This window comes from Osmerus mordax, chromosome 2 (assembly GCF_038355195.1).
Source record: "Osmerus mordax isolate fOsmMor3 chromosome 2, fOsmMor3.pri, whole genome shotgun sequence".
Lineage (NCBI taxonomy): Eukaryota > Metazoa > Chordata > Actinopteri > Osmeriformes > Osmeridae > Osmerus > Osmerus mordax.
The window spans coordinates 19,837,232-20,068,260 of record NC_090051.1 but is presented as its reverse complement, the minus strand read 5'-3'; the positions used below and the strand labels follow the sequence as shown (position 1 = coordinate 20,068,260).

At 45.7% G+C, this 231,029-nt stretch overlaps 22 protein-coding genes across 35 annotated transcripts in view; 6 read left to right on the top strand and 16 right to left on the bottom strand.

The window, feature by feature from the left end:
- The window catches only part of dcaf6 (ddb1 and cul4 associated factor 6), a 17,905-nt gene extending 7,366 nt beyond the window's left edge, over positions 1-10,539 (top strand). Inside the window, exons 8-21 of one of the 2 annotated variants that reach the window (XM_067256772.1) lie at positions 144-237; positions 566-685; positions 1,561-1,938; positions 2,357-2,620; positions 3,678-3,737; positions 5,032-5,260; positions 6,219-6,328; positions 6,544-6,898; positions 7,170-7,211; positions 8,020-8,158; positions 8,242-8,398; positions 8,849-8,937; positions 9,577-9,682; positions 10,025-10,539. In XM_067256772.1, the coding sequence (XP_067112873.1) occupies positions 144-237; positions 566-685; positions 1,561-1,938; positions 2,357-2,620; positions 3,678-3,737; positions 5,032-5,260; positions 6,219-6,328; positions 6,544-6,898; positions 7,170-7,211; positions 8,020-8,158; positions 8,242-8,398; positions 8,849-8,937; positions 9,577-9,682; positions 10,025-10,083 (2,202 nt within the window). In that variant the 3' untranslated portion in view covers positions 10,084-10,539. Of the gene's footprint in view, positions 1-143; positions 238-565; positions 743-1,560; positions 1,939-2,356; positions 2,621-3,677; positions 3,738-5,031; positions 5,261-6,218; positions 6,329-6,543; positions 6,899-7,169; positions 7,212-8,019; positions 8,159-8,241; positions 8,399-8,848; positions 8,938-9,576; positions 9,683-10,024 lie in introns of both variants that reach the window. The other variant, XM_067256764.1, reaches the window with a different exon arrangement.
- A 799-nt stretch (positions 10,540-11,338) lies between these two features.
- gpr161b (G protein-coupled receptor 161b) lies at positions 11,339-18,761 on the bottom strand. Of its 3 annotated transcripts, XR_010879038.1 has the most exons (7): positions 18,643-18,761; positions 17,350-17,752; positions 15,475-16,196; positions 14,754-14,861; positions 13,907-14,035; positions 12,247-12,984; positions 11,339-12,038 (listed from the first exon to the last, which is right to left on the bottom strand). XR_010879038.1 is itself a non-coding variant. In XM_067257846.1 (6 exons), the coding sequence occupies exons 2-6, from the start codon at positions 17,703-17,705 to the stop codon at positions 12,707-12,709; spliced, it is 1,593 nt and encodes a 530-aa protein (XP_067113947.1). In that variant the 5' UTR covers positions 17,706-17,752; positions 18,643-18,761; the 3' UTR covers positions 11,339-12,706. The 3 variants fall into 3 exon arrangements, 2 of the variants coding, with proteins under 2 accessions (XP_067113947.1, XP_067113948.1); XM_067257846.1 differs by having other exon boundaries at positions 11,339-12,984; XM_067257847.1 differs by lacking the exon at positions 18,643-18,761 and adding an exon at positions 18,598-18,629 and having other exon boundaries at positions 11,339-12,984.
- Positions 18,762-19,438: 677 nt separating this feature from the next.
- Positions 19,439-23,762, bottom strand: otc (ornithine transcarbamylase). Its single transcript, XM_067257681.1, has 10 exons — positions 23,605-23,762; positions 23,245-23,383; positions 23,020-23,101; positions 21,473-21,560; positions 21,193-21,346; positions 20,796-20,918; positions 20,525-20,578; positions 20,106-20,255; positions 19,825-19,962; positions 19,439-19,643 (listed from the first exon to the last, which is right to left on the bottom strand). The coding sequence occupies exons 1-10, from the start codon at positions 23,685-23,687 to the stop codon at positions 19,584-19,586; spliced, it is 1,071 nt and encodes a 356-aa protein (XP_067113782.1). The 5' UTR covers positions 23,688-23,762; the 3' UTR covers positions 19,439-19,583.
- A 302-nt stretch (positions 23,763-24,064) lies between these two features.
- On the top strand, positions 24,065-33,976 carry rpgra (retinitis pigmentosa GTPase regulator a). Its single transcript, XM_067261355.1, has 14 exons — positions 24,065-24,095; positions 24,368-24,493; positions 24,711-24,803; positions 24,901-24,963; positions 25,185-25,343; positions 25,514-25,663; positions 25,744-25,902; positions 26,412-26,567; positions 26,704-26,828; positions 26,928-27,155; positions 27,544-28,003; positions 28,154-28,251; positions 29,613-29,678; positions 29,843-33,976. Exons 1-14 carry the CDS (start codon positions 24,065-24,067, stop codon positions 33,917-33,919), a joined length of 5,991 nt encoding a protein of 1,996 aa, XP_067117456.1. The 3' UTR covers positions 33,920-33,976.
- Positions 33,977-36,765: 2,789 nt separating this feature from the next.
- On the top strand, positions 36,766-49,111 carry srpx (sushi-repeat containing protein X-linked). The gene is made up of 10 exons (XM_067256928.1): positions 36,766-36,841; positions 42,268-42,324; positions 44,077-44,268; positions 44,652-44,828; positions 45,742-45,868; positions 46,044-46,165; positions 46,346-46,525; positions 47,197-47,330; positions 47,817-47,938; positions 48,256-49,111. The coding sequence occupies exons 1-10, from the start codon at positions 36,778-36,780 to the stop codon at positions 48,434-48,436; spliced, it is 1,356 nt and encodes a 451-aa protein (XP_067113029.1). The 5' UTR covers positions 36,766-36,777; the 3' UTR covers positions 48,437-49,111.
- A 1,897-nt stretch (positions 49,112-51,008) lies between these two features.
- On the bottom strand, positions 51,009-73,389 carry sytl5 (synaptotagmin-like 5). Its single transcript, XM_067259529.1, is given in 18 exon segments — positions 51,009-51,455; positions 51,840-51,867; positions 51,869-52,049; positions 52,485-52,620; positions 52,769-52,877; positions 53,295-53,456; positions 53,576-53,678; positions 53,872-54,050; positions 57,253-57,348; positions 58,229-58,332; positions 59,591-59,720; positions 59,977-60,100; positions 60,322-60,480; positions 60,654-60,756; positions 61,024-61,139; positions 61,349-61,564; positions 61,754-62,163; positions 73,280-73,389. Coding segments are annotated over 17 exon segments (2,202 nt in total). The 5' UTR covers positions 61,867-62,163; positions 73,280-73,389; the 3' UTR covers positions 51,009-51,312.
- Positions 73,390-73,877: 488 nt separating this feature from the next.
- Positions 73,878-75,497, top strand: dynlt3 (dynein light chain Tctex-type 3). Its single transcript, XM_067255596.1, has 5 exons — positions 73,878-73,973; positions 74,383-74,424; positions 74,530-74,653; positions 74,846-74,923; positions 75,159-75,497. Exons 1-5 carry the CDS (start codon positions 73,950-73,952, stop codon positions 75,233-75,235), a joined length of 345 nt encoding a protein of 114 aa, XP_067111697.1. The 5' UTR covers positions 73,878-73,949; the 3' UTR covers positions 75,236-75,497.
- A 3,825-nt stretch (positions 75,498-79,322) lies between these two features.
- xk (X-linked Kx blood group (McLeod syndrome)) lies at positions 79,323-85,035 on the bottom strand. Its single transcript, XM_067260958.1, has 3 exons — positions 84,791-85,035; positions 81,655-81,917; positions 79,323-80,310 (listed from the first exon to the last, which is right to left on the bottom strand). The coding sequence occupies exons 1-3, from the start codon at positions 85,033-85,035 to the stop codon at positions 79,379-79,381; spliced, it is 1,440 nt and encodes a 479-aa protein (XP_067117059.1). The 3' UTR covers positions 79,323-79,378.
- Positions 85,036-86,743: 1,708 nt separating this feature from the next.
- LOC136932849 (lanC-like protein 3) lies at positions 86,744-89,365 on the bottom strand. Its single transcript, XM_067228145.1, has 5 exons — positions 88,838-89,365; positions 88,592-88,715; positions 87,321-87,518; positions 87,015-87,222; positions 86,744-86,903 (listed from the first exon to the last, which is right to left on the bottom strand). Exons 1-5 carry the CDS (start codon positions 89,363-89,365, stop codon positions 86,744-86,746), a joined length of 1,218 nt encoding a protein of 405 aa, XP_067084246.1.
- Positions 89,366-93,777: 4,412 nt separating this feature from the next.
- Positions 93,778-94,722, bottom strand: LOC136967523 (olfactory receptor 10A3-like). The gene has a single exon (XM_067261343.1). The coding sequence runs from the start codon at positions 94,720-94,722 to the stop codon at positions 93,778-93,780; it is 945 nt and encodes a 314-aa protein (XP_067117444.1).
- Positions 94,723-97,038: 2,316 nt separating this feature from the next.
- Positions 97,039-97,983, bottom strand: LOC136967513 (olfactory receptor 4B13-like). Its single transcript, XM_067261332.1, has one exon. It carries the CDS (start codon positions 97,981-97,983, stop codon positions 97,039-97,041), a length of 945 nt encoding a protein of 314 aa, XP_067117433.1.
- Positions 97,984-99,259: 1,276 nt separating this feature from the next.
- LOC136966704 (olfactory receptor 10A6-like) lies at positions 99,260-100,535 on the bottom strand. The gene is made up of 2 exons (XM_067261072.1): positions 99,593-100,535; positions 99,260-99,303 (listed from the first exon to the last, which is right to left on the bottom strand). The coding sequence occupies exons 1-2, from the start codon at positions 100,485-100,487 to the stop codon at positions 99,260-99,262; spliced, it is 939 nt and encodes a 312-aa protein (XP_067117173.1). The 5' UTR covers positions 100,488-100,535.
- A 1,226-nt stretch (positions 100,536-101,761) lies between these two features.
- Positions 101,762-102,700, bottom strand: LOC136966640 (olfactory receptor 10A3-like). The gene has a single exon (XM_067261068.1). It carries the CDS (start codon positions 102,698-102,700, stop codon positions 101,762-101,764), a length of 939 nt encoding a protein of 312 aa, XP_067117169.1.
- Positions 102,701-104,233: 1,533 nt separating this feature from the next.
- Positions 104,234-105,172, bottom strand: LOC136966752 (olfactory receptor 10A6-like). Its single transcript, XM_067261076.1, has one exon. The coding sequence runs from the start codon at positions 105,170-105,172 to the stop codon at positions 104,234-104,236; it is 939 nt and encodes a 312-aa protein (XP_067117177.1).
- A 1,355-nt stretch (positions 105,173-106,527) lies between these two features.
- On the bottom strand, positions 106,528-107,466 carry LOC136966519 (olfactory receptor 10A3-like). Its single transcript, XM_067261030.1, has one exon. It carries the CDS (start codon positions 107,464-107,466, stop codon positions 106,528-106,530), a length of 939 nt encoding a protein of 312 aa, XP_067117131.1.
- A 2,112-nt stretch (positions 107,467-109,578) lies between these two features.
- LOC136966371 (olfactory receptor 10A6-like) lies at positions 109,579-110,517 on the bottom strand. Its single transcript, XM_067260875.1, has one exon. The coding sequence runs from the start codon at positions 110,515-110,517 to the stop codon at positions 109,579-109,581; it is 939 nt and encodes a 312-aa protein (XP_067116976.1).
- Positions 110,518-116,707: 6,190 nt separating this feature from the next.
- LOC136963316 (integrin alpha-V-like) lies at positions 116,708-131,830 on the top strand. Its single transcript, XM_067257418.1, has 30 exons — positions 116,708-117,182; positions 117,412-117,542; positions 120,407-120,498; positions 120,992-121,106; positions 121,196-121,257; positions 121,510-121,555; positions 122,096-122,218; positions 122,536-122,580; positions 122,712-122,755; positions 122,892-122,948; positions 123,105-123,157; positions 123,417-123,622; positions 123,869-124,060; positions 124,262-124,307; positions 124,887-124,994; positions 125,141-125,196; positions 125,850-126,004; positions 126,437-126,574; positions 126,667-126,734; positions 126,847-126,994; positions 127,088-127,180; positions 127,548-127,627; positions 128,076-128,156; positions 128,343-128,448; positions 128,565-128,723; positions 128,842-128,961; positions 129,102-129,215; positions 129,334-129,441; positions 130,155-130,277; positions 130,531-131,830. Exons 1-30 carry the CDS (start codon positions 117,016-117,018, stop codon positions 130,630-130,632), a joined length of 3,138 nt encoding a protein of 1,045 aa, XP_067113519.1. The 5' UTR covers positions 116,708-117,015; the 3' UTR covers positions 130,633-131,830.
- A 222-nt stretch (positions 131,831-132,052) lies between these two features.
- si:dkey-69o16.5 (Alpha-aspartyl dipeptidase-like) lies at positions 132,053-134,676 on the bottom strand. The gene is made up of 9 exons (XM_067258392.1): positions 134,530-134,676; positions 134,252-134,348; positions 134,063-134,151; positions 133,731-133,805; positions 133,513-133,592; positions 133,245-133,418; positions 132,889-132,948; positions 132,357-132,439; positions 132,053-132,268 (listed from the first exon to the last, which is right to left on the bottom strand). The coding sequence occupies exons 1-9, from the start codon at positions 134,552-134,554 to the stop codon at positions 132,202-132,204; spliced, it is 750 nt and encodes a 249-aa protein (XP_067114493.1). The 5' UTR covers positions 134,555-134,676; the 3' UTR covers positions 132,053-132,201.
- An 8,019-nt stretch (positions 134,677-142,695) lies between these two features.
- LOC136966147 (ras-related protein Rap-2a) lies at positions 142,696-154,210 on the bottom strand. The gene is made up of 2 exons (XM_067260563.1): positions 153,344-154,210; positions 142,696-144,771 (listed from the first exon to the last, which is right to left on the bottom strand). Exons 1-2 carry the CDS (start codon positions 153,655-153,657, stop codon positions 144,534-144,536), a joined length of 552 nt encoding a protein of 183 aa, XP_067116664.1. The 5' UTR covers positions 153,658-154,210; the 3' UTR covers positions 142,696-144,533.
- Positions 154,211-154,814: 604 nt separating this feature from the next.
- LOC136966090 (muscleblind-like protein 2a) lies at positions 154,815-180,569 on the bottom strand. Of its 11 annotated transcripts, none has more exons than XM_067260476.1 (10): positions 180,307-180,569; positions 174,753-175,526; positions 164,706-164,891; positions 164,394-164,609; positions 163,744-163,995; positions 162,137-162,190; positions 161,605-161,752; positions 160,553-160,588; positions 159,552-159,643; positions 154,815-158,621 (listed from the first exon to the last, which is right to left on the bottom strand). In XM_067260476.1, exons 2-10 carry the CDS (start codon positions 174,924-174,926, stop codon positions 158,607-158,609), a joined length of 1,173 nt encoding a protein of 390 aa, XP_067116577.1. In that variant the 5' UTR covers positions 174,927-175,526; positions 180,307-180,569; the 3' UTR covers positions 154,815-158,606. The 11 variants fall into 11 exon arrangements, with proteins under 11 accessions (XP_067116577.1, XP_067116568.1, XP_067116585.1 ...); XM_067260467.1 differs by lacking the exon at positions 180,307-180,569 and adding an exon at positions 178,933-179,091; XM_067260484.1 differs by lacking the exon at positions 180,307-180,569 and adding an exon at positions 178,933-179,091 and having other exon boundaries at positions 164,727-164,891.
- A 3,241-nt stretch (positions 180,570-183,810) lies between these two features.
- On the top strand, positions 183,811-188,264 carry LOC136967506 (2-oxoglutarate receptor 1). Its single transcript, XM_067261318.1, has 3 exons — positions 183,811-183,839; positions 184,044-184,990; positions 188,198-188,264. Exons 1-3 carry the CDS (start codon positions 183,837-183,839, stop codon positions 188,262-188,264), a joined length of 1,017 nt encoding a protein of 338 aa, XP_067117419.1. The 5' UTR covers positions 183,811-183,836.
- Positions 188,265-189,030: 766 nt separating this feature from the next.
- On the bottom strand, positions 189,031-230,775 carry hs6st3b (heparan sulfate 6-O-sulfotransferase 3b). Its single transcript, XM_067261307.1, has 2 exons — positions 230,231-230,775; positions 189,031-189,817 (listed from the first exon to the last, which is right to left on the bottom strand). The coding sequence occupies exons 1-2, from the start codon at positions 230,773-230,775 to the stop codon at positions 189,031-189,033; spliced, it is 1,332 nt and encodes a 443-aa protein (XP_067117408.1).
- Between the last annotated feature and the right edge of the window lie 254 nt (positions 230,776-231,029).

The following is a 231,029-nucleotide window of genomic DNA, read 5'->3' as shown; positions in this document are numbered from 1 at the left end:
ACTGGATGATGTTTTGCTTTGGCACATTCGCTATTTTTAACTTGTTATTTTTAACTTATTTTTAAGGTTTTGACAGAGTGTTAATCTGTGTGTGTATCTGTCTGTCTCTCTCTCTCTCTGTGTGTGTGTGTGTGTCTCCAAAGCTGAGGCAGCCCCCAGTGAAGCGTCTTCGTCTGAGGGGAGACTGGTCTGACACCGGGCCCCGAGCTCGCCCGGAGAGCGAGAGAGAACGGGATGGTAGGAGGACAAAACACGTTTGGGTATATTTGTCCCATCATCCCCCAGACAGAGTTGACATCAGCTGGATTCAGCAGGGCTGTGGGCTGTGGGCCTGCCATCTACTTAGAGTATATGTCTAGAGAACTACTTATATCCTGGTTAGGTCCTGGATAGTTAGAGCAGGATCTCAGACCTTACCCATCAGGCTTAGCTGTACATGCCCAGACTCCCAGATGTCAGGGCTGAAATTGAGCGGGAGGGCATCGCGTTCTTAGAGAAGGTTCTTGTGTTCAATGTGTCATGTGTGACTGACCCTTGACCCCCCCCCCCCCCCCCCCCCTCCCAGGAGAGCAGAGCCCCAACGTGTCTCTGATGCAGAGGATGTCAGACATGTTGTCACGCTGGTTCGAGGAGGCAAGCGAGGCCCAGAGCAGCCGGGGGACACGCCCACAGACACGCCCCCGAGGTGAGACACGCCCCACAGACACGCCCCACAGACACGCCCCACAGACACGCCCCCGAGGTGAGACACACACTGCCCACAGAATGGGATTTATATTTGGAGCGGTGACGTTCTGTGGCCAGACGTTGTAAGAATTTGGGGTCCTAGTATCGGTTAGATGTGAGTGTAGAAAGGGACTTCAACAAGTAATGCCTGCGCGCCTGGCCTGCAAGAAACTTCTTTGCATTTATTAGATCATTTCTTTGCAAATTTTGAGTCGAAAAAGTTCTGATTGCAACATCCGGGATACCAAGGGTAGGTAAGGCAATGCAATCGAACCTTCTCACTTCTCCGAGAAGGGTCCAACTGCAGACCTCTCTCCTCAGGCCCCTCTCATCCAGGTGTAGCTGCAGGCAGTCATACATGCAGATCAGTCATCCAATCACAGCCTGGGGATGAGGAGAGAGATCAGTCATCCTATCACAGCCTGGGGATGAGGAGAGATCAGTCATCCAATCACAGCCTGGGGATGAGGAGAGAGATCAGTCATCCTATCACAGCCTGGGGATGAGGAGAGATCAGTCATCCAATCACAGCCTGGGGATGAGGAGAGAGATCAGTCATCCTATCACAGCCTGGGGATGAGGAGAGATCAGTCATCCAATCACAGCCTGGGGATGAGGAGAGAGGTCTGGTCTGAGGCAAACAATACCTTGGTATCCTGGATGTTGCAATATGATTTTTAAAAATCTGTATTTTGCCATTTGAATTTGAGTAGCCTGAATTTTGTTCTATTTGAATTTCTGAACCTTTAATTTTTTGATCAGAATGTTTATACATTTGTGGTGGTACATTTTTTATTGTGGCGGGCCCTATAACAGTCTCTGGGTTTCCTCCAGGCACATCCCTCCGCCCAGAGGGAGCCCCCGCACCCCCAGAGCCCCCCCCTGCCGCCCCCCCCCAGGAACCCAGGGCCCCCGACAGACCCATGGAGACGGAAACCCCCTCGGCCTCTGCCCCTCTCCCCAAATCCACCTCATCCTCGTCAGGCTTGTCGTCGACGGTTACGGCCCCTCCCCCGTCGACCTCCTCATCCATGCCGGGCTTGGCCGCCCTCTCCTCCTCCGCCCTCTCCTCCTCCGCCCTCTCCTCCTCTGCCCTCTCCTCCTCCGTCCTCTCCTCCTCCCTGGCCTCCACCCTAGTCTCAGAGCAGAGGAGTCAGGGGGAGAGCGCCTCAACAGCCACCCCCCCTGCCAGCCTGGACCCCACACTGTCAGGTAGGACACACACATGGGTTGAACACACACACGGCCGCACAGTCTCTGTGGAAGTGAACACACACACACACACACACAAAAACTGACAGTCCAGTACCTCCCTCTTGGCATTGTGAGTGTGGTGTGTGTGTGTGTGTGTGTGTGTGTGTGGGAGGCTCACCACTCAAGCAGCAATGTCACCGTCTTCTCCTTTTAGTATTTGAGCTACTTCATTCTCCTTTTTACCTTTTTATTTACCTCTTCCTCTCGTCCTCTTCCTCCCTTCCCTTTCTCCCTTCTTTTACCCCTCATATCCTCTTTCTCATCTGGCCATCCATCTCCCTGTCTTCCTCTCTCCCTGCCTCTTTCCTTCAATCCATCCATCCCTTCCTCCATCTCACCCTCTATCCCTTCACCCCTCCCTCTCTGTGTCTGCCAGAGTACGGCCCCCATCGTCTGCCTGTCAGTTTAGTGTGTAGACGTCTGCAGAGATTACTGCTGCTGGCTGACCCTCCAGGGACAGGACAGGCCTCTTCCTCCTCCTCTTCCACATCCTCCTCTTCCACATCCTCCTCTTCCATCTCCTCCTCCTCTTCCACCCTCTCTTCTTCCACATTCTCCTCCTCCTCCTCCTCCTCAGCCCCCCACCAGTCAGAGGGGGCTCCACCCAATGCTGACAACGCCAGGAAGTCATCCCCTACAGGTTACTGCTCCCCCCCCCCCCTTCCTTCCTGCCAACCCTACCTGCCCCCCCTCCTTCCTGCCAACCCTACCTGCCCCCCCCCTCCCCCAACCCCCACAACCCTGTTCCTCCCGTCCCTATCCACACCCAGCCCTGATAACCTGGCGTCACCAGTAACTCTAACCCCAACTGCCCCGAGGCTGGTCCTCTGTCTGTCCCCCTCCCTGATTCCCCGGCCACTGCCTGCCACGGCTCCTGTCTCCCCCCCATGTCCAACTGGCCTTCCATCCATCTACTACCCCCCTCCTCCATCTTCAATCAATGTATAAACCAGTAATACGTCCCTCTGTGTCTAAACGTCACTGAGTCATAACCCCCGACCCCTCCCCCCTCCACAACACTTGCTGCTTGGGTTTCCCTCTGGCACCCCCGTGTGGTGTGGTGTGGCATGACCCCGCGAGGTGGCAGAGCACTGCGTCTGCACTGGTGTGGTGTGAGGGGGTGTGCTCCTATGTGACTGGGTGGATGAGGCCCCCACAAGAAGGCCTTACTAGGTCTCACAGTATTGCACCAATCAGAGCATGGGATCCACCGCGTCCGTGTCCTGTCTGGCTCTCTGGCGCCCAGGGCTTCCAGCCGTCACACCTTTGGAGTGAGAGACTCACTCTTATCGACCGCACAGCTGAGCCAGCTGACCCAGCTGACCCAGCTGACCCTGCTGACCCTGCTGACCCTGCTGACCCAGCTGACCCAGCTGACCTGGTGTGCTTTAGACTTGGGTCGCATCCTTGCATATACGTTTGTGCGTGTGAAAGTGTGACCTCACACCAGCCGGGTTGGTCAAAGTTGGCAACCCTGATGACCTCAGTGTGACCTATAACCTGAGTGTGACCTTTAACCCCTGGTGTGACGCCTGGTGTGATGCCTGGTGTGACCTTTGACCCCTGGTGTGACCCCTGGTGTGACCACTGACCCCTGGTGTGACCAATGACGCCTGGTGTGACCTTTGACCCCTGGTGTGACGCCTGGTGTGACCCTTGGCCCAACCTGGCTGCTGAGTGTCTTGTTTGTGTTCCAGATTCCCCCTCGTCTGTGGTAAACAAACAGCTGGGATCCATGACTCTGGATGAGCAGCAGGGTGCGTCTCCTCTCCCTGCCCCTCCCTCCCTCCATCCTGCCCTCCCTCCCTCCATCCTGCCCTCCCTCCATCCTGCCCTCCATCCCTCCATCCTGCCCTCCCTCCATCCTGCCCTCCCTCCCTCCATCCTGCCCTCCCTCCATCCTGCCCGCCCTCCCTCCCTCCACCCTGGCCTCCCTCCATCCTGCCCTCTGAGTAGAGTCTTAACTAGCTCGCTTCACCCCCCTGCCCTCCCAGTCTTCTCCACCCTCTAATTCTCTTCCCCCTGTCCTGCATCTTCTCCCCTCCTCTTCACTCTTTTCTCTGTTCTCCCTTCTTCTCTCTGCCCATCCCTCTCTCCCTCCCTCTCTCTCTCTCTGGTGTGGCGTTTGTGTTGTTTGCATGATGAGCCATCTCAGGAGGCCTCCCCAGCCTCTGAGCAGCTTGTGACCCTTCCTCATGGTCACCTTCCCGCGTCACCACAGATACGTGGAGCATGTTGGGGTCCATCTGCTCCTGCCCACACACTGGACTTCTGGGGAGCCCCCAGCATCCACCCCTGGGCCACACGCCACGTCATAGAAATCAAGCACACCCTGCTGTACATGCCGGTGGAAGTCTCTCGTTCTCCTGAGGCTCTGCCGGGCTTTCTTTCTTTATCCCCTTTTTTAGTTTTTTCTCCCGTCTTCATTTGTCCTCCCCTGCTCTTCTCTTCAGCCAGGCTCACCCTTAGTCTGACCACGCCTACATCGACTCTTACTCATCAACGCCGAGCCAAAAACACAATATTCTCCGAGGAATATTCTCATTGTTTGTGTGTGTGTGTATCCAGATTGAGTCATGGGCTTTCCAGCTCGTTCATGACCGGTAGCTGTGATGTGGGCCTGTGTGAAGGCCCCTTCGCCAAGCTGCCTCCTGTGCTTGCCACCTGTCTGCTGTGATGTGTGTCGCAGTGGCTGCCTGCCTGACTGTGTCACGGTGTGGTCCGCCTGGCGATTTGCTGTGAGGATCAAAGTCATTGACTCGCTGTCTTTTTCTCTGTCTCTCTCTCTCTCTCTCTCTCTCTCTCTCTCTCTCTCTCTCTCTCTCTCTGTCCTTTCCTCCGTACTCCTCTCTTTCTCTGCCACCTGTCCCTACCTTCATTCTCTCTCTCTCTCTCTCTCTCTCTCTCTCTCTCTCTCTCTCTCTCTCTCTCTCTCTCTCTCTCTCTCTCTCTCTCTCTCTCTCTCTCTCCCCCCCCACACACTTGTTCCCTCCCTCTTCCCCTTCTGCTCCTCCACACAATCTCTCTCTTCCCCCCTCTCCTCTCTCCCAGGAGGAGCTGAGCCGGGCTGCCTCAGTAGTGCTGTGACTTCTGCTGAATCGGGACCGGTTCCTGGAGCGGCCGGCGGCTCCGTCGCCCCCGGCAGCAGCGTCGCCCCCGGCAGCAGCAGCGCCGGGCCCGGCAGCGGGCGAGCCAGCACGGCAGAACCCGTCCTGAGCCTCCATTACAGCACGGAGGGAACCACCACCAGCACCATCAAACTAGACTTCACCGACGAGTGGTGAGCTGCGTGCTCCACTGCAGACAGCAGTGTTGTCTGGACACCGTGTCCCTGGATGTTCCCGTTCCTGTTCTGGTCTCTAATGAGCCCCCATCCACTTTGGTGTGCCGGGTTTGATGTGGGTCCTAGAATGTAAAGAGGCAGGGAGTCAGATACTCTTTACTCTTGTAGGGTTGATTTGGTGGGCAGCACCAATGGTAGATTTAGGTCAGAATTTTGAGGCCCTTAGAAGCGGGGTCACTCAAGTTTCTGGACTCCACTCAAGCTTCCAGACTTGACTGGTTTATTTTAGAAGCTGGGTTCCAGACTAAACCCCTTCCTCCCACCCTCTCTTCCTCCCCCCTCCTCTCTTCCTCCCCCTCCTCTCTTCCTCCTCCCCCTCCTCTCTTCCTCCTCCCCCTCCTCTCTTCCTCCTCCCCCTCCTCTCTTCCTCCTCCCCCTCCTCTCTTCCTCCCCCTCCTCTCTTCCTCCTCCCCCTCCTCTCTTCCTCCCCCTCCTCTCTTCCTCCTCCCCCTCCTCTCTTCCTCCTCCCCCTCCTCTCTTCCTCCTCCCCCTCCTCTCTTCCTCCCCCTCCTCTCTTCCTCCTCCCCCCCCTCTCTTCCTCCCCCTCCTCTCTTCCTCCTCCCCCCCCTCTCTTCCTCCCCCTCCTCTCTTCCTCCTCCCCCTCCTCTCTTCCTCCTCCCCCTCCTCTCTTCCTCCTCCCCCTCCTCTCTTCCTCCTCCCCCTCCTCTCTTCCTCCTCCCCCTCCTCTCTTCCTCCCCCTCCTCTCTTCCTCCTCCCCCTCCTCTCTTCCTCCTCCCCCTCCTCTCTTCCTCCTCCCCCTCCTCTCTTCCTCCTCCCCCTCCTCTCTTCCTCCCCCTCCTCTCTTCCTCCTCCCCCTCCTCTCTTCCTCCCCCTCCTCTCTTCCTCCCCCTCCTCTCTTCCTCCTCCCCCTCCTCTCTTCCTCCTCCCCCTTCAGGAGCAGCAGAGCTTCCAGCTCCAGGGGCAGTGGGGGGCCCAAGGCGTCCGACCCTGCTGCCGTCCAGACCAGGGAGGGGCTCGCTCCGCGGAGCTCAGCGTCTGAGACAGGTGAGCTTGGCTGGGGTGTGGACGTCCTACTTCAGCCTGCAGAACGTTGGAGAGTTGCAGAACTGTGACCACTGTGGCGCACCAGAAACAAATTACTTTCAGGACAAGCCAATTTGCACTATTCCTGTAAAAGGCCTGTCTAGGAATAACCACCCACACCCACCTCTCCCTTTTTCTCTTTCCCTCCCTCCTTTGACTCCCTTTCTATCTCCTAGCGCCTCCTGCTGTGTCAGACCCCCCAGGTCAGAGCAGGCCGACCTCTCACCCAGCCCCGGCAGCTGAAGTCGGGCAGCGCAGCCCCGAGAAGGCCTCCTGCTCCATCCCCCAGGCCTGCCCGGCCGCCCCCGCCCCGGCCGGAGGCTCCTCCGAGGGGGCCGGCGGGGAGCCCTCCTTGCTGGAGCCTGAGGATGCGGAGGACACGTCCGGGGGGTGCAGGAGGGAGGAGCCCCCAGGAGAGGGGGGGCAGGAGGGGCCGGGTCAGCCCTCGCGGAGCAACCAGGACTCTGACGACAGCGACGACGATCCCATCCTGATCCCCTCGGCTCGATACAGAGGAGGACAGGGACAGAGGTAGGAAGCATGTGTAAAACAGTACACACACACACACACTCACACAGACGCGCACATCCTCACACACAAACACACCTAACCTAACTATATTTTACATCCCCTCAGACATACGTAAACACACCTACACTAACTGTCTTTTACACACACACGCTCACCCAGGTTGTTGACTGTGAACGTTTCTAGATGTTCTCTCGTGCAGTGGGCTTTAAGGGTAGAGGGTCTCTTGTTCTGTACTGTGTGTTTGCTGTTGATTATTGTACTATACACATAGATCTAATTTCAGAGGATCGGCGGTAGGAGATAGGATGATCAGGTAACGATTGTGTGCTGCTCTCCTCTAGAAACCTCTAACCTGCTAGGAGTCTGTGTCTGTGTCACACAGACCGTCTACCAACCAGTGTTTATGTCCATGGGCTTTCACCCTGTAAGGCCCCACCTGATTGGTGTCTGTGTGAGGGAGAGTGGGAGAGTGGGAGAGTGGGAGAGTGGGAGAGTGGGAGAGTGGGAGAGTGAGAGAGTGAGAGAGTGAGAGAGTGAGAGAGTGAGAGAGTGGGAGAGTGAGAGAGTGAGAGAGTGGGAGAGTGAGAGAGTGAGAGAGAGTGGGTGCAGGTTTGTGTGTGTTTTAACTGCGCCAAAGGACTAATACACGTACAGTGAGCATGCGGTGCATGTGTGTACTATCACCACCTGTGGACTGGCGATCGCAGCACAGACACATCACCATGCAGTTCCACGCCACTGCTGCGCTGTAGCCTGGCTGTAGCACCTGTTGAACACCAGGGGGAGCTAGAGAGTCAGGCTGACCGCATGGCCAGAAGGGAAGGCAAAGGGGGTGACCCAGGCATGCTACTGTTCCTGACCACATGTCATTCCTGAAGGATGGATTGAACTCATAGCGATGTTCGATCCGGCCTCACAGTAATCTGGGTCATCAGGCCAGACTCCTGGTGACGCTCCAGTCAGGGGGTCCTGACAGGATTCAGGGTGTTGACGCGTGGCTGGCCAGCCTGAAGCTGTGATGATGTTGGTTGTTTTGTAGCTCAACTGGATTCTGCTTCAGCATGGCTCTCAAGAAGACCTGGGAAAGGGACTGACTGTGTGTGTGTGTGTGTGTGTGACAGGCGTTCAGCGGCGGCCCGTATACAGGAGCTGTTCCGTCGGAGGAAGGAGAGGAGGGAGATGGAGGAGAGCGAGACGCAGAACATCAGGAGACCTTCAGTAAAGATGGTCTACAAGGGACACCGGAACTCCAGAACCATGGTAGGTAGAAACCCCGAAAGCCTGTGTGTTCAATAGTAAACAATGGTTCTTCCTCTGTGTCTACATCCTGTTTGTTGTTGTAGATAAAGGAGTCGTGTTTCTGGGGGAACAACTTTGTGATGAGCGGCTCGGACTGCGGCCACATCTTCATCTGGAACCGGCACACGGGCGAGCATCTTATGCTGCTGGAGGCTGACAACCATGTGGTCAACTGTCTGCAGCCTCACCCCTACGACCCCAGTCAGTACCTGTCTGTCTCTCTGTCTGCAGCCTCACCCCTACGACCCCAGTCAGTACCTGTCTGTCTCTCTGTCTGCAGCCTCACCCCTACGACCCTAGTCAGTACCTGTCTGTCTCTCTGTCTGCAGCCTCACCCCTACGACCCCAGTCAGTACCTGTCTGTCTCTCTGTCTGCAGCCTCACCCCTACGACCCCTATGTCCCTGCATAACTAGAGCAGGGAAATTGTTTGTGTATTGGTACGTGTGTGTGTATGTATGGGTACGTGTGTGTGTGTGTGTATTGGTAAGTGTGTGTGTATGGGTACGTTCGTGAGTGTGAGGCACCATGATCTAATGCCCCCTCCCCTGTCCTCCACTGCTGGCCCCTTGAGAAAAGCATCTCTCTGTACTGGGATGAGGACGGTTGTGTTTCTAAACGTGTTCCGTTGACTGTGTCGTCTGGCTTTCAGTTCTAGCATCTTCCGGCATCGACTACGACATCAAGATCTGGTCTCCTCTGGAGGCAAGCCCCTCCTTCAACAGAGTCCTGGCAGACGAGGTACATTTACATTTAGTCATTTAGCAGACACTCTTATCCAGAGCGACTTACAGTAAGTACAAGGACATTCCTCCCCTGAGGCAAGAAGTGCCTTGCCCAAGGACACAAACATCATTTGGCACGGCCGGAATCGAACCAGCAACCTTCTGATTACTAGCCCGATTCCCTAACCGCTCAGCCACCTGACTCCCTCCCTCCCTAGGGCTGGGCGGAGGACTCTCTCTCGGGATGGCTATCTAGAATGGGATACACATATTCCTTCCTGCTTTCCTTGAGCTGATCTCAGCCCTGCATTTTTAAGGGGGTGAAATCGTGTTTTGTCTTTGTGCTTTCTAAGAGAGGAGGTAGTATTCAAACATGTTTTGGAAAGTTCATGTGGGCAAATCAGACTCGGTCGATTTGTATTTTCAACCGATAGAGGATTGCTTGGTCCAACTGTTTATTTCTCTCTCTCTGCCTGTCTGTTTCTTTATTTCTCTCTCTCTCTCCTGCTCTCTCTCTGTGCCTGTCTGTTTCTTGCTTGCTCTCTCTCTCTCTCTCTCTCACTCTCTCTCTCTGTGCCTGTCTGTTTCTTGCTTGCTCGCTCTCTCTCTCTCTCTCTCATGCTCTCTTTGTGTCTCTCTCTCTGTGTGTGTTCAGGTGATCACTCGTAATGAGTTGATGCTGGAGGAGACCAGGAACACCATCACCGTCCCCGCCTCCTTTATGCTCAGGATGTTGGCCTCGCTCAATCACATTAGAACAGGTGACCACACACACATTCACAAATGGGGGGGTTTAGAAACTTCCGGGGCAGACTTATAGGAGAGTGAGTCCTGCAGCGTGGGAGCTGTGTGTTGTTCTGTGTTCTGTAAGCTCCTTAGCTTCTCCAGGCTTACTGGATCAGCTCAGTTACCGCTAACCAGTCCTGCTCCTATCCCTGGCCAGCAGACAGCTGTACACAGGCATTAGGAACTTAGGGGTCTTTAACAGCCCCTGTCTGGCCCTCTTTCTGGTTCATATGATTTTTTTTACTTGGACAGAGGGTAATGGGGATGCACACTTTTTAAGAGTTTTATTAATTTAGTTTTTCTCTCTCCTCCATCAGACCGCTTGGAAGGCGACCGCTCTGAAGGTTCCGGACAAGAGAACGAGGATGAGCAGTAGCCGGCAGCCATTTTGTTTGAGGGAGAAAAAAACGACAAACACCTTTTCTTTTGCTCCAAAAAGCACTTGAAAAATTGAGATTTGTACAAGTATAATGTAGAATATTTCCTTACCTGAGCACTAGTTCCATTTCTAGCCCCCTTCTTTTTTAAGATGACTTTCTTACTGAGGTTTCTGTATGAGAAAACGACATCTGAGGAAAGTGTGTGAATGCAAGCGTTGAGCAAGACTATTATATTAAGAGAGTTTGAGTAATATATAGGTGACTGGTGTGTGAGGATGTCTTAAGTGCAATATTATTTTGATCAGGAGCAAATGGTCTTTGATCAGTGTTGGTGTGAGATTTCGTATTTGTAGAGCAAGGCAAAGAACTCAACTGTTTATATACTGTACTTGCAGTTATGCATGTGTAAACAGGAATTATGCTTTAAGTAAACCATTTTGTTGTTGAAAATATATTTTTGTATGTCTGATTTTAGTGGGTCTGAATATTATTTGTGTCCCTCAAATGCTTGAGTTATCTGCCAGTTATCTTGTCGGATGCATATCAGGTTGTGTACTCGATAGCCAAAAACACATCTCAACCAAATGGACTTACCATGGTGCTTCTCTAAAACTGCTGAGTCTGAACATGTCTGCAAATCCAGACTGCGGTGCAAATGCAACGCTGTCCATGTCTCAGAGCTTCAGAGAAGTTAAGCTACACACACACTGAATGTCGCAGTTCCTGAATGTCTGCCACATTATCCACTTAACAGGTGGCTTTTGTTTTGCTAGCTGTTGGTCCACACCACAAGCACTGGCTCTTTCATTCACACTATTTTGCAGGAAAGTGCTTTTAACCCCTCCTCCCCCCCCCCCCCCCCCCCCCCCCCGCTCGAATGCAAAAAGCAAAAACATCGTATTCATCTTTAACTTATGTAAAAAACAAACAAAAAAACTTTAATACAGAGCAGTAGAAAGATAATTAACAGTAAAAACAATCTAACGTGTATAATACCTTATTCTGGTGTATCATTTGCTCTCACAATGCAGTACCTTATGCTAACAGTGACACACACATTATTACAAATATATACCACTCAACTCTGAGGTATAACAGTGACACACACAATTACTGTAGCAAACACAGTGATTCTTTCAGTTTGTGAACTGGTGCACTAATAGTGATTTGGAACCACATGTGGTTGTTTACTTGACAGTCACTAGGGGGGGGGGGGGGGGGGGGGGGGGGGGGGGGGTGGGGGGGGGGGGGGAGGAGCACTGAGGAGAATCCTGCAAGGAACACGTAACGACAATTCTTAAATTCTTCATCCACCGCTGACTAGCTCACGTTTTCAGGGATGTGTGTTCCAAGTGTTCGATGTTCTCAGATCAGCACGGTACCTGTTATTTCCCATAACTCTTCATCTATATCCTTCCACATTTCCTAATATTCAGGCTTCTGGTCTGTCAAAGCTCAGTGGATCCTGCCCCCTCCAGGACCCATGCTGAGTCCTTGTGAGGTGACCTTCCCTGTCTCCTCTCGAGGCACCAGAGGACAGGGGTTCATGCTCCGGGTGTGTCTTCAAGTGCAATCATATGGAGGTCTAGTCAAGGGCATGTCTTCACATGTGGAAAGTAGGGACCCATCCTATTGGTCCTGAGGGCATTCCAAATGCATTACACGCAACCAGTGACAACAAACAGAAACTGAAAGCGGTAGTTTCAGTTGGAGAGCTCCCCTACCCTGATAAGGGGGTTTACAGAGATTGTTGATGGTTAGCGGAATCACTCGCTTTACTATCAACAAACATGCATCTGTAAACCCCTTGTATGTAGGGGCTTCTAGTAACGTGTTGCTGTCAATCAGTATTCCTGTCACCTGATTCACACTGCATTATGGAACTCACCATGAGCCGGCAATGTCATGGAAATTAACTAAGGAATAAGAGGACTAAAACAAAGTTCCTAAACTTGGCAACAAATTATTCTGAGTGTCCCCCCCCCCATGTCCTTCAAATAAGTGATTAACAACTTGCATATGACAAACTATCAACTACAAATGGTTTAAGAGTTTGACAAAACTAGTTTAGTTGACAGTTTTCTCTCAGGGGACCCTGAGAATACACGGTTGCCGTTATATTTCCTGTAACAATACACAAGGTGAACCCTTCCATATACAGTAGTAAAGGCTTCCTATTTCAATATGAGGTGTAGCCTAAGTCGATTATAACTACTGGCAAGGCACTCAATATATGGCATACACTATGTCCAATACACTATAATCTTTTTAGAGCCATTTCCGGACACAGATTAACACTAGACTAGACCTTTTGCCAGTGATGTGTGTCTCTTAGTCTTAGGCTAAGGATAATCTGTGTCCAAGTCCGGTCTTTTATGTACCGCTTGCTGATAGCCTACTTCTATGAGAGGAAAAAAAAACATTCATAAACTCGTTGGCTAGGGACTGACAACTAACCATGGCATTGAGTGTCTGTTTTGCTAGTAAAAACACACTGTGAAATAGCTCATCCACAAAAAGTTGACGTTTTCTTGTAAACCTTTACGTGTTTACACAATGTTTACACAATGTTTTACACAATGCCCAACGGTATGAAGTCAGAGAGGTTTGTTTTGCGTTTCAGGCTGACAGCTCCTCCACATCCTCCTCTTCTTCTCCTTCCTCTCTGTCGTCTTTCACGATCCCTTCATCGATGCTCTCCAGCCTCAGTCTCTGGCCGTCCAGGTACCGGGGGCCCCGTGGCGCTGCCCTCGCCGCCGCCGCAAACAGTCCGGGGGGCAGGAGGGTCTCCCCCCCGAAGAGGGTGAGCCTGGCGTCGCTCTCGATGGCCTGGGCCAGGCAGGAGGCGAAGGTATCCAGGGACTTGTGGACCTCGGCCTGGACCTGGACCAGGTCAGCTGAGGAAGGACAAAGGTTGTGTGAGTTGACCAATCGACGGATGAGGGAGAACAGCACTGGAATGTAGGAATATTAACGAGCACAAGGGATTGAGTGTACGTGTTGCCAAAAGGGATAATGTTGCTCAGTATTGTTTTTGGAGGCAAACAAAACCAACACGTCTTGTTAAGTGTATATAATTCCTGGCCACCTGATGACATAAAATGGTGGCAAGCATTGTCTGGCAATTCTTATCCCTGCAATCTTTCACATTGCTGTGAAAATGAACTGACAATGGTTTATTTACCAAGCTCATTGTTTTGACACCATTTAATGGACGTTGGCTTCCACTCCTACACGAGTTTTATTTACCTGTGACATGCTCACTTTAACACTGCATTTCACACCTTAATAACAGAATACACAGAAATCCCCTCTATCAGTAACTAGAAAGGAGGAACAGACACTGTTAAGAGAACTGTCCATCTGGTAATTCCTGTCCTTGGATCCAGACCAGTAAACAACAAAGCTTCACAGAAATTGGGGGGCTGGGTACAGTTTGTTGTTGGAATTGTCCCTTATTAGTCAAAGACCAAACAACTTCCCTCTTTCCTCTGTCCGTCCCACCCTCTTCATCTCTCTCAGGTTCAATGTTTGCCCACTTCCCCTTCCGCCTTTTATCCCTCTCTCTGTCCCTCCCTTGCTCCCTCTCTCTCTCCCTCTCATTATCTCAGTCTTCCTCTCTCTCTCTCTCTCTCTCTCTCTCTCTCTCTCTCTCTCTCTCTCTCTCTCTCTCTCTCTCTCTCTCTCTCTCTCTGTCTCTGTCTCTCTCTCTCTCTCTCTCTCTGTCTCTGTCTCTGTCTCTGTCTCTGTCTGTCTCTCTCTCTCTGTCTCTCTCTCTCTCTGTCTCTCTCTCTCTCCCAGGTGAGGGAGGTCAGGTACCTTTGGAATGCGGCTCCACCTGGTCTTCAAAGGTTACCGAGCTCCGCCTCTTCCCGGACAAGTTGCCGTGGTGATTGGAGTGGGAGGTGCCGTCGGTAGAGAAGTTATCGAGGAGCATCACATCTGTACCTGGAGGAGAGCAGGCAGATCTCAGGACGACAGCTGGCAAACCCAGAGTTCCACAAACAGCACACTGTCACACAGGCTGAACAAAGACCCAAACCTAACGGTATGCACCGATTAGTTCCAGCTTGTTAGTGCAGTCCAATAAGTATATAAGCAACCGTTTTTAACGCTATGCCGTCAGGCCCCTGACCTCAATGCAGACAGGGAGAGGGTGCAGGGAGGGTGATGAGGACATGTGTGATCTCTAGGCCAGTGAGGGGCATCGTCTCTCTGACATCATTGTCCCCGTGGCTGCCTTCCACATGACTGCACACGCTCTGCCAGACATGAGTCACGAAACTGGAGTCTGGGAGGGCTGGGCTCCACATCAGACAAACTCATTCCCTGACTGGATCGCACACTAGAGATTGACATGATATTCCAGAAATTCCTGGAAACGTTTAACACCTGTGGACTAATACCTAGTAGATATTCACCAGGGACGAAGCCTGTTGGGATGAGGGAACGTGACTACGCATGCAAGGCCATCGGTAAGAGACAGGAATGTTCACCTCAAACATATCAGTTCATCTCCATAGCCTTATCACTGACAGACTGGCGTATAAGACTGTGGAACACATTACAGGGAACAGTGATGGAGCAAGAGCAAAACAAACAGGAAAACAACAAACCAAACAAGGAAACAGATGGGACAGGATGTTCCTGTCTGTGTAACACTTACATGAGTCCTGAGTGAAACTGAAGCCGGTGTCCCCAGTGCTGCTCCCGGGGGCCACCAGCTGGCCGCCTCCCACCAGCATGGCTGTCAGATGGGGGGACATGCCCAGGTCTGCGGGGTACACAACACTGGTCAGCCATATAACCACAACAACAACACACAACAACAGTCACTCGAGGGAGTGTGACATAAACAATCATAAACGAATAACACCATGCAATACCTACAGCCTACATTAATTCCGATCTTCACAAATAAAAATACATTCCATACATGATATGTTCATTAACCCTTGTGTTATCTTCGGGTCATTCTGACCCATCAGTCATTGTGACCCACCGTCGTATTGCGACAAATTTACCTCATACAAAAACAAAGTGAAGCATTTTCTTTTAACTGTCAGGCTGTCTCAGACCCCCCACATTGGAATGGTTAAAAGAAAATTAATTTTATTTGTTTTTGTATTGGGTAAAATTGGGTAAACACAACGATGGTTCGTTATGAACCTTTGGGTCATGTGACCCGAAGGCAGCACGAGGGTTAAATACAGTAATACTAGTCTTTTAGGCTCTGCAAGACATTAGGGGGGTGACACTGCTTTTACATTACTAAGACCCAAGTACCAGTACCCCCAATCCCCCCAGTACCCCAAACTCACCCCTATCCCCAACCCCCCAGGATCCCTAACCCCAACCAAACCAACAACCCCCCTCTCCACTAGTACCTGTGAGCCTATTGGAGATGCTGAACAGGCGGGAGGTCCTGTGTCGCGTAGCGAACGACTCCCTGTAGTAGCGGTCTCCGAAGCACATGCCCAGCAGCTCCTTCCTCACAGTCTTATTCCACAGTCCGTAGATGAGGGGGTGGCACACCGAGCTGCAGAACGACAGCCAGGCCACCAGCGTCTCCACCCCAGGGGACACGCTCCCCTGCCCCCACATCGCCTCCGTGCACACCACGCACACGTAGGGCCCCCAGGTCACCAGGAAGGTGCCCACCACCACCAAGATGGTCACAAAGGCTTTACACTGGCTTCCTGCGTACACCAGGCTCCTCCTGCTCCCATTGGACGAGGTGGAGGTGGCGGAGTTCTTACGCCCGTTCTTCTGGCCGTTCCCCGAATCCTCCTGGGACACCACCACCGTCCCACAATGCACCTTGCGGGCCTTGAGGCGCGCCACGCGGAAGATGACGCCGTAGCAGACTAGCATGGCGAGGAGGGGCGGGAGGCTGCACCAGGTGACCCAGAAGGCCGAGTAGCCTGGCTCGCGGTGCCAGGCCGCCACGCAGGTCCACTTGAAGCAGTCGAACTCGAAGGAGGACCAGCCGAAGAGAGGGGGCAGGCAGCCCACCAGAGAATGCAGCCAAACGTAGGCAATAACCACCGTGGCCCTGTTCCCTGTGATCTTCATGGGGTAAATCATGGGGTAGAGCACAGCATAGTACCTGCAGGGAGGAGAGATACCTGCGTTCAAAGGCTACCTTCCCAGGAAAACCATTGATCTGACTGGACTGGTGACAGCTGTGTAGGAGAGAAGAGGTTTTCTCTTTTTCTCGTGTTGAATCTGACTAAGAAGAGGTGGAAGCAAATGCCAAAACAAACTCTCGTAGGATTAGGCCTAATCTTAGACTAATAACAAGGACTTCGTCTAGGCTAAATCTGAGTCTGTTACACTGAGTCTATATTGACATTGAGTGTGAAAAATGCAGATCCTCTAATTCAGGGCTGTCCAGCCGTGTTAGCAGAGATTAACCATCCTCTTATTTATCCTTCCAACCCCAATCTAGTACACATGATTCGAATAATTAGCTGTTTGATACAACAAAATCTATTTATTTACAACTGGGTATGAATAGAAAACCTCCAGGAAGGTGGTTCTCTAGGAACAGGCTAGAGCAGGCTTGCTCCAAGCCTCTTCTGCACCACTTCAGTGATAATGAAGTCAACAGTAGTGGCTTTCCTGGGCAGTAGAATAAAGCCACTGATAGCATTGACATTGACTAAGAGGCACTTCAGAGGTAAAAGAAGTAAAAATGATGAATGAGTTAACAGTCACAGCCACGGCTACATTAAATAGCTTGTCTAGAACACTGCTCTCTCCAGTAACCTTCCATGCTCCTTGTGACTGCTCACAAGGGCTTCACCAATTAAGGACAAACACAAAAGAAGCATTCACTGTAATGTCAGACAGCTGAAATTACCACTTGGATAGCTTTCTATAAATAATGTGCTTTCTATTCATGCTAAGGCAATTTTCTGGAACCAGAAGGTCTCTGTAAGTCCCCAGGGCCAGAGAAAACAGAAGATTGAGTGATAGGGCCTAATTATCTTAATCCTTACCTTGGTACATGAAGTAGGTTTATTTGTGTGGACTGTAACTACAAACATAAAATGACCTCCTGTACATGTGTAAGGACGACAACACGCTTTCTGAGACAAAAATGTAACCTGACCACAAAAAAACTAATGTTAATTGAGATTCTAAGTATAGGCTAACTAAATATGTTTGTGGTAAACCAGCTCCTCTAATAAGGTGAAAGGACAATGCTTCAGTGTAAGCTCCTGTGTGTATATATCACTATCTTCATGAGTTCTCACCTGTCTATGGCGATGGCCCCTAGAGTCAGCATGCTGGCAGAGCTGATGAGCAGGTAGAGAAGAGCGGTGAAGTTGCACCACACCACTCCGAAAACCCACTCCCTCCGTGCCGAGCTCACCGCCACGAAGGGCAGCACCAGCAGAGTCAGCAGCAGGTTGGACAGGGTCAGGCTGAAGACAAACTTGTTGCTGGGGGTGAGGAGGTAGGGTTTGCGGTAGAGGGTGGCTACGATGAGGAGGTTCCCCAGGCAGGCCAGGAGAGTGATGGTAACGATAAAGACCGACTCAAGGACCACCGTGCCGCCCCCGCCCCCGCCATGACGGTCCTGGACTGAGCAGTTACGGCTGGAGTTCATGGTAAGGTGCTAGAGCTGGGCCAGTTGAGAGGCAGCATACTGAGAGGCTAGAGAGAGGAGATGGGATTAAAATAGGCCTACAACCGACCGAGAGAGAAAGTACAGAAGTTGTGATGAGAGGCTGAGGCAGCGCCAGCAAAAAAAACAGCACACTGACGCGATTTAGGGGAACAGGTAGGCTTTCGTTTAAAAAAACTGAAAACATGACAAACACTAACACGCTATGGGAGGAGAGAGGGGACAGGGTTACAACTTCAAAAACGCAAAACAATCCTGCGAAGTTTAAACCATTGAATTTATTTCCATAGCGAACACATTTAGCGGAAGTGCATAATAAACATCCCCGAAGCATGACATACACCGTTTTACAAACAAGCTGGATGTTTACTCACGCGTTTCCAACAAGCAGCTCAAATTTACTAAAATAGTGGGCAGCCTACTTTATACCGTTTATAAATTATCAACCTTCATTTGTTTCGGAACTACAGCAAAGCAGCTAAATAACAAAAACATACAAATGTTTTGTCAAATTATATCGTCGATTGTAGTCTACATACGGAGTAGGCCTATGTGCCCCTTTAATGTTCAGAAACAGAGAATAACAACTTAGTAATCAACACTGATGTAGCCTACCTTTGGTGGTAAGTAGCCTACTATGTAGTAACGTGGTAGCTACCTCCACTAGTTCAGACCGCTTACAATAATTCGACATTGGTCGCAGACTAATCTTTTGCTTACAATGAACGCACTGTCCACTTTGTCAGTGATAACAAAAGTAAATAATTAATTTATTCTTCTACGTTTTCCGATAGTTTTCCAATACAATCTTCTCCGTAACCCATACCCAACATAGCGCCCCCCAATCCCAATTTTGAGGAAAATACCAGCGCACTGTGAAAACTTTCTCCATTGTCCACAGAATTCTCCCAATTCTCACCTCCAGAACAATGCAGTAGCGGTGCTTCATCTCATACAAACAGTAAAAACGGCCTCTTCTTAGACGCTAGAATAATTAAACAACTTCCGATAGTTGTTAAATCCGTAAAACTAGCTCCATTCATCTTTTTCCCTTGACTTTAAGAAATCCATACGGGCAGCTCTCGGGTGCAATCATGGCGTCTGTCTCACCCTCCACTTCAACTCTCGTCTTCTCCCTCCTTGCTCCCTGGTCCCCCTCCTCTGTCCGTGGGTGGTCTAATGTGATTCAGGGTGAACTATGACAAAATAATTGAGCATACTACATTGTAATGGTTGTAGTAAGCAGGGTATGTATGTAACATTGCCCTGTAAATTATATTCTAAGTTCAGGTTTTAGTCGAAAGTTTTTTTCCGCCACCGCGCTGAAGTGTTCGATCATGGAAAGTAACCTAATGTGTTTTATAAACTGTATTAAAAAGTGTTTAACGTTAATTCATTATTCTTGTGTCTGAGCTAAATCAACTGATATATTAGTTTATGCCTCGGTTCAGAATCAGGACCATGGACCACCAAAGAAGATCAAAGCTTCCCGCATATTTACGTCGACGAGCCCAGCCAATCATAAATAACTGTTCAAAATCGAGCTTCCTTCCACTTGATGGCGCTCGAACCCTCTCCTTCTAAGTCTTTTCATTATAGCCTCTGGCAGCCTTCATCGTTTTCATATCACTCTTTTTAGTCAACAAACAGCAAAGTATACTACATGAAAAACATCTTAATTACCTTACAGAACAACATAATTATGACAAGGCACATTTATTTGTTCATAGATTGGCCTTTTGAACAACACAAATTTAATTCAACAGTATTCAACACAAAACCATGTTGTGTAGAGTCTTAAATGTGTATGGGAACATCCAGAGTTTGCCGCTGTGGGTTAAATCCATCGACCTACTGAGGTTAAGAACTGGGTGCAGGCGTCTGTGGCACGTAATCAGTCAGCAGAGAGACCATCAGACCCTGGAGAGGACAGATATTAAGGACACTAAATATGTTCTCCTTAATCCCACCTATGAATTGCATAACTGAAGAAAAATGGTGAGTGTGTCTTGATTGATTCCTATGTTGATTGAATATACTGGATTATATATGAATGAAAATCCCTAGTGTCTCTCCTCTTTCTTTCAGATATAGTGCTCACCATGATTGTCCACTTCCTGTTCTCCGCCTCAGGAAAGACCAGGGAGCGTGGGCAGTAGAACACCTGATCGTTCACCTCTTCCTGCTTCCTGGGGAGGCAGTGCAGGAAGGTCCAGTCAGGACTCGCCACACTTCCTGTCTGTAGCGGACACAACCAGAACACAGACGAGTGGTCAAACCAGGATCAGATACAGATTATTTTTGACATGGCTGGACTTAAATAAATTGTCAACCTGGCTTTCAACAGCACAACTCGCAAGCAACACAAACACACGCGTGTACCTGCATGGTGATCTGGTAACCATGGAAATCCTTGACCCTGCGCTTCTTCTCCTCCTCCTGACCCATGCTGACCCAGGTGTCCGTCACCAGGACGTTGGTGCCGTGGGCCGCCTCCATGGGGTCAGAGGTCATCAGGAGCCTGGTGCCGTGCTGTGACAGGTAGCACGTCAGACACACGAGTCAGACAAGACAAAGAGGTGTTGTTCGATAACTGCAGTGCCGACCAATACAGTAAACAGTTGGCTTAAGCGATGTCCTAAGTGTAATGGCTTACTTACAATACAAAGAGGTTATAAGCGTAAAACAAATCCAATTTGACCGTGATTAGAATCATCTTTTTCCCCCCCACAAGTGGCTGTATTGATGTGAGTGTAATGTCGCTACGTATGAAATAAACTGGAAATGAGATATCTTCTCACCTGTTTGGAGAGTCTCTGAGCCTCCTCAATGACATAGCTGTCTGGCTCGTAACCCTGAGAGACGCAGGTTCACTGCTCAGTAATCAGCATTTCAATTCAGAACACTAGCATCGAAAGTCATCACATACTAACGCTATCAAGAGGCTTCCTGAAAAGAAAAGCTGCCATATTAACTGATATAAAATTGAGGTCTATTCTAGGTCTATAGAGGGCATATCCTCATTTAAGTGTGGATATGATGATGAGAAATCTTCTCGTGCCTGGTTCAGACCTTGGGTGTGGCGATCCTGAGGTGGACGCCCAGCTTGGCAGCGGTCATCATGAAGGAGTGGAGAACGTTGTTGCCATCTCCGATCCAGCTAACCGTGAGCCCTTTCAGATAACCGTAGTGCTCCTGCACACAAGGTGATTAGAAAAAACAACAAATGAGTGTTTGTGTGTCTGTTCAGGAGAGCCTCGCACAGACAGTGTTCTTGCATCACACCTTCAGCTCCTCCATTTATTTATTAAAAAAGAAAAATGTTTTACATGGCTATAGTTATGGTTTGTGAAAGAAAATAAAATCTCAAAAACTGATCCACAAATAACGTGATAACATCAGTCAATAACTGTGATGTGGTTGTCTTGAGTACCCATATCAGAGGTACATCTGGAGATGGAGTCTGTACCTGCAGGGTGAGGAAGTCTGCCAGGATCTGGATGGGGTGGTAGAGGTCCGAGAGGCCGTTGATGATGGGGATGGAGGCTTCTTTAGCCAGCTCCTCCAGGGTAGCGTGGCTGTACACCCGAGCCAGGACGATATCACATAGCCCAGACAGAACCCTAATCCACACAAACACAGGGAGGATTGAAAGACAGAGCACATCTGCATATCTCTTACCAGCACGGTACTGTATAACTGATCTGTGATTTGACTGGGAGGTGTCTGTGTGTCTGTGCCTGGCTGACCTGGCCGTGTCTGTGCTGCTCTCATTCACTCCCAGGTGGATGTCCTGAGACGTGAGGAAGCAGGGCTGGCCTCCCAGCAGAGCGAAACCTGCAGACACAACACACACCATAACACATCACACAACACAACACACAACACAACACACATCACACAACACAACACACAACACAACACACCACACAACACAACACACAACACAACACACACCATAACACATCACACAACACAACACACAACACAACACACACCATAACACATCACACAACACATCACACAACACAACACAACACAACACACACCATAACACATCACACAACACAACACACAACACAACACACACCATAACACATCACACATCACACAACACATCACACAACACACAACACAACACACATCACAACCCACAACACACACCATAACACATCACACAACACACACCATAACACATCACAACACACACACCATAACACATCACAACACACACCATAACACATCACAACACACACCATAACACACCACAACACACACCATAACACATCACAACACACACCATAACACATCACAACACACACCATAACACATCACAACACACACCATAACACATCACAACACACACCATAACACATCACAACACACACCATAACACACCACAACACACACCATAACACATCACAACACACACCATAACACATCACAACACACACCATAACACATCACAACACACACCATAACACATCACAACACACACCATAACACATCACAACACACACCATAACACAACACAACACACACCATAACACATCACAACACACACCATAACACATCACAACACACACCATAACACATCACAACTCACCATAACACAACACAACACACACCACAACACAACACACACCATAACACAACACAACACACACCACAACACAACACACACCACAACACACACCATAACACATAACAACACACACCATAACACATCACAACACACACCATAACACATCACAACACACACCATAACACACCACAACACACCACAACACATCACAACAATGCAACACAACACAGTTGCTGGTCAGATATCAGCAGTGATTTTTATTCTGTGGTTTATGTACGTATTAATCTGATTTTAACAGGCATGACACAGCCCATAGCTTTCTCAGCATGAAATTATTATTATATAATAATTATTATGCAATATTTTTGGAGAGACAGACTTTGTTGATGAAATAATATAATAGCGTGGATAGAAAAAGGCAGAAGACCAGAGCCAGAGTTGAGAGAGCACAGACTGTCCATGCAGCAGTTGTATTGTGTCCTGTTACAGCCCTGTCTCCCAACCCCATTCAGTTTGGTTCTGACCCCATAGAGAAGCCTAATCCGTGTAAACATTTCTCTCAAATATCTGAAACACAAACCTCCAATACACCTTTCCATGGGCTGTATGGAGTCAGTGTACGGCGTATTTGAGCATTTCTCATGAACCCAAACCAAGATTATAGTTCAGTGAAGCCACACGTAGACTCAGCCCTGACACATAATATGGCACCTGTTTCTGTGGACATTCTAGTTCTGGTGCTCCTCTTCTCAAATATCATAGCAATCGACTTCCCCTGAAGAAGAGGAAGGTACTGAAACGGAAAGAGACAGTTAGCTTCTGCAGCTAACTAGCGACCTCAATTGACCCAAACGCAGATTTAATATTGCAGCCAAGATCAGACAGGCCAGAAGCATATCATTTAAATAATATATTTGGGTTGGGCATGGTACTTACCTGTTTTTCATGCTTGATCCTGTGTTTTAGGTCACTTGACACCCATAGCAAGTGTCTGATCTCATCTGAGCTGAAATCTTTCAACGTCAGGAAACTGCGACCCTTTAAATTGACAGAACCAAGGACTGCAGCACCGATGCTGCAAATTTAAGAAGACTCGCACTTGTTATTATACACAGTACCAAGCTAGCTTTGACATGTCATGAAAAAGTCTCACAGAGAAGCCATGCACAATACAGCATATATAAGCATTTCACCATGCAAACTGATCAGAACAGTTACAGCAGTTGACAAACCAGCAACCTAGTTTATGTGTACACTCCACTTGGAGCACACGTGTGGACGTTGACGTTCTCTTACCTAAACTTTCTCGCACGGATGTTTTGGAGAGTTTTCAGGCCACATATAATGTGCTTATTTACAGCAAATATTTTAAACGACATGGCAGGCTATCTTAGAACGCCAGTAATAAAATAGAGAGTAGGTCTTTCAGAATGCTCACGAGCCCAGACAACTTTACTGTCAGCGTGTCATCCAACCAATTTGATGTCATCAAACTGTTTGTGATGGGCGGGGCTTAAGTCTAGAATCCGCATGTGGCAGAAAAGGTTCGCCAGTCGCATGTTTTATATCCCAGGAACATCCGGTTACTATCTCAGCGGAAACCCTAGTGCCATGAGTGTGTAGATATCGCTTTGGCCAACGCGGGTGTCCAAAACGAGGGATCCAATGAGTTGCGACGCCGGTAAAAGTTGACAACTGGTGACAGACATGGTTGGTGAAATATGTCACCGGTGAGCCGGTTAAGTGGGCCGGGGAGATGACAGGACAAACGGACACTGATATTCCAGGTACGAAAGCTATTCTGAAACGTTGTACTTTAAATATAAGCAGTATTACTCTGGTATACGATAAGAAGATTTTATGGGAATGCTTGATGGTATCTGCTAAAGCCGGCCTGGCCTTCCCTGAGACGTAAATAGAATGGAAGCTGACCGGCAGTTGGTCTTGGGATTTGCCTAAGGCCATCTGTAGTGAAAGCCTTAAGTCATTTTGTCACTCACCATGTAGCCTGCGTCAGAGACTACCAACGTTCTCTCTTCATGATTCTTATTACCCACAGAGACAGGGGCTGTCTTCATATTTGGAAAGAGCAAGTTTGCTGATAATGCACCCTGTAAATTCTGGTTGAAGGATGACCATCCTCAGCAAATATCCTGCGGGGGAGAACACACTTCTGTCATCACTGGTGCTTACTGAATACATTATTGTTTGAGTGTTATTGAACATTTAGAGGGCCACCATGCAGCAAGCAAATAATATTGGTTCAGCCAACCAAGTACTAGAATATATACTTGATATTTACGTACCTTCTATTCTCATACCTGACTATAATTAAGAGTTAAGACTTATTTTCTTTAATTTCAGATTTCATTCATTGTGATGTTTTCCTCTGCTATTTGTAGGCAATGGCAGGCTCTTCATGTTCGGTTGTAACGCCTGGGGTCAACTGGGCCTGGGGTCTAAGCCCAACATTAGTAAACCCACCAGTGTCAAAGGTCACTCATTCATTCATCTATTAGTTTATTCTTTCATTCGTTTTTTCATTCAGTCATTCATTCCTTAAACACAGAAAATGTCTCCATCTTTTTTCAGCTTTGAGGTCTGAAAAGGTGAAATTGGCAGCGTGTGGGAAAGATCACACAGTCGTGTGCACATGTAAGAGATCCGCTCAGCTTATGACATAACAAATGAAAGATTTGAGTCTTTGGAGTGTGTGTAAATGAGAGCTGTGTCATATTGGTGCAGATTCTTAGATGGATTGAGTATGTATCTAGACTAAAAGGATGGCTTCTGAGTTCAAGACCAGGGTTAAACTGACTGGGAAACTAGACGTGTGTGTGTGTGTTTTTAATGTGCTTTGTTCTATGAGTGTCCAGGGCGAGGGGGTGTATATAGTACTGGGACCAACCAGGAAGGACAGTTGGGTCTGGGCCACTGTGAAGACATCTCATCCTTCCACCTGTTGCAGCCCTTCTGTGACCACAAACCAATCAGGATGCTCTCGGCAGGATGCAGTACCTCTGCTGCCCTGACAGGTTAGCATGGCAACTCGCACCTCCATGCAGGTCATATTGAATCTCATTATACTTTCCAGATGTCCTTTGTGTAGGTGTGCTTTTATGTTTTAATACTGCTGTTGTGTTTTGTGTGTGTCATTGCTCCCTCGTTATTGTGTGTGTGTGTGTGTGTGTGTGTGTGCTGTTAGAGGATGGGAGGTTGTTTGTGTGGGGGGACAACTCAGTGGGACAGATTGGTTTGGGTGAAGAGAACCACGTCTCAGAACCCAGAGAGCTGGAACTGGACCAGCCAGTGACCTGGGTATCCTGTGGCTACCACCACTTAGCTATTGTTACAGGTAAACAACACACACACTCACAAAACCTTTTCACCTGCTTTGAAGTCATAGGTAACGTGCTGTTGTTTGGTTTCTCCAAGTGAATGGAGACCTCTACACGTGTGGGGAGATTGGGTACGGAAGGCTTGGCCTTGACCCTGATCAGCTGACCAATCACAGGGTCCCTCAGCGGGTGAAGGGCATTGTGGGCCGGGTGACCCAGGTGTCCTGTGGAGGTGAACACACCGTGGTGCTCACAGGTCTCTGCTACCCTTCACTCAGCCTTTGATTTATCAGGATCGTAGATTTCATGCTGGACTGTCTCGTCTCAACGGAGTCATGTCTGGAAGAGTTAAAAAGACAGAGAGGCTCCCAGAAGTGCAGCTCATTCATTTAGTCATTTAGCATTCAACTTTGAGGGGTGAAATAAGGAGAACATTTTATTATGACTATTATTGACCTCTCTCCTGGACCTCTCTCCCTCCTGAACCTCTCTCTCCCCCCTGTCCTCTCTCTCCCCTGTCCTCTCTCTCCCTCCTGAACCTCTCTCTCCCCCCTGTCCTCTCTCTCCCCTGTCCTCTCTCTCCCCCCTGTCCTCTCTCTCCCCTGTCCTCTCTCTCCCCTGTCCTCTCTCTCCCCTGTCCTCTCTCTCCCCTGTCCTCTCTCCCCCCTGTCCTCTCTCTCCCCTGTCCTCTCTCTCCCCCCTGTCCTCTCTCTCCCCTGTCTCTCTCTCCCCTGTCCTCTCTCTCCCCCCTGTCCTCTCTCTCAGAGGGGGACGTGTACACATTTGGCCGGGGTCAGTATGGCCAGCTGGGTCTCGGCACCTTCCAGTTTGAGGCCCTTATTCCCCAGACGCTGGATCACTTCAGGAACACTAGAGTCAGCCTGGTGACTTGTGGAGAACACCACACTGCCATCATCACAGGTGCACCCAGCACACTGGGTTTGTATGTGTGTGTGTGTATATAACACACAAACATGCCGGAATCTCTCAGATGATTTGATTTCCTGATATAGAGGTACGTATTTATAGCACTGTAAATCGTCCTTCTGTGTTCCAGAGAAAGGCCTTATGTACACTTTTGGCAACGGTCGCCATGGGAAACTGGGCCTGGGGGTGGAGAACTTCACCAACCAGTTCCAACCAACGCTGTGTCCCCGCTTCCTCAAGTACTTCGTCCAATCAGTACGTCCATGTGATGAAGTGTTTCTATATTTGTTGGGTCATTGACAATGAGTGCCTTTTTTTCCCTGTGTATTTATGTATGCATGTGTGTGTTTACAGGTAGCCTGCGGTAGCTGTCACATGCTGGTGCTAGCCACGCCCAGAACGCCAGAAAACCAGGAAGTAGTGTTGGTGGAGGATAGTGATGATGTCATAGAGGACCTTATGGAGAACCTGGTGGAGGTGAGCTACAACCACCTGCTGCTGACGGAGGTCTCCTTCAGCACCGCCCCTCCCACGGTCCCTGCATGCTCAAACCCCTCAGCCAGGGCACGGCGCAGGGGGAGGGTGAGATGAATTAATTCACACAGATTAATACACAGATTAATTCCTTTTCAAACAAAGCTGATGCTGACATCTGTCTCCACAACTCGTTGGGAGAGACAATAATAGGAAACGTGTTGCAGTAGAGAAGCAGTGACGTTTTAGCTGTAGGGATTATTGTCGTCCACAAGGGGGCAGGATCCCTTAATCTTTCCGTCCTTAGATGCCTTTCATTCTCGCCTCCTCATCTACGTCATCTAGAATCACATCGTTCTCATCTGATAGTTATATAATGACAACTCTAGCCAATGATGGTTGAATATAAGATATTCAGTAAGTTGAAGTATATATATCAAAGATAGTCAACCTTTCACTGTCCAGTAATGTTAACAAAGGTTTTCTGTGTGTCCAGGAGGGCTCTGCAGAGCAGTTCGGTCACATGTTCCAGAACCTTCCACCTCTGACGTCTGCCTTCCTCAATACCACTCTGTCCAGAAACATCCTCCCCCTGAAGATAAACCAGAAAGACCCTTCTACCCCGCCCTCCAAAACCCACTCGAAGGATCCCCCAAGTCCAACACCCTCCCCCTCCCCCAAATCTCCTCACAGCACAGCATCGTCCACACAGTTCCCCTGGCCAGACCCAGCCAGACCCTCACCCTCACCCAGGTCCATCCCAAAGAGGAAGCCCATCTCTGCATCGAAAGAGCCCGCTAGCCCCTCATCACCTCTCAAGAACACATCGGATCATTTACTGACCCCCTCCCCCAGAACTCCCTCTTATAAACGAACGAATGAGAAGAAACCAACCAAGACTGTTTCTCAAGGCATCTACAGCTCCAGAGCAGAGCAGCAGGGTCCTACTCTGAAGGGTACGTCTTTCACAGAAACCTGGGAGGCCCCATGACTAACCAGCAGACAAGCCCAGACAAGGCTTCCTTCCCTCTCAGTTTTAGCGGCAACTGAAAGACTCTGTATGGAACATTCTAATCCAGCATGGTTGCATCTGTGTCTGTTTACAGGGAAGTCCATCACTGCTAGGCAGTCCCCTAAGAGGACCGTGGTCATCAAGGCCTTGGAGGACAACAGCACTGACGACAGTGATAGATTACTCAACCTGGTGAGTACTGAGCATGGAATATCAGGATGTGGGGTGTGCTTGGGTAACATGGGGAAACTTGTGATCCATTACTTTGGTCTGGTCTGTTACTTAGTTTGTTGTTCTTTCTGTGGTCGTCTGCTATGGTCTGGGATGTGTGTGCTCCAGGGCAGGAAATGACAAGCTCTCTGATTCTTCCAGGAAAATATGCACTGCTCAGCATGCTGCAGTGTGAGTGTGTGTGTGTGTGTGTAAGAGTCAGTGAGTGTGTGTGTTTGTGTGTTCTTCGTTGCTTGGTGGGGGTTTTTTTCCATTCAGTGGAACACTGGGAAAGAAATGTTGAACCATCAATTATTAATTGTGCCTAGACGATCTGTCTGTCTTTATATCTGTGTCACACTTGTATGCTCACCCGTACAGTGTGCTATTCATCTCCTCAAGGCATATCTAGCACTGTAGAGTCCGGGGAGGGGAGGGGGGGGGGGGGGGGGGGAGCAGGGGGGGGAGGAGGGGAGGAGGGGGGGGTGCCTTTAGGATAGGGTCATGGGAATATGAGGAGGGATGTCTGGGTTGGTGATGCTCAGTGGTTAGAGCGGACCTGCTGCCAATAAACAAATGTGTTTGAGTTTAACCTCTGTACACACAAACGTGCGCACGCACAAACACACTCTGCTGGCTTCTAGACGTGGCAGGGATGTCCAAACCTGTAGGCCCTCTATGTTTCCATGGCCATGTTGAGCGAGAGGTTGTTCGTCGTGTGTGTTTGTGTGTGTTTGTGTGTGTTTGTCCTCTTGTGTGTGAGACAAAGAGAGTAAAGATGAAAACAAAATAACCCTTGGGGTCATCCAGTAGCCAGAGAGGTATAATGCATGATGGATTATGAGACAATACGTTTGGCACATTTTTAATGAATGTGCATGTGCTAATGCCTGGTAAAAAGGTTGCCGTGACGATGAATGAGTCAGGCCGGTTTTACATCACACCTCATTACCCTCACATTAAGACAGATCAGCATAGTCAAGAAGCAAGATCTGCATATTCAGCAGGGTGATAAAATAAAAACCTAGGCGTGATGTCAGCACCAGGTGTCTCAGTTCCTCCCCTTAACCTTTTGCTTCTCGTTCTGCGATGACGATCGCAAAGACCACCTACGGCATCGCGCACCGTCCACGCAGAAGAGATTCATCCCGGTCACAGCGGAAAAGGATAACGTTGACTCTATTTTTGTAGTCAAGCGGAATCTGGTCCTTTAATCATGTAGCCTGTTGCATCAAACATGCTCAGTAAGAGATGAAAGAGGAGGCAGGGTTAGAAACACAGACTAAGTGCTCCGGGTTTAGAGTTAGACGGCCAACGAGAGCTTGTCCTTGTTTGTGTGGCAGGCATCCGAGACGAGACAGGCTTCAGGTGAGGACTCTGGCACCGTGCCTGAAGGACAGATGGAGAAGGTATGTTGGTGTATGGCTAACAAGCACAGGTAAGGACGGTCTCTTGCTCTCCCTTTTCCCTCTTACCATTCATGATTCTGTCTTTCTTTCCACCTCTCTGCCTCTATCTGTCACTCTCACCTCCCTTCTCTCTTACTCCCCCCCCCCTCTCTCTCTTTCTCCAGAGGAAGAGAGGAAGGGCCTTGAGGAGAGTTGTGAAGGAGACGGAGATGGATTCTGAGCATGCTCAGTCCGGTGGGTGGGCAGGGCTGCCTACGAGGAAGGCCCTGCCCACGGAGCTCCTGATTGGCTCCAGTCTGCGGTCCATAGAAGCTGAAGGCCCGCCCCCTCAGAGCAAACTTGTCAAAAGCCCCCACAGTGCATCCAATGTCGAGCAGACTGTCACCACGACAACGAAGCAAGCTAAGATCAAAGTTCCAGCTAACATCAGTAATCAGGATAGCAATCTTGGAGGCAGTATAGGTGAGCTGTGGCCAGGGACGCCCTCAAAAACGCAGCCAAAGGTTTCTGAATCAAAACGCATGAAGCTGCCTGTGTCCACGTCTAACACTCCGACACATGGTCAACTAAAAGTACCTGAACCAAAATCCAATATCCCAAAACCGAGCTTAACGGCTAAGGTGAAGACAGGCACAGACGTGAAGCCTATGTCCACACGAGGCGAGCCAAACAAGGAGAAGGAGAAAGTGAGATCTGACACCAAAACGGAAAAGAGAAGCCATCAAAAAGATCAACCTCCAAAATCTCCAGTGAAGGTGAGAGGTCAGACTGCAGAGGATTTCTTATCCACACCTGTGAAGGTCAAAGGCAAGGTCAAAGGTGGTGAGCTGGTCAAGGTCACTTCCAAAGATGCCAAGTCCAAAGTCCAGGGTAAAATCACTGAGGTCAAATCCAGCCCGGTCAAGGTTCAAAGTAAGCAACAAGAAGTTCTCAAAGCTCAAAATACACTGACAGAAGTCAAATCCGTAACGGATAAAACTAACCCAAAAGCAAAAAGTCCATTAACACTCTCATCCACCCCTGTCAAGGTTAAAGGTCAAACTCAAGAGGTCAAATCCACTCAAGTCAAAGATCAGGTTAAGCAGTCTAAGAAAACTTCTATTCCTGTGAAATTAAAAAGCAAAACTGCAGAAAAGGAAAACCCCAAGGGCAGCAGTGACAAGCAGAAGCCTGTTAGAACTCTGATGAAAGGAAAAAAACTGGGATCGGAGGAGGAGGAGAAGAAAAATATAGAGGACAAGAATAGCCAGTCGGAAGCTTCCGGAACAACAACAGGGGAAGATGAGAAGCAAATGCCAGAGAAAGCAAAGGGCAAACCGTCACAAAAACTCGGCACCCCCCTCAAGGACAATACTCTGCCGTTGGAAGCCAAGCAATTACCCCTTAAGGAGACCGAACCCAAGCTGACCGATTCAAAGCGAGCTCCTGTGAAAAGCAAACCCATCGCTGTGGTCTCCAGCCAGCCCTCTCAGTTCAGGAACCAGCCCATACAGGTGGTGAGTAGTCACCCCGAAGCAGCCTCCACAGAGGCTCCCGCCACCTCACAGGGGACCAGGAGAACTGATGTCATCACCGTCGGCAGTACCAAACCCCTGGAAGCCTCCCTGCCACCACAGGCATCCTCTCCTACCAGCTTCCAATTCACCTCCCAGGAGCTAGGGACCGGAACCAAGACTGGGTCGCCACTCCCAGGAACGGCAGCAGCTTCAAACATGGCCACTGCCCTGGAGAGTGAGCCCAGCGGGGCTGGAGTTTTCAGTGGCGCAGCCTCCCTGCTTCCTGCCATGGGGGTTGCTGGGGCAGCCATGGGGGTCCTCGGTGAGGTAGCGACGAGCGTGAGGGCCTTTCAGTCAGGCAGTGACACGGCCACCTCTACTCCGCCAAGGAGATTAAGCAGGACAGAGAGGATCACTAAGCAGAGTGCCATCACACAGCCTTCCTCCTCTTCCTCAGATCAGAGGTCCGCCAGTGGCACCTCTCAGGACCAATCAGGACCCGCAGGTGGGATGTCAGAAGGAGAGGAGGACCAATCACAGAAAAGAGAGGAAATAGAGAGTTCTAAACAGGAGAGTGGCAGCGAGCAGAGGAGTGGTAATGAAGAGCAGGGGGAGGAAGAGGCCGACCAGAGGGAGGGAGGAGGAACAGAGAATGACAGCCAGGATGAGAGTGACAGTGGGGGGGGAAGGGAGCAGGTAGAGAGTGAGGTTGAGGAAAGCGAAGAGATAACTGATGGTGGAGAGGCCGAGGAAGAGAGTGAATCGAAGAGAAGTGAGGAGGAAGGTGGAGAAAAGGATAGTGATAGTCAGACAAGCAGCGAGGAGGGTGGAGAGGAGGAGAGTGAGGACAGTGATGTGGGAGAAGGGGAGGAGGAAGGAGAGAAGAGTGAGGAGGAGAGTGAGAGAGGAGAGGAGGAAGAGAAGAGCGATGAAAGTGGCGAGGAGGAGAAAAGTGAGAGTGAGGCAGAAGAGTCAGAGGAGAAGAGTGAGGCAGAGGAGGACAGTGAGGCAGGGGCAGAGGAGGAGAGTGAGGCAGAGGCAGATGAGAAAAGTGAGGCAGAGGAGAGTGAGGCAGAAGAAGCAGAGGAGAAGAGTGAGGCAGAGGAGGAGGCAGAGGAGAGTGAGGCAGAAGAATCAGAGGATGAGAGTGAGGCAGAAGCAGAAGAGAGTGAGACAGAGGAGAAAAGTGAGGAGAGTGAGGCAGATAAGGAGAGTGAGACAGAGGCAGAAGAGAAAAGTGAGGCAGAAGAGAGTGAGGCAGAGGAGAAAAGCGAGGAGAGTGATGAAGAAGAGGCAGAGGAGAGTGAGGTAGAGGCAAAAGAGGAGAGTGAGGCACAAGAGGGAGAGGAAGAGGAGAAAAGTGAAGAGAGTCAGGCAGGAGAGGAAGAGGAGGACATAGAAGACAGCGGGGAAAGTGGGGCGGAAGAGGCAGAGGATAAAAGTGAGGCAGGAGAAGGGGAAGAGGAGGGGGAAGAGAAGAGTGAGGAAAGTGAGGAAGGGGAAGGAGAGGAAGAGAGTGTTTCTGTGGCAGCGGAAGAAGAGGACGAGGAAGAAGGAGAAAGCGATGGAGAGACTGAAGGACAAAAAGATGAGGAGGAGGAGGAGGGTGAAGTTAATGAAGATGAAGAGGAGAAGGAGGAAAGCGACGAAGAATCAGATAAGAGCGAGGGATCGGAGCAGGAGGAACATGAACAAGCAGAAGGAGAGAGTGAAGAGGATAATGCTACAGAGTCTGGGCTGGAGGAAGGAGAGGGGGAGGGGGAAGGAGAGAGTGAGGCTGAGGAGGAAGGAGGGGAGAAAGAAGCCAGTGAAGGTGAGGAGCAGGAGGGAGACGAGGAGGATTCTAGTGAGAAAGAGGAGGAGGAGGAAGCACAGGAGGAGGAGGAGGAGGCACAGGAGGAGGAGGAGGCACAGGAGGAGGAGGAGGCACAGGAGGAGGAGGAGGAGGAGGAGGAAACTGAACAGGAGGAGGGTGCTGCTGAGAAAGAGGAAGATGACAATAATGACGAAGAAGAAGCTGAAGCTGAAGAGGAGGAGGAGAAAGGTGCGGAAGAGGGGGAGAGTGAACAGGATCAAGGGAATGAGGAGGAGCAAGGAGAGGAGGAGGAGGAAGAGGAGGAGGAGGCAGAGGAGGAGGCAGAGGAGGAGGAGGAAGAGGAGGAGGAGGCAGAGAAGGCAGACAATAAGGGAGTGGTTGAGGAGGAAGATGAAGCAGGAGAAGAGGAGGAGGAGGGAGGAGAGGAGGAGGGAGGAGAGGAGGAGGAAGAGGAAACAAAGGAGGCAAAGGAGACTGAAGAAGATGGAGAGGAAGTGGAGAGAGGAGTTGAGGAAGAGGAGGGTGAAGAAGGAGAGGAGGAAGAAAGTAAGAAAGAAAGAGTGGGCAAGGTAGAACAACAGGGAAAGGAGGGGGGCGAGGAAAGCGAGAAGGGAGAAGAGGAAGAAGAAGGAGAGGAGGAGGAGGAAGGTGAAGAAGAGGAGGGGGAGGATGAGGATGAGGGCGAGGGTGAAGAGGAAGAAGAGGAGGAGGAAGAAGAGGAAGTCAAATCCAAAGACACAAAGAAATCCAAACAGACTGTGCCTCCCAAACCTGCTCCATCTGGCAGGAGAGGGGAGCAGCAGGGGGAAAAGCCCCAGCCGGCTGCCCGGACCAAGCAGAGGGCTTCTGGGAAGACTCAGGCCAACGGCTCCCCTGACTCCCAGCAGTTCTGGAACGATGTCTTGCCTCAATACCTGGACCTGAAGTAGGGGAGACACAGTAGGTATAGCTCTGTGGTAGTGCATCAATGGATCACAGGTTCAAATCCCCCTTGTATCTATCTGTTTGGATTCAAGTGTATGCGAAAATGAACACATTAGATCAGTTCATCATCTTGATTGTTTAACTTTGCACTAAGGCTCAACGAGAGCTTGGGGCTCATCAAGTCAGACTGGCAAACGGCTCAGTGCCTAGACCAAAAATACCAAAAGGTTGGAGAGAAACTTGAGGACTTGTTATCCTTAATTACTAAATGAGTAAAAGTAGCATTATCACTTGTGCAGATTCCTATTTCATGCAAGGTTGTGCTCAGATGTCTTTGAGAATTGCTCAGGTGGTTCTTCTCATGATTGGTTTGTTTGTGGTTTTGCACTTTAAACCCCTAATAGCCTTCTGTGTTTGTGGGCATCTCTAGCCTCCGCTAAAGTTGAACCTAGAGACACTGGCACTGAAACTGTTTTTAAACCTTAAGACTTTTCAACAGTTCCACATGACAAGTGTAGCCTGATTGTGTCTAGTCTTTAAGGTACACTTAAAATATTATTATTATTCTGTAGCTGCACTTATCAGATGCTATTACCATTTTCTGTGAAACAGAAACTTAAATGGAACCCAACTCGGAACTTGAATTGCTGTCATTTTATGTCATTTTGTTCAGTGAACTGTACAGTATGCACAGAATTGAAATGTGGTACAATGTTCTGAATGATAGCCTAAATGTATTATTATATTTTTGTACAATAAAGAGGGATTGACTTCACATCCGTGAGTTATTTCTGTAATGACAGTCAACATACCGGAAACATAAGGCCTGCCAATTAAAGACGGTATTATTATCTACCTGGGTATAGTTCACTGGCTGCTTCTGTAATTACAGGTGACTGACTGTCTAGTGGGGGAGGAGAAGGGAGGAGGGGGGGAGTACAAAGATGTTCACTGCTGGGATCTTAAGCATTCAATTCAGCAAGGTCAACAGAGTAGCATGACCCCCCCCCTCCCCCCACCACCCCACCCCCACACTGTTTCAGCTACTCTTCTTCATACAGATAAGAGACTGGCAGGTTTCACTACAAGGGTAAGGAAGCAGGCTGGATCAAGTCCCAGTCTTCACACCTCAGTGTCCCTGAGTGGGTGTGTACCTGGTGTGTGGGTGTGACCCTGGTGTGTGGGTGTGTACCTGGTGTGTGGGTGTGACCCTGGTATGTGGGTGTGTACCTGGTGTGTGGGTGTGACCCTGGTGTGTGGGTGTGACCCTGGTGTGTGGGTGCGTACCTGGTGTGTGGGTGTGACCCTGGTGTGTGGGTGTGTACCTGGTGTGTGGGTGTGACCCTGGTGTGTGGGTGTGACCCTGGTGTGTGGGTGTGTACCTGGTGTGTGGGTGCGTACCTGGTGTGTGGGTGTGACCCTGGTGTGTGGGTGTGTACCTGGTGTGTGGGTGTGTACCTGGTGTGTGGGTGTGACCCTGGTGTGTGGGTGTGACCCTGGTGTGTGGGTGTGTACCTGGTGTGTGGGTGTGACCCTGGTGTGTGGGTGCGTACCTGGTGTGTGGGTGTGTACCTGGTGTGTGGGTGTGTACCTGGTGTGTGGGTGCGTACCTGGTGTGTGGGTGTGTACCTGGTGTGTGGGTGCGTACCTGGTGTGTGGGTGTGACCCTGGTGTGTGGGTGTGTACCTGGTGTGTGGGTGTGTACCTGGTGTGTGGGTGTGTACCTGGTGTGTGGGTGTGACCCTGGTGTGTGGGTGTGTACCTGGTGTGTGGGTGTGTACCTGGTGTGTGGGTGTGACCCTGGTGTGTGGGTGTGTACCTGGTGTGTGGGTGTGTACCTGGTGTGTGGGTGTGTACCTGGTGTGTGGGTGCGTACCTGGTGTGTGGGTGTGTACCTGGTGTGTGGGTGTGTACCTGGTGTGTGGGTGTGACCCTGGTGTGTGGGTGTGTACCTGGTGTGTGGGTGCGTACCTGGTGTGTGGGTGTGTACCTGGTGTGTGGGTGTGTACCTGGTGTGTGGGTGTGACCCTGGTGTGTGGGTGTGACCCTGGTGTGTGGGTGTGTACCTGGTGTGTGGGTGTGTACCTGGTGTGTGGGTGTGTACCTGGTGTGTGGGTGCGTACCTGGTGTGTGGGTGTGTACCTGGTGTGTGAGTGCGTACCTGGGCTTCCTGTCCTCAGCTGCACACAGTCTCACACCGGCCTGACCTTGGTCGACCTGGGAGGTCATGACATGGTTGGGTGGGTCCTAGTGTCTTTACAGAGGCCTCTGCCTAGGGACACACACACACACCATGGGGGTATTATTAAACAAACACACACACACATCGCTTCTGGTTTCCTGTGAAGACAAGGAGCACTTTGACACCTTCATGTGGAAACTCACATAGGGAGACTTCAGAGAGGGGCTGGCGGCTAGCCAAAACCATGGGTGCTTGATTTGAAAATTAAACAGTGGTTAGTCTTTCACCAGCCTGCTCCTTCTATCACCAACCCCTTTCCTCTTTCTCTCTGTAATTTACCATCCGTGACATCAACTTTGCTCCACCACTTTTATGCTACAGGAATACCCTATGGCAGGCACGGCACTCGTTGAAATACAATTATAGAATTTTAATGGTTGATAGACGTCTACTATTATCTGATATTCCCTGACGCCATGTCCTTGTTCAATCAACTGTACGCACTGCTTGTGTGGCTGCCAGGCCGCGAGCCAGGCCGCGAGCCAGCTTGGGCCAGATCCGATTGAGATCCGGAGGAAAACCCTCTCGAGTTTCTGGAGCAGGAGGCGGGTCCGGCGCAGGAAGGAATGCGCTGGAAGTTTTCCTTTACTTTCCTAATGCTGAAGTGTCCCGCGCGTGAATATGGACACCTGGTTGGTAGTATTTTTGCTGGTGGCTGTCCAGCGCTACACCTCAGCGTACGAAGGTAAGGAATGGATACAAATATGTACCGTATGCGTTAATATAATAAGTGGCTTTGTTGATTACCTTAAAGTTATTTAAGTTCGTCTCTTATAAACGTTGTCTTACAGACCTAATCACCGTGGTCATTTCCTTCCAGTGCGTCATTGTAGTTTTTCTGTTGATGCTTGGCCTTTACGCACGAGGCTAACTCGCGGTCGTTACCGCTAGTTTTTGGTGAGCCACATTTTCTGTTTACGTGGATGGGGTAAAAACTGGGGTGAAAGCGGGGGGAGTGCAGTGCGCATCTGGGGAACGACACAGAAAACCCGCGGCATGACACTGGCGTCAGAGTCCATAAGACAGTCTGTCTGAACTTAAACGTGAACATGTTGAAACTATGACCATACTACCGATTATATCACTCCAATAGCCTCGGGAGGAATATTATACGATTTAAACTAGAAAAAAGTCGTGTAAAAGTGTAAGTGTGTGTAAAAGTCGTATCTACGACCTTTTGGTGGTAATCGAACAATGCAAGTAGTCATTTGAGATCTTGATGTTTGAGCACGTTGTCCTTCTACAAGTGAGTACAATTAATTAGGCCTGGTTTAACGGAAAAGGGTACTAGGGCAAGGTCCAACTTCTGGCTGCAACAATGAATCCTGTGTTAGGGATGAACTGCAAAAATATCGACCAACTCAGGGGACACAAGCACTCCTGCACACGTGCACATCTCAACTGTGTCATACTGAAACACACACTCTGTAGCAGTCTATTCCTCTACCCTCTCTCTCTCTCTCCCTCTCTCTCTCCCTCTCTCTCTCTCTCTCTCTCTCTCTCTCTCTCTCTCTCTCTCTCTCTCTCTCTCTCTCTCTCTCTCTCTCTCTCCTTCTCTCCCTATCTCTCTGTCTCTCTCTCTCCTTCTCTCTCTCACTCGGACCTTTGCTTGTCTCTTTTTCTTCTCTCCTTTTTGGTTCTCTGTTTCATTCCTTCACACACACCCCAGGTCTTTCAGAAGGTATATTTGCAGGCAGGGCAGGATTTAGCCTGCGGTGAAGTTTAGAGTAACAAGAAGCTGAAAGCAGTTCAAAGAGAACAAGAGGCTGGGATTAGGCTTGAATTGGAGAGTGTGTACGTGTATGTTTATGACTCTTTGACACATGCGTACCTGTAATGTAGAAGTGCGGAGTGTGTGTGTGTATGCACGCGTGCATGCATGTGTGTGCTGATCACGCAGGCTGTAACATGAACACAAGCCGCTGGGATAGATTTATTCTGACAGGGTAAACACAGCTTGTCAGACTGCCACATATAGATTTGGGGTCTTTGTGTTCTTTTTGTGTGTGTGTGTTATCTGTGTGTATGTGTGTGTGTGTGTGGCAATACTGTGTTTATTGGGTGTTTATTTTACAAGGGTGTTGTGTTTGTTTTGGGGGTCAGTTAGACTTTCCCTGTTGAATGTGTGTGTGTGTTGTGTTTAAAGAAAGTTCAGAGGATTGCTTTGTATATAACAGAGTGGTTCCATATGATCAAGCTCATTTGAAGAGGGATGACTAGCCTGCCCAATGTCCTCACACACACACAAACTTGCACGCTCTCTGTGTCTGTCTCTGTCCCTCCCTCTCTGTCTCTCTCTGTCTCTCTCTGTCTCTCTCTGTCTCTCTCTCTCTCTCTCTCTCTCTCTCTCTCTCTCTCTCTCTCTCTCTCTCTCTCTCTCTCTCTCTCTCTAGCTGTGTGGACTGTAGGTACAATTACATTTCTCTCTCTCACACACTTTCCCTCCCCTTATTGCTTGTAATGCGGTCACCACTAGTAAAAGTCAATCCAACCCACTGTGATGGTATTTTCCGCTCAGGCTAGCTGTCCTTTCGCAGTTCTGTGCTGTAGTCATGTCAGAAACCTGCAACATCTGTGCTGTAACAGAACAAGCTCCCCAGCCAGCTCCCCTGGAACAGGGCAGGGCGCTGAGAGGATGTCTTCAGTAACAGAGAGCGACTGAAGACACCAAGTATAACGTGTGCTCTACAGTGTGTTGCCTATATTTGCCTATACTTTTACACTGCTACTTTGGCAATATGAGCACTAGCAATTCTCTGCCATTATCGCCTGTTGAATGGAACTGAGTGAGATAGGACTGAGAGGTAATATGGACTGTGAGAGAAAGAGAGAGTTGGGGGAGAGAGAGAGAGGGGGGGAGTTGGGGAGGGGGATTAATGAGGATATGCAGGCACAGGGAGAATTTCAGTACAAAGATAGGAGAGGGTATTCAGACAGACAAGTGGAAGAGGTTGCCTTGTGAATGCACAAGTGTTATCTAATCTTGTGTAGCGTAAGAACGGAAAGATGAGGGGGGAGGGGAATGGGGGTGGGGGGTGGGCGTTTTTCTTCTTCTTCAGTCTGATGACAGGACTGCTGTGGTTCTAGCCCTGCCGTGGGCCTCTGACTCCCCTAGCTCCATCCCTTACAGATCACCTGCCAGTCGGACGGTCCCTTCCCTCAGGGTCAGTTGTTCACAGGGCTTTCACAGGGGAGAGAAGCTTCTTTGTGGTTCCCCCTCACGTCTCTCTCTCTTTCTTTATCTATCTTTACATTGCTCTCAGTCTCTCTGTCAGTCTTTCTCTATTTACATCTATCTCTCTTAGTCTATCTCTCTTTCTCTCTATCTATCTATCTTCAGATCTATCTTCACATCTATCTCTGTCTCTCTTTCTCCACAATTCCAGCAGTCTGCACGACGTGCTGATGTCTTTCCACTCTCCAAAGAGAGGTTTGTTCTCTGAGAGAGGGAGAGAAGAGAAAGAGAGAGATAATGGAGAGAAGGAAGGAGACAGAATGAGACGTTGATGCAGCTCAGAAATCCCACTTGGACCTGCACACAGAACGACCGGACAGACACCACATTCAGACGGATGACTTCGGCCTCGATCCAGCGAGGTTAATACGAATACAAATAAAGACCAAACTGAGAACTTATAGTGCCTAGAGCTGCAGCTTTCCTTGTTTGAAGACAGCATGGTTGATGACACCATTTCAAACCAATTAGGAATGGATTTAGTTTCGGCTGTTATTTGGATACAGCTGTGAGTTGACTGAATTAAGTGAAACAGCAGCGTGTGTTTGTGTGACAGATGTGAGGGATGGTCTGTAATGATTTGTCAGACCGACAGGTGACCCACTGTGCCTACCTCCTAGCTAATCCCTGTTCCAAGGAGGGGTTTTCTTGTCCGTCTGTGCCTGTCTCTAGGGAAATATGCCATGGTATGTCACCCCCCCCCCACCACCCCCCCCCCACAAACCCCGCACATACACTCCACAGCTCAGGTGATGTTATTGCAAATAAATAAGCCTCAGGGTCTCAGCCTTGCTGGGAATGTGATGGAGTTGTGTGCTATATAGATTTAAGCAGACCATTTGAAGAGGCTACAATTATTTTGGCGTGCGCCCCCCCCCCCCATGTCTTTGTGTCAAGGACTGTGCTGTGTCCGTGTCATGGCTGTTGGCGTATGACTGACTGGGATTGATTGAAGTTAATTATCAGGGGCTTTGTTTGGTGAAGTGTCCCTGGATTTGATACCGAGCTGAACAGATGCACACACACACACACACACACACCTGTAACTTGATTTCCAGATCTTGTCTGTTTTCCTTTGAAAGCCCTGGCCACATACATTCTTGAGATCCCCTCTCAGCCAGCTACATCTGATTCACCCCGTCAGAAGTTGCCTTCACACTGTGTATTTGGACTTCTAAAACCACAGGGGTGTGTGTATGTGTATGGATGTGTGTGCTGGCCTGTAGTGTCTGGTATAGACAGGTAGTGCTTGTCTGACAGAATGACTAAGAGGAGAGGACCCAGACAGATGGAGAGCGAGTCTCTCTTACAGAAACCAGCAGCTAGTTACAGTATCAGGCTCTCTCCTCGACGCTGTGCGGTTGACAGGCTCCTGTAAAGGGGCTCTGCTGCCTGTCTGTGTGCCTGTCTGTGTGCCTGTCTGTGTGCGCTGCCTGTCTGTGTGCCTGTCTGTGTGCCTGTCTGTGTGCGCTGCCTGTCTGTGTGCCTGTCTGTGTGCGCTGCCTGTCTGTGTGCCTGTCTGTGTGCCTGTCTGTGTGCGCTGCCTGTCTGTGTGCCTGTCTGTGTGCCTGTCTGTGTGCCTGTCTGTGTGCGCTGCCTGTCTGTGTGCGCTGCCTGTGTGCCTGTCTGTGTGCCTGCCTGTGTGCCTGTCTGTGTGCGCTGCCTGTCTGTGTGCCTGCCTGTGTGCCTGTCTGTGTGCCTGCCTGTGTGCCTGTCTGTGTGCCTGTCTGTGTGCGCTGCCTGTCTGTGTGCCTGTCTATGTGCGCTGCCTGTCTGTGTGCCTGTCTATGTGCGCTGCCTGTCTGTGTGCCTGGAACACTTCTCCTCTGTGTTGGTCATGGGGGCCTGGAACAGAGGACACATTCACTCCACAGCATCCAGACGCACAGCCTGAACACCACCCCTCCCCTCTGCTCTCCTCACCCACTTCCTGATTCTCCTGGCTGTTATCATTCTTCACCTCCCCCGATCTCTTCTCCAGCCCTCCTCTCCCTTCCCTTCCCCTCCCCACTCTCTCTCTCCTCGAGCTATAAATATCCCATGTTGTTATCTTCTGTTGTTTGTAAATAATACCTGGCTATTCTGCCAATTATACATTCATTATGTCTATTGCTCTCTCTCCCCCCCTCTCTCTTTGTCCCAATATCATTTTATATATATACTGTATATATTAGCTGCATTATAGCATTTCCCTGCAGTTTGACCATACTCCACACTCCTTGTGAAATACAGGTATACGAACAACCAAAGAGCTAAGTTATCCTCAGTTCTGTCATGTGATCAGGTGGCATCAGAGAGAAACCGTTTTGGAGGAGGTACACCACCCAGTAGGTATGGACTATGCCAACCACACAGCAACGTTCAGGAGAAAGAAACAAGAGAATAATGTCTACAAACAGGTCCGGGTAGTTATCTGGCTTTACTAAAACGTTTATTTTTCTCTTATTTCATTTTTTCTGAACGCAGACAGATGTGTGGTTGCCATGGTTTGGTCCCTCCTCTGGTTTTGGACCAAAGTCTCTTCTTAGAGGGGGTCGTTTGGCCAAAGCAGCTGGAAAGGGGCCATCCTGTTGGGTTCATGTTCCTAGCAGTGTCTTTAGAACCCTCTGGAAGCCTCCTTTCTATTCTATTTGATTCTGGTTCTATCCCAAATGTATAATTTAGCAACGGGTTCCAACACTAAAGTCTGGATACTGTGTCCTTTTTGTATGGATCCTCTGGCAGGCATGAACACAAACCTTTTGTTTTTGTTCAAAGCTGGAGTGTTTTGAAACGTTGCTAAATGTTTTGGATGGATCCCTGCCCTCCGCTCTTAAACGCATCCCTGCTCTCCTCCTGGTCACCCCCTGCTCTCTGCCCCCTCCTCTCTGTTCCAGGGTCAGGATACTATCCGTATGCTGACGATGAGGACTCCTACTCTGGTAGATACAGAGGTAAATGACATGGCATGCGCACATGCAGCTACACCCACACACACACACACACACACACACACACACACACACACACACACTAACACGCTTACACACACACACACAAAAGTAAACGCACATATATACTCCTGGATTTTCACAATATGAGGACTCTAAAGAGCAGATGTTCTTAATGATTAAAGGAATTACAGCAGATGAAGAGTCATGCCACTGGGTCTCCTTAAACGAGCCAGGCTACCCACCACTAGATGGCACCATGCATCTTACGTTTCACAATGATGTCAACGTAAGTTTCAGTTATATTCTGGGGTCAGTTAGACAAGGAACATTATGCCTCCAGCCAAACCAAACTTCTGGATTCTCTTTTTGCCTTGTAAAACTCAAATTCTTGTATTGCGTTCTGTTACTCAACAGTAGTGGAACACAACACCAACACACACACACACCAGTGTGTGTCTTCAGTCCAGCTGGAGATTAGCCCACGTTAGTGTGGGTAATGAACCACACAATCAGGAGTGTGTGTAAAGATGTGTGTGTGTGTGTCATCAGCGAGTGTAGCCCGTGCCAACAGGAAATGGACTGCAGATTTTATTTCCCTGGAATACAAACCTTATGGCCTCTCAAACTTGGCTTTGATGATAGGAATCTTTAAGCTAGCGTTGGAGGGGCGGACACATACATTGCCAGCTGTGGAGGAATAAGACAGCTTCAGTGTCTTGACAGATCTTTCTCCTTCCTGATTGGGACCATATTGGTCTAGACGCAGACCCTGTTCTAGACTCAACCCTCATCCTAGAGAGCTACAGTCCTGTAGGTTTTCTGCTCCAACCATTTTCACAGCTAATCTTAGCCAGCTAATTATACCACTCATGTATGCTACGTTAGCTTTGGATTGCTACGTTGCTAAATGGATACATTCCATGATTGGGGCTGGAGGGGTAGCTCTCCGGTTCCAGGGCTGGACGGACCTGTAGAGATCATAGATACTGATGTGGGGACCAGGCCTGAGAGAAGTCAGAGACTGAGAGAGCAGAGGATTCTCTGTGTCCACCCCACATCTCATACCCACCCTACAACTTACACAACTGCTGCTTTACCTCTCATGTCGAAATAACTTCTCTCTCACACATTCTGTCTTCGCTCGCTTTCTCTCTCTTTCAATCTCAACAACTTCTCTAATGCAAACACTTCTACTCAGCATCTTGTCACTTGGGAGCATGGTAAGTAAATAATTGTGGGTAATTCTACCCACTTGGTCTTTAAGGGTTCAATGGATTGGTTGTCACAGACAAATTAGTCGTCCCACAAGAACTGCTAAAATCGTTCACGTGCACCGTTGTAGTCTCCAACGTGCACTGCTGTAGTTTTTCACGTGTATTGTAGTCTTGGAGGCCTCTCATCTCCATGGAGACCTTGTGGTAAGTTTGGAAGCATATGGTTGCTAGGGGTTACCTGTAAAGCTGTCTGACAGACTGCCAGCATCTCTAGGTAGAGATGTTTCAGCAGAGAGAACAGATTGCATAGAAGATGTCTACAACCATGGCATATTCCTCTGTGGCTGTGCTCTACAGTAATATTGTAGTAAATTAGATTAGGATCATATTCAAAACATAAAATAATTTAACAAGTTTATTGTCCTGGTCATTGGCATCAGCTTGACACATCACAGCTTGACAGTTAGAGCGGTGTATTTAGTCCTTCCCTCCCCTGGAGGTCTAAGCCCCGCCCTGTCTCGTGACCCCCTGTGTTCAGGGACCCCCTGGTGCGCCCCCATCAAGGTGAAGCATGGCGACGTGAGCTGCCGAGCCCCCCGCGGGGAGCACTACAGGAACGTGATGGGGACGCGCTGTAAGATCCGCTGCAGGAGGGGCTACGAGATGCAGGGCCACAACGAGGTGGTGTGCATGGCCAGCAAACACTGGTCTGCCAACTACGCCTGCAGGGGTGAGAAGATCACACACACATAAACACACACATAAACACACACATAAAAAACACACACATAAACACACACACATAAACACATCTCTTACTTTCTCACACGTATGCAGACACGCGTACTTATCATTACGTTCACACACACACACACATACTGAACATGGCGGTTTAAGACACAGTCCTCAATGTATGTGGTCAGATGGCTGAGCGGTTAGGGAATCGGGCTATTAATCAGAAGGTTGCCGGTTTGATTCCCAGCTAGCAAAATTATGTTATGTCCTTGGGCAAGGCACTTCACCCTACTTGTCTCGGGGGGATGTCCCTGTAAGTCGCTCTGGATAAGAGCGTCTGCTAAATGACTGAATGTAAATGTATCCGGTGTCTGTCAGAGGTCCGGTGCCCCAAGCTGAACATGCCCGCTAACGGAGGCTACAAGTGCTCCGACGGCTCCTACTTCAACTCCCGCTGTGAGTTCTTCTGTTCCCCCGGATACACTCTGAAGGGCCAGAAGACTGTGACCTGCCAGCACAACAAGATCTGGACCGCAGGAGAGAGCACCTGTGTGGGTGAGTTGATGTGGATGTGTGTGCCACTCTGTGTATACAGTATGTGTGTGTGTGTGTGTGTGTGTGTGTGTGTGTGTGTGTGTGTGTGTGTGTGTGTGTGTGTCACGGTTCATCCTGGCCCATACTCCCAGTCTGCAGCTGCCAGTCAGCTCCTACACCAGGGACCGTCTACCTGAGTCATTATATGATGAATCACATTTGGTCTGTGTCCCGGCTACCTTAATGAAACAAGACTGAAGGCGTGACTTAATTAAGACTTTTAGGGAGATAGTCACGACTCAGCACAGCCAGGTAGAGCCAATGCTCATCTCGTACTTCAGGCACCGGTCCATGTTGCCATTATAATAATCTCTCGCTTACTCGACCGCCGAGGAAAGGTGTGATATGTGCAAAGCCGACATGGAAAGAGACATTCTCCTCATCTGTTTTTTCCTCGCAGACGAGGGATATGAGATTTATATCCCTTGCTCTCTAGCCTCTCCACCCCGCTGGCTGCACCCAGTACACAGGTACTGAGCTGACAAATTACACCAATTTCACCCCTGTACTGGTGTATAATAACTGTATTTAGGTAATTACTTGCATGGCTGAATATTGCAAGTTTCACTGGCTCGATAGGTGAGTAGTAATCATAGAGTGTGTCTGTGTGTATGTCTGTCTAATACTAAGTAACAGATGAAGTATGATATGAAGTGACAGATTTGACTTTCATTTTGTAACACAAACTGGCATACACACAACGCTGAGGGATTCAAATTTGCTTGGTTGTCTATTTTGCATTAAAATGAATGAATAATGAATAAAAAGGGAATAAAAGACAAACTATTTTCACGCTATGTAAAGAAAACAGGACATGTTTCAGACATGACAAGACATTCACAGTCCTCCCCTTCCCTCCCCCCACCCTGGGTAGATGTCGACGCTCCGGTGATCAAGTGTCCGACTCTAAAGGATAAGTGGGCGGAGCCAGGGAAGCTGACCGCCAGAGTGACGTGGGACACGCCGGAGGGCAAAGACACGGCCGACGGCATCCTCACAGAGTCAGTACGACCTCTGACCTCAGAGACTAGAGACCTAAGACCTCTAACATCATACGTCTGTCCTCCTAGTTAGCATGACTTCTCACCTCCTAGCCAGTTTGGCGCGAGTCAGTATGTGAGTGGAGAGCTGGGCTGTGATTCTCCAGGGCGCTGAGACTGAGGCTGTGTGTTTCAGTGTGGAGCTGAAAGGGAAGCCTCCCAGCACACACTTCCCAGAGGGGCTCCACAAGATGTCCTACGCCGTATACGACCGCGCCGGGAACAAAGCCTCCTGTCGCTTCTCCGTCAGAGTCAGAGGTGATGTTCGTCCAATCATTCATTCGTTCGATCAATCTTTCATTCATTCATTCATTTAGTTTTTTACTTGTTTATTCATTTGTTTATTCAGTCCTGTTTTTTATCTGTGCTTTTCTGAACAGTGGTGTGTTTTTTGCATGTGTGTCTGTATGTGTGTGTGCGTGTGTGTGTGCTGTGCAGTTCGTCGCTGCGGCCCTTTGACCCCACCAGAGAACATCTACATGAAATGTGACAGCGACGGGGACAACTATGGAGCCACCTGTGAGTTCAAGTGCACCGGCGGATACGAACTCCAGGGCAGCGCTGCACGGGTCTGCCAGTCCGGACTCACCTGGTCGGGCACTGAAACCAGCTGTGCACGTACGTATGCAGACCAGCACATACCAGACACACATGTACACTCACACACGACTAATGTACAACCACACACACATCCAGGGAAACAGTGAGACACACTAACAGTCCTCAGAGAGATTGAAGGGTTCACTGAAGGTGAAAATAGACCTGTATTTCTGGTCAGGGTGTGTTGTCAAATCGATCAGAGGCATCATGCTGATCAATGCCGCCCACTCGGCCATCGACCAGTAATGTCTGTAAGACACAATTAAGTGGGTTACTGTCTAAAGAGAGTGACTGCATTTTACTGCTGTAATCTTATGTAACTCTCTTATTGCTCTTTGTGGTCGATATTGCGGTTGCTGTTTTGGATGGGATGTCGTTTTTTATGATAATGTAGCAGTGTGTTATTTCACTTCTTGGACTGACCTTGACAAATGGATTTAGAATAGGATGGTATCAGACTGTGCTGTCCTGTTTAGCAGACTGCTTGCTTTGTCTAAAAGCATTTTATGTCCCTAGTGTAGGCCATTATGTCATGATTTCAGTCATGTTACATCTTATGTCACGATTTCAGTTATGCTGATTCGTGTTGTGTCATTATTTCAGTTATGCTATGTCATGTTAAGTCATTCTATGTCATGTTATGTCATGCTATGTCATGCTATGTCACGTTATGTCATGTTGTGTCACAGCTATGAACGTCAATGTGGGTGTGCGTTCCGCCGCGGCCCTGCTGGACCAGTTCTACGAGAAACGACGTCTGCTCATCATCTCCGCCCCCACAGCTGCCAATCACTACTACCGCTTCCAGATGACCAACCTGCAGGTGAGAGGAGGCCAAGGTGGGGTAGAGTGGGGTGGAGAAATTAAATTGTAAGAATTTGTTTTAGTGTCCCCTGGCTACTGCAGCATTGTGTGTGTATGTTTGTGTGTGTGTGTGTGTCCACATGTGTGTGTGTGTGTATGTGTGTGTAGTGGCTGAGTTGATGGGAAGAGTAGTCCTTCAGCTCCTGGTAAACACTGGAAATGTCAGAAGGCAGAAACAACGCAGCTCCTCTCTAAATCAGGCTATTTTAGGCTTTAATATTTTTGTACACCCGTCAAAAATCATTAAAGGGGAGCTGCCTCTCAAATCCCTGACCTTTTAAAGTGTCAACCCAGAGATGACTGGGGTCAGATGATATGAGTCACCCGAACCTTGCATTTAACAGCTCAGGTGATAGATTTTTCGAAGAAATGTGTTGACATAACATTTATCAAGCTTATCATCATATCCACCTGTGTGTTTGTGTTTGTGTGTGTGTGTCTCAAGCATGCACAGTGCGGGCTGGACCTCCGGCATCTGACGGTAATTGAACTTGTGGGGATCTACCCAGCACAGATTGGACGTATGCGACACAGGCTTATCCCTCCAGGGCTGGCCCTGCAACTCAGGTAAACACACACACACACTTCTGTACCATCCACACACCTGTCCTCCGGGAGTCAGGTGGTTGAGCGGTGAGGGAGTCGGGCTAGTAATCTGAAGGTTGCCAGTTCGATTCCCGGCCGTGCAAAATGACGTTGTGTCCTTGGGCAAGGCACTTCACCCTACTTGCCTCGGGGGGAATGTCCCTGTACTTACTGTAAGTCGCTCTGGATAAGAGCGTCTGCTAAATGACTAAATGTAAATGTCCTCACATGGGCGTCCTCAGACAAAAACGCAAACATCCAGTTTAGCGACACCATTTTGTTTGGATGTGTCTCCCTAGGTTGCAGCTCCAGATTCCCCACAGTACCTTCACCTTGGTACTGATAGACAAGCAGGGAACAGACAGGCATCGCTACACATACCCCATCACCTCGGCCGAGATCTTCACCACGGTGGATACCTTCCCGCTCCGCAAGGAAGAGATGCTGCAGCAACAGGAGGCGGGGCATACCTGCCAGTGACCACACCCACCATCACCAACCCTAACCTGCCAGTGACCACACCCACCAACCTTAACCTAAATCGCCCATCACTGTGTACCCTCTCCACCCATCCAACACCATGATAACTTCATAATAACCACCTCCTTAAGCCTAGACTACCTGTCCAGGACCACCTCACAATGCAGACCACCCCCACACACACACTCACTCACACACACTCACAAACACACACACTCACATCTCATTTTCATGGACAGCATCCTATCGTCCTCAGAAGAATGGGTTGCTCAGTGCAGTCATATTGATTCTTGTTTGTATCAGTGTGTGTATGTCTGTTATGCATTTTTCTATCCATTTTTTTTTTACTCTTCATTGTCTTTGCTTTAGTTACGAAACTGGATAAATCCTTCAGCTGTTTTTATGTATTTATGTTATAAATTCTTATAGCAGTGTTTCCAGACACGCTTGAAAATATGTTTATATTTGTGTGTTTGTGTGTACAGCACAGTGATGCTGGATCATCAGTACACTGTCATATTTTGATTTCACACACAATTGAATAAATATCCCTTGAACAAAGATTTACATTGACTATATAAAAGCATCACTGTTATGTTATACGGCAGGGTGTGATAAGTATACTTAAGTCAAAAACACACATTTACACAACTCAGTATTCACATACAGCCTTAAAATGTCATTATTATTTAAACACACAACAATCTGAGGAAAGATGTGTGTTTAATATTTTTGTTTTTCAAAATATTCTGATAATACATTTCAAACAGAAGTTCATACAATATGATTTCAGTCATTTTGCTATGAATTTGTAACTATAGGCCCGTCATTTCCAAACAGACTGACAGACAGACAGGCAGACAGAGGGGTTGACATGAGAGACTTATAATTGAAACAATACATGCTGTAAGAAGTCTACTTTGTTGCTTCACTTACAACTATTTGTCAGCAATAATTACATTTGTATTATTATTACTATCATTGTCAATGACTGGTGTACATATTGACCCAGGAGTTTTAAGGGCTACAGTAACTAGGGAATGAGCAGGCAGGTCATGCCACATGGAGTATCACACAGCAGAGGAACTAGTGACTACGTCAGAATGTGACTACAGTTAGCATGTTACTAGAACAGAATGCTGCAACAGTAGAATATGACTGCAGTAGAACTGTAACTACAGTAGAATTGTAATACAATAGAACACGACTGTTCTAGAATGTAACAACAGTAGAATGTGACTACAGTAGAATTACACTACAGTAGAAGCACAGTAGAATGCTTGATAGGATGACTACAGCTACACACTGAGGATCAAGGATCCAGAAAACATCTCTTAAAGATGAGTGGAGAGGATAGTGGGAGAATCTTTTTTTACTGAATCACCGTCCAGGAATGTTGTGTATAAAGGACAGGTCATAGCGACCTTGGTGCTGCAGAGATGGGAACATGGGTGTCAGACTAGCTGAGTCACAATGCTGACTCACTCCAACATCCAGCCTCCATCTCCTCCTCACTCATAGCACCGTATCATCTAACCTTCTACCCTCGAGCACAGCTTCCATCTGTGCAGTACAGCACACCTGTGCTGTAAGTAGAGTGGATCTTCTCGTCATTCTTTTAGTTCTGTTTTGTGCTGTTGTTTCATTGCCTTCTTCCTCCACAGGCCAACAGGTGTTCCTGTTATGCTAATGGTATGTTTTTTTTCATTTTGGTCAATGTCTAGAGTATTTTTCTTACACCAGAATCAACTAAATTATACCTGGGGCACCGTTTAGAAAACTACTTCGACTTCAACTCGTTTAAATAGAACATCAGTTCTCATATACACACATTCTATATAGAGAGATTTTAATGAGTGCACGCTTGTTTAAAGTTGTGCTGCGTGTTCCCAGGAGCGTTTAATCTAAATCCCAAGCTAACATCAAATCAAACGAACATCCATGATTTCCAAAACTCTGCCCTGTAATTGCCTTCATTTATGCAAATCCTTCTGTAGTTTTGGCCAGTTTTATAAGATTTATATTGTTGACAATAATGAATAGAGACATATGGATTTCTTTCACGTGCAACACCCGTGAGACTTCTAAGGTTGATTCCTCCTGCAGACTGCAGTGTCTGAGGCCAGGAGCTCAGGTGGTCTCAGTTCACAACTCGTGTGGCTATCTGTGCTCTCCTCTGCTAAGTAACAGGGTTTGACTCGATGGGCGGGGAGGGGGGGGCGTCGTGGAACTCCTCGTCTTAGAGCACGCGCGTCTTTTCTCTCTCTCTCTCTCTCTCTCTCTCTCTCTCTCTCTCTCTCTCTCTCTCTCTACAGGTGGTGACTCCTGGACGGCAAAACCACATGTCAGGTTCTGCTAGGATGTGCTCACGAATACGAGGGGAATGTTTCAGTCTCACTAACAACACACAACACTCCCAGAATGCATTGGAAGGTTTCTAAACAAACCCTCTGCGACTTGGATTATCTACATCCACCCCCCCCCCCCCACAAACAGGCAGGCTCCTCCCCACATCTGCAAGCCCCCCCCCCCCCCCCCCCCCCCCCCCCCCACCAGACAGACTACTCCCAGATACTCCCCTTGGTTGTATAAGTGCAATGTGCTTATGTGAAACACTGCTTATGTGCTTACTCAGTATGATATCTACATGTAATTCATGTCATAATACACAACAGTAGTTGTAGTAGTAGCAGTGCTTGGTCATAACTGGATGCAGAGGAGGGCAGAGGGATGCTTGGATGCGTGTGTCAGTAAGGCATGACTGGCTGGTCCAAACAGGAAGTGGAAATGCTAAGGTCAGGGGTAATGGAGAGGGGTGTGGTCATCAGCTGTGTATTGCAGGATAGAACTGTGGCCCTCTGGTCCCGCCCCCTCTCTCATGTCTGGTACTTGCACATGCTGGGCCTCAGCATCAGGGTACACTCGTGTGGAACCTCGGGGTTGTCAATCATCTGTTGCCATAGACGCTGCTCCTCCCCGTAAGAGTCCATCCACTCCACCTCGTTCCCGTAGCTGTGGCCTGGGGAGGGGAAGCACACACACACAAACACACATGCACAGAACTGAGTGTGAAGAAAAGTATTGTATGTACATTTAGAACATTACAGTAAGAGAGAAATAAGAGGGAAAAAAGGCAGCGGAGAGTAGAGGAGAAGACAGGAGGGAGAAGGAGAAGAGAGAAGGAGGGAGGAGGAGAGGAGAGAAGGAGGGGGGAGGAGAGGAGAGAAGGAGGGAGGAGGAGAGGAGAGAAGGAGGGGGGAGGAGAGGAGAGAAGGAGGGGGGGAGGAGAGGATAGGAGAGAAAGAGGAGGGAGGAGAGGAGAGAAGGAGGGTAAAGGAGAGGAGAGAAGGAGAGGGGAGGAGAGACGGGGGGGAGAAGAGGAGACCCTCCCACACACACACACCTGTCCCTGCGCCCAGTCTGACCCCCCCCCAGGAACACGTTGCTGGCCAGGGCCTCCTTATCCCACACGGTGAGCTCCAGACACACGTTGTTCAGATCCCCCGGCTGCAGACCACAGTAGGTGAACGTGTGGTTCCACTGGGGGTTGACGGTTCGACGCTCCACTGCTGTCTTGTGCTTGGTGGACTTGCTGTTGTCAGGCAGCAGGTACCTGGGCAGGAGAGCATAGGGAGAGAAAACAATCAGACTGCCTTGCTCACTGGTTCTCAGTAATCATGAGTTCCTTTAAAAGATGCTTTTATCCAAAGAGACATACACAGAAGATTCGAACCTCTTGACCTGCAACCCAATGCACTACCACTGAGCTATACCCAGCTATACTCATTCTTACTGACAAAACCTTTCATTACATTTGGTGAGGTGATGTTTATTTTAGGTTGGTGCATGTCCTAAAGTCCCCAAGCAGAGCTAGAGCCAGAGGGAAGGGGAGGGGAGGGGAGGGGAGGAGAGGGGAGGAGAGGAGAGAAGAGGAAAGGAGAGGGGAGGGGAGGGGAGGGGAGGGGAGGGGAGGGGAGGGGAGGGGAGGGGAGGGGAGGGGAGGGGGGGGAGGGGAGGGAAGGGGAGGGGAGGGGAGGAGAGGCCTCACCCTTTGACAAAGGGGTCGGAGGTGCCTCCAGACTTGACGGCCGTCAGGTTCTTGGCCTCCTTGATCAGCAGCTCCACCATCCCTCCTTTAGGCAGCTGGATGCTGGTCTTCTTCCCTTTGAGGAATCCCTTCTTCACTGGAGGGAGGAAAGAGGACAGAGTGAAGAAACGAAAGAGAGCAAAAGAACAGTTCCCTTCACAGTCCGGTGTTCAGGCTGAGGGCAGTATCTTTGTGTTTGTGTTGTATGTGTGAGTGTGTGTGTTGGTGTGTAGTTGAGGCTATACCTTGGACCTGGTCCAGGGGGAGTGTGAGGTTCTTTTCTGCAGGGATGTACTTCAGGACCACGGTCAGCTCTCCTTTGTACTGCAGCATGGAGTCCATGGCACTGTCCAGCTGTACTCATACACAGCACACACAGCACACAGCACACAAGCACCAAACAGTGGGCTGTTCATAGACACAACAGCACTTTTCACAGAAAGTATTGTCATTCAGTGTGCTATGAGTGTATTACAGTGTCTGTGTGTGCGTGTGAGTGTATCAGTGTGTGTGTGTGTCTTCCTACCTTGGGCTGCAGGGCGTATACAGTGTCTGTGTGTGTGTATCAGTGTGTGTGTGTTCCTACCTTGGGCTGCAGGGCGTATACAGTGTCTGTGTGTGTGTGTATCAGTGTGTGTGTGTTCCTACCTTGGGCTGCAGGGCGTATACAGTGTCTGTGTGTGTGTGTATCAGTGTGTGTGTGTTCCTACCTGTATACCAGTATACAGTGTCTGTGTGTGTGTGTATCAGTGTGTTTGTGTGTGTTCCTACCTTGGGCTGCAGGGAGTACCACTCCTCCAGCTGGGTGTCGAACTCCCAGGAGTCGAAGCTGAGCTCCACCTCCCCCAGGAAGCGGTTGTGTCCGAAGCGGTCGTGATGCCACACCGAGAGCTGCAGCGTCCTGGTCTCCAGCTGGGAGTGGCTGATCACGTACTGCACACAGCAGCAGGGAGGGGAGGGGCGCTCAGTACACACACACACAGATACACACAAATACACACCAACACAGATACACTAACACACTGACACACGCACACACAAACAAGCCTAACCTTCAGGTTCTCGTTGAAGACCGGGTTGGTGGTGTTGGTCTTGATGCTGGTCTTCCTCTTGCTCTGTCGAGATTTGTCTGGGAGGAGGTAAGCCTTGACATAGCTGCGACAGAAGGAGCAACCATTCAGATTTTCTGAAGAAGGTCAACACTTGAGTTTAATGCCAGTGCATGCGTGTGTGTGTAAGCCAGTGTGGATTTCTGCAAAATGTGTGTTTCTGTGTGTTTCTGCAAAATGTGTGTTTCTTGAAAATGTGTGTTTCTATCAAATTTGTGTTTCAGTGTGTGTTCACTCACGCGTCTGTGCGTTGCTTCCTGTCGTCCCCCGTGGCGAGGTTGCGACACTCCTTTACGGTCACGTTGAGAGCCCCCGTCTTGTAGCTGTAGCTGATGTTCAACAGCATCTCACCACTCACCCGCGCGTTGCCATAGTCACCAGTCTCACTGTACATGCTCATCATACTGTTGAGACTGCTCTGTGGGGGAGAGGAGGAGGGGGGAGAGGGAGTGGGGGGAGGAGAGGGAGCGAGGGAGGGAGAAAGTGGGAGAGAGGGAGAGGAGGGTGGAAGGGAGGGAGGGTGAGAGAGAGAGGAGGGGGAGGGAGGAAAGAGAAGGATGGGAGAGGGAAGAGAGGAAGGTAGAAAAAATAAAGGTAGGGGAAATGAGGTCGGGAGAGGGGAGAGAGGCGAGGGGGAGGGGAAAGAGGAGGGGTGTGAATGGTGGGAGAGGTGATGGACAGAGAAAAGGAGGTAGGGTAATGAAGGAGCAGGAGGAGGAAGAGGGGAGGGGAGGGGGTGAGAGCGAGGAAGGTGAAAGGAGATAGGGTACATGTTACACCACTGGCTGTGGTCTATTTCCCATCCTAACCTCTGTCTCATCCTGTTTCCTAGAGTGAGTCAGTGTGATGAACGACCAGTTTAGCCCGTCATGGGCCCTGACAGGAACACATCAGCACATGTTTATGAAGATCCATTCAGCCATGCCAGCGTGAGTGGCAAAAACACACACAAACAGACACAGACAATGACACGGATACACAGAGATGCAAACACACACATGCAAACACACACATGCAAACTCACACAAGCACTCTCCACTTGGCATAAACAACACATATACTGATTATATAAGCATATAATATAAGCACATATATTAGCATGAATACACACACACACCCACACACCCACACACACACACACACACACAGGTCACTTACAGTCTCTGCATCTGAGTCGGGCACACTGAGGTAGCCCCACCTCCTTTCTGAGCCAGGAGTGGACGACTGGAAACCAGCAGAGGAAGAACAGGCCCGGACAGACAAGTAGAGGACAGAGGGATAGAGGAACCATAGAAGAAAAAAAGAAAGGGAGTTACCCATTTGGAGGAGTGAAAGGGACAGAAACACACCAAGCAGTGCGGAGCAGAGCCCCAAGTCCCCAAGTCCCCAAGTCCCCAAGTCCCCAGACCAGAGGCCTGACAGAAGCAGAGCCAGACGTCAGAATCGTCCAGCATTGCCATGGTGATTATCAAATGAGATCAGACAGATTCTAGATCCTAAGAAATCGATGGTGATAAACGAGGACGCCTCAGACATTCTGACATTCAGGAGGGTAAATAGCAGCTGCAGCCACGGTGAGATCAACACACACTGGGCCAGCTTCCTGGACACTGGGATCACTACACTCCAACACTGCGATGTGGTTATTTTCCCGCAAATACAAAATCATCAAAACGATTGACTACCAAAATACTGTTAGAACTCTGCATTTCTGATCCTTAATCTTCTGCAGTTTTATCTATACTGTTTATATGTTGCTTTGGATAAAAGCGTCTGCTAAAGAACAAGCAAAATGTAATGTAAATGTATTGACATTCTTCAGTCTGCTTCTGTGTAAGGAGCAGGCATGGAGTCCAGAAAATCTTCCTACAGTCTGGGTAATAGGATCAGGGATGGACAGACTGTCTCTGTCTAGCCAGACTTATAGGACACGGTGTTCACACACTGAAATATGTATGCCGATATGTGTGCCGAGGTTAGATAAAGATACATCTGATAGATGGGGAATGGGGTGGTTATTTCAATTGCAGATCCGTATCTAGAATGTGAAGCTCTAGACATGAATCAGTCATGGTGTAGGTATGTGTGTGTGCCTGTGCGTGTGTGGTGGATCATCCCTAAAGATATTGCATTATCCACATAGATCTAATCATGTGCTTCTCTGGCAGAGCAGTAAGGAGATAGCTGAGACCAGTGGAGCGGAGACCAGCTGAGAACAGTGGAGCGGAGACCAGCTGAGAACAGTGGAGCGGAGACCAGCTGAGACCAGTGGAGCGGAGACCAGCTGATGAGACCAGTGGAGCGGAGACCAGCTGAGAACAGTGGAGCGGAGACCAGCTGATGAGACCAGTGGAGTGGAGACCAGCTGAGACCAGTGGAGCGGAGACCAGCTGAGACCAGTGGAGCGGAGACCAGCTGAGGCCAGTGGAGCGGAGACCAGCTGAGGCCAGTGGAGCAGAGACCAGCTGAGGCCAGTGGAGCGGAGACCAGCTGAGACCAGTGGAGCGGAGACCAGCTGATGAGACCAGTGGAGCGGAGACCAGCTGAGACCAGTGGAGCGGATAGGCTTTTGAACTTCTCCTGCTCTTTGAGGTGTTAGCCTCTCTCATCAGCCTCATCGCTATTCTGCTCCCGGACACACTACCAGGGAGCTAACATCTCTCTGTCCTTTCCAGACATCTACCAGTATAACCTAACATCTCTCTGTCCTTTCCAGACATCTACCAGTATAACCTAACATCTTTCTGGCCTTTCCAGACATCTACCAGTATAACCTAACATCTTTCTGGCCTTTCCAGACATCTACCAGTATAACCTAACATCTTTCTGGCCTTTCCAGACATCTACCAGTATAACCTAACATCTTTCTGGCCTTTCCAGACATCTACCAGTATAACCTAACATCTTTCTGGCCTTTCCAGACATCTACCAGTATAACCTAACATCTTTCTGGCCTTTCCAGACATCTACCAGTATAACCTGACATCTCTCTCTTCAGCCATCTATCATTGTTCTATCATATATGTCAGGTATCTGCACTAGTTAGCAGCAGTGCAACCCAACTCCTCTCAGTTCCCCCTGCCCATCAACTACAGTCTGTGTGTACGAGTGGGAGGTGAGTGTAAGCAAGAGAATATCTATGTCTCTCTGACATGCAGTAATAATACAGAGGCTGTCAAACAGCATGAACTATTGAGGCCGTGGAGGAGTCATCTATGTAAACCAGCTGTTTATGCCATTTCAGCACGGTCTAACATCAATCAATCAATCTGAAATGCTTTGGCACCCCACTGACACGCACGCACGTGTCCACACGCGTGCACATCCTCACAAAGCTTGTGGAGTGAGTCAGGGCTATGTTCAAGATACTCTGTTAGCCATGTAAACAAAGTTGTCTGCCTCCGGGCATAAGGACAGCAGGCTAGCAGCTTAGACACACACACACGTACACGCACACAACACACACACAGAGAGGAGCCAGTTGGTTCAGCTCACACCGTTGTGTTTTAGTTTGGTTTAGATATACTGTGTGTGTGTGTGTGTGTGACAGTGCTCTCTGGGAGGCTGTGTGTATTGGTGTGTCTGTCTGTGTTTATCTCCAGCACCAGGTTGTGTGTTACCATAGACATGGCGTTGCTAAGGCGTCGGCTGGTGACCTTGCTGTGTGCTGACATCAGAGCATCAATGTCCTCGTCCCGTTCCTCCTCAGAATACTCCTGTAAACAACAAGCATTAGTTAGGAGTCAGGTGGCTGAGCGGTTAGAGAATCGGGCTAGTAATCAGAAGGTTGCTGGTTCGATTCCCGGCTGTGTCAAATGACGTTGTGCAAGGCACTTCACAGTACTTAATGTAAGTCACTCTGGATAAGAGCTAACTGACTAAATGTACTTGTTGAGTCCACATTAGCAAAATGACATGGCCTATGGGTGTAGACTGTGTTTGATTCTTTATGATAAAACATTTTGATATAAATAATCTGGTGTCCTAATATGCCTTTTCTATTGTCACCTGTCTAAACCAGGATTCCAATGAGTTTATCTTCATCTTGTTTTCATAGTGCTCCTATTGTAGCTGCTCTTCCTGGGGCCTTGTCAGCTGATCAGCTTTTAGCCAATGGCCATCCTATCACTGGGATTGGTGATGACTACTCTGATTCAGTCTTCAGCTACCAGCCCTTGCCCCAGCCCTTGCCCCTGGACCTGCCCCTGCCCTTAACCTTGCCATGCGACACAAATGGATGCAAGTTTTCTGCATCGTGAAAATAACTTCAAGTCAACATCAGAGTTCATCTGAGCAGAAGCCTGAGTGTGGAATCACTGGAGCTAGTACAGTTTTCCACTGTGTGTGTGTGTGTGGTGTGTGTGTGTGTGTGGTGTGTGTGTGTCTTCCGTGTGGGTTGTGTGTGTAGTTGTGTTTATTCTACAACAGCCATAAATTCAATGAGACAGGTTGAGACAGAGTGTGTTAATGTGATTATTCTCTCATCACACACAGAGTAATCTGAGTTGTGTAGGGATGCGTACCCTTGTGTATCTGTGTGTGCGTGTTTCCACGTGCGTGTGTGTGTGGAGTGTGTGTGTGTGTGTGTGAGCGGACCGTGTCGTTGAGCCCGGGGACAGAGCGACTTCTGAGACTGAAGGCGTCATCATTCAACACTTCAAGAGCAGGAACTGACAGGTCCACCTCAGAACGGCTACGATCTGACCAGACAGACAGAGAGAGATAGTTAGAGAGAGATAAAGACAGACAGAGAGTGACAGGGTCAGAGAGAGAAATAGAGAATGTATGAAAGAAAGATGAAGAGATAGAGATAGAGCGAGAGAGAGAGAGATATGAGAATGAAAGATCCTGTTATCTGTGTCTCCAAAAGAGCAGAGATGGAGTGTGTGTAGCTTGGGTTAGCCCAGGGAGACCCACTTAGACAACCCACCAGTGTGAGCAGTCCCCAAAGTCCAAAAATGAAGTATATGAACTAGACTGTACAGTGTGTGTGTGTGTGTGGGGGGGGGGGTGGTTGGGGAGGAACTAACTTTGTAGACCATCTGTGTCTGAAGAAAATCCACCGCTACAGAGGGGATTCCACCCCTAGAGGCCAACCCCTCCCCACACACACGCACACACACACAGCATCGCTCCTACTCAATTCGCTCGCTCTCCTTCCTTCCCTCCCTCTCTCTCTCTTCCTCTTTCCGATTTTCTTTGGCTCTGTGCCCCCCCACCCCCCCTCCCCTCCCCTCCTCAATCCCCGACACCCCACTCCTGCCAGGTTCCCTCACAGCACTGGTAACAACATTAATACACTATGTTATGAGCTAGAAACTCGAGATGGAACACCGTATGTTACTACAGCAACCAGATGTTACTGCTGTTGATGGGAGATGGCTGGACTGTCACTGAGCAGGAAGGGAGAGACAGGGATAGAGAGAGATAGAAAGAGACAGTGAAGAGAGAGAGAGAGAGAGAGAGAGAGAGAGAGAGCGAGAGAGAGAGAGAGAGAGGGAGAGAAGAAGAGGAGAGTGAAAAAAGAGAAGAGAGTAGGAGATGTAGAGAGAGAGAGTCAGAGAGAGAAAGAAAGACACATGGATCCAAAGTGAGAGCAGAGAGAGTACCCCCGTCCTGTAGTGAGTTAAAGGGAGTGATCCTTCCACAGAGTGTGAGGCAGTTAGAGGTGTAAAGAGCTGTCTTTTACAACACATTTCACATCTATTGCCACAGGCATGTTGCCTGTGCAACAGAGCCCTGGCTGACATCAGCCAGAACCCATTTACACTGTCACTTATTAGACAGCAGCCCTCTGGCACTCTGGTTCACTTCATCATCTCTCTACTCCCCTGCCACACTCCAGTACCAAAACAACATGCACATACACACACACGGTGTTTTGGGACAATCCTGTCTGCCCCTGTCAGTGTTTGGCTCAAGCACACCAGCAAGGTGTGAGGGTTGTCATGGAGATACCTGAAGAGACAGACGCCCTGGATACGGCGATGGTCGGGGTGTCAGACTCAGTCCGCCGGTGGCCTGCGGACATCTTGTCAGAGACACTGTCGCTGGAGTGGAAACTGGCCACACTTTCTGCTCCATCAGGCTAAACACACACACACACACACACACACACACACACAGACAAATTGTGAGTTTGCAAGTATGTGTCCAGTATGCCATGTGTCACAGTTATGGGAACAAGCTTATGTGTCTGTGTGTGTGTGTGTGTGTGCGTGTGTGTGTGCGTGCATGCGTGTGTGTGCATGTGTGTGTGTGCGAGCATGTGTGTGTGTGCGTGTGTGTGCGTGTGTGTGCGAGCATGTGTGTATGTGTGTGTGTGTGTGTGTGGGGTTGCTGACCCTGACCCTCCTGCTGCTGCTGCTGGGTGTAGGTGAGCGGTCTCTGTCCAGTGTCTGGGAGGAGGGACGTAGGTTGTTGGGCACGGTGGGCAACCCCGAGGGCTCCAGGGCCACAGCACTGCCCCTGTGTTGAAATCAAACTCACCCTTTTATATTCTAAACTCTAGTATACATCAGTTTACCTACTATATAATAGCACACCAACTACACAAAATCGTGTCACAAAAATCAAATCATGAAATGGCGCAGGTATTGCAGAACAGGTTGCAGAAGAACAGGTTGCAGCAGAATGTGTTGAGGTTGTAGCAGTGAGGTGCAGCGCTTGCGTCTCGGGTGTTTCCTCACTTGTGTGTGCGCGGGGCGGAGCGCGGGGCGGAGCGCGGGCCGGAGCGAGCGCTGCGTACGCTGTGTGTGTCTGTGTCCGGAGATGAACACACACTCTTGCTCTCTGCTCCGGTCTCTGGCTTCATGCTGGGCCGACTGGCTCTCTTACCGAGCCTCAGCCTGACACACACACACACACACACACACGTACACACACACAATGTAGTGTGGAATTATACAGTGAGGGTTTATAATGCTTTACAGGGCCTGTTGAAACAGTGTGTCAATGTACCATTGACACCATTGTATGTGTGATCAGTGTGTGTGGTAAGAAGTGTGTGTGGATTCCTCACCCTTTTTTCTTGGTCCCGTCCGTTGTGCTTCCCTTGGTGGCGATGTTTGACTTGGGCGTGTCTGAGCGCTCTGATTTGGGAGAATCGGTCTTTGCTGGGGAGGCTGGGGATGAAAACCGTCAGCAGTCACATGATCAGTTCAGCAGTCACATGATCAGTTCAGCAGGAACCACAACAAGCTGTCCTCCCACACTGAATAACCCAGATGATAATTCATGACAAACGAATGGCATAGGATTTAATTAATAAACAAACTCAAAACAACAGCAAGACAAGGCATCTTCTGGGACTATGGTGGAGTTGTATGATATGGTGTTTGTGGCTCTTGGGGGTTTAAGATGCGGTTGTGGTTCCTGGTCATGTTCCTCACCTGCAGGGCTGTTCATGATGGTCTTCTTGACCACGTCGCTGCCAAGCACAGTCCCCTGGTCGAATCTCCGGGAGCGCTCCTCCATAAACCACTCCCCCGTCACCACCTTCAGCTCCCTGCCAATCAGAGACAGCGCACACTTAAACCCCTGACCCCTAAATGTGTCAGCGTCCCCTCCTGTACCAGGTCTAATCACCCCCAGAAACACCTGCCGTCCTCACAGAGGGAAGGAGACAGATGCAGAGTCATTAAACAACCAATCAGAAGCCATCTGGAGTTCATTAGCACACACACACGCGCTCTCTCGCCACCCACTGCCACTTACGAGATCTTGGCACAGACGGAGCATTTCCACTGGCGCCCGGTGGGCGAGGAGACCCGGCAGGTGTTGCAGACGCGCTGCTGGCACTCCTGGCACAGGTCCCCCCGGTCGAAGATCAGACCCAGGCTCTTCAGGCAGCGGGAGCACTGACGCTCCCCGACCTCCTGGGGGCGCCGCGAGCCCTTCCGCTTGATCTCCACCAGCTCGTTCTTCAGCTTCCTGCCGAGGTCAAGGAAGGAGAAAGAGGGAACGAGAGAGAGAGAAACGTTGACAGGGAGAGACAGATAGCAAGAAAAAAAGAGAGGGAGTTCAATTCACTAACTAGTCAGGAGGAAAGTGTTTTCAGGACTTCGCCAGGTGAAGATTCTGGAAGTGGGGCAAGTGAGGAGAGCAAGTCCTTCTACTCACCTAACCCTCTTCTCTTCTCTCTTCCTCAACTTGTCATCCTTCTGCAGCACGTTCAGGATCACCTGACGCTCATCCTCCAATAGGAAGGACAGATTCAGCTCTTCCCCCGCCATAGGTCCTTTCCTCTATAGCTAGCCAATCAGAGCAGCCAAGGCTAGTTCTGGGGGTGTGGTCACACTCAGGGTGTCATGAGCCAGCTACATTACCTCTCAGATGTTCTGTTGGGGTTCTGGCAGAGTTCTCTTGTGGCTCTGTTGGGGTTGTCCTACGGTTCTGTGTACGTGTTCTTCGAGCATGTGGGTGTCTGTCCTATTAGTGTGAGAATTGTGCGACTGAGGAACGTTCTCAAGGTTCTTTACGGTTCTTCAGAGGGTTGCTTTCTTGGTCTCTTGAGATGCTTCAGAGAGATCCTGCACCAAAAAAACAGGCAAGCGCACACACAAAAACACACACGTCAATTGTTATTGAGTACAGAGAATGTGAAGACCTGGATTTCCAGATGTCATTTGCTTTCCTGGTCTTCTCGTGTTGTACCGAACAGCTGTTATCAGTATGCAGGACCAGGGGTTAGGGATAATTGATGAGGATAAAACTGGATAACGATTCACTTATCACAAGTCAGGGAGTACCCAAGCAGCAGAACCAGCAGCCAATTACTACCACTTCCCCCATCCAGCAGTCTGTAGTCTCATCTCACTTCACACCTCAGACCCCACAGAAGTTAGGGATCATCGAGACTTTATCAACTCAAACAGTAAGACTAATTACATTATGTAGATATGTACACACACACACACCCACCCACACACAGACATATATTCAAAGAGTCGCTCACACACGCATACACACCCACACACGCACACACACACACACCGTGAATACTTTGTGTTAATTAGTGTGCACCTGTCCTCTCCAGTGATAAAGGGTCCTCTGGGTAGCTGGCATTGACAGTGCAAATGTCACCTAGCCCCCAACAGAGGTGCACTATGGGAATGCTAACTGGCTCATTACTGAATGTCACTGTCAACAGGCAGAGGCTTAAAGACCTCAGTACACACACATACACACACACACAAACTTGAACACAGACACACACACACACAGCTGCAATCTGGGGTGATTTTACTTTTCTCTGTCTGGAGAAGCCCCAACACCATATCCTTAGCTGCTGGTAATGGATTATGAGTTTTGAAGCCTGTCTTGTATCTGTAATGTGTCTGTGCTCAAGTTGAAAGGGAAAGATGATGTTCATACAATACAGCAATAATGAGTATATGTCGCCACCGATTCTTGTTATTATTTACTTTCTTCTGAAATGGAGTTAGGCCTGAAAGGGTTAAACAGAACTCTTAGTTTGGTCACATTCTTCCGTGCTTAACTGGGCTGATGCGTATTAGTTTGATTGGAGAAGGAGAAGTCTTGGTGTGCCACCTTCCTCCCGAACTTTAGTTAAAGTATGTTCCGTTCCTCTGGTCCCTGTGCTAGCATGTTGTTGTCACCCTCCCACCCTTCTCTTTCTTCGCTGCTTATCTCTGTCGTCTTTACAGGCTTCCCAGGGGATCTGCTGAGCTGCTGCTCGGCCGTGACCCATTAGGACTCTCCGCCACACCCTGAGTTCATGCCCGGACACCAGGCCTGGCTCTGCTACCGGCCTCCACCAACCGCTCCAGGTTCGGCTCTGCTACCAGCCTCCTCCACCATCGGGCTTGGCTCTGCTACCAGCTCTGCTTCAATAAAAGCTATCTATTCAATCTATGGTGTGATTACTGAACTTGTGAAGTGTCACAATGAGTCACATATCAATTACGGTTTAGGTTTTCCGTCGCCATTGTTTCTGCTTTGGAAAGCCTGACTGGAAAGATGGACGAGGAGAAGGCTGAACCGACCATTACCAAGAAGAGGTAGGTCACAGGAGAGGGAGGATGGAGAGAGCAAAGGAGAGTGATTAAGAGAGAAGATGAGGAAGCGATCAAAAGATAGACAGACTGGGAGGAGGGTGTGATTACGGGAAGAGCAGGGAAGGAAGGAGCCGTTGTGTGGGGTGGAGTTTAATAAGGAATAGCAAGAGAAAGTGACAGAGAGAGAGAAACAGAGAGAGGAAGCGAGAAAAGAGAAACAGGAGGAGAGCAAGAAAATAACGAGGAAAAAGAAGTCGCTCCTTTCACCAACGTCAGGAGAAATCTACTTGACACGTTTTCCCCAAATCCATTTAGCTGTGAGGAAATGTAATTAAAATCCCCTGCAAAATGTTTCAACGTTCTCGTTGAACATTTTTGTCGGTGCTTCTTTAGTAGTCGGAAAATGCTGTTATTAAATTCAATGCTGTAGGGAAGCATTTACGCCAGACCTGAGACAGTAGTAGGACACTCCCAGCAGTTAGGCCTGTCAGCTGCTGGGTACATTCAGCAGCACAGTCCCACGCATGAATACTCATACCTGCCTGGCTGTGATTTATTTCCCTTCAAACGGCTGCTGTGCTTTAATACAAAGCCTCTTAGTCCACGGGTGACTTCAATCCCCCGGGTTAAAGCTAATTACACGATCGGGTCCTGCGCAGTGGCGCAGGATGTGTGTGTGTGTTGATTAGGTGGACGGGAGAAGAGAGGAGAAGGAGGGTGGAGGAGAGGAGGGTGGAGGAGAGGAGGATGGAGGAGAAGGAGGGTGGAGGAGAGGAGGGTGGAGGAGAGGAGGATGGAGGAGAAGGAGGGTGGAGGAGAGGAGGGTGGAGGAGAGGAGGATGGAGGAGAAGAGGGTGGAGGAGAGGAGGGTGGAGGATGGAGGAGAAGGAGGGTGGAGGAGAAGGAGGGTGGAGGAGCAGAGGATTGGGGAGAGGATAGGAGGGTACAGGAGAGGATGCCGACGGCAGAGGATGGAGAAAGGCGAAGGAGGTAGGACTCGAAGCAGGAGACCAGAGAAAAGAGAAAGCCGATTCGCGGGGAAAGAAAAGATGAGAAGGAAGGGAAGAAGCCGGAGGCGAGGGGGAGGTCAGAGCCGCCGTCTGAGCCCACCTGACTGCGTTGGTGGCCCTAAACGGCATCGTGTCTGCCCTCCTCCACACCTCCCTCCATCCCTCCTCATTACTGTCTCTTATCTCGTCCTCTTGTCCTCCCCCCTCCTTTTCTCCCTTCCCTCCCTCCCCTCCCTCCCTCCCTCCTCTTTTACATGAATTAGTGCTAATGAACAGATGAAGCCACCCTTCTTGGCATCAGTCACCACTCAGGAGACTAAGGCGTCGGTGAGAAACATTAAAAGTAGCGTCGTTCCTTCCAGCTCTGAAGCTGATTAATCAACACGGAGCCAGACAGAGAGGAAACCGCCGGCTAATGACTGAAGCCTGAACAGGTGTGCTCGGGGTTTGTTTTTCTTTTGTGTTACAGTGCAAGACGCACTTTAAGATTTTCGATGTGCGTGTGTGTGACAGAGAGGGAGGGCGGGTGTTTGGGTGTGTGTGTGTGTGTTGTGTGTCTTCCACAGCCATGTCAGTGTCAGTCGGTGACTCAGGAGGAACTGAGGCAAAAATAATCCTCATTACACCACTGCTCCCAGTTTACATTTCAGCATGCGCATACGTTCGCACACGCATTCACACGCACGATCACACGCAGCATGAAAAACCTTGACACACAAGCAAACATTCACCACACTCCTCATGCCCCGGTACAGTACAGTAGTAGTGAGCTGTGTGACTTACTGTGAGGTCACATGACAGCCTCAACAGCGTCCACTCATTTGAAGTTTCGCCACACCCGACACAGTCACCTGACATTGTGTTGAAACCTTTTTTTTTTTATCGGCAACACCAAAAAGGAATTACGGCTTACTGTATTTGACTAGTGTAAATACAAGAAACATGAGACCAACTAGACTAGATAAAAAGAGAAGCACTTAGGTAGCTGCCATTCCGAGCCAGGAAAGTGCCACACACACACACACACCCATACACCTACAAATATGCACAAACGTCATAAAAAAGAATAAACCTGCGTGTATTTACATACTGTGTAGTTGAGGTGGAGGTTTTCCACGGATGGGGCAGTGCATGCCAAAGTGATAAAGTGTGTGTGACATTAGGGCTGGTGTTATGAAGCTACCCTCCCTGAGTACACACACACGCACGCACGCCCTCTGAAGTTCTCTCTGCCCTGAGCAAACACGCTACCGAGAAAACCATTCTCCCAGCCTCTCTTTTCCCAGCAGTAGATACATCACACCAACAATACAACGTCTCAGTTTCACCAGGGGGAAGGAGCTACAATACGGAAGGAGTTTCAGCACAGAGAGACCAGGCTCTACTCTGGCCAGTGGGAGTCCGGGGCACTGCTGACAGGGGCATCCATCTGCCAGAGAGAGGCCACAGGTGGGCCTGAAAAGCTGGCACAGCCCCAGCTGGCATGAGGGGCCACGGCCAATGGCTGGCCATTACGTGAGATGTCGATGACAAGTTCAGTACTTAACGGATAGACAGGGGCGTAGACTAGAGGACATACTGTTCAAGCCCACACTAAATACCAAAAGACATACAGAGTGTAACAGTGTAGATACTCACGGACTTAAAGAAAACAAAATGTTGTTGTTTTCTTATTCCATCAGCCCCCCACTCCCCTCTTTCTCCACCTATTCCCCTCGCGCTCCTCCAATTCTCACTCTGTCTTCCCATCATCTTTTCCTCTTTATGTCTTTTCTATCTCCGCTTCAATATTCTCTTTCAGCCCCAGGGCACAGTCAACAGTAAGGAAACGTGTGTGCGTGTGTGTTCGTGGTTTGTGAGCGCTGTATGAGGGTGCCGTTCATGTGTGTATATTTCTGTAGCCCGTGTGTGTGTGTGCGTAGCACGTGTGTGTGTCTGCGTAGCACGTGTGTGAGTGTGTGTGCGTAGCCCGTGTGTGTGTGTGTGTGTGCGTAGCACGTGTGTGAGTGTGTGCGTGTACAGAATGTGGGTCACCCCCCTTCCGCCTCCGAAAGAAACAGCGAAGGCTTCCCTTGGACGCCTCTGCCTTGTTATTTCAGCTCACATCAGCACATCTCCCCTGGACTGGGCAGGACTAGGAGCCCCCTGGGGACCCAGCAGAAGGTGTCTCAGCCCTAAATATACTCGTTATCTCAGCCCACAGATCTCTCACCTTCTTCGAGCAGATAGCCATCCTCCAAAGGAATGTCTCTCTCAGAATGTAATTTCCCTCAGGTCTGGGCTGGGCTCGTTCACACACACCTCAAAGGGATGGGGAGTTTGGGAAGAGCAGACTGAGGCCTTAGCCTGGGTGGTCTCATCAATAAGTCATGTATGATGCCGGCTTCCATCTCCTCTTAATGTCTTTCCCTGCTCTCTACTTTTAACACGATGCTGTTCATCATCTCATCTCCCCGCGCTTATAGCAGCTCTTTCGTCGTTTACCTTAAACCATTTCGATTACACTCTTAATGAGGGCTCGTGTTTGTTTACACTGTCGCGGAAGTATTGCTTTCTATTCTCACTGTGATGGACTGTACATAGCTGCAGTCCCCTGGTGTTAACGTACGAACCCAAGAGCACATGCATCCCTCCTGCATCTTTAATTCCAGACAAACAGCAAGTTAGATCGATGATGAATGTCAAAACATCTTAGCCCTGTGTCTCAGGGGGACACAATCCCATAGAACCCACCACTTAACCATCTCTGTGCTGCGGCAAAGAGATACCCACAGAGCTTCCGGAACACGCTAACACACTCCGCGGAGAGAATCAGAATCAGTCAGGATCACAGAGATTCTGAGCTGATGTCACAAGCTGTACAGACAACCAGAATGCCGATAGTGATGACCACGTACTGGTTTGATTCATTCTTGATGGATCCACTTGTTTGACTGAATCTTTCAATGAGCTATGATGAGTTGGGTGGATGTACTGGCGCTGCCAGTCATCCTAGAGGAACGGTTTTCTTCTGCAGATTCAATAGATGAGCAGTATAACATGATGGCCCAATATTCATGTAGTAATCGGGATGAACAAGAAAACTTTATCCAAACAACATTTAGGCTACAGAAAAAGTCCCTTCACACACACATCATATTAACCCTTGTGTTCTCTTCGGGTCATTCTAACCCATCAGTCATTGTTACCCACCGTCGTATTGTGACAACTTTACCGCATACAAAAACAAAGTGAAGCATTTTCTTTTAACCGTCGGGCTGTCTCAGACCCTCCACATTGCGAAGGTTAAAAGAAAATGATTTGTATTTGTTTTTGTATTGGGTAAAATTGGGTAAACACAACGATGGTTCGTTATGAACCTTTGGGTCATGTGACCCGAAGGCAGCACAAGGGTTAACTTTATCAGTGCTTTGGGAGGAAATGCACCAAATAGAATTACTCCTGGTATCTGTACTGTTTATCTGCCTGTACGTAATTCACTTCCAGGGCTGGCAGGATGTGTGTCTGTGGTCATTCATCTACCTCCCAGGCTCCTGACTCAGATAAGAGGTGGCAGGCTGGAGGAAACAGGAAATACTTCTGGGAGAGACTGCCAGGGAACGGGCAAGATCCAACAATACCTGACATGTGTGTCCGGGCGGAACTGTCTCTGCCTGTGTGGCCTCACACACACACACACACACACACACACACACACACACACACACACACACAGGCTTGTGATAGGTTTACCTGTTCGGAAACTAATTAATGACCTTCCCACTGGACTAGACCTGTCATTCATACTTAGCATGTCAATCAAATTTGAGGCTGCACACACAAACACACACACACACACACCTAATCACTCCCAGGACATGTCAATAACTGTCGAGGAAAACATCTCACCTCAGTCTGTCAAAAATCCAATAACAACTGCCAGTCATTTGATGAACTTCATTGGTGAACTTTGGTTAAAGGTGAACTTTGTAGACTGTGTGTGCTGCATGATAACCATGTTCTACATCCACATGATAACCATGTTCTACATCCACATGATAACCATGTTCCACATCCACACAATAACCATGTTCTACATCCACATGATAACCATGTTCCACATCCACATGATAACCATGTTCTACATCCACATGATAACCATGTTCTACATCCACACGATAACCATGTTCCACATCCACACGATAACCATGTTCTACATCCACATGATAACCATGTTCTACATCCACATGATAACCATGTTCTACATCCACACGACCTGGAAAACCAGCTCAGTGTCAGACAGAATGCTGCTACACTTGTCTCATCCTTTTACAAACCGTCTCCTGGTGCTGGTTTATCAAGACACACACACATCCATGATGACACACACACACATATCCATGGACATACACACACACACACTCATCTATCAAGACACACACACACACACAACATGCTCCCATCAGGACCGTGGCAGGACTATAACAGCCAGGCCTGCCTTCCCTCTCCCTCAGCCTCCCGTGGAGTTCAATGGAGCAGAAAATGGAAAAAATAGATGAGACCATCTGAGCTTGTGACTCAGTGGCCATGTCTCTCGCTCTCCTCTCTCACCTGGCCTCTTCACTCCCAATCGATACTCTCTCGCCTTTCCAGCTATTCTTCTCCACCGGTTCCTCCCCCTTCTCCTCTTTCTCCTTCACTGACCCCCTCTTACCACCTCCACCTTCATCCCTACGCTCCTCTCCTCCTCCACCCTCATCCCTCCGCTCCTCTCCTCTTTCCTCCTCCTCCCTTTCCCTGAAGAGAGGCAGCGGCAAATTGTTACTGGCGATGAGTTCTGCGTGTCCTGTTTAAGGTCCTGTTATGCGAGATATGCCAGTGTGCTCCCAGTGTGTGTTGCAGGGGGGGGGGGTTCAAGAAATTGTTTGTGTGAATTAAAGAGAGACACAGGGTAGAGGAGGAAGGAAATGGGTAGCATGGAGAGCTCACGTTAGGCCTCTGTCTCTCATTAGTATTCTACTGGGTGTCATTGAAAGCTACGTATAAATGCCACTGAATGGAGTTGGAAGTCTATATATTGTTTCACTGTCGGAAATAAACCAAGTCAGGCTTAATAAAATGAGACTGGAGCCATTCTGCTTCAAGGAGATTCAGAGTGACCTCATCAAAACAGACTATAGCATTATAGTCATTGGTGCACAGAAATGGTGTGTGTTTACAGTTTCTGTTTCAGTAGAGCCTGCTTCTCCTCGACATTGAAATAATTGTCTGATTAGTCACACTCCTCTTATTCCTCGACATTTTCCTGTGTGTTACATTCAAATCAATGTCTGTCCTCAAAAGACCTCTTCCCTCTCAGCATTCATCCCTTCCTCTTCCTCCCCTTCCACCGGTCCCCTTTATCATTTTCTCTCAGCTGTTAATTAGCTGAAGGTAACTGTCAATCATGGTCATTCCAGATCAGCACTGGAGTCTAGCTACCTCAAAACATGGCCACAGGTACAGTACGTCAGACAACCCCTCCACCTCTCTCCTCCTCACCCACCCTCCTCCCTCCTCATCACCCCCTCCCTTCTCTCTCCTCCTCCCCCACCTCTTCAACAATGTCTCTCTGGATGTTTAGAGACAGTCAGCTAATAACAGATCACTTCCCATCTGGCCCCAATGAACTCTTCATTTGGCTTCCCCACATCACCAGGTCCTCCTGTAGACATGCAAATGATCTCCGGCTGGTCTGAGATTGGTGGAGACACATATTCTGTGAAACTATGCCGAGGCGAGGAAATGATGCCAGGGCTCATCTTTGATCTTATGCATAGATTCCACCTCCCCTGTAGATCAGTTCAGAAGGAAGGAACTTCCTTTTGTTCCTCAGTCCTAACACTATAATCACGATGTGCGATTATGGCTTTAGTTGTAGCGACGACAGCACTGGCGATGATGAGCTGTGGTCTATTGTGCGAGGATCACTTCAGCCTGGCGTTGTGCGCCACTCGTGCCGCGCTGGGTGGAACCCCATGCCTCGTCTTCTACAGCATCTGAGGGAAATCAGCTCTTTTGTTCCCGCCAAGCTCTGACTGGAAGCAGGAGTGGAGGCTGGTCCCGTTAACCCATATAGCTGCTGCTCTGTGTGTGTGTATGTGTGTGTGTGTGTGTGTGTGTGTGAGGGGGGGGGGGTAAGAGGGCAGGGGGTGAAGGGAAGAGAGGGGGGGGTATTGGGGTCGTGGACGGCTTCTGTCTCCTCCTACTCTTCCCTCCTTCTCATCCTGCTCCAGAAGCCCCAGGAAGACTAAATATTTCATGGGATACATTTCTATTCCGCTGCTGCGGTTGACTGCTTGTCCTCCTTAAAGCAACGGGATGAATGGCTTGCTCCGAGCAGGGAGGTAATTCTGAGTGTGTGTGTGTGAGTTGTTCCCCCCCGCAGTGTGAGTCTGTGTGTGGGCGGCCAGAGACAGGGGATGGAAGTGATACCGACACGCACGTGGGCTGAAGTGAGTGGGTGGAGAAGGGTCTGGGGCGCCGGAGGGGAGGTGGGTGGGTGGAGAAGGGTCTGGGGCGCCGGAGGGGAGGTGAGTGGGTGGAGAAGGGTCTGGGGCGCCGGAGGGGAAGTGTGTGGGTGGAGAAGGGTCTGGGGCGCCGGAGGGTAAGTGAGTGGGTGGAGAAGGGTCTGGGGCGCCGGAGGGGAAGTGTGCGGGTGGAGAATGGTCTGGGGCGCCGGAGGGGAAGTGAGTGGGTGGAGAAGGGTCTGGGGCGCCGGAGGGGAAGTGAGTGGGTGGAGAAGGGTCTGGGGCGCCGGAGGGGAGGTGAGTGGGTGTGTGTGTGGGGGGTTCGGAGGACGTGGCAGAATGAAGCTCCCTGATGTCCAACCCTTTTATATAGTTGAGTCACTCCTTCCTGCATTGAGTAGAAACCCCCCCCCACCACCACCACCTCCAATTTACCCCCCTCCCTGCTCCTCCCCAGTAATGACGGAGCTGTTGTAGCAGTGGGCTCCGTCTGATCGCCTGGCTGCCTGGTTGCCTGGCTGGCTGTGATTGAATGGGGACACCAGCCTTCAGCAGAGGACTGCCTGGTGCATAGCAAGCGGCTGAGCTGTGTACACTTCAGAAGGGAGCGGAGCGCAGTTGGCGGCATCAAAGCAAACGAGCGAAGCATTGGCGGGGGGGGTGACTGTGGGGGGGAGGTGGTGGGGTTGGCGGGGGGCCCCAGCACGACATGCCCCTGGATGTGCAGCGACTGGATGCAGCCGTACTGCGGAGTGGAGCGGGGCTGCACAACACTGCCGAACCAAGAAGCACGAAACCAACAACCACTGAACAGTTTTGTGTCTTGTGAAACAGGATCAAACCCTGTTCCACAAACACTCTGGTTCCGGAACAGTCCACAAGCTCGTTGTAGTCTTTGTACAATAGATGGGTCAGCTTGTTCTGATTCTATACAGCCCAGAACCTTCCAACATAATCTCTATTAGACTGAGAGGAGGGTTTATGGTCTGCAAGATCCCTCCACATTCATTATTATCAAACACACACACGCACACACACACACACACACACACACACAGTAACACATTTTACACAGCTTTGTCCCACAGCTCCTGTCCTCATCTCTTTTCTCTGGTGTGTACAGAGGCTGCTGTAATGCACCCTGGCTAGATTGCCTGGGGCTTCTCTGCTGTGATGGATGTGTTATCTCTATGCTCGTTTTCTATGCTGTTTCTCCACTGTGTGTAGGAGAGTGAGGGAACCCCCTCTATTTCCCCTGCCTGCCTTCCATCTCTGCCTGCCTCCCCTCCATCTCTCCCTGCCTCACATTCCTCCCTTCTCCTCCATCCAAGATCACATAGCGCTGTCCAATTCCCATCCATTTACATGTTTTAAGTACCCAATATGATTTGGAATCTATTTGCGTGAAATAAATAAACTTGTATTAGAGGGGCATGGTTGAAACATTGCACAAATCAAAAGAAGGTTTAATGTTTGGATGTGTTTTAACTGAATGCAGCTTGGATTGGGCTTTAAATGGGCAACTGAATTGTTTCCTTCTGGTTTTCAGATATAAGCTAACCTATTGGTTAAGTATACTATCTATCTCACAAAATGAACATAGGTTTAACCTATGACAAATTCTGTATTTGTAATGAGATGTACATTTTTTGGTGTCGTTATTTTCCTCCTGTCCTATTTGACAACAGAATGGTTAACTAAATGCTACGTAGTCTGCACTGACCATCGTCGAACCAGTTTTCAGGGTTTAAAGCCTGGGTCTGGAAAACAAAAAGGTGCCATTTGCTGCATTGCACCTGTTCAAATAAACGCCTCGAACTTTACAATGAGAGTGAACAAGTACAGCGTCTCCGTTAAACTATAAATGATTAATTAATTCTGCATTATAACGCGTAATAAATGTGAGAGTAAAGCCAAATATTGTTAAAATGGGTCGGTAATGAAATGCTTATAAACTGACTGTAGCAAATAATTGTTGGCCACGGTGATCAGTTCCTGGTCTATCGCTGTCACCTCACACCGTAGGGGAATCTCCCACCGAGAACTGGTTGCATTCATGCATTTTTAAAGAGATATTTATGTTCGTCAGAAAAATCTTCAAATATTTGAACAAAAGTGCAATACTCTTACCTGAGACACTTTGCTGTGATGCACTGGCAGTGAAAAAAAGCATCGAGAAAAGAACCGGACTCCGAGTACCCTAACCCTGGTACCGCAGGTTCGTATCAGTCACGGTCTCGGTGTGCTTTGAACACAGCTGTAGTGGTCCTCTCCCCGGTGTCTCCGCACAGCAGCCGGGGTGTTCCCGTGTGGAGGGGGCGTGGTAACCGCTCCTGGGAGAAAGACAAAGCTGGATTGCCCCGTTCATCATTCCTAGTGTGCACGGCTGAAAGAATTTCATCCCGCCAAATATGACTTTCTAAATGGATGTGTATAGTAACATAGGCTGTGTGTGCGTTTTGTGTCCTGTTGAGTTTAAATTAGCCATACACAATACACAATGCAGTAACCAAATAGTTTTTACTCAACTTGATAAAATAATCAAGTGTTGTATTCAGATTTTTTAAAAATATGTTTATACTATAGAGCTACCACTCACATAAATATGAATAATTTTGTAATTATTTTCAGAAACCCTAGTGACCTCCCGTCCATAGGCGGCAGTATATAATTTGGTCATAAACGGATATTTATTACCAACTCTTGACACGTTATCTTTTCACCTCCCATCCCAGTGACAGCGAGAAGCTAGCTAGCTACGTGAACATAAACAGCACTTAAAGAATACATTATTTTAACGATGGAGGAGTATTCTGGAGACGAGGTATTGTTTATATAAAATACATAATCCTGAGGACATGTAATAATTGGTCGCTAGCCTCAAAGGTAGCAGTACTGTACAACGTTAGAGTTGCAACCATTTATTAAACCTCTCGTATTTAGCTCAACTAGCTTAGCATGTTCATTTTGAGTATCTTATATCTCTACGTTTTGTCGCAAGCTTTCTGCCTACACCTTAATGCTTTACACTTTGGTTTATCCAGTTTATATTGTTCACAGAACATTGTTTAAAATACTATACTGTTTGGGAATAATCGTATGAACCAGATCGATAGCTAGATTAGCTTGTTTATTTGCATGGGTGTGGTCAAATCAGAGCGTTATCCTGGCCTTGTTCGGATAGATTGTCCACTCTAACGGCATCAAATTCAGTTAATCTTTTCTTTTTATAGGTGTCTTTCAATTCTGATGAGGCCAGTGTGTCAGTTAAGGAGGTAAGTAACTATTCTCTGTGTGAAAAAAATTGTCAGACACAGTTGAGGTTGAATGAGCCTCAGCATTAAGATCTACCTTTAAACAGAAATATGTCTTGTTGTCAGTGTATTGAAAGCATCATTGGCGGAGTGGACTATAACCAGAACAAGGTAAACCAGTGGACCGCCAGCATCGTGGAGCACTCTTTGACACAGCTGGTCAAACAAGGAAGACCATTTAAGTTCATAGGTAGGTGACTTTTTCTAAACGTTGGAAACGTTGCTTGTTATCATCACAGCAAGCACGTGTCAGCTCATGAACCAGGGCCCATTTAGAGTTTGGAATATGGACTATAGTTATTGGTCCTGTATACATAGAGATGTGTAAGTTGGATGTGGTCTGCATAGGCTAATGTAACAGTGGTTCTCTGGTGTTTGGCAGTAAACTGTGCCATCATGCAGAAGAGTGGAGCAGGCCTTCACACAGCCAACTCCTGCTACTGGGACACTGCCACTGATGGTGAGGAAACCTGCATGTCGCTAACTTTCGATCCTCAATTCTGCTCTCCAGTTTTCTCACTTAAGGGTCCATACTAAAGACTTTGTGATGTCACAATTTCACAAAAGTGACTCATTATTTTCCAGATACAATTTGCAGCTGTGTGTGTGTGTGTATACTGTTGTAGCACGCTCAAAGATTCTCAGGTGGGTTGACCTCTGTTCTGATTGGTTCACCCGTGACTTCTGTTCCACAGGAAGCTGCACGGTCAGGTGGGAGAATCGCACCATGTACTGCGTCGTGAGCGTGTTCGCGGTTGCCGTGACGTTGTAAGACGGGGCCACACGTCGTCCTGTCCTTTCCCGACCCGCTCTCCTCTCGCACCGAGATGCACGCACACATACAGGAACGCAAGACCACCGCCCAGCCTTGAAGATCCAATGCTGATTATCCAGAACAAGACCTGTCTGTCGTACAAAAAGAAAACATCTCCCTGCCCACATTCACAAACATGGGAACCTGAGGATGGAAACTGTGATATTGTATGTGAGAAGGAATAAAGAGCTCAATATGTGAGCAAAATGTAAATTCAAAACTGTAGCGAGACAGCTGTTCTTTTGGGACCAAGAAAATGGCACAACCTAGTCTAGTAGATAGATATCATATAGGTGTTGACTATTACTGTACAGGAATTTACAAAGATGTTAACATTCATTTGTTCAATAATTGCCCATCCTAAAAGACGTATTTAAATATAACAGCATATCTACAGTTAGCCATAGCTTCCACCTGTCTCTACCATGTGTAGTACTGCAGTAGAGCAAATACCAATCCATCAGGTTTGGTACAGTCCTAGATGAGACACATGTAAGGTGGTTCCCTGTTTGTCTGAGGGTAGCAGTTGCTATTTATGATAAAAATCTAAAAAGATGAAAAACAACAACTTAACCCTTGTGTTATCTTCGGGTCATTCTGACCCATCAGTCATTGTTACCCACCGTCATATTGCGACAAATTTACCTCATACAAAAACAAAGTGAAGCATTTTCTTTTAACTGTCGGGCTGTCTCAGACCCCCCACATTGCAATGGTTAAAAGAAAATTATTTTTATTTGTTTTTGTATTGGGTAAAATTGGGTAAACACAACGATGGTTCGTTATGAACCTTTGGGTCATGTGACCCAAAGGCAGCACGAGGGTTAATGTATTTATTTGAAGATAAACCCCTGGACTATGAGTGGTCTTCATGGTTTTGCTGCTTCGTTTAGCTTGTTTCCCCATTAACTCATTTTATTACCCTATGGCTTTGTAATGACTTGTAACTGTAATCTTGTATGAATTGATGTGTTTATTACGTGCCGATCAGATGATCCACCAGGGGAGACCATCAGTGTCTCATGCCCAGGATGAAGCTCCTGTTCTGGGCTTCACACCCCTGGACGCACCTTCATGCGTATAACATCAAGAGCTCAGATGTAAATAAACACTTTATCCATGAATGGAGCTGTAATTTTATTTTTTTACTTCATCACAACTCATCTAGGCATTTCAGAGATCTGTATTGTAGAAAGTGGTGTAATGTAGTAGGGGTGGGGGAAAAATCAATTCACATATGAATCACAATTCAATCTTCTAGCGATTCACAAACTTCAAGGGCAATTACACTGTCTTGTAGAAAGTAACTTTGCAGGAACCCTCTGGCTCAGTGGGTAAGCATGTGTACTATCGCCACCACAACGACATGGGTTCAGATCCAGCACAGAGCAGTGTCAAACACATCCGTGGGCCCAAATCCCTGTAACTGCAGCGCACTTCCAAACTGTCCAGATCCCCTCTCCCAACTGTCTTTCCAGGTACCCAACTGTCCCACCAGGAAAGGCTCAACCAAGAGTCTAAAAAGAAATGTAATGATTCATGTAGCCTTCAGTCCTATTGGCTGGCCCACACAACCTTTGACCCCCTAATGGAGAGAGATGACTGCTACTTAACCATGTATGTGTGTGTTTTGGGTGACAAACCCAACCACACCAAACCAGAGATGGTATAACATCTTTTTTTTTTTTTTACTAAGCTTGTGATTGCCTCAGTAAACAGAGAACAGGTCTGTTCATCCTGATATCTGGAAACTGGTTAGTGCAGTGTAGTTTGAACAGATAGAAATGTACTTTCTAGAGGGAGGACACCTGCCTTTCCAGTTTTTGTCAGCTCTTCACACAAGACAACCATCTAAAACCCCATATCTGAACCAAGATCGATTTTATTTTCCTGGGGATCTTAACTCTTCATGTTGTCTCAGAAAGGATTCTGTAGTTTACCACCAGAGGTCAGTGTAACCTTATACAAAAGGTGTATGATTAAAGTGCACACATGAAATTACTTTACATCAAATCTCTATAGAAATAGTAATCTTTTAAATACAACTTTTAATAATTTGACCTCTGTTTTGTATTAACATTAAGTTTCCAAATTCCTTTTGGCTCCAAGGATTGTTTCTCTTTTTATACATACAATGCAGACCATCATTGGAATACTTGACGTTGAGAATCCTTGTGCAACTGCAATGCAAAAGAAAGGAAAAAAAACTATGCACAAAATGTAAAAACACATGAATACATATTAAGATACTATCTAGGCTAAACACACGTTTTACCATCCCATACATCAATGACTTTTAAAATAGATATTGTGCAATTCAGCGTAATGTTAGTTCCTATAGTAAGGAAACTTAATCAGCATTTGTGGACAGAAAGACACAACAGCATGGTTTAGCAAATAAGCACCAATTACACCCAATCAAAACATCTCACAACAACAGCACTGCTGCTCTCGCAAGCCGAACCAAGAGCAACACAAATGCTCGGTGGGAATCGTGCTGTGAACGTGCAGGCGTGTGACGCGTGGAGAGCTGAGGATGTGTGGCAGTTGTCATGCATTAACATACTGTATGTGTTAGATAGGAGCTGGGTTAGTCTGTCATAATACCACAGTGCATATTGAAGAGACCCCCCTCTCGTATGTCTCGATCACCACAAGCACAAACACACACGTCACAAAAGCAGCACATTATGATAAAGCTCTTATCAGGAAGTATAAAAGCAAATACTTGGTCGCAGCCGTGAAAGTAAAAGATTAAGAAATAACCTTGTACAAAATCGTTTTCCAACTCCACAGATATTTACAGTCATACAGAGTGTCCTCCGATGAGATTCTGTTTTTAGTATTAGGCTCAGTACATGCACAGTTCCCCCCCATGCTGATGTGAAACCCTTCAATACAATCATACCCATAACATGGCTCCTCGTGGTCAATAATGCAGCATATTAAGTGGATGTGAGAGAGGGTGAAGGCCGTCTAAATCTACTTATAACAAGGCTAAGGTGGCAAAATACAACTCTGCATCCTCCTCTATCAACCGGAGCAGATTACTCTTGGCATCAAATGAAACTCTCTAAATCACAGTCTTTCCTTTCTCCTTCCCTTTAAGAAACAAGTCATCTGAACCTAGATTGTCCCCAGCTATGTCTACATAACATTTTGCCTCAGAGTTACAAAGCAGTTCTTCCTGGATTCTTGCGTAGGCCTAAACAGGGTAAGGCAGGAAAGCTCACGTCTCCAGCTCACGTTCTCATAGGACCCGTGCAGTCACACTCATAACTTCACCTATACGCAGCTGATCCACTCAGATCGAGAACACATACAGTAAGTGGAGTGGTTCTGAAACATCGTCTGGACATGAACGCAAAGTGAGGTCACGTGTTAATACAGCTGGGCCATGGTTGTTGGTTGTGTGGAGTTGAGCCAAGTAAAACCCTATTTTCCTAAGGTTATCCAGTCTGCAGCTGGGAAGTCCCTCATGTAAGATCTCAGGGGCTTAGAAGGCCGGCAACAATGAACTTTGGGAGAGGACTCCAAGACTTTAGTATCAATAAAGTTATTTGCAAAAATTCCTAGATTATACATTGCCTGGTCTTTAAATGCCTTCAATACAATGTTTGATAATATGCCGCCATTTTCCTTTCCCAAGTTAAAGATGCACTCTTAGCTTAGTTATTCAGGTTCAATACAAGGGTTTTAGACAAAAACATTTTGGCCAAAGAGAAAGGTCAGGTTGGATATGAGGTTGAGATCTTAAGAGTTTCGGAGTGTAAACTTAAATGACAGCCTTGATGATCAGTGTGGCACTTAAAGGGTGTCAAAGGGGGACAGAAAGTACAAGTTGTGTTGCCATAGAGAACACAGTGTGGTATTCTCTATGAGCCAGCCAGTCTTTTCAAGATGAAACGCTACCAATCACGTCTTGTCACGCTTGATTGGAACTCCATGCAAGTAAGCTACGCAAAATGGAGACCTTGTGTCCTTGCATCCGTGTTGTAGGGCAAATGAGTTCCCATCATACTTTTCAGTATTTCAACAAGGCAAGTATGCAGGATGGCATTTTAGCATGTATGACCTTCACTGTATGTGTAGAATATAAAATCAGGCTGTACAATGGCCAGACAGATCACCATTCATCTCCTTCTTCACTTCCTGGTCCAAGTCATCGAGTATATCATAAGCCACCGTCTCGTCCATCGTGTCATACATTGTCGTGTCATTGGGCTCATCATATGACATGTGTGTCTCACTGGCTGCCTCTTTGTGATTGGTGGGATCAGGACCCGGTGGTTCCAGAGCAGCCTTCTCCCTCGACCTGGCCTCTATCCTCTCTGGGTTTGATTGGCAGATGAGGCAGAGCAGGGCGGAGCAGTCCCAGAGTCCCTGGGTCATGTTGGAGGAGAAGAGTTTCCTGCAGGGGTGGCAGAACTGGTAGAACATCAGCATGAAGAAGATGGCCATGGCGTAGGCCAGCAGCAGCTGCAGCACTAAGAGTGGGGCGCACACAAACTCGTAGAAGTCCGTCTTGTTGACGTACCAGAGGAGGAGAAGCGAGGCGTTCTCGGCGAAGCGCAGCATGTAGTACACGGCCATGCGGTACCAGTTCTGGGACTTGTTGATCAGATCCGGGTCGTTGAGCTTCAGCTGCACGGCCGACCAGCAGAACATGTTGATCCCGGCGTAGAGGAACGTGAGCAGGCAGAGGACAATGGTGGTCCCTACCCGGGTCAGAGTCTTCTCGATGTTCTCCGGGAAGGGGGAGTGGCTCTGCCAGAACAGCACCCAGGGGTAGAGGAAGAAAAGCAGGAAGTTGAAGAGGACGACGGGGAGGACCCAGAGCTGCAGCACGGAGCTGAACAGGACCAGGACGGTGACGCGGGTGGCGATCTCAAAGCTCCGCCACAGGAAGATGCAGAGGTAGGCTCCGGGGCTGACGTCCACCTCGTAGTCGTCGTACTTGATCTTGATGGCCAGGATGTTGCAGCGGAGCGCGCCGTAAACTATCGACAGCAGGGAGATCACCATCAAGGTGCCTGAGGGAGGGAGAGGGTGAGAATGAGAGCCAGATTTAATGGGTTAAAATTATATACACAGAGAGAGTAAGAGAAAGTGGGGGGGGGGGGGGGGAGAGAGAATATAGAGAATGAGAGAGAGAGAAATGAGATGGAGAAAGAGGTGAGATGGAGAGACCAGATGGGGGTGGTGAAGGAAGAGAAAGAGAGGAGGTAGAGAGAGATGGGGGAGGTCAAAACCCAAAGAAGCACTACGTGTCGTTGAAGGTCGTTTTCCCACAGTTGAGAAGAACATGAGATGGATTCAAATCAACAATGAATGACCTGGACTCTAGTGAATGAAAGCCTGCCTTCAAGACTGAGCACTAATCAAGTCGCACAGTTGTCAGCCGAGCTATCACTCAAACAGCTGGAGTGGATGCTCGGGTCTATATAGAGCCCTGACCTACAGCTAGTAAACCTGCTACCTGTTTCATCAGAGCTGCAGATCAACTCGGAAGAAACCATCATATCTCCGGTGTCGTCTCTGACACACCATGCTTGGGTGTACTTTAATAAATAAAACTCTCACTTCTGTTCTGAAGAAGTGCAGATCTAGCACAGACGAGGATTACAGTTGTTCCCTGTCTGAGTCTTTTTTGGGGTCTTACTGTAAAATACTTCCCTTTTGTGTCCCTTTGGGAACTGTGATGCCAACTGCTTCACAGCTGAGAGGTCGGCTAAGACCAGAATCAAAATAAGACTAAATGTATTTCAAACCATCTCTCTCTCTCCCTTCTCTCTCTCCCTTCTTTCTCTCTCCCACCTTATATAGCCCTGAATTCACATCAATTAATTGATGCAACCCTCAGTATCAGAGAAGAGGTTGCATAACACCACTTTGACTCATGAAAACACAATCCGCTTGGTTCCAATATGGCACTTAGCTAATCAGCCCACGCCACAGTGTTGCCCGGCACTACTGGCTGTGGGCTATTGCAAAGGAAAGAACGTGGCGGGGGTGTGGTGGTGTGGTAGGGGGGTTGGTATGAATTTGAGCTCAGAGGACCAGGGAAGAAAGATGAAGGGAGATGGAGGGAGGACGAAAGAAGGATGGGGCTGTGGCGTAGAGCCTATCTAGAGGTGCAGAGGACCAGCAGAGAGCTTGTTCCCTTTTAACTTGTTTCTAGAGAGAAGAGTCCGCTGAGGCCTACTGCACAGGAACATGCCTGCGGTGTACATATACAGCATCACCCACGCGTGCAAACACACACACCGTCTCCCTCTCTCTCCGTCTCCTCCTCTCTCTCTCCCCCCCTCTCCCTCCACACACATAGAGAACCCCCCCCCCCACACACACATAGAGACCCCCCCCCCCCCCCTTACCTCTGCCGACGGACACCTCCCGCTGCAGGATGCAGATGTACAGCTGCAGGGTAAGCTGGGGTGCCGAGCCCAGGAAGGCCTGGATGACCGAGGTCCTGGCGAAGGCTGCTCGGTGCGTGAACAGCTTCCCCTCCGCCTGTCCCACCTGCCGCTCCACCTCCTCCGACTGCCCCCCCCGGGGCACCTTCCTCTTCCTGGTGATGCTGACATAGGGCTCCTCGACGCGGCCCACGCTTCCGTAGATGCAGAAGGCCTCCAGACACCTGCGGCAGAGCAACAGCAAGTAAGGATTACCGTAAGGGGTTTGTCTGGCATTGGATACAACCATGTCGGGTAAGCCGAGCATCTGCTGGGTATGAGGGGAATAGAAAACATATGCAAAACACATACGCGCGCACACACACACACACGCAGCTGCCGTAAAGAATGTTTACTGGCAGTGGACCACGACAGCGGAAACAAAAGCTCCCTCAGATACACCATCCATGTCCAGCACAGATGTCCCGTCCCTCTCCACACCTCTACTCACTGCCACATCCTGGAGCATGTCAAAAGCAGAACCGTGATCTACCACAGCGATCTAACGCCGTCCCAGCGTGTGTGTGCTGGTGGCCACAGCACCTCAGAGACGTTTCCAGGTGTCTGCATGTTCAGGCTGCCCGGTCATCTGCCAGTGCAGCACTAAAAAGACTAAAGGCTTGCGTCTGGGCAGGGGGCCAAGGCTGTGTGCCTGTCCTGCAAGCTTAGCAGCCCACAAGGCCGAGACCGGGCACGGCCGGGAGCTCTGTGTTAGAGGAGCACTGAGGGACAGACTGTTAATCAGGCTAAACAACACCAGGGCAGCATGCAACGATTGCTTGGTCTCCAACTCAAAAGAAGATAAGCTAAAGTAAGCTGGGTCAATCATGGGCAGTGTACTGTATTTGTGTGGGTGTTAAGGTTGTGTGCGGGATTACAGACACGAATGGTAAAATATACTTCATTAGGAAGGCATGATCACATTCAGTAGGTCTACCAGTGGTTTACGTACAGTCAAAAAGAAAATATGTTCTGCTAAAGGAGGCGATGTGATGAGGAAATAAAAGCCCGCATGAATAATAAACAACCAGGAAACAGGGTCACACAGTCATTGGAGTGTGGAGCTAGATCAACAGCGCACCATATACAGTATTGTATCGAGTACAGTGTGGAGATCCAGCACATACAAATACAACTTTGGTCTCCTTGGAATTATTGAGACCAGCAGACTACGCAGCAGGACTATCCTCAAGCTCCCCCCCCACCCCCACCCAACTTTTTATTTTTAGAACTTTTTTTACAATGAGCAAAACAAAGAGGTTTTGCTATTCGGACATTTAAACCAACCTAGATAGCAGTCAGTCACAGTATCCTCAAGTCACCGTAACAGTAGCTCTGGGCGGCCAGACTCTGGAAGTGTTGGATGAAATGCTTGTGGTTTAACTTGACGTTAGGAAGACAAATGTGCAGTCCATTAAAATGAATGTCGGAGGAAGCCTCTCTGTCTCTCTGATATAATAGCCTTGCTGGGTGTGTTGACAGAGATAAGGTCCCTGCAGTTGCAAGCAGCAACATGTGCTATTCTTAGATGCTCTGCTCAGCAGAAGGGGTGAGGCAGGGGAGGCTGCAGATGCTTTTACACTGATGCTTGTTGACTCTGGGAGAGGGAAGGTGCTGGATGTTTAGGCCACTACTGAGGAATCGACACTGCTGGGGAGGAGAATGTCACTCTGGTGGAAATGTCCGAGAGAGAAAGAAAGAGAAGGGAGGGAGAGAGCCAGCCAGCCAACCAGAGAAAGATAGACCGAGAGAGACAGAGGGAGAGAGAGAGACAGAGAGAGGGAGAGACAGAGAGAGAGGGAGACATTGGGAAGTGAAGGAAGGGTTAGGGTTTTAGGGTGAAGGTACCAAATAAGAAAGGACTGAATATTAAAGTAGAAAACATCCTTTACTTTGTACTTTCCCCCCCCACCCCCCTATGCTGGTTCCATCATAAATTGCTTCCCATTATTCTGGCTTAACTGATTTGCATATTCAGCAGCAGAGTGATCTGTGATTTGTGTATTCAGCTGTAGTTTTTTTTTCCTTTCTAGAGAGGGGGATTAGATTACTACTCCTGCTGACACCAAGGCAGATGGCCAAGCCATGCCAGGACTGGACAGTATAGAGGCCTAGACCAGGATGTTTATACCATGTTCTGCATGGCTATGAGACAGGGCAGGGTGACATCACTACTGGGACAGAAACGGCCAGAGCCACCTTAGATTCCGTATGGTAGTATTTGCTCTGTTTGCATTCAGGCCACCAATTAGGCCACTGAGCTAAAAGGGTCAAATCACTTGGCATTCCTAAATCAAAATCAATCAGGATATTAGAAAGCACTATGGAGATTGGTTACTGTATGGTGGGGTTTCCCCTGTGGCTGCAACTAATTCAACAGCTAATTGGACCTCAGAACAGCATGATTTAATGGGTATGTAAACAAGTCAAGATTATAACCTCACAATAATAAAGCTTGGTAATCTTATGATATTCAGTCAACACAATCTCAGGATAGATTAATTATGTGGCGCATACATTCCCAGGTGCTTGGCAATGATTTCTCGCGGCACCCCTTACCTCCATGGTTGATGGGTTTTGTGCTGCGGCAGTGGGTTGACGATGGTATTACATCAAACTATCGACGAGGACATTGATCGCCCCTGCGTGTATTTCATCCTAAATGGAGGACTACAGAAGCGAGAGGGCCCATAGGCAGACATTTGTTGTTTGTTAGCGAGAGACAAAGGGCCAGCGACAAAGACGGCATTGACATGCTGTCCATGACGCGCACCACATAACACAATCTGTAACCTAAGAAGATTACGTGTTTAAATGGAGTTTCTGAGGCACAGAGTATGCACACACAGTGCGAAAAAATAAAACAAATAAAACAGTGACACGCCGTTAAAGCACCTCTGCTTTAATCCATCAAACTAGTTGCCTGGCACATGCCTCTCATCTCAACAGCAGCTAACTGGGAAGTGTGTCCCCCGCTGTGCTCTATTTTGGTATCTCTGTTGGGTTATGGAAAAGCGTTAAAACAAACAGGAAGAACCCCTGGAAGATATCCACCAACCTCACAATGGGTCCGAGTTGTAGAATGTGCAGCAGAAGCACTAGCGGTCGATCTCTGCTGAGGTCCCGGTGAATGAAAGTGAGGGTCAGCTGCACGAGCACCGACGGCACAAGCGTAAAAAGGAGCGTGAGACCCTGCCAAATCTGGTCACCGTGGGAGCGGTACGTCGAGCTCAGATAGAGGGCTGCCGTTGTTTCGGCTGTGAACAGAGACACCGACACAAATATCGAACTGGGGAGTCGCATCCTCACTCACTGAGCCATCGGGAAAAGCGGACAGCTCCTTTCCCTCAAGATCTGCCTCCCCATGCCTTCGTGCATTGACCGAGAGCCGACTCCGTAACGGAGATGCTCTCCAGTCTGGAGCTTGCTGCGGCGCATCTATTTGACCGGTTGTTTTCGAGTCGTCTCCCTGTGCAGTCCCCGGGAGGAACTGTAGATGGCGCGGTGAGCACGCCGGGCACTCATGCGTGTAGAAACCGAATCGAATGCAGCAGTCTATGAAAGCAAGTTACATGTTTTTAATTTTAAAAGGCATTGCATCCTTAATTTAATTTAAACACTATTGAATTCATAGCATTGAAATTAGTTTTCAAAGGAATAATATAGGCTACCTTACTTAAATGTATTGGTTTTGAATTGACCCTTTTTAAAATTCCAATGTGACTTTATTTTTCTGATAGCCATCTTCGGATTCTCCTTCTTGGGTGTGCGGGTTTGCCACTCTTTCTTGAATCACATAACTGACGGTCTGTGCTCTCATAGGCCAGAAGTTGGTTCGATTGCATTCAGTCTCGATTGCCTATCCTGTCCTTTGTATCCCGGATGTTGCAATCTGATCTTTATCGATTCGAATTTTTGAGATCTGAATTTCACTGTTCGAATTTTAGCAGAGAATTTATAAAAAATAAGATTTTTTTCGACTAACATTTTTCCTGATCATTTTTTTTTTACACTGAAATAAAATCATATTATAATCTTACTCACTTAATTCAGGTATGGTTTTCTAAGTAAAATATTTTGATGCTATGAATTCGGTGGTGTTTACATTTCAGTATAAGGTATTCCAAGCCTTTTAAAATTCAAAACATTGTCACTTATTTGCTTCCACAGCAGTCAGCAGTCAAAATCAGTCTCCATGTTAGTTGGCGTTATAAAACATTAAATAACAAAACAAATTACATTTTGGAATAGTTTAATAGTAATACGTTTCTAAATAATTGTGAATTAACTGCACATTAATTGACTATGCAATATAGGCTATAACAATAAATAATTAAACCAAGACCAAATGGCATATACTGTACATATAACAGGGTTGCTCAATCTCAAAAGAACTAGGCTGCAACTTCGATGTAAAGGTGATGTACTTTGAATTTGCCTACAATACACAATACTACATTCAAACTAGCAAAGGCAAGTTCAAATATTGCAGGTCCAAATAGTAAACTGGGCATTTTAATCAGCCTCCACAGTTTGTATAAAAGAAACAGGCTTAAAGAAAGGATTGAGGGTTGGTGCTCTATAGAGTGTAGTTCTCGTTCCGGCCAGTTATGCCAGGCGAGGCTTTGGAGGCAGTAAAAAGCATTCTGTGGCTGTTATTTGAGTTCTTCTCACCAATCCTATTAAGAAGGGCTTGCACCTAACTTGGAATAGTGTACTGTTGACTAACAGTGTGGTGTTTGTGTGCATGTATTTCTTTTACAGAATATAACTATTTTCAAGGTAGAAATGTACAACCACTCTCTGTACTCTGTACTTATACTAACAATAAAAATAGCTACAATATCAATATGTAATTTGACTGACTAACCATTTCACAACAATAGGAACCAAAGTGAAACACATACAAAATGTAATAAAGCCTGAAAGCAATTGTTTCTATATTTTCTTCCACACTTAACTAAGCAAACCATTGAGAATATTCAAACAGGAGCAATGACTCAGTGGGCCTTCACACAAAGATACTAAAAAGTGGGAACTCTGCCTGGTCCGGCTGGAGGATATCTACCAGGAAGCAGACAGTGCCCGAGAGGCCCTCGAAGAGACTGTAAATACTGGTAACCGAGCTGGAACCTGCCTTGAACTCATCCGTGAACAGGAACTCTGCAAACCTGGAGGAGAGAGAGAGAAGCCAACATGTTCAAACCCGCTCAAATTACCTGAAGAAGAACAGGAGGAAGAACCAGGTGAGAGCATGTGTATTACGAGAAATATTTCCCTGCCTCTGTGCTCGGTAGATGTACTTCCTGTTTCCTGTGAGGCGGTAGAGGAGGAGGAAGACGTAGGCACTGCCGGCCACCCTGTGGCAGATTCCCGGCCCCTTCTTCAACAGCCCCTTCTCCCAGACCAGCTCTCCACAGCGGATGCACGTGTCCAGATACTGGGGCTTGTTGTTTATCAGGTAGGCCTTGGCAAACAGGTATGCCACACCTGGGGAGAGGAGAAAGCAGAGCAGCAGATTGTTTAGATTTGGGTAAAGGCGACCAATAGGAGGAAAATACTGTGTTTGTTTATGCATGTGTGTGTACCAGGAGCCCCATGGCACCAGTGCAACAGTTCGTTCTCCCTCTTTATCATAGCGCCCAGCTCGGCCGGCCAGTTACAGTTCTGCTCCTGGTTCATGAGGAAGTTCACACTGTGCCACACCAGGTCTCTCTCGGCTCCGCTAAGCACCTCGTGGTAGGACAGCAGCATCTGAAGCACTGATGACAGCCCGTGGGCTGCACCTGGGGATCAAAACACACACACAAACGAAATATAAGATAAAGGACAATAACAAGTGTACCCACAGACACAGTAGGTTGACCTACCTACAGCCAACAAAGAAGAGTGACAGACTGTATAGAAGTCTTGTGTAAAAATTATGAATTCAAGATGTCAGTTATCCACAATATAAACCTAAATGCTATTTGGACCATTTACAAAATCCTCATCTGCTCTCAATCCCAGCATGCAGTGCAGTGTTTTACATGTAAAGTGACAGTTTGTCTGGGTTAGAATCGGATTATCTAATCCCTACAGTATTGGTGATCCAGCAGTTATTGCACACACACACACGATTCCATTAGAGACAGCAGGCAGATCAGGGCCTTTCTCTGTCCTCTCCTGACATGCAGGAGGAGGCATGCTGCTGGGGCAGACAGACAGGCTGTGGTCAGCGGGCTGAGGTGGAGGGGATCGTATTTACAAGTTTTGTATCAGATGTCTTTTACAGTTGGAGATGCCTCTGGGGAGAGATGCTACAAACACAAACAGGTTCCTCGAGGAAGGGGCATGCGGTTGTGCCGTGCGCGTGCTTGTTTTCAGTACGTGCAGGTATGCACTGAATCGATGAAATGTTTTGAAACCCTATAATATCCAAGCTGGTTCTGCATACATGCAAGTGTCACCCAGGGTTGTGCTGTGCTTACTATGGACTGTGTGTTGGTGTAAAGGTTACTGAGGATCTTCAGCTGTGTTCTTCATCATGGGGATAACAAGGGAGAGCAAAGTTTCAAAGCTTCAAACATTACAACCAACATAGTTATGGCCGCTTTCCCCTTCCCCAATGGTGTCCCCTTCATTCCTATTTTCTATCTTCCTAGTTATTAGTTGTTTTAAGCTTACTTTTCCCCTTTTCTTCTGAGACAAGGAGTCCCAGGTTCGATTACAGCCCAGGCCATTTCCTACAGCTCCTTTCCCTCTAAACGGTCCCCATCACAATAAAGCAGAAATGCTGAAACATATATATTTTTGTATGTATTTTCCTAATGTCTGCACTGTCCAAGAGGTTTATACTGTTCAGATAAGACTGTCTTACCGAGGTATTCGGTGCCGTAGTAGGTGAACATGAGAGGAAAGGGCTTTCTTCTCCTCCTGGCATACTGTTTGCCAGACTCAATGATGGCTTGGCATATGGCCGTGATTTGATCCATGCTAAGAATCTGTCAAATTAGATTTCATGTTATATTTGATGTTGAGACGTTTATGCTGTTGTATTTTGGTCTATTCTTTCAATTAATGAGTGTGTGTTATGAGTGTGTTTTACACACACAGACACGCTCACCTCTATCGCCAACTTCTGTTTGAGCACTAGGGCAGCGCAAAGGTACCCCGCACGGCCTACGAAAAGCTCATCTGAGCCGCACTCCATGAAGTTGATGGGCGCGCACACCTTCCACAGATTACGAAATTTTGTCAGCGGCTTGACAAAGTCTGACAAACCCAAGGCTTTGTAGACCATCGCGGCCACAGCATATATACCTGCCCCGCCGAGGAGAAAGGCGGCACGCATATTTTGGTCTGGCTCCACATCCACGTATCTCACAGATACGTCAATGATCTGCTTGGCTGTCTTGAGATAATTATCTCTTTGCTTTGAGAACAGAGGGCACTCGGAGACGTGGTAGAGCATGTACGCCACTCCCGCTGGACCATCGTACAGCCCTCCATCACAAGCATTTAAATCAACCTTCTTCAATATTTTATCTATGGTCGCTATGACAGCGGGTACCACTGTCTCGATTCCCTGACCTGCGAGAAGCGCACCTTCGTAGTCGGCAAAACGGTTGGAAAAACAACGAGCGTTTTCCATTACCGATCGAGAGATTAACTACAAAGAGTTCGGTTTTGGCGGTCTTTAAATGGAAAAATAAACCGTGAATGAAAGCAAATGCCCTATATTACACACACACTGCAAGGCTGACAGCCTCGTACGAAACCCGGAAATAATAGGCAATGTAGAATCACATGATGGATGAAAGCATCACAGACCCGGTTAAAAGGCTGTCATTTCAGTAGCAAGTTCAGTCTGGGAGCTCCACCAAAACCACACTGAAATATAGGTGGATAATAACTTGGATAACATGTTCTCATGATGCAGGAGGCAAAAATAACCCAAATTTATCGGAAACCATCTAACCAAATCTAACATGATTAAGTAATAGGTCTTACTATTTTGGTGATTTTAACTTTTCAGTTGATGAGTCGCCCCCAACAATACTTTGGTATACCAGTAGATGGTGATGTAGACTAATTCTATAATCTTACGTTACGCACAAGGACTGGCGCGGTCTACAGACAGCTGTCCATGGTACTGAAGACGACGTTGCCACGGCTGAATATGAGAGGCCGTTTGGGAAAGGATTCACACTGTCGTTACACAAACACATGAAACATACACATTCACATATGAAACGTTCACACACATTCATACTACTGAAAACTCGCATCCACATAAGTGAAATGCTCACATAAGACACATGAAATCACATTCACATGTGAAATGTTCACACACATGTGAATACTTAATATTGAAATGTATACACCACCGAATTACCTGACTACCATGATGGTTGATTCTTCATTCAGTCTGTTCTCTACTTTACACTATAAACCCTACAAGGCTAACCTCATTATTACGTTTCTGGTCATACACACACTTAACCACTGCAGAATATCCGTAGAAGTAGTAGCCTAGTAATAGTAGTAGTGGAAGTTGCTAGCATAGATATATAAAAAGGCTTTATATATCTATGGTTGCTAGGGTAACTCTTCACCTGGAATGTCTTGGATAATGTTCCGTTTGGTTCTTGCTCCTTTGTTCTCTGTGAAGACAGCGGAAGTCTTAAATGCCATGTGAGATATAAAAAGACGAAACAAAGGTTATCTTATACAAAGAAAATCTAATTTTGTGTAATCTACACCATGACCTTATGTCTGAAATCAATCGATTTGTTTGCTGCTTCTTGTGTTTAACTGCAAAACCACACGACATTGGAAGCCAATTTGCTGATGTGTAGCGGCATAGACCTATGCACCAGGTAAACACGCATAAGGACCATCTATGAAGGGGTCACACAACATCACAGCTGTCCTCAAACAGAAATCTCGCATCCTTAAGCCAAACCACTTTACCTTTAAGTTGACATTGTATGTTAAGTCTGATATCACAGAAGTATTTTCATAATCAGACGAATAACCAACTCCTTATATTGTGTGCATTGCACAAGATGGGGCTAGTACGTGTAACCACAGTAAGTTTCAGGCATGTGACACTTTCCTAGTCAGAGTTAGCAGGGGGTGCATTTCATGGCAAGAAGGAATACAACAAGCCTGTCGTGAAATGCACCCCACTTTATTGTCTGTTCTGTATATCCCAGCACCAAATGATTCTTACTGTACACTGAGGGCAGTAGTATGAGTAACCACAGTAAGTTTCAGGCATGTGACACTTTCCTAGTCAAAGTTAGCAGGGGGTGCATTTCATGGCAAGAAGGAATACAACAAGCCTGTCGTGAAATGCACCCCACTTTATTGTCTGTTCTGTATATCCCAGCACCAAATGATTCTTACTGTACACTGAGGGCAGTAGTATGAGTAACCACAGTAAGTTTCAGGCATGTGACACTTTCCTAGTCAGAGTTAGCAGGGGGTGCATTTCACGGCAAGAAGGAATACAACAAGCCTGTCGTGAAATGCACCCCCCTATATTGTCTGTTCTGTATATCCCAGCATCAAATGATTCTTACTGTACACTGAAGGCACTAATATGAGTAACCACAGTAAATTTCAGGCATGTAACACTTTCCTAGTCGGAGTTAGCAGGGGGTGCATTTCATGGCAAGAAGGAATACAACAAGCTTGTCGTGAAATGCACCCCCTTATATTGTCTGTTCTGTATATCCCAGCATCAAATGATTCTTACTCTACACTGAGGGCACTAGTATGAGTAACCATAGTACGTTTCAGGCATGTAACACTTTCCTAGTCAGAGTTAGCAGGGGGTGCATTTCATGGCAAGAAGGAATACAACAAGCCTGTCGTGAAATGCACCCCCCTCTATTGTCTGTTCTGTATATCCCAGCATCAAATGATTCTTACTGTACACTGAGGGCACTAGTATGAGTAACCACAGTAAGTTTCAGGCATGTGACACTTTCCTACTCAGAGTTAGCAGGGGGTGCATTTCATGGCAAGAAGGAATACGACAAGTCTGTCGTGAAATGCACCCCCCTCTATTGTCTGTTCTGTATATCCCAGCACCAAATGATTCTTACTGTACACTGAGGGCAGTAGTATGAGTAACCACAGTAAGTTTCAGGCATGTGACACTTTCCTAGTCAAAGTTAGCAGGGGGTGCATTTCATGGCAAGAAGGAATACAACAAGCCTGTCGTGAAATGCACCCCACTTTATTGTCTGTTCTGTATATCCCAGCACCAAATGATTCTTACTGTACACTGAGGGCAGTAGTATGAGTAACCACAGTAAGTTTCAGGCATGTGACACTTTCCTAGTCAAAGTTAGCAGGGGGTGCATTTCATGGCAAGAAGGAATACAACAAGCCTGTCGTGAAATGCACCCCCCTATATTGTCTGTTCTGTATATCCCAGCATCAAATGATTCTTACTGTACACTGAAGGCACTAATATGAGTAACCACAGTAAATTTCAGGCATGTAACACTTTCCTAGTCGGAGTTAGCAGGGGGTGCATTTCATGGCAAGAAGGAATACAACAAGCTTGTCGTGAAATGCACCCCCCTATATTGTCTGTTCTGTATATCCCAGCATCAAATGATTCTTACTCTACACTGAGGGCACTAGTATGAGTAACCATAGTACGTTTCAGGCATGTAACACTTTCCTAGTCAGAGTTAGCAGGGGGTGCATTTCATGGCAAGAAGGAATACGACAAGCCTGTCGTGAAATGCACCCCCCTCTATTGTCTGTTCTGTATATCCCAGCACCAAATGATTCTTACTATACACTGAGGGCACTAGTATGAGCAACCACAGTACGTTTCAGGCATGTGACACTTTCCTAGTCAAAGTTAACAGGGGTGCATTTCATGGCAAGAAGGAATACGACAAGCCTGTCGTGAAATGCACCCCCCTCTATTGTCTGTGTCGCAGGCACAACATGTGTGTCTGATAGAATTGGCTAAATATCTTTATACTGTAAAAGATGTAAAACAGAGACAGATCCTGACCAAATACAGGATCAGTGAACACAATCTGGCCATTGAAAAAGGCAGACATAAGAAAACCTGGTTACCGGTAGAGTCCAGAGTGTGTGGCCACTGTACGACAGGTGAGGTAGAGACAGAGATGCACTTTCTACTACACTGCCAACGGTACAGAAATACCAGACAGCATTTCTTTGATAAATTTGAATCCCTTGTACCATTGTTCACCAAAATGTCCGATGGTGAAGAATATAAAATGCTCTTGGGGAGGGACACACAACCCCCCTATCTGGACGATTTCTCAAAATGTGCCATGAAATGAGGGAAAACCAGAATGTAGTGTGACCAGCCCTGAAGTTACCTTCTATTTGTAATATGTATCGTCCGCTGTTTTTGTTTTGATTTGTTTCAGATTTTTCGGTTTTCGGTCACTGTGTCTTGCAAATTGTTGTTTGCTGTTCATGACGCTTTATTGTTGCCACATGTTCTGAACAATACTGGCTGTCGTTCCTAGTGTTGTTGATGTATGAATGTCTATTGTTGTGCCTCTAGCTTTAGCAATACGGTTATAATGACTGTCATGCTAATAAAGCTGAATTGAATTGAATAGAACCTGTACCATAAGGAAAGGCAAAACAGCTGCACTGCCATATAATTCATTAACAAACAAACTGCAGAGAAACAGATACATGGGCTTGTGTAGCTTTCTTTCCATGGATATCACCACTATAAGCATTGTGTTATCAAACACTATTACAATGTACAACACAATCATTATAGTAAAATACAAGTATTTCAATAATCCTACGTTTTCATACGCAGACAGTACAAATGAAATAAAGAGTGTTGAGTTCTCCATAGCAAATGTGCAATTGTTTGAGAAGCAAGGATATTACATATTAACACAATTTCTAATAGTTTAAAACTTTTTGTCAACTGACTGAATGTCGAATAATTCCAATTTACTTGTTAAAACACATGTTATTTGATCCCTATCCCATTTACTTGAATACAATACAATTTGGTATACTGTACATTCTTCAGCTTAGTATGTTAACATGTATTTTCTTCAGGAACAAAGTCTTACATTGTTGTCTGATTATTGACAAATTCAATCCATATAGTACAGGGTTAAAAAGTGGTTGGCACACCAGGAAGTACAATGAGATAATAATACGCAGAACAGCTGGGACATGAGTCATGTCAAATCTACTCTGCAGAATCTCAAAGCAACAGCCAAAGGAGAAGTTGATCAGAGAAGCCAAGTGGGGTGTGCATGTGCTGATGGCTTTCTGTCTAGTCTCTTTTGAAGATCTTAAACAAATACTTAAAATCTTGATGTAGGAGAATAAAATGGGGCCCACAGGGACAACAACAGACAGAAAAGTTCCAAATAGTCCGTAGTAGTTATTCACTGTTGTGTCTGAACAGGAAAGTTTGACTAATAAATAGTTATCACAAAACACTTTGTCTAAAATGTTTCCACACCGAGTTAAACTAATACTTAAAGATAGAGTGATGCTGAATTTAATGAAAGAGTAAATCCAGAGTAGCATTATGATCATGAGCACTCTATTAGAGGTCATAATGACATGGTACTGCAAAGGATAACAGATAGATACATACCTGTCATATGCCATGGCAGCTAAATTGCAGAATTCAATTGAAACATAAGTGTAAATAACATATATCTGTAAATAACAATAATAAATAGACACAACATGAGTGTCTGATAGAACCTGCAGCATGAGGAAAGGCAATAAAGCTGCACTGCCATATAATTCATTAACAAACAAACTGCAGAGAAACAGATACATGGGCTGGTGTAGCTTTCTTTCCATGGATATCACCACTATAAGCATTGTGTTAGCAAACACTATTGCAATGTACAACACACTTATTATAGTAAAATACAAGTATTTCAATAGTCCTATGTTTCCATATGCAGACAGTTCGAATGACAAAATCTGTGTTGAGTTTTCCATTGTAATTATATTGTACTTCGAAACCACACAAATACAAATGTAATATAATTTCTACAAGCATAAGGAGTTATAAAAAGCAAAGCAAATCTGTATCAGTATTAATTACCACTGAAATACTTTGATACAATGACAAAAAATATTTACCTCATTTGCATGCGTGCAATGCATACAGTATTGGTGTGGATCCTCTAACTTATTGTATTATCATTTGTAATAATAAACCTGGTTTCTCTATCTTTAGTAACCAGCAGGATAGGGGTTGTTCATGTGGTGCACCACAACACAGCCTACTATAATCTCTAGCATCATAACTGTCTCCCACCATCCAGCTGTTCTACCCTCTCGGTCTCAACAATCCCAACGCAATGTTATTGCAACTTTCAATAGTTCCCTCTGTATATGAAATGTACCACAAAAAACATAGATGCTGCAGAACTGTAGTCTGGTTGTCTGCACTAGAGTAGACTGGCTAAACTATATGGAGACACGAAGCTACTGACCTGATATGCTGTGTGGGAGAGACACAACCTGTCAATCAAAGTTGTGACCAGTCTTGTGGGAGAGGGATGGGCTTTAGTAGCTAAGCAACTGAACTCTCTGGTCTAGCTGGCCTAGTCTGGGAGTTGGAATACAACTTCACCGGTGAGTTCAGTATATCATCATAAAAAGAAAAGAAAACCTTTATACGTTGTAAGTTATGGTTTGTGAAAATCCTCAATAGAAAGATCCTTCAGATGATCACCTTAACTCTAACGATGCACAAACAACGTGTTTTTTGATGATTGATGTTTGAAGTAGATCAACATGGATACAATGCTGTACTTGGCAAAACTGTGTACTGAAATAAACCATGTTTGTATATCGACAGTTGTGGAAGTAATTTGTATGTCCTTTATTTTGGGGCTCTTCACAAACTGCAACTTAGCACATAATTTATGTATTCTTTCCCACAATTCTTTCACAATGGACTTGTGAAACTTGTATATCTCGCAAAAAAAAGTATTACCAAAAACAACAGGATTGTATTGACTAGAATTCGGATTCCTCCATCCGGGTGAATAAATCATGTTTCACACTGGATTTAAACAATCCGAGATTTGAGGCAGCTAGCACTACTGTAAGCTGACAAGGCAACATCATCAAATACATTAAAATAGGAGAAACAGCTGACCCAATACTTGGGACAGTGGTTTCACAAAATAAGCGAAGGAGGAAGGCCTGCTTCGCCAAAGGCATTCATCCACACAACTTCAAACGGGACATTGTACGTCCTTGGGCCCTGAGCAAAACACCTGTTGCATTTCAACTTCATCCAGGGCCTGATTCACTACATAATCAAACCACAGACACACAGAGATTCCTGGAATTATAGTTAAATATAAATCATACTTTTATGGAGTTTTACAATTTAATCTACTATTCGATCAATTTTAATGGACTCCGCCAAGGAAAACAGTTTTCTATTGCCTGGCAGTCTTAAATGGTGAGAATAGTTCCTGCATAAACAGGAAATGAAATAAAAAGAGTCTTGCTTTATTTACAGCAAATAGTGGACCCATGGATATGAGCTGCTTCTCAGCTCCATAGCAACAAACTAATCACCATAGTTAAATGGGTACAGTATTTGGATAAAACATTGTAAATAACAAGGTCCATACTAACGTAACTGTTGTAGGGTTTGTGATTGACACGGCTTCTTACTGATTAGTGCAGCCTAATTAATGTACACATGGACTAAAGAGAAAGAAGAATCCTTTATCATTTCACAAATTTGATACACACATGCGGAGAAACATCGGTGAAACACACACTCATCAGGGCGTCCGCGAGACAAATTAGTTTCTGCTTTTGTCCCATCATGCTACCCTTCCTCCCAGTACAGCCGGGGGCAGTGGGCAGCGACATCAGCAACACCCAGGGGCCACGTCCAGGGGCCAGGTCCAGGGGCCACGTCCAGGGGCCACGTCCAGGGGCAACGTCGGATGGGTCCCCGGGCTGGAGAGCAATCAGTTCTGCATGTTTTAATGTTTGGGTTCTTTGTGGAGGAAACCCAATGCGAGGCACAGACTAGGTCATAACTCAAATTGTAATGTATAGAGTTTCAAACAATCACACTATGCGGTCGGAACTCGTATAGTTACCATTAGAACACAAAAAAAAGAAGTTCAACAATTATTCTTTCGATCTGTTGCTTTATGAGTTAGAAGTGCCTGAGGCCAGATAAACACATTGACTGACATATATCACCTATCATCTTAAACAGCGGTTTTGTACGTTTCAGGAAGATCTCATCTCACATGACGTAACTAAAACATATCAAATCATCCTTAAAATATGTATTTTCTTGAGGAACGAAGACTTACAATGTTGTCTGATGGTTGACAAATTCAGTCCATATATTACAGGGTTAAAAAGTGGTTGGCACACCAGGAAGTACAATGAGATAATAATACGCAGAACAGCTGGGACATGAGTCATGTCAAATCTACTCTGCAGAATCTCAAAGCAACAGCCAAAGGAGAAGTTGATCAGAGAAGCCAAGTGAGGTGTGCATGTACTGATGGCTTTCTGTCTAGTCTCTTTTGAAGATCTTAAACAAATACGTAAAATCTTGATGTAGGAGAATAAAATGGGGCCCACAGGTACACCAACAGACAGAAAAGTTCCAATTAGTCCATAGTAGTTATTCACTGTTGTGTCTGAACAGGCAAGTTTGACTAATGAATAATTATTACAATACACTTTATCCATGATATTGCCACACTTGGTTAAAATTACACTTGAATACAAAGTAAAAATAAAGTTAATAAAAGAGTAAATCCAGAGTAGCATTATGATCATGAACACTCTATTAGATGTCATAATGACATGGTACTGCAAAGGATAACATATACAAACATACCTGTCATATGCCATGGCTGCTAAATTCCAGAATTCAATTACTGCATATGTGTAAAGAACAAATATCTGTAAATAACAATAATGAGCAGGCACAACATGAGTGTCTGATAGAACCTGCAGCATGAGGAAAGGAAATAAAGCTGCACTGCCATATAATTCATTAACAAACAAACTGCAGAGAAACAGATACATGGGCTGGTGTAGCTTTCTTTCCATGGATATCACCACTATAAGCATTGTGTTAGCAAAGATTATTGCCATGTACAACACAATTATTATAGCAAAATACAAGTATTTCAATAGTCCTACGTTTTTATATGCAGACAATACAAATGACAAAAACTTTGTTGAGTTCCCCATAATAAAAGGCAATAGTTTACACCAGGAAATTACACTTTACACAATTTAGAAAAGTAACTTTTGGGGGAAACTGACTGAATATCTCAAATAATAACAACTTATGTAATAAAATAGAGCTAATTTTGGTCTTATCTCCTTTGCATGTATTCAATGTATTTAGGTGTGTACTTCATCTTATAGTATAAAATATTCATAATAATCAACCTAGTTGTCCTCTCTGATACGAAGAAAATGAATCTATCATAACCGCCTCACACCTGACAGCTATTTTACCCTCTGAGTCTTACCAAGTCCACTCTCTGTTTAACACTTCCAATAGTTCCTTGTCTACAAAGTGTTCCACAGAAACTGCAGTCTCGTCAGCTGCAGTAAAGGTAACTGGCTAAGCTACATGGAGGCAGCTACAGTACTGATCTGATATACTGTTTGGGAGGGACACAACCTGCCAATCAGATGTGCTCAAAGGAGAAAACCTTGAAATGGCCATGGATAGGAGGAGGACATTGTGTACTGTATTCTGTACTGTATATACATGGCTGGTGAGCAGTCCAGTCACTGACCTTGAGGGGTTAGGGACAGTAGGTGCTGAGTGGGCCTGGGATGGTTAGTCTGTCAGTCGCTGGCCACTCCTTGAGACAGCCTCTTTCTGGACCATTTAGGGTTGCGGTGGTCATTTTAATACCTTTTATTGGGAATCTCACAAACCCTGATTTACAATATATAAAATATATATTTGTAAACTTTTAATAATGTATACTTGCAGAGATAATGTTCTATTCTCAGCGATATACATTTTAATCTCCTCAATATGGTGATGATCTGTTCTCCCTATGTGTGCAACAGATACAGACTAGACAATACTATTTATGGATGTGTAAACAAAAGCTATAATCTAAATTACAAATACAATTGTTACCAACTTTTGTGTTCATGTAAGTATAAACATTGCATCTACTTTTAGATGGTTAACCTGTTCCACAGTCATCATTCAAATTGAACTGTATAGAGCCTTTTATGCTTATTATATTAGGGATAGACCAAAGTTCTTAAACAATCAGATTGTAATGGAAGAACTTGTAAAATTTCCAAACGAACACATACATGACTTCGATAAAATGTTTATTTTAATCTTGACCTTTTTTTATCTAGTTAAAAGTAGCGTCATAGACAAGATAAACAATTTTACAGAAATATCCAAGTCACAGTACATATCGTCTCAAATAGGTGTTTTGAAATGTCCCAAAGATATCCCTTGATTCAATTAAAACCTATCAAATCATCCTTGAATGGCATATTTCTTCAGGAACAAAGTCTTACATTGTTGTCTGATTATTGACAAATTCAATCCATATAGTACAGGGTTAAAAAGTGGTTGGCACACCAGGAAGTATATAAAAAAAAAAAGTTAAACAATTAGTTTCTTTCGATCTGTTGCTTTATGAGTTAGAAGTGCCTGAGGCCAGATAAACACATTGACTGACATATATCACCTATCATCTTAAACAGCGGTTTTGTACGTTTCAGGAAGATCTCATCTCACATGACGTAACTAAAACATATCAAATCATCCTTAAAATATGTATTTTCTTGAGGAACGAAGACTTACAATGTTGTCTGATGGTTGACAAATTCAGTCCATATAGTACAGGGTTAAAAAGTGGTTGGCACACCAGGAAGTACAATGAGATAATAATACGCAGAACAGCTGGGACATGAGTCATGTCAAATCTACTCTGCAGAATCTCAAAGCAACAGCCGAAGGAGAAGTTGATCAGAGAAGCCAAGTGAGGAGTGCATGTACTGATGGCTTTCTGTCTAGTCTCTTTTGAAGATCTTAAACAAATACGTAAAATCTTGATGTAGGAGAATAAAATGGGGCCCACAGGTACACCAACAGACAGAAAAGTTCCAATTAGTCCATAGTAGTTATTCACTGTTGTGTCTGAACAGGCAAGTTTGACTAATGAATAATTATTACAATACACTTTATCCATGATATTGCCACACTTGGTTAAAATTACACTTGAATACAAAGTAAAAATAAAGTTAATAAAAGAGTAAATCCAGAGTAGCATTATGATTATGAACACTCTATTAGATGTCATAATGACATGGTACTGCAAAGGATAACAAATACAAACATACCTGTCATATGCCATGGCTGCTAAATTGCAGAATTCAATTACTGCATATGTGTAAATAACATATATCTGTAAATAACAATAATGAGCAGGCACAACATGTGTGTCTGATAGAACCTGTACCATAAGGAAAGGCAATAAAGCTGCACTGCCGTATAATTCATTAACAAACAAACTGCAGAGAAACAGATACATGGGCTGGTGTAGCTTTCTTTCCATGGATATCACCACTATAAGCATTGTGTTAGCAAACACTATTGCAATGTACAACACACTTATTATAGTAAAATACAAGTATTTCAATAGTCCTACGTTTTTATATGCAGACAATACAAATGACAAAAACTTTGTGGAGTTCCCCATAATAAAAGGCAATAGTTTATACCAGGAAATTACACTTTACACAATTTAGAAAAGTAACTTTTGGGGGAAACTGACTGAATATCTCAAATAATAACAACTTATGTAATAAAATAGAGCTAATTTTGGTCTTATCTCCTTTGCATGTATTTAATGTATTTAGGTGTGTACTTCATCTTATAGTATAAAATATTCATAATAATCAACCTAGTTGTCCTCTCTGATACGAAGAAAATGAATCTATCATAACCGCCTCACACCTAACAGCTATTTTACCCTCTGAGTCTTACCAAGTCCACTCTCTGTTTAACACTTCCAATAGTTCCTTGTCTACAAAGTGTTCCACAGAAACTGCAGTCTAGTCAGTTGCAGTAAGGGTAACTGGCTAAGCTACATGGAGGCAGCTACAGTACTGATCTTATATACTGTTTGGGAGGTACACAACCTGCCAATCAGATGGGCTCTGAGGAGAAAACCTTGAGATGGCCATGGATAGGAGGAGGACATTGTGTACTGTATTCTGTACTGTATATACATGGCTGGTGAGCAGTCCAGTCACTGACCTTGAGGGGTTAGGGACAGTAGGTGCTGAGTGGGCCTGGGATGGTTAGTCTGTCAGTCGCTGGCCACTCCTTGAGACAGCCTCTTTCTGGACCATTTAGGGTTGCGGTGGTCATTTGAATACCTTTTATTGGGAATCTCACAAACCCTGATTTACAATATATAAAATATATATTTGTAAACTTTTAATAATGTATACTTGGAGAGATAATCTTCTATTCTCAGCGATATACATTTTAATCTCCTCAATATGGTGATGATCTGTTCTCCCTATGTGTGCAACAGATACAGACTAGACAATACTATTTATGGATGTGTAAACAAAAGCTATAATCTAAATTACAAATACAATTGTTACCAACTTTTGTGTTCATGTAAGTATAAACATTGCATCTACTTTTAGATGGTTAACCTGTTCCACAGTCATCATTCAAATTGAACTGTATAGAGCCTTTTACGCTTTTTATATTAGGAATAGACCACAGTTCTTAAACAATCATATTGTGAGGGAAGAACTTGTAAAATTTCTAAATAAATACATACTTGAGTTTAATAAAATGTTTCTTTTAATCTTTACCTTTTTTTATCTAGTTAAAAGAAGCGTCATAGACAAGATTAACAATTTAACTTAAATATTCAAGTTACAGTATATAGTCTCACATAGGTGTTTTGAAATGTCCCAAAGATTGCTTTTGATCAAATTAAAACATATCAAATCATCCTTGAATGGCAGATTTCTTGAGGAACAAAGTCTTACATTGTTGTCTGATTATTGACAAATTCAATCCATATAGTACAGGATTAAAAAGTGGTTGGCACACCAGGAAGTACAATGAGATAATAATACGCAGAACAGCTGGGACATGAGTCATGTCAAATCTACTCTGCAGAATCTCAAAGCAACAGCCAAAGGTGAAGTTGATCAGAGAAGCCAAGTGGGGTGTGCATGTGCTGATGGCTTTCTGTCTAGTCTCTTTTGAAGATCTTAAACAAATACGCAAAATCTTGAAGTAGGAGAAGGAAATGGGGACCAAAGGGACAGCAACAGACAGAACAATGCCAAATAGTCCATAGTAGTTATTCACTGTTGTGTCTGAACAGGAAAGTTTGACTAATAAATAGTTATCACAAAACACTTTGTCTAAAATGTTTCCACACCGAGTTAAACTAATACTTAAAGATAGAGTGATGCTGAATTTAATGAAAGAGTAAATCCAGAGTAGCATTATGATCATGAACACTCTATTAGATGTCATAATGACATGGTACTGCAAAGGATAACAAATACAAACATACCTGTCATATGCCATGGCTGCTAAATTGCAGAATTCAATTGATGCATATGTGTAAATAACATATATCTGTAAATAACAATAATGAGCAGGCACCACATGTGTGTCTGATAGAACCTGTACCATAAGGAAAGGTAAAACAGCTGTACTGCCATATAATTCATTAACAAGCAAACTGCAGAGAAACAGATACATGGGCTTGTGTAGCTTTCTTTCCATGGATATCACCACTATAAGCATTGTGTTAGCAAACACTATTGCCATGTACAACACACTTATTATAGTAAAATACAAGTATTTCAATAGTCCTACATTTTCATACGCAGACAGTACAAATGACATAAACTGTGTTGAATTCTCCATTGTAAATGTGCAATTGTTTAAAAAGCAAGGAAATTACATCTTAACACAATTTCTAAAGGTTTTAAACTTTTTGTCAACTGACTGAATTTTTAATCATTGTTATTTCCTTAATACAATTTATAATTCATCAATGACCAGCTTATTATGTTAAAATGTACACTAATCAACCTAGTTGTCCTTTATTCTACTAAGAAAATGTATCTATCATAACCGCCTCAAACTTAACAAATATTCTACCCTCTCTTACCAAGTCCTGTCTCTGTTTTACACTTACAACAGTTCCTTGTCTACAAAGTGCTCCACAGAAACTGCAGTCTAGTCAGCTGCAGTAAAGGTAACTGGCTAAGCTACATGGAGGCAGCTACAGTACTGATCTTATATACTGTTTGGGAGGGACACAACCTGCCAATCAGATGTGCTCAAAGGAGAAAACCTTGAGATGGCCATGGATAGGAGGAGGACATTGTGTACTGTATTCTGTACTGTATATACATGGCTGGTGAGCAGTCCAGTCACTGACCTTGAGGGGTTAGGGACAGTAGGTGCTGAGTGGGCCTGGGATGGTTAGTCTGTCAGTCGCTGGCCACTCCTTGAGACAGCCTCTTTCTGGACCATTTAGGGTTGCGGTGGTTATTTCAATATCCTTTTATTGGGAATCTCACAAACCCTAACTTACAATATATATAATTTTTTAAATTTTACTTTTAATAATGTATACTTTGAGAAATAATATTCTATTCTCAGCAATATACATTTCAATCTGATTGTGAGGGAATAATTTGTAACATTTCCAAACAAACATATACTTGAGTTAAATAAAATGTTTATTTTAATCTTAACCTTTTTTATCTAGTTAAAAGAAGCATCATAGACAAGATTAACAATTTAACAGAAATATTCAAGTTACAGTATATAGTCTCATATAGGTGTTTTGAAATGTCCCAAAGATCTCAAATCATCCTTGCATATTTCTTGAGGAACAAAGTCTTACATTGTTGTCTGATCGTTGATCAATTAAATCCATATAGTACAGGGTTAAAAAGTGGTTTGCACACCAGGAAGTACAATGAGATAATAATACGCAGAACAGCTGGGACATGAGTCATGTCAAATCTACTCTGCAGAATCTCAAACCAACAGCCAAAGGAGAACGGAGTGCATCCTTACTGTAGAAGTAATGATGAGGTTAAATGGAAGATAGCATGGCTAATGTGTAGCACAGTCATCATTCAAATTAAACTGTAAAGAGCCTTTTACCCTTATTCATTTGGAATGTACAGTCTAACGGTTCCTAAACAATCATATTTTGATGTCAGGTCCACTATAATTATCAATACAACACAAAAATAAGTTAAATTGTATTTTTCCTTTGTTGCATTGATTTTTTTTGTTGTTGACTCAAGTTAGACAAAGAACCATATATAAGAATAAAAACTAAACAGAAGTATTTAAGCTACTGTATATGGTCTCACACAGGGGTTTTGCAATTACAGAAAGATCTTATCTATTTTGATGCAATTAAAACATATCAAATCATCCTTGAATAGCAAATTTCTTGAGGAACAAAGTCTTACATTGTTGTTTGATCGTTGATAAATTAAATCCATATAGTACAGGGTTAAAAAGTGGTTGGCACACCAGGAAGTACAATGAGATAATAATACGCAGAACAGCTGGGACATGAGTCATGTCAAATCTACTCTGCATAATCTCAAACCAACAGCCAAAGAAGAAATTGATCAGAGAAGCCAAGTGAGGTGTGCATGTACGGAGGGCTTTCTGTTTAGTCTCCTTTGAAGATCTTAAACAAATACTTAAAATCTTGATGTAGGAGAAGGAAATGGGGACCATAGGGACAACAACAGACAGAAAAGTTCCAAATATTCCACCGTAGTTATTCACTGTTGTGTCTGAACAGGCCAGTTTGACTAATGAATAGTTATTACAATATACTTTATCCATAATGTTGCCACACTTGGGTAAACTTACACTTGAATACATAGACAAAGTAATGTTCATAAAAGAGTAAATCCAGGATAGCATTATGATCATGAACACTCTATTAGATGTCATAATGACATGGTACTGCAAAGGATAACAGATAGAAACATACCTGTCATATGCCATGGCAGCTAAAATGCAGAATTCAAATATTGCATAAGTGTAAATAACAAATATCTGTAAATAACAATAATGAGCAGGCACAACATGAGTGTCTGATAGAACCTGTACCATAAGGAAAGGTAAAACAGCTGTACTGCCATATAATTCATTAACAAACAAACTGCAGAGAAACAGATACATGGGCTGGTGTAGCTTTCTTTCCATGGATATCACCACTATAAGCATTGTGTTAGCAAAGATTATTGCCATGTACAACACAATCATTATAGTAAAATACAAGTATTTCAATAGTCCTACATTTTCATACGCAGACAGTACAAATGAAATAAAGAGTGTTGCGTTTTCCATAGTAAATGTGCAATTGTTTGAGAAGCAATGAACACAATTTCTAATAGTTTAAAACTTTTTGTCAACTGACTGAATGTCTAATAATTCCAATTTACTTGTTAAAACACATGTTATTTGATCCTTATCCCATCTTGTATACAATACAATTTGGTATACTGTAGATACTTCAGCTTAGTTTGTTAACATTTACAAGAAACCTAGTTTTCCTATTTGGAACTAAGGAAAATTCATAACCATTTCACACCTAACAGCTATTTTACCCTCTGAGTCTTACCAAGTCCCGACTCTGTTTTATACTTACAATAGTTCATTGTCTACAAAGTCTTCCACAGAAACTGCAGTCTAGTCAGCTGCAGTAAGGGTAACTGGCTAAGCTACATGGAGGCAGCTACAGTACTGATCTGATATACTGTTTGGGAGAGACATAACCAGCCAATCAGATGGGCTCAGAGGAGAAAGCCTTGAGATGGCCATGGATAGGAGGAGGACATTGTGTACTGTATTCTGTACTGTATATACATGGCTGGTGAGCAGTCCAGTCACTGACCTTGAGGGGTTAGGGACAGTAGGTGCTGAGTGGGCCTGGGATGGTTAGTCTGTCAGTCGCTGGCCACTCCTTGAGACAGCCTCTTTTTGGACCATTTAGGGTTGCGGTGGAAATTTCAATATTCTTTATTGGGGCTTCTCAAAAACCCTAATTTACAACATGTACTTTTTTAAATTGTACTTTTAATAATGTATACTTGGAGACACAATCTTCTACTCTCAGCGATATATATTTTAATCTCCTCAATACGCTGATGATCTGTTCTCCCTATGTGTGCAACAGATACAGACTAGACAATACTATGGATGTGTAAACAAGAGCTACAATTTAAATTACAAATACAATTGTTGCCAACTTTTGTGTTCATGTAAGTATAAACATTGCATCTACTTTTAGATAGACTGTAAGGAACATCTGAAAGCAAAACTTTTTTACATTGATTGTTCAATACTAGAGTACATCTTTTTTAATGTACAGGTGAAACGGAAGCAATCAATGGTTAACCTGTTCCACAGTCACCATTCAAATTGAACTGCAAAGAGCCTTTTACGCTTTTTATATTAGGGATAGACCACAGTTCTTAAACAATCATATTGTGAGGGAAGAACTTGTAAAATTTCTAAATAAATACATACTTGAGTTTAATAAAATGTTTCTTTTAATCTTTACCTTTTTTTATCTAGTTAAAAGAAGCGTCATAGACAAGATTAACAATTTAACTTAAATATTCAAGTTACAGTATATAGTCTCACATAGGTGTTTTGAAATGTCCCAAAGATTGCTTTTGATCAAATTAAAACATATCAAATCATCCTTGAATGGCAGATTTCTTGAGGAACAAAGTCTTACATTGTTGTCTGATTATTGACAAATTCAATCCATATAGTACAGGATTAAAAAGTGGTTGGCACACCAGGAAGTACAATGAGATAATAATACGCAGAACAGCTGGGACATGAGTCATGTCAAATCTACTCTGCAGAATCTCAAAGCAACAGCCAAAGGTGAAGTTGATCAGAGAAGCCAAGTGGGGTGTGCATGTGCTGATGGCTTTCTGTCTAGTCTCTTTTGAAGATCTTAAACAAATACGCAAAATCTTGAAGTAGGAGAAGGAAATGGGGACCAAAGGGACAGCAACAGACAGAACAATGCCAAATAGTCCATAGTAGTTATTCACTGTTGTGTCTGAACAGGCAAGTTTGACTAATGAATAGTTATCACAATACACTTTATTTATAATGTTTCCACACATGGTTAAACTTACACTTAAAGATAGAGTGATGCTGAATTTAATGAAAGAGTAAATCCAGAGTAGCATTATGATTATGAGCACTCTATTAGAGGTCATAATGACATGGTACTGCAAAGGATAACAGATAGATACATACCTGTCATATGCCATGGCAGCTAAATTGCAGAATTCAATTGAAACATAAGTGTAAATTCCAAATATCTGTAAATAACAATAATAAATATACACAACATGTGTGTCTGATAGAACCTGTACCATAAGAACAGGTAAAACAGCTGTACTGCCATATAATTCATTAACAAGCAAACTGCAGAGAAACAGATACATGGGCTTGTGTAGCTTTCTTTCCATGGATATCACCACTATAAGCATTGTGTTAGCAAAGACTATTGCCATGTACAACACACTTATTATAGCAAAATACAAGTATTTTAATAGTCCTATGTTTCCATATGCAGACAGTACAAATGACATAAACTGTGTTGAATTCTCCATTGTAAATGTGCAATTGTTTAAAAAGCAAGGAAATTACATCTTAACACAATTTCTAAAGGTTTTAAACTTTGTGTCAACTGACTGAATTTTTAATCATTGTTATTTCCTTAATACAATTTATAATTAATCAATGACCAGCTTATTGTGTTAAAATGTACACTAATCAACCTAGTTGTCCTTTATTCTACTAAGAAAATGTATCTATCATAACCGCCTCAAACTTAACAAATATTCTACCCTCTGAGTCTTACCAAGTCCTGTCTCTGTTTTACACTTACAATAGTTCCTTGTCTACAAAGTGCTCCACAGAAACTGCAGTCTTGTCAGCTGCAGTAAAGGTAACTGGCTAAGCTACATGGAGGCAGCTACAGTACTGATCTGATATACTGTTTGGGAGGGACACAACCTGCCAATCAGATGTGCTCAAAGGAGAAAACCTTGAGATAGCCATGGATAGGAGGAGGACATTGTGTACTGTATTCTGTACTGTATATACATGGCTGGTGAGCAGTCCAGTCACTGACCTTGAGGGGTTAGGGACAGTAGGTGCTGAGTGGGCCTGGGATGGTTAGTCTGTCAGTCGCTGGACACTCCTTGAGACAGCCTCTTTTTGGACCATTTAGGGTTGCGGTGGTAATTTGAAGACCTTTTATTGTGGCTTCTCACAAACCCTAACTTACAATATATCATTTTTGAATCGTACTTTTAGTAATGTATACATGGAGACATAATTTTCTATTCTCAGCTATATACATGTTAATCTCCTAAACAAGGTGATGGGCTGCCCACCCTATGTGTGCAACAGATACAGACTAGACATAATTATATTTATGGATGTGTAAACAAGAGTTATGATTAAAATAAAATAAAAATGTTTTTTACAACTTTTGTGTTAATGAAAGTATGAACAATCTATCTACTTTCAGATAGACTGTAATGGGTTCGGTCAAGGAAACCTCCCATTGCTTTACAGTTTCTAATGGTAAGAATATTTCTTGTTAGGATCTGTTAACAGAATATACGGCCCATACTCTTGACCTGGGGAAAGGATCTGTTAACAGAGTGTATGGTTTTATATATACAGACCAGGGGTGAACCAAATGTATATGTTACTTTTAAGATGCATGTTTAAAGTTGTTTTCTCTCTTGAACAGAGATCTTATTGGGATTTTTATTTTTGTTTGAATTGTTTATCACTTGTATTATTGTTTTTATTGATTTTATGTAAAGCACCTTGAGCTACAATTCTTGTGTGAAATGTGCTATATAAATAAAGTCTTACTTACTTACTTACTTACTTACTTGTTGAAACATTGATGACATCTAATAGTTAACATGCGTTTGGAACAGTAACTGAAGTTTAAAGGGTCTCGCTTTATTTCCAGCAATAAGAGGAGCCATGAATATAAGGTGCCATTCCATATAACAACAAACTACTTGTCATGGTTAACTAGCTACAGTATTTGGAGAAAACCTTTTACACAGCAAGGGATCATCCTTTAATTTAACTATTGTACAGTATGGTATTGGAGGATACTGCTGCAATGCAAGGGAGTGCATCCTTACTGTAGAAGCAGAGCCGGCCCAAGCCTTTATGGGGCCTTAAGCAGAATTGATTGCGGGGCCCATCCGAATTTGTATAATTACCATTAACATAATATATATATATTTTTAATTAAGCTGTAATTTCATGTGCTCTTGGGGGCCCTCTGGGCAGCTGCTTAGTTCGCTTATGCCTTGGGCCGGCTCTGTGTAGAAGTAATCATGAGGTGAAATGGAAGCTAGCATGGGTAATGTGTATCACAGTCATCATTCAAATTAAACAGTAAAGAGCCTTTTACCCTTTTTCATTTGTAATGTACAGTCTTACGGTTCCTAAACAATCACATTTTGATGTCAGATCTACTATTATTATCAATACAACACAAAAATAAGTTACATTGTATTTTTCCTTTGTTGCATTGATTATTTTTTGAGACTCAAGTTAGACGAAGCACCATAGATAAGATTAACAGCTAAACAGAAATATTCAAGCTACTGTATGGTCTCACACAGGGGTTTAGCAATTACAGAAAGATCTTATCTCTTTTGATGCAATAAAAAAATATCAAATCATCCTTGAATGGGATATTTCTTTAGGAACAAAGTCTTACATTGTTGTCTGATCGTTGATAAATTAAATCCATATAGTACAGGGTTAAAAAGTGGTTGGCACACCAGGAAGTACAATGAGATAATAATACGCAGAACAGCTGGGACATGAGTCATGTCAAATCTACTCTGCAGAATCTCAAACCAACAACCAAAGAAGAAATTACTCAGAGAAGCCAAGTGAGGTGTGCATGTGCTGATGGCTTTCTGTTTAGTCTCTTTTGAAGAGCTTAAACAAATACGTAAAATCTTGATGTAGGAGAATAAAATGGGGCCCACAGGGACAACAACAGACAGAAAAGTTCCAAATATTCCATTGTAGTTATTCACTGTTGTGTCTGCACAGGCAAGTTTGACTAATGAATAATTATTACAATATACTTTATCTATAATGTTGCCACACTTGGGTAAACTTACACTTGCATACATAGTAAAAGTAATGTTCATAAAAGGATAAATCCAGACTAGCATTATGATCATGATCACTCTATTAGAAGTCATAATGACATGGTACTGCAAAGGATAACATATACAAACATACCTGTCATATGCCATGGCAGCTAAATTGCAGAATTCAATTACTGCATATGTGTAAAGAACAAATATCTGTAAATAACAATAATGAGCAGGCACAACATGAGTGTCTGATAGAACCTGCAGCATGAGGAAAGGCAATAAAGCTGTACTGCCATATAATTCATTAACAAACAAACTGCAGAGAAACAGATACATGGGCTGGTGTAGCTTTCTTTCCATGGATATCACCACTATAAGCATTGTGTTAGCAAAGACTATTGCCATGTACAACACAATTATTATAGTAAAATACAAGTATTTCAATAGTCCTATGTTTCCATATGCAGACAGTACAAAAGAAAAAATCTGTGTTGAGTTTTCCATTGTAAATGTGCAAATGTTTAAAAAGCAAGAAAATTACATTTCAACACAATTTCTAAAAGTTGAAAAGTCTTTATCAACTGACCGAATGTCTAATAATTGTTATTAAGTCAATACAATTTATAATTAATCAATAATCAGCTTATTGTGTTAACATTTACAATAATCAACCTAGATGTCCTTTATTCTACTAAGAAAATGTATCTATCATAACCGCCTCAAACTTAACAAATATTCTACCCTCTGAGTCTTACCAAGTCCTGTCTCTGTTTTACACTTACAACAGTTCCTTGTCTACAAAGTGCTCCACAGAAACTGCAGTCTCATCAGCTGCAGTAAAGGTAACTGGCTAAGCTACATGGAGGCAGCTACAGTACTGATCTGATATACTGTTTGGGAGAGACATAACCAGCCAATCAGATGGGCTCAGAGGAGAAAACCTTGAGATGACCATGGATAGGAGGAGGACATTGTGTACTGTATTCTGTACTGTATATACATGGCTGGTGAGCAGTCCAGTCACTGACCTTGAGGGGTTAGGGACAGTAGGTGCTGAGTGGGCCTGGGATGGTTAGTCTGTCAGTCGCTGGCCACTCCTTGAGACAGCCTCTTTCTGGACCATTTAGGGTTGCGGTGGTCATTTGAATACCTTTTATTGGGGATTCTCACAAACTCTAACTTACAATATATCATTTTAAAATTTAACTTTTGAAGAGGTCTGTCCTTAAACCACAGATCAGTTAACAAGAATTTAAGATAATGATTACTTTATTACTTTTATACTGTTTGAAATGCTCTGAATATAATCAATAATGTTTTATCTATACCCTGCTATATTAAGCTCATGAGCAGATAACCCTTGGTTATGTCCAGGAGAGAAATATGCCTATCTATTAATGATGTTTCTTGTATCATTGATAAACTGTCATGCTGTTTTCTTATGCCTGCGTAGCCATGAGTTAGTTCTTTGTAAGGTGCGACTAGGAAAGGCCTGTGTCACTACTGTAGGTCAGAGGTCACAATATTACCAAAGTGTATAATGCCAAGCAACTTTGAACGAGGAAAATAGAAGGAACATCAAGGCCATTTCTGGGAGCCCTATCTAAAGACCTAAACAAAAGATATCTAGCATGTATTTCTGTGCTTGCGAAGGCAATGCTAATTGGCTCGTATCCTCCGATATTGTGATACTATTTAACTCCCTTGATTTCCTGTATTCATTGTCCAATCTTCTGAGATGCTCAACTTGAGTGTATCAGAAAGCTGCACCTTATAGATCTATAATAAATACATTGATTTTGTCTTGAACTTGTACTTAGCTTGAAAAAGGTCCTGCCCAAATCAGCACATTGACTTCTTCTCACGTGGAGACCAGACCCTGGATCATTGTTATACAACATTCTGGGGCAGTTACAAACCTTTCCCCGCCCTGCTTTTGGTAAAGCTGATCACACCTCCATTCTTCTGCTCCCCGCATAAAAACAAAAACTTAAACAGGTCAGACCGGTTGCGAGGACAGTCCACCTATGGAGTGACGAGAGTGTGGCGACCCTCTAGGACTGTTTCGACACCACTGCTAATGTTTAGAGAGGCAGCAGACGAAGACATAAACGAATACACGGACACTGTTTCCAGCTACATTCATCACTGCGTTGATGACGTTGTCTCCAAGAAGGTTGACCGGTCTTTCCCCAATCAGAAGCCCTGGGTTGATGCCGCGGTCCGGGCCAACCTGATAGCCCGGTCTGTCGCCTTTAACTCAGGGGACCCTGATCAGTACAGCAATTCCCTCTGCAAGTGGACCTTCAACTTCCTGCCGGGGAGGCCACAGGTGGAACGAATCGGTGACCGCACCTCATCCACACTGATCACCAACACAGGCACCCCCCAGGGCTGTGTGCTCAGCCCTCTCCTGTTCTCCTTGTTCACGCACGACTGTGCGGCACGCACAGCTCCAACCTCCTTTGATAAGTTTGCTGACGACACAACAGAGGCCTTGTTAGACATAAAACTCTACTGGGGCACAGGCCCCTATTCATATCCCTTTTTTTTCTTTCAAGCTTGCTGCGCACAATGCACTAATAGGCTATAGAAACTCCCTTTGCTTAACCCACTATAGTACGACAGTTCAGTGACGCAAGTTTGATATCAGCTTTGGCAGGGACATCAATAGTTAATGCGTGCGTGCACATTTTTTTCCCTATATTTTGAGTGCAAATACTGTTTTTTGAGCTTCATGTAATATTGTTTTTATGTTTTTGTCAAAATACGATGATCGGTAGGCCTCTCATTTAGAAACTTTCTTTAGTTTTGTAATGTTTTCTTACCCTACCTCAATTCTGACTTGTGTGAGTCCGACACCTGGACATCTGTGTGCGTGCTGCAGTGACAGCTGACAAGATTCTAGGTGCAGGGCCAAAAAACTGTGCATCTTGACTTCTAGCTCAGGCCTGCGAAGGTGGCCTTCTCACTCACTCCTCAGCCTCTGTCACCCAGATTTCACACTCAGGCTCAATATCTTCTATCGTTTAGTCATTCAACAGCTTAACATATGGTTTTCAGTTATATATAATGATACTAAAAGGGGGGATTGAGAGTTTCTGTCATGGCTGGCTGCAAGGAGGACCCAAAAGTGGAGTGCGGAACGGAAAGTTTATTAAAGGACAACTGAAATCTCACAAGCAAAGCTCTGGAACAAAAACAGAAAACAAGCCGTAGAAGGTAACTCAAAAAGGGATGGTCCGAAAAACGTAGTCAGGAAAGGCAGGGTCCGAGATCGGGAAGGCAATCCAGTACGTCCAGGGAAGGGTAAGTTCAACGTGGCTGGAACAAAGAGCGTATCGCAGGGTCTAGAACTGGTCTCAAACATAACAAAACTCTTCGTCAAAGAAGGAGGGAAAACAGAGGGTATTTATAAGGGGTGTAATCAGCGCAAAACAGGGAACAGGTGGTGAGAAGGAAAAAGCTGCTGACAGAAAGAGCGCTGCCATGAAACCCAGTGACCACTAGGTCACCCCTCAAACCCTGACAGTTTCATTTTCAATCAGATTAATCAATAATCATAAACCATTCTCATCAATCATAATCCATCTTCATCAATCATAACCCATCTTCATAATTTCAACAGCATTTTGTAAATTTCCACGTCAATTTTATACTGTTAGCCTACTGCATACGCAAGGCTGATGAGCAGTTCATCTGTGACCGACCTTGTAAGCTTGGAAACGTCGTTTTGGCGCTGAGTTTGCTTGTGATGGTCACAAGCGTCAATCGATGGCCGCTACTTGAGACAGTTTATTTCTTGCCCACTTAGGGCAGTGGTGGTTGTAAGGTTCTCCCTATGAACCTGCACTCCAGCAGCACACAGTCATTACCAGATCAGTCCAGAGGTGGTTACAGCATTACCTCCCAGTATGTCACCTGAAAACAACCCTGGGGATTCTCCACTGCTTGCACATGGACAGGACAGAAATGGACTCATGTTATGCGTTTCCCCAACAACAAACCCTTGTTGACTAAGGACATTAAGGCATCACTTAACAGGAAGAAGGCGGCCTTCAGGACAGAAGAAAAGGAGGAGATGAAGAGGGCGCAGAGAGAAGTGAGGGACAGGATAGCTGAGGGCAAGGAGTGCTACAGGAGGAAGCTTGAGAGGAAAGGACATCAGGGAAGTGTGGAGTAGCATGAGAACCATCGCAAGCCATGGAATGAAAGGACACTGAACACTCTGATAGGACACCGGGATAAGGCCAACAAGTTTGACGATGTGGCTTCTGTCCACTCCCCCTATCACCTCTCCTCAACAACTCTGGAGGCTGTGTGGTCCAGTGTTTAAAGAAACTGACTTTTAACCAGGAGGTTCCCGGTTCAAATCCCATCTCCGCCCACGACTCATTGTGTGACCCTGAGCAAGTCACTTAACCTCCTTGTGCTCTGTCTTTTCGGGTGCCACGTAGTTGTAAGTGAATGTGCAGCCAATGCATAGTTCCCACACCCTAGTCTCTGTAAGTTGCGTTGGATAAAGGTGTCTGCTATTATTAACTTTTCTGGATCCTGTCATCTCATAATCTTGCCCCCCTCCTCCATCAAGGCTCTCTGACAACCTTCCAATCGCCATCACTGTGGAGGATGTGAGGAGAGAGTTGGCTGGACTACACCCAGGCAAGGCTGCAGGGCCTGACAGCCTCAGACCCAGAGTGCTCAATGGCTGTGCTACTCAGATGTGCATTTTTCAGGTTAATTTCAAGTCAGCATTTTCGAGGTTAGCAGGATAATGCGCCCTGCCCTGCCTAGCAAATAATGTCTAGGAATGGTTTGAGGAACACAATGAGTTCAGGCTGTTGACTTGGCCTCCAAATTTCCCAGAAATGTTTGACCCAAAATCAATGTAAAAATAATTTACACTTAATAAGAATCAATTTCTTTGTTAATAATTTATAATAGATCTGTATTGATGATGCAGCTTTTTTGTGAACTTCAGTCTGACCGTGACCTCTTTCACCAGTCCCAAGGGAAGCACCACTCTGAGGTACCCTGGGGTCTCATGAGGTCTGGAAGGACTTGACAATGAAGCAACATCTCTGTTTTGCTTTGGGCCTGGCTGGTCTCCCTGGCTGGTCTCCCTGGCTGGTCTCCCTGGTTGTCAGGTGCTCAACGTCCATCCAGGGGTTGAGGACTAATGACCCGAAGAGCAAATAAACATGTATATGCTCTCAGAGGTCATGATCATTTGCCCCACTGGTGTATTAGGGTTGAGGACTGCTAATTAAACCCAGTTGTCCAGTTAGGCTTTGTGAAAACAAAAACAAACAGAAAAACATTTAGGAAGATTGCAACTACTTTGCAAGTTCTACAGTGGGATAAACCACTGTGTGGAGCTTTCACACAGAAAAATATGATTTGCAACTTCAAATGAAAATGTGTGTCACTGATAGAAAATACAATAAATCTTTATTTATAAACTATGAATTTTAGGGAAAAACATCAGTGGCCACTGAGTCATAATTATCAGTGTTGATCTAAAAACGATCTCCAGTCAGCTCTGTTCCCAAAGGCTTTCAAACTGTTTGTTTGAATATGTCAAGCAGGGACATAACATGAGAGGTTGCCATCAGGGATTAAAGGTGGTAATGATGCTCATTAACTTAACCTTACATTACTTAGGGGGGCACTGTGATTGTAACCACAATAAAACTAATTAGACCAACAGATACAGTAAGTCACTGTAATAATAATAATTCTGAGGATTTTTACGTGAAATATGCTCCCACACTATTCATGAGAGTTGACCCCAGCCTGAATCTGAACCCAGCCTGAATCTGAACCCTTGCTACACTAGCCCTACTGCAGCTGCTGGGAGATGGTCCTGGTGAAAGTGCAGGACATTAGGGACTTAGAGTTGCAGTTGTACTAGTCGTTGTTGTTTACTATGCATACCTACTAGTGTGGACACATCCTAGGGATGTCTACTAGGCCTACATATTTTGTTTGTTTGTTTTGTTTGTTTTGACCAATGTCCAAAACCCCTTTTGTGCTTGACAGGTTTTTGGTTTGAATGGGCACAGTATGATAATCATCCATGTTACAGGTTCTGTTTAAATAGGTCTGTCACAGGTTAAACTCTTCAGAAGGTGAAAGGTAGGAAAGGTATGGAAACATGATGTACTATTACCCCACATGATGTTGCTATTCCTTTCCCTACCAGAGAAGGGCGACAAATGACAACCTCTGCTAGAACAAGTCCAATTCACAAATGTCCTAAAACGCTAAAACCCTCCTCATACCAATTTTTCTTAAATATTTGATATAAACTGGTTTTATGTTTTTACTTTGCAGTAACCTGTTCAGTCATTTATTATAACATGATAGGCTAAACACAGGCATGGCTGGCGTGCCTAGGGACTCAAGCCACACATTATCGACAGATAGCACACTTCATTAACCCTCAACACAAACTTCAGAGTAAATTGTTTGATTCACTTTTGGCACTACGTAAACTACATATTCACTCTCTTTCAAGGTCGCAAATCTGTAAAATCTGTAAAAATATGCCATTTAACGATTATTATTCTTAGTAGGCGTACAGACATGCCAGTGAACATTCGAGACATCAGGACCCTTCAAGCTGCTCTACTGTGACCGAAGTTTGTTTCCTTAAGCCTACCTGATTTAAAATTTCAGATGTTTTTTGCAGTGGGAGCGCCTGCGACGCAAGCGCAACGCTACACCCCCGCAGACTCTAGTTCAATGTTTCAGAATTTTTAATGCGATTAACCCAATTGAATACACGCGCTTGAACTGGACTTTTCTTCTGACCGCGGGAAATTACACAAAACTACGGTGTAGCTGCTGTTATACATTTACTGGCTGGTTTAGGGCATGCAGTGTAAAAGCTGTGCATTCTTATAGCCTACTTCAGGCAGTTTTGTTGCAGTTAAAGTAGGTGGAAAGACAGATTTGGAGTCACACTCGCCCCTGTACTCGTCACAGTACACGGACAGAATGAAGAGAGCATCGAAATGTTATCGTTTGTCGGTGGTTCTGACGTTGGTGTGTTTGAAGTACTCCGTTTCATTTAATCTGGACGCTGATAACCCTTCTGTCTATTCTGGACCAGAAAGGAGCTATTTTGGATTTTCTGTTGATTTTTTCAGGCCAGATGACAAGCAGTAAGTTTGTACTGTATCTGTGTAAATTCTCAATGAATCGAAAATGTGTCGCATTAATACTTCAATACATAACTATGAATCCAATTCCAAAGTAAACATTCAATTGAAAGTGTTTGTGCAAGTTTCCCAACTTTATTCTTATTGTGTATAATGAGTGCATGCGATGCCATAGACCTGCATGCAGGGCTGTTTAGTGTGTTTCGTTTCAGCTGCTGTGTGTTGTCCCCAGGTCTAACGTGATAGTGGGAGCTCCCAGGGCGAACACATCAGGAGCCTCCTCCGTGGTGGAGAGAGGAGCGGTGTACAGCTGCCCCTGGATGAGCTCTGGTGCCTGCCAGGAAGTATCGTTCGACAACACTGGTGAGTAGAGTACAAATGTTTCAATCTCCTAAACGCTGGTGAGTCGGGCCACAAGCTAAGGAAGGAAGTTCTAGAACAATGATAAGTAAGGTCACACCTTACACTCTAGAACATGAGTAGCGACAGGTAATGATACAGAAGCCAACAATGACAGTAAGGGATGATGCTGGAGTTTGTGTTGAACTAAAAGCATTATCCAGTAGAAGTTTTTTGGGAATTGATTTGGAATAGGTCGAGTGTGTCAGTCATGCATGTGGTGACTTGTCGTTTCTGGGCTCAGGAATGCAGCAGGAGGAAGAGATTTGACATTCTGAGAAAGGCTGCTGAACACTCACTCACTCCATCATTCATTCATTCATTCATTCCAGCCGGATGCTGATCCATTATGTAGTAGGCCACATAGACTTCTTATTTGATTTAGTCTCATATGAATCTGAAGTGTGGAGCAGTTCAGTTGTGTTGTGCTTGTTGTGACAGCCCTCTGCACTCCTATTAGCTCAGGCAGAGAGGCCCAGAGGCTGGGAGAGAAAGAAGCAGCATTGTCATTCTAAGGGGGATATCAGAACTCAGACAAGACAAAAGAGGGCCGAGGCCTGTTGTTTAACCATAGCTTGTTTGGTTGGGTAACAGCTTGTGGGAAGTGCTGTTTGACTGACTGCTGAGCTAAGTACAGGCTTGTGTAGGACTCTCAGTTGTGTGAAAACACCAGACTACTTCAGAGCCTCGTTCTCATGCTGTCACAGTTCATACGTGTTTGGAGTTGAACCCGACATCACAGGACTGTACATAAAGTAAACAGCATGTTTTAACTTTTGACCCGCATTGAATTGTTGTCCGGTGGGGCATGTTCCTTTGGTCTGTTGTATGGTACATGTTTAACAGTCACAATGACTCTCTTTGTGGTGGCTGACTTGCTAACCAGGAAGGCAGGCTGGATTAGAGGGTGACACAGTCCAGTACTGGAATTAGAGTGTGTGTGTTTCAGTGTTTATGTATGTGTGTGTGTGTGTGTTAGTGCTCAAGTAATTTTTCTGTTACTCCCTCCTGACCTCAGCCATCTTGGCTTTGCTGCCTCCATGATGCCCAGTCATGACGGCACTCTGAGTCCTCTGACCAGACATGAGGAGGGGCTGTGGGATACAGAGAGACTGGGGTGGTGTGGTATGATGACAAGGGTTACAGAGGTCTATTGTTCTCTTGTTTTCTACATTTGCTCTCCTCTTTCCATCCCTCCCTTTCTATTCCCTCCCTCCCTCCCTAACTCCCTCCCTCCCCTAAATGACTAAATGTAAATGTAAATGTAATACAACACGTATTACATTTACATTTAGTCATTTAGCAGACACTCTTATCCAGAGCGACTTACAGTAAGTACAGGGACATTCCCCCTGAGGCAAGTAGGGTGAAGTGCCTTCCCCAAGGACACAACGTCAATTGACACGGCCGGGAATCGAACTGGCAACCTTCAGATTACTAGCCCGACTCCCTCACCGCTCAGCCATCTGGCTCCCATTGCGCCCTCAGTGTTACTGAGGGCGCAATGGGAGCTGAGGGCGCAATGCTGAGGTGCCGACTGTGTTCTCTGGGGTTTAATGACCTATCTCCATCATGTTCTGGTGAGGTAGCACTCTATTATCTTGACCCTGCAGGCAATGTGCTCTGCTCTGTCTGCGCATGCAGGCCTACAACAACCACTACTGCATGCACAGTGTTGCACAGCAGTACGTCGGATGACAACAGGTTTACTTTATATAGAGGGAAGCTTCTCCTTTGAATTCTCAGCAAATGGACACATTTGTTTTCTCTGGTGAAAACATTGCTTGAGGTAAAGTACTGTGTGGTCAGTGATTTTAGGAAGGGTGAAAACATGACACATGCTGTGGCAACCACTGGGTACAACCCGGGATTTCAACATTTCAATGAGTAAGCAAACTCAACCCAAAGGCAACACTATTGCACTCACAGGCATTTATTACCAAAACAAAATAACCCAACGAAGGTTCTTCTTCCTCAACTGAGGGCAGGGATTGGTGCAGCTCCGAGGCTCAGCCTAAGTCTGAAGGCAGGCAGCCAATCAAGCGTGATCATGTAAAGTTTGTCAGGTCCTGGTTTCCTGCTCTCACCCACTTGCATGTGACGGCAAATTCTGACCACGATCTGTGAGCCTCTACGCTGTTAAAGATCCCAATCAGTCGACAAGCCACAGTTGCAACACTCGCCTAAGGCCTGGTTGGATTTATATCTCTGGTTTTGACCAGGGATTTTCCCTGCGCTGGATAACGGAGGTTGCTATGTACACACACACACACACACAGCCTCCTCACCACCACTACCTACCCCTCCTTTGGTGTGTAATAAGACAAGTCCCAACACCCTGGCTCTGACCAGGAGGAATGTCTCTCTCTAGGCGTAGGCCAGGTGAGGCAACAACTGCAACCTTCTTAGACATCGTCAATTTCCCCCCTTGAGCAACACATCATGATTCCAAACCGAACACTAATGTTCTTACTGTTGAAGTTGCGACATCTATTAGCAGTCTGATCAGCGTTCTGAGTTGATCTGACAGCTGTGCCTCTTTCGTTGTCCACAAATATCTTGTCCTCACAGGAGATCTTGTGACTCTCGATATGCAATCAATGAACTGTGAAGACCGTGATGTTGTTAATGTACATTATAAGTCAAAGTTATAACCTTTTTAGGAGATGATCACACGATTTATTGCTGCACAGGGTTGAGATCCCGCCTGTAGAGTAGTCAAAGTTAGAGTATGGTCGTGCGTGTGGTCGACGTCCACAATGGTTATGTGTGTGACATGCTGTGTGACCAAAGCGTCTCGTCCTCCCTCTTCCCCCCTCCTCCTCCAGATGATAAGAAGAGCCAGACTGGGATTCAGATGGAGTTCAAGTCCAACCAGTGGTTCGGTGCATCCGTTCGCTCGGACGGAAAACACATCTTGGTGAGTCCCTCGCACACACACACACACACACACACACAACTGGTGCCACACACACACAACCGTCCTAAAATCACTTACTATACGGTACTTAATCTCAAGCAATGTTTTCACCAGAGAAAATAAATGTGTCCATTTGCTGAGAATTCAAAGGAGAAGCGACGCCAGAAGTAAATCTGCAGTCATCAGACGTACTGCTGTACAACACTGTGCATGCAGACGTACTGCTGTACAACACTGTGCATGCAGACGTACTGCTGTACAACACTGTGCATGCAGACGTACTGCTCTACAACACTGTGCATGCAGACGTACTGCTCTACAACACTGTGCATGCAGACGTACTGCACTACAACACTGTGCATGCAGACGTACTGCACTACAACACTGTGCATGCCGTAGTGGGCCTTCATGCGCAGACAGAGCAGAGTAGATTGTCTGCAGGGTCAAGATAACAGAGTGCCGTGTGTGAGCTTCACTGTGTGTGTGTGTCCAGGCGTGTGCCCCCCTCTACCAGTGGAGCACGGAGGCCTTCAGCGACCGGGAGCCGGTGGGAACCTGCTTCCTCAAGACAGGAGCCACGGTGGTGGAGTATTCCCCCTGTCGATCCAGTAAGTACTGTTCACCTGTCTCTCCAGTCACCCGCTTGCTGTGCCTGCCCACCCGTGCATAGTCTGAAGCTCCGCCGTCTGTCCTTCAGAGCTGAAGTCTCCGTCAGGCCAGGGCTTCTGTCAGGCAGGCTTCAGTGTGGACTTTGTCAAGGTGGGAGCCTATGCAACCTACAGACCCCCACATCTCCGCCACACACACAAACCAGCTATCTCCTCTGGGAATCTGCACCGCATCCTAGAATGACGCCATCGCTCTGTTTGTGTTACGTTGGGTTCATATAAGCAAGCAGTTTCATTGAAACTGGTGGAGAACGTCACAGCTGTTGGTCTGTGTGGGTCTGACTGTAAACAGCTGGGCTAGTCGTACACGTAAACAACTTGGCTTCTCTTTCCTCTCTGACAGAATAACCGAGTGGTGGTGGGGGGGCCAGGCAGCTTCTACTGGCAAGGTCAGAGCTCACTAAACAGGTTACACACATACAAACACACGTGAAATATTGTCTCGGGGGTGGGTTGAGAAGTTGGCAGCCCTGCAAGTGGCTTTCTTGGGTGTGAAAGGATAGTTTCTACATCCTGTTGGTTAGTCAAACAGCTAAGGCAGCTCTTTTCTAAACGACAGCATTGTTTATAGGCCTCAATGACTGGAAAACTACAGTACACTAAGAGTGCGTGTGTCTATTGACGGGCAAGAGCTAGAGCACTTTACACAATACAACAGTGCTATAGAGATACAATTACAGTATAATAAACCACATTTCCCCTTCTTCCCACATGTCCACTGCCCCTCCTAAATAGCTTATGTGCCCATAGTTGTTCAGTTTGTCTAGCACTGACTGGTTATGTGCAAAGGAAAACACTGGTCATCGACCAGAAGTTCTGACATGCTGTGTCTGCCTGCGTGTGTGTGTGCAAACACGCGTTTGTGTACGCGTGTTTGCACGCGAGGGTGTGTTTCTGTGCGTGCATGCGTTTGTGTCTGCTCTCCACAGGCCAGCTGATCTCAGACGACATCTCCGAGATCATCGCCAGATATAACAACCAGTTCTACACCCCCTACAGCAAGACCATGACCACCAGTGCAGCCGACTTCTCGTATGACGACAGCTATCTAGGTGAGGCCAGCTGTGCTAGCCAGCTAGCATCTATCTAACAGGCATGACACTTTAAATGCAAATCATTGTAATGCTCAATTATTGTTGACGTAGTTGAAAATAAACTAAAATGTAAAGCCAGTTGTAAGACTCTAAATTAGGTCTAAATTAACATGTAGGAAATGTAGGCCAATATAGGCTTTTAGTGTGCAGCATGGACACAATGTAATTTTGCACAGCTGGGAATCAAACCAGCAACCTTCTGATTAATAGCCAGATTCCCTAACTACTCAGCCATTTGACCCCCCACTACACCTTCTGTTCTGTGTTTGCGGCAGGTTATTCTCTAACTGTTGGGGACTTCAATGATGACGGTGATGATGGTAAATCTGAGGAGAACCATGCATTCAGAAAATTCAAATAGAAGCACATCAAATTTGTTTATTTGTGTGTTTGTTCATTCATTCTTAATGCAGGTTATTAGTACGTATATTCAGCTTCCTATCTCTTCCAGATTACATCACTGGGGTTCCGCGAGGCGACAAAGCTCGAGGCTATGTAAGTGATGTGTCTTTGGTATGATGCTATAGTGTGCCATTGTGTAGTACAGAGCTTTAGTGTGCAGTCGTTAACTAAGGACATATAGTATGCTATTTTGAAGTATGATAACCAGTGTGGTGTTTCCTGTTGCCAGGTGAACATCTTCAACGGCAAGAATATGGAGTCCATGGTCAACTTCACCGGAACACAGGTCAGCCATGACAGCCAATCGACTATAGACGGGAGGGTGGGTGGAGGAGGGAGATGGAGGAAGGAAGGAATAGCACAGTGTTCAGAGGAATAAAACATCTCTTTCTCAGTGTTCCCGTCTCTCTCCTTTGTCCTCTGCCCCTCTTTACCTTTCTAGATGGCTGCTTACTTTGGTCACTCGGTAGCTGCGACTGATATTAACAACGACGGGTGAGACCCTCGCCTCAGCATATCCTCACTCGACCCCTGACCCCCTGACCACCACCCACTCTCTCTATCTTTCTCTCACACACTCACTACCTCTCACTCTCTCACTCTCTCTCTCACTCTCTCTTTCTTTGTCTCTCTCACTCTCTCTCTCTCACTCTCTCTCTCACTCTCTCTCACTCTCTCACTCTCTCACTCTCTCTCTCTCTCTCTCTCTCTCTCTCTCTCTCTCTCTCTCTCTCTCTCTCTCTCTCTCTCTCAGGATGCTGGACCTGTTGGTGGGGGCTCCTCTCTTCATGGAGCGGGGCTCAGACGGGAAGCTGCGGGAGGTGGGCCAGGTGTCTGTCTACATGGGGAGGGGGGGCTTCTCCTTCCACCCCCCCAGGAAGTTGACCGGGGGGGAGATCTACGGTCGCTACGGCAGCTACATCTCTGCCCTGGGGGACCTGGACCTGGATGGGTACAACGGTAGGAGTCTGACTGGATGTGTCTCTCTGCTCTCTCTCCTGTCTAGAAGTGCTCTCTACAGTGGGGAAATAGTGACTCTCTCTCTCTCTCTCTCTCTCTCTCTCTCTCTCTCTCTCTCTCTCTCTCTCCATGTGTCTCTGATGGTTTCTGTCTGTCTTTTTCTCTTTCTCTATTTCTGTCTCCCTTTCTCCCTCCCTCTCTCTCCCCCCCCCCCTCCCACTCCCTGCACCCTCCGGGTCCCCTCAGACGTGGCCATCTCTGCACCCTACGGGGGCCCCCGGCTCCAGGGCCTGATCTACATCCACAGCGGGCGCTCCATGGGCCCGGAGCCCGCTGCCTCCCAGGTGCTGGAGGGCCGCTGGGCCTCCTCCTACATGCCCGCCAGCTTCGGATACTCCATGACCGGGGGCACCGACATCGATCAGAACGGATACCCAGGTACACAGATACTGTACTCAGACATGGACTCAGGACACTGAGCGAGACCCAGGCTAAGACACAGAGAGGGCACAAACAGAGGGATAGGAACAGACAGCTCTGGGTTGTTCTGCATACAGGCCTGGCTGTGGCTTGCTACAGCAGTATCCCGCTGTGATGCAATTATAAACTGCTGATGTGTGCGTGCGTGTCTCCTTTCAGACCTGCTGGTGGGGGTGTTTGGAGCTGACAAGGTTGTTCTCTACAGGTACTCCCCCCATACACACACACACACACACACGCCTGTCTGTATGCCTTTGATCTAGGGCACACGGGGTGTACTACACTCCTAGTCTCGCGGTTATTAACCAGACCACCTACGACATGAAAGGCTAGCTGCTTCTACATAAACCTCTAATGCAGGGCTCAGGTGTGCGGGTGTAGCTAGCTACAGGAAGGACTGGTCTTCCACCCACCCGCCCCTGCTTCAGGTCATCTCTACCGTAGCTTCACTGGATCGGTGTGAGCGAGCACGGTCTCACAGACAGCTGGCCTGTCGTATCGTGTGTTTCTGTGTGTGCCCCTCCAGGGCGAGGCCCGTCATCAGTGTGTTTCTGTGTGTGCCCCTCCAGGGCGAGGCCCGTCATCAGTGTGTTTCTGTGTGTGCCCCTCCAGGGCGAGGCCCGTCATCAGTGTGTTTCTGTGTGTGCCCCTCCAGGGCGAGGCCCGTCATCAGTGTGTTTCTGTGTGTGCCCCTCCAGGGCGAGGCCCGTCATCAGTGTGTTTCTGTGTGTGCCCCTCCAGGGCGAGGCCCGTCATCAGTGTGTTTCTGTGTGTGCCCCTCCAGGGCGAGGCCCGTCATCAGTGTCAACGCTACCCTGGATATCAGCCCTCTGGTCCTCAACCCGGAGGATCGCAGCTGCATTCTGCCTGATACCAAGACCCCTGTGTCCTGGTAATACACACTACACACACACTCACGCACGCACACACACACACACATGCACATGTCCAAACACGCACAGCATGAAACGAGTAATACAACATGTTCAGACGGTTCACTGAGAGTCTGCTCTTTGTCTTGTGTGTGTTTGCGTTCAGTTTTAAAGTCAAGTACTGTCTGGAAGCCAACGGGAAAGGAGCCCCAGCCTCCCTCAGTAAGTTTCACATTCTGAGCACACACACACACATGCCTAGCTCTAGCATGGTCACTCTGGGTAAAGTGATGTTGTGGGTTTTCTGTGGAGGGTAAGGGACACTTATTAGGGGGCATCCTGTCTGTGACACGCACACACACACACACTCAGGGGTGTATCCGGCTTCTCTGTTTTCGTTTGATCTCTGCGTGTGTGTGTGTGTGTGTAATGGTTACCAGACGTGGTTGTGCTGTTGTGGCAGCACAGACACTGTGCCTCGATCATTACCTCGGTTCCTCCCAGGCCTTTGAACTTTACAGCCTCTGCTCCCCTGAACCCCAACCCCCTGCTGCATGTCTCTCTCTCTCTCTCTCGCTCTCTCTCTCGCTCTCTCTCTGTCTCTCTCTCTCTCACGCTCTCTCTCTCTCTTTCTCTCAATTCACTTCAATTCAAGATGCTTTATGGGCATGAGTGTTTAGGTTAAGGCACTGTTGCCAAAGCACATGCAATTATAAACACATCATAGAACTGAATTATTATCAATCACAAACATACAATTATAATAAGGCAAACTTGCGGTCTCGCTCGCTCACTCTCTTTCTCTCTTGTTTTCTCTCTCTCCCTCTATCTCTTCATTTGTCTCTCCGTCTATATGTCTCTCTCTCTGACCCCAGAGTTCCAGGTGGATCTTGTGCTAGACAGAAATAAACACAAGGGGGCGATCAAGCGCGTGCTCTTCCTCCAGAGCAGGACCTCCCAGTTCAGCACCAACATGACGATAGCCAATAAGAAGGGACTGACCTGTGGCGAGCAGGAGGCCTTTCTCAGGGTGAGTGGAGAGCTATGGAGGCCTCTCCGTAGTCAAAGCCTCATATAGGAATGCTCACCCAGCAGACCTCACCCACCTCACCTCGCAGACCTCACCTCACCCAGCACACGTCACCTCACCCAGCACACCTCACCTCACCCACCACACCACACCTCACCCACCACACCTCACCTCACCCACCACACCTCACCCAGCACACCTCACCTCACCCAGCACACCTCACCTCATCCAGCACACCTCACCCAGCACACCTCACCTCACCCAGCACACCTCACCCAGCACACCTCACCCACCACACCTCACCCACCACACCTCACCTCATCAACCAAACCTCGCACACCTCACCTCACCCAGCACATCTTACCTTTTCGTTTCCTCACTGCTGAAGCATAGGGAGAGACTAAGTCTGAGCCTGGCCTTTTTGCCCTGCAGGATGACTCTGAGTTCAGGGATAAGATCACTCCCATAGCCGTGTTCATGGAGTACAGCCTGGACTACCAGCAGGCTGCAGACAGTACCGGCCTACTGCCCATCCTGGACCAAACAGCCTCCTCCAACCTTATGAAGCAGGTGTGTTTCCATGTGTGTGTGTGTCTATGTGTGTGTGTGTGTGTGTCTACTGTACCCCTGAATGTGTGTATTGACATGTGAGGGTCCTCTAGGCCCACATCCTGCTGGACTGTGGTGAGGACAACATCTGTAAACCTGACCTGAAGCTGTCTATCCAGAGGTGAGTGGTCTGGATGAATGGATGGATGGATGTGAGTGAATTCATCACAACACTCTCCTGCGCGTGTTAGCGCCTTATACATCATGTACACTGGGGGGTGGGGTTTCCATAGTGACACGAAACAGATCTACATCGGAAGTGACAACCCTCTGAAGCTGGAGGTGACGGCGGAGAACGGGGGGGAGGGGGCGTACGAGGCAGAGCTGCACGTCACCCTGCCCCCCCAGGCCGACTTCACTGGGGTGGACCGCAACAGCCAGGTACCCACACACACACACACGCGCGCACACAACCAGGTAGATATGCTGAATAAGGTGTAGCAGTCCAGCCCTGTGTTGGTGTCCCCTGCCCAGACTCTGTCCCGACTGTCCTGTGCCTACAAGAAGGAGAACCAGACCAGACTGGTGGTGTGTGACCTGGGGAACCCCATGAAGGGAGGAGCTAAAGTAGGTGACACACACACACACACACACACACACACACATACATATACACACACACACACACATACATACACACACACACACACACATACATACATACATACATACATACATACATACATACATACATACATACATACATACATACACACACACACACACACACACACATACATACATACATACATACATACATACATACATACATACATACATACATACATACATACATACATACATACATACATACATACATACATACATACACACACACACACACACATACACACACACACACATACACACACACACACACACCCGTCCTACACACATACAGACACACACTTTACTTCTTTTTGTGACGGAGCAGGTGGTGGCAGGACTAAGCTTCAGTGTTCATCAGCTGTCAGAACAGGACACGTCAGTCAAGTTTGACCTGCAAATTGTCAGGTAATGTCCACTGCTCTCTAACTAGCTCTGAAACACAGATCTTTTATCAGATGTGTCCAGCTATTGTATTGTTACAACAACCAACAATGGGAATTGTCTGTGTAGACCCAGTACTAATGTGAAGAAGACAGTGCTTCATTCAGAAAGATTTCTCTCCTTCTCATTATCTCTCTCTCTCTCTCTCTCTCTCTCTCTCTCTCTCTCTCTCTCTCTCTCTCTCTCTCTCTCTCTCTCTCTCTCTCTCTCTCTCTCTCTCTCTCTCTCTCTCTCTCTCTCTCTCCCTCCCTTCCTCACTCCCCCTCTCTCTCTCTCTCTCTCTCTCTCTCTCTCTCTCTCTCTCTCTCTCTCTCTCTCTCTCTCTCTCTCTCTCTCTCTCAACATAAAGCAGTGCTGCCATCCTGTGGTCATGTTGTAATGCAGGTCACTCTGTCATGTCCTTATGTTGCAGCTCCAACCAGTTCAGCAGCAGCAGCACTGTGGTGTCCAGCGTCATTCAGCTGGCTGTCCTGGCCAGAGTGGAAATCAGAGGGTACAGTGACCTGACCTCTGACCCCTGAGACTAACATAGCAGATCAGGCCAGAGTAGAAATCATGTTTCCTCTAGACTCACTCTACAGATGCCTTCCTGTAGCTATATGTGGGTGCCTACTGGGGGTATATCTGGGGGTTTCTATGTTATAATGAAGAGCAGTAGTGAGCCTGTCCTGTCCTGCAGGGTGTCGGCTCCAGACCAGGTGTTCCTGCCCATCGCCAACTGGCAGCCCAGAGACCCCCCTGAGGTTGGGGGCGACATCGGACCCCAGATCCTTCAGGTCTATGAGGTGTGCCCTGACTTCAAGATGCGCTTCGCCACAGTGGTGCTACTACTTTTCTCGTCCCATAGAGCTGACTCTGTGTGTGTGTGTGTGTGTGTGTGTGTGTGTGTGTGTGTGTGTAGCTGCGCAACAACGGACCCAGTACGTTCAGCAAGGCTGCCCTGGAAATAGACTGGCCCTACAGCTTCAACAATGGCTCTCTGCTCTACATCACCGAGTTAGAGATGGACGGACCCATAACCTGCTCCACTGACTTCGATATCAACCCCCTCAACGTGATTGTACGTAGGACACACACAGGCACTCACACACACACACACACACACACACACACTAACTGTGTTCTAGAACGCATGAAACCCTCTGTGTTGAAGAACCCCGTTTGTCCCGCTGTTCTAGAATCCCATATCAGAGGAGACCAACGTTACCACGGGGACTAGCGGGGACCGAACCGACGGCAGAAGCCGCAACCGCCGAGAGGTGGAACCCAAGCCCCCCGTGGACGCCCTGGAGACTCTGGTACCGGAGCCAGAACCTAGCCCCTAATCAGACCCATCCACCCGTACCATAGACTGTATCCAGTTAAGGAAATGCTGTGTGTCTCTCTCTCTCTTACGGGGTGTGTGTGTGTGTGTGTGTGTGTGTGTGCGTGTGTGTAGGACTGCACCACGGTCCAGTGCCAGAAGATCACATGCGAGGTGGGTCGTGTGGAGAAGGGCCAGAACGCCATCCTCTTCATCCACTCCAGACTGGCCGCCGCCACCTTCCTCAAGGTGAGAGTCCTCCCGCCTTCCTCCTGCACGTCTGGACGTGATTACCACCACTGTGGAATTCAATGTTGCTGTTGTGTGTGTGTGTGTGTGTGCGTGTGTGCGTGCGTGTTCTCCACAGATGGGCAGCCAGAACCACTCCTACACTGTGCGCTCCTTGGCGTCCTTCAGTGTGACAGAGATGCCCTACAAGAACCTGGCGTCTGATTTGCCCTCTAACTCCACCAAGGTGAGAGAGAGGGAGGGGTGGAGGGATAGAGGGAGAGAGAGAGAGGTATGGAAGGATAGAGGGAGAGAGATGGAGGGATAGAGGGAGAGAGAGAGGGATGGAGGGATAGAGGGAGAGAGAGAGAGGGATGGAGGGATAGAGGGAGAGAGAGACAGGGATGGAAGGATAGAGGGAGAGAGAAAGAGGGATGGAGGGATAGAGGGAGAGAGAGAGGGATGGAGGGAGAGAGAGACAGGGATGGAGGGATAGAGGGAGAGAGAGACAGGGATGGAAGGATAGAGGGAGAGAGAAAGAGGGATGGAGGGATAGAGGGAGAGAGAGAGGGATGGAGGGAGAGAGAGACAGGGATGGAGGGATAGAGGGAGAGAGAGTCAGGGATGGAGGGATAGAGGGAGAGAGAGAGAGGGATGGAGGGATAGAGGGAGAGGGATAGAGGGAAAGAGAGTCAGGGATGGAGGGATAGAGGGAGAGAGAGACATGGATGGAGGGATAGAGGGAGAGAGAGAGAGGGATGGAGGGATAGAGGGAGAGGGATAGAGGGAGAGAGAGACATGGATGGAGGGATAGAGGGAGTAGTTGATGTGCAGGGATCCTCTGCTGTACTTTCTGTATGTACTATTTGTATCAGTTTAAATGAAAGTGTCAGGTAAATGTATTCAAATGTGATCATAATTGTGCTATGAGGATGAGACTGAACTGTAAGCCTTTCCCAGGTGGAAGTGTCTGTGATCTGGGTGCAGACTAATGTCTCCCAGTCTGTCCCTGGATGGGTGGTGGCCCTGGCCGTTCTGTCTGGACTGCTGCTACTGGCACTGCTCATCTTCATCATGTACAAGGTCAGTCTCTCTCCTCCTCTTCCTCGTCGTTATGAGGAAGAAGAGTTCTTAGCCAGCGATGTTGGGTAAAGTGTAATCCTAAACATGGCTATGGTGTGAGTCATAAAGGAACCCATGTTTTGAAACAGCCTTCACCGGTTGGTGATGCAAACGGACACTCGTATAGCAGAAGAAGATGGGTCTCGGCGTTTCTCCACAAGGTTCTGCTACTGACTGACAGTTTTGCCCTTTCCCCCCCCCCCCCCCCCCCCAGCTGGGCTTCTTCAAGCGCGTACGCCCCCCTCAGGAGGATGACAACGCAGATAAGGAGCAGCTGCAGCCGCAGGATAACGGGGACACAAACCCAGACAGCTGAGCGCCGCCCCCTGCTGGTCACACACGCTTTATCTGTGGCCTGGAACACCAGCTGCTGGCTCAACTGTACACACACACACACACACCTAGACACAGACAGACAGGCAGACAGACACGCGCATGGTATTTATACCGAACCTTGCAGTACAAGTTTTCTGTATTTCACAGTGTTGACCCAAAAGTTAGACACTGATCTTAGACCTCTTTGAGGTACAGGGATGCGGGATATTTTTTATTTTCAGTAACGTGTGCCTTTATGTGCTCTAAAACTTGATGACCTGTTGTAGAATATGAACCAAATGATGCATTGTGTTACAGCTTGTTTGTGTTGTAGTGAGGTGCGGTTTTAAAAATTCTCTTTTTACTGCTTGAGTAGATTTTTTTGGGGGGGTTGTTCACTTGACTGCTTCGTTGAACCAACGGCTTCTTCTAAAGTGTACAGGAATAATGTGTGTTCTGATGACACAAAGCTGTTAAGAAGCAATTGTATTTGTAAAAAGCACACTTTTACCAGTCTAATCAGTAAAGGGTTGTGTGTGTTCTGCACACAGCCACATACTGTACTTTGCAGCTTTGAGCCAAACGATCAAAATAAGTTGGGTTACCTTTCGATGAACTAGTCTAAAGGGTTTAACCCTCGTGCTGCCTTCGGGTCACATGACCCAAAGGTTCATATCGAACCACCGTTGTGTTTACCCAATTTTACCCAATACAAAAACAAATAAAAATAATTTTCTTTTAACCATTGCAATGTGGGGGGTCTGAGACAGCCCGACAGTTAAAAGAAAATGCTTCACTTTGTTTTTGAAGGAGGTAAATTTGTCGCAATACGACGGTGGGTCACAATGACTGATGGGTCAGAACGACCCGAAGAGAACACAAGGGTTAAGTCACTAAAAACTCAGCCATCCCATCACTACTGCTTCAGTGAAAAGGTTTTTCTTTTATATTTTTTCTGAATATTAACAATGATCTTAGAGAGGAATACTGGTGTTTACATGAATCTATGCTGTGCAGGATGGAACTGATATGTTTGTATGCTGAGTGAAATGTGCATTTGTGAACTTGAGAGACTTTGCCCATATTGGGTTCACCCCGTCTATGGATTTAATGTGCATCCAAGATAATAGGAAAAAAGGCACAGTTAATCAGGGCTAAATAATTCAAATGTTCATTAAACCATTAAAACTGTCTTCATTGATCTGTTTGGACTGTCTACCTTACACATTAGGCATACTACCGTTTTCCTGTTCAAATGATCTGTATTCTTTAAATTCGGTCTGACTTTAATCCTTCATGAACTTGTTTGATTAGCTTTGACCCATGTGTTCCCGACTGCCTTCCTATCTATATTATCTATAATAAAGTTCTTTATCTTTACACCTAAGATAAGATTGGACAAATAGAGGTGAGTCACAGAGTAAGAAGTAAACAGCTTTACTTGATACAAATATTATTTTACTAGTAAAACCATACTTTTATTGTCTTTAGTGAAGAATGGATTTAGAAAAGTGGACAGAATGGCATAGTTCTCTCTATGCTTTGAGAGGAAACTTGCTGTTTTCCCAGGTCAAAGTCTATCTGTCAGCAGGAAGCTGAGGTCACTTCCTGTTTCATACTCCACTGTGGGCTTCTCCCTGTAACACGCAGACACAATGCTATCAAATGCGGTTCATTGCCCTGAGAGTTTGAGCACGTGTGTGTCTGCGTGTGTGTGTGTGTTACCTGATAAAGAGGCGGGCCTTGGTGCTTCCCAGTAGAGTAGCTTTGTCTCCTTCCACTAGTAGCATGCAGCCTTCTCTTAGAGCCTGACAACAGACCACAACACTGTCAACAACCTGTCAGCAATACCATCTAGCTAGTCAGTCAGTGTGTGTGTGTCTATATGTCTGCCCATAGATATATATAAAGGGTAGATGTCTCGTCCGCGTTGCCGGACAACGGAGTCAAACGTCTGCACATGGCGGCCATGTGCGGCCACTGCAGTGGCATAACGACATCTCTGACGTTGATAACAAACCAAACCGTTTCACAATCGGTTGAAAATTGAGCAAGGTATGGTCATTTAAAAAGTACATGTAGCATCAACACAATGTTATGGGTGAGCGAGTTGACTGTAGCAAGATGGCCGCCATGTGCGGACGTTCTAGACTCCGCCGTAAGACATCTAGTCTTTATATATATCTATGTGTCTGCCTGCCTGGCTGTGTGCCTGCCTGTCAGTATTGTCCATGTAAATCCCTACAGTCAGCCTCACCAGCACACAGGGTGTGTCGGGTTCCTCAAGGTACTGAGTGATCCTCTGCTCTCTGGTCTCCTGAAGAGGACAACACACATGGTTATACAGATGAGGTTTGTATCACCACGTCCAGGGGAGTCAGGTGGCTGAGCGGGTAGGGAAGCGGGCTAGTAATCTGAAGGTTGCCAGTTCGATTCCCCGGCTGTGCAAAATGACGTTGTGTCCTTGTGTCCTGGGACGTTGTGTCCTTCACCCTACTTGCCTCGGGGAGAATGTCCCTGTACTTAATGTAAGTCACTCTGGATAATGACTAAATGTAAATGTCCATGCCTGGACATCCAGCACGAAGGCTGTGTGCTGGTGTGTGTACCCACCCCCATGTGCCTGCTGTTGGGGTCCGTGTCCAGGTAGTGGGGGTTGATGTTGAACGGCACCAGGCCGATGGCAGAGAAGGTGGGCGGGTAGACGATGGGCATGTCGTTGGTGGTGTTGATGCTGATGGTGGACACGTTGGTGCCGGCGCTGGAGCCCATGTAAGGAACTCCATCCTGGGGGAGTGGATGAAGACCTCAACCATGACCCACCTCCGAAATCCTGGCCTACAATGACATCATCATGGAGCGACCCCCCGGTGACACTCACCTCAAGCACCCGCTTCCTGATCTCAGTCACCACCTGGTTGTCGTAGAGACACTTCAGCAGACGGAATGTGTTGCCACCACCTAGAGGAACAGAACAGATCAGGAGAACTCACCTCACCTATGATGTCTTCCTGCCTTCCTCTCTTCTCCCTCCCCCCGACTCCCCTCACCTTTGCTCCCCCCTCAATTCTCCCCCCTACTCCTCCCCCCTTTCCTCACCGATGAAGATGCTCTCTGCCTTCCGCACTGCCTCCACAGGGTCTGAGGCCTCATGGATGCTGTCCACCTCGTAGCCTGGATCAAAGTCAACACAACATTAAACACAGATATTACAGAGCAATTATTATAAATAATACACTACAAACAACATTAATCAGTACAAACAGAAACTCAATAATTTATGTGGAGTATGGTCTTGAGTTAGAGCCCTGTTGGATCACAGCCCAGTCAAATTGTACTGTCTGGTTTGAAACCCAGTGTTAAAGCGACTGTATCTGGCGTTGTGTCTTGGGGTAGTGATTGGGTTTGGAGCAGAGTGATCAGAATCCAACCTAGACTCTTGAACTTGTCCCTTGCTGTCTTGGCGTATGCGTCTCTGTCATGCAGTGCATAGGGCACGAACAGGACCCGCTTCACATCACTGTCACACACAAACATTTCAGTTTCAATTGTAAGATAGGAACTAACCAATATAATATAAAATATAAGGTGTTCAGTCTTTGATTTGAATGCTAACTTACTTTCCAAAAAAGTCTTTAATCTGTTGCTGACAGTGTTCTAGGTATCCACTCCCGTGCAATGTTGAATTCGACACCAGCAGTAGTCTTCGCTTCATCTCTGCAAACACAAAACCTTACAACTCAAGTATACTTCTGCATTTCAAAGAGCTAGTCCAGGTCAAAGTTTAACGTTGATCATTAACCACCGTCTGATTTGCTGACGCGTCCTCAATATAAATTATCTTTACTCTTCACTCATGGGTCTAAGGGTGGCCACAGTTTCTGCGACGATTGTTTACCTATAGCAACTTTTCGCAGGCTCATTGAAACATCGTTGCACTTCAGTGCTTACAACAGCATAAAACCATCGAAGCCTTATCCAAGACATGCATGTTCATTGTTATTTGGAAATCATTTGGACGGAACTAGACCAAACATGAAATAGCACACACTGACCGCTTGACTTGTAATGCGTTACGGCGCAAGCGCAGGCCTCATCACACAGCTAAATATCTCCATCTAGTTGTATTAAGGGGTATGGGTCTGCGCATTGAGGGCAGTCCGGCCATTCTCTGTACGTTGGTATGGGAACACACATCATCTCACGGGAGTGGGTGTTGTTTTATGTGGCAAACAGTCAAATAAAATACTAGTAAAATAATAATGCATTGAAAGGAATTTTTATTTGTAGAGCATCTCCTTAGCCTAAAGAGGCTTATTTTTGTCCTCTTGCACCAAGACAACGCATTGCTGGAGGCAATCCTTCGGATAATTCATACCTTTCACACTGCATATCTTTAATGCAAATGTATGTAAATCGAAACAAAAATCCGCCAAAAATAACTTTTCAGAGATACACCCTACTTTACAAGCTAAGAGGCCAGACAGCCTCGTGCTGTCATGCGCTTCCTGTCGGATCCACTGGGGGGCGCCTTCGTTTGCTCACTTGACGTTAAAATACAGTAGTAGGCTGCATGTAAACATATACATGCAGTTATGTACGATTAATTGTTCATCTAATACAAAGTATTTCAACTCCCTGGACTCCAAATTATAGCACAAATAAAACCATGTTGTAGCCGTGTTGTATACAAGCCAGCCTTTTCCCCTGTTGCAAACAAGTCAGTTTGTCAGACCACTTTTAGTGGCTCTTTCATCAACTGTATTCATCAGTACATGAACACTTCATCAGTACATGAAAAAGGCTAAACGTAGGAATGTACATTTAAATGATAAACATTTAAAATATCTCACTTGCAACAACAGATTGAGTTTTGACAACAACAGACCCTGATTCCATTTTCAGGAGGACGTTGAGTGGTTGCCTTAAATCAGGATAATGGTTAACGATTGCTAGCATAATTAGCTTTACACAATCAACTGTCAACCTCGAAACACACCGGCAATCACCTCACTTAAGACCTAATGGACACTGCATACAGCACAGGGTTAATCAATGAAGAAAGGAGAAGTGTCCTTCCTGTTCCACCACCCGGCCATGCTCCATTTTCCCAGCCTCTCTGGTTTCTTATTTAGGAGAACTCTTTACAGAGGACACCCCGGGGCTTTGGCTAGGACCAGTGCTTCCATGACGCCCACTCCTCAGTGTTGCTGGGGCTGGGGACAGGGATAAGAGATCCCGAGGCCGCTGTCGAGGGCTGGAGCTGTGGCTTTATTTCATGTCTCTGCTGCTCGCCCACCTTCTCCCTGGATTCGCTGGCAGGGAGAGTTGTCTCCTACGCCTCGTGTTATGTGGGACTGAGATGTGGAAATCACACTGTGTGTCTTGGCAGCTTCAGATGCCCCTCTTGAGGCATTTGCTCAGAACTGAGGCAAAAATGAACATTTCAGAGAGAGAGAGCACAAAAGCAAGAAAGAACGATAGAACGATAGAGGAGAGAGAAAGAGAGAAGATATCCAGTACTGCTGTGAACCAGGTGTGTAATAATTCATGCCACATCAGTTTGATCCAATATCTTACCTCATATCTCCTGGCCCTTCTCTGGTTGTTGTTGCCCAGAAGCAGACACAGCTGCCCAGTCGCATGCCTCACTGAGAAGGAAACGTTCGCAGTATTTGCTGCAACTTCGACTGTCATTAAAATGTAAGTCATACTCCATTTTTTACATTGTCATTTAGCAGACACTCTTATCCAGAGCGACTTACAGTAAGTACAGGGACATTCCCCCGAGGCAAGTAGGATGAAATGCCTTGCCCAAGGACACAGTCATTATGCACGGCCAGAAATCGAACCGGCAACCTTCTGATTAATAGCCCGATTCCCAAACCGCTCAGCCATCTGACTCCAATACTGTATGGTTTCACATGAACCGAGGAAATACACAACACCATCAAGGTATGTGGCGCTGTAGAGACATTGTAACACATCTGTAGTTTTCTCATAAGAGGAAACATCCATCTCATCTGATCTCCTTTCTTCATCAGGACACTGAGCCAAAATAGATTAGCAGCTGCCAGGTTTTCTGATGGATTTGTTCACTGATTAATCGTAATTTGATAGAAGCATATGGGGCTCAGCTTTTGCATTTCAATGAGCTTGTGACAATCATTCATCCCTGCACCAGTCAGCCACCAACATACCCACTGGGGTTTGTACTGCAAGTGTTCAGAACAACATTTGTGAAACACCGGGATTGCTTCAACATTGTTGAGGCATTTCATGCGGCGTGTCAGTGGAGCGTGAGGATTCTCAGTGTCCAGAAGCTGGACAGGAGGACCGGTGCTGACCCCTCAGCAGATCCACAGGATGCTGCGCTGTTTGTTCAGCTGCTCCAATGTGTGAGTAGAGGCTGAATGACAGCAGATAGGAAGCAGAGTAGGAAACATGCAAACTGCAGGCATCCGCTACTGTTCATGCGCCCACTGTGTCTGCAGATTGGATTTGCTGGTTGTGTGCGATTTTGTTAATTAATCCTGGAAGTGCAAAAGTGTTAGTTTCACAAATACTACATTTAAGAGCTTCTGATACCTTACTTGAATTACAGATACTGTTGATGGGTTTCCTCATTTTAATGTTTTGTTGTTCTGCACACAAAGTAGTCTACACCTTCCACTGACTACATTCCATACCATCACACTGTAGGGAATATCCAGATATGTTTACGCAAAGAAAAGAGTGCTAAAGCCTTTTTAACAAAGGCACACGTTCGTCTGAAGGAGACAAGGTGAAGGAGACGAGTCTTTTCGTCTTCAGAAGTTGGCTCACAGCTTCCGAGACCGAAAGCGGTGAAAACGGTTAAGACCCCCAACTGTGATTCCATTTTCTTGTTGTGATGTGTGCAGCCTCCATAGGTTCCCCTTCACTGTCACCACGGCCCCCCATCTTGGTCTAACAGGTAATTAGGGGTGGAACTTCAACCCCCGCCGTCAAACTCAGGCTCTGTCTGTGTCTGGGCCCACACCTCCAGACACCGCCGTCTCTGTGTGTTGCCTCTGGGCTGATTACCCGTGTCGCAAGGCTGTCAAATTTGCCCAAAAATATTCCGCCCTTTCCCTCTCAATTCTATTAGCAATTCCCCTGGGTGCCCATATTTGATAGACCAAAGTCGTTTCAGGAAACAATCACGAGCACAGTTCATGCACACGTTTGAGAGAAATGTTTTCTATGCTTGTGTCATTCTTTAATGGAATAATTGAATGTGTTACGGTGTCAAAATAATTCCAGTTCATTTTAACAGTGCTTCACTGGTGTTTTATCCCATTTCCTCATGTTGCATCACCTTCTGGAGAAGGGAGGAAGCTAAAGGTGTGACAGTACAACCCATTCATTAAATAGACAACCAGGACTGTCAGTCAAATACATTGGAACTGCTTCCCATAACTTTTCTTGATGTGCTACTTTGTAAGGCTTACATGAAGGATGAACAGTACCAAGTTCCTGTATATTCCAAGACTGTCGTAAAACGATGAGATAAAGCTGTAAACTGTAGGTCTTAAAGGACCTGTTTAGAACCCAATCTATACAGATTGTTAAACATGTTATCGCTCCTGCACACAGAAGCAGAGATCCCTGGTGGAAGTCTGGCAACATCGAGAAGTCAGGCATCTCTGGAATGTTCTTCTGCCGGGGGTGGAGGAGGGTGATGGAAGGACGGTTGTTACAGATGATCAAGCAGGGGTTGAGGGGGGGGGGCTATTTGTACAGAGGCCATTAGAGGAGCTTGGACCAGGGGGCTGTCTACCCCCTGGGTGGAGCATGGCTGGCCCCCCGTTGTGCTCTCAGTTTCTGCAGGAGCAGTCTGCGGACGAGGGCAGAGCCTGGCATGCTCCACTAGCAGAGCTAAACACGGGAGGATCCCGGCCGCCATATCCGCACTGCTGCTCTCACTGCTGAGTCCACAGAAGCAGAGAGATGGATGACCTTCCTCTAACATCATGGCTCACTCGCTGGGAAACTTTCACGCGGTTCACTAGGAGGATATGTACGACGCTGTGTTGGTCTGTGAAGTGCTGGCTGCCTAACTCACTGACGTGTCTGAGGAGTTTGTCAGGTCAAGGCGGGAAGTTTAGTACAAGGCATGGGTGCAATGCCTAGCCTTCTACCGTGACATTCTGGATCGTCCATTTCTCATCCCTCTCTCCAAACACTGCCTGGGGGGAGGGACCTGAAAACAGCCTTCACCAAATGTCATATTTCTCCCTCATGTCTCTTGTAAATGTAAGAAAGGTTCCTTTTTGCTTTCACTTCACTGCCCTGAACCTGAGGCCTCCCTAAAGCTGACAAAGTTGGACGCTTATCTGACCTCACATGACCTCTTTTTAACATTTGAAGTAGGCTGCCCACTAGCATGTTATTGATTACTCCCTGACAGAATCACCTGACAGAATAAATAGTCTGGCAGTAAAGCCACTAGTGTGGTGTGGTGTGATTGGAATGTATGTTTTGTTCAATTCTATTCTATTCTAAATATAGATTAACAGGCTGTTGGAAACAGCAGTGATAGAACCTTACTACTGTAGTTCTTTGTTTTCATACATCAATTATGCAACATATTCAATGTTCCCCCGTGTCACAAGAACAGTTTCACAAACGATGAATAAGTCAATCAACAGCCATGGCATCCAAAAAATGACTTTCAATAAATCTGATGATTACTTATTCTCAGCAAACACTAGGAATAGGTCTATTGTTGGATTGATGTGACTGAAAGGTTTCACAACATGTTTTGAAGAAGATGACATGGATCAACATCTGTACATAAAAGAAAACTAAAAACAAAGCACATGCTCAGGAGAAGGAATTTATCCCTGCTGTTTCAGACATCTTCCCCCCACACACTCCATTGCTACAGCTGCAAATTAGACTGTGAAATTGACAACTCATGTGTTGCCATCTGGTTGCCATGACACCTAGTCATTAAGGCCTCATGACAGTCCTAACCAGGACTGGAACGTTCTGCCCCCCCCCCCTCCCTCCGCTCTTACTCTCCCATTCTAAAAGGCGTGAAACTGGGATGATGGGGGTTGGTGAGAGGGATGGAGGCTGGAGGTTCTCCCAGTGGAGAAGCTGGAATCCACCTGAGATTCAGTGTGTGGAGGAGTAAACATTCACACATTCAAGCTGTCATCCCACGCAGTCACTGTACATGAGCCCCGGTCTGGGCCTGCAGTAATGCCCCCCAGTCCTCAGAACCCCGTCATCTCATCTGTTGATCAATCTCTTGGATCTCAGAACATCACTGGTGTTGTTACACAAGAATAACAATGATGTATTCATTCAGAAGACACATTTAACTTCAAAGAATGGGGGGATACAGGGGAGATTTGATTTGCGATCTCTTGATCTGCAGTCAAATGCTCTACCACCGAACTTTATCCACCACATCTTTCATATGGAACCCCAGCGCAGCACGGGGCCGTTCCCCACTGAGGTGAGGTTCCAGCCCTCGTCTGGAGGTCTGTCGGAATACTCCAGGGCCTCACTGGGTCTTTGTAATGCTCCACTGATCTATGTAGGGATTACTGCTCTTTAGAGCTCCTTTGTGTGGGCCCATCCATGGACTGGAATCAACTAAAGGTTTAACACCACCCTGGGAGTTGAGCTCCATGGATTCCTGCCCAGGGTGTGGAATGTGTGCGCCTGTATTTCAGATGTGAGAGGAAAAAAAACTAGAGATTATTTTCCACAAAGAGCTGCGTATCAGATAGTTACCCCCGGTGACTGAGTCAAGGTCAAGGAAGAAGTGAGGAGTGCCGGGGGTACGTGGGCGGGAGGGGGGGGGAGGTGAGGGAGAGGGGGGAGGTGAGGGACAGGGGGGAGGGAGAGGGGGGAGGGAGAGGGGGGAGGTGAGGGAGAGGCGGGAGGTGAGGGAGAGGGGAGAGGGATGGGAGAGGGGAGAGGGATGGCGAGACTCATGAGCCGCTCCTTCACTTCATCTTGACATTTGACATACTGACGAGGATCTCGGCTGGAGCAAACATGCCACAGAGAGTCACAGCTGCACCGCCAAAACACCCCCGGCATCCAGTCTGAAGCAGGACAGGTAACCATGAGTCAGCTCCTATTTAATTCATACGCCTACACTCCCGCGGCTCAGGGAGTTCTCTTCAAGCGTTTTCAAGGGCCGCTTGTTTTCCGCACAGGGGCCACGGCTCTGCTTGCGCTGCCTAGTGATTCTTTGAAGGTATGTTGTAATGTGGGAGGGAGAACAGTTGTCTGCAGCAGGAACAAAAGTTCCTGTCTGTGTCACGACGTCTGTGAACACACTCTCCCACTTCAACCAGGAACACGCTGTACCATCCATCACCGCCCACTACCCACTCTCTGTCAAATGATAGATGCTGCCACAAATGCATCCATCATCATAATACCCATGATAGATGTTTTGAATTTCTATTAGTCACACCTATTGTTTGGTAGGATATAAGGAAGACAGAGTGTTGGCTGGGACCACAGGTAGACCAGCTGCATCAGTCTTATCCTCGTTCGTGTTCCCAGAAGCCTGTGACCTCCTGGTGAGTTTTCTCTCAGTCTTGTCATCTTGTCTCAGACAGACAGGGTGACCGCAGACGGCTGAGGGAAAGAGAGAATCTGTCTCTCCCCTCACTGGGAGACAGTGGATCTGGGGGTGGGGGTGGGGGGGGGGGTGGGGGATGGGGGGGGGGCGCTGACAGGTGCCTCAGAGGAGAAGCTCACAGAGACGTCTGCAGATCTATTAACAAGTGATTCCCCTGGAACAGGGCTTCCGTGGTGTCTACATCAGTGATTCAGGACCATCTCTAAAACTAGCCGCGAGTCAAACCATGAAGGCAAAAGAGCCGATGCATCAAGGAGCCTTTTATCATTTCTTTCAAGTGTTTCATCTGCCAATTCAATGTGCAGTATGATATGAAAGCACTTCCAAAACGAAGGACCAACAAAAAACATGAATTACTTACAGCAACTTCAGCCAGTTCAGACTTGATTTTTCAACTACAAACAAAACAGATAGCAAATATCCAATTCAATATTGTGTGGCAATCGGAACAGCCATTGTCTATCTGTAATTGTAACTCCATTATCTTCACAGAACACCCTGCATAGCTGGCCCTAATCCTAACTCCCCCCTCTCTCTCTGTCACTCTCTCTCACTCTATCTCCCTGTTTCCAAGTAGACATAGGACTGGAACTACTCCATGAGTGAGATCCCTGGGGCGTTGATAGAGAGAGATACACAGAGAGATACAGAGAGAGTGAGAGAAAGAGACAGGGAGGGGGGGGGGGGAGGGAGGGTTGGAATACAGAGTCACTGATGATCAGCTAAAACCAGTCATACATTATTGATGGCACTAACCACAATATGATGTGTGTTGCATGGCCTAGTACAGCTAGGGGCTTGTGAGGGTAGAAGCTATGGACGGCAGGTACGTCAGCAGAGCTGGTGTTTGCTGAATTCATGACTATAGTGTCCTATTAGGGCCCCCTTGGGCCTGTGTGGTCAGGACTGACTGATGAAGCTAGAACGAATGATAATGGGATGTGCTATAGCTAGCGAGCCGCTAACACCGTGTCACTCGGACACACTATCTCTATCTGTGTTTACGTTGACAAATACAACCTCGCTCTTATGTTACACAATCCTGGATGTATACAGGTTGTGGTCTAGCCCTAAACCCTGTTTGTAATAAAGAACTTTTATTGATGATTATTGGAACTAAATTGCTTCATTGTGCCTGGCTAATCAATACATAAATATACAAATATAAATAAATATACATCCAAAGGAAAGATAAATCATGCTTTGTTTTAAGATGAATTTGATTAAATGAATAGATTTGATTAAACCAAACGTAATTAGCAAAGGGACTGTTTAAATCCAATGCAGTCCTCAGTTGTGATTCTCTTGTTTTCCCTACATCTTTTTAATGTAAAGATAGTAACATTGCAGAACACAACTGTCACAAGAGTATTAGATTCAGTTCAGACAACAAAACATTGTTTTATGCATTTGGGCCCAGAATCAAACGTCTTTGAAGTCCTCTTTATAATATTCGACAATAAAGTAATCAAAGTACACCAGCACAAACACAGCAGAGCAGTAATCAAGCTGTGAACAACTCACCAAGGAACTCAAAACACGACTATTTGTTATTCACAAAGCCACTGCATGTTTACTATGTTATTTAGATCTGCAAGTAGTAGAAAAAAAAGAGATTTCAAGTCAAAGATGTTTCTACCCTAGAAGAATTTAGGAGCAAACCTGCCTGTGAATGTGTCACTCAGGAACAGTTCTGAAAACAGTTGGGAGTCTCAGTCTAGTGTTAAACGCACTTTTATTGTTTGGGTGCCAAATGAAACAGTGTCACCATTCATTTAGGGAGGAAGGAGGAGTAAATGTTCACATAAAAAAATAGAAAATGAACAATGAAAATGGTAACACGGGGAACGCCTGGTTCCCGTAGCAACATGAATGTCAGTTGGCCCAGTGCCAGACCCAGATGTGTTTGTGTTTGGTTGCACAGTTCCACAGCCAATAATAATCTCAAACAATGAAAGTCCTTTTTTTGTTTAGCCATGCATACGGTTGACATTTCCACGTGTTGAGTCTGTGTATTTATAGGAGCTGGCACTTTCAATACAAAATATTTACACTACCGGTAATTATACTTGTTATCATCATCATCGTCGTCATCATTATTATTTTTATTACTATTGTAACTATAAATTTTGAATACTCTGAATACATAAAGTGGAACAGGATGGTTTCAAAGCTTAGCATCCAATCTTATCGTGATTCCCAATCAGTTAAGTTAAAGCAAACAGAGACTAAGATGAATGAAGGCGTCTTCATTCTAAACGTCACCCATTCCTCAAAAGAAGAAGGTTTCTAGAGTCTGTGAAGATTATTCAAACATTGACAGATGGATTTTTTTGTTCCATCAGATTGAAACAGTTCCAATATCCAGCAATCTGCCGTCAGAGCCTCCTGAAACGAAAAACATCACAGGGTGTGACAGACATCTCTGCTACGCTTACTAGAAGATCTCCAAAACGAGAAAAATAGGAAAGCAGACAACATCGCTGCACGGATGTTTCAAGAAAGACCCGGAATTTTCACCGTCTTCCATTACTTCAAACTAATCAAAACAAAAAAGAAAATGGAGGCGCTTTAAAGTCACCTATTTGGATCTGCCAGTAAGGATAAAATAAATAAATCCATGCAGATGAAGGTAGGCCCTCTTTTTTTTTTATCTGTGCAGAGAAACCCAGCACACAAATCAATTACTCATCAATGTTTAAAAGTGGTGGACGGGAGGGATTCTGCACTCCTGGGTCTGTGAGCAGGAACACAGCACCCAGCTCCCCTGTCATGGCGGCTTCACATGGAGAAGGCTCCAGCTAGATGGGCTGTGAGAAACTGGGTCATAGCAACAAAACTAAAACGATGGTTAAAGAGATGATTTATGAAAGCAGAACAACCTAAAGAGAAGGAAACCTGTTCAGTGCTTCTGCACTGACAAGGGCTCTGGACATCTCCCTTTCCTTCAAATCAAAACAAATGAATAAACGCGTTAACATCATAAGGCGAGTGCACTTCTCATGAGTTCAGTTAGTCAATTTCTCTTGCGGCAAATTCCTTGCATTCCTCATTCCATTCTAATATTTTATATATTTGTTTTTACATATCATTATTATTAATTACTTCATGACTTGATTTTATGCACCAAATAGTTAAAATCCAACAAAGTTCTAACGTGAGTGTGTTAGTCTTCCGTGTGGTATGCTGTGTCTGTGTGTGTTTCCCCTTCATATGGCATCCTGTGTAGAGACTTCCTGGTTGTCTTGTCCCATGGGGCTCTGGGGCTATTGTATATTGCAGGAGGAGCAGCAGGGGTCATCCTTGTCTGGCTGGGCGGCGTAGTCCATCTGCCGAACGATCTCAGCGAACAGTTCGTCCACCATGGTTTTGCTCTTGGCGGACGTCTCCATGAAGGGGCAGCCCCAGTCCTCAGCCAGAGCCTGGCCCTCGCTGGACGACACCTCCCTCTCGCTCTCCAGGTCCACCTTGTTCCCAACCAGGATCACGGGCACCTTTTCATATCTGACCAAGACAAACACAGGGACACACACACACGTCAGACGTGACTCTACAGTGTCTGACCCAGATACACAGCTTTACAGCAGCCTTACCAAGTAAAAACAAGAGTGTGTGATACACAAATCGTATCTGATATTCTGGCACGTAAAGAAGTTTGTCAATAAATCATGCGACTCGTAAATAATTACATTTAATCCATATGGTGTGTATTGTCTTGAAATAGTATTTTCTAGAAGGCTTATCTTCTCAAAGAGATTGCTTGCTATGAAAGAAAGCTAGCCTACCCTGTCCAGCCTGTGGGTTATAATGTCCCACAGTACCACCACCTCTGACAACCTGTAGACTAGAGCTTAACCCAGAAGTCAACAGGAAGTGGGTGATCTAGCCCACTGTTCTCTGGGGACAGGAAGTGGCTATAATCCTGTGAGCGTTGAACTCTTAGCCATGCTGGTTGAGTGCTGCTTGCCACTGAGGAACTGAGCCACTTGAATGAGGGCCAGAGAGACATAGTTACATCACACTGCCTTCTTACTGAAATAGCAAGGGTTTTGGTAAACACCGTATAATCTCAACTGTATGCAGTACAAACATTTCCCTATATTAGAGAGTCTGACTGGAATAAACTGCAGGCGATGAGCATCCTAGAAATATGGGGTGGATCTACTTTGAACTTACGACCTCAAAAAACGATTTTCAATTTGTGAAAATCGAACTTTGCTTCTGTAGTTTGTAATTGAGTCAAACCATCAATCCATTTTGAAACGGCATTTTGTCAGTCAAAATAACCTATTTGGGGGGATTTTGCGTCATCGGCACAAGAGGAGTAAGCCGGCTGTGAGCCCTTCTCCCCCTTATCTACCAGTGAGGGCAGGGCAGGAGTCCTTTCATTCTGCTTGAGTGGGGTGTTTCTTTGATTCAGCCACAGCCCAGATACAAACCCCCCTCAGATTGCCCCCCCTCCTCCTCAAATTACAGAGCAGCAACAGATCACAGCAGAAGCGAGCACTCCAACACCATTCAACATCCTTTGAGTTTTTCCTAAGGTTAGCGTATTTGAATGAAATATTCATGTCCTTAAATTATGTATGTTTATTTGACAGAGAGAGAAATAAATACATTCATTCTTGATTGCTATGGTAACAGGTAAGAAGGGAAGGAAGCCATGTTGGAGAGCGATCGGAGAGATGAAGACTCTGTACTTCTTTGTTCTGCGGAGGAACACAATCTCGTCACAAGGCCATGGTCTGCAGGTTCCACAGCTCCAAATAAGCTCCATCTAGCAGAGAATAAGGAGCTCACTTTGATCTACTCCTGAATATATTATCCCGAGTGAACTTTAATCTTAGCTATCCAGCTTCCAGGATCTGTTCCCAAGCCAAGCCGAAAAACGACTGGGACTTAAGAGCAGATTTTGGGGGTGCACTGGAAGCTACTGAGACTGAGATACTGTACTGTCTGCTGCTACCACTGCCGAGACAGCTTCATTATTCAGATTGAATCTCCATGTCCCCACATCTTTCTCTAACGTAAAACTAATACAGTTACAGAGCATGAGTTGTTCAAAATACAACAGTGGAAAGACAGTCAGAAACTCATCAACAGATATAGCTCTTGGCACAAGTCTTCGTATCTACAACGTGAAAAACTGCTATTTCGGAACACGTCTTTGAGGCCATGGTAAACACATGCTCTCCAGTCTGTCATTCCTTTCCCACTCTCATTGAGAAGCCTTAATCATAGCTGTGGGTGTGTAGATTGGAGGGCTGGGCTGGTTTGAAAAGCAGCCACGGGGGGGGACAGAGCTTAGCGAGGCAGGCTAACAGCCCCTTGCTTCTGGGCGTCTCTCTGCAGAGCAGGGTTGTGGTCTGGGGTAGTGTGCTGTGGTGGGGCCATGCCCGACACTACCAGCCCCCACTCCTATGGAGCCCCTTGGCTGACTCCTTCCCCTCCCACCTCCCTCTTTAGCCTGCTTAACCATTGGAAGAAGATATGTTTGACATTCTGTAGCCCTGGGGCATAGGGAACCTGAACAACAGTTGGGTCTGAGTTCGAGAGTGCCTGGATGTGCGTTTAAGAGTGTGTTTCTGCGGTTGTTGTTCTGTGTGTGAGGGCGTACCTGTGTGAGCAAGTAGGATTTACTCTACAGAGGGATCTTTCGGGCTCCAGCTAGCTCTGATGGATTCGGGATCCACTGATGACCTTAAGCCTTCCAACACTACCTTTCGCCCTGACTCTATTGTCATTGCTGCCTGCCCCCCCACCCCCCCACCCCCCCTTCACCCACCACAGCCCTCTCGAACTGTGACTCACAGTCCCGTCACGCATCCATACGGAAAGCACCCCAAAAAAAGAAACTGATGATCATGCTGATTGACGCAGCAAGGGAAGAGCCGATATGAACGTAACTAATTGTCCATGGCGTGTGAGTCGATAGGCTAGCGAGCAAAGCTCAGGCCGCCGTGGGGGTTGCGAACCTTCACGCTCCCAGGAGGAGAACAGCACAAAGGAAAAGACTTGTCATCTGGCGCCAAAGGAGGAGAGGCTCTATAAATAGCCGTAATAACAGAGGGGAAACCTGCAATCCCGGGAGGTGTGAGCGAGCGGCTGCCACGGACGCCAGCATGCAGGGGAGTGCGGCGGGGGCGGAGGGGTGCAGCACAGAGGAGGGCGCTGGGCAGTCTGGGGATGGGCCCGTTTGTGGGGAAAGGGGAGAGAGGGGGGAGGGGCGTGGGGAAGATAGGGGGGAGGGGGAAAGACACTGGCCAGGCTGGGCACAGAGCAGAGAGGGAGCCCCGCTGAACACGCTAGGTCTAGGGCATCTTGCGGTATGTTTAATGAAGGGTAGAGCCTTCCAACAGGAAGCCCTGTCTTAGGATGCGGAAACACACACACTTGCCTCGCACACACACACACGTACACACGAGCAAACAAGCACACTCACACACAGTGGGGCCTGGGCACATGCACGACAACACACAACCCCAGGGCGTGGGTACAAACTCACCCCGTCTGTCGGACAGTCTGACTGCATACATTCGCATGCACTCTCCCTTCCTAGCTCTCCCAGACGGCCCTTCTGTATAATGCATGAAGCATCAACTGATATAGGCCCAGATGAGGCAGGGAGGGCGGGCGGAATGGGCGCTGGTGGTCCCTGGGTCGGTGGTTTTATCTGTGCCACTCTGAGAGGCAGCACTGTGGCCTACATGAGCGAAGGACAGGCCAGTCTCTGGACAGCTGGAGCGAAGCCCAGAGCCCCGGGCCTCCAGGATGCTGGTTCCCAGTGCTCACAGAGGGGCCCGTTGGGTGGGCTTGCTGCTGACTCTGGAGTCAGGATTTAGCTGAGTCAGAGGACCCAAAACATGGATATAGAAACACAGACACATACCAGCGTTTTGAGATTTGACGCGCATCTGTGTGTCCGCCATATTGTGTGCGGTCAAGATCTGCATTTTGGATATTCAGACTTTGCTACAAATCTACCGCTAACCCGCTTCATTTTTAACCAATTTTCATGAACTAAGCAACCAGTTCATGCTCAGTTTCTCACGTTTATGACAAACCAAATTTCACGTCTATATCTATGGCAGTGAGTCAGTTGGCTGAGCGGTGAGGGAGTCGGGCTAGTAATCCGAAGGTTGCCAGTTCGATTCCCGGTCATGCCAACTGACGTTGTGTCCTTGGGCAAGGCTCTTCACCCTACTTGCCTCGGGGGAATGTCCCTGTACTTACTGTAAGTCGCTCTGGATAAGAGCGTCTGCTAAATGACTAAATGTAAATGTATGGCCCAGAAGGTAGGCTTCATTAAAGCTGAGGTTCTGAAGAGGCTTTCAAACAGACAGAGTGCAGTCCCCCATCCCAGAGGCACTACAGAGCCCCTATAGCAGGAAAGGCCAAACTGCTATTCTGGTGAATGGATGGCAAAAACAGACAACAGCTGAGATATCACTTTTTAGAGAACCTTCAAACTCTCTGTTGCGAATCCAATGGATGGTTTCACAGTAGCTGGAGGAAGCTTTCCACTTCCCTTTCCTGTGAAGCTCTTGGTTTTTATTTTTAGATGTATTTTTCTAACAAGAACAACTGGACAGGGTTGAGTTGTGGAGAATGTGTGACAAAATGTTCGCCATTCTCTACAGTAGCTCTTCCATCTCGATGTTTAACTTTTGCAGACGGTGACCTATCTTCACAGACGGGGGGGAAAAAAACGAAGGAAAAAATGATTCTCTCATCCTTGTGCATGGGCTTAACCGACAAAGATGAAAAATGTTACATGTAGTGACAGTGTCTCCCTCAAACATGTTTGGATCTTTTACCCATGGCATCCCAGCGAAAGAGAGGGGAGAGGAGGCATGGCTCAAATTAGACTGGTCTAATTTATGGTTTTTATAAATAGAAAGATTAGAGTGGCAGACTCAGGCCATTTCACCCTCTCCTTCCCTGCATTTCTGGGTCTTCTGTACAGTACATGATGCTAATTCTGGAACCTCCATAGGCATGTATTTTGTACCACACGAAAATAACTCATGGCTCCATGTGGAATAGTATAGTTCTAGAAAGGTAGCAGTTTGAGCCATCTGGACAAAACTGATCAGACCAATCCACTATCCAGTGAATTACTATGTCGATTGTTTCCAAGATTTTCTTTCGAGGATTTCAGACTCAATAAAACAGCAATATGCTAATCATGCTTGGAGTAGCTGGGCTCTCTAGAGTTCTAGTAATATTGTTTTGCTCTGTGCATCAGTCATCTTCCACCCACCACAGTGGAATGTACACCATCTTCAAACGGTGCATGGCTTTTTCAACTACAGAGCCAGCAGATTTGGTTCTCAACTGTTCACTGCTTGACTGACGTTACAGACTGTGTCATTATTTGTACTTTTTTCGCTTACGACGGAACTGTAATACTCTGAAGGCAGCCAGGGCAGCTTTCTGATGCTGAAGTCAGGCTTAGAAAAGCAGACCGGCTGAGCGTGCTGCGCCAGTGGTCCAGTCTGCTTATGAAGGTCTTGCTTCCCTGGCTCCGGGTCAGAAACTTGGTGCTGGGTGGTCTGAACCAAGAAGAAGGCGACGTGACAGGGTTTAAAAGTCCCATGAGAAAGGGCAAATCTGTCGGGTTCTTTTGACAACTTTGTAACAGCATAATAGTGTAACCGGACAGTGCATGAAATCTGTAATTGTAATAACTGCTATGTCATGCAATAGTTTGTAAAACCTCTCTCATACATAATGATTCGTTCAATAACAGCATTGGCCTAGACTGGTAATAGGGTAATTAAAGCGAGCTACCCTTTTAGAACAAAATTGTTTCCACAAGTTGGTTTAGGAAATTCCGTTTGCCCTGCCGTGGCCCTGCAGAGCACAGCTTTTGTCCCACATCGCGTCAATGTTGCACAAACAGACGTCTGTGTCATACAAACAGTCTCTCTCTCAGCCTATGGGGCAGATGTCACGACAAACAAGCTGGACTTGTAGCTCCACAGAATATCAATGGAGCGCCTCTTCTCCTTCTTACAGTACATCCATCAAGCCCTCACACTGACCCTGGTGTCTGGGCGCGCTGGCACATCCTGCGCCACCCGTCATTGGGCATCACCTGCGCGTGGCTAACTACCGCCGCAGACCGGAGTGATGGGCGAGCAGGCGGGCGTGGAGAGGACGGGGGGGGGGGGGGGGGGGCACGCGGGGGGGCATGCGGGGGTGATCATCTGCACCCTCCGTTAACGGCCATCTGTGGCACTAACCGCCGACACTAACGCTGGCTGACAGGGCTCGGAACACGGCGTGACACACACCGGGGGGCCTCTGACCGGGGCGGGCAGGCAGGGCTGTGGGGAGGCGGGGAGAGCAGCAGGGGCAGCTGTGAGGGCCACAGGGCCCCGCTGGCTCACAGACCCCTGGAGGGTGAGGAGCTGCCGGGCCGGCCAGGTTGACGGATCTGGTCGAGTCATGCTCCTCTCGTCTGATGTTCACGGACTGGGGATGCTTAGATAAACAGAGGGTTGGAGCTCAATGCAAGCTGACGATTCGTTTACTGTTAGGCTCTCACTATCCATGGGTGTTGAGCTTCAACAGGTTGAGGTTATGCCGACCAACAGCCACAACTTTACAACCTAGGTCTACTTCCTGTTCTCCAGAAGTGACCTGGCTAGCTCTAATCTTATGTGTACTGTATTCTGTACATCCCCCTTCTCCATTAGAATAGGATGCTATGAGAGTCATGATTCAGTAAACAACATGAGTCATTTTCTTTGTTTGGAACAGAAGTTGTACTGTAAACTTCCCTACCATTATCTATTAAACCAACAGCGTCTTTGGCTGAGAAACTGAGTGGCCCTATCATTTTGAAGTACAACATTTAAAACAAGCCATGGGAACATGACCATAGTTTAGGCCTCCAGTCTTGGATAATCCCCATCTTAACCTTTACTGCATAAACACACAGTGCAAACAAACTGTCCAGCTGCAGGAAATATGGTTCGCCTGTTCCAAACAGTGTTTAGGAGAAACATATGTATAAAACATGGGCCAATAGCAGACAGAGTAGGTGAAGTACACCAAGTCACATCAAATCAAGAATCCAATGATTATTAGCATAAATATAGCAATCCCCGGGTTCTGCCAGACAGATGAAAAAGCTCATTTTGATGATCGATGATCTTTTGTTCCTGAGGGCATGAGTGGGAGTGTTGCTGGAGTGTTGCTGGAGTGTTGCTGGAGTGTTGCTGGAGTGTTGTACAGTGACACCAGACTTGAGGAGACAGTCCCTGGGTGTGTATGTCTGGAACGACACACAACAGCTGGCCCACACCTGGTGCACACACACACACACACACACACACACACAATAGGCTCTGGGCCACAAATGCTCAGCCATACCTCCCCTATGCTCACCTCTTTATGAGGGAAACACATGCTGACCTCATTCTTTCATGTGGAGTCGTAGATTTATGTGAATGGTTACATCCAACCCAAACTCGGAATTAAACCCAGTCTGGGCTATGCTGGAAGTCATCAAGAGACAATCCAGATACCCAGAAGAAGAAATGCAGGCGATGACAATCAATCGTTCAGACCAAATAGCAATAATAATCTGCGTTCATCCTCTTTAACTGTTTTTGGTGGAGTGTTGGCTTTGCTCTAGCATCGTGGCTACGTGCCTTTAGCTGTCATCAACCACAGCGCATAGATGTTGAGGAGTGCAGTGGTCTAGTGCAGCTGAGGGTTGTCTGGGAGGGCAGAGCCTTGTCTCTTTGTGGCCTGTCACACTCCCCCACCCCCCGCCTCCATTCAGCCTGGCAGATACACTGACACCTAGACCGAGCGATGCACTCGCACTGTCACAGCCTCGCACAGGCTGAGACGCCACTCTTTACATGACCTCACCAGCCGAGTCACGGGATTAAAAGCTGCACAAACAGGCCTTAATTATGGCCACGCTTTAGGTCTTTACCTGAGAATAATAAACCACTGAAGGGCTGTACAGTAACTAGGCCTACGGGCATTAACAAGCGTGTTAACTGCTGTGAATGAGAAACAACCCTAGTTCATCTCCACAGTGCTGTGTGTATCCCCTAGTCAACACGCATGTTCTCTGTGCCTGTGCTTCGTCATTAGACAACAGTATGTTTGAATTCTTCCAAGGTTCCATTTTTCTTCTTCTTCCAATAGCTTGTGCTGCCAAGTAAAAGCTCCACTTTTCCTCTACTGAAACTGGCCTGACAATAACATGCTTTCCCCCTGCAATGTAGCAACTCCAAAGGCCCATTGCTTTAGCAGTGATCCTGAGGTATGGCCACACTGGTGCACGCACTCATGGGAACACCAGCGGTCAGTTTCACTGGGGTTGCAGCATCCAGCACAGAGTCATGACCAAACCATCAGACAACCGCGGCTAGCAGCAGCTGAGCTAGCCAGCCAGACACACACACAAGACACTTGTCTAATATTGTCTGTAATGAGGGGGAGTAGGGGAGAGTGCTGTTGACTCTGCTGAAGGCCAAACCTGATGCTGAACAGTAGGGCCTACTGGGAGGCTAACTGAGGAGAATGTGTAGCATCATGGCCCTAGTATTGTACATCAGGGTAGTAGTTAAGGGCAAATATAAAAATAGCAGATGACAAACAATATGGCCTCCATGCGCCAAATAAGACAAACACACATGTCGTGAACACACCACTAAATATATAATTCATACTGTTGAGAATCCCATTGGAATGTGTTAGGAGAAATGAGCGGACCTGCAGTTTGCAGTCACTGTGATGCTGAGGGTATTAATGGTAGGAGAAGGCAGGTTTTGTATTTGCTTCATCCGATGCCACACACTCTCAAGTTATCAACACACTGGTTAAGTAATTTGCGGTCTTTAGGAATTTACCCTGCAGTTTTATATTTTACTTAATTAGATGCACTTAGATGCACTTAGATGCACAGCCCGCACAGCCACTCTGCTAACATGGATCAATTCTGTCCTGTGCCACTGGGCTGTGTCATGTTAAGAGATGCCCTAGTGTGTGATGCATATTTCCAACTGTATACAGGCAATGCAGGCATTGATCCATATTCACCAACCTTTTAACTCTGATGATCTGATCTCTCATAGGTTTTATGTCTTGGAAGCTCTGTTGGTTGACAAGGCTATAGACCAATATGAATCCTTGTCCATTTTTTATGTAAAGGTCCCGCATAGACGCGAACTGCTCGGTGCCAGCAGTGTCAAGAATCTCCAGAACAGATGGGGAGGAATCCACCTCGATTTCCTTGCGGTAAAAATCCTCAATGGTTGGGTCGTACTTTTCAATAAACGTCCCGGTGACAAACTGGACAGTGAGGGCGGATTTCCCAACCCCACCGCTGCCGAGGACCACCACTTTGTACTCGCGCATCGCTCCCTTGTTAGTGGACGAATTCAAGAGATTGTCAAAAGCTATTACTTTCCGCGCGACATTGAACTCAATTTCAATATCCCCGCACAAATGTCATTCACAATTTGCGTCCCATTGTGAATATGTATCAAGAACAGAGCCTTGGTTATGTTACCACTGCTCATATATGGCACATAAAAAACAGAGCACAAAGACTCGGTGCCCCGCAGATTGATTTCATTGTAGAAATTCCTCCCGGCAGACCAGACATTGGTGACTGTGTCCAAACGACTGCAATTTCAAAATGCATCAAATACTTGAATGTGAAACGTGCGTTTTTTTTTATCTGCTCATCTCACAATTGGCATTGTGAAAAAAACAAAACTTGCTCCATCGAATACATTGGCAGTAACACAGGACAAACCGCGGCGGATTTTACGTGAAAGCCTTCACGCGTGCTTTGGGCCTATAGCCAATATAGTTGTCCAAACGCAGTTTCAAGTGTCCAAAATACAATTTGTGTTTCTTTGTTTCTAATTCATCATATCTTTCATGTCCCCAGTTATTTGTTCATAAATACAGTCCTGGCCGCCATACTCTCGGGTGGAGACCCACCGCCGCCGCGCTACGAACCAGTCCCCCCTCGGCTTCCGTACCACAGAAAAGAGAAGGGTCTTCCCTCTCATGAAAGATGTGCAAAGTACCCAATAGCTAAACTCATTCGCTCTAACCTCACTCATGACGATCTAGAGTGCCATACCGAGAAGGCCAGTGAAACTCGAGGATTGGATTTCCGTTCATGTGGTAAAATTCCCATCATTCGGTTACACCAGTGACATCCAAGGTGTGTTCGTCCAATCACAGCAGCAGCTTGGGGATGTGTATCCAAGAGGAAAGTGCACCGGATGCTGTTGCTATGGTAACGCTGCCTACCGTGAACTTGTAAGAATGAAAGCTTCTTGTAAAGTAATTGAAAAGACTGGCTGACATTTATGGTTTATTACCTAATAGAGGAAAATTGGTTAATCAAAGATTACAATCTGTATAATAAAATTGTACATCATGGTCTATTGCTGAAACCAAAAGCAAGCACTCAGGATTTGGACTAAAGAACTCAGCCTACGTGCTAATGTAGAATACACATGTGCAACGTAAAAAACTGAAACCCAAGCTTGGCATATACTTAAACCTTTATTTGTTTTTTTGTTTTAACATTAGACTTTACACAAATTTGGATTTACCAAAAAACAAAACTACTCTATATAACATAAAAGAGCACGTAAGTATGCACAAATAAAACATTGAAAATTGTCACATAACATAATTAAAACTGAGAAAGGGTACTCTCCCTCTTCCATAGAGCACAGGTCTACAGTACAGCATCACTGATGGAGCCATGTGCTACGGACACAGTAGCCTCAACACAATCCTGCAGTAACATTAGCACAACCATTCACAATGGCACGCGTGCTACTTCTCTCTTCATCAAGCTTTTCTCAGGAAATTGTTAGACTGCGCCTCATACAATTTTGTTTTGGCCACAAATAAAAACTCCTGTAAGAGTGAGAATTAAACAGCGTATTTCACTGATCACACTAATCACAATCCTTATATTTCATGAGCCCAAGCTAACACATACAAACTGAAGCACGAAACATCAAAGGTAAGGCAAAGTTCACACATAAGCTTGTCTGCCCAGTATATCCACTGTCCAGAAAGTGCTCAGGAATCACGTTACCACTGGGTCAGTAAACTGAAACATTCTGACTGTCCTTAACTCTTTTGAATGGGTGGCCTCAAATCTCAAATTAATTGCATCTGTAGATGTATTTACAGTATAATGTAATTATATTTTAACTTGAAATGAAGTCTGACAACTTGAAATGAACAATTATTTTTATAATAGTATTTTCTTGCAAAACGTGTCTTCTGTTAACAGTTGACATAATTTAAGGAAATCCAGTTTGCCATACCCAAGACGAAGTTGTATTATCCGCAATGGGAAAATAATTATATTCTTGGAACAAAGTGCAATTCTAAACAGCTAACAACCATCAAACACAACCTCATGACATCAAACATCCGGTCAGCAGATACAGAAACTGAGCTTTTTGGTGGGAGAAGATAGAAATATTAGATGTCATAAGGGCCCTTATATCTTAACTGTAAAATTAATATAGTGTGATACAAAGGCAATAAGAAACAGAAAGTACATGTTGTATGCAATTTGCCATAGAATAGGAAATGTTCTTTATGGCAATACAATCTTGTGTTAAGAGTGCTCTAGAAAACAAACATAACAAGACATCCTTTACAAAAATACAGAGTTTCCATCATTGCAACTTCAGTTTGACACAGCAACAAATTATGAAATCATACCATACTACAATGAAAAGCAAGTTCAATACTTTTTTTCTTTCTTTTTTTTGGTAAAATGTGACAATAAACCATTTTTTTGAGTTTTTTTTGTGTGCTTTTCTTTAACATAATAAAACCAATTCTATCGCCTCGCTCTTACTGCAGTTTGTTGTCCTGTGTAGATGACAGAGAAACAGCAAGAGAAGGAAGCGTCAAAGGCGTCATACATTTACATTCTAGCCAACACTTCTGCCACTCTGGGAGGCAGAGCGGAGACGTTTCTGACGCCTCCTTCTCTTCAAGCTCCCTGCAGATGACAAGGCAGAGACAAGGTGGAGTTGAGGAAGCCCAGCACTGGTAGCTTTAACACATCTTCCCTTGTACACAGACGGCTTTTAGTAGGCTAGAGTGACAGGACAACCCCCTTTGAGGAACTTCCAGCAGAGCAAAGCTCAGTTTAATAAATTACATTCATTTTTTTAAAATAGAATATAGGTTACAATATTGTTCTAATACTAATGTTAAACAAATAAAACTACTGTATATTCCATATATTTCCATCAAGAGTTGCTTAAAATTAGACTTCTAAAATAAAGGTGATGTTAAAGGATGTAGGTGGTGAGGACAGGGGTGATGGGGCTTCAGTGGATTGTCAGGGAGTGGTGAGGTTCATCAAACAAAACAACATCATTGTGTACAACGTTTTTTTGTGTGTTTTTTTACAGACACACTGCTTTCACGCAATCAAAATGAGACAAAACACAAAGGGCTGTGAACTAAGCATTTGCACGTACAGTACACAAACTTTAAATGTCAGAGACGAGGAAGAATCAAGGGGGTGATGGACAGGTTCATGTTTCAGATTTGTTTTCAGTCTAGTCTTAAATGACAGTTCCTAATTTTTGACAGGTTAAATTCAGAGTGAATTTGGACCTGTGTGAATATGCATATTTTCAACACAGCACAGACCATGTCTCAGTATGAACAAGTTTCATTGCACAGTTTGATAATTATTAGACCACATCTTATTACAAACACTTTACATTATTTTGTGATAATTTCTACCTGAAAGATGTTAGACTGTAAGTTAAATGCAACAAATGTTGGTTTTTGAGAAAGACAAAATGAGACAAATGAATAACTAACACTCAGACACAAACCTTTCTACCATATTACTTCCATTTCCCTAACTGAAAATTATTTATAAGGAACTCAACTTGTCCATCTTACAAAAGAAACAAAGTAATTTTGCAGAGGCATAATCAAATCTGTGACACAATAAATGCAAACTTTCATGGAAGTCCATGACAAGTTACTAAAGCACTAAAACTAACCAAGTGTACAAAAAGTACTAATGCACTGAATCAGCATCACACAAACACTTATTCGCTTCCAGATCTAGTAGGCCCAGGGTTGCTGAGCTGATGGCGGCAGACTATCAGAGTTCTTCATTCTTAGATTCTAATGAGTCATGAGTGAGGTTACAACACTCTCAAACTCAACAAAGCCTTTTCCTGATGCTTGCTATGTACTTTAGGCACTTCTACAATTCAAATAAAACAGGGTTGACAAACTACTTTCCCCACCACCTCAAGATTACCTTGCGAATCACCCCTTTTACCCAGAACCATCTATCTGCCTTTAGTCTAAAGTATTTCCACCCTAACCCTCCTGGGCGGTGGTCCTTGTGGTGTTATTCCCCCCCCAACCCCTCCCTCGCCTGCCAGGTCATCAGACACCTAGTCAGCCTCTCAGCTCCTCTCCAGACCCTGGTGACCTGACGGCACCCACAACACCCGGTCCTGCAGCTGTACAGCAGGAAGCCTGTCTATCCTACACAAACACAGCAGTGTGGGACGTGATTAATAAAAAAAAGACAAGGTGAATTCTGGAGTCCACCGTACGTCCGGCTGTTAATGACACTATTTGGGGCTGCAGTAGGGGAGGACCAGCCCAGGTGGCTGACTGAATGAGTTGTCCCTTGACCAGCCTTCCTGGAGAGGCAAAGGCACGCATGAGGAGAGGGGAGCAGTGATTCTGTTTAAAAGTAGAGTAACAATAGGGGGAAACGCATCCTCTGTGACATTCATATTCTCAAAGAGCAAGAAGGCCTCTTCCTCCAGTCTGAGTCATAAGCCAAGTGCAGGTAGTATGGGGTAAACACATTAGTGCTCTTTCCAATGGTCTGTGTTAAAATGTCAAATCTAGCACTAGATATACACTTTTTTATGTGAGTTTTATGTTGCTCTGTGAGTTCATGTGAATGTTGTGCACTTTTAAGAAACATTAAAAAGGAAAAAAGAAACAATATAATTGTTCAATAACAATTAAATCTTCACAATCCCCAATCGTGTGTATGTATATACGGTACATAAAGTAATCTTGTGACATTTAAATATCTGTAAAGCAGTATTAGTCCTAGGTATATAATTCTGATATATAATTTGTATATTTCACATAGCTCAAGGTTATGTTTACAACATTTCCTCAGTAATCTTCTTGTCAGCATGCAGGTTGCTGTAGTTCTCATGTGGAGCAGATGTAGTATTTACAGAAAGGATGTTTAGAGCCTTTGAGGGCAGCATCTCGACAATTTGTTCTTTTCCTGTTGGTTACTTGAGGATGATCTGTTGCAGGAGTAGAAATTGGGAAAAAAGACATGTCACTTGATGGTGGCATTTTATATTAACAATCTTGATTGCCCTTTGGTCCAACTGCAAATACTAGGATTGCAAAGAGAATCCTCAATCCGTGCTGGCAACATTTGCTAAAGAAATAAAAAAGCATTTGAATAATGGTCGGCAGCAAAACTGTTTAGCGTAATGACAATTTTTAAAAATAAATTGCATATGAGACTGATATTGGAGTTAGGAAGAAGAATGACACCCACCCACGCTCACACCCACGCTCACACCCACACACACACACACCCACACACACTCACACCCACACACACTCTCCTTCTCAGCTGACGAGGAGGAATCAGATCACCTGACCTGACCCCCCCCCCCCCGAAGATGCCTAAGATGGACAACAGAGGGCAGTCACAGCCAAGTCAGAGGAGGAGAAGCCACTGGGCGTGAAATGCGTGCACACACACGATTGCTCGTACACACAAACACACACACACACACATTGTTAGAAGAGTAAGATGTCTGCTCCCTTCTACAGTGCTAGATAAAAGCCATGTAATGATGTTAATTACACCATCTCAAAGAAAGAGCTGAACTATTATGCAAGCCAAACTGTAGGTCCTCATTGGAGGGGGTACTTCAAATTGAATAAAGCAAAGAACAAAAATACATGCAAAAAAACAATTAAGGAATTTATGCAACAAAACAACTACTATTTGCAGATGAGAGATCTCTAAATAAGTGCTGTCTGACCGTATTTTAGTGCAAAGGTATCCTATACACTATGTGCAAAAAAACAAAGCAAATTATTTGCTCGTAGGAAAGGCACAATGATCACACAAAGAAAAAATGTGTCCAGGGACTAAAACGAGCACTTATTTAGAGCTCAAGGATTCATGAGAGAAAGCTTTAAAAGGAGCAAACCTGATTGGCCGGAGCTGTTGCTGCGTAGGGGCTTGTGGCAGGAGTAGTGGCTGCAGAGACAGCAGCAGGCGTAGCGCTGTACATCATGGGGACTTTTCAGGAAGGGAACCATGAAAGCAATGAACAGGTAGGTGGAGCATTATGGTAACCATAGCAACGTTTCTTTTTTTTTGTGCAGGGTGAATACAGTACAACATTAGCAGCAAAGCCATCATTGGGTTAGACCAGCAGATGGCATGCAATCACAGAGCAAAGCAAGATAGCATGGGAGAAATAATAGAGGAGAGCTGATTAAAGGTAGTTTAGGACATTTGACCATTTATAGTTTCCCAAAAAAGATGAATAAAAAATGCATTATGAAACACAACGACTAATCTCTAATAATTTCTTATTTACAGCTGTATATATAGAACATGTTCTGTAAATGAAAAACCAAAAAAATTCAATCAAAAGGGATACAAGTCGTTTTGTGGCCACATAGAAATAAAAATGATGCATAAAATACATGGGAAGGTGATCAAATGTCCTAATCTACAGGATATAGCAAATAACTAGTAAATATCATCAACCAGTTGTGCTTAGATGAAATCTCGTGTTTGGAATTTTGTGTTTCTTCGGGTACAATTATCAGTGAGATGGACAAAGGATGTAAAAAATGTGGAAACATTTGATAAAAATAAGTGAGGCAATGATAAAGTATATACATATTATATGTAGAGCATATAAATAATACCCTGGTACTTAGATCAGCAACAAGGTGCGGTCAGAATAAAAAAAAATAAAAAAAATGTACACATCTAAAAAAAAAAATCTCAAATGGCCTTTTAAATGAGTGTGCTGGACCCTACTGCGTACAAAGGAGCGCTGCCCTTTGACCTAGAGACATGTTTATCCAAGCACACGGCGGAATAACAAGAATGTCTATTAAATCAACAGTCAGAACATTCCATGTTCCCCCGTTCATTAGACATTTGATCAGAAAAAAGAAGCAAGGGACCTACCCATGCTGGAAGCAGGAGTCATGCACAAGACTGAGCCTGTGTGATTATGCAGTGGGAAGTGAACAGAGGTTAATATGGGGGGGAAAAACAGGTTAGCTTCAAACTGTTTTCAGCATGCTTACCACACACACACACACACACACACCTCTGACACACACACATCTGACACACACACACACACCTCTGACACACACACATCTGACACACACACATCTGACACACACACATCTGACACACACACACACACATCTGACACACAGACGCACACACATCTGACACACACACACACAATAAAGAAAAGCAGACGTGAACTCCTCAGTGGAAATCAGGGATAAGACCTGTAGTTAGGTGAGCCGTGGCCATATCCAGGTAAGTGTGTGTGTATAGGGTTCAATGTGAGGTATGGGTAACACTGTTCAGAGTGAGATGCACATGCAGAGGTTGTACATATTCATAGACTGGCCTAAGTCACGAGCACTCAGCTACAACAATAAGACATGAGGCGGGTACTACTGATGCTGCTACCGGAGGCAGCACTGAGACCCTGCTGACTGAAGGAGCTTAGCTGGAGATTTAATGGATCACCTTTATCTACAGTCATCTTACACACCTTCAAAAGTGTCAGACTCTAGAACTCCACACTGATGGATTAAACTCAATATGATTTAAGCTGCCAAAATCTGAGTAGACTGACATACTGTCATAATCCATCTTGACCTAATTCATGCCTCCCTTTGATTGACACCTCAGGCTTTGAAACCTCCCGATGATCACGTTGGCGCTACTGCTGGGACAACAGGCCCCTGATGACGTGGCAGCAACATTAACTGAGCATAATTAGCAGAAATTGTTCACAGCATAAAAAAAACAATATATTCATCACACCTGGTGCATCTGACTGGGAGAAGAGGCGAGCCTGACCAGGATCTAACCCAGCAAAGACACAAGTACTCAAACAAGTAAGATCTCAGGGGGGGACGGGGACGAGACAACTTCTAGCAGGCACAGGTAATTGGGCTAGGGGGGGGCCATGGACCGGAGACAGGGCCTACCTGTGGGAAAGAATGCAGGCTGATGGAGCTGTGCATTGGCCAGAGCCTGCTGGTAGTGCAAAACACTGGGGTTGAAGAGAGAGCTGGCGCCGTTGCTCTTCTCCAGTGCTTGTCTCTTTGGTAGCGGCTGCAGGAGGCCGTGGGGAAACTGAGGAGGACAGAGATCATTTCAACATGACACGGGAACCATGAACATCCACAACTAGCTCACGTCTTACTGTACGATCTCTTTGACAAATAACTAGTTTAAGGTATTTCAATAATCCAAATACATACAGTGTATGCTATTACTACTACAAAATTAAAACAAAGACCTTTTTAATAATGAAGTGAATGTCTACAATATTAATGATACTACATTTAAAACATCTATCAAGTCAATTAAACAGAGGTAACTGATGATGAATGAATCTGTACACATACTAGATGAATCTAAGAGGTTTTAAAACGAAAATGACAAATAAAAATTCTGTGAGTTGCTACAGTACAATTAATAGCTACATGCAAAGCAAAAGGTGAAAGGTCAAAGTACCAGGTCTACAGTTGCCTCGAGGGGTCGCTTCATTGCTTTGGCAGTCGACTGAGTCTTTTAATAGCAGGCAGCGAGCACATGATGGCAGTGGGCCAATGGGATTCAAGCGTATTAACATACAGGTAACAGCAAGCAGAGGTGCGTCATGGGGACAGCATTGCATTGTGGGTAGGTGAGAAGGAAAAAACAAAAACAAAATAATCTGAATGCAGTATACCACATACGAAACAATATGCATGCACAATAAACAAAATAACTGATCCAAGGAAACGAGAACTAACTCCTGCATTAGTACGTCAGCATCAACTACACGTTAGCTTGATCCAATAGGTTTTACTACAATACATTTCAATCTTTCTGGAGTAAGGATATTCACAATATAGATTGATGACTACAATAATACAACATTAGCTGATTGGTAATTAATCATCACTATCAACACGTGTATCCAATTAAGGAGAACAAAGTATAAATATTGAATTTAGGTTACAATTCTACAATCTAAAAATGTACACACAATTACTGGATATAATAACCTTTTAAGAACACCTTACAAGTGATAATCACAGAATGTGGAGCACTGTTTACAATATTATTATTATGATGATTATATTACTAGAATGATCATAAGATTTTTGATTGTGCCTTCTTTTTTTATCGGTTGAGAATTGGGTAAATTATTTTCACAGTTTTGTTTGTGCGAGCCAATTGGTCTCTGTTCATTTAGATCTGGTTAAATCTCTATGGTTACTGGTTGTACAGAATACAGTCATTGTAGATTAAACCTATTTACTCAAATAAGCCGTAAATTTTCAAAAAATGTATTTGTAATTTGGCGGTCATGCAAAAAACAAACAAACAATAAACAAACATAGAATGTAGTAAGTGAACTAATGACGTAAAACACGTATGAAAAAAATATATGACAGGTTTACCAAGTGGTACATAGCGCATTCTAAGGTCATGGTGCATGCATGTTTTCAATTACATTTTTAATGAAAGCATGGACTGAATCCGTTGTTAGAGGTTAGATTGAAGGCCTTCATCTGCATTAGACTATAACTGTCCCATAGTGAGTGAGGTAACAGACAGTTCAGTGACAGTCGCTCACTCTATAACATTGCTAGTTATTAAGGCTTTAGACGTTTCAGACACACCACCAGCAGACAGTAGAATGAAACAAGACAGTAGCTGTGGGAACAAAGTTAGGCTAGGTTTGTTGCAGCTTTACAGCTCGACTTTAAAAAGCGTGGGAAGCAAGGGACTGAGGCCAAAGCAAGCCATTTTTATAAGAATACTGCAACTAGGTTAAAAGCTAGCATGAGTTGCAACATAAAAATGTTTAATAAACAGTATAGACTACTAGGGCATATTGTTGAAAAATGGGGAAAAGTCGTCATTATTTTGACAAATTACTTGTCTACAAATAAAGCAGAGCTCCACATTCTATGATGATTGGTAAACTGACTAACATATGGTTGTCAGACGGGACTAAAATCCATCAAGGCTGATCTGTCACATTTCATCAAAGCGTTAATTGCACAAGTTGTCTAAGATACTATGTTAAAAGTATAAAAGATGTGGTGGGCTTGAGGCCAGGACCTTACCATGGCTGCTGCTGCCTGGGCCGCCACAGCAGTGTGGTTGACCTGGTGCTGGGTAGCTTTGATTTTGGCCTGTAAGTGTGCAGGGGGGTGGAAGTACTTGCACTTCTCCCGGGAGCAGCGGCTCTTGATGTAGTCCATGCACACGGTCACCGTGTTGTCGCTGGTGTCGATCATGGGGCTGTCGCTGGGGTGGGCGAAGCGGCAGTCCGTCTCGCCCCGAGCGCAGTTTCCCCGCTGGAACTCCCGGCACACCTGGGGGGGAGAGAGCGTGGGGAAGAGGGGGGCAGGCGTTACTGGAAGGTTGAGACTTACACACTCAATGAGCGGGGATGCTCTTTTAAAGGTGTTGTTGGAGCCTTTAATGGTAACGCTGCAGTAGGGCCTCAGCCGTCATGGTACGGGCACTACCGGGCGACCCATTCAACAGGTGCTTCAACACTTTCCAGTAGGGGTGTGCCATTCAGTCTTCTAGCGATTCACATCGATTCACAAATGTAAAAAATATATTTTATTTTATATGTTATTTATTTATTTATTTTGTATAAAAATGTGATCAAAAAATCACAAGAAAATCGTGGATCGATTTTTAATCGAATCGTGAGGTACCAAAAGATTCCCACCTCTACTTTCCACTCATCTGGATGGCCTACCTCAAGTTTGTCTGTGCGCAGCATCTTCTGTGAGGACGAGGAAGAGGAGGACGAGGAGCTCTGGACATTGATGGGGGGGCTTCCGGGGATGATGACTGGGGCACTGGGAAGCATGTCCGCGGCAACAAGCCCCATCCCGTGGCTCATGGGGGTCATGTAAGGAGCATAGCTAAGTCCAGGGCTCTGACCAAGTCCTTGGCTCATAGAAAAAGAAGGCTGTGAAAAGCAATGGTGGGCGAGAGTCAGGAAAAAATACTGCAAAGAATTTGGTGTCAAAACGTGAGTGTCAGGTGCTACTTGGAAGTTACTTACGACTGAGTATGAGTAACTTACTACTGGCTGCATGCTGGTTCCTGGGATCATGAACTGCATCTGCTGGGCCAGCATGGCGGCGGCTGTTTTCTGCTGGATGAGGTTGTTCCGTCCGTTAATCTCTAGCTGGGTTTTTAAATGCGAAGGTGGATGAAGGTACTTACAATTTTCTCTAGAACATCGACCCTGTGGTGAGAGAGAAGAAGAATTCAAAACACATTCTTGGGACCCCCCAAAAAAGTAACCTGACCCACTAGGCTGTAATGTTTATGGAGTTCACCACATTCGCTAAGGTTTTACATTCAGATACTCAGAAGGCAGAATTCTTTTTTAATCGAATAGATTAAATTGTACTTTGCAATTATGGAACCGAGGATCAATTTAAACCACTATCATCAGTGCTGCATATAAAATCATGACAGACAAGGTCAATAGAATCCATACACAGTCAAATGAAGAGACAAGGATGTTGTGCATGAAGGCAAGGACACATGAAGGCCGTGTAAGCCCATTTTACATCCATTTAGTCCCCCGTCACACTGGTGAAAAACCTTGGTGAAAGGCCTTACATTTTACATTTTTAGTCATTTAGCAGATGCTCTTATCCAGAGCGACTTACAGTAAGTACAGGGACATTCCCCCCGAGGCAAGTAGGGTGAAGTGCCTTGCCCAAGGACACAACGTCATTCGGCACAGCTGGGAATCGAACTGGCAACCTTCAGATTACTAGCCCGACTCCCTCACCGCTCAGCCACCTGACTCCCTAGCCTTGGTGGTGATGTCAATATGACAAGTCCCCCTTTTGAATGTCCAGTGTGAATGGGTATGAAACAGCTAAAACCACTAAAAACCTTGCTTCAAAGTGATGCAAGACGTTCCATGTTCTATACCACGAGGAGAAAGTAACCCTAATGACATGATTATGACCAGGATCATGTCTCCCTAGAGCTGGTGGATGAGCAGATCATGTTTTTCTGGAGGAGAGAACAAGAGGCTATTATTTCTCAGAAGAGCCAGTCAACTAGGATTGACTGAGGAGGGAAGTAGGCCACATCCTTATTTTAGTCTTATAATAGCACACATGGGAAGTGTACACTATGCTTGGATGTATGAAGCAGAACATTATCTGCACTTTCACTATAACAATCTATCCTTTTTAGAGGTCAGAATGACATCCACGCTACTGGGTCTGCCGTCACGATCACTGGTTCGCTGAGAGCTAGAAACAATATAATGATGACAATCAATGATGTAGCATGATGAGGCTGAGAAATCTCAATCTCCACGTCCCTCCACAGACATTTGGCGAAGCGGCCATGATTACAACGAGCAACTGAAACAGGCTTAGGGGAAAAGCTGAATGGACAGAAATGGGCTGTGAGTTTGCCAACATAGGGGATCTCTCTACACACTGACATCCCCCTCCTCTTTGTTGGGGAACAGTGGGCTCCAAAGTCCATTCACAACAATTCAGATGTCTGCATGATAGCATCCTCACCCGGCTCTGTTTAGTAGATGCGTGGGTCCAGCTCGGAGCTAAAATAGCCAGGCTACTAGGCTAAAGTTTAAGGTTGACTAGTATACCAGCTAATTCTGAAGTACTGTAAAGTCTGCAAAATAATTTGCCTGATAGACACATTTTAATTGCACTGGGGAATCTTTTACCACAAAAAGGGATTAATGTAGTCATCAATCAAACAGCCAATCAATGAGAGATTAGGCTGCTATGCTATGTAGGTGTTTTACATATTCAAATGAAAAACTTGTTTAATAATGCAAGACAACAATTCTGACACACAGATTAGGCCTAGATTTACTGAACTCATCTGAGATTCCCCCAAGAGATTCATATAAATTATTCTCATTCACTGTCCACATGGATTTTATCTTTATCCAAGCATATTCTCGTGGAAAGTTCCAGATATTTAAATGGGGATTGTGGATTAGAGTTGAAGACAACCTGTTGTGTAACTGACCTTATATCAGCTACAGCTAACTAGTCACTCAGGTTACAGAGAAGACATTTAATAATGAAGAATCAGTGGGCTAAAACACAGACTAGCTAGAAATCTATATGTCCTATCAATCTTTTGCTTCCTTTGTGAGCTAGATCTGGAATCTACTTAAATACATCTAGTTGTCATCTCCTATAGGAGACAGAAAACACTTCTTTCCTAATCCTTTACGGAATTTACATGTGACATCAATGCAACTGCCTTCAGCAATTAATGAGACACAGACAAACTATTGATCCAACTCAAAGATCCAACAGATGTTCACTAAACACAAACAGGCAAGTGTGCCCTGGCTGTCATAGTGGGGCCAGCCAATCGTGTGGCCCCCCCATTCATGCCAAATGAGATGGTGCAGCCTTATTATTGGAGCATGCAGAGAATAGAAACACAGCTGTGTTGAGCACAGGATCTCTGTTCACACACACACACTCACACACACACACACACACACACACACGCACACACACACTTCTTGACAAGCTCTTTATTGAGGATACAGCTAAGGCATTATATGCTTTGGACAACTACATAGCTGCATTATAGTCATTGTGATTTGTAGGCTATACGATGGCATAATCTCAATCTATGGCAAGCAACACATGCTAAATTGATTTCCCGATTATACGGTACTTTTCCAGGGCAAAATTAAGCCCAGTATAAGCTGGTCAAACCCAGCAGTTCCCAGCCGTACTCAATGGAGCTTTAACTCTCAAGACACTTTGACCCCAGTTTACATAGCTTGAGTTATCACTCGGTTTGAGGTCAAGCCCACACGTGTCATATCCAATAATACCGCAGCAGATTTTCACTGCCCTCATACTGTCCTCACTAACCACCGACATCCTGAACTCTGAGTCCAGGACAGGAAGGTGGCTGGCAGAACACAACTGGCTCACAATGGCGTCTTATCTCAGCGTGATAAGGGGTCAGGGCAGATGCCAGGTCCAAATTCCAGGCATGGGATGCCAGGGTAAACCGGCAGGGTAAGGCGTCAGAATGGACCACGCTCCCGGCCCACTGGAACGGGGTCTGAGTTGATGTAACGCTCCATTGGGTAAACCCCCAGATGAGGTGTGAATAGTGCTGCGGGATAAAAGGATCATTGTTCGGTCTGTGTTAAATGCCTCATGAGAAGGGCTGTGGTGAGAGGCAGGGAGATGGAGAGAAACAGAAACAGAGAGAGAGAGACAGAGAGAGAGACAGAGAGAGAGAGAGAGAGAGACAGAGAGAGAGAGACAGAGAGAGAGAGAGAGACAGTGAGTTCTGTCCTCTCCAAGTTCTTGACTTGAACAGAGGCTGAGCGTTGTGTTGGAGGTACAGTAAGTTGGTAGAGGATGCATGAATGTTGCAGGCTGTGCCACATCAGCATGGTCTGACGGGGAGCTCCTGCATCACTGTCACACATGCTCCAGTGGCTCGGGATTCTCCTTCCTGTGACACTGTCCTGAAATGTGGTGTCGGGACTTCGAATCAGTAAAGCAGTTTATTGCCGTTCCTGCTCACGCTACCTCTCACACCACACTCATACACACACGTCAATTACTTACTTGTCCCATTCTCCCAGGGGTAATCAAGTAGCCAGTGTGTTTGTCTATGAAAGAATAATCCCACAGATGGGATAAATGAACAACTGCTGACATGTTTAAAAATTAATATGCTAATATTTTTAGCTGAGCTTGAAACCCTTAAGCCTGGACTCATACTGCAGTGGGTGCTAATTCCACAGCACAGGGAAGGGAGAGAGATAATGTGTGTGAGAGAGAAGGAGTGTGTGTGTGTGTGTGTGTGTGTGTGTGTGTGTGTGTGTGTGTGTGTGTGTGTGTGTGTGTGTGTGTGTGTGTGTGTGTGTGTGTGTGTGAGCGAGAGAATGTATGCGAAAAAGAGAACGTGTGTGAGAGCGAAAGAGTGTGAGAAAAAGTGTGTGTGTGTGAGAGAGAGGCCCCCCTCCTTTCCTCCATCAGATGATGTGATCTGCAGTGAGCTCCTGCAGCTAGGCTGCATACTCCCCCACCCAGCCCCCACCCAGCCCTCACACCACCTCACTCAATACGCTACGTCCCCAGCCGAGCCCGCGCCAGGGGGGGATGAGGGGGAGGAGTAGGATGAGGAGGAGGGAGTTAGAGGAGGAGGGAGAGGGAGGAGAGGGATTTAGAGGAGAATGGAGAGGGAGGAGAGGGAGTTAGAGGAGGAGGAGGGAGAGGGAGGAGAGGGAGTTAGAGGAAGAGGGAGGAGAGGGAGTTAGAGGAGGAGGGAGAGGGAGGAGAGGGAGTTAGAGGAAGAGGGAGGAGAGGGAGTTAGAGGAGGAGGGAGAGGGAGGAGAGGGAGTTAGAGGAGGAGGGAGAGGGAGTTAGAGGAGGAGGGAGAGGGAGGAGAGGGAGTTAGAGGAGGAGGGAGAGGGAGGAGAGGGAGTTAGAGGAGGAGGGAGAGGGAGTTAGAGGAGGAGGGAGAAGGATGAGGAGAAGGAGGGGGAGGAGAAGGAGGAGGACAGTGAGCACCACTCCTGCAGTCATCAAGAGAAACCCACACAGGCACATGACCCTGTGTGTAGTGTGCTACAGGCTTGAGGACGAGGTCCAACATGATAATATCGGCAAAAAAAACTACGTCAGTACATCCTGAGCCGTGCGTTTACAGAAAGTACACCATGTATGGTGATTTTACAGCAGAGCATGTGAACTTTGTTTCCGATAATGCATCCATCTTTAACATCAGAAGGGAAATGAAGAAATAAGGCAGTCTCTCATTCGACGCCGGGGGGGGGGGGGGGGGGCTTTGTCCAACCAGAATGAAACTAGATGAGCTTCATGAATCCATACCATACAGGATGACTGGATGAAAAATGGAACAGTAATGAATGTAGAAGATGTTCTGGTGGGCTCCTGAGCCTCAGTGCTGTGCGGGCTCGGAGCAGGAGGGGTGACTCCTCCGAGCTTGGCCCTGGGCACGCTCGTCTGCTGGAGCCTGGTCTCCAGGCGGAGGGAGTGGCTTTCATGTCGCACACAGGAAGCTGGATGAGTGTGGAATGTGAATCACACCTGAAACAACAACAACCATCTGCCTCCACTCGAACGAAGGAGAGGAGAGACAACGGCTAGTAGCTGTGTTGGTGTACCAGCCTTCATCTGCTCCACACTGCAACCCTGTTGCAAGTCCAACGATAGGTAGGTATCAGAGGATATATATGAAAAAATAAAAACAAGATGGCTTTTGCCAGGAATGTGACTAGTTTCAGCTCTGCTAAGCTCGTTACAGATTTTCCAAGACTTAATCGGTATGAAAAAAGCCATGACAGCCACATAAGTTTGAAATTTATTGTCTGGAACGGCCATGATGAAAACATAACGTTGACAATGAAAGAAATTAGTCCACCCAATGAGGAACATGAGGTACCGCACAGAGGTGGCTAATAGTCTGACAGGAAATCATTAAGTCAACACAATACAATACTTTTTATATCTGAACAATGGATGGCCTTTCGTGGCATTTCACATTGCCCTCTGACATATTTTTCAACACATGAAGGGGGGTAATGGAGCTTGCTGGTGCACAGCAACCCTTCTGCTGTAAAAACACAGACAAGACTGCAGTAAGTAAATGGCACAAACATAGGAGTAACATTTCCTCGGCCCTATGGATCAGGGTGACACACAAGAGGCCTCTGATTTGCCGGGCTCGTCAAAAGGAGCCACAAGTAGGTGCAAAAGGAGAGGGGGAACTCTTGGTGGCGAAGCCTACGGTCGACCTTCATAAGAGGGGAGAGTTTGTGTTTGTTTGGCTTCGTTGTCACTTTCACATGACATACCAGCTCCAATCACAGACGTGCTTGTGTTGACATGGAATGTGAGGCACTTGTGTTGGAGTTAAGTTAATCTTCCCAGTCAGACACTGCATGCCCCTGGTTCACCCGCATGGTAGCCATGGCTCTAACCCTGCCTGACCACAACCAATGGCATGACTGGAGAAGATGACCCTTGTTTTGGGAGCAGGAACATATATTTGTGTGTCTCCATTTAGGCTTAGTTAATATAGGGGCTGTAGTAAGTATGGGGCACTCTGAATATGGTGTAGGCAAGCCTACTCTTAAAACGAATCACCATCTTCCTGCAGACTGCACCTTTATTTGATCATAAATGCTCTCCCTGTTTTCAGTTTCCTGAATGCTTATTTAAGCATATCGCATGGTTGGCACAGGTGCATTTGCACAGCAGTAGCATGCAGTGTACCAACAACCATCCTACCGTCTTCAACAATGCTATCTTTCAGGGGAAGAGGTTGCAGATTTCGTAGCACTAAACTCCGCCGATCTAAAATAGGCAAGACAACGTACATGAAACTGAGGGTGTTAAAAGTTCAAACTCGTGAAACAGAGGAGCCTCTTTTTGCGATGTACTGTATCTGGTAACAGCGGCACCATCATAAATCTTGGGTAGCAGAGCAGTCGCATAGCAAATAAATGAGACTAATCCCAGTATAACAGCATGAGCTGGTCACCCCACCCACACACTGAATGTTAAACACCATGCCACTGACAAGACGGGCCTAAAGCCTGGGGAACGGCACAAACACAAAGGAAACAATTCATACTGTATTTCATCCTGCGCTCTGGATGCAGGTTGAAGGGATTTTGAATGTTTCTGAGGCTAGTGCAGGAGTTCTCTTTGTGGCATGACATAAGCTTTCTGGCTTTTGTTCCCCACGCAGAATAAACATTTTTTCACGCTCTCCCCAACTGGGGGGAAAAAAAGAGAGTAATTCTCCTTGTCAGTTTGTTTAGCCTGACTGCGAAATGAACTCCTCTCAAGCCAAAATGTGACGAGATGGGAATTCTTCACTTAGGCCTACTCACACGCTGAGCAATGCCGACAGCCATTATCTGCACGTACTATGGGATAGATGTCCCATTAATATTCCTGCTCTTAGGGAATCTCTCTGGGTGTCAGCTGAGGGCTCCAGAACCCTCCCAGGGACATCACACAGTCGGTCACATGGCCTACAGACGGCATCTGCTCATTATAGGAAGAGCTCGTAATGAGAAACACAATGGACAATAAAACTGTGGGTGCGGTGCCATGTTGCTACGGCTGATCTTCTTGTTTCTTGCTTTTGCAGTTAATGTGGTGGTTAATGTGGTGTTTTGCGTACAGTTTTACACAAAATGTAATCAAGACAATTGAACAGCCTAACACGTATCGATAGACACATTTTCTGCTGGGTTTACATTTCAGCAAATTGGGATTTACGGTACACATCAACAATAACATTGGGTGAAATCATACTATTTTGCCCAGAAACACAGCTTAGGAAGTGTTTTGGGGTATATTCAATGCAGGGGCTTGCTTCTAGGCACTGCCAGCTCTGCTCCTCTCTCCATGCAGTGTCTTTAGTAGCTTCCTTTGACCCAGCTTCCACATTCTCCCAGGAGAGCATCCCCAGGAAGAAGCTCGTCTCAGCCACATCATGACTGACAGCCAGCCAGCCAGCTCCCAGCCTGCCCGGCTAGGAGCCCTGGGACCAAGAGATCCTCAGAGCCCCGGCCTGTTTCTAAGGAGGAAGCTGGTAGGTCGGGGAGGGAGAGGGATGCTTTCTCAGGCTGATGTTGCAGCCTGAAGGGTGAGTCAAATGGAGTCAGATGGCTGAGCGGTGAGGGAGTCGGGTCTAGTAATCTGAAGGTTGCCAGTTCGATTCCCTGCTGTGTCAATTGACGCTGTGTCCTTGGGCAAGGCACTTCACCCTACTTGCCTCAGGGGGAATGTCCCTGTACTTACTGTAAGTCGCTCTGGATAAGAGCGTCTGCTAAATGACTAAATGTCAAACCCCACAGGCACAGGAGGAAAGAGTATGCTAAGCTAACTGGAGTGCGCTAACACCCGTGAGCTTGTATCGGCCAGACGCTCTTTGTCAATTGGCGGGCAGTCATGAGATAGTAGTTACTGTCATGCATGAGCTACTGGGCTAAGTGGGATCACATGGACTATATCAAGCAGGCTGAAGCATGTCAGGAGAATGGCTGATTAAGAAGAGAAACCTGTGACATCCAAGAAGTTATCCCTTAAGATTCTTTCTGAAGTTCTTCCAAGTCATGCCAGTGAAAATAACCAAAAAAGTACCTTCTAGAATAGGCTTCTAGTTTCACATTAAAAAGAGAACCAATAAATTCCACATGTTTATATCAGCGTCCAGTTCTAACTACCTGTTCTCAACTAAACAAAGTGCATGCTGTATGATTTACATACAGAACACATTCAAATTCCGGAGTGGGAAACCGCTGACCCGCTACACAGAAGTCAGTAACAGATAGCCTTGCAGTCCAAGAACTCGTCTTCAACAACAAGCTATTCAGCAGGAAGAGTCATGACATCATCACATGACTGTGGCATTTAGTTGGTTTTCAAGGCCAATCCTGCCCCATCCCCCTTCTCCCGGCTAACAGCTGCGTCTCTCTTCACTCTGCTTCTCCGAAGGAGTCATGTCGTCAGGCGCAAGGTGGCAAAACCACGCTGACTCAAGTCAGCCCCATCTAATCTTGATCATGAATCATAATGTCTCTTGAGCTCTAACAAGAAAATCAATCAAATATATCCACTGAAGAAATTACGTTTGATCAATTTGTCTAGTACCTCATAGTTCCGGACCATGGGAAACACTGAACTAGACAGTAATGTGTGCTAAGCCAACATTATAGGCTGCTTCACATACTGTTATGGCTGTCCTTAGAATCAATTAAAATACACTGTAAGATAGGATAATGGGCTATAGGGCTACAATCTCCTTAACAGAGAAACTGCGACATAAAAATTCGAACAATATTCTGTGAATTGTGTTGTGTGTGGGTGAGCTGAGCCTAGGAGCATTTTAATCCTGTTTGCTGAGGGCATTATTGTTATCCACCACAATGCTTCAAAACAAAACAATAAATACAGGCCTTTTTGGAGCAAATATAAAAATATAAAATAGCCAGTGTGCCCCCCCCCCCCCCCTCCCCCAGTCATGAACAGTCACTTCCTCCGCCTACACTTCGGTCTAAATGCAGAAGCACGCTAGTCGGCTTGTGTTGAAGAACCATGCATGTATTTGAACGAAGCTTCCCTCAGGTACTACCGTCTCTCCAGCCCGCTAGTAGGCTGACTCAGTCTCGCTGGGCCCTGGAACTCATGAGAGCCATGTTAGGTAGACAGAAGCCTGGAAGGACAGGCTGCTCAATGCCTCCACTGTTCTGAGGGAGCAAGATCAACAGTGTATGACTCTCTAAGATTAATGACTGGGACGCTATTCAGGCCTGAAATGTCTTCGTTATCCATCCAGAGAAATACAAGGAAATCGAGAAACCTGCAACACAATCTTCATCTCCATTAATGGTTCGGGGTGAAAAGTCAATGGGCAAAATCAAAGGCAGGCCAAAGGATTTTATTCTTTCTCAAATACACAACACCCAGCTGAGAAGGCACTTGGGCAGAATGGGTTCTTTGTGGTGAGTTCCTGTTGCTGCTTGTTACAGCACCAGTCCTGACCGCTAGGCCACGGACCAGGCCTCTTGGCCGGGCGGGCTGTGTTTAAACCGAGCAGTGAAGAGATAAGGAGGATGAGATAATTCAACATGAGAATAATCCGTGGGGAGGGGCAGGGGCAGGGCTGTGCTGCGCTGGCAGTGAGAGCTTCTGTGTGGATTAACCCTGTCACAGCCACAGCCCCAGACAGGGTAAGACAGGGCAGGGCCACCGAGGTGAAAGGCGGAACGCTTTCACAGTAATCCCAATCCCAGCCCCAGCTAGTAGAAGACTACAGCCTTAAATCCATACAACCAAAAGAGCATTGTGGATTTTTGCTGTGGATGGAGTCCACTCTCACTCTGAGATGCTTTTATGCTGAATTACACCAAATTATTATATGGGATCATCTCTGTCTGTCTGGAAAAAGCGCCACCACATAGCACACATGATTGAAATCATCTCAGAAAAACCTGCCTTTTTTTCTAGCATACCGAGGCAAACAGATCATGAATCTATCAGAAAATATGGTCCATAACATTCCTTACCTTTAGCGAGTCGAAGCAGGCTATAACTCTTCCATTTTCGACCTGGCAGCTCTTTGGTGGGTGTGCAAATTTGCATTCCTCATCACTCCGTGAGCAAGTTCCTCTCTGAAACTGACGACACACTTCCAATGTCAGCCATTTTGTGTCTCTAATCGAAGACATATTTAAAGCCATGTCCAAACCCTTGTGGTATTTCAAAACTGGTTGACTGTATTTCAGAGTTTCACCACGCCTTGCCAGAGGTTTTGAACTTTTGAGTCTGCTTGATTTGTGAGTTTGAGAAGTTCTCAAATCATGAAGTCATCAGATGATCCCCCACAGTGTCAGCCAGGCGGAGATAATTGATCAGCTAGAAATCAGGCATCAATCAGTTTACACCAACAGCAGACCACTGGCAAGGGAAACAGCCTTGCTATGTGGTACATTCAAGTGGCTTTTCCTCCACTGACAGAACCCATAAATAAGATGTCTGGGCAATAGAGTTCCTTGATAGAATATCAATGCAGACTGGTTACTATTGACTTTGCCAACTTCTAGTAATTTGTCAGTGTTGTCCTTGCTGGCAGATCTTCACGTCTCCACAGTAAATCTCTCCTTTTGGATCCCTTGCTTGTTGTGCAAAAGTCAACAGGAGACCGAGGAGTTGCTGCAGAGTTGTCCCCTGATGCTGCGCAGGCCTGGTCTTAAGGGGACTGGGCCTGGGCCGTGCACATGTGGACCGCAGAGAAGGTTCCAGGCGGGGACGTCGTCTGAAAGGCACTTTCTGTTGATGAGCTGAAAAGTGGGAAAAAGAGGGAGAAAGTATTGTGTTTTAGAACAGCTGTACTTCTTTACAGGAGCTCAATACCCTTATCTGCAACGACTTAGCCTTTTTAGTAAACAAGTAAACCAGCTGAATGAAAAGCAGCTGAACAGTGAGAGCTGCTGGAATTACTTACAGTAAGGCAAGAAGGCCAAAACACCTTCACACTTATGGAAAATTGATATGTTAGGATCAGCTCTATACACAAACTGATAATACATGTGGGACCAGTGGGTCATCCACCGACAAAACATGAAAGAAAACAATAGGAACCAAAAATGTTGGACATTTGGAATAATTGCGAACATCTGTAAATATTTAGGCCTGGATGTAAACTCACGGATAAGACATAAAGGAGTCGTCAACAGAGATAAAAGTAAAGAACCAGTTGGTGACACAGTTGATATCATTAGATAGCCTAATCTGAGCCATCAGTTCTAGTCTTTCATCATGTTCTTAATGTGGCTTCAATCATCTCAGTGCAGCATGGCAACAGTGGCTAAAACTAGCTATTCGACTTTGACCAATCAAATTTGACTAGTGATGGGGGTCTCGTAAACCAATTTATTCTGGCTTCATGAGGATCACAGTGATGAATGCGGTGGCATAAGACAATGTGGATCCTAAATACCCTCCATTACGCCTACATTTTAACTAATAGGCAGACATACCCATCTCTTTTAATGTGACAATCATGCCAATCATCCAAATAATCACCCCCTCTCTGGCAGGACCTAGCCTAATTTCCTCCTCTCCCAGGAGAACATCAGCTACTACAAACGACTACGATGTTTCAAATGTGACCTTTTGCAATTAGGCCAGGCTGGTGCGATTCATTTGGGACCATCTGAAAGCTTCTCCAATTTAGGGAAAGTGAAAACAATAACCTAGTTAATGAAATCCAATTATCAGGATCTAGGTTATAGATGGGAGTTTCCCCATCAGGCTAGGTAGGAGATATCACTTAGGCTCCTGCACCATATTATTACATCCATCAATAACACTAGGAGAACAGCAGTCACCATATTCATAATGCAAACAAAACAGCTTGCTGTGTAAGAATAAACTGCAGGGTATAGACACTTTATCCGGTAGTTAGCTTAGCCTCTTAAACATGATTCATTTTGGAAAGGCTTGACTACATGTGGCTCTGGGATAATGTTGATGAGGTATGACAGCTGGAAGCCAGGTAGGGAGGTGTCTCTAACACCCCTGTGACCTCTCCAGATTAGTTCAGTTCCCTCGAACACCAGTCAGAGGTTCCAGAGCACAATACTGTACCAATGTCGAACAATACTGTAGTTCCTGAACCACCCTAGGTCCTCTGGGGGAAACAATGTCATCGCCCGGCATTGGCCTGTGTCTAAATCGACAGGCCAGTCATCAACAGGTTCACACCACAGTTTGGCACTAATCAGAGTGACATATTTGACTGATTAATGTCTCCGACCTTGAAGCCTATTCAGCCCACGGTTTATGAAATTTTAATTCCATGCTCTCTAGGCTCGGCAGCACTAGCCTAGCCTATATTTATCACCCCAGACAGCCTTTGAGGCAGGCACGTCCAATAAGACAAAATTATAAATATGCTTGTGGAGAGTGGAAGCAGCTGGGATGCAGGGGACCTCAGAGACAGTCCAAACACACATCAGACCCCAGAGTCAAAACCTTGCTATCACGCAGATATCTGTTGTGGTGACATGTGACAGTTAAGGACAGGGGTCCATATTGGCCTGATGTTAGCAAGGTAGGCTATGTGGATAAACAACACAAAAAGAATCAAATACCAGAATAAATTGAAGCGTTGTCCCCCAAGAAAATCTCTACTTCTTTTTTCAAATGTAGGTTTCCTTTTAAAATTAAGGTTGAAGTAGATACATTTAATTGACAAAATAAATTCAATAAATGGTCTTTAATGTTTCTTGATAGGAAGAAAGTAGGGCAGGCTATCACACACTTACAGAAATGGGGATCATTCAATCCTACAGTACATCTTATTCTCCATGGACATAATGCATGTAAATGGGCTAATTGTGATATATCCACCCATTTCTCTCTGTGTAAAAATATATGTGTATCTATAGATGTACAGCATAGGTATGTTACAGTTTGGAGTCTACAAAAAAACAAAATAGGTAGACCAGGTCCATTATTCTGTAGTTTATTCACAGTCGACTCAATAGTTTGTCTTTTAACTGAATGTGGAGCATCACTGTGGTAAGGTTGTCAGAGAATCAGAGCTTCTGACTTTGGCTGCTTATGTTGAACATTTCTCTACATGGTTCACCTTCTGCTACTTGACCGATCATGTATGGGCCTTTGACATTAATAGGCTAGCATACTAATATGATTTGATCTTTCGGAATCACACGGCGCAGGTGAAAAATACCTTCCAATAGACAGCCATTAGGGACTGATCATGAAACAATAGACACATATATTATGCTGAGCGCTATTAATAGGCATTAGCCTACTAGTTTGCAGAAGGTTACGCCTAGGCTATTACTGGTATGACACCCTAGCTTGCAGCAGCAATGCAGTCAGCTATTTACTGAGTCAGCAGGCATGCGTGTTTCATATATCTACTACTGTGGCCTTAGCTATTAGGCAAACTGAACTGGGGTGACCTTAATTACTCTCATGTTACTGAGAGTGCACAGCTCTACAAGATAATCAGCCAATCTACAGCCGCCTGGCTTCCAGGGAGCCCAAAACCAATCCATAAGGGATGATAATTCTTATATTAAGCCTCCTTTCACTTATTTAGACTAAAACAAAGTTAATCGACTTAAAAGTTGTATCTCGTGAAATGATGTTAGCGCAGTAAAAGTGCAGTTTGTGAACTTTCCCGGTTTGTCGCCCTCTGCCAGATATTTTCCCCACAGCGTTGTTATGGTTGGTCATGATGACGACAAGGTAACACCTGGTGCCTCAGAGAATAAATCATTGTGTGTTGACCCTCGGTCCGCCGGAGCTCCGGGTACGAGAAAAACACTCCTCCGAAGCTTGTGCAAACACACACTAGGGAGGGAGTCAGACATGGGACAGACAGACCGGGTAAGTGCTGAAACGCCACAGGAAGTTGCAGAGCAGGCATAAAGGGAGTACCTTGTTCTTTCCTGGCAGGATGAGTGAGGTAAACTCTCCATACTGGCCACATTAGCACATTAGACAAGAACCAGCCAACCAGTGGAAAGCAAATAAGAGTTAGCGGTAACTGTACACGTAGAGTTATCATAGGGAGTGGGCTAGATTTTATCAACACACAAGTCAAGTCTCCTATCTCTCTCTCTCAGTCTCACCGCATGGTATGCAGCATAATGCAGCAAATTCCTTCAGGGAGCAAGTCAGGAAACACAGCAAGGAAACAAGCCTTACCTCACGCAGTTATGAATCACTTTTGGCTAACCTCTTCCACAGAGTCTAGGTTAGTAATCAGACTTTTCCAAATGACTTTCTGTCTTGATAATCACCATGTGCGTAGTTGTCATTCCCTTTGATATTCTGTTTTCTCAGAGACCATGCCTAGACAATTTATTTTCTTTCCACGACAGTAGAGGAAAAAGAATGTCTGCTTAACTCTGGCTGAAACATTTCCAGCCACCCCCTTCCTGCCGGCCCCTCCGCCTCCAGGAAGGCCCTCCCAGAAAGCTCTGGCCAATGGCAAATCAGAAACACATTTGCAGCATACAAACTGGCTGTGCAGGCCAGACTGACAGCCTAGCAAAATCAAATCTGTACTTACGTTGAGAAAGTTAACTGAAATCTGCCTGCTTCACATATTCTTAATGGACTCCTTTTATCAATATCATTACAAACGTCCTCTATTATTACTATAGCCTATTACTGTAATTACTCTTCCAAAAATTGTAAGCCTGCAGAACATGAAGCAAAAAACAAACACTGGCATTTATTACAGCATAGAATAACCAGGACATTTAGGGTTACCGTAACATACAATAAGACCACACATTTCACAACATTGCTTCAACATTGCTAGATTAAAATCAATCATGGTATCAAGGGCAAACCTTTTCTCAATGTTAAATATGAATCTTCATAATCTGGTTTAGAAGAAAGTTACAACGTTAGCCGACACTTTGCATCGATGTTATCCAAGGCTGAAGACTGCATGAACACTTTCGATAAATATATGACCTTGTCTGGCTGTTCCATCCCCTATCAATAACATGATTATTAACGGTGGTGTCTAGCTACTACGACATTAATACGACATACATGGCAATGTCCAGCTGGGTTGATCACTATCAAATGTCAAAAAAAATATAAGTAGCTTAATGTGTAAGGAAAGGATTTACGTCAAGTCAAGAACAAGTGAAGTCTAAAAATTCAACATCTAGTCTGGCTAGCATGTACACTACTTTTTAAATGTTTTAGCTAGACTAAGAAAGTCATTTCAGAGACGGTTTCTGGTCATGTACGACTTCCTCGCTAGTACTAGCTACAGTAGCTAGTAGCGACGACTGGCTAGATGGGTTGCTAGGTATATCCCTGTTCTAGTTGCTTCTCGTGCTAGCTAGCTTACATTAGTGCAGCTAGCATTACTTTGGTGGACGTCCCGACCCATATCTCAGTAGCTAGTTGACACGTGATTTCTGTGCTAAATATTCAAAGAATGATCTAACAATTAGAAGCGTCCTAAGACGGTTTATATCTTTATGCCACGTCAAATTCGCTAGCTATTGCTAGCTAGCTAGTTAAGTCGCTCACACAGCATTTTCACCTGCTTACCTTGGCTTTACCTCATCGTTATGAAGAATCTCTCTCCAGACTCCAGCGCCAGCCTACCATTCGCGCAGACAGTGCAGACTTCAGCGCCACCGAATTGGGAGAAAAAACAAGAAAGCTAAGGAGTGAAGCCGAAATAATTATATTCAATAACACATTGGGTTCTCACTTTATACATGAAACTATGTTTTAGACGAGTATATCCGAGTGTCAGGTTCTTTTTCGACACTTTGTTGCACAGATTGGAGCAACAAGCATTTGACAGCTCCCTGTACGACAGCCAGCAGATTTATTGAAAGGGTAACTACAATGTCTATCAGTGTGCGTACAAAAATCTGAAGACAACGTTTGTCGAAGGAAATATAACTCATATATGAATATCTCTGAGAGACTTTATGTTAGTTGTAAAATGTGCGCTATTTTGGTAAACGGAAGATTATAAACAAATGGAAATCTACACAGATCACCCCATGAATGCACATGGTACGTTCCAAACGAATGTCAGGTGGCTCCAGAAGGGCAAGGGTTTGCTTGTTACCAAGGGAACAGCAGTGAAACCGTGAGGGAAATTATAGTTTTTCAAATTTTTTATAGTCCTACATTCAGTTTATATTTGATTTGCTTGGCATTCGATATATATGAGTTTCCACTCACTATATGAGTATAATTATTAGATTATTATTAACAGCACCAAAAATCTCAAACTAGGTATACCTTAAATTGCCATATGAATTTGACTTTAACAATAGAAATAGCATATATTTAATAACCAGATAGATAATGGACATTTTTATGTTAATATTTGTTAATAACATGTATTAGTACTGAATGTAACATGTTTTTTTTCCACAACCGAATGTATATAGCCCCAGGGGTTGTACTTGTATTTTCGAATATTTCAAGGTTCACTCCCACAAAGAAAAATGTTGCAGTTAGGAGATAACACATAACTCATCCTGTAAAACGGGAGATTGTATGATCAGCAGTCTCTGAATACCTTTAAACACTGAACATGACATTATATTTAGTAAATGGATGTGCCTTGTAATTATTTACCCCTTTCCTCCACCTCCAAATTCCAAACTATTACTTATTCCTGTCATTTTACAGAGTGCCAGATATGGGATTACGGAGGTATTTATGGAGACAAACACATTCTTTCCATTAAATTGAAAGCGGTATGTGTGGAATGATGAGCCGTTATTGTTATAGGCATCAGAAAAAGGATGAGCAGACTGGAATGCCAGACTGCTGGACTGGGTTGGGGAAAGCCTGCTGACCAAGCTTCACTTATCTGTCCACACCAGGGCAACCTCCCACGCGCACCATGCAGGGGTAGTAGGGTAGAGGAGCAGAAGGCCTCAGTGACAGATGACAGCAGTACTGAAGGGGACATGGCCAGATGGAAATGTATGAGGAAGGCCTCTATTTCGCAGTTGCTGTTGCCATGTGCTCTCTATATCAATACATAGTGTTTACAAAATAAAATAATTGTCTGTCATAATAAAAATATTCCCAATATAATGTGATTTACTCTTTGATTCTGTCACTGGGTACAGTAGAATTCTTAATTTTTGACATATAAAAAAAAAAGGAAAAAAAATGCTAAAATAAATATGAACTATTAGACCTATCAAATGGCTTTACCAGTGTCATTACTACAATGGGGTCTTGCTTTGATTAAACTGTCACATTAATCGCGTTTTGCCTTCACATAGCATATAAGAGTATAGGAGTGGTCCAGTCTTTGATCTTGTCACACTGACAAGCCCCTTCAAACGAGTGTCATGGACATCAAGAGCAGTGAGGAAAGGTCACCGCATTGCTCCCATCAAGCCTGAAGAAATGCCACTGTCAAACAGACTCAGATATGGAACTCAAAAAACATTCTTCTACCAGTTCCCCTTTGACCTTGTAGAGGCTCCAACTACATATCCCTCAATAGCCCCTGGTAGCTTCCTCAAACTCATGTAAAATACCATCTTGCAGTGAATGTTAATCTCCTCTCTTCAATATTGTTGGGCTATTCATAGTAGGCTATGTTTTGCGTGAGATATGTTCAAAACGTGCTTGTTATTGTAACAACATCTTCTGGTACCACAAGTCCATGCACACTGTCCATGAATATACATTATTGTCACATTATTGTCCCCATGTGACTTGCTGTGTGGAGACTATAGGGCTGGATAGTGTGCTGCAGGCCTGCAGCAACCTTCAAGCTCTCTCTTCAACAGTAATAATGCTGTGATTGACACCAAGCCTATAGCCTTTGATTGAATATTCACTTTAGTTGCCTTGGAAACTCTCGCTAACTACATGAAATCTAAAATAAGGTTAAAGATTTTTTTTATCACATTGTGGACATTTTGTTTTTGAGAATTGGTTAGATGCCATCTAGTGGTAGTAAAAGAAGCTGAAAGTGTTACATGCTCCTAAGGAATATTTTATTAAATCAGGGTGCTTCAAGTCAGGGTTTTTTCAAAGTCATCTGATCACAAGATTCACAACACCAGACTGAAATTATTATGAATGTGAATGTTTTGTTCCAGGTTGCATAGTTTCACACTAGTAAAGGGGAGTTGAATAGCATTGATATTTCAACACTGCAGATATTTCAACACTGCAGATATTACACTACAGAAATATTTTTGCTATAAAATAACCTTCTTGAATGACACTACAATTCAGATTACAATAATATTATAGTAAACATACTATACGGTTCGTTCAATAATGTTATTATTATTATTATTATAGGTGGTGAAGTTCTGTAAATACCTTAATTGAGTTTGTTAAAAACTTTGCCCAACGGTGTGTTGAAAAGCTGAAATCCTCAAAATGTATATGATTAAACTGTTCCCATTTGTTCACAAAAATGTAAGATGGCCATTAGAGGACCACTAGATGTCAGACTTTCCTTAAACACTATTACAGAACCACTAATTCACTGATTGTACAAAGTCTGTCAAAGCCATTGTGCATCATTCTTTTATATTAAAATATGCTCAGTTCTGGTATTTATTTCACTGAACAGTGCCAGTGGTGATACACAGCATGTGACAATACAATTGTTCTCATGAGGATCAGGAAATGTTGAGACATTTCCTGATTCCTTAGTGTTTATATGTGGAGTCATCAGTTAAACAGTAACAGTAACTCCTACCGTTGGAGACTTCAACCAGGAACTAGTGAGAAATGTTTTTAGAGTATGGTGACCCAGGGGTACTGCTGATAAGAAACATAAACAATGATAAGTATTCTATTTCATAGACTACATTTATATTGGGTTCAAAGAATACTGCATATTATATTGTAATTTGACACACAACAAACACACATTTTGGAGTGCAGTCTTGAAAACATCACTCTGAATTTTTTTGTTGTAATTCTGTGCTGTCCTTCCTTGCTGTTCGTACTTGATGTTGATGGGAGGGTCTGAGATGCTATTTACTCTGGTTCCTGCTGAGAAAACAAACTAGTATCTAGAATATACGAATCCAGAGGAGACGCACCAAGGAGCAGCTCTGCAGTTTATGGTAAGAATACAGAACTACATTTGCTGTCAGTGAAGGGAAACGTTTGAAAGAAAAGTACAACTTTATTTACAATCATTTTACTGTTGGTTGATTTCTGATAGATGACAATAATTAATTCACGTTGTCCACAGAAACATGAATAAGCCCTGATTTCTCATGACACCTGAAGACAGAGTTCCGTTTACCTGTGAATTGTCTTTCTAGGTGTTACTCGTGTCGCTCTACGCAACCATGTGTCAAGAAAAGAACAAGTCCATGTCAGTTGATGAGTGGTTAAAGAGATACTACCTGCCTGTGATGTACAGTATCATCTGTGTAGTGGGACTTGTGGGGAACATCATCTCAATCACCATTTACCTGGTGAAGTTGCGTCCATGGAAGAGCAGTAGCATCATCATGGTGAATCTGGCCATAGCTGACCTCCTCTATGCCAGCAGCATGCCCTTGCTGATTCACAACTACATCTCTGGCGAGTGGGTCATGCACGAGATCGTATGCAAATTTGTCCGGTTCAGCTTCCACTTCAACCTGTACGGCAGCATCCTCTTCCTCACCTGTCTGAGTGTGTTCCGCTACGTGGTGGTGCTGCACCCTCTGAGGGCGGCCCAGGTGCAGAGGAAGAGCTGGGGCGTCCTCGCCTGCCTGGCGGTCTGGCTCGTCTCTCTGGCGGAGATCTCTCCCATGCTCGCCATGGTCACTGTGAAAACGAGCGGAACGGAACGGAACAGGACAATATGCCTTGACTTTGCCAGTAACGATCCGGTAGAGACCGTGTGGATGTATGGCTGGTTGCTCACAGTGCTGGGCTACCTGCTCCCCCTGGTGGTGGTGTCCTGGAGTTACATCTGCATTGCCAGGGTGCTGAAAGCAGGGCCTCACAATGACCAGTCTGTCCGAGTACGAGCCCGCAAGCTGACAGTGATGATCCTAGTGGTGTTTGTTCTGTGTTTCATGCCCTACCACATCCTGCGCTGCTTACGGCTGTACACCAGGACTCTGGACACCGAGAAGGTGTCTTCCATTCTGAAAACGGGGGTCAATGCTGCCTACATCATCTCCAGGCCCCTGGCAGGCCTCAACACCTTCTTTAACTTGGCTCTGTACACCCTAGCTGGGGATAGATTCCAACAGGCCTTGCTAGATCTCCTTCAGTGGAGGCCGAGTTTCGCCAGGACATCCATTAGCATGGGAGTCAGGTGGCTCAGCGGTTAGGGAAGCGGGCTTGTAATCAGAAGGTTGCCAGTTCGATTCCCGGCCGTGCCAGATGACATTGTGTCCTTGGGCAAGGCACTTCACCCTACTTGCCTCGGGGGAATGTCCCTGTACTTAATGGGTTAGGGTTAGGTTTTTTTTACATTTACTAAATGTAAATGTAAAATGTAGCAAACCAAACATCAACAGCATCTCAAAGGTTTGCCTTGTAAATCAGAAATAGATATTTTTTTGTAAATGTCAGCTTTGCTTCTTTACAATAAAATGCACTTGTATTTACTTTGGGTGTTGTTTCATACCCCTCTTTATGTTACTGCCTTGTTTGACTTTTCTAATTGTCTAAATGTTGCTGCCTTCAAAGATGTAGATTTCTCTGTGAAAGGGAAATCCCATAGAGAGTGTTTCTTTCCAGATTACTTAATTTTGTTATTGTTTGCAATATGAATAATGATTGTAAAATGATGTAATCACTGTGATAAACATACTTGAGTTAAAGTAAAATTGTTTGTCATAGCATTTTTTTGCAATTCCATATACGTATCTTAATTGAGAAAAACCCTTGTTTCAATTTTAGTCAATTAACAACTTTTACATAATACAACTTTTACGCAGGTAAGTCCACTCATAATTCATGCAGAAACTCTGTCAAATCTTTCCTATTAATTCGGCTGGCATGAAAGATGAGGAATATTTGGAGCTACAAACGCTCACGCAGCAGAAAATGGCCTAGGAGCAAAGTCCTGTCTCTTTCAAGTCATTACCCACTTCCTGCTGTTTTACTTCTGGGATAATAGAATTGCACCATCTGGGTGAAAATGACATGCTGTAGTCCCAGTCTTTTGGCCTGAGTCAGCGATTCAAGGGCTCGAAAAGAGGGGATGGCAGTAGGTTGTGTGATGTAGATAATATACTGGCAATCAGACAACACTTAACTGTTTTGTGTGTGCCTGTGGATACGGTATCTACTTAAAACTAAATAAAGGCCTGCAGGCTCAGTCATGTCAGGGTCTGAATACAGGCCAAATCAGGAGGAAACATTCTTGTAAGGAAGTATCTGGCAAGTCAAAAGCTTTCATGACGGTCAAGGACAGTCAATATTGTCTTACGAGTGATTAAATAATCGCTGAGGAATTTTAAGAATTCCCCCTAGAATAACTAATTTTGAGAAGTACTGTACATACACATTGAACAGCATTTAGTCCACTTAAATTCAAAGAAGAGGCATAAATCTAGATTTGGTTATAGTTGTGTAGGACTGTGTGTGTGTGTGGGGGGGGAGGTGTATGTTTATGTGTGAAGCCTGGTCATTTTATTGTATACAGTCTTATCTAATCTGTATCTTGTCATCTTGATGGGCAATTGCCCACAGTACAGTGTGTATAATAATACAGACCATTCTAAATATTTCCTTACTTATTTTGAGGAATTACATGAGATGAGAACACTGTTTGATCATACATTAGAAAGCCTAGCTTTCTAATGTATGAGAAAGCTAGGCTGGCTAGCCTAGCTAGTTTTTTCACCAGTTATATTATGATAATCCTACAGCAAGGCTTATTGAGGATTGTGCATTAAGATTCCTTTTGAACTATTTTCAATTGTTGCCTGTAGGTGTAGCTCTAGCACAATAATCCCAGTCAGAAATTTGCGGCGTTTGTTCAATGCATTTATTTCTAATATCTAAAGGACTATTCTCCCATCTTTGCGGATCTGACACGAAAATCTTAGATTAAGCAGAACAAGTCAAATAGCATCAAGACGGTTCTTTTCATACATCACAATAAATGTAACATGAACATACAGAATACAAAGCTGTCTTTGAGCACAATCCACTAGCCTTCATGGTAAATACAAACTTCTTCCTTTGGACAAAGTCCTTTTTTCCAGGAAAAAACGGCCAAATAAATACAAGACAAGCTGTCCTTGAATGATGTGCATTTCTATTGAGTGGCAGTTGAGCTTGAATTTAAATCACTCTGTAACTACAAGTTATGTCACAGGCATTGGGGAGTGGCAGTTTCACATAGAGACAATGCCTTATTCTTTGTCACATCACTTCATTTACACCACATGCCTATAAATGTAGTTTACAGGTGTTTGTCTCTAGTCAGTGGAGTTTGAACAGTTGAATATTAGTCAGTTTCTGTGAGAGGTGCAACCTTGTAAGAGAGAGATTTGATTAGTCTAGCACCTGGGGGTATTTGAATATAAAAAGTTGATTTGACAATGGAAGGTAAAGGTTCCACTTGAGTCTGCCATGTCATTTTATTAGAAATTATACACAGTAGTGTTATCAATAAACAATGATGACCACACGCAACCCATGCACTCATGCATCACACACACCCACACACACACATGCACACATCCTCACGTTGATTTCAGATGGCAACAAAGATTTCGGTCAGATTCAGACACAATGAAACACGTACAGTATTACACTTTGTATGATTGAAACCTGCAGTGCCTGCAATTATGAGTAAAACAAGTGTCACACAGCAGCAAATGTCCCCATGGTTTCATGCCTTGGTTACGTAAATACTGTACAGCCATTTCCATAAGAGATCCATACAGTCAAAGTGTAACACAGCTTTTATTGCCAATCATTCATGAGAACATCATAGCGTTCAATCACAACAAACATTATACTTCCATGTACAGTAATGATGTGTATTTTCCAAGGGGGGTGGGGGCTACTAAACCACTGGTATGTTCAGTGTTGATCGAGGCCCTGCTGAGGTGGCAGTCTGCTGGCCCCAGTGCCTCCAGCCAGCACACTGTTGCTGGCCTGATCTCCACAAACATGTCAGAGCAGCCAGTGTGACGGCTGGTAGAGTCAGGGCCGAATGCTGATCACCTCATTGACAGTCAGGATGCAAGCCAGCCACAACGCCCTTTTTCATCACCTATAGTATTTACGGACTCTTTATCTATACCTTCTGGAGAGACCTACTTTACAAAATCAGGCTTAAATTGTTGTAACATTTGTTTCCGCTATCGTTATGGTGCTTGTGATGTGAAAGCTGACTGACTTTAGGTGTAGGGCAGGGCAGAATGAAAATATGAATGATTTGCTTCAGTGGGTAATCCTCTTTTTGTGAGTCTACGATTGACTTCACATTCTAAACACAGATAGCAGCGGAAAGGGAAAAGTTAAAAAGTTCTAATGACAAGTTCCTGCACTCTATACAGAATATTGCACAAAAGAAATGAACATATATCATTTGAATGAAAAAGATTGACATTTATCTGATCAGATTTTTCAGACCAATATTTGGTGGCAGAAAAAAACAACAGTTTACACATCACCCATGACCCATTAGTGAGCACAAACGTATTTTCATAAATATACTTTGACTCTTATCCTTCGTTTGAAACTCACTGTCCTCAGACCATTTGTTAAATATAGTGTGGACACATGACATGCAACAATCAGCACTTGAATACTGTTTCCTGATGAACTAATGTATTCCTGCCAGTTATAACAGAAAAAACATTGATTGATATTCACCCCATGTGACATTAAGCGTCCCAATGAAATAACGGTTACATTACAAGCAACTTCTTTTGGTTGTGTCTTCTTCAGGCTTCATTGGCTGTCTTTAAAGAGTTGTCACAATCTGCATGATAATGAATAATCAAAGCAGGGAAGGAAAGAAGCAACATGAACAACCATTATAAAGGATTCCATTAAAATCATCCATTTAGAACTTTTAAGACACCAAAGGGCACTCCAAGGCAGGGCTGCTGTGGGACCCACAGACTTGGCAGTTTGATGACTGTAAAATAAACTATAGCAGAGAGCTCGGATCACACTGAAGCTGAGAGAGATAGAGAGATATAGTATATCGACACTGAGAGAGTAAGAACGAGAGGGGGAGAAAAAACAGAGAGAGAGATGGAGAGTTATGTTTCTGTGTGCTATCCCCTGTGGCCCCTTTCTCTCTCTCCTTGTGTGGTCAGGGGTTGTGGTGCGAGTTCACCAACGGGCCACTTGGCTGGTATAGTCCTCCGTTGTGGTGGCAAAATCATCGCCACCCCCACCCCCCTCCCTGTCCCCTCCTCCTCCTCCTCCTCCTCCGATCCCACCCCGGCCACCGTCTCCCCGGCGCCTGGGGAGCCAGGCCCTGCCCTGCTCCCTCTGCTCCCGCAGCCAACGACGCTCCTCGCGCCTCTTCAGTCGCTCCACCTGGTGCTCCCTCTGGCGCGTGAACTGGAAGCGCTGCAGGAAGAGGTCCTTGGCGTACTCGTACAGCTGCATGTCCAGGTAGTTGAGCTCCTCGATGCGTCTGCGCACGCCCTCGCTCAGGTCCACGTTGGCGGCGCGCGTGCTGTTGATCTGCGTGAAGGCGGCGATGAAGCGCAGGCTGAACGTCCGCTCAAACAGGTACTGCGTCTTGCGCTGGAACTCGGTGAGGCCGTAGAAGGCCATGTTCTTCAGGTTGTTCATGGCGCTGCCCAGCAGGATCTGGTTGCGCTCGCTCTCGTTCATGGAGGACAGGTTGTAGCAGCCCACCAGGCTGAGGTCGGCCAGCATGCGCACCTGACGGTTGTTGGCCAGGTTGGAGGAGCAGTCCATGAACTCGGTCAGGGTGACGCCCGACCAGTCGTCGCCGCTGTAGCACGTGGGGAGCTCGTCCTGGGTGGGCGAGCGTCCGTCGCACATGTGCAGGGAGGTCTTCCAGGTGGCGCCCCTCTGCACGTGCTTCCACTCGCTCAGGTAGCGGGATACGGGGTCTCGTAGCATGGTGATGTAGTAGAAGTTCCTGCGGCCAGAAACAACACAGTCAGAGAGCTATGAACACAGCGACATCACAGCTCGCTATTGTCGTGGCAGATGGTGACTTCTCTATAGATGGTGACTTCTCTGTCAGACTTCAAGGTTGAATGCTAATTACTAGACTAAAAGAGGGCTTTCTCCCAAAGGACCGAAAGTCCAGTGTAAAAGTCAGAAACAAATTGGTGTTTGGAAAGTGTCATTTTGTTGAAATGTTCTTCCCATTTTACAAATTTAAAATGAAAGTTATCAATCATTATCAATAATCTGTTAAGGCATTGACTAGGTGCTTGCCTCATCGCTGGGTCAAAAATCCCTGCCACACTATTAAGGAAGATATTTCTTCTATTGAGAATTGCCATTAAATTATATATATTCTTTTTACACACATCACTGCCTCTCCTCCAGAGAGTGACGGTCTCCTCAATCCTTGTAAGCCTAAGGACAGTTGCTGAGCATGGAAGACAAACGAGGAAGCTTCGCTACAATTCATCAGTATTCTGAAGGGCCAACTTAAGGACATTCAAAGGGGAGAACATTACTGGAGGTCTGTAGTTGGAATGATGACATCTCTAGTCTGGGCTGGAAACAGCCTGGGAATCCATCTTGGAGAGTGTGAAAACTCTCCAAACTCCTGAACGTTTTCAATCTAACAACTGTAGGTGTACACAATGTACACACCTAAATATATGTACTGTTTTGCAGTCCAACGTGTCTATCTGCTCCTAACGTTAAAGACAAAAAGAATCTCGTCAGTGTTTTGCTCTGAGGGCTGTTCGAGATCACATATACACCACATCTGCCTGTCGCCACTGGGCAGGGCTAGTTGAAAGGAGAGCCACCAAGCTCCAGGACCATAGGTATGCCAACTCTCCCAGCAGCCTGGGTTAGGGAGGGAGCCAGGACTGGGGCAGGTGTTGGCCGGCCAGGCCTCCCCCAAGGTGATGTCCTCTGAGTGCCAGTGAATATTTAATGGGGCCGCCACTCTGATGTGACCCTAGAGAACAGACTGGCCGGATAAAGTGAAGGGTATACCGCTGAGATTTCACACTGACTCCAAAGCTGCTCTGCACTCATGCTCTTATACAGTAAACAAACACACACAAGCACATACATACACACACATATACAAACAGTTAAAAGGAATGTGTGCTCTCTCACACTTCACACAAACAAACACGCTCGATCACTCAAACACTGAATGGCTACTGGTCTGCATATGCCTGACTGGTAGTAGCATGTAGCATCATATCACCGTGTCTGCTATAAAACAGCCCATGGCACTGAATAATAAAAGCGATATGATTTCGACATGGTCATGATTACTCTCGGTCAACACACATACACCATCCACAACATTCCTGAGCTCTCTGCTGAGTCTCCCTGTTAAAGGGCTGCAGTCACTAGTCGATTAGCAACCCTCCTACAGTAGCAACAAGACTACCATACAGTGGCTGAGGTTATGGATGTTACCAGAGCCCAGATCATAACCTACAGAATCTCTCCCTACCCAATCGCCATGGAGCTCGATGAAGGCGCAGGGACTCAGACATCAGACACACCCGGGCATAATCCCGCTGCGTAATCATTGGTGTGCTAGTGCCAGGCTGGTGGTATGGTAGGGGGCAGGGGAGTGCAGCCAGCACCCTCTCTCCCCCCCTGCACTCCACAGTGAGCTGGCAGAGCCGGACAGCAAGCTGTGATTAGAGCCCCACTGGCAGCATCTGTACGCTGGCACGTGCTGGTCCAGCAGTGGGCAGGATGCCGCTGCTGCAGACACATCCTCATTAGCCTGTCTGTGGGACACAAACACATGCAGCAAGTGTTGTCTGAGCACGCTCAGCAGACCCAAAGGTCATCCGTGTGCACCATCAGTGTCACGGCGCATCAGCATCAAAGTGTCTGCGCTTGACGTCTCGGAGACAGGTGAAAGCCTTCCCGCCTGGTCCAGATGTACCTTAGGGAGGGCGGGAGAGAGGGAAGGAGCGGGGGGGGCTAGCTGTAGCTACAAGTTTCCATCCATCTTCCTCTTCTAATCATCAGGCTTCCAGCTTCTCCTCTCTTGGATATAGCTAGCTTGTTATCGTCTGTGCAAACACCAGGATTTTGCCTGTTGGATGCGTGGGTTGGATGGTGCAGGCTGCCTGAGTAGCAGACAGGGGTAGAGACAAACATGTAAGTACCCCTTCCTGGGGCACCCATGCAGCCCAAGAAGCGTGTTTAAGTTGAGAGGCCTGCTAATCACCGATCGATAATGGATGGGATGCCTACTGCCCATCTCAGCCAGCTCCAGGATGCTCATCTCATTCTCAGCAGTGCAAGTCCACTGGAGCATGGATTAACGAGTGGTCATTATGGGGAGATGGAGCGGGTAGGGGAGAACATGTGGATTCAAATGGAGAATAATACGTGATGACCTCCACAGAGATGGAAGACTGATCAAGAATTGATCCAACTTCCTGTTTGGTTGCTTTGTTGACGATTTTGATTGGCTGTACCGGACAAACGGTTTTGAAATTCAAAAATCTGTTGAAGAATTCAGTGAGGGGGTCTTAACTTGAATAAAACCTTCCAGTTTGTGCACACACATGCTTCAAACTGTTACTTGGTGGATATGCCATACATAGGATTTAAATGTCAGACCCAGTCTTCTAAAATAACATTTAAAAAAATATACAATAGTGGGGTGACTGCTGTGCTTGAGCTGCGGAGTTAGACATCCACAAGCTGTCCACTTACAACTCAAAAACTCAAGACTGTATAGTTTTGGTGTCAAGGACAAAACGGGTCGTCTCCCACTGGCACTTCAGAAAGATTGACACTGACGCTCCCCCTTCTTCCGATCCATCCCATGCCGAACACAGGCACCAATCTGAGCAGACGGTAAACCGCTATTCATCCTCACCCAGTGTCAACGCAACAGCCAACTGGTTCGTAATTGCCTGTAATTAACCTCAATGACATGATTTCAGCCCACTGCCCCTCCATAATTGCTAGCTACCAAAAAGGACAGTGTGCATTTAGCCCCAGCACACGATCTTCGCGATGTGGGGGAGAGAGCTACTTGTCAGGCCACTCGAGTGTGGAAGGAGTGCGGAGGGAGGGTAGCCTAATACTGTCTCAGATGGACTCCTAAACAGGAGAGAACGAAACAAACGGAGATCGGGCTGATGGTGTGAAGTCTGGAGAAAGTTTGCTGTAAACGATGTTGTGGTAAACATCGTTCGCAGGAAATAAGTAAAGAAAGTGTTACCCTGGTAGGCCTAGTACTGACTCCTAATCGCCTGACTTTGTGAAAGCAATATCCTCAGATAGGCCTACCAATTCACTTCAGATTCGAGCCAATATGCTCAACTAGTCTACTTTAGAGACACTGAAACAATGGAATTGATTGTTAGCAATTAGCTCATTGCAGTCAGATGGAATTAGCGAGGGAATAGCATATTGTCGGCGCTAAATAGACATGTTGTGCGGCTGATTAAATGTAGGATAATGTCAACATCGGTTTCTGCCATGCACTAAAGATGGGTCGTTCGCGGACGTCAGGAGCTGGCTCGCATATCTGAAGAGCCAATTCTATTTTTAAAAGATTAATATTGCCTATAAAAATTAAATGATTATGAAATAATAAATTTTAATTGTATTTAAAATAATTTACTAATTCAAAGAACAACAAAAAATACTTGTAGGCCTAAAGGCGCACACGATAATTCTGTTCCTTTCAATCATACACGCGGTGTCAACCAATTATACTGCATGAGGGAGGGCCGATCCAACTCACACACACTCAGTTAGACGAGTAGTCGAAACTCAGAGGAGAGCCATAACAAATCAATGCATTTTTAAAGACATTGTGGTTAAGGTAGAGTATAATTTCATTTAATAATTTAATTCAAATTGTTTTCACACCTATCATAGTCAAATTCATAGTTAAAACATTTATTTTTAAAGAGCCATTCGGGAGCCAAAAGAGCCGTCTCTTTTCAGTGAGCTGAGCCAAACGAGCCGGCTCACGAAAAATAGCCGGAATGCCCATCACTACCATGCACTGCATAACAGGATGAACGCAGGGGGCTTCACTAGAATGTTCCGCAAGTCGCCTGTGATGATGTAGCGACGCTGAGCTTTTCATATCATCTGGCAAACGCTCAAATCGTTGCTTCTGAAGCTTACACACTCGATCTTTAGAACCTCAGATGTTCACATTCCAACTAGCGGTGTGACACGGGTCACAAAAATCCCGTGCTGAAACCATTCACTCAAAGACAACCTTTGCTCTGGCCAGCAAAATATTTTGAGATTTGGTCAATTATCTTACCATCACAAAACTTTCTTTCTCTTTACCTTTATGCTAAACTGATCGTGACATGATTGGAATCCTCAGGACGCTTGTTATCAGTTCTTTTTAATCTTTGTATTTTTTTTTGCAGCAACATCATCAAATGAACCCATATCTGAAGACCAATTAAAAAAAACAATCTCTAATTTTATCAGTAAAACAAACCACAGTTAGAGGTGACCATTCCAGCCATAGATTGGTGTCTGACAGCCAGGAAGACCTAAGGAGATGTTTCTGCTGGAACATGTACACCTCGCTTGACTCCTGCCCTTTCCTGCACTCAGCTGTTTCTCCTTGTCCAACAGACTTCCCTTAGGATACTCAACCTTTCCTTTAAAGGTTGTCGGATTAATCACGCTTCTGATTCCACTCGTCAATCTCTCCCTTCATTCCACTCCGCCTCCTCTTTCTCTTTACTGTATCTCTATAACTCCTATCACCTGTTTCTTCATGTCTACTCTCTCTAACAAGCAGGGTTGGATGATTAACTACAGGCAACTCTCATCCACTCTATTTCTGGTAGCTCCTGTGGTTGTAAAGGCCCCAGAAAGTCTTCGAGATGGTTATGATGAAAAGATAAGAGTAGGCAGAACTCAAAGAGACGGTTTGATTCTAAAGGGACAAACACATTTAGTCTCATTCTGCATGCGAGCATCTCCAGCGATCACAGCTTGTTCTACCTAAAATCAATAGAAGGGAAAATGTGATCCACTGCAAGCTGTTTCAGAAGAGAAAAAAATCAATTCTTAATAAAGCAACCGTGCTGACGGTTAGGGACAGGGTATTAGATACAACACACAGCATGTAGAGGAGGGGAGATCAATTACTGTATTTTTCATTATTTATATCGCCTAGTTTGACAGAAAATGCTTAAAAACATGCATTCTCTAACTCTTACCACAGCTTTTGAATCCTAATAATCTATAGTTGTGTTTGCTCGCTTACTTCAACTCAAGTTCAAAACATTTTACTGTAACTTTCATGCAGAACTGTTCTGTCAGGAAAGAAAACAGAACCATCTTATTAAAAGATGCATTATTATTTATCAAAAATAAGTAAATTAGCAACACATACCGTATTATGGAATGTTACCATGATGTAGCATTCAATATTATATTATAGTATGGGCTACATCATGAGACACAAGGTGCCAATCCGTTTGTATTTTAACCCTTGTGCCGCCTTCGTGTCACAATGACCCGAAGGTTCGCAACGATACATCGTTGTGCTCGATCCATCATCAGGCCTCCAAGCAGACCCCTTCTCTATTGTCTTACTGCTGTGTACACTCTGCTATGATGAAAGCCACACATCTGAGTAGCGGATCATGTCAAGCCTTAGCAGTGAAAAGCAGGGCATTACGGGTGGCGGATTTGCCCCAGGTGCAGCCCAGGGCTAAACGGCTATAGCTCTGGGCCTGCAAGGACACCCATCCACAGCTAACAAACACCACCACACTCTCATTCACATCACATCATGCTCAGAAACATACACGATAATTGGTGGAAGAACAACTGCTAAATAATTTGAGAGAACTTTTCTCGGTGCGGTAACAGTGCCAAACCTCCAACAGCCAACCTGCTGAAATGTTTACAGCATGATATAAAGGTTAGTGGTTTGTAGTAAACTAGATCCTGCACTGTACTTAAATGACATTGTAGAAAATATTGACAGGGTTACAACTGCACATATTTGTAGAACAACTTTGTAGAAATAAAGTGTCAGTAAAGATTGTAATCGGACAAACAAACTGTGTCCTGTTGGCTTCAAACCATCTTCCGAGGAAGGAATGGGTTTCCTGACAGGGTGAGAGGATGATGAGCCTGTTTGATGGAGGGGTATGAGCTGGGAGGATGGTGTTGCTCTCCTGGCTGAGAGTAAAAGCCCTACTCTGCCACCTCCTGTCTGCCCTGTAAGAATCGCCCCCCTGAAGATTAGTTGGCGTAATTCCAATAAATAATTTCAGTATTAATGCAGCTCTGTAGCTTGGTGTATAAATAGAGCTCTTTTAAATGCCATAGCATCCGCCTCCAATTACTCTACCGTTGTTTATGCTGCATGATCGGAGAGGTACTGTACTTTTACATATATATATTTTATTGACATTATGGTTGAATCTAAATGTCAATATGAAACTACCAATGTTTAAGTATTATCTATTGGGTTGAATCTACTGTACAAAACCACTATTGTATGAGGGGCCATTTAAGAAATAATTCAGACTGTCCTTACACAAACACATATGAAACACATCCACATATGAAACACATCCACATATGAAACGTTCACACACATACATACTACTGAAAGCTCACATCCACATATGTGAAATGCTTGCATAGACACATATGAAACGCATTCACATGTGAAATGTTCACACATTGATGAGCACTTGATGAGGACTCTATTATACTCTACTGTACTCTATTGTACTCTGCTCTGCTTTACTCTGTTATCTCTGTGCTCATCTCCCCACTCCTCCTCTCTCCTCTCCTCTCCTTTCACTGTGTATGTCCAAAAAATTACAACTTTTTGAAATCATTTCCTAAACGGCCTCAAATACTATTGTACTGCACCATATGTCTGTTTGATCTTCCTCTCTGTGAAGATACGGTTTGGATGTAGAGTTCCCCCAAGACCAGAACCAAACAGCCACACCAAACAATGCAATTACATAGAGCTTTTTCCAGTCTCCTCTGAAAAAAAGGAAGCAATAGTCTTGACATCTGTGCCACCTAGCTGAAGCTGCAATCTTTTATTATTGCATCCGTTGGAGCTTGCAGTATATAGTATAAGGACAGATGTGGTCTGAAGAGTTTACAGTGTCTGTTGTTAAAAGCAGGTGGAGGACCACTGTCAGGAAGCCCTACCAACAGTTACTAATGTCCATTTATGTTTACTCATGCTAACAAAACTTCTTATATATTTCATATTTGAAGTAAATTTCAGTCTCTCTAGGCTAATTTGTGCAGTATGAGGCTATATTATAAGACATGATTACTATAGATCCAAACGAAGAAGGTTTGGTAACTCGGTCGCTGAAACAGACAGTATAGGATTCCATTCCAACTTCAACTCTGTGCGTGACAAATTCATTTTCCGACGCTATATCACAACACTAACATCACAACACTTCGCTTTTATGAACGCTTACCTGACAACAAACTCATGAGAAGATAAAATCATGCCTTAAGCAATCAGTAGAACACTGAGTGTTTTGATGTGAGTATAATTTGACCTCACATGCATTATTTGTCATTTGTGTTGTGTTGAAATCTGAAATCGACCCAATACTTTGTGCTGTACCATCAAAGTACTGTAACTCACTGTTCACATTTATGTCACAATCTAGAGGATAAAGTCTGGAGGCTCGCATTTCTTTAACTGTACGGAGAAACACTACAGTTAGACAATAGATATAAAAACTGCGTTGCTATGATACCGCCAAAGTGAGAAATGTCTGTCTGCTCTCCTGATGGGTGGGTTAAATCCAGCTGGTGTTCTCTGGGTCTCTGTGACTAATGAATAAGGAGGTAAACCTGTCATAGGAAACGCAGCACCCGGCATGCGTGTACCAGACCTAGTCCATGATTATATTATTTGAATGACCAAAGGAAGATACAATTCAAGACAGACAGATAACATGCACCGGACATAAGACTTTACCATGCTGTTTAATAAGTCTGACGTCTGTCTTAAACCTACTGGTGAATATGAACTGTTCATTGAGCACGCGGTTTTTGTATAATAGCTTACAACAATCTTTCTCCTGTAGAATCTTTCTCTGTTGATTCAAATCATTTCCTATGATGAATAATGCTCAGCTCTGACTTGTGGACATCACAGAGGACCCTGAGGCTGGTCTAATCTGACACACTGTGCCAAGGAACATTTGGCAATCTACTTGACATTCATAGCCTTCAAGGTTTTCATTTGCACAAAAACAATGTGGATGAAGGCAATTTAGCTCCTCCATTAAAAATACATAAATGCATCAGGACTTAATGGCGTCTTGAAACTATGAGACTGAGCTTTCACAGTCTTGAATATAAGTCAACGGATCATTACGATAAATTGATAGAAACGCATGCAAGTCAGAGTTGCTTTTTCATCCCAATTAGGTAGAAAATTACCTACTGTAAAAATGTGCTGGGAAGAACTGATATAGTAAGATAGTAGATTAGAAAAACGCTGTATGAAATACTGACTGTACAATATCATGCACCTCTGTAAGGGACTACACAGCTGAACAGAAATATCATAGATACAGACATACTGCTTCTGGGAAATTTCCAAATAGGTCAAATAGTTTAGTTGACTACTGCAAGAATATTGGCTGGGGAACATAGGTGGGCGTAATCCTAACATAACCATTTTGTTTACCTGCCTAAAGTGAATCAATTTCCTCAAGCATTTTTCACAAGTGACAAGGGGCAGCCAAAGCACAACGTGTTATTTGAAGTTGCAATAAGAGGCGCATATGAGAAGACAACTATCATAACATCTCTGAATGGGCTTCGGTTGATTGATGACAGTGTACAGTGAGATAAGACAATTCCCTCTATTTCCCTAGGCTCCTGCCATGCAGATGAAATTCATGCCACCGGAAGTGACATCATAGTCGAGCGTCACACTGGGCAGAGTGATACAGAGTTGTTCTCGGGGCTAAGTCTGGCGGGAGGCTGCTGTGCACCTGTTATCTGCTTACACATCACAAACTTGTCCAATAAAGTCCCAAATGGGGTACGGGGGTGGTGGGGATATGGGGGGAAATTGCATTAAGACAAGCAAAGCTGCTGAGTGGGCTGGAAGGAGATCCCTAAGTGGAGGAAAGGCATTTAAAAGCCATTGGACAATGCCCCAGACTCATTTTGATGACCTTTACTTTGATGACTTCAAACACACAGATTTACTGGTTCGAGCCTCTGCATGTCCAGGCATGTACTTGTGGGGACAGACTGACAGAGCTCTCCCATAGACCCTGTGCAGAGACGCTGAAAGAAAGATGACTCCCTTAGTAATGACTTTCTTCATCCCTGCGGGCCTTAATTTCAGCAGCCATGCAAAATGACATTGATAGCGCCAGCGGTAAGGTTATTGAGACTGATGAGAACTCTCTTTTATTAGGTCACTTTGTGAACTGTAATACTAGAAGCCCACAGTGTCTACCGTTACCACAGAACAGCAAAGACCCATCCGCTCTGATAAGTGGCCGCATAAGTGGCGCGGCCAAACCTCTTTACTCACTTTGCTTTCTCTGCTACGACAGTAAATTACCCAAGAGTTAATTGATCCCCACACGGTTTTGAGAGGCAGAGAAAACGCTGAACATAGCTGGGCTGTCCTTGCTCCACTCAGGGATGCCCTTGGTTTGCAACCGGGAAGAGGAGAGAGTTTCACTGTCTCTGAGGTGGTCGCTACATTCGCTCCACGGTGCCCTCCTCTCTAAGGCTACACGAACGCCACGCTGGAGAGACATGCATTATTTGTAACAGATATCTTTCCCTAATGGGATTTGCTCTCTCCCTGGCAGCGCATAATGGGCCGTTTTTGATTTGCTCTGCGTCTCGTTCAGAGTTTTGATAGTGACGGAATGGGGACAGTCAGTGTCACCTGGGAAGAAACAAAATGAATGAGAGCCCCTTTCATTGACTTGTCAGGAAGCTGCAGCGATGGCACTTGACGTGGTGTGCAAACTGAAAGTTCTTGTACTGGCAAATAACAACAAGGGCAACTGCCATTCAGCCCAAAGAGACTTCATCCCTTCATTCTTGGAGGGTAATTTCCATGTGAGGAGGACATGTTATGAATTTCAGTGGCCACGTACAGTATTAGGACACATAGAAGGTGGAAAGAGGGAAAAGGTGATGTCACTGCCACCAGCAGTCTTGTGAGACTTTGTCACTTTAGAGAGAGTCAAACATGAGTCATAATGTATCCAGCGATTGCGCAAGGAGTTCCCAGAGTTCCACTACCAGAGGACAGACAGTCAGACAGTGGAAGTTCTGTGTAAGGCCAAGGTAATTATGTAGAGCCTCACATAACAGCCTGGCTGCCTGGCTGGGACATGAGAAACCACTTAATGGATGGTGACAACAGTAAGCAGAGACATTTACTGGGTGAACATGGAGAGTGCCTGGCGATAGAGACCCAGCTGTCTGAGGTAGTTATCGTCTTCCAGTGCATAAAAGCAATTTGACGCAGGAAAGATATCAATAATAAGCATACTAATGTAAAACACAGTCCAAAGATGAAATAGACGTTGTGATAACATGCTTTCGGTACCCTTATTTTACAGCCCACTGATGAACTAAAATGTCTTCACAACAGACAAATTTCAGCATGAGATGAAATGAAAAACTTGAGAGCTGTTACTTAGAAAGGCAATCAAGTAATTCCTGAACGCTGAATGCAAAGTTTACTTCTGGAAGAGTCAACTCAGGATGCAACTTGAGGAACATACTTGGAAAAAACTAAATCTATCTCCAGCCTAATCGGTATTACTGTTTATCTTTAATGAGCTCTAACATCCCATTTCTGCACTGCGGACAAAGTCTCCTCGCCCCTCTGTTTTTCTGTAGGATAAATCCAAAGGAGAACTGTTACACTAACAAGGGTTGATGTGGCACATATCCAAACCAACAAATTCATTTTTGACTCAATTAACTTGAGTAACCCACCATAAGCTTATCAGTTCAGAAATAAGCACTTACTTTTATGGAATGTAGGAAATTAGTTTCATCCTGCCTCAGGAACAATTCATAATTTAACATTAACATCCTATTTAAAGACATGCACGCACTTTTAAAAAGTATAGGTGGGACATGATATTTAAAATGTAATTTAGTATCAAACAGAAACCTTTGCACTTTCAGTTGTTCGAAACAGTCTCTGGTAATTTGAGTCCAATTAGCTATTCTGATTTGACAGCACAAAATTAAATTAGCCCCGACAATCTGAAAAACTCATCTGTCTAATTACATTCTCCTTTTAATTTCTCACAAACATCTCCCTGTAAGAGGCAAGGGCAGAGGAGACTTGGCAAACACTCATACAATCTCTGAATAAATCATAATGCCAGTTGAAGATACAACTCCACAGGCTCACTGGGGTTACCATGGTACACATCACATCATGTTACTGTGAGTGTATGTGACTCTGAGAGCCTCACGTTCCTCACAACGTCCCAGGGGCTCAACCATCCGACCGTCTTCCTGTCCACCACACTGCTGCTTCATCCTTCTTACAATCCTCCACATCCTCATCTTCAGACCTCTTGTGTGTTTGACAGTATTCTCTGGACCTTACTAGTAATATCCCCCCTGCTGGCGAGTATAAAAATGTGTTAAACCGTGAATACTTAAACCCATTAACTCCTTTCAGCCACATCTCTAATGGAATTACTCTTCTCTGTGTTTAGCTGTATTGACTTCTATGCTGAACTGGGTGATAGTGATGCGGCACATTTCCCAGTGCTAAGAGCTCTCACACTGACTGGATCCACTTCTGCGTGATTCCCCCAATTCATCCATGATCTCGTACCTGCAGGATTTGCATATCTTTGGCTCTTTAGAATTGAACCTTTTTGAAATCAAACGAAACCCCTCAGAATCAAGATCTGGGCTCCTGTCTCCAACACCCATTCATCAACATCATTCATGTTAGAGGACAAAAGCTGAAGTATGCTGGCGGGTAAAACTATCTCTGTATACCCGTGTGTTGAAAGGAAGCTCTCCTGGGGTGTGTGTGTGCGTGTGCGCAGGCAGCAGGGTGTGTGAATGTCCAGCAGCAGCCCATCTCGGCCCTGCCTGGCCTGTGGCAGGGATCAGCCCAGAACTGGGAGAGAAAGAGAGCGCTTTAACCAAGGCTAATCCCTGCTCTGCTGAGGGGCTAGAGAATGTGGACAGATGAGGGGGGGGGGGGGGGGGGGGGGGGGGGTGCGTGTATTTGTGTTTGTGTCGGTTTGGGTGTGTGTGTTTCTGACATAGACAAAGACACATGGTGAAAGTCAGACATACTTCCACATATCACAGGAAATGAGAAGCGAATAGGAATTGAGACAAAAGGAAAACTTGAGAGGGACAGACAGAGAAAGAGAGAGAGAAAAGAGAGAGAAAGAGAGAGAGAGAGAGAGAGGCGTGTGTTCAGACAATCCCCAATGAGCTCTCTGACAGCACAGGCAGCAAGCCCTGGTACACACATTCTCTTATTTTCTCTCTCCTTCTTATCTATCCCCTTTCTCACATGTGCCCCCTTCCTCTCTCTGTCTTTCTGTCTCTGTCTCCATCCCTCCATCTCTCGTACTGTGGTAATCACTGTGGTAGGTCACTGAACTCGCTCTGCCAGGAAGAGAGGCTTTAAGACAGTCATGTCCATACACAAGCCCTCACACAAGCTTACAGATAATGATGGTACAAGCTGAGAGACAGTTCTGCAGCATGGGACTGTCAGACTGCCTTGGAAGGTACTACCAAGGGATTTTATAATGTGAAAACTGCAGATTAACAATGCAGGGATACTTTGTCTTCGACAAAAGAAAATACAACTAGAGTGACTGTTTCTGCATGACATTTTCTGAGAGAGAAACCGTTTCTGGATCCTGATCAAGCCAACAGATCTGAGAACAATTTGACGCTGATTTGACATGCAAAAAAAAATCTATTTCAGATCTTCAAAAACTCATTTTGTATTTTCCAGACAGCAAATCAAAATCTAAAGTTTCCTCAAATGTATGTCTTTGCTTTTAGTGCTTCCTTAAGAAAATGAAAGAAAATAAGAGGGCCACATCAACAGTACAATTTCCAGAAGCCCTGATGCAGTGTGGTGTTGGGCTTCAGGATCAGGTGTGGTTTAGAGTCAGGTGTGGTGAGATTGTGTGAAGGTGTGGATGTGTTTTGCAATGAAGGTTTTGTGTTGCAGTGCAAGATGTGGTGTGGAAGTGTGTTACAGTGCTGGGTATGGTGTGGTTCTGTTACAGTGTGGGTTGTGGTGTGGCTGTGTTGAGTATGGAGGGCTGGTGTGGCTGGGTGAACAGACTCCCAGAAGACGGATGACTACAGAACAGTAAATTCCTTGTCTGCCTTCAGATCAGTAGGTTAATGAAACAACAGAATGATATCTGGACCTGAAGTAGAGCTGGATGAATTATTCACAGGGTCTTCCAAAGGAGCTGATAGTTATATCATGTCTGTGTTTGTGTGTGTTTGCACGCATGTGAGTGCATATCTGTAGCATTTACAGTATGTGTGTGTGTGTTTACGAAGATGAAGAGTCACATTCTATGACCTATGCAATGGGGAACTATTCACATTAGTTAAGGAAAGCGGAAAGTCATGTCTAGGGCAGGAAATAGAAAAATAATTGAATTATGGTTCTCCATTTGATCTAGGGTCTCCTGAGATATGATTAAATATGTTTCCAATAAAATCCTGGAGTAATTTCCTACACGAAACAGGAGAAAGGGACACTTCCTGTGACTGAGCAGTCTTGTGGGACCAGCATGCAATGTGTTCAACAGACCAATGAAACACAACTAGTCTACCTAATATAACCCGGGCCTGGGAGACCAGCTCAACCACAGCATAAACGTGTTCGCCAGGATCTCATTCCTCCCATGCTATTGTTTCACGGTAGGCCGAAGGGGAGATGGATTAAGTGAATGAGCGGAGGGATCTAAAGAAGAAACATTTTCATGAAATATTCAAAAGATTTATCCCACAATTTGGCCGCGGTGGAATCCAGGCAGAATAAGAAGTTGTCTGTGGATTTGGCCAGACCATCAGACATAATCATCAGGTCAGCATTATTTATTAAGCCCAGCCATGGATAGAATATTTAAATAGTATAAATGTAGTCAAACAGACTTGGTGGAAACACTGGGGCTAACCACGAAGGTGGAATCCTAATGAGAGAGCATTTAAGCCTTATTAATCAATAGACAGTTAGTTATGGTAAAGAGGGCCAGAGCTACTTGCTTGTGCATGTCGAGAGGGCACTTCTACCACATTAGATAGTGACTCAGACAGCCCTGTGGTGAGGCGTCAGACTGTGTGCTGGCCAGGCTGTCTGCCAGGCTGAGCTAACTCCACCAGCCGCAGGCCCACAATGCACTGCTGGCCAGCACCACGCCTCACCACCACAGCTGCCAGACTGCCCCCTGCTTCACCCCTGGGTTCTGGATGTGTGTGTGTGTGACCAAACGGGAGCACACACACACGCATTAGCACACACACGCATGCAGACATCACATGTGGACGCACACACTAAGCACGTGATCATTACTTTCTTCCGAGACAATAATATGTGGATTACTTTAGGAGAGAGCTTTCACTAAAATCTGTCAGTCGTAAACATCAACATTTTTTACACCTGTGATTTTGTTTTTATGGTCAAATTAACCATAGACACCTTTGTCTGCTTTGTAAATGGAACATTATTGATTTCGGGGGAATGTTGTAGAGACTTAAATGCAGTGCGAGTCTGGGTCCTTACCTCGCAGGACAAGGCGCTGCGGGGGAAATGAAGACTTTCCGAATCAATACTCGCCAAGACAATTTCATTCATTACCATCAACGTTCTAGACATTATTAAGAGCTATTCAAGGAAAATCTTCAAATAACAAGTTATTTCACATGTCCATGCATGAACCCTTCCAATGTCTATCAAAGGCTGTTATGTTCTGCTACCAAAGAATGAATTCATGTAGAATAAATGTCTATTGCACTCCTAACTTTATAACAGAAATCAGGATCAATGCAACTATACAGTATAATACTGTTTCAATTAATTCATAATAAGGATAAAGATGAATTTGCATGATTACATGCAGATGAGGTCAGGAGGTGTGTGTGTATGGGAACTGTACGTGTGTGCAGGGTTTCAAGGGATTGTTAATCTAAAATCTTTCCTTCCTTTCTTTCCGCAGTCTAGAAGATGTCATTAATCATTATGAAGTTAAAGCTTGTAATTGATAGAGAAAACCCACACAGCCATTACCACTTCGAATGACATTTGAATGAATAGGAAATGTGGGGGGTGCACTGTAAAAGGATAAAATACCAGCACTTAGAGCAGGTTACTTATTCAGACTGATGGTCAACACTGGAAACGCATCTTGCTGAAGAGAATAGATGTGGATCAATAAGGGTTATCTCTGTTGCTTTTGTCTGACTTCAGGCTACGTAAAATAAATTTTAAAAAAAGAACAAAAAACTGATCAACGGGAAAGCTGCTAAATCACCTCTTGGCCCCGTGACAGGGTATGCCGCGGTGAGGGCCAGGAGGGTTCAGAGGACACAAACACAGCCAGCACAGGGGATCCAGGGTCTGATATATATTGATCCCTGTCCAAGAATCACAACATCAACACTGGCAAATACTTGACAAGACTCCAGCTACCAGCCAGACATTTTCTTTTGTAATATAGGCTACTTTGCACGAAGGGGGTGCGTGGGGAGAGATATTAAGGTTTAGGTCAATACCGACTTCATTTCATTCCCCGTCATGGGCATGCGTGGCATACTAGAAAACCAAAATGATCTGAAGATGAGATTATTACATAACAAATGGGAATGAACATTCATCTGAATTCAGAGCTGATACAGAGTACAGTACACAGCACTATGTATCTTCATAATTGCTAACTTTGTTTAATTCATGCAGAGCTTTGGCAGACTTTAACATCAACACAATACAACAACTCTGATGTCTTCCTCAGTCGGTCTTCTGATGTGTCCTGACTTGAAAGGCAGGAATAAAACAAACATTACAAAGAGACAGAATAAAACATGAAAGCCAGTTTGGAAGCCAGCGGACGTGGAACTGTCTCGGAGGGAAAACGCTGGTTAGATCACTGTGTCACAGATAATGACTCCAATAGGGTTTTTAACCCGTTAAGGAGTAGCGTCACACATATGTGATTCTGAACATTCCAACCGACTATTTTCCGATAGACAAAAACTATATGACAAACGCTATAGTATGGCTTCAAAATTTACAATTAGGAGGCTAACAAGTAACACTAGCAGGTAGTAGCATTGCTACGAGTATTATGCTAGGTTGCTAGGTAACGGAAGCTAACTAAAACTAGCTAGCTTCCGTTTTGGAAAAATAACTCACTCCTTAAAAGATTGTTTTCCTGTTGCTGTTATTGATGTTGCGGATGCAGCGGTGTCATGCTGTTGGGTAACGAGATATGTGATTTATCTGTCCCCCGCTCCTCTGCTCCTCTTCCTAACTGAGCAGAATGCAGAATCAGGGGGAGAAGCCCACCCCCCCAGATTGAGATAAATAAATCTTGTCTCAAGGTGATCGGTGACAGTGCCTGCCTTTGAGGGGACCCGCGGTCGGTTCTGGCCTTTGCCTACTCTCTCAATTATTTAGGCTCATCATGGTGATATGAAGATAATCCCCTGCTCTCTCTGCATGGAAATGAGACCAGCGGGCTGGTTCCAATGACAGAAATTCATATTTGATGGCTACTTTAATAAACCTTTTAGTTCCGGTTTAACCTTCCCTTTTCTGAGACAGCCCCCCCCCCCCTCTCCCTTCACTGTGTTAGTGGCCCGCTTACATAATTGTGGACATAAACAACCTCATTATGGTGTGTGTGTCCAGAGCCTGGAGGGCAATCTGGCTAGTTCCACCCCCAAATCTTTGTCTAATTCATACTGGATGAGATTAAATTAAATGCACCGTAGTGTTATAATCCCATGTCTCTGTACATCGTGACCTCACAGCGGGATAATTATATGACTCTGAGACGACCTCAATGTACAACTCTATAGAATCCACAGTTCAATAATGGTAAATAATCGTGCACTGCATCATGTTATTGGCTCTTAATTAATGTTGTAGATCTTTATCTGACAGGGGTAACCAAGCCAAACAAGAAGAACATGTGGCATGGATCTAGCCAGGTGATTAATTCAATACGCGTTGAACAAGGCTGTCGTTAACCACCACCAATACACAGTGGATTTGACCATTGTGTTCCACTCAACTGAGGCCATCATTCAACTTCACCAAGGAGCGGTTTACATATTCAGTTGGCCCATTTGTACAGGTCGACTCTCCAGGAGAAGAGCTGAGGGGCCTGACGAAGCCGCGGTAATAGCTGTGACCTATCACAGTGCTCATCTCTCTTGTCTCCCCACAGCCCAGCCTGCCGCACAGCATCTGGCGCCAGCCCGGCCGTTTATTACCCCTGCCGTGCGCCGCTGTAATGTGGGGGGCGTGCTGGGGGGGGGGGGGGGGGGGGGGGGCTTCAGGGTCCCTGGCAACCCCCCCCAGGACCGCTGCTCCAGGATGACAGGGCTTCCTCGCGTAGCCGCGCATCCACCTCATCGATCTCCTCCGCTCTTCTCATCTCCCCGCCCTCACGCCGCGGCTCGCAAACTCAGCCGCTCGGTTGCATTAGGAGTCTGTGAGGTGCCGCCGCTGATGCAAAGTGAGACCGTTTCAGAGGAACGCTCGTTACCCCCCGCCCCCCCCTCCACACACACTCCCCACAGCTACCTCGTCCTCTGGAGTTCCTGAAGAGAGCGATTTTCGCATGCCACTGATTCAAAGGGGCCGTGTAAAGTTATTTTCTTTGAATGCGGCGTCTCACTCAATTCTCTCCTCTTTCTCCTCTCTTAATCTCATGGGTCCTTCGACTTCCACACAGGCACCCCAGGAGCCCAAGGGTAGGAAGGATGGTCTACTGTACGAAACTATAATGTAGAACTTACTTCCTTACTTACTGCCTCCATATTCCATACAAGGAGAGCGTTCCCGCTTACTCGTATGGAGTGATGTAGCGTTCAGATCAAAACTCAAACAGAGAGAGCAAAGCCAGAGCGCAGCCCTGTTTTCCCCGTGTTCCTCCGGGCGATGTTAGGGGAAGAGGACAGAGACTCCTGCAGTGTGGAGAACAGTGGCACTGTCAGTAAGGGAGCTGTGTCCTTGAGCAAGGCAGGGTCACAGCCCTCCCTGAATAATTACCACAGTGAGTCCATGCTGCCAGCACTGAAACTTCTCTTTTGGATGACTGGGATCTCAAGCACTGACACGCTGACATTCAGACAGTGAAAAAAACACCACTGCTTTCAAACGAAATCAAATTATTTTCAAATAGTACACCAGGCATTTTAGTCAGGGAGTGAGACTGTCTCATTATATTTGATAAAATTCCGGAGTAGTCTTTCACAGATCGATGTCAAAACAAACCTTTGCTTAAATAGGGGCAAACCTTAAGCTCAAAACACCATGCCTCCACCCTCACCCCCCTCACAAAACCCTATTTGGCAACTAGGAAACCGATCGGAATATCCGATTGGGATTGAGCACGACTTGGGCGCAATATGTGCCCAGCAGCTCAAAAGCCACAGACCACAATGGGCTGAGCGCCACTGCAGAGCAGCTATCTCCAATCCAGCCTGTCTCTGCTGGCCCTGCCCAGGCTCCAAACCCCAGCTCTCCCTCCGCTCCACTTTGATACGTATTAAGCGTTAATGCTGCTCTCTTGACTATTGATTTGTTAACCACGAATTAGCAGTCCTGCTTTGATGTCATTGTAATGCTACTGTATGGAAGATCCAAGATAAAATTATGGAGGGTTTATCCCATAAGCTTGTTATTTCGGAGGATTATTGGGCCGCAGATGAATTATCATTTTCATTTTTGGGGGGCACAAACTGGATTATGCCTTGCTGTATCACTGAAGAGATATCAAACACTCATCGCTGATTTGCTCTTGCAGCCATGAACTCCCAGCACAGCTGAAGAGGGTCAGTGCTGATTGGGTCTGGGGAGGGCTCTGTGTGGTGGATTTCCCTGGCTTTGCGTCCAAAGCTCTGTAGCAAAACAATACACACATAGCATCACGGCCAGGGATATAAACAGAGAAAATCTGCCTTGAAATACAGCCCTACCACTAATGCAGAGATGCTGTGTATTTGCTCACGTACTTCTGTTTGTGAAACAAACTTGGTTGTATGTTTTTTTGGGGAGCTCCACGATATAGTAATTGTTCCTTTGTGTCTCCAAGCATGCCTCATCGCTGCTCATTGTCTGAGGCAGCCTTGCTGTTTTTGTTGTCTCAGTTTATCCTACTGGAAAAAGAGCCCTTTAGTTTCAGTTGACCCTCAGGGACCCTATTACCGTCAGCTAGGAAGCCTCCCACCCCCACTAGGAAAATGACCCCACCCCAGGCTGGGCTCCACAGTCCTGGACACACTCCACTGGCCTCTCCACTCAGCAGCCCTGGCTCTCTCCAAAAGACCACGGTTGGAAAAAAAACATGGCCCAGTACACAAACAAAACACACCCAAGATATGATAATCTAGATTGATATACTGTCTTTTGTGAAAGCTTTGCAAAATAGTCTCGTTTCTGTCTGTAGCGTCGATAAAAGTGTATTTTATGGATCGTTAATTTACATAAGGCTTCACCTTGAGTAAAAGCCTCTATTGCTGGAGGAGTTTGAGATGCACGCTCCGATGCTCAGCCGTGGTGAGCAGCATCTGGGCCAGCTCATTCGTCCCTCCGCCCATCTAACGCAGGAGCTGTGATTCACCTTGACATTAAAACTCGGCTGCTCTGCCCCCAAAAAATCTGCTTGGCACCGTGGGAAATTGTGACGATTATTTTAAGGCTATACACCAAGGATTTCATGTGTGAGACTGTGGTTCTTCCAAAGAAGATTTTTGAAAGATTTTTTTTTTTACCTCGTTTTCGCATTCGCTTCTGACTTGATCCTTGGTCCTCCCTTAACTGTGGCTGTCACCTCCTGCTTCTAAGGCTCACAAGTAGTGCCGAATCAGACTGTATTGAGTAATGCTAGTGAATAAGAATATGGATAATACAATATAAAAGCCAAAGTGGCCAGTCCACTTACCAGAGATTTTGACAGTGGCTGGTTAACAGTGCAGAATGTAAAATACAGCAGCTCTGTGCCTGCCTGGGAGCCAAACTGACCAGCTCTATCAGTGTGTGTCCACCTCTTCCATGCTTATTTAAATAGACCTGACAATATCCAAACTAGCACATACATACTTTACCAGTGTTACGATAGGTGTCGAGGGGTAACGGATGGAACACTGTAAAGCGTAAACACATACCATGGTCTTTGTGGTTGTCTAGATGAGTTGAAGTGGGATGTCTGTTAGTGAGGCAGGCAGCTGCAGGGCAGGGGAGAGCTGCTGTCTGACTCGTCACTGTTCTCCTGTGAGCCTGAGATAATACTGCTCCATTCTGGAGACCTGGATGATCTTCACATCCCTACACAGCCAGGGGCCCACACCACACCACCCCACACCACCCCACACCACACCACCCCACACCACACCACACCACCCCACACCACCCCACACCACATCACCCCAAACCACACCACCCCACACCACCCCACACCACACCACCCCACACCACCCCACACCACATCACCCCAAACCACACCACGCCACACCACCCCACATCACACCACATCACCCCAAACCACACCACCCCACACCACATCACCCCAAACCACACCACCCCACATCACCCCACAACACCCCACACCACCCCACACCACACCACCCCACACCACGCCACACCACCCCACACCACATTACCACCACATTACCCCACACCACCCCACACCACACCACATCACCCCACCCCACACCACACCACCCCACACCACCCCACACCACGCCACCCCACACCACATCACCCCACACCACACCACACCACACCACATCACCCCACACCACCCCACATCACACCACCCCACACCACATCACCCCACACCACCCCACATCACACCACACCACCCCACACCACCCCACACCACATCACACCACATCACACCACACCACGGCTCGCAGGAATCCTACTGTCCTGTACCACCAACATACAGCTCAGGGCATGGACCTTCCATACTTACAGACACACACGCAAATGCAAGTAGACCACACATGGACACGCGGATACACGGATACAGACCTCAGCGAATAAATATCACCTCTCTCTGTATGGTTGAAAGTGCTTGCACGTGTTTGTGTCTGTTCCAATCCAAGCGAAGACCCACCGTTTCACGGTCTCCATGCCAGCCGGGCACAGCGGCCGTGCGAGGGAGGAGAAACCCACTGTGACACATCCACTCTGCTTGTGGCTCCCCGTTACCTCATTACACAAATATATCCCTCCGGAGCCTGACAGGATGACAGGACGACAACCACGATAGCGTCACAGGAGAACTTCTCCCACCCCCGGAATAAGCTCCGATTTCGCTCTCCTTTTTTTTCCCTCACTGTGATAAAAATTGGTTTTGGGCCTGTGCTCCAGACCATGCGAGGGGCACAGAGAGAAAAATAAGAAACTGGCGGGGTGACCTTTTCCCCAGGCCTCCAGGAACACCTCTAATTGGCAGCTCTTATTGTTATACAGCATTCTGTCAAACAGAGACATCCCACTGCACACTAGCATGTTTTCCATTTCAGGAAGAAAATAACAGTTACAAGTTATTATAGGAGAAATGTAATACTTAGTATGTTGGATATGTTGCTCCTTATTGATTGAGGCAGGGTCTCACTGATAAAACCCCTTGTACTACCATATTTCACCACCCTGCCTCAAACCCATACATGATCGATATTTGAGTTGAAAAATGAACCCAGAGCTTCATGGATGTAATGTGTATGGCTGCAATCGACCCTTTCTCATCACACCGCACTACAGGAAAGGTCATACCTCACAAACTGCAGGGGCTTCTCACCAAACACTCTGTCAATAGTACCATGCCTGCTTCACAGGAACACCTACTGTAGCTAGATTCAACCAAGCATGTAGCCTCAGGCTGCACACTTCAAAACCAATAATAATATGACCCCCCCCCCCCCACACACACACACACACACACACACACACACACACACACACACACACCCTCGCTTCTCTCTGAAGATACAGGTACATGGCCGTCGTTTTGCGCTGAAACACACAGTAACCACTAAGCAATAACAGATTAAATACAGAATAGATATTGGTTATGTGCCCTTTAATCTCAGAAATATGTCGCAATTCTCAAGGTCTGGCTTTTAATGACAAGAGCTGTAATGATGCTAATGGATGCAATTCAGTGCTTTGTTCTGCTATGTTAGGTCGTGTTCTGTGTATAATTCTGGTTCCGGGATCTGAAACCTTTTACAGGCTGGTGTTGCTAGATCCCTTCCTCCCTCCTATCACACCAGATGGACCCACAGATGGGCACAGCGACACTCTATTAGTCCACGAGCTCTTACCGCAGCCAACACGTCAGACTGAGGCAGTCTATCGCAGTTCTGGGGCCAAATCCCAGAATTAGACTTTTTATTTGTCTGTAAATCACACACCGTCAACACTATCACCCAGATGACACAGACAGACAATTACAGTGGAAGCAGTGGACCGCAACATCTCACAGAAGCACCGCCGACTCCAGATCCTTTCAGCAGACTGTGTACAGCACACAAAAGGTACGGAAAGGTATATAGCTGGAGAGAAGGCTTCAGATGCTTGTTAGTGAATCTGTACAGTATGTCAGGAGGTCTGACAGGGTCAGACGAACTTCTCTCCCATGTGTGTGGGTTTCTTAAAGCCTGCGTGTCAGATGATCTCCCTCTCTCTCCCCACCCACAGGCTGCGTGTGATGTGTGTCCACTGAGATCGAAACGGGGTGGAAGTGAAGCCAGGTTTTCTGACCGTCATAATCAGACAGATGCAGCCCTGGTGCAGTCTTGCGTTTCGGCCCTTCTCCTGTATCCGTCTGCTGTTCGCCAGCATTTAGCTATCAGGCCTCGGCATCTCGGAGGAACGGGGGCCGGACGGCTCCTGGGATCCGCTAAGAGCCTGGGTGAAGGAGCAGTGACCAGGGGGATCTTCACCTGATACTATCTGGGATTTATCTCCTCCCGGTGCCCCCTGCTGTAGAACAGCCCGTCTCCTGGAGCGCCTGCCTCGGACAGGCCGGTCTGCCGGCTGACAGGCCTCCCGCATCAGCCCCGAGATCCAGTTACACACGTATCCGCTCTCCTCCAGGATGACACACCCACACACACAGGGGTCAGATATGTTACTCAAACTACTGGGAAAAGTGGAGTTTATGGATCGCTATAAGTGCCTACCGTCGCATACCTTTAAGCACTGATTGCAGGGCTACACAGGAACGAGCTCTGCGACAGGATCGAGATGCCGCATGAATGCACGTAACCGTATGCATGTTTCTGGTTTTATTCAGGGGAACAAACCAAATCAACAAAGTTGTGCGTCCCACTGAGACCTGCTTCAGAATGATGTTCTACAGTTGAACAGACACCGCTGCTCTTGAGAATCCCCCACAGCCTCGATATGATTAGAGGTTTAAAGGGAACCTACGGCGCCTGACAGACGAACACAGCTCTGACTGTCTCGCCTCACACAGACGCTAGCTTTCATTGACAATCGAAGGGAAAAAGACCTGCTCAATGAACAAAAAGATTGTCAGAGCTGAGAGGATGATCACAGGATCCACTGAGAGACAGAGAGAGAGGGGCTCTGCTCATGGTAATATAGTTGTATTGTTGTTGTTCATGTTCCAACTTCATCAAAGTCCTTATCAGTTGTGAACCAGAGCTTCACACTTTTAGATTGACAAGGGAACATATACACTCTGTTTTCATCTCCCGTGAGAAAAGCCCCACTCCCTGTCAGACCGCAGTCTGCTCAGGTCTCCGTCTGCCTGAAGTATATTGACAAAGAAATAATGCTACAGCTTAAACAAAACATCTGAATAGAAACGCAAAAGGTAGCATATGCTATGTCTACAGAGGGACAGTGGATTGTTGAGCTTCGAACAGTATATTAAAAGAGTTGGAAAAAGAAGGTCCACTGTTGGTGATTGATAAAGCAATGCTGTAGCTCTGCATCACCATCACCAGCCAATGGCTAAAGCTGGAACTATTATCCCACAGCAGAGATGATAATGAGAGATGGAGTTCACCTTGTAGCTGAGAGCCTTCCAAACACCATAACCCAGGATTAAGGGCCTCCACGTCCAATCATACTCCTCCTCCATCTTCCTCTCTTTTTCATCTCTCTTCTGACTCATGAAGACAGGATCGTTTTTTATATTTTTTTTACCTCAACCACCAGCCCAACAGAAGATGTAAAATCCACTTGCACTTCATTTACTGTGGCTGTGACGGCTCCCAAGAGGCACTGAGAAGTCTTCTTTCTGCAGTTCAGCACAAACTTTCCCCTTTTATGGCTCCATGTGGCTTTCATCTAGAGGTACCAATACTGGATAAGCTATTATCAAAGTACATGACAACACAGGCCCGTAACGGAAACACATGAGGCCCCCCCGCAGAATAAGCCTGAGAGCCCCCCCCCCCACCACCACCACATATGTAACGGATAATGTAATACAAATACCGACGGGACGAACAGGACCCCGACGAGATCAACTGAACTTTTTGGAACATTCTGAAGAGCCGTGTAATAAATGCAGGATATCAAAACTCAAGCTTGTCTTGTGAGGGAAATGTATTCAATAAGAAAAAAACGCTCAAACGGTTTGCAGGTGAATAGCCTACACATGTGCGCGTCTTTTAGCAAATCTGTGTGCAAAGTCTTTTACCACACTCTTTACATCTAAACTGCGCGCACATTCATTTTCTATGCTAAGGATGGCCAGACCTGACAGCCTCTCTTGTGACATGGATTATGAGATATGTTTTGATGAGTTTCAGCTTGGAAAATGACCTTTCAGCGCTTGCGACAGTCACGGTTATTGTCAGAAATAATTTGATGGCCGTGGCTACATCAGGCACACTTGATAGTATGGAGTTGTGTTTTATTATTAGCGTGTTCGCTAAATCATAAATGGAGCCATTTTTTGTCATGTGAATCTTGTAGAAAGCAATGACTGTATGTCAGCTAATACAGTACTGTACTGTATCTGAGGAATATGGACCATCCAGTTGATCAAACAGCTGGTTTCCATACAGCCATCTGAATTCCACAACCCATCTTGCTCTACAATTGTATTTGACACAGATGGTGAGCAGCTGCCTGCTACTGTTGCTATTTAACTATTCTAATCACGGGTATTTATATGCTAAACCAATCCGATGGAGAGAAAGAAAGGCAAATTAAAGGTTGTAATGTCTCCATGGGGATTTGTAGAACCAGCTATGGTACCAGCTGCAGGGCCGGTCTAAATATCCCTGCCATGCTATGGGCGTCATCCTCTATGGAGAAGCAAGGACAAATTATGTTTTGCAGTCAAAGTGTTTTCCTTGAGATAGAAAATGAGGTTAACAAGAGTTCCTATTTCCGACCTCAGTTTAATATCAGTCTAAGGTTTTCCAATTAGATGGCCCTGGTAGCTAAGAATTTCAAGGCAATACCATTACAACTTTTTTCCCTCTAACCTAACATTTGAAAGCATTGATCTCTCCTTGCAGGGCCGACTCAGTTCTGCGGCGGCTGGTTCCCAATTACCTGCACAGGCTCATTCGTCTGACAAAAGCTCTCTCCGAATACGCACACAGGAATGCAGAGACTTCCCAAAACAACTCAGCCGAGGTAAAGTTGCAGGCTGAACAAAAGGTTAGGGAAACCAGAGTCTGGGGAACAAAGAGAGGCGGGCTGTGCGGGGTCAGAGGCAGCACAAAGTGATTTACCACCCTGCCCATCCACCGGCCTCTGTCTGTCTGCATAGGCCTGGTCTCTGGTGGGCAGACTAAAGACCTTGCTCTTCCAACAAAAACACTGTCAGAGATAGCCCAGTCAGCCGTGAAATTGATTTTGTATTAACAAACAAGGGGATCTGTTTCCACCATCCTGTTAATCAAATCATTTCGAGGAATGAGGGGAAGATGAAAATAAAATCATTAACTTCCAACAGTAAATCACGTTCACTGCCAACCTGTTGTCCCATTAACCCTGAAACCTGTTCAATAGCTAATTAAGGTAATTACTTCAGGCATGACACGCCACTTAATCATGAATGACTGGCTCATTTATAGTGGTGGCTTCATTACCATTGGCAGCCTTCACTGACGGACTCCCCCGTCTTCTTCACACTCAGGAAACACTGAGGGAGAACTTGACAGAGTCTCCCCCGCCATGTTGAACAGATGTCCGTACAGGGCTGGGTTGGATATCAAAGCAAAACTTCATCAGCAAGCTTATGGTAATTCCACCTACCCACAAAAGCCCTCAGTGGAGTTTTCCTTTATATAAACAAAGACTGATCGCTTGCTTCTGACTTGTCGAAAACAATACATAGCATAGACAATGGATGCCGTCAGCGCCCCAGATTAGCTCAATATAGACGGACAGCCTATTACATTTCTATTGACTTGCATACCGTCTGACCACAGGTTTTTTTGTCTCGCTCTGGTACTGTCCATGGTGCTGAACACGTACGCTCTTTATCTGCTCCTCTCTTTATCTCCCTGGCCTCTCTCTGTTTCTTCACTATGGTTTCTCTCTCTCTCTCTCTCTCTCTCTCTCTCTCTCTCTCTCTCTCTCTCTCTCTCTCTCTCCCTCTGTGCCCACTATGGTTTCTCACTTTCTTTCTCTCTCTCTCTCTCTCTCTCTCTCTCTCTCTCTCTCTCTCTCTCTCTCTATCTCTCTCTCTCCCTCTGTGCCCACTATGGTCTGACACCTCCCTTGTCAGCAGTCCCCATCTTGCTGGGTGTGACAGACAGAGGTGCTGAGGGAGGCCCTTGTAGTGAGATGTCCTGAGTGGGACTATTGATCTTCCTGTTTGTCTCCTCTGACTGCGGCAAGGCTGGGGTTGATACTAGTAGGGGATGGCTCCCTTTAGCTCAGTTCTCCATTCCTCTTACTCCCTCCCCCCCCCCCTCCTCAGCCCTGTCATGACCACATGGACCAGTGAGGAATACATGGCCTGCTGCTCAGAGAGGCAGGACTCTGAAGCAGGGTTCTGGGAAGGCTGCTCATCCTTGCACAGTTAAATGTCACTCTCTTCCCTCCGACGCACATCAATAAGAGAGGCCGGCACTGCAGGACACCTCTCTCACTCATTCCATTTCCATTTGCAGCCATGAATACAAATTTCTGGACGATCTGCCACTCTGTCAGGCGGAGGGGGAATTTCACACAGCCTCCGTACTGAACTGAAGTCTGCAAATGCGGAGTGACATTAAACACCCGCAATATATATTTCCCCTGCAGCTGACAGACACCAACTCAAAGACCTGCAGGAACAAAAAAGCTCACCTCAGACTGATGTCATGGCTTTGACTTTGATCTACCTTCATTAGACAACAGCAGCAGACAGGTTTATTGCTGTGATTGCAAGTGTGGCGCCTTAATTAAAAACAGCGGTAGTTACCCTCCCCTAGACGTTGTTTATCTTCTTAACATAAAATGCACAGCCATTCATCAAAGCCCTGTATAAACAAGTGCCTGTTTGTGTTAGCTTATCAAGCATCAGTGCTAAGGACCCAGGGGAGAAGGGTTCTGTGCCTGTGCTTTTAAACAATTAGAGTGGTTGTACTGTAGGGGAACGAGGAGGAGAAGGATGCCAGATCAGGTACGCTGCCTTACTTTGTGACACCGTGCATTTCAATGTAAATGTCAGAGTGCTTTATCCCAGACTAAGACTCCCTGTGGACTAAACGTGTTTTGCATGGAAGCAGGCGACGAGCCCGCATGGCTTTCACGCCCGACCATACGGCAGGGGCTTCCACACTTGACGTCTGCTTGAATATTCCTCACCCTTCGCATATTGTCCATGTTGACATTTCGCTTCCTTAGAGTTAACATCCCAGCTTGGTGCGTCTCCGCCGTCACGCCGTGTTATGTGGAAGAGGTGGCCGTCTTTGACTAATGGTGAAACTACCACGTTGTTCCTTCATGCGCTGTAGTGATATGCATGCTTAATGCTAAAGGCCTGAACTGTGCTCGGACTTCAGCAACAACGAACCACGACCAGGCCATTCTTTCTAAACCAATAAGACAAGGAATCACTCAGTGACAACCCAATGTTAAGCCAACCATTTTGGGATTATCTTGGGGTGCAGGATACTGTAAATGGCTGTCATCGTGAATTAGGAACATGCCAGAGAATATGAAGTTCTTTATGCTCATCCAAGAGGAACCAAAAGCCCCCTTCAACAGCCCCCTTCATGTGACATTTGATCGATACCTACGCAGATGAAGCACTGGCATTTCCAAACCCATTTTCGCAACTTAAAACTAAACAAAAGTCTAAACATGCATTAATATCCTAATGAACTGCTTTACACCTCTGATATGACTGACTGATCCGCAGCATTAAGTGGCTTTTAGCGGGGGCCGTCTCCACAGGGGTTGAGGGAACAGTCCCACTGTGTTCAGGGGTCCATTATTACTCTGGATGAGAATGACCCCCATGGGGGGAACCATTAGCCCGGGCTGTTTCTGGCTTTGGGAGGGGCTCCCCTCCGAGCCGTGGGAGGCCTCGCCTCCAAAACAATGTCATGTCTCACCATAGTGGCCCCTCTACCCCCTGCTGAAATGATCACATCTGGTTAAAGTGGCTGCTTGGTAATCAGTTCACACTTGTCAGGAACGTGCTTATCAAAAGTAATGTTCCGGTGCGCCACGGGTCTTTGATATAAATGAGTGATTACGGCTTTACCTTGCAAAATGGATTTCTGATAAATTTGTCAGAACTTTTTGACAGCTACCTGAGGCTTATCTGCAGGAACAAAAGCTAGGCTGGTGTTGAATTTTGTTCAAAATATGACCTTGCTGCAAGGATGAAAAATTGAATGGCTCTAGAATTTTCCGGGGCATTCTCTTTGGTTCCTGTAGTTTTCCTCCTTCTGTAGCATAGAATAAATGGATGTGGTTGGATTTCACTCGCTTTTGGATGGATAGTGAGTAAGCAGAGGGGCCGAAGTCCAGTGTTCCCTGTGGTCTGAAGCCTTTGGTGTTTGGTGATAAATGCCTCCTGTGTGGTAATACTGTGTGATTAAGGAACACAGCCCAAAGCCTGATCCTTCCTTTCCCTGTTCACTGCACCTGAATCAATCATCTACATGGAAAGGCCACAGCGTCGCTCTGGAGAAGGTTCTCAGCTCAGAGCACTCTGCAGTTAAACCTGCAGACTCGCTGTAAGCTTGTAAACTTATTCCATCTCAAAACAATGCGGTTTACCTCGGATACTGGAATAAAGAATTTGATAACACTTTTCAAAAATAGAATATACATAATTTGTTTTACCCACGGGGAATTGCAGCACAAACATGGTGAGTCAGCAAACATTTCCAAACTAAAATACTCAAGGCAGCTTTAGCAACCATATTTCATTAACAAAAGCTGAACCTTTGAAGCCTTAACCATGGACAAGTTGCCTAATCTAATTGCCACAGTCCCAACCTATTTATACATCAACTGCAAGAGCTTGCTAATTTGACTGAATGTGAATGTGATTGTACTTGCAGTGCAAAGTCTAAGGGAAAAAACACAAAGGAAATGGACCAATGAGGCTCAAGAGGAGAACTGCTCGGCCGAGTATGTACTTAGCGTCGCTTCTGTTTTATCCTCCCACTGTGTCTGTGTACACATCCGGTATTCTTGTAATTTCTTGATTAAGGGCGTCATTCACAGCAGAGTAGTCAAGGACTTTGTGTTGCATGTCTTTGTACGGATGGACATGCTCAAATATGGAGATGTGTGTATGTTTCAAGATGTTTGTGGATTGTTTAAAACTGTGAGGGAAGCTGAGTGCATTCTGTGTGAATAGAAAATGAGATAAGCAAAGAATCTTTCTCATACAGTAGTCATTTAATATGATTCTTAAAGGCCAATCATATTACCTTAAACTGCAAACTGAACATATTTCATCCAAAATAACATTATACCCAAATAATATTATAATGCTATTATGTAGAACCCAATGTTTTTCAACATGGTCAAAGTAAGGTTGATTGCTTTTTGTTAGGAAGACAAGAAGTTCAGACTTAGTCTGGAACCTTCTGTAAGAGGCTGCAGTCGCCATGGCCCTATTGGAGGGTGGATTATGTTGGTGGCATTAGCAGTCAAATCAATCCCAGTGTATTTCTCTGTAGTCAATATTGGGCCCAGGTAAGACCCATTAGTCATTTTGGCACCCTGTATTGGGCTTCCAGGCCTGAAACAACCTCAAAAAACTCTCTGCCCAACTCCCAACAAACCTCTCAGCTCTCCTCGAAACTAACAAACCTCCCTTCACAAGGAGACTAGGAGCCTCAACAAGCCAACGCACCTGCTTGGATCAGGACCCATGTTCCGCACCAAACACCCTGAAGAAGAACAAGCTTTCTAAGAGACAATTTAAAGTTAATCTGTTCCTTATGAATAATTGGAATATATACAGTCGCTACATCCAGCAATAGAACAATTTCCTGTGCGCCAGCGACTAAAGGAACCCCGGAGATCCCAGCACCAGGGGAGTTACCCAGCACAACAACTCAGAGTGCAGTAGAAAGTAAATCATTCAGTGCAATGTTCCAGATAGCTGAAAGAAAAGTTGATCCCTGGATTTGTGAATGGGATTTGCAGCTGTACCTAGCTGTCCTACCACCCGAGTCTCAGGAGGACTGGCTTACATTGAGAGACATTGGATTCCTATGATGGAGTTTATATGCTGCATCGCAGGCCCGTAGAGAGACATAATGCTATTTGTTCCACCCCACCACTCTGTGATACTGCAAGATGTTACTCTATTCTCCTGCGCCATTATAGTGTTAGGGATGGATTTTCAATCCATACTTATTATACTGTGTACCAGGACCACATTTATGAAGCGATATACAGTAAGGCCCTGCTCGAGAATTGATCTGCACTGTACCTTCACATTCCCAATGGGATTTAATATGGTGTTTAGTCAGCAAAACACAGAAAATGGCAGATAAAATGTGTCTTCTATCTGAGTCTTTAATGACAGTATTGCCAAATGAAGGAAATGGAAGGTTTTAGAAACAGTTTGCAAGGTAATGAGTCAGTAAAGCCTAGATCTTCCACTATAACTGCACATACTAGAAAATACTAAAAAACAAATGAGTGTTTACCACTCATAAAGCTTGTGCCTTATCTGCAGATCCTTTGATTCTATGTGCACTGCTAATTCAATATCTGAGATGATCTTGCGAATTAAACCAGAATGCGCACAAGCTCCTATTTATAAACACAGGAGTTTGAGAAGCAATCTGGACAGCAATCTGTTCAGTGAGATCATTCTAGCCTCTCTCACAGCCAGCCTTGCGCACAGCAAATGGAGAGAAATTGAAAGATGCCAAGCGACGATGGGAGGGAGAGAACTTTTGTTTTCACGTTCCCAGTGAGGTTGAGGTTGGAGGGGTGAAGTGTTGATACTGGGCATAATTAAACCAGAAAGTCTCCAGGGCCACTAAAAGCACTGTCAAAAGCTTCTGCAAGAAACCCAGTCACTGTCTGATCTGATCCATCAATCAATGTCTACATCCCTGAGCATCACATCAAGACACACCCAAACGCACCTAAAATAAGGCCTCGCCACCCGCAGACACCCGGACGATCGTCTCTTCACGTGATTTTCCAACCCTGCAATTAGGATTGCGTGACAGAGAAAAAAACAAGCCTGGGTTAGGTTTCCCCCCTTTGTGGCCAGCGAGTACTGAGCTGAGAGGTGTGAAACAGTGGGCAGCGTGGCACACACTACAGACCGGCCCTGAGTCACCTCTCACTGAGGAGCCACCGCCGTGAAGAGGAGATTAGTTCTCTGTGAAGGTGACTCTACCTGTACTCGGCACGTGCCAAACGCAAACTCGGCCACTAGCTCAACCACTGAATCCATGTCAGAGAGGCGTGGGTCCTCCCTGTGAGCCTCAGTCCTGGTCCCCGCAGCATAACTTACCTGTCAGGACGTCTGGCCCGAATAAGGACAGATGACCTTTCCTCGGGTAGTTATTATAAATCAACTCCCGTGCTGGTTATTCCTGGCAGGGATCTTTCCTCAGCCCTTAAAGGTATCAATTGAGAAACAACACAGCCAAGCGTCTGAGCTGCCGTTTTCCCTGACGCTGTTTGATCTGTCAATCTGTCAACTAAGTAAAGAAGCAGGCATAACAGCCTGCGAGGGAAGTCAATCCTGTGATGCTGAAAACAAAAAGAAATGAAGCTAGACAGGCCATGCCATCACCTGTCAAAGATGCCTGACTGTGCTTCATTAAAATCAGCTTAAGAGAAGTAATCACTTCTTTTTGCAGTATACAGTATAATGAGTTCCCAAGGTCTAAAAACGATTGTTAATAAAAACAAAGTTTCTACCTCTGGTTGTGTATATTGGTGCACAAAAATGTATACACTGTTTAAAATCAGAGACAGTCAAGCATTTGAAAAACGAATCAATGGGATGAATACAATCTAGAGCCACTGTTATAACACACCATTCCACCTCACCGGGCAAACAGTCAAGATTATCTGATTAAGAGAGAATATGACAATATAAATTAACATGAAGATAAATGGCCAATTGCCTGTATCCTAATCCCTGTTGTCTCATTATAGTCTGAGGAGATGAAGCGACGCTGTTAGACAGCAGAGTAACACTATTAACACTCTGGAACAGAGAGGTTGCTACTGTAACGATGCTGTCAGTTCTCTTACTGCTGTCATTGGCTGGTAGCATGTTCATATTCATAATTTGCCTTCTTAATTGTGAAGTGAATGAGTTAAGTTATTTTATTGGCATCCTCTAAAGCTGTATAACAAACTATAACTATCCCAGTGACAGTGTGTAACATTCCAAGACTACGTATGCCTCATCATTATTCAAGGACAACGACTACTGGATCAGAAGGTGAAACCACAGAACAAAAGTCTGTAAATGTCCTTAATTCCCAGGGCCACTGTTACCATAAATGATAGCTCCTTCTGTTCCTATTCTATACTATTACACAAGAGTATGTTTCAGTTCAGGTAAACCATGTTTTTTACAGTCTGGTCTACATAATCTGCTTAGCAGTTTATTGACCAAATCTTGCATTTCTAAATTGCAGAAAGGATGATGAAAACGCTGTTTTAACAGCCATAGCTTTATATAGTAGTAAAGAAAAACAAAGACTGCACCGTGACAGTTGTTTAAGCTCGGTTTGACTGTACCCTGGAGGCAGTTAGCTGTTAAAAGAGAGGAAAAAGCTGATCATGCAATTTTCATCTGCATATAATGAAGGAATATATGACAAGCTTGTTTTACTGAGCTGCCTGTTGGAAGTAAACAAGGAAGTAGAATGTGTTTCTCCGTAAGTAGGCAGATTTAGCAGAGTTAACGGCACCTCTGGTAATTGAGCATGTAAAAGCCCAGCCACACAGCAGGCATCCGGGGAACCCAAGGAGCGTCTCTGAGTCACTCCTGCTGACTGACTCCCATCACTTTGATAACTGCATTTAAGATTAAAGATTAGATCCCAATGTGCTGACACACACACACACACACACACACACACACACACACCCTCCACTCTCTAAAGCAGACTGCTGAGGAGTGAGCTCACCCTGATCAAAAGGAGATTGGAGTCAAAGAGTTCAACTTGACAATTATGCCACGAAGCTCTACTTCTTCAAGCCAAGTACAAATACATCGGCACACCTTGAGAGGAGAACACCAGGATCAATACAATAACTGATCAAATGATTCCTCTGAGAGAAGGACCCAATCAGATCGACCTTCTGAAAGGGCTTCAAGGTCCCATGGCTACTGATATACAGCCACTGATACCGACAAAATGTGATGCCTCATCAATATGGTACTTTATTTTGCTTATTCAACAAAATACTCTGCTAACAACCACATACCTGGACAGGTAGTTCCTGTCCCGTCTTCGCACGGAGCAGTTTTGTCCGACCACAGCAGATCAGGGAGGTTGTAACGCACGACTCGAGCCGTGGATGAGGCCTCAGACTGGAGCCGGTAGGCTGAAGTCCTGTCCGGAATCTGGTCCAGGGGACACCCTTTAATCACAGTCTAAGAGCTGAATCAGACTATTGGAGATTCATATTTGCCAGACCAGCAAATATTTGACAGCAGCATCAGAGGCTCTGTGCGCCTATTTTGGCACGCTGCAACCATTTCATTACCCAGAGTGGCTTTTAGAGGTAGACTATGAGGTCTGTAGCATACACTTTCAGAAGAAATAACATCAAATATGCAGAATGGCTGATAAGCATGCAGAGGTTTCTATTTTCCGCCAAATGTAAATTTCCTGGCCAAAGACTGCAATCTCAATCAGAGCTAAGCTTTTTAATCAATGTGCACAAAACAATATAATAGAAAGGCAAGTTAGGACACCATTTCGGTTATGTCACAAATCGAACTCTGGCATAAAACTGGAACTCTAATCGTCTTTTAGCTTAAAACACTTTGCAGTACTAAATTAATCTTCCTCAAAGTGACAACAGATTAAAAGTTCTGAAGTACGGACAAGATAGCCGTGCTTCACAGCCTTACTGAGATACACATCAGAATCATAAATCAAACATTCGAAAAACCTACGATCATTTTATTCAGCAACATTAAGTAAACTGCTTTTTTTATGGTGCTACTGCTGTGGGATATCCCATAATAACCATGAGAATTGCATCGATGGCGATGACCCACAGAGTAATCACCCTGCCCTCCATCTATAAAGACGCTTTTGAATCACGTAGTCATTAGTGCAGTACATATCCCTCTTTAAATTATATTTAATCACACCTTCGTTGACTCACTTTTATTTTCTTTGTCAAGCCAGTGAACAAGTGCTTGACAGACGCTGTAACACCTCCTATCTAGGTAACACTTTATTATCGAACCAACTGGATTACAGTTTAGGCCTGCCAGCAATGACGGCTTGGATTAATGACACATGAAAAGCAATCTCCACACCCTGAGAGTTGAGGGCTCACAAGGGCACACTCAACTCCACACATAATAAACATCCCACAATGTGGAGGAGCTCTGAGCTCGGCCCACGGGCCTGCTGGAGCGACCAGGGCTGTAAATCTGGATAACTTTACCTCTCTGGGTCCATCTGTGTTCAGAAGACAGCTAACAGCCCTGCTGCTGTTTCAGCATGCTGGACCGGGCCATGGCTGTGGCTCCCTTCTGTTTGACTGAACACAGAGTTCCACAATGTTGACGCCCTTCACTGAGACATTTTCCAGTTCATGCATACCTTATGCTAAAAGGACTGACTGGCTCCCAAGTTCAGCTTTGGAGAACATTCTTTCCCCAAAAGTGCACCTCTATTTACATACATGGGGCTTTCTATTCCGGTCCTGAGCCCAACCACGGCCACTTAAAAAAACTACATTTTAATAGAGTATCGGAGTACCACAGAAATTATTATGTGACAGAATATTGTCCTATTACAACTCCAGAGTCAGAGTAGAACAGTGGTAAAAAAAAACAGTAGTGGCATTTGGACCTGGTCCAGGTCACTGTGGTCTTCACCCTGCATGTCCAGACAGATGCCTAGCAGAGGTCTACAGTATGTAGTAAGCAGGTGGTGGAAACAGTAAGACATACTGTAAGTCTGGTCTTTGGAGCAGTAAGCGGTAAGGGCCACACAGTAATTGCAGCCTTTATCTGCGTTGGCTGTAATGAATACAATATTATGTTGGGTATTGCTCGGGAGGTAGTGGGGCCGGAGCATGTCATCGGTGTGCCTGGTGAGTAATAATGGCCCATTACTGCTGCTGCAGGTGCCTCATTACTCTGATTGGCCTGGAAATGAAGAGGTTGTGAATCTATATTTTTCTAAATGTCCAAGGGGAAATGCTAGAGCAGCTATTACTGTACTGCACGTAGCATGGGTTGAAGACACGCATACCGACAGAGACTAACACACACACACACACACACACCAATGCTGGAATCGAAAAACTAATGGATTCAAAGCACTGAGTGATTCTACTGTACTTCAATGTCTCCATACCTGGCTTTTTGTTTAACACATATGAAGTTGTTTTTGTATATACAGGACTGTGCAGAAATCTGAGGCACCCAATATTTGATACATGAATATTGTCGTCCACTTATTTTTCAGAAGCAAAATCTTAACTGTCACCAACAACAAAAAAATCTATACTGAAAATGGAAGCAACTATGGAAGTACACACAAAACTACACAGGAAGATGCAGACAAAGTCAAAGATTGCGAATCCATAAAAAAAACACGTTATGACTGTAATTATGGCTGTGTTCATTAGTAAATCAATGAAACGGAAGTTTCCAGCTTGTAACTTTGCATGACCAAGTCATTTGCCGGGGTTAAGCTTTGATTTGCCGTTTCACCAAGTTTGCAATGGCACTGTCAATAATTAGAAGAAGGACAGAGAGTCTGGGTAAATCAGGAAAGAGGACAGAATCCACATCAGTCTGTCTGGCTGATTTCAGAGTTTCTCTGGTGGTGCTTTAAATGGCTCCACTTGGTTGGCTTTGCTGCTTTTCTCCAGGAAGCAGCGTTTCCCCGGGGCAGGTTTCTGTTTGAGCTGTTGAGTCTTGGGGGTCATATGTTTTGTGGCTGTATGCTGCTCACGTTGGACCAGAAGCCCTCGCAACAAGGACAGAGAGGAGCAGAGGATGCTCTCTATGAGGTAACACAGAGGGAGGCAGCTTGGTGTTCTGTTGAGAAGTACCCTGTTGGCTACCATGTTCTCAGTAGAATGGAATTATATCAAAAACATAATGGTGGTCTTGAACAGTATTTTTTGTTTGTACAGTAACAGTACAGAATAAACTGCATGGCCTGTAAAGATCTTCCATCGACATCAATGACAGGATAGACATCAAGCACAAAGACCGGATCACTAGCGAAACATTTGAGTTCTAACTGTTTTGCTAGAGATACTTACAGCTAGAGACACACCCCTGTCATCAGGTAGCTTTGATTTGACATGACTCAAGCAAGAAAAATAAATGCCCATTATCTCCTTGCGTGAGAAAAGCTGGTGCCTGGCTCTCATTACGCTCTGGCAATCGTAAATCATGCATCCAGCCACTCTCATATTAACATGCTGCTCTCAACACCGAAACATAAGAGGACAGCTCTGTGGTCTCCCTCTCCCAAAAGCCCCAGCTGATACGCTGGCCTGCCTGCTCTGCTGCTCCCCTGACTGGCGACACACTCCCACAGAGCCCCACTGCAGGACACCAGCCTGATCTGCTCTGACACGCCTGACCTTTCCTGGACCGTGCGACCGGCTCTCTGCGTGCCGCACCCTGCCCGGCTGAAAAGGCCACGCCACGCCAGGCGGACTGCGCCTCCGCTGCCCCACCCCCGACCCCCGTAGCTGCCATCTCAGGGCTGTCGGTGGCAGGGTGACTGGCCTGGACAGCCAGCAGACAGTCACTCCGTCTGAGGGGCTCTCGACCGTAAAACAAGGGCATGCTATCTGTTTTTGGCCGTCAAAAACAACCTCAGTGCAACCCAGAACTAGTGAGCCTTGTTGAGCAGTCGTGCGACGTCCTGAGGTAAATTTCAGATTAGTGAGGTGAATTACTAGATGAGTGCTGGAGCTGTAACTCGTGGTTAAGTGAGCTGTTATTTGTGCAGCTCTTCATGTTATGCCTCAATTTATTCATTTAAAGTGTTGCATTATTAAAAACCTATATTCATTTCTGAAATGATGACCATTAGTAGACAATTTCACCACATAAAAAGAGACTACACCCAGACTAGAGATAAAAAACCATCTCTGTACAAAAATTTAAAAAGCCAACACGCTGCATCGCTCACCAACACAGGCATTACAGTGGCATTCAGTTTGGTTGAAAGCACAGTAGCAAGTGACGTTTATATCTCAGGACTAATGTGCTTCTGAAGTCCAGGCCCCTTTAGGAGCGAGGAGAAGGGCCGGAGCAGGGAGAGAACAGAATAGATGCTGCGACTGTGAAACGAGGAGCTGTCGCATCCAGTAGGCTCTTTCCACGAGTAAAGGAAACACTTGGCACTGCAGAAATAAATCATGTGCTCATGTCCTTGCAGTTTAGTGCACGATTGTATTTTTCTTCTTCAAAGCCTATAGGAATTTTCTCATCTACAAACATTGCAGTCCCAGCATTAAATCTGTTTTATAGGTGTAACTTTTTGGGGGCTTCTTATCACCATTGTCTGGAACATACAGTATAGTCTCTGGGGAAACTTATAAATGCGAGTCTACAGAGTCTACAGATAGATTTTATTTTTTTAAGAATGAATGAAAGAATGATGTTCATGTTAAGTTAATGTTGTTTAATAAACAAACAGAAAAACAAACTACAGTACTATCTGTATAACTCATATTTTGTGGGGCATACAAATCCTAAGGTAATTATTTTGGTTTATTGATTAAATGCTCATTACTGAATCCTACTGAATGCTTAATGAGAACAGTAAATATTACTCTAGGTTACTCTAAAATTATGCCCTATGTATGAGGAATTTATGACATGTGTATTAATCATCAAGAAGATAAAAAGCAACATTATAGAAACAGACCCAGCATCACATCAGTCGTCTTCTCCAGACTTCAAAGGCCGAGGGGTGAAGGTGCACGCCTGCATGAGAGTGTGAGTGTGTGTTGGTCTACTGGCCAACTATTTAAACCTCTTTAAACTAAAGACTGGACAAAGATGGATTCCCTCGATCATAAGGATAAAAGGCCACTGAGAAAAATCGATCCCTACTGCAAGCCCTTTACCGTCTATCTATGTTGGGTTTGAAGCTACTGGGTCTGGTTGATTAAATTCTGTTTTGTGACTTTTGGATTCGAAGCATTAACATTTATTACAGTACTGCAACAGCAATGAGCACACTCCAAGACACTCAGTACTGTATAATTCATATACTTGCTCCTAACTACATAAGAAGCTGTGATTGGAATACTGTACTCTCAGTTGACTCACACCATCCATTTCAGTTACAGGACGTAGAAACATTTTCAAGATATCATTCATCCCTTTTAATGAAGGATGCAGATTGGGCTTTCATTTCAAACACACACTTATTCAGAAAAAGTTTAATTGGCTAACCCCATCTAGCAAGTCTGTATTTCTGCACTTATTGGACATCAAGGACTACATTGTTTGTTATGAGTACTTAGCTTAATCATGAAGGCACTCCAGTTGTTAACCTCGATTCAGAATGTACGGGTTTGTTAGCAAAGGTGTTATACCATCTAGCTTTGAGGTTATTGTGCTTTTTATGGGCTTGAAGACTACAAGGCAACAGCAAGGGTCTGTGCAGGTTCTGGGTTTTGGAGGAATGCGATGATCTCACACGTTGTTGCACAGTGATGGCAGGTCATTTCAAGAGCACGCTCAAGAAAAGATAAGGGGTGGATAGCACGGTGAATGATAACAACAGTATTGTTATCGTTTTCATTATATCACATTGTTATTTCTACTTACTATTGTAAGTAACTGCTGTAGAGATTTTCTTGAGGAAAACATTTTGAAAAAGCAAGCAGATAGTTTGAAAAGACAATTACCCTTAACAAATGAGAAAAGGAGGTTGCCTATGTATAATAAATAAAAAACAGCCCAGGTGAAAATTATAAATATGAAAAGATTCTACCACAGGTAATTAATAAGATGAAAAGATTAAAACGGAGTAAATGGAGGACCACCATGTAGTATCAAGGCTTTTGTTTGTTTAAATGACAATCATGAAGTGGTTTTATCAATAAATGTCATGGATTCTCAGAATTTACTCTGAACCTCCCTTCAATGCAATGTTGTGCACTTTGCAAGTGGCCCACACAGATACAGTCAGGCAGACAGACAGACAGAAAGACAGACAGACAGACAGACAGACAGACAGACAGACAGACAGACAGACAGACAGACAGACAGACAGACACACACACACACACACACACACACACACACACACACACACACACACACACACACACACACACACACACACCACCCACCCACCCACACACACACACACACACACACACACACACACACACACACACACACACACACACACTCACACACACACACACACACACACACACAAACACACACACACACACACACACACACACACAAACATAATAAGAGTATACCTTCGGTTCTTCTGGGCTTCCTTCTTGTCCATGATGACGGGTACACAGTTTGTTAGTTCTGTCCAGTCTGCATGCAACCCACAGCTCCAACCGGTAGAGAACCGCGAGAACAGCCAAGATTCCTCTTTCCCCGGTCGGTGGCATGTGCATTTCTTTTGCCCAGGCTTGCAGTCGCAAGGCTGCTCCAAACGAATATTCCTAACTAAGTGCCTTCCAAACGTTGTTCCACCGGTTTTCTGAATGTGCAAAAACACTATCACATCATCTCCTTTGATGTTGAATTCCACGTGCCGCTCAAGGTCTCGCTCTGTGAAGTTGAATTTTGAGGGCAATTTAGGCGGACTGTCTTCCTCCAGGTCTTGATCTCTGTAAAAGTCATCTGTTGTCCGATATGGGGTGGAAAGTAAACTGATCCCTTTCAAATTTTCTTCAGTTTTAAAGTGGCAAGAGTTGCTGCCAGCCGGACATATATACTGATAGCCTATCATTACAAAAAGAACAGCTAAAATAGGAACCAGGAGTAGTTTACTGGATTTATCATCCATTATAACGAGCAGGTGTTTTTTTCCATTAGTGGGAATAATTACATGAGGTATCTTCAAGAGCGGCTTCTTGATACACCATCATAATGATTTCTATGGATGTTATAAGTGCCACATGTTGATCACACACGGTTTATACTACTTGGTAACGGTATACTCTGAGAGGCATAATCTGGTCTAAACAGGTAGCCTACCTTTATGTTCCTTTAAAACACCGTACTCCATGTCCTGAGCACACTGTGTAATGTAAGATTTGG

Excerpts from the sequence above, each read along its gene's own strand:
- dynlt3 (XM_067255596.1), top strand. The coding sequence starts at position 73,950 with ATGGAGGAGTATTCTGGAGACGAG. Across the intron at positions 73,974-74,382 it reads AGGAGTATTCTGGAGACGAG|GTGTCTTTCAATTCTGATGA; the intron begins GTATTGTTTATA and ends TTCTTTTTATAG. Across the intron at positions 74,654-74,845 it reads AAGACCATTTAAGTTCATAG|TAAACTGTGCCATCATGCAG; the intron begins GTAGGTGACTTT and ends GGTGTTTGGCAG.
- otc (XM_067257681.1), bottom strand. The coding sequence starts at position 23,687 with ATGTCGTTTAAAATATTTGCTGTAAATAAGCACATTATATGTGGCCTG. Across the intron at positions 20,579-20,795 it reads TCAGGATCGCCACACCCAAG|GGTTACGAGCCAGACAGCTA; the intron begins GTCTGAACCAGG and ends TGCGTCTCTCAG. Across the intron at positions 19,644-19,824 it reads ACAGGAAGTGGACAATCATG|GGTCTGATGGTCTCTCTGCT; the intron begins GTGAGCACTATA and ends TGTCCTCTCCAG.
- LOC136967513 (XM_067261332.1), bottom strand. The coding sequence starts at position 97,983 with ATGGGGAACTCAACAAAGTTTTTGTCATTTGTATTGTCTGCATATAAA.
- LOC136966371 (XM_067260875.1), bottom strand. The coding sequence starts at position 110,517 with ATGGAAAACTCAACACAGATTTTTTCTTTTGTACTGTCTGCATATGGA.
- gpr161b (XM_067257846.1), bottom strand. The coding sequence starts at position 17,705 with ATGAACTCCAGCCGTAACTGCTCAGTCCAGGACCGTCATGGCGGGGGC. Across the intron at positions 14,862-15,474 it reads CATCTCCAATAGGCTCACAG|ACCTGGGCATGTCCCCCCAT; the intron begins GTACTAGTGGAG and ends TGTACCCCGCAG. Across the intron at positions 12,985-13,906 it reads GGTGGAGCCGCATTCCAAAG|CTGACCTGGTCCAGGTCCAG; the intron begins GTACCTGACCTC and ends GTCCTTCCTCAG.
- hs6st3b (XM_067261307.1), bottom strand. The coding sequence starts at position 230,775 with ATGGATGATAAATCCAGTAAACTACTCCTGGTTCCTATTTTAGCTGTT. Across the intron at positions 189,818-230,230 it reads GAAGCCCAGAAGAACCGAAG|GAACTTCTACTACATCACCA; the intron begins GTATACTCTTAT and ends TTCTGGCCGCAG.
- LOC136967523 (XM_067261343.1), bottom strand. The coding sequence starts at position 94,722 with ATGGAAAACTCAACACAGATTTTGTCATTCGAACTGTCTGCATATGGA.
- LOC136932849 (XM_067228145.1), bottom strand. The coding sequence starts at position 89,365 with ATGGAAAACGCTCGTTGTTTTTCCAACCGTTTTGCCGACTACGAAGGT. Across the intron at positions 87,223-87,320 it reads CTGGTGCCATGGGGCTCCTG|GTGTGGCATACCTGTTTGCC; the intron begins GTACACACACAT and ends TCCTCTCCCCAG. Across the intron at positions 86,904-87,014 it reads TACATCTACCGAGCACAGAG|GTTTGCAGAGTTCCTGTTCA; the intron begins GCAGGGAAATAT and ends TCTCTCCTCCAG.
- LOC136967506 (XM_067261318.1), top strand. Across the intron at positions 184,991-188,197 it reads GCCTTGCTAGATCTCCTTCA|GGAAAAGTTAAAAAGTTCTA; the intron begins GTGGAGGCCGAG and ends AGCAGCGGAAAG.
- LOC136966147 (XM_067260563.1), bottom strand. The coding sequence starts at position 153,657 with ATGCGCGAGTACAAAGTGGTGGTCCTCGGCAGCGGTGGGGTTGGGAAA. Across the intron at positions 144,772-153,343 it reads CAGATCATCAGAGTTAAAAG|ATATGAAAAGGTGCCCGTGA; the intron begins GTTGGTGAATAT and ends TGTCTTGGTCAG.
- srpx (XM_067256928.1), top strand. The coding sequence starts at position 36,778 with ATGGACACCTGGTTGGTAGTATTTTTGCTGGTGGCTGTCCAGCGCTAC. Across the intron at positions 44,269-44,651 it reads TGCCAACTACGCCTGCAGGG|AGGTCCGGTGCCCCAAGCTG; the intron begins GTGAGAAGATCA and ends GGTGTCTGTCAG. Across the intron at positions 47,331-47,816 it reads TCCAGATGACCAACCTGCAG|CATGCACAGTGCGGGCTGGA; the intron begins GTGAGAGGAGGC and ends GTGTGTCTCAAG.
- LOC136966090 (XM_067260476.1), bottom strand. The coding sequence starts at position 174,926 with ATGGCTTTAAATATGTCTTCGATTAGAGACACAAAATGGCTGACATTG. Across the intron at positions 163,996-164,393 it reads TGCGCACAGACAAACTTGAG|GTGTGCCGGGAGTTCCAGCG; the intron begins GTAGGCCATCCA and ends TCTCCCCCCCAG. Across the intron at positions 159,644-160,552 it reads GACTCCTGCTTCCAGCATGG|TCCCCATGATGTACAGCGCT; the intron begins GTAGGTCCCTTG and ends CTTCCTGAAAAG.
- LOC136966640 (XM_067261068.1), bottom strand. The coding sequence starts at position 102,700 with ATGGAGAATTCAACACAGTTTATGTCATTTGTACTGTCTGCGTATGAA.
- LOC136966752 (XM_067261076.1), bottom strand. The coding sequence starts at position 105,172 with ATGGAAAACGCAACACTCTTTATTTCATTTGTACTGTCTGCGTATGAA.
- LOC136966519 (XM_067261030.1), bottom strand. The coding sequence starts at position 107,466 with ATGGAGAATTCAACACAGTTTATGTCATTTGTACTGTCTGCATATGGA.
- si:dkey-69o16.5 (XM_067258392.1), bottom strand. The coding sequence starts at position 134,554 with ATGAGCCTGCGAAAAGTTGCTATAG. Across the intron at positions 134,349-134,529 it reads CCTGCGAAAAGTTGCTATAG|AGATGAAGCGAAGACTACTG; the intron begins GTAAACAATCGT and ends TTGTGTTTGCAG. Across the intron at positions 133,593-133,730 it reads GGCAGAGAGCATCTTCATCG|GTGGTGGCAACACATTCCGT; the intron begins GTGAGGAAAGGG and ends CTGTTCCTCTAG.
- LOC136966704 (XM_067261072.1), bottom strand. The coding sequence starts at position 100,487 with ATGGGGAACTCCACAAAGTTTTTGTCATTTGTATTGTCTGCATATAAA. Across the intron at positions 99,304-99,592 it reads TTTGTCAACCATCAGACAAC|AATGTAAGACTTTGTTCCTG; the intron begins ATTGTAAGTCTT and ends TAATCAGACAAC.
- rpgra (XM_067261355.1), top strand. The coding sequence starts at position 24,065 with ATGACAGGACAAACGGACACTGATATTCCAG. Across the intron at positions 25,344-25,513 it reads TACCTCTGCTGCCCTGACAG|AGGATGGGAGGTTGTTTGTG; the intron begins GTTAGCATGGCA and ends GTGTGCTGTTAG. Across the intron at positions 28,252-29,612 it reads GTGATAGATTACTCAACCTG|GCATCCGAGACGAGACAGGC; the intron begins GTGAGTACTGAG and ends TTTGTGTGGCAG.
- LOC136963316 (XM_067257418.1), top strand. The coding sequence starts at position 117,016 with ATGAAGAGAGCATCGAAATGTTATCGTTTGTCGGTGGTTCTGACGTTG. Across the intron at positions 126,995-127,087 it reads GGGTGGACCGCAACAGCCAG|ACTCTGTCCCGACTGTCCTG; the intron begins GTACCCACACAC and ends TCCCCTGCCCAG. Across the intron at positions 127,181-127,547 it reads CCATGAAGGGAGGAGCTAAA|GTGGTGGCAGGACTAAGCTT; the intron begins GTAGGTGACACA and ends GTGACGGAGCAG.
- xk (XM_067260958.1), bottom strand. The coding sequence starts at position 85,035 with ATGCGACTCCCCAGTTCGATATTTGTGTCGGTGTCTCTGTTCACAGCC. Across the intron at positions 81,918-84,790 it reads CAACTCGGACCCATTGTGAG|GTGTCTGGAGGCCTTCTGCA; the intron begins GTTGGTGGATAT and ends GCTCTGCCGCAG. Across the intron at positions 80,311-81,654 it reads GGAGGTGTCCGTCGGCAGAG|GCACCTTGATGGTGATCTCC; the intron begins GTAAGGGGGGGG and ends TCCCTCCCTCAG.